Below are 288,358 nucleotides of genomic sequence, written 5' to 3'. Positions count from 1 at the left end.
CTATAAAAATAAAGATTATTATTATTATGTGTGACTGGGAGGTATGAGATGTCATACCACAGCACAGATAACACTGCTTGTCTGGTGGCCCCCTAACACTAATTCAGGGACCATAAAACTTTCACATCTTCATTAGTGACTATTTAGGCTGGGTTCTCACATGCGGAATCTTGCGGTTTGGCCGCAGCGAAAAACCATGAGATTTCCACCCGGAGAAGCGCTGCTTCAAAACCCACGGCACTTAGCCGCGGGTTTTGAAGCGGCCTGGCCGCTCGCTCTTCCGCTGTGGCCGGCGCTCTCATAGAGGAGAGCAGAAGAAGAAAAAAAATGAACATGCTGCGGCTGGTGAATCCAGCCGGCTTCTGCTGGCTTTGCCGTGGCAGAATAACCGTCCTGTGTGGATGAGATTTCTGAGAAATCTCGTCCACATGGCTGGCTAATCCAGGGATTAGCGGCCACAAGCGGATTTGCCGCGGCAACATTCCGGACGGAATTTCCATGGCAAATCTGCTCCATGTGAACCCAGCCTTAAAGATGTTTGTATTTCTGTTGTAGTATTCTTTTAAGTGCAAATTAATCACATCCATGTCTGTGCCTTGTCATAAGTATGTGTGTATAAATATGCATGCCTCTTTGGATCTATTTCATTTAAGCCTGAAGCAAAACCCTGCGTAAGTTGAAAAGCTCGCATTTACATCATGTACTTTTGTTAGCCATTAAAAGGTATCATATCTACAAGATTACTTGGTTTCTCCTGCTGGGGACGTTTGAACAGTACTATATAAGCACAAAAAGGATTAATAAATTTACATGGTATCTTTGGTGATATATTCTGGATGAAGGTATATCTTGGGTGCATCTTCTGCAATGAATAGTTTTCTGTTTCATCTACACTGCTCGTAAAAGTGAGTGCTCCTCCTGATCAGAACTGCTACTAGAAATGAATAGCTCCCAGTAAATGAAGACCTCAGGCCCTGACAGTTCATAAATCATAGAGAAACTCTCACACTGTGCTTGTTTTACAGGCCTGGCATTAGCTCATCTAAGGCTTGCCATTCCTTGCAGCTGTAGTATTGGGAGTCAGTCCCTTTCTGTTCTGCTGCCTGAGGCAATAAACACAGCGTCGTCCTCTTGCAGCGTTTCATACAAGCCAGTGTATTGTAAGCATTTGTATTACTTTGGTGTACACACCAAGAAGGAACAAATGTTTCCACAGGAGCAGACCAGACTAATTCTAATGCCAGCTTTGCCATGTCTCATCTTGGAACTTCTATCACAACTAGATCCTCCGCAGCAGGAAATATCTTAGTTTTCACAACATTGACAAAATAAATTATGTGATTTCGTCCATACTGATTGTATACACACTTTTGCTCACATAGTGTTAGAGAATTTATATTAGGAATTCAGTCATAACTTATGCTTTATAGTTGTATAACAGGAGTCACACAGTTATATAATACACCTATTTTAATAGCAGGAAATGCACATATGTTTAAAGGGGTGGTCTCGCGAAAGCAAGTGGGTCTATACACTTCTGTATGGCCATATTAATGCACTTTGTAATATACATCGTGCATTAAATATGAGCCATACAGAAGTTATTCACTTACCTGCTCCGTTGCTAGCGTCCCCGTTGCCATGGTTCCGTCTAACTTCGGTGTCTTCTTGCTTTTTTAGACGCGCTTGCGCAGATGCATCTTCTCCCTTCGGCTGGTCTTGGAAGCATCGGAGTTTTGGCTCCGCCCCCTTTTCGCGTCATCGCGTAGCTCCGCCCCCGTCATGTGCCGATTCCAGCCAATCAGGAGGCTGGAACCGGCACACGTCATGGGGCGGAGCTACGCGATGATGCGTACAAGGGGGCGGAGCCAAAATGCCGATGCTGCCGAGCGGAGCCGAAGGGAGAAGAAGGGAGAAGACGGATCTGCGCAAGCGCGTCTAAAAAGGCAAGAAGACACCGAAATTAGACGGAACCATGGCGACGGGGACGCTAGCAACGGAGCAGGTAAGTGAATAACTTCTGTATGGCTCATATTTAATGCACGATGTATATTACAAAGTGCATTAATATGGCCATACAGAAGTGTATAGACCCACTTGCTTTCGCGAGACCACCCCTTTAAGTCATAGAGAATCTCTATATTATTGTTCATATAGTACAAACTCATCTAGATGAGGCTGCAAACAATAGCATATACAGTAAGAGGGTAGTACCATGTTCAGATCTCACAGGCACTCTTTTTGTAAGAGCAAGTGATGTTATTTTTCTCACACAGAGACACATCAAGCTTAATGGTTGCAATTACCTGAAGTGATACACAAAGCTTGATGCTTATACTCACATTGGATAGGATCTTGCGCAAGAACTACAACTTTAGCTTTAGTTCTAAAAGTCTCTTACTGGGACCCAGAGGATTGTGCCTCACACCACTAGTTCTCCATAGGGTTAAGTTGCGCCCAAGATGGCTACCGACTTTCGCTTGAGCCTTCAGTACCACTGTGGGTCTAAGTGAGGTTGTGTACAGCCTACTCTGCCTAGGCGTTACTCACTGGGCTGCCACCATTTATAGTCTCCCTCCCTATCTCGGCCCACTGGCTTACTCACAGTGATGCTTCTCAGGGTCCTGTTGTGAATTATTATGATCTCTCTGAATCCATGTGTCCGAACTCTAGCTTGCACCATCACTCCCTCTCACGGTCAATAATCTGGACCTCAGTTGCTTAGGATGACTCACTCTCCTTCCCTCAGCCCGTCGGTTTTCCCCTTGGCACTTGCTTTAAATCCTTCCCTCTGCTTACGCCGAGAGCAGGTCTCTTTAGAACATCACACCCTACACTGCAAACTCCCTTTCTTGGCACCAAACACTGTCCTTTATAGGTGCTCCTCTACCACCGTCACGTCAACGTAGGGCACCAGCACAACGCCTGTGTTGACTGACATTTCTTCCTCCTGCAAATTGTCATCCAGGAAACCTTATTCTTGATGCCAGGAAGACAGAAATCATACAAAAACATGGCATATCACATCAATAAACATTTTCTTAAAGAGACATTTACATATATACTGTTCTGTAAGGGGGCAAATGTGGGTAACCAATGATTCACACTCCTTAGTGTTCTCTTCACTGATTACAACACACTATTTTGTACTTTTAGTAGTGACTTTGTCTATTTTTATCACTGTATTATACAAAGACCAATGTTACCAATGATACCACTATAATTTGTTGTATTCCCCTGTGCCTGTAGGTGAGCAAATGCCTGTTGTGTTTTTCTTGTGTAGTGTTTCTGCCTGTTACCATCTAGGGCGAGCAAGGCCCTTAGGTTCCAGTGTGACGCTGTCCCTATTAAGACAATCACCTCGCGTGTAGGCAGGGTTTCCTTGGTGTGGTCTTAATTGTCTTGTTAGAGTAGGGACTTACAAGCCAACGAGGGCCCTTGACGTGGACTTCTGAGCTTACGTATTCTGGCCAACATACAAACCAATATCTCATATGTGCTAATTAGATATTGCTACCTGTCTGGTAGTTTAGTACCATTGGTAAGTATGAGGCCTTCTGGTGTGGTGTTGGGCCTCTTGTCTTTGTGGTTGTTTATATACGTTTAGGTTATGTTTGATGTTGTTGGTGTCTGTTCATGTATGCATGTCTCAACCCCCCTATCTCTTCCAGCTAGCCCTTATTTGTGTTGCTTTCATGATTGTTGTTCCCTCTGCCTACACGAACATAAAACAGGCTATGCAACTTAGCTTCAGTTGTTATGCATCTTCTAGAATGGCACTTTCACTACGAATCCAAGCAGTGGGTGACCCTGGAATCAGAAACCTGCTCTACTCCTTTAAAATGTATTCCTTGGATTCAGCCTGTTAATTGCATCCAGCTTGCATATCATTTTATTACAGAGGATGCTAAGATATGGCTCTTCCCTCCTATTCTTGCAGGCTTTCCTCTTCCCTCATTTGAGGAGTTGCAGTCTTGACGAGGACGGTAAATCACTCCCGGTAGATCACATGTAGTTGACATTCTTTGTTTCTGATTGTGGTGCACAGTGCACTTTCCAGTCTACCCTAAAGCCCTTTGAAAAGCTTTTTCTTTTGACATCCACAACCATATATACGATCTCCCTCATATACAATTTTTTAATTTAAGAACAGGCGATACCAGTCTATGTTTCATCCAGATCTAGGAACAGAAGCTGGGGGAGGCAATCTCACAGGAGAATTGGCAAAAGGTATTATTAGAGGCCTGCGCTGCTCAAGGGAAACATTATAAGATCTTAGCTAGTATAAGGTCCAATTCAACATCAGACTCAACTCAGAGCATATTCCCTTTGTAGCTTTGTTGGCTCCTAAAAGAGGGGTCTGTGGCCAGGTCTGTCATTTCATGACATTGGCATTCCATATTGTGAGGGTATATATATATATTGCCATATGTGTTTTTTATGCTTTTATACCTGTATGCAAGTTATATTCAATTCCAAATGAAAAAAAACTTATATGGTCGCCTTACATCAGATATGCCAAGGCCTTGCCAGGCTTGAACAAAATGTATCAGCAAAGAAGAATCGGACGAAGGACACGTGTACTTGGCCGTTTTCCCAGAAACAAGATATCAAGATGTTCAAATGTACATAATTTTCACTGTCTTAGGCCGGACTTCTTAGAATTGTGTGGGTAATTCTTTGTACTGGAGTTAATTGAATACGTGATTTTCTGTATAAGCCAGAGGCGCCTCACTGTCTAAGGCGGAAATCCGGACTGCCCATATATGATTATGAGCCCATCACCACCTAGTGGTGAGAGGGCAGAGGGTATAAGATCTCATGTAATCTGTAATAAAGTGCGCAGTTTTTTCTCCCGTGTGAGGAATGATACCAGATCCCTGTGTGGTGTCTCTTCTTACCGCCGGCAGCGGGGCAAGTGGGGTGGGCCGGATTGGTGTTGCACTTAGAATTTTAACCCTCATAAATGGCGCAACCAACTGGGGCGGTAAAATCGGAGCTTACAGCGCAATTCACCCGGATCCACGCTACTGAGAAATCGTCCTGCTGCAAACCGAGCCTGATCAACTCACTTAGAACTCCAGGTAAGACAAACATATATTTATGTTGTGTTTTACACTGCGAAGTCTTGCAGCAGGATGGACTATCTGTGGTTTGTGACCGGACGGGTTGGGTTAAGAGTTCTACACGGTAACTCGTGTGGGCTCCGGGTTTGCCGTCATGGACCACTGACCGTGATATGCGCACCAATGGCTCACCCAGAAACTAGTCTGTAGTTTATTTGTTGTTGAAGTCCGTAGTGTTTTAGCGATAGTGGAGATTGTTTGATTGTTTGTTGTATCTGCAGAATTTTTTTTTTTTTCTCTTACTTTTCATTTGATCTCACAAGAGAAGGGACCCTCAGGTTAGTTTAGTTAGTTGTTAATGGTTTAGCAGAGAGGGATGCATTTTGTGAGATAAGACTTTCATAGGAGAAGGGACCCTTGGTCGGTTTGCCTTATATATGGGGCTAGCGATTTGATTTCAGAGGGATGCATTCTGTGAAGTTGGTTCCATAAGGAGAAGAGACCTTCGGTTGCCTTGCCAGTATATAAGGGCCTGACAATTTGGAATTAAGAAGGATACATTCTATGGAGCGTGTTATTATTTTTTGTTGTTTTTGTTGTAATATGCGTAAGATCTTATTAAAGAAGATAGAGCCCCTCAAGGGCTGCCGCCGTGTGGATGAATTTGTAGAATGTAAGAAAAATCTAATGAAAATGTGTGACACCGACCGCATGGCAGATTACAAAATGGTGTCTTGGAAGGAGGTCTTTAGGACCCAGAGGTGCCTTGGAAGACCAAGGTTTGCTAGAAGCAGAGAGACAGTCAGAGTAAGTTACGTATGTACACATTATTTGTTTAAGAAAGTGTCCGTAAGTGAAATGTTGAAAAGTACAGTAAGTGATCAAGAGGGCGTCAGGAGAGTGTCTATTGAAGGTTATATTGGCAGTTAGGTAGGGGAGAGAAGTATAAGGTACAAGCAAGTCGATAAGTAAGTTACAATGCACGTGATTTGTTGGTAAAGAGAAATGGAAATGTGTATAATACAAGATAGATAATAGATAATATGTATAATCCATACTAGGTGGATATATGTGTGTATATATATATATATATACTGTAGTGCAAATAGTTAGCTGAGATTGCGTGTAGGGGAGAAGAGGTTGTTGACATAGAGCTGTGAATCTCTGTGTAGCCTTCCAAGGTCGGAAGATAACAGCGAGAGAGAAAATTCAATAACATCCTTGGTTAATATCTTTGCTTGCTTGCAATGAATTGAAATGAATTTAATTAGTTATACTGTCTTAGTAGGCAGGGAAATATAGTAATTTCTAAGTTATATTCTTACTTATACAGGGGTTGAAAATGAATGTTGCAAGGTCCCAGCATATGTGTTAATTATGAGTTCAAATGTTTTTTCAATAGATACGTTCTAAAACTTATTCAGTCTGTGTTTCATAGTCGCGGAGAGATAAGAGATTTATTTTTAAAAAAGGGTGGGGGCTTTCAGAATTCACTCCAAATTCAGGGTCACAGAAACTAAATACTTCAGCGTTTAATACAGCATATAATAGCTTCAGTAGATAAGAAATATAGAATGTATCAGCAAACTTTTTCACATAATTTGTCAAAGATAGCGCTTATTCACAATCTCATCTCAATAGAATTATGTACTTTATAAAATTAATAGCACTCACCTCGGTGTTTTTCAGCTAATGTATGTATGTTTGTCAAACTTTTTTTGTCCGTGCATCTGTATGTACTGGTACACCTCAATGAGGGGGCGACGGAGCAGACTTGAGAGCATGGATGTGAGTTAGTGACCCGTGTTCAAGCTGCGGTGAGTGTGGAATGTGTGATGCAGATAATTGACTGGGGGTAAAAGTCCTACCCCATGCATGGGACTTTGCTTGGTTGAGATGTGGACGTGTAGACGGTTAAGCTGAAATGGTTCTGAGAAGACGGACGCAATGTGCCAATATCGAAGGGGTGGAGCTAGATGATGTAATAGTACGTAGTAATGTTTCATCCCTCCTCCACGAGGGAGGGGGTGAGCAGCTAGTAAAAATTTTTGTTTTGTTTTTTTCTCCTGTCTGAAATTTTGATAAGACTGCAGGCAGGAACAGACTGATAATGAATTCACTTAAAGGGATATCACATTTCCAATATTAGTAGATGTTTTGTAGATTATTCTTCCCCGTTGTAACTCATGTTTCTGTTATACATGCTATCTTTTTACAGGCCTTATCTGCTTCCATCAAATCTTTTTACAGTGTTATACTACCTTGAAACCGGCTACTATTGTTCCAATTGAGTACCCTGTTTCAAAGGGGGGGGAGGAGAAGGCATAGGTGATTTAGGTATTGCAAATCAGCCATTTTTAAATTTTTTGCAAGCCATTTTTAAATTTTTAAATTTTTTGCAACAAGGTTCTGATCTTTTTGAAATAGAATACCAGCCTGATTGTCTAGCAGTGATGCAACAAGAAAATTTAAGTTTTAAAAAGTTACTGAAAGCGCTTGTTAATAATGCATATTTTGAGTTGTTTTTTATAGATGGTACCCAGGGTGATTGACGACTCCGCACTGGATATACAGTGGTTACACAACAAGATGTCCTAAAAAGCAGAATGTCTCCGCATGTCGCAGTACAAGAAGCGGAATTAAAAGCACTCACGGAGGCGTGTGGAGTGGCCACAGGTAAGACGGCAAACATTTACACTGACTCCCGGTATGCATTTGGCATAGCTCATGATTACGGCCCAACATGGAAGGCCAGACAGTTTTTTACCACAGCGGGACAGCCAATTAAGAATGATGCAATGGTGCAGTCTCATGGAGGCCCTACTTCTACCTGACAAAGTGGAAAGCTCACACCAATTCCTACACCAGAGAAGCAAGAAGCAACGCCATCACAGGCCACACAGCAAAAGCAGCGGCCCTCAAGCCGTGAAAGAAAGAAGAAAAGAAGAATTTAACAATAATTTTGGACTTTGACTAAACTTGGACTTTGATAATAATTTTGGACTTTGATTTGAACTTGGACTTTGATAAAAACATTGGACTTTGGTATGCTAAAGACTTTACAGTTAAGAAAAAGACAAATGGACTAAAAAGGGACGGCGTATGGTGAACAGTCAATAGAACTTGCCCACCATAGTCCCTGTGCCTCATGATGGCCCAGCTGACGCACGGAAAGACGCACCTCTCAAAGCAACAATGATGACGACGCTTGAACAAGGACGGGTGGCTCCTGGGTTTTCTGTAGCTGCTGCATCATTTGTCCAATTTTGCATGATCTTTGCCGTAAAGCAACAGGGCAGAAGTAAAATTTGCCACATCACACTTGCCTAGACCACTCTACCCATTTCAGGGATTGCAAATTGGCTACACTCAGCTCCTACTCGTTGGGAAGCATGAAAATGTGCTTGTTGTTGATTTCTTTTCAGGTTGGAGACCTACCCTGTTACCAAAGTAAATAAGCAGGTAATCGCACAGAAGCTCATGAATGAGGTAATCCGCAGATATGGGGTACCGGAAGTGATTGAGTCAAACAAAGGTACAAATGTCACAGATGAAATAATGCAACACATCATGTCTGTTTTGGGTATATTCTAGGTTTTTCACACACCCTACCGTCCGCGGAGTAGTGGGAAAGTAGATACAAAAGGCAATGAAGAAAATAGGCAATTTTGAATTGAGTGTCTTCCATTAGTGTTTCTTTTTTCCAGGAGGATACATGCCACAGTAGCTGAGTTTGGGGAATGATTTTCTTGTTAATTTTGTCATGAGCCTCTCCAAGGAATTGTTAGTAATGTATTCTGTAGTCTCTGCTTTTCTACCAGGTCCTACAGATGAGTGTCACAATCTGAAACCAGGTGACAGGGTCTATGTGAAAAAGTTTGAGCGAGAAACCCAGTTTGAATATCCCTACCAGATGTTGCTTACCACCCCAACTGCAGTCAAGCTCGAAGGAAAGCCCACTTGGATCCACACTTCGCACTGAAAGAACTAATGATCCTGCATATCCTTTACATGCTATAATGTGGTACAATTCCTCTAACACACACCTTTGACTACTGTACACTAGCCCCCTGTTTCAGAACAAATTAATACAATCAACAAGACTACACTGAGGGTGAGAATCCAACACCGCATCGTGCTAAGAGAGACGTTGACGCTCCAGGTGGTAACTTTGACCCACATGTACACATAGATGCAATAGGAGTGCCAAGGGGGGTGCCAGATGAATTTAATTCTAGAGATCAGGTTAAAGCAGGTTTTTGAGTCCTTATTTGCTTTTGTCACTGTTAATAATAATGTAGATTGGATGAATTATATCTATTACAATCAGCAGAGGTTTGTAAACTACACCAGGCATTCTTTACAAGGGTTAGCGGACCAGTTAGGGCCCACTGCGTCCATGGCGTTCCAAAATAGAGTGGCCGTGGATATGATTTTAGCAGAAAGAGGTGGGGTATGTAATTTCCTGTTTGTGTATTATCCCTTTAATGTGACACCAAAATTTCCCTTGTTTGAAAAAAATGAAGAGCCAGTTCCGATAATGCCAACCAGGTACGTTACCAGAAGAATGGAGAGATGGACTAGTACTGTGTCTGCCTCAGTCTCATAAGATGGACTGTCAGTGGACTTCCCATTTGCCTAGGGAAAGTGCAGAGACCTTAGGTTCCGGCGAGGGCACACCCTGTGGGGTGTTAACTTGTACAGATAGAGGGTATGGAGGCCCGGAAATAAGCCCAGGGAATCCATGGCCTCCTTCTGAGGTGAGGTAGGGATCCCTTCCCTTTTAGGAGTAGGGACTTACGGGCAGTGGAGAAACCCTGACGCAAGGGAGAGACGACCGAGGAAGAGTGCAAAGTCTGATGCTTGATCTCCATATTAAGTTTTTTAGGGGGGTTTGTGAGGGTATATATATATATTGCCATATGTGTTTTTTATGCTTTTATACCTGTATGCAAGTTATATTCAATTCCAAATGAAAAAAAACTTATATGGTCGCCTTACATCAGATATGCCAAGGCCTTGCCAGGCTTGAACAAAATGTATCAGCAAAGAAGAATCGGACGAAGGACACGTGTACTTGGCCGTTTTCCCAGAAACAAGATATCAAGATGTTCAAATGTACATAATTTTCACTGTCTTAGGCCGGACTTCTTAGAATTGTGTGGGTAATTCTTTGTACTGGAGTTAATTGAATACGTGATTTTCTGTATAAGCCAGAGGCGCCTCACTGTCTAAGGCGGAAATCCGGACTGCCCATATATGATTATGAGCCCATCACCACCTAGTGGTGAGAGGGCAGAGGGTATAAGATCTCATGTAATCTGTAATAAAGTGCGCAGTTTTTTCTCCCGTGTGAGGAATGATACCAGATCCCTGTGTGGTGTCTCTTCTTACCGCCGGCAGCGGGGCAAGTGGGGTGGGCCGGATTGGTGTTGCACTTAGAATTTTAACCCTCATAAAATGTTGTATGCTTCTAACATGGTGGCATGGCAACAGGACATGACCCGTGTATATGGCATTGAAGGGGTTGCGGTGGACCATGCGGGAAATAATTTAACATTTTTTCACAAGGGGGTTGCCTGATTTCTGAGATTTGTTCACCGAGCAACACCATTTTATTTCATATAAGTATGTTTTTTGAGATCCTGTGGGCTAGAGCCTTTCCCCAGTAGTCTTACTCTCCATTCTTTCTTTTCCCCCTCCTACCTCATTTTTTAAAAACTTCTCCTCTAACATCCTTCCCTATTTTCTCTTTTCCTCCTTATATCTATATTCTCACTACTTCAATTCTACACTGCCTTTTCTATTTGCCAATGTCCTCACTTCCTCTTCACTATTTTATTCTTTGCAATCTCGCTTCAGAATGACAAGATATATTTTTAGTGCCAGCACTTATGATATTGGACGCTTAGTTTAATATTAAATATTAGGACACTGAGTGTTCCACGCTTGATTATGCTTCTGCCCAGTTTACAATTTCCAGAGTGGAGAGCAGAGCTCCTTTTTAAATACAAGATACTTATAAGAAAACCCTGCCAATCCCACATTGTCCTCCACAACAACATTCCCCTCAAAATAAATTATTTTAGTACTTTAAAATAAATACATTTTAGTATTTAAAGTTATATATTTTTTGACTTTAGATCCACAAGCTATGCTATAAATGCATACATTTTCCATATGTGTCAAATACAAAGTGGCTGTACTTGCATGCTAGCAATATACATTGAAATCTCTGGCAGCAATCGGCTCTTCCTAGAGCTCCGCTACACTTCAATGAGTGAGAGGCTCACAAGTGTAGCCACCTCTCTATTGACATGTATGGAGAGTGCAGCGGCCGGCTGGGTATTGGTGAATGGAGGTCAGGACCTCCATTCTCCTAACAAGTGGCATTTGAGGAGTTTAGTGGCTGGGATCATAGTTATCTACATTCCCAGCTATTAGGGCCCTTTTAAAGGTGATGACAGTTGGGCACTTCAGCACACAGGAGCGATGATCACCCAGTGAATGGAGGTGGAGTGGGCCACAGATTGTTCTGGCCACCTACCCCCATTCACAGTAAATGGGTCCAAACAAATTACGTCATAGGACGGGAAAAGGTTGAAATCTGCGAACACCCCCAAGATTTAAGGAAAACTACAAGTTTCAGCAGGTGCTGAAGGTCTGCAGCTATCAGGGCATGCTCACAATTGTAGTTCTCCAACAGAATGTGGGGAAGGGAACCAATGGAAAAATCGATGTATATGATAGTAAATACCTCTTTTTCTTTGCCTCAACATGCTGTCTGGATGACCTCTTTCTCTTCAAAACCCAAAGTCCATGGGAGATTCGTACTGCATATTACGCGCGCAAAAACTGCGTGCGTAATATGCAGTCAGCATGCGCTCGTGTGAGAGAGGCCTTACAGTATGGCAGTGTCATTATTGTAAACTTGCCATTTAGAATTAGGGATTCTTCAGACGAGCCAATGTGCAAATACGCTCGCCTCAGAGCAATGTATTTGAGCAGTGAACTGGGTTGATTTTTTGCAAATGTACATTTTTGCAAATACAGACACGGTTCACATGTTCACATGCCCCCCTCACCATTATTTAAAAGCTTGGTTAGCCCAACGAGGTCCAGATGTGTTCTTTTTCGGCTGGTTTTGTACAGAGCATTGCGCATACCCTTGCACATTTGTGCACCTCCCATAGACTTCTATGGGGCCCTTTGCTCCGTGAATACGTAGAAAGGTAGAGCAGTTTCTATTTTTTTGCACGCACGTGAAATGTTTGCGCAAAAAAGCAAGTGAGAACGAAACCATTGAAATCAATATGTTGTATTCTCTGTATTTTGTGCAGTCAATTTTTGCCATAGTGCAGCTGTAAACCGTTTCACCAGCTTAAATATTCTATCTTGCAAGCTAAAAGAATATCTGTGTAATCCACCAATAATTAGCATTTACCTGCAGGCGGCCAGCTCACAATTATTTCAACGTTTAAGCGGCAGATTAGCAAATTGCGACAATCGCCCTCTTACTATGTCAGGCCACATATTATGTTTTACCCGAAAAGCTTCTCTTCTTTTCCAATTACTGATGAATGGAGGATTTGATAGACAGAACAACTCATTTTCTTGTTCTTCGCGCACGTTGCTAGGCAACACTTAACCGATCAGTGCATCTTGGGTTAACATGGGCTCTAAGGTACTGCTGAGATCACACCTAATATACAGGCACAAAACACTGGAAGCTTAATTCTACAATACAACACTCAATGTTCTTAATAAGAAAGGATGAATAAATATGCGTGAAATGAAGTAGAAGCTGGGATTTCCGCAGTGTTTGATGATAACGGACTTTGGATTAATACATTTTCTGACACACATGATTTTTCCTTTGTTTGTTCACAATTACCTACCCCGTTTCCCTGAAAATAAGACCTGTCCTGATTTTTCGGGGAGGCTTGAAATATAAGCCCTAGTTGCATCACATTACATTTAAAATAAAAAGCAATACATTACCTAGCAGGTTTGGTCCGGGTCCTCTAGCTGCTCTCCGGAGCTCCAGTGCGCTTGCTGCAGTCCTCGGTCACCCACAGAAGATCGCTTCCTGGTTACGAGAATTATAAATCCCACCTCCAGGAAGTGATGGGTGTGATTGGTTCATCGAGCGTTGCATTTAACGACTGAGCAGAGCTTGAGAACCAATCACAGCCATCGCAATGTGGATGCGGAATTTATGAATTGGCCAATCAATGCCGCGGCTCAGCCAATTCATAAATCCCGCCTCCACAATGTGATGGCTGTGATTGGTTCTTGCGTGCTACTCAGCCAATCAATGCAGCGCTCAGTGAACCAATCACAGCCATCACTTTCTAGAGGCGGGATTTATGAAGAGAGGGAGAGAGAGAGAGAGAGAGACATGTCTGCCCTATCTTTCTCGCACACAGTATTAATGCCCGAAAATCCCGATGGTGGAAACAAAACCATTGAAATCAATAGTTTTGTTTTGTCCCGTTATGCAGCTGTGATTTTCAGGACTAAAACGTGCCAATCTTAACCCTTTCCAATCCACCGCCGGCCGTCTTCCTACATTCTGATTGAAGCTTGTACAGCTCCACTGTCAGAAGACGTCCGACAGGGTATTTCTACCATCTATTACCAGCCACTCAGCTATTGGAGCCTCTTTGGTGCGCACACACTAACTTTAGCCAGCAGATGGCACCATTGTATAACAGCAAAAAGAGAAAGCCTTTTAGGAAACCCAGAATCCAAAATTGGATTGGAAAGGGTTAAACATGAACCCTTATATAATACCCATGAACTTGGCGTGCACTCAGTGGGACTCTTTTCAACCAGTTTCAACCTGTTCTGTGTGCATGCTCTCCGATAGAGATACATGGGAGAGTGCACACAGCTGGCTAAAAAGAATCGCACTGTGTGCACACACCATGTTTGCGGGGACAAAGCATAGGAACGAGGAATCGGATGAGTATGAAACACAGCTCCCCAGGGACCTGTCCCCCAACCTTTGAGCCCCATAACTTAATTTATAGAGTTCAAAGATGACAACAGGCTCACTTTAATATAATTGGTCTTGATCACCTTTTTTAACCAGGTAAATAAAACTAAAACCTAAACACTATCCATTACTACTCATAGACTATTTCTGTCTAATCAGGGGGAAGAACGTATGAAACATGACTCAGACAATCCGATTTCAGTGTGTGTAAAATATAACTGTAATCCATATGTATGTCCACTTGTGATCCATTTTTCACGGACGCAATGAGAAACAGATGGAGGCCCATTTCTCTTCTAGCATTGCTAACCATGATCCAAGACAAATGGAGTGCACATGGATGTCAATCAAATTGTGCTTCATTATTTTTGCACATCCATTGAATTGAATGAGTGACTGTCATCCGAGAAATTGAACCAGAATAGGACATGCTGCAATTTGTTTCCGCTAGCCATTAGAGATGAGCGAGCATACTCGATAAGGCAAACTACTCGAGCGAGTAGTGCCTTATTCGAGTACCCGCCCACTCGTCTCTAAAGATTCTGGTGCCGGCGGGGGGCGGGGAGCGGCGAGGGAGGAACGGAGGAGAGATCTCTTTAGAGATGAGCGGGCAGGTACTTGAGTATGGCACTACTTGCTCGAGTAGTTTGCCTTATCGAGTATGCTCGCTCATCTTACTAACCATCACTCCATAGGAATGTGAAACACTGAATGATAAGTGTTTGGGGACTGCACTATCCTCAATGAGTTTTTATATGTGCTAGTAAAGATAGGGCAGGACCTATATTTCTGTTTTTTTTCCGTAAAGTTTAAACAGGAAAAAAAAAAAGACTTTTGACAAGTTCATGCGCAAATGTGCTCCGTAGCAGCGAGTGTATTTGTGCATGCAGCCGTCTGAGGAAGCCCTTACACAGGGAAGTGTTGCCATTAGTCTACGTCATCATCATAGTTTCTTTCCATTGTTTGCCATGTAGGTGTAACAGCTTCCAGTTTGCTCAGTAATTATGTTTGCATATCTTACAGCTTTATTCTCTGAGTAGGTAAATATACCACGGCATGCCATTGCATCAAATATAATCTACTGTTGATGAGTTTATGAGCATGTTTGTGTTAATTATACCTAATATTAGTTTACTGGCAGTGAGCCTCAGATGACAGCACTTCACTTGGGAGAACTTATTCACTTCAGTTAAATAAACTTTGTTTGGTATTGGCTTTGGGAGAAAACTTTATGACAGTGATGCCATTCAATAAAACATGGTTGTGATAATGTATCAGTCTCATGTATGAATAGACACTTTAGACTAAATTCACATCTGGGCTAGGGATTACATTTTTATGGGAGCAGGAAAACGGAACACCCTGGATGAATGGATCTGTCTCATAATGGATCCGAACTGTGCCGAATTAAATCCATTGACTATAATGTGGTCCATTCAGTTCCTGCACCTGTCCGGCAGTTCTACTGGACAAAAAGTATTTTTTGTCCTGTATTTCATGCCGGATCTGTGCCACGGGCTCTGAACGGAGCCTCCAACTCTGATGCAAATAGAGCTTTAAGAGAAGTATTGAGTTTCATATATTTACACAACTGATTATTGTCCGCACACCCAATTGTGCTATATTTCTGTTAGCATGGCAAAATTAAGAACAGCTCCAATCACAAGAGTACGTGTTTTATGACTATCCATATACTATAAAAACTAATTTTTAAACATTATGGCTTTATTGCTGACCACTAGAGACTTAGGGGGCAGTTATAAGGGCTGTGCGTCAAGTTGACAGGGTCAGTTTTAGAGAAAGTGTGGCACTGGGCAAATTTAGAAATGATGCCCCAAATACTGAAATATTGTGCCAACAACACAGTCACATTCAAGATATTCAGGAGGTGGTGTGGAGGATGCTGCAAGCTGGGCTCTTGTACTCCCAGGGGCATTTCTACGGTTTTACAAAAAAATTATTGATATACATTTTTTATTTCTCAAATACGCTAACTAAGGCACCGCAGCATCATTTCCGCACAGCGTACATGTGTAAATTTTCAGCAACGTGAGAACCACCTTTGGCGAACCACATTAACTTATCTTATATTGTAAACGCTGCAGATTTTCCGTGCAGCGGGTCCACGTGGCATACAAGCAGCAAATTCGCCCTGTGTAAACCCAGCCTTAATATTACCACCATACAGTGATTAAATATTACCGCCATACTGTTTTTGAACAAAATGCACTATATAATTCATGTGTGCTATATAGCAGATACGTATAGCTGGAGGGGAGCGCAATACATATTGAGTCCTATAGCATGTATAGCACATATAGCAGGAGGGGGGCTCGGACTCCCCTAGCTTATGGCCTCACAGCTGTAACCCCTATTGCTATGCCACTGTTCAGGGAGGGTGCCGCAACCTGTCTGTACACTTGCACATTGGCTAGTCCAGTCAGTGCCTCAGACTCCCAGGGAGCTTCCTTGGGCATAGGCGCCCTAGGCAATTGCCCAGCTCGCCCTCCCAACACTGGCCCTGCATGTTGGGGCATTGAAAATCAGCAGATTATGGCAGATGCCACAGGGGCACAATTAATTGCAACTTTTTGCACTTCTCTTCCCACTTTTTACAAGTATGCTTAGTTTAATTAGAAGGCAAGTCTCCAGTGGTTTCATACATTTAGTATAATTTATGCCAGAAGCTGGCACACATTACAGTGCAATTCTATGGCAGCTCATAGCTGGCATATATTTGGATTTTTGCCACATGAACAGTAAAAGCTGTGTCAAACGTATTAAGAGGCATGTCATCCTTCTCCGGTGCAGATAAGCGAAAATAACCACAATATGTCATAAGACTTATACACTATAACCCAATACTTTTGTGTTAACAAGCACATTTTTAGTACTCGTGTGCTGGCTGAATTATTTCACAAGGGTTATTTCATCATAATTGGATTCATACAATATTCACATGTTGTGTAATGCTGCACTACAAAGCTGGAACCGTACCACAACAACAAAAAGGCTGCTATACAACCACTTTTTACATAACTTTATAGATGACTTGTATTTAAATGTTCTTATGGCCTTGATTTATATTGGCTATAACTGATATAAACAATAACTTGTCCTATGTAGCTACGTTGTTTCTGTAGCTCCATTCACTTCTATGGGAGTTATGGAAATAGTATAGTATGGCAAGCTTAGCTGTGTATGTAACCCTTACCATCACTGCACCCAATCACAGCCTTCATATGGTAGTTAGAGGGTGTGGGTATGCCATAAAGGTTTAACAAAGGAATACCACATATACATGCAGATACATAAAGGTAGTGAGGTTGACACCAGACTGACAACCCCCAGCCCAGCTAGCATTTATATTGGGAGGCCAGTGCCAGTAGAACCGTTTTACTGGCATTAGCAATTGCCAGTGATTTTGCATAATACAGTAATTCCTATTTGGATTAGCTACTCCTTTTTCTGATGTGATCCATCAGCCATCATTCTGTGTAAGTTGTAGAACTCTGCTACAAGATAACTGATACACTTTCTGTGTTTTGGCCATATACAAAAGATATTCCAAAGACCAAAACAGTTTGAACTATATATTAATTTTTGACTGCAAGAAACAGAATTCACTGTACATTATACCCTATAGTTACACTCATTGTCAAAAAAAAAATCAAGCCCCTACAAGGAGTTGTCGGGATCTAATGAAACTTTCTATGTGTGATTATAAGCTGGATATAAGTAAGTGATTACAAGATCAGAGCAAAAAGATAGCTTATTGCAGAAAACTAAACAGTTCAATAGAGACTCCAGCACCCTGTTATACCACCACCAGCTTGGATACAAAATGTGACTCGGGCAGGCATGGAGGCTCTAGTACCCTGTTGTAACGCGTCTAGCTTGAATGCAAGATGTGATACGGGAGGGCATGGTGGCTCTAGTACCCTGTTGTACTGCCACTAGCTTGGATGCAAGATGTGATACGGGTGGGCATGAAGGCTCTATTACCCTGTTGTACTGCCTCTAGCTTGGATACAAGATGTGATAGAGGTGGGCATGGAGGCTTTAGTACCCTGTTGTACCGCCCTTTAGCTTGGATGTAAGATGTGATACGGGTGGGCATCAAGGCTCTGTTACCCTGTTGTACTACCTCTAGGTTGGATACAAGATGTGATACGGGCAGGCAAAGTGGCTCCAGTACCATGTTGTACCGCCACTAGCTTGGATACAAGATGTGATACGGGCAGGCATGGAGGCTCTGGTAGCCTGTTGTACCGCTACTAGGTTGAATACAAGATGTGATACGGGTGGGCATGGAGGCTCTAGTACCCTGTTGTACTTCAACTAGCTTGGATTTAAGATGTGATACGGGCGGGAGGCTCTAGTTCCCTGCTGTACCACCACTAGTTTGTATACACGATGTGATATGGGCGGGCATGGAGGCTCTAGTACCCTGTTGTACTGCCACTAACTGGGATGCAAGATGTGATACGGGCAGGCATGGAAGTTCTAGTACCCTGTTGTACCACCACTAGTTTGGATACAAGATGTGATACAGACGGGCATGGAGGCTCTAGTTTTCTGTTGTACTGCCAGTAGCGTGGATGCAAGATGTGATGCAGGTGGGCATAGAGGCTCTAGTACCCTGTTGTACCGCCACTAGTTTGGATACAAGATGTGATATGGGCAGGCATGGAAGCTCTAGTTCCCTGTTGTACTGCCACTAGCTTGGATGCAAGATGTGATTCGGGCGGGCAATCTTCAAGTACTGTGGTTTAGACGGTGATCAGCAAGTATGAGAAAGAACACTATCTGCTTTAGAAAATAAATACAAGCTTTGAAGCTCCTCAGCAGGATTTCTAGAATGACTTCAATGCATAAATGTATTAATAATACACATTCTCAGATATCCAAAGTACCCATGCAGTTAACATACATAAGTAGGTTGATCTAACATTTTCCACCGTTCATTGCTATATAATTCAATTACAGCGTTTCCAGTGTAGGCTGTAGGATGTCTAATTGATGAAGTCATTGTAATACACATGTGCAGTCAGCAGTAGGTGATCAATATGAAAGGCTTTTCTTGCTATATAATATCAGGTTAATATTTTGTATATATCATGTAATAACATTATTAGTATCAGTAGAGCATAAGGAAAGATTTCAAAATAGCTCTTTTATAGATACAATTATATTGCTGATGGGAAATGTTGAACGGGATTTAGTTGGTTTTTTTGGCATATGTCACAGATTCAGTTTCTTCAATCTGTCATATTAAGGCACCAAATGCTTCCTTCTGCAGCAGATGGGCTCTGTGTATGAGAGGACCTTTCAGTGTCGGATTACCTGTAACAAGGCTTACATGACCCAATCAACCTGCTGGCTGTCCACTACAGAGGAAAGAAAAGGACAATTCAAGTACTAATCCAGTTTTGTGCTATGGCAATGACAGGACTGCAAAGTGCATGTTGTGAATTTTTAACCCTTTGCTATAAAATGTGCTTTAAGACATGCTTGAAATGTTATTTACTTTTACCAACCCCTAACGTTACAAAGGGAATATGATAAATTAAAATAAGTATAATTAAAGTGATGTTATGTGTCTGTAAAGATCTCTAAGATATACTTTATTATCTGAAAATAATTTATTGTATCTGGGTAAAGTTATATCATTTTAGAAATGCATTGTTACTTCCTATTTTGCAATGTACTGTATAAAATATGAGTACGGTTTCTCATCTGCGTTGGAACAATTTTTTTTTATTATTTTGATTTGAAAACTGAAATTGTTTTTCTTTTTAAATAACTTTTAATATTTTTTATTATTATTACATTTTTTTAATACTTTTTTTTCCCACCCCCTTAGAGGACTTGAACTTGTGATCATCCAAGAGGGGATAGCCAAGTAGTACTGAACTGACTTCGCTTTAGCCCCACCGATGCTTCAGGTCTTTGTTCCTATAATTTGAACACATAGCAGTCCACTATACAATAGCATATATATGGTTCTTCATATGTATTTTTAAAATCCTCTGTATGTTCACAGCGTTTGATGGGATTTTATTGATCCATTACATTGCATAATTTAAACTTTCGTACCTAAAACACCTTTTTTGTGGCTTTATACTGGTGTGTCACATTGCAGCTGTTTAGCATAGTGGCTTTCTAGACAATTGTACACCCACAGATCCGGTGCACACACGTCAGTACATATTTATATGTACATAATATATTTGTCATATCTGACCTATTTATGTCAAGTCTTCATTATGTTTTATCTATTCAGCCAAAATATCGGTGACATCAATGACATCAGAGGTGCAGCAGCCCAGAGTGACAACTTGTTGAGAGGGTGAGAGGGCATAGTCAGGCAGGAAACATCATGCAACAAGATTGGTGCAGGATGTTCTGTGTGGGAGGCAGGGATAATTATTGACACCTTTGCAGTCTGAATGACACTGAGCAGAGGTAAAGTAAAATAATGCCTTCCCTTCCCATCTGTTGCTGCCTACTGTCTCTGCTGGTCCACTTTCAACCAGGTGCCTAATTGTCTGTGCTGCCACGCTACCAGGTACTTCTTAGTCCATACCCACCCTGCTACCACGTACTTCTTAGTCCATACCCACCCCGCTACCAGGTACTTCTTAGTCCATACCCACCCTGCTACCAGGTACTTCTTAGTCCATACCCACCCCGCTACCAGGTACTTCTTAGTCCATACCCACCCCGCTACCAGGTACTTCTTAGTCCATACCCACCCCGCTACCAGGTACTTCTTAGTCCATACCCACCCCGCTACCAGGTACTTCTTAGTCCATACCCACCCCGCTACCAGGTACTTCTTAGTCCATACCCACCCCGCTACCAGGTACTTCTTAGTCCATACCCACCCCGCTACCAGGTACTTCTTAGTCCATACCCACCCCGCTACCAGGTACTTTTTAGTCCATACCCACCCCGCTACCAGGTACTTCTTAGTCCATACCCACCCCACCACCACTAGGAACTTCACTGTTTCTAGCCCCAAATTTTCTTCTTACCAGATGCCATGCTGCCTTTTCACCCCCATTGTGCCTTGCTATCCCCTCATACTGAATGTGGCTTATGACCATATCCCAGCTCTGAATGTAGTTCCCAGGGTATGAAAGGTTGGAGAGCACTGTTGGGGATCACAATAACTTGACCAAACTCCTCCAGTTTCAAATATTCACAGCCATATATATATTTTTAATGGATGATGAGAAAATCCCTTACTTTTATTTATGGGCCATTAATTTACAGATGGTTATCAACCATGCAGTGGACACAGTGCATATGTGGTCCACTATATGGGTGCTTTTACCAGCTTGTCCCTGAAAAATGTAGCCAACTGTAAACTTCGGAAACTTTCATCAATATATCATAGTACCTGATATGATGTAACTGAAGCACTATATAGCACTGGCATGCCTTCAATGCATAGTACAACCTAATAACTTTTCCAATGTACTCTTCCGCTTCCTCATTTGCAGAAAATCTTATATGTACATAACAGGGGCGTAACTATAGGGGATGCGGTTGCCTTAGGGGGCCCATCAGGCCTCTCTTCTCCATATAGGGAGCCCAGTACTATGAATAAAGCATTTTTTCATATATATATATATATATATATATATATATATATATATATATATATATATATATATATGAACTTGCACATTCAACAGTTGGAATGACATGTTTATTTGGGTAACTGATGTAATAGCGTAGTGTCCAGCCGGGATCTTGTGAACTTGTAGTCTTGAGATGAGCCGTGGAGCTTAGAGGCTATATAAGCTGAACCCTTATGTCCCCAGGGAGAGCTGAACAGCCAACGCACTATTCATACTCACAGCAGGGATTTCTAAATGACTCAGCTTTTTCCTAATCACATCATACTAAAAGATTCATGATTTGACCTCAAGCCTTGTTGTAGGGACTGAGGGTAAACGCTCATGCAGCTCGCAGGAGTGGCTGCACGTAAGAAATGTTAGTTTCTCTAAAAATTTCTATTCATCATTTGTATTGTAAATTTGTAACATGAATGTACTTCCTTCAGTCAATTGTGAAGTGCACCTTTGTGTAAGCCAATGAAACATTTATGACCAAATAATGTCACTCAGACCGCTGTTTACATCAAAGATCAAACCAAAATATGTCTTTATGTAGCCCATACCGAAGTCCTGCAATGGGTATATACAAAAGCAGCCTTTTCTAAAAAAATATATATATATATCTCACAGAATCCACCTTCATAATAGGTGATAGTCACAGCTCACCTCCTTCCCCAGCCTGCACAATTAACTCTGCATAGGTCACAACGGCTACGCCAAAGCCTCTACCCTGTGCTAGTCACTGTGTAACAGATGGGTGATATGTGCTTGTGTTGCAGGTTACAGGATGGCGCGGCAATGACAGATGAAGGAAGAGGCAACACATTTTTTTCTCAAAATAACTCTATTTAAAGGGGTTTTCCAGAGAAAATACTATTGATGACCAATCCTCAGTATAGGTCATCAAGAGTTGATTGGCTGGGATCCGTCGCAAAGCGAGCTGTGCCTGCAGTTACAAGCACTAGCCACTACACAGAGGTCGGCACAGAGACTTCCGCTGCTTCAGCACCGATCTCTGTGCATTTGCGGTGCGGACAGTATGCGCCCACTCAGCTGATCATTGAGGGTCCTGAGCAAAAGAGACCCCAGCCGATCAACTATTGATGACCTATCCTGAGGATGGTTTGGCTGGTCCGTGTGGTGCCACATTTCCATCTTTGGCCCCCAGGTCTTCAGGGCCCTGTCGACATCCAGTTGCTGGACCTTCTAACAACTTTCTGCCCAACAAGCACCACCACTTTAAGAGTCCTGGCCATTACAGCTCCTTGCACTGCTGCAGTCTCCCTGCTGTCTAGGCCTCTCCTGTGTGCTGCTACCACTTTCCTCTCTCCTGCTGCTAGGGTTGCCACCCATCGGGTAAACCACCGGCCTGGCCAGTATTTTTCTGTCAGGCCAGTGCCGGTATTTTTTTTTTACCGACCCTATTACAGGTCGGCATTTTCAGAGCCTGCATGTGCTCCCTAATGCCCGTTAACTCTCCTCTGGCAGGGGAACCCTCCTAACATCAGGGAGAACCCAGACCTGCAAAGCCGACAGCTTCCATGGCCTCCGATGATGTCATGTAATTTGATACCCTGGGTGGGAGGAGTCAGGGATCACATGACCACGGAGGCTAAGTAAATGTAGGACTCTGCGGCTGTGGTGGGACTCTGCAGCTGTGTTTGTGTGTGTCAGTGTCAGGATGGATGTATGTATGTAGTGGAGCTGTGTGTTGGAGCTGTGGGGTTCTGGATGGATCGATTGAGTGAGTGGAGCTGTGTGTGTGATGTGTGTTGGGGTCAGAATGGATGTAGCTGAGCTGTGTGTGTGATGTGTGTGGGGGTCAGAATGGATGTATGGAAGCTGTGGCGCGATGTGCGTGGGGGTCAGAATGGATGTAGGGAAGCTGTGTGCGCAATGTGTGTGGGGGTCAGAATGGATGTAGGGGAGCTGTGTGTGCGATGTGTGTGGGGGTCAGAATGGATGTAGTGGAGCTGTGTGTGATGTCTGGGGATCAGGATGGATGTAGTGGAGTTGTGTGTGTGTGATGTGTGGGGGTCAGGATGGATGTCTGGCCGGCGCTGCAGTGACAGTGTCGGGACCCAAGGAGGAGAGCGGAGGAGCAGTACATGTAATGCATGTAATCTTGTATGTTTAGGTGGTATACATTATACCAGGTGTACATATAATTACAAACAGGACACATCCAGGTTACATCAGCATCACTCTATACAGGGGAGGTATATTACCTGTATATAGTGATATGGACCATGCTGGGGTAACCTGGTATCTCCTGTATATAATTATATATGTGTAGATTGTATGCGATGCGAGCGTCTGCAGCGCGTACTTGCGAGTAGATGGTGTGTGAATCACACTAAATGTCATCTACTCGCGAGAACAAGCTGGACGGGATCCCACACATGCGCAGAAATGGTGGACAGGATCCAAGAGATAAAGGAGGAAAAAAAATGCCGTGATAAGCCACCCCCCTGAGCCACACCCCGACACGCCCCTTTTTAAAACCATAAAATAGAAAAAAATTGAAAAAAAAAAAAAAAAAAGAGGAAGCGCCAAAGAATACAATGGAACCCTAGATGATCCAAAAGAAAAAAAATAAAAAAGTAGAAAGTTCCTGGTATATCAAACCAGATGTCTCACCTCCAGATCAATTTTCCATAGGACTGTGTATGTAGGTCTGTATTACAATAATCCACTTTTTCCAAGAGGAGAGTCGCTGGAAAGTGTTCAAGGGTCCCTCAAAGGAACCCCCATATGAAATGTAAAGAAATGGTTGTTTAATAAAAAATTCCTTCCTGCGCTCACAGAACCTACTTAAAAGATGTAGTAAAAATATTCCTCCAAATAAAGGAGACTTACTTTGGAGGAGGGGGTTATGGTGTCCAATATTCCCCCTCCTAGTTCCAATACCTCTATGCAGCCACCAAAGAATTTTCCTTTCAGCCAAAAGGTTTCTTCTTTTGTATTTATTAAAGCCAGCAATATGACAACGCGTTTCTGTACACAATGTACCCTTATCAAGTCCTTTTTTTAACCTGCTACCCCCAGAACCTTCCAGTAGCTTCTGAAGGGGAGGCATGGCTTGGCGGCCTGACATCATGGAAGGGTTGAGGATTCCTGCATTCGTTTCACTGTGCCTCTGTTAACCCCTTCCCCTCCTGCTGCTGCACTGGCAGGGGCCAGGGGCCTCTACAGCACCTGAGCACCTCTGACAGCTCTCCCCTTTGCCTAGCTGAATCTCCGGCCAGAGGGGCGGAGCTTAGCAAGTCCAGTAGCTGCCTTTCACATCAGCTGCATGCCACTTCACTGTGTAAGGGGAAGCATGGTAGCACTACCCTCTTACAATTGCATTGGTTGCCTGACAATTGAGAATACAATTTAAACTCATCACACTTAGGGCCCATCTACACACAAAGATGATCGCTCAAAAGATGGCTTTTGAGCGATCATTTTGTGCAAACTACTAATTGGTACTAATGCCAATTAGTAGATTATTAATGCATGTGAGCCACCGGGAGCTATATTCAGAGAACAGCAGGTGATCTGTTCTCTGAATACATTTCCTTTGTCCTGCCGAACAACACAGCGTGAAGTCCCTGCTATCAGCTCTTCTGCCAAACGATAGATTTTATGCTGAACATTAAATCATTGTTCGGCAGAAAGAAAAAAGATGGGCACATTTACACGCAACGATTATCACTCAAAAGATTGCTTTTGAGCGTATTTTGAGCAATAATCGTTGTGTGTAAAAGGGCCTTTACCCATTAGGCTCTCCACCCTGCTGCATCACCACATATCTCTTCCCTTCACTGTCTACTGCCCTTAATCTGAACTTCCCACACCCATCTTCAAGTTTTTTCCTGAATTGCACCATTTCTCTGGAATGCGCTACCCTGAACAATCAGGTTACTCCCCAACACCTATAGTTTTAAGCGTGCCCTAAAAGCATCTTTTTAGGGAGGTTAGTACATTTCCTAATCTAATTTTTTTCCACTCACTCCTCTTCTACATTCCCCTTCAGGACCAGTCACGCTGTATCCACTATATCCTTTAAACACGAATGCACTTCATATCTGTATATACACAGATACCAGCTGGTGACAACCTCATTCAACTTTATGTACAGTATAAAATATAGCTGGACAAGTACTGGTACCTCTTGTGTCACCATTGTTTAATCATAGATTGCAAGCTCTTGCGAGCAGGACCCTTACTGCTATTGTTTAATTAGTTTAATAACTTTATGTAATGTCTGATTCTGTCTGTACATGTACCCTCTGACTTGGAAAGTGCTGTGGAATATGTTGGCTCTACAAGAATAAAGATTATTATTATCCCAATGTACAGTGTCTGGTTTTGCTTGTGTTAGCTAAGTGTTTCTTTTGGTGAGAGAACTATTTTTCTGTATAGGCAGTGCATCGTCCGATGTCGAGTTAATGACTTTAATCATTTAAGAAACATAGGACACTGTGTACTGGATAGGGCCTGTTCTGTTCAGTGTGAGCAGCACACACAGCTAACCCCAGGAGAGTGATCCTTGTACTACTGTATGGCTGAAAATTCCTAAGACTGATTAACTAACGGCTGATAAGTTTCCCAGTCACAAGCAGCTTTGTAAACTTTTCAGTGCTGACAGATTGCAAAAAAAGAATTCACGGGAACAGACATACTTCACTTCAATAACTTGCAGCTGTGCACTTAAAAAGAACCTGGCAACTGCGGGTATTATATTTTCCAAAGCCATAGCCGCTTAGTATTCTAAGTCATGCCTTCATAAGAGATTACAATATATCTGAACCATTATCTGCTCGTGTGGATATGGCTGCATAGCTTATGATTTGCCCTATCCTTATCATTACTGTGAAATGGGACTAGAAAAATTACAACTGTGGGGAAATACGAAGCAGAGCACTGCACACAATATTAAGCCTTGCATTATGGCAATTGAGGTTATTGTATATGTTTTCTAATCCAGTGCTCTATATTGACACGATACATAGATAAATTGTCACGGCTCGCCAGCCGTGTCGGAGGATCGGGACTGGGGTGATGTTGTAGTGGCCCCCTCCATGATGTTAAGTGTTTGTCTTGTGCCATTTGTATTGTCAGTGTCTTCAATGTGTACGCATTTTATGTGCATTGCACCTCTGCAGCACTAAATGGGTTAATGTCTGGGTTATGTCTAAGAAATGTATCTTGTTGTGTGTCATGTGATCGTGCTATATATATATATGTGTTTGCAAGTTAAATACAAGAGAGTTGTTGAAGGCTCTTCTTGCAAAAGAGAGTGTTGAGTGAAGTCAGTCTGCAAGTTCAGGAGTCTTGGGGAGAGAAACTTCTAGTGAGTAGGAGACTGCACCTTGTGTTAGGAGGACCCCAAGCTGGAAGAGGCTGAGCAATGGCCGACTACTTGCCCTGGGCCCACTTCACACAGAAAGCCTTGGTATAACTAAGCCATACTGAGACTTAGAGAGGAGTCGCCACACAGCGCTGAGTGCTACTTCTAAATGTGAGTGTGTACTGGTAGAGAGCTGGAGATATCGAGTGAAGAGAGTCGCCGGGAGCAGAACCCCACAGATAACAGGGACTGTGGCTTCTTCTGCTATCCTGAGTATCCTCCCTGTCAGAACACTATTCTGTCTGGCACCTGTGCTATGCTGGCTGATGTACTGTTTATGGACTGTTCAATACTTTATACAAGTTAACAAGCTCTACCGACTTTTTCCCGGTTTTGCTCAGAAAGTTATCCCTGTGTGAGTGGACTCATATATTACAACTTCTGGATTCACTGCAGAGGATGGAACGGTGGCATCACCCGTGACAACAAGAACTGCAACGTAAATCGTGGATTGGGTTTTCCTGTGAAACTCCCCCAGCAGTAACTTGGTCGGGTCCCGTGCTACCCCCAGGGGAGAAGATTGTAGAGCCCCGTGACAAGGCCTTAGCTCCTCGGCTGTGGGCCCACTCCTCGGATGCTGCAATGCCATGGCGTCAAGCATGATCCATGTGCTCATCATGTCTGCACATGCTTATTTCAGACACTTCTCTTTTGGTGTGCAAATTGTTTGGTCGGCTGGGATATGTGTATCCCAGCCGGCCAATCGACTTCAAGTTTGTAGACATTTATCCTGGTTCATCCTTACAGAAACCGGTTATACTCTCTGTCTGAAGGTGTCTCTGCAGCACACAGACACTTGTACTCATCCCAGGAGGAAACTACGAGCATATCAAGATGACATCCATAAAGTTCAAGCAGTCATAGAAAAAAGTCCAAGCTATATAAAATCTAAAACATAATCTTTATTGGAATTAATTAAAGATTATAAATTATTAATTATAAAATCCTATAACGATTCTGTAATGCTCTAAACTGTTCCCTCACATACGGAATACCTGCCGCAAAAGGGGCGACCCTGTGCAAGGACATGATGCAGGTGTTTCCTATAAGACCCTAAAGGCTATCACTGGGGCAAGGTCTGATATTAATATCAAATATAGGACAACTATGATAAAAAAAAATTCAGGATCGAAGTCAGATAGTCCTACTAACATCAGAAAAGATAGCATAGATTACCATAACACAATTCAAAAATTATCATCATCAAAAAACTTTCCAATATTAAGTAAATTATGACGAGCACGATGAAATCACAGGACCAAAGTCAAATCCTCCTAGTAACACAAGAAAAAAAATCATAAATTACCATGATACACAGTTCAAGATTATCGTCCTAAAAAACCTGCCCTAGATGTTTTAGTAGCTAATAGCAGTGACTCATCAGCGACCAAAATTATAGCTGTATGACAGTAATAGGCCCAAATAGTAGTGAATCATCAATTGTTAAATAGTCACAGTTCCTCAAAAGATAAAATACAGATCCTCAGAAAAAGTAAATTATGATAAACATAGTTCCAAAGTGAACTAAACACTTGCAAGTGAGAAGGCGGCCCGCACACGGCTGGATTTGCGTTGTGGAATTTGGAGTGGGCGTCCGCCTCCGGATATGGAAAAGTGATTCTTCCTGCACATGGGTAGAAACATCGAAGCATGCTCAATTTTTGCACGGATCCAGCGCTGATGGCTTCCATTGAAGTAAATGAAAGCCATCTGATCCGGGGCCTTTCCGCAATTAATATTGCGGAAAGGTCGCAGATTCGGCGCCATCGCTAGGCGATGACTTTTAGAAAAGCAGGAGTTAAAAAAAAACAATCTGTACTGCGCATGTCCGCGGCTCGCCGTGTAAACTATCTGCAGTAAAGATGAAAAAAAAGAAAGGTAGGTACGCACGAACGCCACTGCTGCCAGGGCCAGGTTCCCATGTACAGGCGGCCTAAGGCCGGCTGCACACTGGTTAATCGCAATCTGCATGCGGAACCCCACAGCTGCATCTGGCTGTGACCTTAACCAATGACCCCGCGTACCTGCATTATCTGTAATGTGGATGACCGCTCAAGCTCGCCATCAGTTATGCGCAGTACAGATTTAAAAAATATATATTTGTATTTCCTGCACAGTCGCTAGTCGATGACATGAGTTTCCGTGGGCCATATGCAATGTTAATTGCGTATGGGCTGCGGGTCATACAGCTTCTATTAACTTTAATGGAGGCTGTCCACGCTGAGTCTGCAGCAAAATAGAGCATGCAGCGATTTTTCCTCCGCTTGCAGTATACGCAATTCATATGTGAGTGTGAAGGAAAAAGCAAAAGCTCATACCTTTCAATGCATGCGTTTGGCTGCGGATCCTCTGCGCAGATGCCGTCCATGGCTTCCGCAATAGGAATCTGGTTGTGAAGCCGGCCTAGGTGATGGAGAGCTCAAATAGTAATGTGGATCTTGCTATTTTACCTTTCCATGACAGTGGGACTGAATCACTGAGCCACCATTGCTGAATGTTTTAGATTTTTTTATAGGTTGGCCTTTTTTCTCTGACTGCTTGAAGGTGTCTCTGATCAAATCGGCGGCTTTTGGTTAAGTCCTGCATCTCAGTTCAGATAAGTCTGTATGGTTATCAATAGAGATGAGTGAGCACCAAAATGCTCGGGTGCTCGTTACTCGGGACGAAATTATCGCGATGCTCGAGGGTTCGTTTCGAGTAACGAACCCCATTGAAGTCAATGGGCGACCCGAGCATTTTTGTATTTCGCCGATGCTCGCTAAGGTTTTCATGTGTGAAAATCTGGGCAATTCAAGAAAGTGATGGGAACGACACAGCAACGGATAGGGCAGGCGAGGGGCTACATGTTGGGCTGCATCTCAAGTTCACAGGTCCCACTATTAAGCCACAATAGCGGCAAGAGTGGGCCCCCCCCCAACAACTTTTACTTCTGAAAAGCCCTCATTAGCAATGGATACCTTAGCTAAGCACCACACTACCTCCAACAAAGCACAATCACTGCCTGCATGACACTCCGCTGCCACTTCTCCTGGGTTACATGCTGCCCAACCCCCCCCCCCACGACCCAGTGTCCACAGCGCACACCAAACTGTCCCTGCCCAGCCTTCAGCTGCCCTCATGCCACGCCACCCTCATGTCTATTTATAAGTGCGTCTGCCATGACGAGGAACCGCAGGCACACACTGCAGAGGGTTGGCATGGCTAGGCAGCGACCCTCTTTAAAAGGGGCGGGGCGATAGCCCACAATGCTGTACAGAAGCCATGAGAAATATAATCCTGTGCCACCGCCATCAGGAGCTGCACACGTGGGCATAGCAATGGGGAACCTATGTGCCACACACTATTAATTCTGTCAAGGTGTCTGCATGCCCCAGTCAGACCGCGGTTTTTAATTCATAGACACAGGCAGGTACAACTCCCTATTGTGAAGTCCCTGTGGACCGACAGCATGGGTGGCTCCCTGGAAGCCACCGGCGGTACATAGAAATATCCCATTGCATTGCCCAACACAGCTGAGGTAGTAATGTCGTGCTTAATGCAGGTGGGCTTCGGCCCACACTGCATGCCCCAGTCAGACTGGGGTTCTTTAGAAGTGGAAACAGATGCATTTATAATTCCCTGTGGACCCACAGCATGGGTGGCTCCCTGGAACCCACCGGCGGTACATAAAAATATCCCATTGCATTGCCCAACACAGCTGAGGTAGTAATGTCGTGCTTAATGCAGGTGGGCTTCGGCCCACACTGCATGCCCCAGTCAGACTGGGGTTCTTTAGAAGTGGAAACAGATGCATTTATAATTCCCTGTGGACCCACAGCATGGGTGGGTGCCAGGAAGCCACCGGCGGTACATAAATATATCCCATTGCATTGCCCAACACAGCGGATGTAACGTCAGCTGTAATGCAGGTGGGCTAAAAATTCATTTGATTACACTGTAGGCGAGGGCCCACAAAAATTGCTGTATCAACAGTACTAATGTACATCCAAAAAATTGGCCATGGCCAACCAAGAGGGCAGGTGAAACCCATTAATCGCTTTGGTTAATGTGGCTTAAGTGGTAACTAGGCCTGGAGGCAGCCCAGTTTAACGAAAAATTGGTTCAAGTTAAAGTTTCAACGCTTTTAAGAGCATTGAAACGTATAAAAATTGTTTAGAAAAATTATATGAGTGAGCCTTGTGGCCCTAAGAAAAATTGCCCGTTCGGCGTGATTACGTGAGGTTTCAGGAGGAGGAGCAGGAGGAGGAGCAGGAGGAATATTATACACAGATTGATGAAGCAGAAATGTCCCCGTTTTGGATGGTGAGAGAGAACGATGCTTCCATCCGCGGGTGCAGCCTACATATTGCTTAGGTATCGCTGCTGTCCGCTGGTGGAGAAGAGAAGTCTGGGGAAATCCAGGCTTTGTTCATCTTGATGAGTGTAAGCCTGTCGGCACTGTCGGTTGACAGGCGGGTACGCTAATCCGTGATGATTCCCCCAGCCACACTAAACACACTCTCTGACAAGACGCTAGCCGCAGGACAAGCAAGCACCTCCAGGGCATACAGCGCGAGTTCAGGCCACGTGTCCAGCTTCGACACCCAGTAGTTGTAGGTGGCAGAGGCGTCACGGAGGACGGTCGTGCGATCGGCTACGTACTCCCTCACCATCCTTTTACAGTGCTCCCGCCGACTCAGCCTTGACTGGGGAGCGGTGACACAGTCTTGCTGGGGAGCCATAAAGCTGGCAAAGGCCTTGGAGAATGTTCCCCTGCCTGCGCTGTACATGCTGCCTGATCTCTGCGCCTCCCCTGCTACCTGGCCCTCGGAACTGCGCCTTCTGCCACTAGCGCTGTCGGATGGGAAGTTTACCATCAGTTTGTCCACCAGCGCCCTGTGGTATAGCATCATTCTCGAACCCCTTTCCTCTTCGGGAATGAGAGTGCAAAGGCTCTCCTTATACCGTGGATCGAGCAGTGTGTACACCCAGTAATCCGTAGTGGCCAGAATGCGTGTAACGCGAGGGTCACGAGAAAGGCATCCTAACATGAAGTCAGCCATGTGTGCCAGGGTACCTGTATGCAACACATGGCTGTCTTCACTAGGAAGATCACTTTCAGGATCCTCCTCCTCCTCCTCTTCCTCCTCCTCAGGCCATACACGCTGAAAGGATGACAGGCAAGCAGCATGGGTACCGTCAGCAGTGGGCCAAGCTGTCTCTTCCCCCTCCTCCTCATCCTCCTCATGCTCCTCCTCCTCCTCCTGAACGCGCTGAGATATAGACAGGAGGGTGCTCTGACTATCCAGCGACATACTGTCTTCCCCCAGCTCTGTTTCCGAGCGCAAAGCGTCTGCCTTTATGCTTTGCAGGGAACTTCTCAAGATGCATAGCAGAGGAATGGTGACGCTAATGATTGCAGCATCGCCGCTCACCACCTGGGTAGACTCCTCAAATTGTCCAAGGACCTGGCAGATGGCTGCCAACCAGGCCCACTCTTCTGTAAATAATTGAGGAGGCTGACTCCCACTGCGCCGCGCAAGTTGGAGTTGGTATTCCACTATAGCTCTACGCTGCTCATAGAGTCTGGCCAACATGTGGAGCGTAAAGTTCCACTGTGTGGGCACGTCGCACAGCAGTCGGTGCACTGGCAGATTAAACCGATGTTGCAGGGTCCGCAGGGTGGCAGCGTGCGTGTGTGATTTGCGGAAATGTGCGCAGATCCAGCGCACCTTTCCGAGCAGGTATGACAAGTGGGGGTAGCTTTTCAGAAAGCGCTGAATCACCAAATTAAACACATGGGCCAGGCATGGCACGTGCGTGAGGCTGCCGAGCTGCAGAGCCGCCACCAGCTTACGGCCGTTGTCACACACGACCATGCCCGGTTGGAGGCTCAGCGGCGCAAGCCAGCGGTCCGTCTGCTCTGTCAGACCCTGCAGCAGTTCGTGGGCCGTGTGCCTCTTCTCTCCTAAGCTGAGTAGTTTCAGCACGGCCTGCTGACGCTTGCCCACCGCTGTGCTGCCACGCCGCGTGACACCGACTGCTGGCGACGTGCTGCTGCTGACACATCTTGATTGCGAGACAGAGGTTGCGTAGGAGGAGGAGGAGGGTGGTTTAGTGGAGGAAGCATACACCCCCGCAGATACCACCACCGAGCTGGGGCACGCAATTCGGGGGGTGGGTAGGACGTGAGCGGTCCCAGGCTCTGACTCTGTCCCAGCCTCCACTAAATTCACCCAATGTGCCGTCAGGGAGATATAGTGGCCCTGCCCGCCTGTGCTTGTCCACGTGTCTGTTGTTAAGTGGACCTTGGCAGTAACCGCGTTGGTGAGGGCGCGTACAATGTTGCGGGAGACGTGGTCGTGCAGGCCTGGGACGGCACATCGGGAAAAGTAGTGGCGACTGGGAACCGAGTAGCGCGGGGCCGCCGCCGCCATCATGCTTTTGAAAGCCTCAGTTTCCACAAGCCTATACGGCAGCATCTCTAGGCTGATCAATTTTGCAATGTGCACGTTTAACGCTTGAGCGTACGGGTGCATGGCGGCGTACTTGCGCTTGTGCTCAAACTGTGGCGCTAGCGACGTCTGGATGCTACGCTGAGAGACATTGCTGGATGGGGCCGAGGACAGCGGAGGTGAGGGTGTGGGTGCAGGCCAGGAGACGGTAGTGCCTGTGTCCTCAGAGGAGGGTTGGATCTCAGTGGCAGGTTGGGGCACAGGGGGAGAGGCAGTGGTGCAAACCGGAGGCGGTGAACGGGCATCGTCCCACCTTGTGGGGTGCTTGGCCATCATATGCCTGCGCATGCTGTTGGTGGTGCCTCCCCAGCTGATCTTGGCGTGACAAAGGTTGCACACCACTGTTCGTCGGTCGTCAGGCGTCTCTGTGAAAAACTGCCAGACCTTAGAGCACCTCGGCCTCTGCAGGGTGGCATGGCGCGAGGGTGCGCTTTGGGAAACAGTTGGTGGATTATTCGGTCTGGCCCTGCCTCCACCCCTGGCCACCGCACTGCCTCTTGCAACCTGCCCTGCTGCTGCCCTTGCCTGCCCCTCTGAAGACCTGTCCTGAGTAGGCGTTGCACACCAGGTGGGGTCAGTCACCTCATCGTCCTGCTGCTCTTCCTCCGAATCCTCTGTGCGCTCCTCCCTCGGACTTACTGCCCTTACTACTACCTCACTGCAAGACAAATGTGTCTCATCGTCATCGTCCTCCTCACCCACTGAAAGGTATTGAGACAGTTGGCGGAAGTCCCCAGCCTCATCCCCCGGACCCCGGGAACTTTCCAATGGTTGTGCATCAGTGACGATAAACTCCTCTGGTGGGAGAGGAACCACTGCTGCCCAATCTGAGCAGGGGCCCGAGAACAGTTCCTGGGAGTCTTCCCGCTCCTGAGCATGTGTCATTGTAGTGGAGTGAGGAGGCTGGGAGGAAGGAGGAGCAGCAGACAGAGGATTCGGATTTGCAGCACTGGACGGCGCAGAACTCTGGGTGGATGATAGCTTGCTCGAACCACTTTCTGCCATCCACGACAGGACCTGCTCACACTGCTCATTTTCTAATAAAGGTCTCCCGCGTGGACCCATTAATTGGGCGATGAATGTGGGGACGCCAGAAACGTGCCTCTCTCCTAATCGCGCAGCAGTCGGCTGCGACACACCTGGATCAGGAGCTCGGCCTGTGCCCACACCCTCACTTGGGCCTACGCGTCCTCGGCCACGTCCACGTCCTCTAGGCCTACCCCTACCCCTCAGCATGCTGTATTACCAGTGATTTCCAAGCCAGGAAAGAAATTGGCGCAAGCCTGCAGCCAAAATAGAATTTTTTCCCTTGTTTTTCAAAGGACAAGCCACACTGCGTGTATTCAATGAATACTACTAAGTTTAATAACTGTGTTGTGGCCTTGCAAATGTGTCAGAGAACTGCAGTGATGCAAAGTTATTCGCTACAGCAGATCAGGGATTTCCCATGCAGGAAAAAAATTGGCGCAAGCCTGCAGCCAAAATAGAATTTTTTCCCTTGTTTTTCAAAGGACAAGTCACACTGCGTGTATTCAATGAATACTACTAAGTTTAATAACTGTGTTGTGGCCCTGCAAATGTGTCAGAGAACTGCAGTGATGCAAAGTTATTCGCTACAGCAGATCAGGGATTTCCCATGCAGGAAAAAAATTGGCGCAAGCCTGCAGTAAAACGTAGCTGGCTGCGTCTGATTTTTTTTAACGTTCTGCACGCAGCACACACGTACCCAGAGCCCTGAGGACTGTCAGAGGCAGGCGAAATAGAATTGTTTCCCTTGTTTTTCAAAGGAAAAGCCACACTGCGTCTATTCAATGAATAATGTATGTCTTCTGGCCCTGCCTACACAATTCTATCCCTGTAGTATTAATGCCGGGTGCAATGGTCTGCACAGCCGGTTTTGAGAAAGAAAAAAAAATATGCAACACTGCTAACAGCAGCCTGGACAGTACTGCACACGGATAGATGTGGCCCTAGAAAGGACTGTTGGGGTTCTTGAAGCCTACACTCACTGCTAACACTCTCCCTGCCTAACCACCACTTCTGTCCCTATTGCAGGGCACAATGCTCTGCAGATCCAATTTTGAAAAAAAAAAAAAAATACAGTGCTAACACAGTACTGCACACTATTAGATGTGGCCCTCAGAAGGACCGTTGGGGTTCTTGAAGCCTACACTAACTCCTAACGCTCTCCCTACAGCAGCTCCAGCACGATACCACTGTCCCTCAGCTAACTCACAAGGCATCTGAGCCGAGCCGCGGGAGGGGCCGACTTTTATACTCAGGTGACATCAGATCTCCCCAGCCACTCACAGCAGGGGGGTGGTATAGGGCTTGAACGTCACAGGGGGAAGTTGTAATGCCTTCCCTGTCTTTCAATTGGCCAGAAAAGCGCGTTAACGTCTCAGAGAGGAAACTGAAAGTAACCAGAACATCGCGTGGTACTCGTTACGAGTACCGAGCATCCCGAACACGCTAATATTCGCCCGAGTATCAAGCTCGGACGAGTACGTTCGCTCATCTCTAGTTATCAACTTTATCTGGGGTGTTGGTACACCTTATGTCCTGAACATTTGTGGTTCATGTACTTGTGTAGCACCTAGCTTTTCATATACTTCTATAACATCTATTGTAGCCACATTCCCTGTTTCCAACTAAGGAGAGTCAGGGTCGGCCCATGTTCCTAACATGGAATCACCCTTATCAGGGCGAGCACTCTGCTTTTAGGTAGAGTCTCCTCAGATTCCCTGTTTCCCCACTTTTTCGTTTAATAAAGGTCCTCTGGACTGAACATCATGTGTATGGATTGCCGTTAATAATATTACAGCATCCATGGCTTGATATTGTGTGCGGAGTTCTGCTTGTTATTTTAGTGCAGTGGACTGTCTTTTGAAGTATGGGGCAGATTTATCCAAACTGGTGTTTTATTTGCTATTTTGAATGCAAAATAGGTTGGTGTAAGATGCGGCAATTTTATTAGGAGGCGCTTCTCTCACACTACATTTGGTGCATCTTTGGCTGACCAAGTACTAGAAATTGAAATCAAAGCCTGCTATAAGCAGGTATAGATGTGTGCTATAATTTTGCCAGTTTCCGCAGTATATTATAGCAAAACTGTCAGTTCCCTGAGACCTCGCCCTCTCCCGTTAGATCCCACCCACTTCTCTTACCACTTTTAAAAATTGGCAGAAGCAGTGTAAAAACGCAAAGAGTTGCAAATCACTATACAAATGAGCCATAAAACGGAGATCCTTTAATAAATGTTGCATGGCGAAGCTATTTGTAAGTTGTAACTATGTCTATAAGGAGTGCTGTATGAAAGGTCCATTACATTAGAAATTCATTTATACCATACATATTGCTTGAGTTGCCAATGTGATTTTTCTTTTTTCTAGACAACTTAACGAAAAGTCACAGATTGGGAACATTTTTTATGGTCACATTGGAAAACCGTAATGAGTGATGAAGATTCTAGGTGATATATGTCTATAGCTCAGTATAATAATAACACATTGGCAGCGTTTAATATGACCTATAAAATGATGATAATTACAATCACAATAATGGGCACAAGCTCCTCCAGCTGCAGAACAAAAAAAAATCAGACTCATCAAGTTTTTTATGGACATCAGAAAAAAGTGCCCTATTTTTACAGTCTGTCCAAGAATTTACAGACAGTTAGCAAACCTGCATGCTGTTCACTGGGAAAATACTTTTACCTTTTCCAAAAGATGTCTGACATTTCTAGTATAGGCATAAACCTGAGATTAATTGCTACCATCTTCTTTTATGTTTGCTGTTCAACTGTGCTTTTCCTAAAAACATCTTTGGAGTCGAGGATGGTCAGTCAGGAAGGGAGACTTATTCTAAATGGAATCTATTTCCTCCTAGTAATGCTTCTGGGAAACATTGTTAAAGAGGTCTATTCATCAAACTACACTAATGTCAATGGGAACAAATTCCTTTGTGGTTTATCATTGTGGGATAAAAACCATTTGAACCAATATTGTAGTTTGCATTTACTGTAAAAAGCCCTCAAGAAAAATAGTTTGATGCGTTAAATGAAACGGCTTAAAGGGAGTGTCCATAATTTCATTCTTTTGCTACAAAAAAATATGACATGAAGCAACTTTGCAAATACTCTTCAGGGCTTAGTCACATAGGCGCCGATGTGCCCGTGTGACTCTGCCCTTACTGCAGGGAGAAGACGGCCGTACTTCAAGACGGACGACTCTCCGCAGCGCCGAAGAAAGAACACATGACCGGCAATGAAGCCGGTCACATGTTCTTTCCTCCGGCGCTGCAAAAAGTTGTCCGTCCTGAAGTGCGGCGGTCCTCTACCTGCAGTAACACGGCGCCGATGCGCCTGTGTGACTAAGCCCTTATTGAGAATATCACACTGTTCTGTCTGTAGAGCTCCTATGCAGATTTTTGTGACTTCATAGATACAGATGGGAAAAAAAGCATGTCTGTTTTTTTTTACATTGCGGAAGGGCCGCAGATTCTGCGGGAAAGCAGGAGTTTAAAAAAACAAAACGGTGCTTCTGCACACATCCGCAGTACAGAAACTGGAAGACCTGGACAGGTAAGCAGGGTCTTTGGCCGCAGGCACTCGCGGATTCTGCTGTGGGCTCCCGCATATGGAATCTGACCAGCCTGTGGACATGAGGCCAAAGAAACAGACAGCACCTACGTTGTACAGAGGGGGAAGAGCTTGTGATCTACCTCCATACAAGCATTTGTTCAGACATACGAACAAATGGACTTACTAACAGCTTGCTGGAATGGAACCTGTTCGTAAGTAGGGAACTATATATATATATATATATATATATATATATATATATATATATATATATATAAATATACTAGCTGATATACCCGCTCTCATCTGAGTTAATTTGATACAGGTGTACTTTAGAGTAACCGAGGAATAAACTATGTATACACATAGAGGAGCATTAGATTCTCCTCAAGCTGCATGTACCGATGTCCCACTGCAGAATGTGCCACCCCTCCCACTCTCCTCATTTAGGACCTAATGTCACGCTTTCATAACACCGAGAAGTTACATTACATAGGCGTGCACTTACTTGTGCAATCAGCATTGAATAATAGAGTTGTGACTAGAGATGAGCGAGGGCACTCAGTTCGGGTGTTTTTGCACTCGAGCACTGTTTTTTCCGAGTAACTGACTACTTGGACGAAAAGATTCGGGGGGTGCCGGGGGGGCGGCGTGGTGGAGCGGGGGGTAGCAGTGGGGAACAGGGGGGAGCTCTCTCTCTCTCCCACCCTACTCCCCTCTGCAACCCCCCGCTCAACCCCGGCGCCCCCCGAATCTTTTCGTCCGAGTAGTCAGTTACTCGGAAAAAAGCGGTGCTCGAGTGCAAAAACACCCGAACCAAGTACGCTCGCTCATCTCTAGTTGTGACCCTTCGATTTTCCTATTTAGGACCTAAAGAATAGTAATGCCAAATTTCATGTTTGTATGACACCGGGAAGTTAGAGAATTAGATTAGGCGCATTACATAGGGGTGCCAATACTTCTGCAGTTACCATTGAATAATCAAGTTAAGACCCCTTTACTTTTCCTATTTAACCTCTTAATGACGCAGCCCTTTTTTTCCCCATGTTCGTTTTTTCCTCCCCCCTTTAAAAAAATCATAACTCCTTTATTTATCCATTGACGTCGCTGTATGAAGGCTTGTTTTTTACGAGACGAGTTGTAGTTTTTAATGGTGCTATTTAAAGTACCATATAATGTACTGAAAAACTTTAAAAAAATTATAAGTGGAGTAAAATGAAAAAAAACGACATTCCGCCGTCTTTCAGTGCGTCAGTCTTTCAGTTGTTTCTACAGCGCACAAACTGCAACAAAAGCAACATGATAACGTCTTTCTATGGGTCAGTATGATTGCTACGATACCAAACTTGTATAGTTTTTTTTTTATTATGCTACTTTTTTTTTCCAAAAACATTTAATTTTTTCAATTATTTTCTGCCGTCATCTTGTGCGCGCAATAACTTTTTAATTTTTCCGTCGACTTGTTTTTTCGGAATGTCCTGCAGTTTCCGATAGTACCAATTCGGAATACATACAACTTTTTGATCGCTTTTTATTGCGTTTTTTTCTGGGAGACAGAGTAACTCAAAAAGTGCATTTCTGGCGTTCTTTACATATTTTTTTCGGACGACGTTCAGCGTGCGGGAAAAATAATGCACAACTTTCATAGATTAGACTTATACGGATGCGGCAATACCAAATACATATTTTTATTTTATGATTCAGATTTTTTAATAATAGATATGGCAAAAGGGGGATGATTTAAACTTTTATAACTTTTTTTTTCTTCTTTTTTTACAATTAATAAAACTTTATTTATTTATTTTTTTAACTTTACAATCAGCGATGCTTTGATCGCTCCTGCAGTATGACGTAATGCTGTAGCATTATGTCATACTACCATTTGACAGGCAGTCTATCAAGCCCCCCCCACGGGGATGGCTTGATAGGCAGTCTGCTAAGGCAGCCCTGGGGCCTTTCAAAAGGCCCACAGCTGCCATGACACCAGCACGGCTCCCCCGATCTCACAGCGCGCGGGGGGGGGGGGAGTGCGGGGCCCCCGAACATCGCTCGGGGGATTTAAATGTATGTCCTGGAGCGGGAAGGGGTTAAGACTAGAGATGAGCGAACGTACTCGGTAAGGCCGATTTCGCAATCGAGCACTGCGATTTTCGAGTACTTCACTACTCAGGTGAAAAGATTTGGGGGTCACCGGGGGGCGGGGCGTGGCGTGGTGGAGCGGGGGGTAGCAGCGCGGAACAGGTGGGAGCTCTCTCTCTCTCCCTCTTCCCCCCACTCCCCTCTGCAACCCCCCGCTCACCCACAGCGCCCCCGAGTACTTTTTACCCGAGTAGTGAAGTACTCGAAAATCGCGGTGCTCGATTGCGAAATCGGCCTTACCGAGTACGTTCGCTCATCTCTAGTTAAGACCTAAACAATGGTCGTGCCAAATTTCATGTTTGCAGAACACAGGGAAGTTACATTACATAGGGGTGCCAATACTTTTGCACTCAGCATTGAATAATCGAGTTGTGATCCTTTTTTTTTCCTATTTAGGACCTAAAGAATGCTCCTGCCAAATTTCATGGTTGTACGACATTGGAAAGTTAGAGAATCAGATTTGGTACATTACACAGGGGTGCCAATACTTTTGTGCTTAGCATTTAATTTTCGAGTTGTGACTGCTTTACTTTTCCTATTTAGGACCTAAAGAATGATGATCCCAAATTTCATATTTGTACGACATCGGGAAGTTGGAGAATTAGTGGCGAGTCAGTGAGTGAGTGAGGGCTTTCACCTTTATATACATAGTGAAACTATGTCTAAATGCAGGGCTTAGTATGCAGCTGGATACTGTAACATGTTCACAGACTGCTATGGTTATGGGTTATCCCTCTGCATTACAAGATATGTAGTGTGACACATACAGCATATAAAGCATTGCATATGAAAGTGCTCAGGTGTGATATACATAAATGCATCCACTACAAATGTGTGATGTTTATATAGTAGTCATAATCTAAGATTACGGCCCGGTTATGGGCCCTACATGCTTAACCTCATCACATGACATCCAAGTGGCTATGAAAGGTATTATGAGGGATGTTAAGCACTTGTGACAAGTAGATCTTATTGTGTTAGGGGGAAGGGATGGATTACTAGCAACAGGATTACAACTCTAGAAATATTCCCATGAACCTGTGTTTGTGGTGCGCACAGATTTCACTTGTCAGGGCCTTGACAGTGGGCAGAAGTCACTGGTGGCACTTGTTCCCCTTTTTTTCCCTCTTGCGTTCTCCTTTAAATGGTAATGCTGACAGTGTGTGATCTTCTGCTACAAGGAAAGGAAATGTCGCAGCTATTTTTTTAAACCCAAATCCTGTTTCACGCGCCTGCCATTGTCCTGCTCCCCTGTGTCATGACAACACCTTGTTTGTATAAGGCTGTGGAAGACGTCTAGGTACGACTCTGGGGAAGCTGGATGTGAACGAAGGTGATTTGCAACGCATTTAGAAACTTCTGCAACATTCCTCGAATCCGCTGTGGATTTCTAATCCTGTTTGTGAATGATGTTTGGTGAAACCCCATTCAGTTGCAATGCACTGTACTTTTTTAAAGGGTACCTTACCTTTAAAAAACTTTTGACATGTCAAAGTGACATGCCAGAAGTTTCGGTTGGTGGGTGTCTGGGTGCTGAGACCCCTCCTGATCGCTTAAAGTAATGGGCAGAAGCACTCACTGTTGGGGCAGTGTATGGGCTCTATAGAAAGTCTATGGAGCCTGTACACTGCTAGCAATGACAGCTGAACAAGCACACAGATTGATGGGGGTTTTGGCATTCGGACCTCCACTGATCAAAACATCTGACATCACTATGACATACTAAACAAAACATGAATCATAGCATAAACAATGAGTATACAAAATACATCAATCTTTACTAGAAATCCACATTATGGCCGGCGTTACACAGGTGTATTTGCGTACGCAATGTGCAGAAAGTAGAACCCATCAATTTTAAATGGGTTTGCTCACATAGGCGTATTGTTCCTGGGCATTTCAGCCACCGAAACCTGCAGCATGCTCTACTTTTCTGTGTATTTGTGCACCATAGGTCACCATAGAAGTCAATGGGGGATGTACAAATGCGCAAGCAATCCGCAAGGAGATGCATAATGCACTCCATAATTTCACTGCAAATGTGTGGTGCCAGCCTAAAAGAATATCAGAATGGAATATAGCCATGGTAGAAACCAGACTAAGGCAAGCACATATTCATGTAATACACAGCAGTGAATAGCATAAAGCATACATCAACAATATCATATTTTATCATAAAACAATAATAGCTAAAAAATGCAACTGTTACAACAATAAGGGAGAAACTATGCGTTCCCTAAATACTCGTATATACCTAAGACTGCATACTGCAAGTGTATAATCAGCAAAAGCCAGTAAAATATATTACATAGCCACATAAAAAATGTGATGTCACTATGACACGTCAAAAGTTTTGAAAAAGTTTAGTTATACTTTGAAGAATGTGAAGTAAATCCTATAATGAACACAATATGGTAGGAATGTAAAGCGGAATCCCCACCTCAGCCTTTTACGGCATATTCACAGTTTTTATTTTCCTAGAGCGATGACATGCTGTACATCTCGGATTTCCTCCTCACATGCCAAAAACAGCATTACAGGGGTTGTCCGGTTACTGGATGAGATTCCCCACACACCACCAACTGTGCTAAAATAACAAAAGGATCAGTATTTACCCCTCCACGCCGGTGTTTGTTTTGGCAGATGACGCCAGTGGAAGTCAACTGATCGCTGCAGCCAATCAGAGGCTGCAGCAGCACTGCTCTGAACTCCTGGCATCAGGCACCCAGGATGTGAAGGCTGATGGTAGGAGAACAGGTGGTGAACAGCCTCTGATTGGCTGCACAGTAAAGTGACGTCTGCTGACGTCATCTGCCACAACAAACACCGGGACCACAGCGAGTCTGTAGTGCTGGATTGTGGAGGCAGAGGAAGGGACAGCACATTTCAGCACATTTGGTGGCACAAATGGAATCTTGTCCAGTAAGTGGACAACCCCTTTAAGTCGGAAGACTAGATGGAGTAATAGCCTTTAATTTGCACAAGATTTTCATCCCTAATAGTTTTTTTTATCTGGATGATGCTTTTTCACTACAGACACAGTGGACAATGCTTTTTTCAGCATGAGAGATGGAAACCTTAGATGGAGAGCGAGGGCAGAGTAAAAATCATAATGGGAAAGAAGCCTAAGTTAGATGTATGGTCTGTGGGCATGATCGATATGGGGAGGGTGTAATTTTGTTAACGACAAATTTATTAAGTTGAACTCTAGAAAATGGCACACTTTTAAAGGGAATCTGTCGGCTTGATCATGTGGTCCAAACCACAGGCATCATATTATAGAGCAGGAGGAGCTGAGCAGATTGATATATAGTTTTATGGGGAAAGATTCAGTAGAACTTGTCATTTATCCATTTAAACCTCTGTTCATCCTGAGTTGAACAGTCCAATGGGTGGAGCTATCAGTGATTGACAGCTATCAGTGTATACATAGTCATTTACTGCTGTCAATCACTGATGCAGGGAGGAACGAGGAGGGGGGGGGGGAGATCTCTCTCTCACTCTCTGTCCCCTGCTTACTCCCGCAACTCACCGCTCACCCCCGCCGGCACCCAAATCTTTTGAGACGAGCGGGCATGTACTCGAAGAAGGCAATACTCGCTCGAGTATTTTGCCTTAGCGAGTACGCTCGCTCATCTCTAGACACCATGTTTGAGCAGACAGACTCCTTTTAAGTACAAATCTATGCTTAGGTAAGCACAGATATTATGTTCTGCCTTTCAGACAATCCAAAATGTAACAAACTAATTATGAAGAGTGTGCCTCTTAATAAATTTAGCGCCAACCACACCAACACTCTTTTTTTTGCCAATCTTAAACGGGTATTCCAGGCATTTACTATTGATGACCTATGCTCAGGATAAGTCATCAATACTTGATCAGCTGGAGTCCGCTGCTCAGAATCCCCAACAATTAGCTGATCCTCTAGCTTCTGTAAGTGCAGCTAAGCCAGAAATCAATGGGAGTTAGGGCTCTTGCACATTTACGTTTTTCTTGCGTGTTTTTTTCACGCGATATCGCTGCGTTTTTTTAACACGAATGTCAATTGGGGTTTCTAATGTTAAAAACGCATCACACAAAAATCGCAAGTTTGTGCTTTGGCTCCTTCACTCTGGCGATAAAATTATGCGAGGTGTGTGCGTTGCGAGACGCAGAAATCTCACACAAATATGAAACCCATTCTTTTGAATGGGTTGATTCACATTTGCGATGTTTTCTTGCATGGCACCGCGTTGTGATGCAATGCAGAAAACAAATCGTAGCATGTTCTTTCTTTTAGCGATATTTTCCATTGCTTGCAATGGGGCTGGCGGCAGCAGCGCCAACCCAATCGAAAAACAATGGGGGAACTTAGTGATCTCCCGCCGCGATGTGGACGAAGGGAACCCCTGCAGGGACGCGAGGTTGTTTTTTAAATGATAACGCCTCGCATCCAGGGCTTTTGTGAAGCATTGTGAGGGTGATGTCAGGGCGTTAATCCCAGCTAGATATCACTCTCACCAGTGTGCAGGAGCCCTAATGCCTTCTATTACACTTTCAACTCTGACTGCAACGAGGAGCCGTAAATATCATGGAATGCATTGCTCTCATTGGTTTCAACGGGAACAGAGGCGTAACTTGAAGCTCCTGGGCCCTAATGCAAAACCTGTAGCAGGGCCCCCAACTATAATGCTTTATTCATAGTACGGGGCTCCCTATATGTAGAAGAGAGGCCTTATGGGCCCCCTAAGGCTCCTGGGCCCGGGTGCAACTGCATCCCCTATAGTTACGCCAGTGAACAGGAGTGAAGCCAACTATTACACTTCTGACCCTGACCACTGGTGACAACATCTGGCCTGCTGCACTGCCAGCAGGCCAGTTGATCAACTGATCGATGGAGATCCTGAAGTGCGGACCCTCGATGATCAACTATTTATGGTGAAAAAATGGGTTGAGCAAACCGAAAATGGTGCCGGAAGGTTAGCAGGAGATTAATATGGCCCCGTGATTCAGAGTCTGGAGAGCAAATAGAGATGGAGGTGCTACCAACCAGGTCGGATGCCTCACCTTAATTTTTCCTTCTCCTAGAAAATACAAAAATCGCTGAAAGCAATATTTTTTTACGGACAGTCTGTAAAACCATATTGAATAACAAAGCTACGTAATACCTATCTAGAGGTCGGATACTGATATGAACTCATTACCAGTCCTTACTATGAGCTGTAACATTATAATTAGGCTGCTTTCACATCTGCGCTGGGGGTCCCATTGTCCTGATCCATTTGGGGAGCAGGAAAGGGGAATCCCCTGGCTGAACGGGTCCGTCCTATGATGGAACTGAACAGCGCGGAATGGACCCCATTGACTATAAGGCCACTCTCATACAGCCTCCATTTATTTGTATGGGGCCACTTACACGGGCGTTTTCAGCCAGCGCTAAACTGAACGCTGCATGTTCTATTTTTCAGCGCTGTAACGTGTTTTTCACGCACTACATCACCCATTGAAATGAATTGGCTGCGTGAAAAACGGAGTAAAAATGCGGTACAATGCAGTGTGCTGAGTTTTATTGGGTTTTTCACGCAGGTTGCTATGCACCAGGAGGGGAAAAAAGTTGTGACATCATCAGCTTGCTTTTCCGTAAACGTAACACGCACAAAAACGCAGCTCTAACCGCAGGAAGGGCTATCTCACACAGGAGTGGTATAACGCTCCCATGGGGCCTCGCAGACATGCTCTAGATCGCGGCACTAGAAAGCGCCATAATTTTAGAGCGCTGTCTGCTCTATTTTGCGCGCCTCATCACCCATCGCAATGATGGGGTGTTTGGTAAAACCTACTATCAGGAGCTGGAACCTGCGTCCCAAAATGAAAGTAAAATCTCGGTAAAACGCCGAACGCACGTGTAAGAGTGGCCTGAAATGCTGCTTCACAAATGCAGAGTTTTTACAAACATTTGTGTGAGAATGGCGTCATGGGGTCCGTTGGGTTTCCGTTCGCCTGCCTGGTATTTTATCGGAAGAGAGAGTGCTGCATGCAGCGCTTTTTCTTCCGGCGTTTTGTGCCGGATCTGCGGCGGAACCTTTGAATCGAGGTCCCAGTGCAGATGTGAAGGCAGCCTTCGGCTGGGTTCACACGGGACTCAAATCCAGTGGAATGACAGCACGGAAATACCCTGAGATTTCCACAAGAGAAATGCAGCTTCAAAGTCTTTCGCCGCGGGTTTTGGAGCGGCTTCACCGCCTGCATTCCGCTGCAGCCATAGAGAGGAGAGAAGCCGCCCCGGAAACGGGGAAAGAATTGACATGCTACGGCTTTGAATCCCACACAGCATGTCAGTTTCAGTGCGGCTTGGCCACAAAATGGACTGTCCACAGCGCGTTGAGAGAATTTTTGCAAATATCGTCCACTTTGCTGGCTAATCCTACGATTAAAGTCGCAGGTGGAATTTCCGTGCAGAAAGTCTGAAGCAATTCCGCCCCTATGAACCCAGCCTTAGGCTAATTTCACATGTGGAGCGTGATGTAGCGCCATAAATCCCGCCCCCATATCGCATTTGCCATTTATGTGAAATCCCATGCGAGGCGTTTTCATGGCAAAACAGCCTCGCCTCACTTTGGGGATCCAGCGATCCCCTCCTCTCAGCTGTTGCGGACGATTGTGGGGTTTCTCCCATTGTTTTTAATGAGAGATCTCGCATCACGTGCTCCTAGCATGGGCGCTGCGATGCGAGACAACGCAGCAAGATAGAACATGCTGCGATTTGTTTCCTGCGATGCCGTGCAGGAAAACATCGCTCATGTGTATGACACCATTCAAAAGATTGGGGTTCATATTTGTACTTCTCGTAACACAGAAATCTCGCTCGATTTTAGCGATATGGGGCTGTGAATCCCGCCCTCATATCGCGCTCCCCACTATCTGAATTCCCCAGGGATGCGATGCGTAGTCTTGCATCACTGCGGAGAAGCAATCCTCTGCCGCGGCTCTGACAGCAGAGGATCGCTGACTTTATCCCATTGCTGTCTGTGGGGCCGGCCCCACTGAAAACAATGGCGCTGCATGAACAAACACAAGATAGAACATGCCGTGATATGTGTCCTGCATCGCCTCGCGGGACCACACAGATAATAATAATCTTTATTTGTATAGCGGCAACTTATTCTGCAGCCAGACAAGACATCTGAGGAAGAAGAGGCTGGCACATGACTGGCATAACCTACCAATAACAATGGTCCATAAGGGTTAATCATTTCTTTTATTATTACATGTGCAGTACCACACATTTTATAGCTGCCATGTAATAATACCATAAATCATTAACCCACATGGCCTTGTGAGAAGCTATTGTTACTGGTAGGTTATGCCCGCCACGTACCAGCCTCTTCTTCCTCAGAGACCAGTGACTTATCCTGAGGTTGGGTCATTAATACTAAATGCCCAGAATACCCCTTTATTAACGTGGGTCCTTGGGTTTCAGTTTTTCACTATTTTCAAGACCTGTGCTTGCTGTTAAGGAATGGAAACCTTCACATCCAGAAGGTGAGAACACGTCCTGCCCTAATAACACAGCAAGTGTGAGCTGAGCAGCCGCGATTGCATGGGCACTATAGGTGATGCTGCCGGGACACTGGTGGCACATGCCAGCTGCTGGACGTGGTACATACGGGCAGCACATACACAGGGGTGATGTGACGCTCCCTCGCCACCCGCCCCGCCCGTCTGCTCGCTGCTGTGCCGCTGAGACGCGCTAGGTGGCAGCCCAGAGCCACAAGGAGCCAGGGAAGGAGGACAGGAAGGGGAAGGAAGAGGAGGGCTTCCCATCTTACTTGCACACCCTCTTCCTGCCCTGTGTGATGCTCCTGTGTGCCCCTCTCACCATGGCTGCAGCGCTGGGGGGCATGTGCCGGCCCCGCGGTGTATGAGGCAGCCGCCGACACCCCCCGCCGTCCCGGGAGACGCCGCACCACGCCGCGCACAACTCTCGGATTAGTTTCTGCGTCTTGCTGGCGGCTTCTCTGCGGGATTTCCTCTGCTGTACGGACCAGCCGCCCGGGCGCTGACCCCGCCGGTGCCGGGACCGGACCGACGACATGGCGTCCTATGTGGATAACAGTTTCCGACAAGCCGTGATGAAGCCCCCGGCTGACCGGAGCGCGCAGGTACGGGGGGATGCCACCTGTGTGGGCACAGTCTGAACTCCATGGGGGGATGCCACCTGTGTGGGCACAGTCCGAACTCCATTGGGGGGATGCCACCTGTGTGGGCACAGTCCGAACTCCATTGGGGGGATGCCACCTGTGTGGGCACAGTCCGAACTACCTGGCAACATTGTCACCACCTCGCATTCTGACAACTCCCTGATGGGGACACTTTATAATGCCACTTCTGATAGGTCTGTGCTGGCATGCGCCCCTAAGAAATGTCACATAGCGGGCACAGAAATATATGGGCACACGTGTAGTCTTGAGAAAAAGGTACAAGGTTGGTGTGCAGGCAGATGCCAGTTACAGATATTTATGTAGGGATCATGAGAACCCTACAAAGTGTCATTAATTGGCGCCACGCCAGTCGCTGGGGGCATGCTGCTTTGGGCTCATTCACACGGGCAGATCTTCTGTCTGCGTTACATCCGTATTTTTGAATAGACATCATAAACCCCTTAATTTTGCATCAGAGTATTCTGAGCGGTTTTTTTCGTGTGCCGAGCAGTCCGTGAAATCGCAGCGCGGCTTATTTTGGTCTGTCTTGGACCAAAATCTCCCATTAAAGTCTACAGGATGGCGTAAGAATGTGGCGAATGCGCAGTAACACGTGTATTCGCTGCGTTTGTACGCATGTTGCCTGGAGATGACGGGGAAAATAGTGACATCAATTGGACTTTCTTGCATTTTTTGATGTGATCACGAGTGCCACACGTCCGTATAAACACGTGTAACCATGCGCTTAATGGGCGCATACGGTGATAGATAACATTGCCTGCGCCCGTTTCCGTGAGCTCATGCACCTCTGCTACTGTACAGGGATTAGCGCTGTTGTGAAGAATCTCCCTACCAACCCGTATGCCAGGCTCTGCTCCTGATAAAACAATGAGGTGTCACCCGGGGTTGCCCACCGCGACCTGTCTGTCATTGGCACGTTTTGCTGATTGTTGGCTGAATACACAGTAGCATTGTGTTGAGGTTGGACATGTGCCCCCACCGCACCCACGTGAATGTGCCCGAGGTGATGCGCATCACCTACGTTATGAATGCCACGGAGACTTGTGCGGTATCGTCACCGGTTCTCCAACAAGTAGTCATTGTCAATTGTTTCCTCTGTAACAACATTCAGCCCAGTCCTGACAGACAGGTTGGGGTTGGATGATGTCAGTGTGGGCACGGTGGTACAATGTGCCCATTCTGCGGACGGGCAAGAACCATAACAGAGGCATGGGGCGGTGGTATTTATTTTACCTTTTGCGTAGTTTATGTAGTACTGCCCTATATTTGGCTGATGGCAGTGATAGCCCTGGCCCGCGCCGTGCTGATGGAACTTTACATGAAGGCTATTGTCTCTCTGCTGTCTGCAGGAGCTTTTTCATTAATGCACAATTTGTCACACCCATTTCTGGATACAATAAGATGTGTATTTCTTAACCTAAGGGCCCGTCTGCCAATTACACTCCGCAGCGCCCAAACCTAATTACACCCTGATTCCTCTATTGTGGGTCGCTGGGAGACTGGAGCGGGCACTGCTGCGGGTGGTCCTGCACAGAGTATATACTTGTACATACACGTGCAGCTATCTGGGGGGGTCTGAGACAAAGACGTAAGGGGGAGGCTTGGCAGGAGGCATCTTGGGATTGTGTTCTGCACCTTACATCCAGCACTGTCACGTGCGGCCATACTCTACAGGTCATATAGACCCAATGCCCTCCGTGTTCTGTTGTATGTTGGCATGAGGCATCCCGTTCTAGAAGCCTTCCCTCTGCAGGATGTCCATAGAGGGAAGGGGCATGCTACTATTGGAAAACTACCCCTCTGTATAAAGGGGATGGCACAGGGGGGTACAATATGGGCATATAAGGGCGTGTATTGACTCCTTATAAACCCGTAGAACACATCATGCAACCATGTGCCAAGGAGAACTTGGAAAGGTTCTTAAGAGGATTTTTAATAGATAGATATAATTTTTTTTGTATAATGTTTAATCGTTCGGGTTCGTGACGCCCAAATCACAGGCATGATGAATCCGGGATAGATATGTACACTGCGCATACGTACGTCTTAGGGCCCGTTCCCACGGGTGTATCTTCTGGCCGTATATTTTTTAATGGACCCATTGAATTAAATTGGTGTATTCAGACGAGCTTTTTTTACGCATCCTTTTTTAGTTTGGCGTGTACAAAAAAATGCAAGTTCACACGAGCGCTGCGTATTTGCAGATTGAACAATGCTTTTTTTTTTTTTGCGCACCCATTGGTGGTTTTTACTGTACTTCTTGCACCCACAAGGCATGTTCATTTGTGTGCAGCAAACACTCGCCAATTGAAATGGCTAATTAGTCTAATGAGTTTCAGATGTGTGTTTTTTTTTTTTTTATTTCCGTTGTCTTGCTGAATTAGTGTTTTATGCATTTTCTCAAATATTGCGCGCTTGTTTCCGCATCACCATTGACTTCTATGGGAACTTTGGATGCACAATAGCATTGTCTTCAATGGGAAACCTTGTATTGTGCAACGTGTTTTACTGTCTCATTGAAGACAATAGGCGATACGTTCCAAGGAAAGCGGAAAGGTAGGACATGCCACGATTGTTTCCCACGCCGTGATGCGGGAAAACCTCACTCATGTATATTACTGCGTCTCGCAACACACACCTCGCGCGAGGTTTTTTTTTTTTGTGGGCACATGAAAAACACAGCGAGTGCCGATGCAACATAAACATCAGAAGCACAAATGCACCAAAAACACGTATACACGCTGTATAAACTGTGTGTTTTTCCTAGACCAGAATTTCATACCCCCATGTGAATGAGGCCTAATTGTGAAAATACTTTGAAGATGCTGTCCAAACTAGGCTTGGGGTCTTAGGGCCAGCGCCGTGGCGTCGGCTCCTCTCTACCGGATCATCTAGCATGCAGCTCTTCCCCTGTACACGAACGGGCAGAGCATGGTCACCTGAGATGATGCAGGTGGGAAGAAGCTGGCGTGGCCCCCATGGCTCTGGTTGGATAGCATCTTCTAAGTATGCCTATTCGGGAAGTCCGCAGTGTTTCTGAATGAGACCTACATGGGCGGACTCCACATGCTGGCTGGGGGTGCAGGTGACGTCAGCCTGGTGACAGCCTGGAGATCTTACACCGCTGGACTGAGATGTGCCACATTTATGGAGGCACGTGCCCTTTAATACATTTGGCACAGCTCTGACCAGTGGTGCTGCAGAGAAGCAGATGCTGCTGTAGACTTGCTCTATAATTTGTACCAGACTCTGGTATAAACTATAGTAAATCTGTTGGGCTGTGGGAGTCCATTGCCCCCTCCTCCATGAAAGTGGGGAGTATGGCATAAAAATGGGGGAAAAAGTTGTAAATGGGGTATGCATCAAAATGTGCAACTTTTTTTATGCCAGTATTCTTGTGCAAATGCCCCGATAAATCCCCCTCTTCATGTTTCAATTTCTCTTCTCCATTTTACCAATAAAGGCCCTTACTGTATCACCGTATTCCTTCAGTCTCCCACAGCGATCAGTGTTTATTTTCTTCTGTCTGATCTTATATAAAACTGCCAGGAAGCAAAAACTGTGGCATGCTGTACAGCACTTTGTACATATGGCGGTATTCACCTTGGGAGAATCTGCTTAGACAGCAGCATATGGAGGCTGTGCACTCTACTAGTGTGCCATACGCCTCTATGCACTGCAGTACAGGCCCCATAGGACATGCTACTTGGGTCCTCGAAGCAAATACATGAGCAGCACATGGTGGTAGGGGATCTAACCAAGTCATGACCGCTATAATGAATATGTTTCTAAGGGATCCCAGTGAACCCTCACCAATCATATCAACTTATAATGGGTCCATCGTGTTTCCGTCAGGGTGTAGAGGTTTTGATGGCAAGAATAGTGCAGGGGACTAAGTTAGAAGTAAGGGTACTTTACATGAGACAACTGGCGCCCTTGTGCTTTTACGTTAGAGAGAGAGTCATCCAGTGAATGGAGGCGGAGCTTGCCAGAGATGTCTTCCTGCAGCCCGCCTCCCTTCGGCATGAACAGGCAGTCCTTTAAAGATGAGCCACTGCCTGTTTACGCTGAGCAAGAACTTTCTCGCTCAGTGCTGTTGGGTCCTGCGTCTACATGGGACAACTGTTGCTTAAAATTAGTTGTTTGAGTGATTTTCCAGCTAATTGTTTGCCCATCCAAAGTACCTTTTGAGGCCGGCTTTACAGGGGCGATAAATTAGTGGGTTACTCAAAGTGGGAAAAGCTTTACAACTTCATAGTAAAAAACACGGGGAATTTGTGACCTAGAACATCTTGAGTGATGAATGATTTCTGAAGTCCTTTGTAGCTCTTTGGGTCACTGCCATCTTTGATTGATAGCCACCGGGTGTCATTGCCAATATGTCTCAGCATTGTGTAATGGGCCGTAGGCTTTGTGCTTGTGTGCATTGTTCCTTGCTGTATTTCATCATGTGTGATATATATGACTTGGGCTGTAACACAGATCAGTGGATTAGTGGCCCATCTCAAGAGAAAGTCTACATGGAGCATAACCCAAACCTAACCCCTGTATGATTTACCCCCCCCCCCCCCCTCATGCCATGAGCACCCCAGTAGTAGAGGACTCCACAGGGGGCCATGGAGGTCTCTGCTGCCTGTTTAGCATATCTGCAGACGGACCTTTGCGAGCACAGCGTGTCTGTCTTCTTACAACTCCTCCGTTGGGGTATCGGGATCTCCATGGGTCTGCGTGTGAGCCAGGACTGTCCCCACAACTTCAGGCGTCAGACAGTTTCACTCTCTGTGGTTTAGCTGTAAGAACTTCTGTAAATATCAGTAGATGTTTCCTGCTTGGATCGGGAAGTGTCCGGCCTCTGTTGTAGTCAGTTCACTACCTTGTGGGCAGAGGGTAGATCTCTGACTCAAAATGTGTCCCATATATGTAGATATGGCTTCTGCGGGTGCTCAGGTGACGTGCTTACAGCCCTTCTTACATTAGACTCCAACGTCACAGTGTTTGGAACGAGAGGCGATGGGTACAAAAATGTTTGTAAAAAATCCCAATAATTGTTGCAGGGCCTTACTGTACCATATATGTAAACTTCATGTAGAATTGCATTACTAGTACAGTACCACCTTCCCTACGCTATGATTGAGTCTACTGGGCAGTTGCACCTTTCTTGGGTATTCGGTGTACAATTGTGCCGTCGGTGCCGATTTGAGGCATATTCAGTTTGCTGGATCTTCTGATCAGGTGCTTGTCATCTGAGAAACCGGGGGCCACATGAGGGCAACATGGGCGGTATTAAAAAGTGTGTTGAGTGTTGGGTTCACACGTTCCAGCTGAAGGCACAATTGTAAGTTGAACACAAGTTAAAGGGGTTACAGTTCACTTTTTAAAATTGCAGCCAAATGGAGGAAAACAATAAAACAAATGAGAACTTACCCTCCTCGATCTTGGCGATCCTGTGCTGCCGCACCACATGGTCTCTATTGACGGTGGAAGTCAGGTGACCGCTGCCTACCAATCAGAGGCTTCAGCATCACCACCCATTCTCCTGGCATCAGCACTACATTCTGGGTGCCAAGATACCGGGAGTTCGGAACAGTGATACAGCCTCTGATTGGCTACCTCTGGTCACCTGACTTGCACTATCAACAGGCATCAGGGTAGTCATGATGCTGTAGCGCTGGATTGCTGAAGAGGGTCAGTATCCATTTGTTTTATTTTTAACCCTCTCTTCTGTAACTTTAAAAAGTTAACTTTCATCCAAACAAGCCCTTTTTAGGATGGTCACGTTCTATAGGAACGATGGTGTCTGTATACGGCTTTACATGAGGGTTTAGTCTCAGACCTTGAAGAAAGTGACTGACCAGTAGTATCCTATGACTGTTATATGCGAGGACTCTCCTGGTTTGTGTGGGGGCAGTGTTTGATAATTCGGGGCCTTTGGAACCAATTACCAGGTTTCCATAGACTCTAATATGTGGCTGGTGTTTGAGAAAACACTGAGCCAATTAGACTAATCCAGTAGCCTGTTTAATAGTGGCCATACAATGGGTGCTTTCAGTTTTATTGACTAGCTGTCCCATATAATGACAGGTCTCCAGTGTTATTTATTGGCTAGTAGTCCCCATCTAGTCCTAAATCCACTGCAGCAGTCATCCTTCATCAATAATTGGCAGCTGCTGTATATTTGTGTCTCCTGCGGTATTCTTCCTTGATGTGGTTCCTCATATAGGTATATACTGGATATTGTAGAGTCTCGCAGTGCAGGAAACCGCTGCTGAACGCGCCATTCGCCAGAGGTATTTGGGGCACAGACCTTGCAGGAAATGATTCACATGTATAACAAAGGGGGACAACTTCCTCCCCATTTCCTCCTTGGCTATGCCAGACGACACCTGCGTGAATATTCTACAAACTGACTTCCATTGTCTTCCTCCAAGGACCAAACATGGTGTTGGGCTCCTTTTATGGATCCTAAAATTCCTTCTCCATTCAATGCGATGTCCACTTGTGTATTACCTTCACTCGGGGTGGGATGTAGGGTCAGCGGTCCATGCTTGCTGTACTATCTGGCAGGTAGATAGAATCCTGCGCAGTTCAGCAGCCAGCCGGAGGCTGTTAAGGGAAGTAATGCATTTGCTACAGGGATTTCTCCTAATGAGTGACTTGGCCTGTTAGCTCTATCTCCACACGTGTCATTAAACATATGGTAGATTCCAGTAGGAGGCCACAGACCTATAGCCAGCTGCTTAATGTCACCTATAGCGTCTTCATCGGAGTCTTGGAAGGAGGCGTTTTCCTGCTTCTTTGTTTTGTTAAGCGTGGCCTGTAGCTGGAATCCTCCTGGGAAGGAAACGCTTACTTGCCAGTAATTCTTTCAGCGATGGAGCGCTCGCTGGCGCTCACTTAAAGGAAAAGTACAGCCTGCATGCTGAGATGAAAAAGGACAAAGTTACCTTTGATTCATTTAGTTGAATTTGGCCAAATCCATGTGTATGTAGAGGGCAGCCATCTATATGGGGCACAGAAGTGGGAACCTCTCTAGTACTATATATTGGCAGTAATGCCCGGGTCACCGTGCTGCAGTCCACAATCTGACATCTCCATAGAAGATGTATTGCTTGTGACTGTAATCCGGTTAATCTTTCTCTGTAAACCTCTTAGTGCCCGGTGTTGCTAGAGATTGGTCACCCTTTTAGAACGGCACCTTTTCCTGAACTGTGTAAGAGCGTAGGCCGCCGGCTGTAGTCACATTTATGGATGGAGAAGGTCCGCCACGTGGGGCTAGAGCCCGTTATTCATCCTTCAGTGCATTATGGAGCACTTTTATAGGGTCGTTAGTGTCTGCATTAAGGATTACATCACTTGGCTTATAGGTGATGAGTAGACTTTATGACAAGCTAGGTATATATGGAGAGACTATATTGTATCGGGCGTGTGACTACATCGTAAAATGTAATAACATCCTTTATATACATTTCACTATGTCTTCTGTATGAGGGTGATGACTGCTGGCTTGTGCAATGGCTATTTGGGTCCTTTTACACGCAGGAGCGATGATTGCTTTGTGAATGGAGGCAGAGCGGGCCGGAGATCACTTCTGCTCTCCTCCATTCACCACATATGGGCCGTCGTTCATAGATGAGTGATTGCCTATTTACACAGGACCATCGTCATTTGATTTTCATGCCTGCCTAAATTGAGCAATATGCAAACGAATTAGCATTCGCTGTTCAGTCGCGGGCAGCACTTAGACTGATTGTCATTCAAATTTGCACAATCCAGTGAGAATCTGAAGGATACTCGTGCCATGTAAAGAGGCCCTAAAGGCCCATTTACATGCAAAAATAATCTTTCAAACAATTGAAAGATTGGCAGTTTTAGCAATCATTTTACATAAAGTGTTAATGGACACTAATGTCCATTAACACTTTATCAGCTTCATTTGCATGTAAAAGGGCCTTTGGGAGCTGTTTGCAGAGCACGACATGTGGTCTGAGCTCTGCACACAGCTCCTTTCTTTTCGCACGGGCTGTTGGCAGAATACAATGTAATCTCCCGACTCCTGTGCAGAACACAACGTGTGGTCCCCGTTATCTACTCACCTTAAAATCATTGTTCAGCTGAAGAGTGAAAGATGATGGCATTTACACGCAACGATTAACGCTCATATGCCATCATTTGAATGAATTTTGAGTGATAATCGTTGCGTGTAAATGGGCCTTTACTCTACTCTTGACTTTTTAACCGCAAAGGCCATAATACCGTTAATGGTTGTACGGTAAGAAGGAGATGGAAGTTACTGGATTTAGGTAGGAGGACAACTACGAAGGATTCTCTTACGTGGACAGATCATCTCACATAAAAGATATGACTGGCCGACAGCCTGACGATTAGGCAAACAAACTTCTGGTAAATGTTCTTGTTTGTTAATTGGGCTCTTAAGGTGCTAAGTACATAAGGACAAACCCCTTTCACAAATGCAAGACTCCACCCCTTAGCTGATCACTACAGAGGATCCTTGATCACATTTCTCACCACCCATGAAAATTATGAATATGCCAACATATGCTGCCCCCCCCCCCCCCCCCACCTTCCTTCTAGCCCTCATAGTAATTGCAGCATTTTGGGTTGTGATCAGTTGATATTTACATAGGTTCTTATCTTAGGGGCCCCGCCAGAGCGGTCAGACTAGTTCTTAAAGTCTATGGTGTTCTGTCTGTCTATGGATTGGGGCCAGTTATAGTGACTCCAGTGCTGCTTCACTTCTGGTTCCATTGCTGTTAGTGTATAGTTGAAAGTGTTTTAAATTAGTGTCTATGATAATTTCTGGTTTTGGAAGGGTAAAATCAATTTGTTAATGAGGTGGACATATGTGGTGTAATTCACGTTGGTACCCAGAAGCACATAAAAGTCATGGTGGCCATACGCATTAGCTAGACGTAGGTTGATGGTTGACACCTTTTAGTCCATATTGGTTGCTAGTCACTCAGGCTGGACAGACATGTTCAGTAGTACCGGGTGGAGGACAAATGGATCTTTCAGGGTACGTTCTTTCACAGGAAGCACATTCATGGGTGACGGTTCTTTCATTCGGCTATTGAATGGGAATTTCAAACATGGCCGACTTCTTTCCAGATGATAACTGTGTAATTAGTCAGTCAGAGTAATTGTTGGATATCACCCAAAAAAGGTTTATTTTGGTTGTAATCATCCATTTTCAGTGTGTATGGGCACCGTATCCCACTGTATGCCAGTGATTCCACGGTATCTGCTACAGAACACGGCGACCTCGGCAAAAAGATCAAGTCGGATAAGCAGGAAAATGGCTGGATTTCCTCAATGGAGATGATTGGCTTACTTTACTGCTGGCAGTCTGTGTAAGCTATAAGAAGGCCAGATTACGGTGTCCCTGGTACTCGCAGTGTCCGTAGCTGGTGAAAATCTACTAGACATGAACTAAATGGAGCGAAGATTGGCTAATCTGACATCTTGACCTTGTTTTATAGTACATGTTATGTTCTTACTGTTGTACATTCATGTGGAGTTCTAAAATACTGTAAGGACCGCATGTGAATACCAATTCCTGTTGCTACACCCAATGCAAAAAAAAAGTCACTGCTTAGATTTTTGAGGCTACACTAGGTAAAAATAGGCAAAATGAGCAAGGTTGTGATGTGTGTACATATTACCTCTGTGAAGTCAGCACCCCATCTTTCAAAAAAGTTATTTTTTTTATGAGTTCTGGATGCACCCCAAAGAGTTCTAGAGTTCCCTATTAATTTTTAAAATAGTTCTAGCGAATTAGGCAAAAAAATCAACAAATGTATCTCTGCGGTGCTAACTTCCAAAAATGATATTAATAAATCAGCGAGAACTTTGTAAATATGGGTTTTAGAGCTTCGAGCATTAAGAGTTTTCTTCAGAACTCTTGAGGTGCTACCCAGAACTCTTATAAAATCGCAGGATTTCCCAAAAATTATTTACACATAACTGAAATTTTTGGATCCAGCATTTGAAAATCAGCGAGAACTTTGTAAATATTGGTTCTAGAGTTTCGAGCATTAAGAGTTTTCTTCAGAACTCTTGAGGTGCTACCCAGAACTCTTATAAAATCGCGGGATTTCCCCAAAGTTTTTTTTTTACACATAACTGAAATTTTTCTGATCCGGCATCTAAAAATCAGCAAGAACTTTGTAAATACTGGATCTAGAGCTTCAAGCATTCAGAGTTTTCTTCAGAACTCTTGAGGTGCTACCCAAAACTCTTATAAAATCGCAGGATTTCCCCAAAAATTATTTACACATAATAACTGTAATATTTGGAGCCGGCATTTGAAAATCAGCGAGAACTTTGTAAATATTGGTTCTAGAGCTTCAAGCATTAAGAGTTTTCTTCAGAACTCTTGAGGTGCTACCCAGAACTCTTATAAAATTGCGGGATTTCCCAAAAATTTTTTTTTTACACGTAACTGAAATTTTTGGATCCAGCATTTGAAGATCAGCGAGAACTTTATAAATATTGGTTCTAGAGCTTCGAGCATTAAGAGTTTTCTTCAGAACTCTTGAGGTGCTACCCAGAACTCTTATAAAATCGCGGGATTTCCCAAAAAATTATTTACACATAATAACTGAAATTTTTAGATCCGGCATCTAAAAATCAGCGAGAACTTTGTAAATATTGGTTCTACAGCTTCGAGCATTAAGAGTTTTCTTCAGAACTCTTGAGGTGCTACCCAGAACTCTTATAAAATTGCAGGATTTCCCAAAAAAATATTTACACATAATAACTGAAATTTTTTTGATCCGGCATCTAAAAATCAGCGAGAACTTTGTAAATACTGGTTCTACTGCTTCGAGCATTCAGTTTTCTTCAGAACTCTTGAGGTGCTACCCAGAACTCTTATAAAATCGCGGGATTTCCCCAAAATTTTTTACACATAACTGAAATTTTTGGATCCAGCATTTGAAAATCAGCGAGAACTTTATAAATATTGGTTCTAGAGTTTCGAGCATTAAGAGTTTTCTTCAGAACTCTTGAGGTGCTACCCAGAACTCTTATAAAATCGCGGGATTTCCCCAAAAATTATTTACACATAATAACTGAAATTTTTGGATCCGGCATCTAAAAATCAGCGAGAACTTTGTAAATATTGGTTCTAGAGCTTCGAGCATTAAGAGTTTTCTTCAGAACTCTTGAGGTGCTACCTAGAACTCTTATAAAATCGCAGGATTTCCCCAAAAATTTATTTAGACATAACTGAAATTTTTTTGATCCGGCATCTAAAAATCAGCGAGAACTTTGTAAATATTGGTTCTAGAGCTTCGAGCATTCAGAGTTTTCTTCAGAACTCTTGAGGTGCTACCCAGACTCTTATAAAATCGCAGGATTTCCCCAAAAATTATTTACACATAATAACTGTAATATTTGGAGCCGGCATTTGAAAATCAGCGAGAACTTTGTAAATATTGGTTCTAGAGCTTCAAGCATTAAGAGTTTTCTTCAGAACTCTTGAGGTGCTACCCAGAACTCTTATAAAATCGCAGGATTTCCCAAAAAATTATTTACACATAACTGAAATTTTTGGATCCGGCATCTAAAAATCAGCGAGAACTTTGTAAATATGGGTTCTAGAGCTTCGAGCATTAGGAGTTTTCTTCAGAACTGTTGAGGTGCTACCCAGAACTCTTATAAAATCGCGGCATTTGAACAACAAACAATATCGACTTTATATCAGATGTTGGTTGAGGAGGACACGCGTAATTGCGGGAAAGACATAGAAAGGAATTGGGAGCGAGAACTAGGTGGCGCCCCCAGAGGAGTCTTGGAAAAAAAATCATACATCCTGTCACATAAAATGTCGGTTTCTAGCAAGGTGCAGGAGTTAAACTACAAAATACTAACAAGATGGTACGAGACCAATTCTGCACAGAATTTCCGCGGCAAATCCGCCCCGTGTGAACCCAGCCTTAGAAAACTGATTATATCAAGCAAGCATGGAGTGGGAATAGAAGTGAAATAAGATGAGAGAGAGAAGGAGAAAAGAAAGAAATGAAACCATGTGGTTAGGTCCAGAGAAAATCGAAACTGGTTCCAGATCATCCAGATAGAGGCACATTTCTCATGTCCTAGTTCGTCTCTGGCACTGAGCTCTTCCATATCTTTCAGGTGATCTAAAGCTTCCAACCACATTATTCTAGAGGGAGGTGTCGTAGATTACCATATTCTGGGGATTATCTGTCTCATGGCCAGTATAAAAAATCTGAGTAGGGAGCTTTTCAAATGTGCCACTGATCCTGGGAACTAGAGATGAGCGAACGTACTCGTTACGAGTACTTACGCACCCGAGTACCGCCATTTTCGAGTACTTCAGTACTCGCGCGCAAAGATTCGGGGGGCGGGGAGAGGCGTGGCGGTGCGGGGGGTAGCAGCGGGGAACGGGGGAGCGCTCTCTCTCTCCCTCTCCCCCCCACTCCCCACTGCTACCCCCCGTGCCGCCACGCCGCCCCCCGAATCTTTGCGCGCGAGTACTGAAGTACTCGAAAATGGCGGTACTCGGGTGCGTAAGTACTCGTAACGAGTACGTTCGCTCATCTCTACTGGGAACATAGACAGTACTACTATTTCTGGCATAAACTGGACCTGAGTTCTGCATACCGTGGAGTAAAGAGTGTTGATCTCCTGCCAGAATGGGCGCATCAGAGGACATGACCACCAGAGGTGAACAAAAGACCCTCTTTCCGATTGGCATCTCCAACATTTATCCGGATACTGGGGGAATATCCTGGCTAGTTTCACTGGGGTCTTGTACCATCTTGTTAGTATTTTGTAGTTTAACTCCTGCACCTTGCTAGAAACCGACATTTTATGTGACAGGATGTATGATTTTTTTTCCAAGACTCCTCTGGGGGCGCCACCTAGTTCTCGCTCCCAATTCCTTTCTATGTCTTTCCCGCAATTACGCGTGTCCTCCTCAACCAACATCTGATATAAAGTCGATATTGTTTGTTGTTCAAATGCCGCGATTTTATAAGAGTTCTGGGTAGCACCTCAAGAGTTCTGAAGAAAACTCCTAATGCTCGAAGCTCTAGAACCCATATTTACAAAGTTCTCGCTGATTTTTAGATGCCGGATCCAAAAATTTCAGTTATTATGTGTAATAATTTTTTGGGAAATCCTGCGATTTTATAAGAGTTCTGGGTAGCACCTCAAGAGTTCTGAAGAAAACTCTTAATGCTTGAAGCTCTAGAACCAATATTTACAAAGTTCTCGCTGATTTTCAAATGCTGGATCCAAAAATTTCAGTTATGTGTAAAAACTTTTTGGGAAATCCCGCGATTTTATAAGAGTTCTGGGTAGCACCTCAAGAGTTCTGAAGAAAACTCTTAATGCTCGAAGCTCTAGAACCAATATTTACAAAGTTCTCGCTGATTTTCAGTTGCCAGATCAAAAAAAATTTCAGTTATTATGTGTAAATATTTTTTGGGGAAATCCTGCAATTTTATAAGAGTTCTGGGTAGCACCTCAAGAGTTCTGAAGAAAACTCTTAATGCTCGAAGCTCTAGAACCAATATTTACAAAGTTCTCGCTGATTTTTAGATGCCGGATCAAAACAATTTCAGTTATGTGTAAATAATTTTTGGGGAAATCCCGCGATTTTATAAGAGTTCTGGGTAGCACCTCAAGAGTTCTGAAGAAAACTCTTAATGCTGGAAGCTCTAGAACAATATTTATAAAGTTCTCGCTGATTTTCAAATGCTGGATCCAAATATTTCAGTTATGTGTAAAAAATTTGGGGGAAATCCCACGATTTTATAAGAGTTCTGGGTAGCACCTCAATAGTTCTGAAGAAAACTCTTAATGCTTGAAGCTGTAGAACCAATATTTACAAAGTTCTCGCTGATTTTCAAATGCTGGATCCAAAAATTTCAGTTATGTGTAAAAACTTTTTGGGAAATCCCGCGATTTTATAAGAGTTCTGGGTAGCACCTCAAGAGTTCTGAAGAAAACTCTTAATGCTCGAAGCTCTAGAACCAATATTTACAAAGTTCTCGCTGATTTTCAGTTGCCAGATCAAAAAAAATTTCAGTTATTATGTGTAAATATTTTTTGGGGAAATCCTGCAATTTTATAAGAGTTCTGGGTAGCACCTCAAGAGTTCTGAAGAAAACTCTTAATGCTCGAAACTCTAGAACCAATATTTACAAAGTTCTCGCTGATTTTCAAATGCTGGATCCAAAAATTTCAGTTATGTGTAAAAAATTTTGGGGAAATCCTGCGATTTTATAAGAGTTCTGGGTAGCACCTCAAGAGTTCTGAAGAAAACTCTTAATGCTCGAAGCTCTAGAACCAATATTTACAAAGTTCTCGCTGATTTTTAGATGCTGGATCCAAAAATTTCAGTTATGTGTAAAAAAAAAAATTGGGGGAAATCCCGCGATTTTATAAGAGTTCTGGGTAGCACCTCAAGAGTTCTGAAGAAAACTCTTAATGCTCGAAGCTCTAGAACCAATATTTACAAAGTTCTCACTGATTTTTAGATGCCGGATCAAAACAATTTCAGTTATGTGTAAATAATTTTTGGGGAAATCCCGCGATTTTATAAGAGTTCTGGGTAGCACCTCAAGAGTTCTGAAGAAAACTCTTAATGCTGGAAGCTCTAGAACAATATTTATAAAGTTCTCGCTGATTTTCAAATGCTGGATCCAAAAATTTCAGTTATGTGTAAAAAATTTGGGGGAAATCCCACGATTTTATAAGAGTTCTGGGTAGCACCTCAATAGTTCTGAAGAAAACTCTTAATGCTTGAAGCTGTAGAACCAATGTTTACAAAGTTCTCGCTGATTTCCAAATGCCGAATCAAAAAAATTTCAGTTATGTGTAAAAAAAATTTTGGGGAAATCCCGCAATTTTATAAGAGTTCTGGGTAGCACCTCAAGAGTTCTGAAGAAAACTCTTAATGCTCGAAGCTCTAGAACCAATATTTATAAAGTTCTCGCTGATTTTTAGATGCCGGATCAAAAAAATTTCAGTTATTATGTGTAAATAATTTTTGGGGAAATCCCGCGATTTTATAAGAGTTCTGGGTAGCACCTCAAGAGTTCTGAAGAAAATTCTTAATGCTCGAAGCTCTAATACCCATATTTACAAAGTTCTCGCTGATTTATTAATATCATTTTTGGAAGTTAGCACCGCAGAGATACATTTGTTGATTTTTTTGCCTAATTCGCTAGAACTATTTTAAAAATTAATAGGGAACTCTAGAACTCTTTGGGGTGCATCCAGAACTCATAAAAAAAATAACTTTTTTGAAAGATGGGGTGCTGACTTCACAGAGGTGTACATATTGGGGTTGTCCAAGTTAGGTAAACGGGCTCTCCATGGATTTAAACATGAAATCCGCTTATAGTCACCTCCCCTGACTCTGCACCATGGGCTCTGTGCGTTCCATTGCCGATTCCAGCCTCCTGATTGGCTGGAATCGGCACACGTGACGGGGCGGAGCTACGATGACGACGCGGTGACCAGCTCTCCGGCACGAGCGGCCCCATTCACCAGGCAGAAGACCGGACTGCGCAAGCGCGTCTAAAAACGCCAGAAGACAGCGAAATTAGACGGATCCATGGCGACGGGGACGCTAGCAACGGAGCAGGTAAGTGAATAACTTCTGTATGGCTCATAATTAATGCACGATGTACATTACAAAGTGCATTAATATGGCCATACAGAAGTGCTGAACCCCACTTGCTGCCGCGAGACAACCCCTTTAAGATACTTGTCAGGAATATGCTGTATGATAATAAAAAATACTATAATATATTAAAACATGTATAATAACATGGAAGCTGCTCAGTTCCTTGTTAGGCAACTGTGGCATCTTGGCACGGGGTTCCTTGAAATCCTCTTTGGTTTAGACAGTGCTGAGGTTCCCCAGTAATTTGTTTTGTTAGCCTCTCTCATAAAGGATGTGCGGCATGCAAATGAGCAGGAAGTCGCTACGACTTGGGACTTTCGTTGAAATGGGTGTTTTTGTGTTGAACTAGGCTTTGCTCGTTTCTCATACCAACTGCAAGTTTTACCTGGTTTTGGGAGCCGTTCATTATCTGTATGCATGCTCGGTTCCCCGGCAGTTTATTTGTATCCATGTGTTCTTTTTATCATTTGTTACAAAGTAAAAGTTTACACACAAGAATTCTGACGTGCCCCCCCCCACCCCCCCCCTCCGATGCAGTTTACCCCTAACATACATTGGACCAGACTTCTTCCGATACATTCGGTAGGTTACAAGTACATCGTGGGACACATAGAAGGGCGTCCAGTAGACTGTGGGGTCGGGTGCACAGGGTTGGTATGAGGATGCAGGGGTTTGCCTCTATATTTTTGTACATTTTGCTTGTTTTTGTCAGTCTTGTGCAGTAGCTGTACATGTAGGAGTTATGGACTGATGTCACTCTTCATAGTAAGCGCTTGCAGTAGAATCATTGTTTCCTAAGCTGGACTTGGCTGGTTCTTTCATAGTAGTCATACCTGCCATTGCGTAAGTTGTTTGGGTGATGGTTTTGTATCCGGTTAAATACAGATTCGCTTGGCTTAACGGACGGCTCTGACAATACTGTTCCACGGTGGATGACGTGAAGAATAGCACCTGTCTCTTTTGTCTAGACCTCTCGCTTGCACTCTCATCTCTGGTGACTTGTAGCATTCAAGTCAGAAGGATTAAACAATAAAACAAACGGGTATTTACCCTCTTCGGTCACAGTGATCTAGTGACAGCGGAAGTCAGGTGACCACTGTCTGCCAATCAGAAGATGCAGAAACACTGTTTGTTTGGAATCATGGCACCCAAGATGTGGCAGGAGAATGGGCAGCAACACTGCAGCCTCTGATTGGCAGGCAGTGGTCACCTGATTTCCGCTGTTAACGGACTGGGAGAATCGCGGGGCTGCAGCACTGGATCGCTGGGGCTGAAGAGGGTAAGTACGGTTTGTTCTATTGTTTTAACCCATTGGGCTTGCGTTGTAAGTGGACAAGCCCTTTAAACCTTTTGGCACCTTGATTCATATTCTGCTGTGTTAGAGGAAAGTCTTATCCACCTATCTCTTCACTGTATTTCTGCTGGCTCAGTTGTGCTTTAACTTTGAATGTGTTTCTCTGGCTCTTGTTCCTTTCATGGCCGCTGTTATCTGTAGTCAGTGTGCAGGCATGTGGAAATGGTTGTGAGATAATTGTGGGATAATTATGTATTTATCTTTTATTCTATGTTCTGCATGTAATGAGGGTGTAATAATGCCCCTGGCTTCTTTATCTGATTCCTGCACGCATTTCATGATTGCTGCTAGAAAGGCTTTCCAGGAACATCGATCTAGACGTCAATGGACTCTTACAATGCACAGATTTCCCACCAACTTGAAGTTATTGTTGAAGAGCAATTCTGGCAGCGTTGGTCGAGAATTGTTTCAGTAATCTGCTTCTTTTCTCCTCTACTAAGGCTCATCCTGTGGAAGTCTTTTTATGATGGATGGATAGAAACTTCTTGCTGCTCAACTTTCTTTGAGAAGTTCTTCTTGCCTGGCCCATAAAGAAAACAAAGGGGATTTCGTGTCTCGGGGTAAAGAGGGTGTCCTATCTGTTGGGACTTCAGAACTTGCCAGATGGAAGTGCACTCCAGACTAGAAGTAGTCTGAATTTGCCCTCTTGCCTGCTAGATCTCTGGCATTCCTTAAAGGGAATCTGTCATCAGGTTCATGCTGATGGAACCACAGACAGGGAAGCCAGTTGCCCCCGTTGGGGGTCTTATTCTGAGACCCTGCAGTGTGTTTTAGTGGGGACATTTCTATGAAGTTGAGATTAGCGGCTTGCATAGTTCAGTAAAGAGTTCTTGTAGTGAACCATTGAATATGGTGGGAATCCTCTTATATGTAAGTATTTAAGTAAAGCTGTGGCCTATAAATGTTTGTCAGAGCTATTCCAGTGCTTTCCCATCCTTAGCGACACGTCTGTCAGTAAATTCTTGTACAGTATTCTTCATAAAGTAACCATTGTGGAGTATCTGAAGCCTGTGGCATGTCTTGATAGACTGCCTGTCAGATAGCTGGTATTGCATTATACTCTATGAGCAATCAAATGATCACAAGTTCAAGTCCCCTTGACTAAAAAAAAAATGTAACACCTAGTTTAAAAAAAAAATTAAGGTAGTAACTTTTTTAAAAATATTTTTCTGTACATAAAAAAAAAATTGATAATTAAGAATTATGATTTCTTGAAAGTTGGGAGGAAAAACCAGAAATGAAAAAGAAAAAAAAAAAACTGGCCTCATCATTGAGGGGTTAAAAGTAACTAATAGAGATGAGCGAGTATACTCGCTAAAGGCAATTGCTCGAGCGAGCATTGCCTTTACCGAGTATCTCCCCCGCTCGAGACTGCAGGTTCGGGTGCCGGCGCGGGGGAGCAGTGAGTAGCGGCAGTCAGCAGGAGGGAGCGGGGGAGAGAGAGATCTCCCCTCCGTTCCGCCCCGCTCTCCCCCGCAGCTCCCTGCCCGCTGCCGGCACCCGAACCTGCAGTCTCGAGCGGGGGAGATACTCGCTAAAGGCAATGCTCGCTCGAGCAATTGCCTTTAGCGAGTATACTCGCTCATCTATAGTAACTAACCTTTTTATAAACCTCTGACACATCACAAATTTTGACAAGTGTAGAGACCTCCACCGTTCAATAAAATGAATGGTCAGAAGTGATCATCTGAGTGCTTGGCCATTTGCCGGTTTCTGTCGCTGCTCGGAGAGGTCTGTAGAAAGTCTATTTGGTCTGTACACTACTTGCCATGATGGCTGAACAGGCACAGCGCTCAGCTTAGTGTTTACGCCCATTTGTCATAGCAATTAGTAGAGTCTCAGCACTCAACCGCCAATGATCAGAACTTCTGACATGTCAAAAATTGTCCTTGTACCGTAATGTGACTTGAGATGTGAGCCAAGTTAGAGCCTTCTCCAGACATTAAACATACCCATCTACAGAAAGATGTTAAAGGGCTCTTGCCCCTCATCATCCAGAGTATGGTTCTGGTTGGCTGGGTGAGAAAGCATTTGATGTGTATCTGGGATGGGGAGGAGGGAGTGATACTGTTTCTCCTTGTGCAGAGCACCTTGAGGGGTGTAAGGAGTCTTCTAGTCTTCTAGGACACATAATGCACCCTGGAAAAAAAAAAAAAAAAGGTTCGCAAAGGAGAAGATTTTGCAAATGTCCCTTTACATGGGACAACTGTCAAGCGGTTAAGTGCTCGACAGTCGTCCCAATGATCATAGCTCTTGTGCTTTCAGACAGAAAGGATAATCACTCCTTGGCTGGAGGCAGAGCATTTCAGAGATTTCTTCTGGCCACCCGCCTCCATTTAGAGTCCACAGGCAGCCCTTCATAGATGAATGACTACCTGTTTTGCATGGGCCAATTATTGTCTGGTTTTGTGTCTGCATAAAATGAACAATAAGGGAACAAAGTTGTTTATACATGGAGTTCTTATTGTTCCGTGTAGAAGGTCCCTTAGATGTTGATGACTTGGGTTATTTCCTAGTGCTTTGTTTTTATGGAGCTCTGTAGAAGCCATAGAGAAGTTCTTGTGTAGGTATCCTGCATATTTTATAATGGGAACACCTGCAGCCAATCATAAGTCAGCTTCTCCAAAGCTGGTTAGTTCTCCAGGTTCTCCGGCTCTCCTTGGAGCCTCAGCTGGTCTCCAGTACCACGTCATCTCTCTGCTACCTTCTGACTGACTCACCAGTTTGTTACAAGAAACCAAGTAAGCTTCTATGGAGAAATCTCAGTAAACACACTCATTAGAACGTCTCCACTTCTTGTTTTGAAGGAATCTCTCAAGGTTTACATAGTCGTGAAGCTGAAACCAGTGTTTAATCTCTACTGCTCATACTGCGGGTTACAATGTTTTCAAACTAAACATGGTCATTTTTCTAAGCCGTCCTCTTTCCTGTACCCATCTGAAGAAAACTTTCTTGCTTGGATAGAAGGCTGTGCAGGGTTCATTAGTCCCCATGCATTTTCGTTATGTCTGCACCACTCGAGAGGGCATCTGAAAACCTTTGCAGCAGCACAGGCAGTCAAACGATTGCTTCAAAGCACATTTCCTGTGTTTGGCTACAGAGGAGGAATAGTGTTTGTGCCTGACTTCTGGTTTTCATTAGCTACTTGGTAATCGGTGATAGTGAAATGTACAAAAATGTTGTGAAGAGAAGTATAATTTACCCTTTCACCCACGACTGTACCCCTGGAGAGGGCCTCCTACCCCAGGACAGGAGACCTGAGAAGATAAAAGTTGGACGCTACCCTCCCTACCTCCAGTTCAGGTTTCCTATCCAGCCAGATAGTTCCCAGGATGCTGTTATGGATTTCAGGGACATCCTGAGGGTAATAAGTCTCCTTTGGGAGCTGAACGTAGTCTGGTGTTAGGTTATTGTATGGCTTCTGGGTCCCTGTATCAAAAGTTGGAGCTCCTGGCCGTATTTAGGACTCCTTTTGAAGTACTTTCCTTCATCCATATGAGTCTAATAGCCGTTGAGTGGGTTGGTGCCCTGGCTGCCCTGTACTGCCCTGATGAAAGTGGGGGGTCTCCTGGTTACCCCATATTGCGTGTGTACTTCTGAGGATTCTGTGCTTCTGAGGATTTAGTGAGAACTTACTTTACCCACTGCAGGATCAAAAGGTAATACTTCAGATTTGGTCTTTACATCCAAGACCTTCTCTTGTTTTCTGCCCCAGCCAGCCTTATTTAATGCCTGGTGAACAGGTGCGATATCCCTCCATGTTGTCTGAAGGAGGAGATGATCAGGACACCAGGAGAAAAGTGGATCTAGGGTTTTGGCTATCGCGAGTGGTAAGTCTCTATGGGGACCTTTTTTTATTTACTACTGTTCTTTCTTTATTTAGACCAGAGAAGTTCCTTAAGAAAGCTTTGCAAAAATCAAGAATAGAAAATGTCCTATTTGCAAAAAAATGATTGGCCTCTTCCTGTACAAAGCAGTTGAGTCAAAGCTGTACAGATAATATCGTATCTGATGAATCCTTTTCACTATCACATTCGAGGTATTGTTGGGGAAGAGATGAAAAGTTCTTTTAAACAATTCAAATCACAAAAGGTCCATCTGCTTCTGCAATTCATAAAGGGTGGTCTGCCTCCTCTCCTGAGGATGATTTAATGCTTATATTTAGCTTTTAATGCCTAGATATTGCTTCCTCACCTGAGGAAGACGTGCGGGAAGCCCTTAATTGCTATTGAAGATTCAGAAAGATTGGTTAAAGGGGTTGTCCCGCGAAAGCAAGTGGGGTTATACACTTCTGTATGGCCATATAAATGCACTTTGTAATATACATCGTGCATTAAATATTGGCCATACAGAAGTTATACACTTACCCCCCCGGTGTTGGCGTCCCCGTTTCCATGGCGCCGACTGAAGCCTTCTTCTCCTTCGATTAGACGCGCTTGCGCAGTCTGCCCTCTTCTGTCTGGCTCTGGCGTGCTCGCGCCGCAGAGGTCTTCTGCGCATGCGCAGAAGACCTGTGCGGCGCGGGCACGCCGGAGCAGCCACATTCAACGGGACAGAAGAGCAGATTGCGCAAGCGCGTCTAATCGAGGGAGAAGAAGGCTTCGGGGGACGCCAACACCGGAGGGGGTAAGTGTATAACTTCTTATGGCCAATATTTAATGCACGATGTATATTACAAAGTCCATTAATATGGCCATACAGAATTGCTTAACCCCACTTGCTTTCGCGGGACAACCCCTTTAACCCTTTTAAATCCACTGTCTGACGTCTAAAGACATTATGATTTAAGGCTGTACAGCTCCGATGTGGGAATAGATCCTTCGGGGGTTCTCTTACTGTATATTGCCAGCCTCTTTGCTGTTGTAGCCTATCCAATGTGTCATCTTATGCAGTACCGGCTTTAGTGAGCGTACAGCGCCGTTTTATAACGGCAGAAAAAGAGAAAGCCCCCTAGGAAAACCAGAATACAAGTTGGATTGGAAAGGGTTATTGCAGTTAGAGCCTCAGTGGATATCAACCATACTACAACCCCAAGATTTGTTGAAGATTCTATATTCGAAGTCTTTGGTCTCAGACCTCAACCTTCTTTCTCTATTAATAAAAATGTGAAAAGTTTGATTAAGACTGAATAGAAAAATTGTGATAATTAGTAGAAAATATCCCTTCTGTGAAGAAGATTCCGCTTGTTGGAATTGATGCCCCTGTGGCAGAAATGGTCAGGAGGTGTACTCTTCTCTGAGGTTCTGGGGTCTCTTGACAGCCTTGATTGTGAAGCAGATAGATACCTTAAAGAGGTTGTCTCGCGCCGAAACGTTTTTTTTTTTTTCCATAGGCCCCCCGTTCGGCACAGGACAACCACAAGGGATGTGTTAAAAAAAAATACATATTACTTATCCGAATCCCCGCTCTGCGACGTCTTCCTTCACCAAGATGGCCGCCGGGATCTTCACCCACGATGCACCGCGGGTCCTTTCCCATGGTGCACCGTGGGCTCTGTGCGGTCCATTGCCGATTCCAGCCTCCTGATTGGCTGGAATCGGCACACGTGATGGGGCGAGCAAGAACACCGCTCGTGCCTGGACCTAGGAGAAGGGGAGAAGACCGCACAGCGCAAGCGCGTCTAAAAAAGTAAGAAGACCTCAGAATTAGACGGAACCATGGAGACGGGGACGCCAGCAACGGAGTGGGTAAGTGAATAACTTCTGTATGGCTCATATTTAATGCACGATGTACATTACAAAGTGCATTAATATGGCCATACAGAAGTGTATAACCCCACTTGCTGCCGCGAGACAACCCCTTTAAGGAGGCCTCTACTTCAGCTTGCAGACCTTGTTTTTCTGCCACATGTGTAGTTAGTTTTTTGAAAGTTTGGCTTGCACAACCAGAAGAGCATTTCCGAGACAAGACTCCTAGGGAACATATGTTCTCTAGGATCTGCGGTAGATTTTTCGGTTGATGCATCTGTGGACACACTAAGGCTATGGGCTAGATCTGCAGCGTTATTCAATTCAGCCCTTAGGGCCTTATGGCTTACGTCTTGGATGGGGAATGTAGCATCCAAGAACAGCTGTGTGCGATGTCTTGCTCAGGTGACCATCTGTTTGGGCATCTTCTGGATAATCCTGAAAGGCCTTCTGATGGTAAAAAAGGGTTCCCCATTCCACCTCAAACTGCTGGTTCCTTACGTTTTCATAAACAAAAGTTCAAAAACAAAGGTCAAAAAGCTAATGATTCCAAGAGGTCTAGATTTTCAAGTAATACTGGCGGTTTTTCGCTCAAGCCTCAGAATGACCCTAAGGGCTAATGCCCACGGAGAGATTATTGCTGCGGAATTCGCAGCAATGTCCATCCTGCGATAATCCGCATCACTGCCCAGCGCTGGCGCGTCATGCACTGCGTATTTGTGCCTGCTTACCGAATGAGACACTTGCGGCGGATCCGGAGAGGTGTGTATGGGGTTTCTGTGGGGCGCCAGGTCCGATTCCGCTGCGATGTTACGCAGGCGGAAACCAACCTGACCGTAGGCATGAGCACTAAGGGCAAGGAGTCTCAGCAATGTTATTACTGGGGCCACTGCTACTGCTGTGGGCACTATGGGCTTCACTGTTACTACTGCTGCCACTGTGTGGGTCACTAATAGGGCTCATGCACATGGGCGTAATTGCATTTTGGTTGTGCAATTACATTGCTTATTTGTGTGACCGAAAATCACTACTGCATTTTTGGGCGTCTCTGGCATGTTTTATGTGCGCAAATACACTGCAGATTTGCGTACAGAAAAACGAAGGCAGACAAGCCCATTGTCTGCTCCAAAATAGGTGATGCTGCATATTCATGTGATCGCACACTGCGTGAAAAAAATACGCTCATGTGAATGAAAGCATTGAAATCAATGGGCTACCTTCACGGTTTATTACATAAGCAAACACTGTGCACTTAATACACTGCGCAAATACGCTCGTGTGAACGAGCCCTTACTATACAATTACAATCTGCTCTTTGAAGCCAAAAATAAGGCTGATGTGGTCCTCTGTGAAAATGAATGTGACACCTCTGTCTTAGAACAGCTCACCATGACACCACAAGACTCTGAGAGCCTTCAGAATGGGATACTGCTCTCTAGGCTTGACTGGTTTATACAACTTTTTTTGGAAGTAGTATAAACCACTTTAAAAAAAAAAAAAGACTTCTGCAAGGTGCCAGTGCTCCCACTGGCCCTACTAGGCGCTCCAGCAGCTAGTCATGACACCGGAGGACAAGGAGGCATCAGAGCGGCGAAAAGAGGAGCGGCTTGGCCCAGCAGAGCGGCACACGGATCTGGGGCAAAAACGCAGCGGGGACGGTAGGAGCGGAATCCCTACTCCGGGTACAAAAGGCAGGGCTCAGACCAGACCGACGCGGCCAGCCAATACACAGCTGGGAGTTTGACCTGGGTATTCCCTGGCCAACCCATGTCTCCACTCATAGTTCCGGTGGAGACACATGACACTAATACTGAATAAGCGGAGGTTGCAGACGGCAGTCTGGTTGGGTATGTTGCTCCCCAGAGTCTGTCCTGCTTTCTTTATAACATTTGTATCTGGTCTCCTAGCAACTTGCGAGCGAATCTGTGCCTATACGCAATGTTAATTGCGTATGCACTGCGGATCGAACACAATCATATAGATCAATGGAGCTCATACGTGTGGAATCCGCGGTAAAATAGAGCATGCTGCGATTTTTCTTCCACTCCCGAAAGTCAATGCATTTGGATGCCCGTGTATGATCACTTATCATATGCGCGGATGGCGATCGCGGTATCCATTAATCAAATCCGCTTGCGTATGATGCCCATATTCCTTCATTTTAGTTGCCCATTATTTTTTGTATTCTGCTTGTATAACATCGGTGTTCCTGACTGTCCTATGATTCTTCAATCTCTAATGACTTGGTAGAGAATCCTGGGGTAGCTGCGGTGTAACGGTCTGTTATAACACACCAAGTCTTGCTGTTATGGCAGTAGTGTTAGGAACGCTCCCGGGGGTCTGCTGCTGCATGATGAAACCTGCCGTATAATTGCTCTGGGTATTTGTCAGCGCTCCGGTCTCTGGTGTCCACCATCATCCAGTGATGGCTGCGCTCCGGCTCATCTACTCATTAGACCTTGTACACTGTGTGCATAAAACTACACATCGACTTCTGAGGTCGCCATATGTTTACATGGAGCCCAATCTGCAGATCCCTGGCTTTTCTGTAAACTTCTCTTGTCCTGTTTCTATTGGCACCTGTAGCGATTGCAGGGACTAGTTATATAAAGCAGCTCTTCCTTATTGTAAGTTCTGCTTATCAGCTCTGTAAACCAATACTTGGAATTTGCATGGAGTTTCTTCACATTGACTTGGCAGAAAGCTGGGATGGTGAAGGGCTGACGACAACCTGCATTGTGATAACCCCTAGTTAATCCGAGGAATGTGCCCTGTGAGAAATGAAGTCTTACAAGGTGCCTTCCAAGAAGGCGTTCTTACTTACATTCTACTTATTGGAAGGGAATCATGAAGCTTTATTTATTCATTTTTTGCACGGAGTTAAAGGACCCTTAGCGTATTGACTGGTACGGCACGAAACGTAACGTGGTTGGACACCTGCTCCCGGGGTTTCGCTTTTCGCCGTTCAGGAAGGGTAAATCCCTGCGGCTGAACAGCTCTGTCTCAGGATGGAACTGAACGCCGATGATTGGAGCCCATTGACCACAATGGGTTCCGTTCGGGTTCTGCTCAGCTGCCCGGCTTTTGGACTGAAGTGAAGCGCTTCATGCAAGGCTTTTTCTTCTGGTATTTTGAGCCGAACCCGCAATGGTTAACAATTAACATGCTGCGTCTTCAAAAACCGTGACGCAGCAACAATTCCGCACTGCGGCAGTGCGGAAAAATTCAGCTTTGTGAGAACAACTTTTTGCCAAAACACATTGACTTCGGCTTGCTTTGCAAATGCAGTGGTTTTCCGTCCTGCGGATCTGCAACAGCAAAACTCAGCAAATCCGCGGCATTTCCGCAACGTGTGAACCCAGCCGTACAAGCTTCTGCTGTCTAACTATGAGATGGTTTTAGTAAATAAGCCCCAGTATCTGTAAGACAAGTTATCTGGGAAGTGTAATAGTGTCGGTGGAGCTCATTACTTCCTGCTGGCTGGGACTTTCCTCTCTGCTCGCACCTCTTATTGATGCAGCACTGAGGTCTCTGTAATGGGGCATTTGAGCACGACTTACCATAACAACTGTTTTAAGGATGCATTTGATTAAAGGTGGTTTTTCAGAAACTGGTAACTATTCTTACCAGCTGGAGAGCCTAGAAGTCCCTCCTGACACCCGCTGAGCTCATTGGTAGGATCACAAATGCTGCTTGCAAACACCGGTTTCTGTAGGCGATGGACATTTCCTTCCTCTGTTACAGTTTTGGTACATAAGGCTATCTTTATATGACAAGGAAATTGCCTAAATAGCAATCCCCAATATTGTTCATAACTCTGTGGAAGCTGGGTGCTCACCTCCGCAGGAGCACCAGCGGCGACTGTATCGTAAGTGTGGCTGGTTATCTAAGTTTCACCCTTTCTATAGTTTGTTATATACTTAGACTGGGCTGTTCTTTCTCCCATGTGATTTTCTTGTTTTCCGATGCCCCAGGTTGTGTATTGGCTCTGAATGACTGGCACATGTCTTCCTATGCAGCTGACTTTCTTCTCCCAGCAGCAGGATATTCTCAGGTGAAGGTTATCCACTTGGAACCAGGCAGACGGTTTTCCATAATTGGGAGGGGGGGAGCAGCTGCCAATACAGCAGATTTGTTTCTGGAACGCAGTAATAAAAGTTCTTGCTCAGTCCTTTAGCGTGCCGATGGTGTAAATATTAAAACAGCAACTTGATTTCTCATACGTGAATGTTTCATCAGCTGTACTAAGAAGCTTCAGCTCCGGTCACGTAGGGTTATTGGCCTGAGACCTGTTGTCTTCTACTCTGGTAGTGGCGGTAGTATGTACAGGGAAGTTATAAAGCTATCGGTTACGGCACATCTTGGCGCACTATTCTCTTCCATCAACTCGCATAAACCACTGTTTAAAAAAAAAAAAGAATTTCCTAAAAGTGCAGAATAAAAGCCACGTGTGCCATAAGGCAGGGTAAGTAGTAATGGACAAATAACCCCCCGCCCTTTTAAAATCCATTGGCACTAAAACTTGCACTGACTCCCATTGTGTGCTCTGGAGCCCTGCCAACATGTGGCACGAGAAGACTTGGCACTAGTCCTCAAAATATAGAATTCTACTTATTTTTAATCCATTTCTTCTAATGGAAAGTCTTCCGTGTAAATTGTACTGGATGTTTACTCTCTCTGGGGCAGATTTACTCATTTTGTCTAATTAAACAGTGCTAACTTAGACCTATAAAGTGACGCAATCTTGTCCTGAGGCTGAAGGAGGCAGTTATGCTACCGGCTGTTTGGTTCTGTTTTCAGCCATGTAAGGTGGCCAAGGCAATTTTAAGACCGCCTAATGCCCACAATGCATTGGTAGTGCATTACACTTATCTGCCCGAACACCGTGGGGCTCTTCTCCGTCGTGGCCGGATCTTCTTTCTTCTGGATGGCGGATGCACTCGGGACGCTGGCGACGTGCCGTGCATATGCGTCATGCCTTTTAATTTTTTTTAAACTCCTGCTTTCCAGCGATCCGAGAAATGTCCACAGTGTCAGCTGTGGACGTGCTGCGGATCTAAACAACTTCCATTAACTTCAATGGAAGCCTGCGGAAGCCATCTGTGCCGGAAAACCGCAGAAAATGGAGCATGCTCCATTTTCTTCCCCACGCATGTGTGATCCGCACACTGGCAAAAAATTTACATCCGCAGGTGTTTAAATACCTGCAGATGCCCAATGATGGTCTATGGGCATATTGAACTCTGGGTGAGCCACTCGGATTCTGCAATTCAATTATGCCCATGGACATGAGGCCTGAGAGTTATGCAAATTGCGTACATTTCCAATAGTAAATTTGCCCCAATTCTATTCTCCTCTTTTAGGCTGGGCTCACAGTGTATTACACCTGCAGGCTCTTTTTTTTTTTTTTTTTTTTTACCAATCTCCCATAGGCTCCCATGTTGCTGCTCGCACAAATTGTGCGAAATCCACACAGAAAAAAATCCCAGCATGTTCTTTCCTGGAGCGTATTACCTGCACGTACATGCCAAGATGCTGTGTGCCACCAATCGCCATGCAATAAGTCGTCCTGTACTTGCTTCTGAGCGGCACACCGCAAATTACTGCCGTAAAGCAGAAGAAAAAATACAGATGTTGCCCATTTTGTTCATAATCCATGTTAGTTCCCCTCGTGGTAATTCTGGGAGTAGCGTTGCCTACAAGGCATATAATAAGTCGGGCTCAGCACCGCTCCTCTGCCCTGGGGGCTCACATGGATTTCCCTTCTCTTTTCTACCAGCATCTTATGCGATTCAGGCCTCCCTCACACAGGTGACAAAGTGAGGTGATTTTTCTCGCTATGCGACAATGCTACAAATGCTGGCTTAGTGCTACAAACCGCATGTATATGAAGCCCATGCTTTCCTATGGGTTCCTTCACATCAGCGATGCAACTTTGACAATAGGAAATTCTACTAAGCCATAACCTAAGCTCTAAGTGCAGGAAGGAAACTCCAACAGAATTCGGGTGTTAAAATTGTGTGCAGTGAAATGTCGCAGCGCTCACCCAAACGCCATGGCCTCTTCAAACTGTTGATCGACGGGGGTCGCATACAGCAGAGTCCCACTGATCTGAAACGGATGATACCGGCACACCTCCTGTCCGTGTTGGAAAAATACCTTTAGTTTCTTGAACTTTTGGAAAACCCCTTTAACTGAATTTCACCCTAAGGGCAGAAACAACATGCTCTACGCCTGTGTTAATCACAAAAGCAAACCCCTGATTTAGTTTTCACCAGTAGGTTTCTCGCCCGTGAATTGTATGTCTGAGAAGAGCCAGGACCTGCCCTATCCTTCCGCACGTGATGGCTGCATCGTGCGGGAAAGATCGGGCAGCACTTTTCTTCTCGCTACTTTTTTCAAACTCCCACACTCTTGTGCGGAATTTGAAAAGCCGCTCAGGTAGAAGAAATGACCCTCGTTTAGGCGCAACTACACTCCGTTGCGGCTATGGCTGCTTGTGAGCCCTAAGGATCTTATCGGTGTTGCACAACCCCTCATCTTGTGGTTTTGATGAGCTGCTGGCTTTTTTGCATACAGTAAAATAAGCCCTGATTGCAGTTCCTCTAGCAGTACAGTGTGACCCGGAGCGGCCCCAGCACAGCGACCTCCCGCCCCTTCGTCTACAATCACCCTGATTGCAGTTCTTCTAGCAGTACAGTGTGACCTGGAGCGGCCCCAGCAGAGCGACCTCCCGCCCCTTCGTCTACAATCACCCTGATTGCAGTTCTTCTAGCAGTACAGTGTGACCCGGAGCGGCCCCAGCACAGCGACCTCCCGCCCCTTTATCTACAATCACCCTGATTGCAGTTCTTCTAGCAGTACAGTGTGACCTGGAGCGGCCCCAGCACAGCGACCTCCCGACCCTTCGTCTACAATCACCCTGATTGCAGTTCTTCTAGCAGTACAGTGTGACCCGGAGCGGCCCCAGCACAGCGACCTCCCGCCCCTTTATCTACAATCACCCTGATTGCAGTTCTTCTAGCAGTACAGTGTGACCCGGAGCGGCCCCAGCAGAGCGACCTCCCGCCCCTTCGTCTACAATCACCCTGGTTACAGTTCTTCTAGCAGTACAGTGTGACCCGGAGCGGCCCCAGCACAGCGACCTCCCGCCCCTTCGTCTACAATCACCCTGATTGCAGTTCTTCTAGCAGTACAGTGTGACCCGGAGCGGCCCCAGCACAGCGACCTCCCGCCCCTTCGTGTACAATCACCCTGATTACAGTTCTTCTAGCAGTACAGTGTGACCCGGAGCGGCCCCAGCAGAGCGACCTCCCGCCCCTTCGTCTACAATCACCCTGATTGCAGTTCTTCTAGCAGTACAGTGTGACCCGGAGCGGCCCCAGCACAGCGACCTCCCGCCCCTTTATCTACAATCACCCTGATTGCATTTCATCTAGCAGTACAGTGTGACCCGGAGCGGCCCCAGCACAGCGACCTCCCGCCCCTTCGTCTACAATCACCTTTCTCATTTTCCGATTAGGCATTTACTATGTTGTTTTATCACTTGAGCATGTTGACTTTACATTTGTTTTCCAGCCAGCAGCAGATGGTATATTTTTCGTGGAGCATTTGGCACACATATAGTGTGCCAACGCTCCAAGAATAACTATATGTGGTTTGCTGTGCCCATAATAGGATGGCAGACCTGTGTACCCATCTGCTCTTGCCGTGATTTGTGTACCTAGCGGTGACTAGTAGATCTGGTGCCCCCTCTGTGCTTCGCTCCCGTCGGAGGAATGTGGAAGCGTGCTCATGGACATTCCATTCCCGGTTCTCATAGCAATAACACATGATCCGGTGGGTGGACCTAAGTAAACACGGGTGTGCCAAGCATGCACTCTTTGAAGTCTTACTAACCACTCAGACATAAAAGGAAAAAAACAACACAGCAAAGTGGCGTACTGCGTGTAAAGACGTTTCTGGGAACAGCTCTTAGTCTGTATGACGGCTTCCTTTTATACTTGCTTTCTATGATGATTACGTACTGTTGTTTCTAACATGTATTCAGAGGGGGACACAAACTCCCATCACAGTAACTGATGATCAGAGTCTTCTAGCCAGGAGTTATAATGAAGATAAGGAAGTCGAACTAACTGTATAAGGCCGGCTGCACACGGGCGGATTTACATTGCGGAATCCGGAGCAAGCGTACGCCTCCGGATTCTGCAGCAAATGCTGCCCGAGGCATCTTATGGCAAAACGCGATTTCCTTTACACAAGTGGAAATCTATTGTGATTTTCTGCTTGCGACCATCCGCAGTACAGATAAAGACTTCAAGACAGGTACGTGCGGATGCTGACCGGGCACAGGGTTAAAATCCGCTGTGGGATTCCTCATATGGAATTCAACCGACCCGTGTGCAGCCGGCCTTAATATGGTCTGCAGTTAAAATTTACTGGAGGTGAATGTAGTAGGTAATGATAATCACACTGTCCTCCCAGCAGGCAGAGATGGTGCAGGCTATAGCTGGTCATGAGATGTTGTGCTGATGCATCATGGAATTGATAACCTAGTAAAAGTCAAAGCGGGGACAAATATTAATGTGAAGATGGTGTTTGATAAGTATTAGACGGGAAGCTGCACTGTATGGAAGTGACTACAGTATACATAGGAGATATCCAGGCATTTGTGATGGTCCCCAAATGTTTTCGCCAGAGTGACCCGTTAACTTTGGATTTAGATTGTCACCCTCAATGGGGACGGGCTGATGTGAATAATGGCGGGTATATATATATTAGCAAAGAATAAAAAGTGCCCATGGCAGCCAATGAAGGTGCTTCTTCCATTTACCTACCTGCCTCAGACAAATGATTGGTTCCTATGTGCACCATCACTTTCTTATTGGACTATTTTTTTTCTTTCCTTACACCTCTCATGGAATATAGAGCGAGCGATGATACTGATAACTTCTGTCATCTAATACCCTCTCTATATTGGCGTCTGTGCCCGCAGCATATAGTGCAAGTATCTGTAATAAGCGGTCTAAATCACAGGGCGCTGGCAGTGCTGCCTGCATGTATTATCTGTGGTCTTCCACATGGTTTCCTCTCTTGTTACATTGTACTCCTTCCCAGAGAACACTTAGTGGATGCGTGTCTGCTGGAACGTATCCTGTTGACTATGTGGATACATCCTGCGGCCGTCTACTCCTGAAATAACCCTTGCCGCACCGCGCCGCACCATTATTCTGCATCCCATAAACAGGAAGACCGTCCCTTCTCCAGATCCAGAACTCCTCGTCTGATATGTGGATGCTTGTCTAATTGCTGATATCACATGGTCCAGCTATTCTGAGCATGTGGCGGGCACTGATTCTGGGTCATGCCAGGCATAGCTTAGCACCAGACATGCCCCATGATGTGTCAGGGAAGTAATAGCTCTGCCAAGTAAACAAACTGAAGACTTGTGTGGGTGTTCTCGCAGGCAGGAAATAAAGCTCAATCCTATAATTTGATAGTAGTTCCAGCAGTCTTCAGGGTCCACTGCTGGGCTGCCGAGTCTACATTTACTGTAGAATGCTGGTTTTAGGTCTTTATTTGTGGGTTATTGCTATGTCAACTATTTTTTTTATACTTATCAATAAATTGAGTTTTTGGTCAAAACTGGGCATACAACTACATTTAATTATGGAGGGATTTTTGAAAGTGTAATTTTTTATTTTTTTTTTAAACGCAGTGTGCAGTGAAAAAAAATGTGTGTGTAATTATATATATATATATATATATATAATTTTTTATTTTAGTGGCCCATGTGAAATTGTTGCACATATTAAATTCCACATATTCCTCAGATCTATTATTTTTCTTCACGCAGCCATAAAGTCTCACCAGAGATGATCCCTTTCAGAATGTGACTGCTGGAGTGATCAGCTGATCGCTCCTGTAACTGTCAAACAATGGCTGACAAATGTAGTGTTAGGGCTCACTCACACGTATTTAGGCTGTATATTGCACGCATAATATGCAGTACTAAAAGCGTATTGATTTACATTGGGCCGTTCAAACCTGCATTTTTCACGTGTGACACCCCCCCCCCCCCGCCCCGCAGCATGTTCTATTTTGGTATATGTTACGCACACCATTATAGTCTATGGGTGTATAATTTATAATACGCAGGCAACATACGCCTGTGTGTGAGCCCTTCCACGAAGGCCATTCAGGTGGCATAAATTCATAGAGCTGTTCTCTGTTCTGGCTCATAGAGGAGGATGCCCAGCAGGAGACTCTCCTCTGTGGTGGCCATATACCCCAATGGGGCATACTGGACTTGGGTTGTTTTCATGAGACGCCTATATGAAAAATTTGGCTTGTTCTTTATTTTTTGTTTGAGTTAAATAGAAGTTGTAAAACTATAAACTCCCTCTAGTGGTGGCTGCTGGTAGCCAGAACTTCATCACTCCAGCAAATACATGTATTTTCATGCCTCACCTGAATGTCTGTCACTCTCTGGAGGTGGTCTCTGCATATTTTGCTGTCACTTCCATACATTGCAGCCTCCTGTCTGATACTTATCAAACACCATCTTGATGCTGAGATTTTTACTTTCACATCAATCCTATGATTGCCAGCACAGCATAAGGCTCCCTGTCCACGGCCGAGGCAGAATATCGCTACAGATATTCTGCCGCGAGGGATGAGGTGGGGGAGATGACAGGTCTCCTCTGTGAGCCTAGCTAGCAGATGGGCTCACCGCGAAGAATCGCAGCATGCCACGATTTATATCCCGCGAGCGGAGAACTGCTATGGTTCTCTGCTCGTGGACGCCGGCGCTGCTCTTTCCATAGCAACGCTATGGAAAGCTTTACAGAGCGTGATCGCCCATGGACAGGGAGCCTTACATGAGCAGTTAGAGCCTGTACCATCTCCGCCCGCAGGGAAGACACTGCCGTTACATTATGTATTCACCTAAATAAGCTGCAGACTATAAGTCTAGTCAGGAGGATTGATCTCTATTTTAAGGCTACTCTTGCACATGCCATCGGCAAAATGAACAATTTCAATGGTGGCGTTTTGCCTGGATTTTACCACTGTTTTCGGGCGTCGGTAACTGCCTCTGATAGCAGGTTTTAGCGCAGCCCATCATTGTGATGGTGATGAGGTGCGCTAAACGTGGCAAAATAGAGCAGACGGCGCTCCGACTGTCTCAATGAGCCGTTCATTTCATCCATTTCTGCCTGGCGCCCATGCAGTGCTTGCTGGGAATAAGGGTGAGCGCTCAGTGCTGCTAATGGATATGTGCAGCGGACGATGGAAGCCTAATTTATAGCTGAGGTCATGCTGGTTAATACGGTGATGTCATTGCAGGCTGATACTCTGGTTCCTGGTAATAAAACAAGTTAATGAGACGATCCCAGGACAAGTCCGGCTTTTGTTCCATTATTGTATGGATTATGAAGGCAGCGTACTACAATCCATATAACAAAGGGAGTTATTGGGATGACTGTAATCCTCTTTATGTACGGACTGATCTTACTGGAGGAGACGTAGGTCTTCTGCCAGCAGCTAGTAACCATGAACGTTGGCTGCAGCAGACCCATACGTTCTTGGCTGCAGCGGCGCTGCTCAACAATGAGGAACAATAGGATCATAAAAGACAAATCTGCTTTGTTCTCTGCTCAGCCCTTTCATACATGGGGACACATCAGATGCCTAATAGGAACATGACTGATGACAAACACTTGGCAGAGTCCTTTTAATATGTACTCCAAAAATATTAAACCCCCACCCCCCCATATAAAAAACCTTTTTTCCCCCCAAATTATACTGCACTGTAAAGCCGTAATAACACAGGCAAATGTTATATTGGTTAAAGAAACTCCCACCGCATTGTACTCAGTTCTAATTTAACGCGTTTTGCGAGAAAACCACATTCCAAGTGTATGAAAATCGCATGTTCCAAATAGAAAAAAAATGCACTTGCATGAAAATCGCATTCACATGCAAGTGTGATGTTTTTTTTGGCTCTCCTAGGGAATAAAGGGCAATTCTTGAACGGATACGCCAAAAAAGTGGTGGTTTTTATCTTGCAGTATCGCTGTGAGCAAATAGTCACCAATGTAAATGCATCCATTTAAAATAATGGGTTTTTTTACACGTGCAATTTCTGTTTATCTCATAACACGCAGAAATCGCGTGTGAAAACTGCCCATGTGAATACACCCTAATCCGTATTTACCTGGGCGAGTGCAAGATCAGTCCAGGAAACTTGGTCCAATATCGCAATTTCTTATATACCATATATTCTATTTCACAATGAGTGTCCTTCATTGCTCCATACTAATGCCTTGTTTTATATTGGTGTCCCTATTTCTTCTACCGGCACTATTTGTTTTGGGGCCCAATGATTGTGGTCTTTAGAGGCCGCCAGGTCATCTTAGCTTCCCTGTCAGTCATTTGTACTTTAACCTGCTGTCTCTATTGAGACTGTCTGCCTTCTAATGACGTTCCTTCAGTCTCCCCTCTCGGTGCGAGGCTACCACATGGTAGGGTTGGCCTGTTACAGGCATTTCAGAAGCTGGAAAACGGAAAAGAAGTCGTCTCCTAAAGCTTTCCTGCCGCAGAACAATCCCCCATTGATACTGAGCTTACCCTCCACCTAAACCCCCCAGCAGGGGTTATGTAACGCACCTCCTACAAGAAGAGGGAACAAAGACCTCAATACAAAGTAACATTTAATCTAGTCGTCTTGGCTGGACTCGGCTGCTATCTTCGCAGTCTTATATTTAGCGATCGGTTATCGGTACCATATTAGGATGAGCTAATAATCCTGACGGATACGGAGCGGTGCGGAGACACGAAGGGTGGGGGGAGTAGTAAATGCTTCCAATGTATGGATGAATGATGTCCTGAATGAATGGAGGTGGGGGAGGAGGAGGTTATGATGAGTCAGGCAAAAAGCGTTTTAGTCTGCAGTGGATACATTAAAACCCTCGTCTTAATGGGCATGATCAAATAAAACGGAATTGATCCAGATTGATCATTTTGAGTGCACATAACTGGCATAACCAAAAATCACAATGTGTCGACCTGGTGTGTGTGTTTTTTTTTTGGTTCTTCTTTTTCTTGCTTTCTTGCTTGCTTGGTTTTAACACTATATATGTTGTGGCTTGTGCATTTTAGTTTGCTAGATGGTATATTATCAATTCTCAGTCATGTACCCCCCCCCCCCCCCCCCCCCCCCCCGCTCGTAGCCATATTTCAGTTGTAGATGTCGGATTAGGTCTTTATTGAGATTAACATGACGAGTAGATCTGCTAATATCGCTCATGCAGATTTCTGGAGGTTCTCCGACCCATACATAGGCGAGAGAGTGTTATTATGGAGCAGGAACTTTCCTAAATAGTTTAAGGTAAGGGAATCCATTGGCAGGTTCATGCTGCCCTTGCCACGGGCACCACAAACCCGGGACTGATACGCCCATTCGGTCCATGTATGTCTGATTCTGAAATGCTATTGCATTTCAGAAAAAACATACTTAGAAGTTTTACTTGGAGCTCTTGAGCCAAAGGGATGGCCCGCGCCCATGGCATCAGGAGTGACAGCTGTCTCCCTGCTTGTGTATAGGGAGAGCGCTGTCAGATTTTATGACGCGGGCGAGGAGACCCTGGCATGGCTCACCTCTTTGACATGGTGGTCCCAGTCAAACTTCTAAGTGTGTTTTTTTAAAACTCCGAAGCATTTAAGAATAAAACCTATATGGGCCAAAGGACATATCTGTCCCGTATTTATGCTGCCCTTTCAGGCAGCATAAACCTGGTAACTGGTTTTCTTCAAGTGAACCAGTCTTAAAGAGCTTGTACTAAGATCAACTTTTATCACCTATTCACAGGTGGTATGATAAAAGTCTGATCGGGGGGGATCGTTGTAAGGACCATTCCCACCAGGCCAATGTCCAGTTCATGTTCATTCCAATTAAAATATCTATACCCATCTATTAGCCGATGCAAGCTCGTCTCTCTGGAGGACTGCCAGCATCCACCGAAATCAATGGATGGCCCATCAAGGCTGCAGAGGCAAGATAAGCAGTTATATTCTAGTTCCTCTGGTGTAGCTGGGGTTCCCAGCATCAGAATGTCTTGCATTCAGATTTTCCCAGAGAACCAGCTATATGGGAACCCCCCACCAACCCCCCACTGCTCACCAGAAGGGAAGGCCGATGTACCATGAAAGGCTGGCAAAATGACTGAAGCGGCAGAATGCATGCTCGGCCATCACTCCATTCATTTCAATGAGGGCGCTGAAGATTGCCAAACTGAGTTTCTTTACCTGTGCAATTTTGGGCACTCCCATTGTAATGGCGCAGTGGCTAAGCTTGTGTGCTGCCGCTTCATTCATTTTGACAGTCTCTCAGGGTAAGTGGGACCCTCGTTCTACTCATCAGGTGGGGGTCTCAGCAGTCGGCCCCCGCTGATTAGCTAATTATCCCCTATCCTGCAGTTTGCCAACTTGCACAAGCTTTTCTCAGATTGCCGGAAATCTCTTTTCTCTTCTCCACTTACTCCCTCTAACGCATAGGAGTGTTCTTGGCTCTCTGTTTGCCGTAACTTAATAGCTACATAGTATGTAATGCCGAAAAAAGGCATATGTAAATTCAGTTCAGCCTATTAAACCCCCCCCCCCAACTGCACCTTACTTTCTCTTTGTCTGCACAGCGGCCACTCCCTGGCTTAGGAACAAGGCTGCTCTTTTATTGCTCTCCGCCACTTTAACAACTGCTTGTTCTCTCTGCATGTGGCTGCGTCACACACTTTCATATCAATATGGTGCCCACTTGGTGTATCAGCTGTCCCCCTCTGACGTGCAACATAGGGGGCTGGGTTTTTCTTTATCACGGCGCTCATAGCGCCTCTCTGGTGGAAGGACTGTGCTACAACTACGGTGCTTGCAGGGCCTGTCCTACAGATACCAGCAGTGCTTCCTCTTCCCTCCCAGCCGCACCGCTGGCAGGTGAACGGCCGGGACTCGGTGAGCGCTCAGCAGCATAGTCGCTCAGACTTCAGTAGGGGCAGCAGGGAGTTTCCGCCACCTCCACACACTTCTATATGTTAAAATTTTATATGGGGTGCAAATGATGTCCCTTAATATATCTGTTAAATATTCCGCTGCTTCCCCCTACATTGTGTTATCCATCCTTGTAGACAACAATAAAAGGGACAAATTGAAAACCGTTAGCTGCGTATGTGTAGCGTAACTTGACAATTGTCATGAATATTGGGACAGGTCTTGGAAAATGTGTTGCTGGGGGGGTTCTACACCAACCACTACATACCCCACTCATTATTGGCCCTACCGTCAGCACTTTGGGTGAAGGGCTGATCATACTCCGTATGTAAATTGAAGTGAGGAATAAGAGTGGACTCCAACTTGAACACGCTTGCTATGACAACGGGGCTATTGTTCCAAGGCATAGCAATTAACTAGAAGTGATTGGATGGCGGCGGACACAAGGAATGAAGAGGGGCAGCTGGATTTCAGGTGGCTCTCTTGGTAATCTATTCATCAAAGCTGAAGGGGAAGAGATCTGGAACGTGACCAGTGGAATATTACCCATACGGTAGTTTTGTTTGGGCCATGGACAATACTGACACAGTGGCTGACATCTTAGTGTGGATTGTGGTTATGAAATAGATGGCTATTATTGTATGCCATTTACTCCTTATGTCTTCATAATGGCTAGACACCATGTTAATAGCATGACGTTTAATACAGGGTCAGTTCATTATTTGGGCTCCTGCAGTGCCATATTTCCCCATCTGGGTGGTCTGTAGCGGCTCTATTTGCCCTGAATATCCTGGTGGTCTAGTGTTATACTGACACATACAGAATAGGAGAGGAGTGAGAGCCGGCAGACGTGTAACTCCTAACAATTCAATTGAGATCGGTGGAGATATGGCTGACAGCTGGTGCGTTGGGTGAAGTGGGATAAAGCTGGTATCCCATGTATTGATTTTCTTCTCTGGCAGCTCATTAATGGGGTGATTTTTGTATTTTCAGCTCTCTATTTAGAGAAAGCGGTTTCATCCTTGACTATAAAGTTATATCAGTGTGATCCCTGTGGCTATCCCGAAAAGTTACATGTTAGTAGTACATTTAATAACACATTGAAGGAGTCCAATTGTAAGCTAGTGATATCCTATCCTTGAGACGTCAATAATAGTAGAATTGTGGTAGTCTGACATGGGACTGTCGCCAATCAGCTGTTTGCCAGTTGATATGTGCAGGAAGTAAATGGCTCCGTTCTCTGCAGTGGCCAGGCTTTGGTATTGTAGGCTATGTTCCCATTGAAATAGATGGGAATTTTAACTACAATTCCAAGTCTGGCCACTGCAGTGAGAACGGAGCTGTTTGCTTCCTGTACAAGCACACAGACCAGGTGAACAGCTGATCAGAAGGAGTCCTGGCTGAAAGATCTTCGTCGATTTACTACTGATGGCCTGTCCCGAGGATTTGCCAGCAATAGTTTACAACTGGACAACCACTTTAAAAGCCCATTTAGACACAACGATTTATTGCTCAAAATTCACTCAAAAGCCATCTTTTGAGCGATAATTGTTGTCTAAACGCGCGCCTTTGTGCACTATTTGTTCATTGCTAACTTTTAGCAAGCTAAAAATCAGCGATGAGCCTTATCAGCATTGTGCGCTGAGTTCTCAGCGGGATACCGCTGATAGTATTGTTTCAGCTGGTGTCCCCATCCGAGAACACAGCAGAAGTATGCAGAAGGCAGCGTTTCAGCTGTCTTCTGCATACCACGCTCACAGAGTTCTCAGCTGTACCAACTGAGCGCTCTGAGAACAAAGCAGCTGTATACAGAAGACAGCGCTCCTGTTTTCTGCATACCCCGCTTGGAGCGCTCCAAGAACACAGCAGCGATAATAGTTGTCTAAATGGGCCCTAACTCCTTGGCTCCTATTTCTCCAGCCCTTAATTATTGTATGCGAGCTGGTATCTCACAGCACTCTTTTACCATAGCTGTTGGCCTAGAAAGTATCCAGAACGCTGTCTGAGAAGGACTTGAGATTTATGGTAATGATCCCTTCATTTTTGTGTATATTGCATGAAGGCACACCTTTCATCTATTAGCACCTGGGGTTAAATCCCTGACTTGTATTGCTGTGGCTTACTAAGAGGAGCTGGGCTGTAGTGTCCCGGAGATCTATATTGTGCCGTCCTTGTGTTGGGATGTACACGTCCCTTCTCTTCATGAATTATGCATCTCCTGTAAGATAGTGGAAATGTAATCGCAGAGTTGCTCCTTGTTGGCTCTCTGGATGCATTATTTAGTAGGTCTTTTATAATTAGAGCTTTTATTTATGTAATATTTATTCTGGCTTTTGCCTAGATTTGTGTCAAGTAAACAGCTTTTTTGCCTAAAGTGAGTGGTTATCTCATCAGAAGGTGCGTGCCGGGTCTATGCGGTGCGGAATGCACTAAGGCGGATATGCCACAAATGGGAGGGAAAGATAAACTACTTAAGGCCAAATTCACATGAGCGTATAAAAAGGGGTCTGTGCTACATCCACAAAAAAACGTTTTTCATCCAAGCGCAGTTCTGTATGCCATCCGTGTTTCCGTGTTTTTACTTTGTATCTTAGTTTTTTTTCATATCTGGAAAGGAGAACTGAAGCCTTCCCCAGATCATTTTTTACACCTCTCCTAACAATGGATCTATGAAATACAGTGTCCATGTGCGGTCTTTTTATTTCCCCCCCCCCTCATTTGCATCCCCGTTGACTTGAATGGATAAGTCTCGTCGGCATATCAAATCAGAAGAGGGCACGCTGCAATTTCCTTCTGAAGTGTCCTTCTGAAAAAAAAAAAAAGATGTCTGAATAGGAGCATTCACTAATGTTCTTGTGCTGTAAGTCTCAATCCGTCATGGACCTGGACAGCGCACATACGCTCATGTGAACTTGCCCTAAAGATGGCCATACACATTAGATGCGAGGGGGTGCTGATAAGTATTGAGCTAGGAAGCTGAAACTGCCCCACTATTCTACATATTCCCCCAGGATGTCAACCCACTGGCGACATCTCTCCTGCAGCAAATAGCATTCTTCCGCCTGTTGGGCAGACCACTCATTTGCAGCTTTAGTTGCCTCTAAAACCCTCCCAAACTGTTAGGTGTTTTTTGAGATTTGGCAACAGATGGTAGTCAGATGGAGCCAGGTTGGTGGATGGGGCATCAGTTGAAAGCCTAAAGGATGTTATTTTTTTGAATACTGGCACCTGCAGTGTGTGACGGGGCATTCATGTAACAGGATGACACCTTTTGGAGAGCTTTCCTTGGCTTTTTTTTCTTAATATTTTGCCTCAGCTTTGTCAGTAATGACCAGTAATATGTTGCATTGATAATTGAACCCTTTGGGAGGTTGTCCACAAGCAGAACTCCCTTCTTATCTCAAAAAATGGTTGCCACTTGCTTCTGCGCTGACCTTTGCACACGGAACTTCTTTGGCCTGGGGGAACTACTGTGCCTCCATTCCTTAGACTGTTCCTTTGTCTCTGGGCCATAACAATAGATCCATGTCTCATCACCAGTTACCAGTTTGTCCAGGAAATCTGACTCAGTTCTTGCAAAATGCTCCAAAACAGCCACCGATGTCTCCTCTTCTGTTCGGTTGTCAAAAGTTTCGGGATCCACTTGGCTGTAAGCTTTCTCATTCTCGAGTCGTTGTGGATAATGACACCAGCTGTCTCACGTGATATCCCCAGATATGTAGCAATACTTTTGGCTGATATTCGGCAGTCCTCCATGATCATGTCATGGATGGCTTTCACATTTGCAGGCAAGTAGACGGAGATGGACCTTCCACTGGGTTTCTCGCTTTCAACACCGAAATGGCCAGTTTTAAAATCTACAACCCAACGTTTAACTGTTACATATGAAGGGCCACCGTCACCCAAAGTTTGTGATATTTTATCACGGATCTGCCTTGCACCTTCGCCTTGGAGAAACAGGAACTTGATTATGGTCCTATGCTCTTCCGCACTGAATGTCTTTGGAGATGCTGCTATGTTCACTTTGGACCAGAAAAAAAGATAAGCTAAAATCATAGGTTGTTGTTTTTTTGTTTTTTTTTAAACATCATTGAATGTAGACAAATAGACAAGTCCACACTGCAATTTACAGCGTCCTAGCTCAATTGTTTCTGGGTAAGGCTCAATAGTCATCAGCACCCACTCGTAGAAGTAGGTTGATGGTTGAACAGTCGCCTGATAGACTATCGTTTTGGAGACGCAACTATACACATAATTAGTGCATTTTGGCTGGCACAATTGTTCAAACCAACCATACATGTTTAATGACAAGGGGCGAAAGATCTTTCTGGAACGTTCTGCTAAAGGGGGCGCTCATCGGCAGACGTTTCTTGCCCAACTGCTGAGCGAACATGGTAGATGCAGCCGACAGTTTCCCCCAACAGACGACAGAACGTCCTCCTCTAGAACGCTGGTTTGATGTTACCTTTTACTTCCATGTTTGGTTAAAATCATCCATTTTCATTCGAATTAATCTATTGTGTATGAAGACCTTTACATGGATTCTCTATTCCATTCCTTTGGTGTGCAGAACAGATATGTAGCGCTGATACAGTACACAATGCTAAAAAGGGCACTTTACGAAGTTCTGGGGAAGTGTTTTGCGTAAGGGGAATACTTTGGACTGTTGAAATCAACTTGGGACTTCTGGGGGGATTCCGTAAAACCACAAAATAAATTAAACACATATAGTGGTTTTGAGTCCAGTTTTAGCATTTGCAGATCTACATTGTAGACTTGCAGATGCTTCAGTCTTGAACTGAACTGTTGCGTAGTTTGTCAGTAATGGATGGGGTTACCATTCCTGTAGTTTAGATGGTGCCATAGCGGGATATTCTCCGGGCTGGAAGAACATGTTTATAGCACTGCATTACCATTACTTCATATCCTTCCACCGGATTTCACAAAATGATTTCTGGTGAATTTGAAAATGTTCTGTAGTAAGCGGATTACAAGATAGAAGACCCCAAACTGCAAAGCTGTAATTTAGTGGACACACTTGAGGTATATACAGAAGAAAGGCCTGTCACTGTACATTGAACATGAGTTTTCAAGACCACCTTCACCGCCATGTTGGAGGCTCCGTTTGGACCTCTCATACAGTTCAGCATGAAATGCTGGTAGGACTAGCGCGTAACAGATGCTGAATGGACGCTATTCTTGTCAGTGGGGTCCATACGGCGCTGTTTCATCCCTTCATAGGATGGATCTGCTTCGCCATGGATTCCTATAATGAAGCAGGAAAACTAAAGCCTGAATGCAGATGTGAATATGGTCTTACAGGAGGTATTTGTGACTTGGATATTGGTGATCGATCCTTAAAGTAGGTAGGTCATCAATGTTTGATTGGGCAGGATCCAACTTCTGGCACCCAAACTCATCAGCTCTTTTTGAAGAGGTCTTCATTGAATTCCAGGCCATCAATCAACTATTTCGGACTATACTCAGGATAGGTTATCAGTATTTAATCAACCTGCTGTCAGTATTGCTGTGCACAGGGGTATGTGGAAGCTGATGCTCCAACCCCTGTGCAGTGGCCGGCGTGTGTAACTGCAGGTCCTGCACCCATTGATCTTAATAAGAGCTGCTGCTGTAGGAGCCTCTGCTTGGTGTGCCTATGCTCAGCGAGGCTGACAGTGAGCGCCCAAACAGCTGGGTTCCCGAGCGGCAGGCCCCAGCTGATCAACTATTGATGACCTATCCTGAGGATACGACATCCGTGGTATTTCCCTGGACAACTGCTTTAACTATAAACAATCACCTACTGAAATGATAGTTTGAGTGACAGTTTTGAGTGATCATCTTTGCATGGTCTATAGTAGCTAAGTAGTTACTAAAGAGCTATGCAGGCAGAAAAGAAAGGTGACAAAAACACAAGGAATAAAGCTAATAAAAAGCAACTTCTCCTGTGAAACACTGTGTGAAGCCACCCTGACCCTCCAGGGGCAAGGCTATACCTACAGAGACTTCAGACTTTTCCTGTTAGCTCATTATCCATACAGGCTAATATGAACATAAAACGGGACACCACCGCGATCTCTCAGCGAACAATACTGCTGCTCTGCATAAACAAACAGCTGCATTGTTCTCCGCACTTACAGCTTGTGTCCCGCTGTGAACTACCAGCGGGACACGAGCCTGCATCGCTGATAAGAGTTTATCGCTCAATTCTAGAAAACTAGAATTGAGCAAGGAACAAATCGTGCACAAAAACTGCAGGATGTCCATGCATTTAGACGCAACGGTTTTCGCTCAAAAGACGGCGCTGAGCGAATTTTGAGCGAGAATCGTTGGGTCTAAATGGGCCTTTTAAGGCTAGAGCCCTGAGGCTGCACTACTGAGTCTGTTTACAGTATCTCCTGTTCTGATTTTGCTCAGTGTTTTCATGAAGACATTGAGGAATATTTACTATGCCTGGCATTTCCGTGTGCCTACACAGAAATGTACCTGGCATACATTTCTGGCATAATTTACCCCAGTTTCTGGCACAAATCATTCATAAATCTGTCTCTGTGGCATTCACACCCCTCCCTTTTTACAAAAGTGGCAAGGCCAGCACACAAAGCCGAAAAATTGCAAATTTTTGCGTGAAAACTGCATCTGATTATTGGAAGGGGTCATCCGAATCTTGGTAGTACCAGCTCACTTTTAGCGATCCTCTTGCGTAAAGAAGTAACCTATTAAAACCGTTCTCTTGTTGCAATCTACGCTAACGGCCTTTGAGGTGGTTGCAGCCACTACGCATTCAGCACTTGGACCCTAGTTTGTAGAGGACATAAGAATCCAGGTAGGAGTTGTCTGATGGGAGCTTCATCTCTGAGCAAGAAGATACCAGGAGGAGGAACGACCAATTGTTTGTGTGTAGCTGATTAATTTGTTTTTGCCGTTTTGGTAATCTACAAAGGGCTGAACACGTCTGCATAGAATTAGTTAAATGTGTGCTTTCTTCTGGCCCTAACGTGACACATTGACTGGATGCATTGTATTCCTAAGCTAAAGAACTTGTGTGCCAAGCAGGTGGGTTTTGTGAAGTAAATAAAGAATTTTGTATGGGTGCCCAGAAGCTTGTGCCAGTGCCAGAAATGAGCAGGCTCTCAGCCGGAGGGTGGAAGTCCAGGTATTTAATTTTACATTTACAAATACGCAAAGTATTTCAAAGGAAACTAGTACTAAAAAGGATCGAATCAATACTCTGCTTGACTAGAGAAAAACACATTTTGTTGGGCAACTTTATTAAATACTTTTGTTTCTGAATTTTATACAACTTTTTTGTGTTTTCAAAATATGTACAAAATGAGAAAAAAACTCTCCAAACTTATACGTAGTAAAAAAGTTAAATGTATGTTTTTGAAATAAAAGAACAAAGTGTTGGCCGCTCTTGGGGACCAATTATAGTCCACTGCTCTGTGTGGATTTTCAGTTTTCTTTGCTTTCTGTTCATTTTAGCCTGTATGGATAATGAGCCAAGTCTCGGTTGGTCCTAGCCTAGTCCCTGGAGGGGCAGGGTGGCTTCACACCTAGTGCTTTATTCCTTGTGTTTTTGTCACCTTTTTTTTGGCGGGAAATATGAAAAACATTATGGATAGTGCTTTTTTTTTTGTCACATTTGTGCATTATGATTTTTGATTTGTCTTTTTAGATGGCAGCATGTTTTACGTGCGGCTCGGTTCAGGCCAGTGTTGGGGATTCAGTCAGAATTCCATTTTTCTGTTCCGTTTTCCAAGGCGAGAAACTAAATTAAAACGGGAATAAATGTACCAGTTACTTCCCCCATATATAAAGCTGTGTGAGGCGATATTAGTGTGTAAAAAGGAAAAAGCCTGGCTTAGGCACAACGCTTATCTTTTCAGCTATAATCGTTGTGTGCATTTAGAGGGCAAGGTGATCGCTCATACAGCAGTTTGACAGTTTTGAGTGATCACTTTGTGCTCTGAGCGGGGTATGCAGAAGACAAGTATGGCCGCATGTCTTCTGCATCTAGCTGTCCTCTGCTCTGAGTGCCCAGCTATTATCCAGATGAGCGCTCTAAGTGGGGTATGCAGAAGACAAGCAGGGCCACTGTGTTCTTCATACCCCGGCTGTTCATGGCACGCTCAGCTGGTATACAGCTGTGCGCTCCGTGCGGAGTAGGAACAGCTGTATACCACAGCCGGAGCCGCGGGCGTGGGTGAGTACGCGCTGCTCTCTGCAGGCGGTTCGGGTCCCGTGGCGAAAATCCTTGCAGCCTTATCCGATCGCCCCTCTGCAGGCGGCCTAAAGATGTGGGTGTTTGACATTTAACCTGATTGTTTGGGCTAGCGCGTTCCAGAGATGTGGTGCTGTACTGGATTCATTTTGTAGATTGGAATGGTAAGTTTGGGTAAAAGGGAGTTTAGGATGCTTCTAAATGGGACAATTGAGTATGTAAGCGCCCAACAGCTGTCCCAATGACTCTCTATTGCGCTTTCACACAGCACGGATGGTGAATGGATGGAGTCAGTGTGCTGGAGACCGTGTTGTATAGACAGAGTCCCGCAGCACACCTCAGTATGTACAAGTTGATAAAGATTCTCCCAGTCGAAACGTCGGCAGCTGTATGGAGCAATAAACTTCGCTTTTATTTGCTGCACCATTGATGCTGCCACTTCATTTCTTACGGAGACCTCATCTGGTCGCCGGCCTCCATTCACTGTGAGTAGGCAGTCATTTAAAGATGAGCAAGTAGTTCCCGCTTTTACTGGAAATCACTTATTTGAGTGACCTTTCTTTTTGGTTTTGGCGAATAGTGGGCCTGTGTAAAAGTACTCTTAGACCACCTTCACATGAGCGGGTGAGATTCAGCATGCATAACCCGGCCCTGGCAACAGCGGCGTCTGCGCCTTTCTATATCATCTATACTGCGGATGGTCCACACGGCTCACCATCGGACATGCGCAATACAGATTTTTTTTTTAACTCTTGCTTTTCCCTCGTCATTGCAGCAGGACTGCGGATCGTACAGCTTCCACTGACTTCAATGGAAGCCGTCCATGCAAAAATCGAGCATGTTGTGTAATTGGTTTCTGCTCGTGTGCAGGAAGAATCACTTTTCCATAGCTGGCAATGGACTGTATTTGCTGTGGAACCCGGAGCCAGACGCCCATCGCGGATTCCGTGATGCAAATCCGCCCGTGTGCAGCCGGTCTTAGTCTTAAGTGGAGAGCGCTGTGGAGAGGTGTATGGATGAGGGTGACAAGTTTAAAATGTATCTCTATTTCATGGCCTACATATCACTTTCCAGTTGATGTCCCTTGCCTTGGCACAATGGTGATTGTACTTCATCCTCATCAGTATAACCTTCCCCTTTAATGAGGACTGATGAGTCGCCTCACTATCTGAGTAATATAGTAAAAATAGCTCTTCTGCTTTCTCCATTAACCTATAAATATCTGGAAGGACTTTGTACAGGTCATTCACAGGAAGCACCGAAAGCAGAGCTTCAGTAGACGTGTTGGCCACTTCCCGGTTTCCTCTCTGAAGGACTGAATGGCCCAACTAGTAGATCCTCTCGGTGGCCATCATTTCCGTATGGTCTGTGAGTGTAGACAGCCCGGTGCTGGATTGAGTCGTTGATTTTCCGAGTAATGTCTGGTGACATATCTGCTTGTGTTTTCCATCTCTCTTGTCATTCTCGAATGGCACGGCTGATTTGCTTGTCCTAACCATCACTCCATTTTCATGTTCACTTCTGTGTAAATGTGGCCATTACAGATGCGCTCTCTCCACTGCATGTCTCATCCACAAAAACAATTTGCCGTTGCCTGCTGATCTAGGGGCACGTTCTCATTTTTCCTCTTTATTAGTTGAACTCCCACAAGCGGGAGAGCAGAAATAAATCAGCAGGCCCATCGCATCACCCTCTCCTCCTGACAGCAAGATTGAATCTGATGTTTTAGGAATGAAATTATCTGCCGTTATGAGCCAGCAGAAAGATGTTGTGTTTGGCATAAGTGGCGGAGGCCAACCTCCGGTGACCCGGCACTCCCACTCCGGCAGGCTGGATGTTACTGGGGGGGGGGGGGGGGGGTGCCAGAGAATTGGAAGATTTATTTTCCAGTGTCACCCGTGCTCACTACGCATTCTATGAGATCATCTAGTTTAACATTAGAATTTCTCCCACCTTATTTGTGTTTTTCCGGCTCGCAGTTTATAAACCGGCGAAGGTCTCCTCTTACTGGTTTAAATGGCAGCGGGGTTTAACTCTCAATGGTTACAGAAAGGAAAGCTAGTAATGGCTGTTACGGAAATTCTCGCCTGTTAGACTCAGTCTTTCCAGCTACTTTGTGGATCTCCCCTTAGACTTTACGTTGAGGGAAAATCAATATTTAACTTTTATTTTCCTGGTAACCAGGCGGGCTGTGCCGCTGTAAGTGCCAGTAGCGGGGCCCAGAGGAGCCGTGGCGGCGAATGAGTTAAGTTTCCTCTTAACTTTTTTTATGTCTTCTTGGCGTATAAATATTTGAAAAAAAAGAAAATGAAATATTCATGATACATCTTGCCCTAAAAATGTCACTGAAGTCAGAAAGACAGGCAAATGAAGCATGACAGAGTTTCTAGCCAGCCTCGTATGGATGGCTTGTCTTCACCCAGACTTCTGTTGTCAAACGCTTTTAGGAAAGGTGGATTTTATTCAATGCTGTGCTTTGCATTCAATATGGTAAATATTAAGTAGGCTCTATTTATAGGCTATATATATATATATATATATATATATATATATATATATATATATATATATATAATTTATTTTTTTTTAACCTTTTCCCGCCATATACTATATTTATGTAGATGTGCTAGATTAATTTACACAACCGTGTCTATTTCAAAGAAGTTGTAATGTTCCCAAGGTACAAATAGAATTAACCCATTCTACATACTGTGTAAAAGTTCTAAAAAAGTGAATATTCATTACACCAAGTAGACAAGACAAGCTGATCAGAGGTACTGTAGCCGATTGACACACTGAACTAAGTGGTGATAACTTTTTGGTTATGATTATGGGTACTCGTGTGAATCTGGCAGTCTTTTTTTATGAAAAGGGTAATGTAGGTAACCTTATAATGTTTAAAGGTTTTTCTGGACAAATACAATTAGATGATCTAGCATTAGGGCAGATTTGCTGCAATGGATCCCTAGCAATCAACTGATCGCCAGGCCTACTGCCAGTGCAGGGGGCTGGATGTTGTCATCAGGATCAGAGCAGGAAGTGTATAGGCTGCTTCACTGCCATTGATGATCGGAGCGAAGCCCCCTACCAGACTTCCTGTTCTAACCTCGATGACTACATCCAGCTCCACTGCACCGACAGTTGGCCAGGCAATCAGCCGATTGCCGGGGATCCTGAGTGGCGGATGCTTGATGATCAACTGTTGATTATCTATTCTGAGGACAGATTATCAATCGTATTTGCTAGGAAAAATTGATTGTCAGGCACTACAAAAAAAGAGTCTGTGTTTTTATAAATCTGATTATTGCCACTCAGCTCCATTGACTTAAATAGGGACAAAGTGCCATAGACAGATTCGGCACTTTCTGAAAAAATAAAGTAGACCTTTTTTCCTCCCTCTAATCCTGGACAAACTCTTTTTTTAAGGTGATCCGTTTCTCCAGAAACCGATAACCACGATCCTGAAAAGCTCATCCTTAAAGTTCTATATAAAGTCTCCTTCATTTGTACTGTTGTCATCATGAAGTTACCATGGTTCTTTGGCCTTATCGGACACTGTTCCAGTGTAAAGCCCCCGTCCCCCTCCCTCCAGATCTCAGAAGATGAAAAGATTAGCTAAATGTCTTGAAGGTCCTTGATTGACTTTGGTGGTTGGCCGACAGTCGTATTAACTTTATTCATAATAAATATTAAAGAGCCCTTCTGCTCTACCGGAGGTTTCTGTGCACCCGGAGCTTACCTCCTGAGGTGTGTTTCTCCCCCCCCCCCCCCCCTCCCCTTTTTTTTTAACGTCTGGGTCTTTTTCAACCTATGGAAACTTTTTTTTTTTTTTTCCTAAATGGAGCCAAGTTATTTGGGCTTTTGGCATAGCCTAACTGACACCTGGAGCTTTGCATAATTTTATTTTTTTAGTTCTTGCCTATAATAATGATTACAAATGACTTTTCTTGTAGGCTTCTGTGACCAAGATTATGAAAAGTATATTTATAGCTAAATTCCATACCAGTTTTTCATAATACCTGCCAGGACTTCAATATAATATCTGGTTTAGGCGTGTCCCTGCCTGACTCCACGAGACAAAAAGTATGCAAACCATTATCACGGTTTGTATATGATTGGAATTCATCTCCGACACAATGGACTGGCGGAGCTCGGTCTTGGCATATCTTCATTGCAAATGGAAACAGATGCATCCTCTTTCTGCAGATGAAAGCCTCCCTATTGTTGAGGCCAGGTTATTGGTGGTCTGAGAAAAAAATATATCGGAGAGTCCGGGACCTCATTCTTTTTAACTTACTGAGATTTTTGAGGAAGTGCCTCAATTTGGTGGAAGGTCATGCTTTGTCTGCCAAGAGGAAAGCTGTCTCTTAAGCAGCTGAAGTTTTGTAAGTGCCTCATTGATTTTACTCTATACAGGCTTTACTAGGGCTGTAAATTACAGCGCATCTTTAGCTTGACCTACACACTTCCTAATTCTTCATATTAAGACTCCGACTGTGGGTTCCTTAATCCATAGCTTTCAAGGAGGTCTTTCATGAGGCTGTAGTATTCTGTCTAATGCAATCAAAATAATTTAAATGCATCCTTTCTGGATCAAAACCCAATGGAAATGTTCTAAAGGTCATTTCTAGGTCCTTCACTCAAAAGTAGAAGCAATAGCATTACTGAGGTTAGAAGTCTCAGGATTGGAGGCAGTCTGCTTACAGTAGATAAGCCCAATGCTTTGAGTCTCAAAGTAAGCTTTCCCTGTGTCAGAAGAGTTATTACAGTAGTTTGTTTGAAAGTCACGAGCCATTCTCTGAATCATTCCCGATCCTTTAGGCCTCTGCTGATGCACTTTACCTGCCGAATGTGGCAGACTACTGTATCTCATCAAGTAGTAAAACGTTCCCCTTAATCAACCTTCCAGTTTCAGGACCAAATTCAGTTCCAGGACCGGAGAGAGGATGGGGGAGCTTGCCTTCAATTCTTCTCTGCTGTTTCTTCAATCTGCTGGTTCAGGGTTCTTCTTTTTTTTTTTTCAGCCATCAAGGATGACCAACAGTCTTCTTTCTGACTTCTTAATCCCCACAGTGCATTGGTGGTGGTGGACTACCAAAGTACTACACCTGTTCTCCGATTGGCCAGCGCTGCTCTTGTGATCAGTGCTGGTCAATCAGTACAGTGCACAGTGTACGCTAGGTAGCTAGAGAATTACGACAGCCATCTTGCACTCCTGAAAAGACCTGGAGTTTGAGGGATGGCAGAGAAGGGAAACTGAAGGTGTCACAGAGTGTTGAGGCAGTGGAAATGCAGTCCTAAGCTCTCACTCATGACCTGAAGGTTGCGAGTCCATTCCCCGCATGGTTCAGGTAATCAGCTCAAGGTTGACTCGGCCTTCCATCCTTCCGGGGTCGGTAAAATGAGCACCCAGCTTGGTTGGGGGTAATAAATTACATGAAAGTGCTGTGGTATAAGTTAGCGCTATACAATTAAAAATGTATTTTTATTTTATTTTTATCTTCAGAAACTGGAAGGTTGCTTTAAGAGACACCCAACTAGACGCGCACACTAGATTTGGCTGAACAATGCATGTATTCTCAGTGGCGAGAGGGGAATAGCTCCTGCCAGATAGCCCTAGTGGTGGCTCATCTCCCTTACAAATGGGTTGGGTATATTCAAGTTGGAAAACGTCTGAACCTTTTTAACATGCCAATTGCTGAACGAATGTCAGCTGAACACATTTAAATTGGTTGTACCAGAATCGCAAGTTGAGACCCCCACCGATACGGAGACTCCCGTGTCCCACTGTCCTGTTACTGCGGGGTCACTTCTCCCCCTGCAGTGAGGTTAGAATGATTGAAGTGCTCGTCGCTTTATTCTTTTCAATGTGGCTGATGGAAATACCAGAGTGCTTGCTGAAAATCGTCGGTGTGAACGCACCTGAAGTCCATTGCCGTTCTTACTGGAACATTGGTTACCTGCCTGTAGATATTAGTCCGCGCCTCGATTTTTGGATGTTCCGTTCTCTTTCTACCTGTGTTACTCAATAGGGTGTCAGTGAAGTATTAAAGCGTGTATTATGTAAGCTTTATTTCGAATGGATGTTTTCTACTGATGTGAGAATGCAACATGTTGTTGGTGCTCGGAAAATGAGGAACAGAAAGGAAGTGGGGTAAATGGGCAGCTGCTGGGAATAATGCGCATAATGAGAGGAAGGTCCTTAAACCATTTGTATGTACCATAATGATTTCTGGGGTGCAGAACAATCAGCCCCGTCCCCGCTCTGCTGGTCTGCCGCACAAAAACCCTTCCCTAAACAAAACTCTCAATAGCCTGAGAACTTCCTCGCTGCTCCCTCGGCTATTTTGTAGCGAGTAAAAGCAACAATCCCCACAATAGTATAAATGTTCTGCAACACGCTGAATGGCCCCCGTCACCCGCACAGGTTGTTCTCCGCACATGACAAATGGGACTGCCACGGACAATACAACACTAGATTGAGGGCTTTTCTGCCCGCGGAGAATTTTGAAGGCTCCCAGTGATGGCCGGCTACTAAGATCAGTCACGATTTGATGTGTGTATCATTTAATCGGGTATTTTGATTAGTCTGCTTACAGGCTGTACTGGTGATGCTTTTACTTAGTGTGAGAAATCTTCAGCATAGTGTTGTTAAAATAGAATATTAACCAAAACGTGCAGCTTTTTCTCCAATCCGTTCTGGTGGCTACATGATAACTGACATTTGTTAACAGAGGGAAGGAAGGGGTAACATCTCTCTTTAGAGAGAGCACCAAAAAGGTGAGTGAGGAGACTTACAAGGCCATCCATGCTCCTCTGGGTAATATGCAAATAAGGAAGATGGAACAATACCTCTGCAGCGCCACCTATTGGGTGGCAGCATTCCTTCAAATCAGTGCTTGGCCCTTTTATACAGGTCTGTATACATAGGATCTGTGACTGATAAGCCAAGTCACAGATCTACTGTATGGACAGCCTAGCGTTGGGTGTATGCAGAGCTGCACACTTGATTGCAGCGCCTGTAATTGGTAATAGTGGATTTATTCTGATCTGTATAGATTCCTATTGGCCGACATGTTGTGAGGAATGTCGCACGGTGAATCATTACCACTTAGGAGTATTATCATCAGACTGGTATTGTTACCTCTCGGTGGTGGATACATACTACTATCTTGTAATGAAACCTGCAGTATTGATCCATAAGCCTTTGTCTGGTGTTAAACCAAACTACCTGCAAGTTGTAGAAGTAGAAAGTAAACTTTCTTAAGCTTATCTTAGATAATTATTGTGGATCTCCAGGTGGAAGGAATACTGACACAGCGTAGAGCAGCTCAACCATGGTGGGTCTCTGTATACATATACAAGCCAGAGCTGTGGCAGTGCATGGACCAATGGTGCTGGAGATCCACAAGACTCAATCATTAGCATCCAGTAGCTTTCAGAGGCTTCCGGTTACTAATGAACTCTTTAAAATGAGTCAAAAAGGTTAAAACAGTAAGGCTTCGTGTCCACGGGCAGATTGGATTCCACATGTGGAGCTCGCAGCGGAATCAGACCCTGCCCGTGGCCACCGCGGGATTCTACTTAACAGTCCGGGTTTTCTGCCGGGTCTTCTCTTTTCTTCACTGTGGATGTCTGCAGAAGCGCCAGTGGAGGTCTTATTCTTTTTTTTTTTTTTTAAACTGCTTTCCCGCTGAATCTGCGGCCCTTCCTCAGTTCAATTTTGGACGGGACGCAGATCGGGAACCGCAGTGAATTGGAGTGTGCTGTGATATGAGGCCTAAAACTGGTGCTTGCCCTTCTCAGCCCTGACAATCCAGCACAGCCGCTGCACGATTCTCCTGGTCTCTGATGACAATGAAAGGCAGGAGGCTGCTGCCTGTTTTTTAAAATCTATTTGGCTCCTATTTTAAAAAGTTCATTGTAACCAGGCAACCCCTTTCGAAAGTCAGAATGGTCAGTGTGAGCCAGGCAAATGGTGGAGTAAACACAATTCGGGAGCAAGGACGCATATTGTTCAGAAGGCATTAGACGTTCTGCTGACTCCTATGTGAGTTAATAAAGCTACTGGATTTTAGTCCTCTAAGGCTTTATTCACAGGAGCATATATCGGCCGCCATTTTCACGGCCGGCCGAAATACACTATCATCTGATGCGTTGGATTCCAATGCATCAGATCAGACGGGCGTATTCCCGCGGCATAAGCGCCTGACCAGCAAATATAATGCGGGTGCTTTTACGCTGGACAGGAAAGATGGTCCTGGAACGATCTTTCCCGGCCAGAATGCAGCCGCTGCCATAGACTCCTATGGAAGCCAATGACAGCGGAGAGGAGAGGAGAGGTGGGAGGGAGTTTAGCAGCGTGACGCCAGTTTAAATCCAGCTCTGTTCTTAGCGGCTGGGCTTTTCATGATGATCTATAATCACTTCCTGAGAGATGATTTCCTTTTCTCCCAACCCATTGCAATAATTAATTGTTCTAATCTCTTTAGTTCCCAAATTATTAATTTTCAAAAGTCTTCCTCATTAACTCTTTCTAAGCAGTTCGGCTGTATTACTGACACATGACTAAGTAAGGCCTCCTGCCCACAGCCGGATATTGGCCGTGGAATCCACACTGCCGATCCGCAGCAAATAGTCCCCATAGCATGCTATGGGAAATCTATTCTTCCCGCACACTTATGGAAACCAATTGGGGTTTCCGCAAGCTGAGGAAAAGACGCAGCATTGCTCCATTTTTGCGCAGAATCCGTGCGGATGGCTTCCATTGAAGTCAATGTAAGCCGCCAGTTTCTGCTGTGTAGCTGTGTCAGTATTTTGCTGGGCACATCCTCCTCATGTGGTCCAGTTGGCACCTTGGCCACAAGCTATTCTTCAGAACAGACTTGGAGCTCCTCGTGAGTCATGTGTTGTTCTAAGCATGCTGTAGTTGCAGTTCCGTTGTGCGGCGCAGCCAGAGTTTCATTGCCCCTGGCTTTGTAAATATTCCCAGACCACATCAGACCTACGTTTAATAAGGTAAGACTGGAGTTACTTCCTCCTCCAGTCTTTCTTTGTTACAATCTTCCGGCACCTACGGATCCTTGTGCCCTCACTGAGCACCATTGTGTAGACCCCGATGACAGGTCGCACGTTTGTCACAAGCTCGCAGCGTGCCTGATAATTGGAAGACAAGACCCTTAAAGGATACGGCCTGCGGGTACATACTGCGTTGCCCTTGGCGGGTATCAGTCTTCTGGATCTTGGGAATATGTAACTCCTGAGAAGTTGCCGGGTCAGAGGCGATTGTGAGTATATTAAAGAATAAGTACAGATGAGGACTGGTGTTTTATGGATGCTGATGACATGGCTTATAGTAGCCACATATACAGGCACTCCCCCTAAGAATACTGATGTTCCTCCTCGCGTTATTTCCTTGGTGTGCAGACGTTTCCCCCATTTGTTGCTCCAGTAGTATGGCAATTGGAATATACAGCAGATCTCTAGTTGCATTGTAAGAGACGGTCATGTATTTCACCAGAGGTTTATGGGAACATGCAGTGTATTGTATGCTATTTTCTAATCTATGTTGTGTTATGTCTCACACCATTTTCGAAATCTCTACTTGCTGTCAGTCAATGTAAGGGCTCATTGTTTGCACGAAGGCTGAACTGCTCAGCACTTTTTTTTATTGATTTAAAGGCCATGTAAACCTTTGGACTGTTTTTTAATCAGTGTGTTTTTGGAAATGAAGACTTTTGTAATAGGTTTTTAATTAAAAAAATTCTAATTGTGTGATTTCTATACTTGTACGGTTTCCCGAGACACTGCAGACTGTAGGACTGAAATCTTAGCAGGAGTCTGTAATTCACTCGGGGTGAATTTTTTTGGTCTTATGGAGAGTGAGGGGGAACAAACAGCAGCTACTAAAAGACACAATGAGGTGAACAAAATAGCTGTGTAGTATTGAGTGGGCATGGTTATGCTACACAGCCTCTGAAAGAGAAGGGGAGCTGAGATTTTGCAGATTCGTGAGATCAGCTGATCAGTACAGGGAACCCCCCCTTCCCCAATGTACTCGCCATGACGCCAGAGCATCACTCCGGCACAACGGCATCTGACCAGACTAGAAGATCTAGTGATGTCCCATAAAACGGTCATGTGGGCTTCTACTGTAGAAGCCATGAGGCAAGTTTTCAGGATGTCACTGATGACTGCTGAAGTAAACAGAAGACTGGTGCAGCTGCAAACCACTGCGGAGCAACGCAGCCACTGAAAGGGAGTATGTATGATTCCCCTCCTCCCCACTCACCCTCTCACACACATTCCCCCACTGCCACCACTGATTTTAATTTTGCAAACCCCTTTAAAAATGTAACATGGTAAAGTTAGAGGCACTAAGGGAACTTTTTTCTTTTCTTCCATGCATTATTCAGCTAGTTCACCGGCATATGTAAGTTGGCTAGAATTACTTTGGTTAGTTATTACTTTCTCGCTGAAACTTCCTGGAGTCCTTCTCTTCAGGGGGTGGGTCATGTGATCTCATTCTGACCACCTGAGATTTATTTAGTTTTCTGTTCCTCTCCAAAAAGTCAGTTTTTCAGTTAGCATAATTAATGTGTGATATTACATGGACTGTGCCACACAACCTCTTTAGAGAGGGGACACAAACTCGTTTCCTAGTTGCTGCTGGTGATTAGAGGCTCCTGTCACACAGTTATAATGAAGGAGATGACAGCTGCTCCTCCTGACTGTATATTTATGATCCTCCCAACAGGCGGAGATGGTATAGTATCTAGCTACTCGTGATGATGTGCTGATGCATCATGAGATTAACAACACAGAGCAGTGAAAGCAAAAACGAGGAAAAACTCTATCAAATAGGAGGCTGAACTGCATGGAAGTGACTGCACTATACATAGGAGACCTCCACAGTGTGAGAGGTGCAGGAATGGAAAGATGGTTTCACTGGTCTGTCCCTTTTTAAAGAGAACACACAACATATAGTAGCTGGTAAATTGGTTTAAAGAATCTGTTCCCAGAATGCAGTGCAATGCAGCGCAAGCTGAGGTTTCAAGTATTTCCAAATTTCTCTGTGTGCACGGTTGGCTATGCACCTGACTTGGCACTTATGACTACAGATGCCATAACCATGTGCCTTTGTCCAGTAAAGCCTAAAACCAGACCCACCCAGTGATAGATGAAAGGGTTAAATGAGCTGAAATCTTTTCCCCCAGAAGTAGCAGCACTTACTGCAGCTCAGTCGTGCTTTAAAAATAATGGCCGTCCTGATATTAGTTGGTAAACGGATTGTGCACGGGTGATGGGTTTATTCTGTACCTCCACGCAGTATTGTGTAGCACTTATTGGTAATGTACTTTGCAGCCCGCTGCACTTGTAGGAGATGTTCTTTTTGTTCGTTTTCTGTAGTCCCTGAAAGCTGCTATTCTCCAGATGGGAGAGCACTAAAGGGATCCTTAGCCGTGCTGTAACTGCAGGGCGAACGGCTCCATTCACAGAGCAGGGTTATCTAGATTAAGGGTGCATTTCCCAGCGCTGCTTTGGACAAGTGCTAGTCATTGTCAGTGAGGGTTGTTGACTGACGCTTATTCTTATCCTGCTAAATAATGTCTTGTGGAAAATTTTGAGGACATGAAAAAAAAAACCCGCCTCTTGGCTGTTTCTAAGAAAATCTTTATATGGAGTGTATTCCTTTTCATGCTTCCTCTAACATCGCCCATAAGCTTCACAGTAATACTGGTACGGCTAGTTACAAATGGTAATGTGAATGTGGAGCTGGGACGTAGTCAGGTCCTGACGGTGACGCTCACCAATAGTAACTGTAGGATGCACCAATCTTGGCACCCAAGACCCTCATTAATGGGTTGTTACCTTCAAATAGAATGGTATTTGTCATTAAAGGGAATGTATCCCTCATATTTTTTTCTAATTAAAACCAGATGATAGAACATTTTCCATTTTTCTAATCTATATTTTTTATTTTCAGATTGTAGCTTTTTCTTCACTTTTCTGTATTTGACTATGCGGGGACCATCTTCCCGAGCTGCATTTAGAAATGCCCTACAGCAGCTTCCTAGGCCATTCATACAATGGGCAGGCAGGGACCTATTACTTTCTATAGGAGACTATTGAAGTCATGTTCTGTGTTGTGTGCAGGGAGAGGGGAGGAGGTGAGCTGTGATTATCTCCTATGTGAATGGTGCATCCTGTGTTATCTGCATATAGGTGTTACCTTTTCAGTGTAATCCTGCCTGTGATGATGGTGAGATGCCTGTTAAACTGTTTCCCTACAGACTAATATGGCTTAGTGGTCAGTGTGAAAACTGTAGGATTTTAGGATTGTTTTAATTTTATTTTTTTACATATGGATTGGACATTGAAAATGTAAAATTCCCACAAAAAAATTCTTCTGCACTCCTTGAGTGATATAGGATTTTCTGAACCACTGGATTTTCTAATGTGAGCCTGTTCCCTGATGCGGATTTAGTATTCCTATGCTTGACCCTCACAAAATACAGATGAGACACTTTGGCTCGGTTTACCAGTTGAGACAGAAAAGAAGACTCTCCCCAATAAGTGCAGCTCCTCGAGGTGTCGGTGGGTACGTTTATGTATTTCTGGATGATGGGTCTACTTATGTGGCAGATTATAATCTGATCATATAACTGCAGAAGTTTGGGAAATCTGGTGAAAGCAACAATGATGACCACGGTTTAGCTACGTCCACTAAGCATCCCACCAGTCCGTGGGTTTGGGAGCATCTAGTAATTCGCCTACTAGTGCCGTGCCAGGTGTTGGCAAAGCATCGGCAACCTTGATATAGAGTACCTACGAGCAGTGGTCCTGTTCCTTAATAGGAAGCCTCAGATCTCATATTTATCTACAAGTCAGGTAGATTGAAATTGCCCGTAATTGGATGAGTGGTAAAACATTTGGGTAGTCGGCCATCTTTAATCCCTAAAGGCACGAGGACTCGGTTTCTCTCTCAAGCTGTTGCTGTTGAGCTTGAATGGCTGTGAATAATGCTTTTAAGTCAATAAAGCAATTAGATTGAACACAGCATAAATGACTGCTATAAGCAGCCTGAAACCACATGCCCAGTGATCCGCATAGTTCTGTATACGGTGCCAGGCCGCACAATGCCCTGCTGCACCCCAGCATGCACCTGTTGTGCAGCACCCTTTGTGGTAAATCTCCTGGATTGGCAATCTGTGAAATATACAGTTATGTACCTGCTATATGAGGCTTATATAATGTTCTGACTACAGGTGAGAGCACAGATACAAGGAGTTGTCCTACGAATAAGTATTAAAGGGGTTTTCAAGAATGTAAAAAATGTATGGGCAGGAAATTGGCCCAAGAGAGGGGGGGAGCAAAAGCATTACCCACTGATGTCCGCCTTCCCTCTTCTCTGCCTCTTCGGCCACGGATGAAGCTGCAGCAGTCATTGGTTGAGCAGTCACATGTACAATCACGAGTTTGTGGTCCTGTGTCCCGTTCGTGGCACAATCCCAGCCGAAGACAGTGAGGTCCCAGCATAGTGGTCATGTGAGCAACGGATGGCAACTGATTGAATTCAGCTTCCTCTGGGTCCGGAGCAGAAGGGATTGAGGCGCAGTGGTGGAGGGGAACACAACATCTCCTTCGTAATTTTAGTCCATTCCCTTCCCTGTAGATTAATTATTTTAGATCTCGTAAAATGTCACTATAATTCCTGCAAACTTCTGTTATGAACTACTCATGGTGCCCCCTGGTTTTCTGTTGATTCTTTTGACCCTATGTGTTCAGTGCTGGTGGTCATAAGGTAATCTGGTCGCACGGCCCGGATCCTCTTGTACGTGGGCAGCACAGTGCTGGTGGGCATAAGGTAAACTGGTCGCACGGCCTGGATCCTCTTGTACGTGGGCAGCACAGTGCTGGTGGTCATAAGGTAAACTGGTCGCACGGCCCGGATCCTCTTGTACGTGAGCAGTACAGTGCTGGTGGGCATAAGGTAAACTGGTCGCACGGCCCGGATCCTCTTGTACGTGGGCAGCACAGTGCTGGTGGGCATAAGGTAAACTGGTCGCACGGCCCGGATCCTCTTGTACGTGAGCAGTACAGTGCTGGTGGGCATAAGGTAAACTGGTTGCACTGTCTGGATCCTCTTGTACGTGGGCAGCACAGTGCTGGTGGTCATAAGGTAAACTGGTCGCACGGCCCGGATCCTCTTGTACGTGAGCAGTACAGTGCTGGTGGGCATAAGGTAAACTGGTTGCACTGTCTGGATCCTCTTGTACGTGGGCAGCACAGTGCTGGTGGGCATAAGGTAAACTGGTCGCACGGCCTGGATCCTCTTGTACGTGAGCAGTACAGTGCTGGTGGGCATAAGGTAAACTGGTTGCACTGTCTGGATCCTCTTGTACGTGGGCAGCACAGTGCTGGTGGTTATAAGGTAAACTGGTCGCACTGCCCTGATCCTCTTGTACGTGGGCAGTACAGTGCTGATGGTCATAAGGTAAACTGGTCGCACGGCCCGGATCCTCTTGTACGTGGGCAGCACAGTGCTGGTGGTCATAAGGTAAACTGGTTGCACTGTCTGGAACCTCTGGTATGTGGGCAGCACAGTGCTGGTGGGCATAAGGTAAACTGGTCGCACGGCCCGGATCCTCTTGTACGTGGGCAGCACAGTGCTGGTGGTCATAAGGTAAACTGGTTGCACTGTCTGGAACCTCTGGTATGTGGGCAGCACAGTCCTGGTGGTTATAAGGTAATCTGGTCGCACTGCCCGGATCCTCTTGTACGTGAGCAGTACAGTGCTGGTGGGCATAAGGTAAACTGGTTGCACTGCCCGGATCCTCTTGTACGTGGGCAGTACAGTGCTGATGGTCATAAGGTAAACTGGTCGCACGGCCCGGATCCTCTTGTACGTGGGCAGTACAGTGCTGGTGGTCATAAGGTAAACTGGTTGCACGGCCCCGATCCTCTTGTACGTGGGCAGCACAGTGCTGGTGGGCATAAGGTAAACTGGTCGCACTGCCCTGATCCTCTTGTACGTGGGCAGCACAGTGCTGGTGGTCATAAGGTAAACTGGTCGCACGGCCCGGATCCTCTTGTACGTGGGCAGTACAGTGCTGGTGGTCATAAGGTAAACTGGTCGCACGGCCCGGATCCTCTTGTACGTGGGCAGTACAGTGCTGGTGGTCATAAGGTAAACTGGTCGCACTGCCCTGATCCTCTTGTACGTGGGCAGTACAGTGCTGGTGGTCATAAGGTAAACTGGTCGCACTGCCCTGATCCTCTTGTACGTGGGCAGCACAGTGCTGGTGGTCATAAGGTAAACTGGTTGCACTGTCTGGATCCTCTTGTACACGGACAGCAGAGTGATTCCTGCTCATAAGAATCATGGATTTTCCCCCCCGCAATATTCAAAGCATTTGGTGGATGTTCTGAGAAGAATTGATAAAAACCCCAAAAACAGAGGGCGCCACAGTAAGTATTCCCATTGAAAACTTGTCACATTTTGCATAGTCTAATGGCCCTTTTAGACAACGATTTTAGCTCAAAAATCACTCAAAGCCATCTTTTTAGTGATAATTGTGCAGTTTTCGTTAATCCGTTGATCTTTCAGCATGCTAAAAGATCAGCAATCAGTTATCGGGAATTCACAGCGGGATACAGCTGATATTATTGTTTCAGCTGTATCCCGCTCCCTGATGACAGGCGGTGTATGAAGAGCACAGCGGGTCAGCTCTGTTCTCCATAGCCCATTCAGAGCTCTCGCTGTATAACAGCCAGGCGCTCCGAGTAGAGAACAGCTGGATGCAGAAGACAAGAGGCTACGCTTGTCTTCTGCATCCCCCGCTTGGAGAACAAGGTGATCGTTCAATGTTTGAGCAATCACCTTGCACTGTAAAGAACACAATGATTATCACTCAAAAATCACTCAAAATATGTTTTGAGCAATGATCGTTATGTCTAAACCAGGCTTAACACTGTAAGGATCTGTTCACATGGTGAATTTCTTCTATTGGAAAAAATCTGCCATGGATTCACAACTTGCACTGAAACAAAGTCGCTTTGATAAGTGACTAGCCAGTTATTAAACACAGATCTTAAATTAAAACAATGAGATGCAGAAAACTCCCAGATTCTGGCGCTGGATCAGTCCGAAATTTCCTCCTTGTCAACATACCTTAGATTATTGATTATGGCACACTGAGCATGTCCTTATTGTTTGGGCTGGGTTGTGGTTGTGTAACCCAATACTGCATTGTAGAGGGCCAAAAGTCCATTCTTCATCACAGAGCTAATCTAGCACCACGCCTGTGACTGGGCTGACGCTCACTAAGAGAACGGAGCCCGTTGTAGTTTTTGTTTTTGGTGAATCCCATCACTTGCCATGACCATCGGTGGGATCTCCACATCTCCATCTGTCCTCTGCTGACCCGTTTCTGTGGCCGGTCCCTCCCTTTTAGTTTCCTTTTATTAGTAGCCGTTTGTTTCCTACCATTTCATACATGCCCGTCATTTAAGAGTCATTAATCTAAGTAATACACATGTGAATGCCGGATGTGTGTAACCGGGGCCTCCAGACCATTGGCCTTAATGTGCAGCTTTCATGTAGTGCTCCATTTTCATAAATATTGGATCAGCCCAGAAAGTGTGTTGGGTAAGCGGAACAGTGAAGAATATACAGTATATGAATAATGAATACCTTTTCCGGGCCGAGCTTAAAGTAGCTTTCGTGTCACTTGGGAAAGCTTATTTAGAGCGCAGGGTAGAATATTTTGCGCACACGGTCTTGTGGCGCCGCCACGCGGTTCCATTGTGCAGAAGTGAAACTTGTCTGTCTGCGCCGTCACTAAACCCATTATATCGTGTTTGATTCATAAAGGAATCTGAAAGGAAATAAATGGGGAAGATGATGTGGTACGGACTTCGCTTTTTCTGTCTAATTTAGTATTCAGAGAACTTTATACTAGTTGCAGTTCTTCTTTCTGGTTTGTGGATCTGCTTTACATCCGTGTTTATGGAAATGCAATAAATGGTCAATGAAAGCCCGTTACCTAAAGGTTCCATATGGAAGGCTTAGAAACAATCCTCACGTGAGGTAAATACCACGCAGTGTCATCTGTATGCAGATAGGAGATGGAACAATGCCTCTACGGTGCCACCTATTAGAAGGTAGCATTTCTACAAGCCTTGTAACATGACTGGGGATAGAAGCCAAAACCTGAGTTTTCTCCAGAAGGAAAAGAGAACCATGATTGTTTAAGAGTTTTTTTTTTTTTTTTTTGTTTGTTTTTTGTCCCTCATCGTGTACAGTAGGTTCCTGACTTACTGGGTAAAAACTCTGATATTGGTCAGGAGGGGTAAGGATTCTCCTTGTGGAGACCACCTAGAGGATGTGAGGAGACTTATAAGGCCATGCATGCTCCTCTGGGAAATACGCAAATGACAGATGCCTTTACAGCGCCACCTATTAGAAGGCACCAGTAGCAGATTCCAATCGTATACTTCCTCCACATTACACATCGCTCCTTTTATGTAAGAGCTTATTGTGGTTGATGTGATTTAGCTGCTGAAATGTATCTTCCGCCCACGAGAAATCCATGTTCTTGCCTAGGATGGCGGCGCTTTCCTTTAGCGGTAGTTTTTCCCTAGTAAGACGACTCAATCCTCTCATTTGGTGGTCCCTGAGGACTGGAGTTGGGGACCCCTGGTCTATGGGACGGAGTCATCCTGTGTAAAGGTACCCTAATGTCCCATTTACACAGGCCGACAGTTGAATCGGCAGCTGAATTTTACCTTGCCCAATCACCGTGTTTGGGGAGATAGCTGCTGTCGTTCACGGCTTCCTTCCCCTCCACTTTCTAAATGCATGCATGCTTGGCCAAATTGCGCATGCATGTATATGGTGGAGTTTTGATTGGCCCAGCCTATCAACCATGGTGTCTAACCAATCATCTAATGTTTTTTTGGGGCTTCCTGATGTCCTCCTGATGGCAGATATCAGGGAAGGTGAGGATCGGATAGTTGGATTTCAGCTGCTGAGTCGTGATGTTCTCCGGGAGGTAAGCTGCCCTGGCAGAGGCCTTTACCCTGTCTGCCTTCAGAACATGTGTGCTCAGCGGCCATGCTTGTGTATGGGGATGTCAGGTACGCCATTGACCGCCGAACAAGCATTTGGCGGAGAGCTCTCGTTCGTGTGTGTGTGTGTTTGGACTTCCCTTTTCTTTAGTCACTTGTATGTGCTGCTTAGAACAATAATACTAGTATGTCCATATCTACGGAAATGTGCTTTGTGAGATATGGAAGACTTGATTTACTGATAGGATTTCCCTTGAAATGACTGATTAGTCTTCTGTCTGTCATTATCTGTCCTTTTTTAACTGAAATGATTTAACTGTCCTCTGTAGTCTGAAGCGTCCCTAACAAACCCAGGGAGCGATAGTGTCAGTAATGAAGCAGGTGCCATTACTTTTTACTGAGGCGTTCATTAGTTCTAGATTTCAGGATGGTGCTTCATCTTGTAGCCTCTGTGGATGGCCACCAAATCCTTCCCCACCCATGCAGGTAATAGCTGGCAGGGCTGGAAAGGCAGCTTGTATTGGCTTACAGTGAGGCCTCATGCCCACAGGTACAGAATCTGGAGAGGGCGTTCCGCTCTGGAATCGGCAGCAATAACCCTCCATAACACGCTATGGAAAAATGATTCTTCATGCACATGAGCGGAAACCAATTATGGTTTCCGTTCGCGGATGAAAAATCGCAGCATGCCGCATTTTACTGCGGTTCCCGAACGGACAGCTTTCAAATCGATGGAAGCCAAACGATGCACGGCCCGTTCACAACTGACCTTGTGGGCAGGTTGTGGATTCTGCAGGAAAAGCAGGAGTTTGAACAAAAAATCTGTACTGTGCATGGGTAGCAGGCATGCCGGACGGCACTTCTGCACGCAGACGCAGTACGGAACTGTCAAGACACAGATGGGTTCGCAGGGTCGCCATGCTGAATCCGTGCATGCCCGTGGACGTGAGACCTGAATTGAAGTAATCTTTCAGCCTCTGCTAATTACGGAGTCATTGATGGCGCATAATTATAGCCCATAATTTGTTGGGTGACGTTTCAGATAACCTGAGGATGTGATGTTGAACTGAAGCAATTCCACCCAAACGGGACAGTAGCATGATAGGGCGGTCAGCACCACCTTGTCTGCATCCCTGTAAGCCATAAACCCCTGCTTTAGGCTGCCTGACCACAGGAGGGTTTTTTTTTCACCGTGTTTTCCCAGGGGGAACGCAGTGCATGCTTTCCATAGATTCCTATGGGAAGCGCAGCCCCGCTGTCCATCAGCGGAGAACCATAGCAATTCTCCACTCACGGGATTTAAGTTGCAGCATGCTGCGTTTTGCCGTGATTCTCCGCAGTGAGCTCTCCCCTGCTTCCGCGGCGGCGATCTGCCGCGGGATATCGCTACGCCTGTGAACTTTCCACATGTACTGTAGCTAACCTTCCCTTCCCACATAGGGTTATAGAACCACTCTGGCGACATTGTTTTCTCATTCATTATGTAACTAGCCCCCCAGTAAAATGTCTGTAGGCTATTATTACAATGTTTAGTTATTCCTATGCATCTGAAGCTCCTGGAGGTCTTCTCAGGTGGTCATGTGATCTCATTCTGATCACCTGAGATTTACTTGGCCTTGTGTCTGAAATTAATCAATGTTTCAGTCAGCAAAACCTTTGTGTGATTGATCCTACCAAACAAGCTTTTTAGAAAGCAGCACAAACTCCTATCATAGTTACTACTGCTGATTAGACGCTCCTGTCACACAGTTATAATGAAGGAGATGAGTGCAACCTCCTAATTGTATACTTACAATCTGTAGCTTATTTAGGTGAATTTCGAATACAGGTGTGTTCACACATTGCAGATCCGCAGCGGATTTCACCCTTTCAAATCCATTACAAAATCTGAAGCCGATCAGCTATGTGAGAATACACCATAAAGAAGGTTATGGTAGTGTCCTCCCAGAAGGCAGAGATGGCACAGTCTCTAGCTGTTCAGTTGATGATGTGCTGATGCATCATGGGAGTGTTAGTAGAGCAGAGAGAAATCTCAGCATCAGAATGGTGCCTGATATGTATCATTCAAGAGGGAGCACTGCATGGAAGTGACTGCAATGTTCATAGAAGTCCACAGTGTGATAAGCATTTAGGTTAGGGGGGCATGTAAAGAATGTATATATTTTTTTTCTGGAGGTGCCCTTTGAAAGAATCATCATAGTCGATGTTCACCTTTTAGCAAAAATCTTCAAAAAATGACACATCCGCTTCCATCCCCACCGCTCCGCCCCATGTACAACCCCTGTATAGGATTCATTGTATCTAGGAACAATTGCATCAGAAAAGTTGGGTAAAAAAAGTTCTCTTGGTATAAAGTCAGCTGATTAGTTGCGCCACCACCAACTCATGGATACTGGTGTACCTTGACGCCACCGGAAGTAGTGGGTGTACACTAGGGTTAGGCTGCTTGACAGCCAGGTGACGCCCCCACTTCCTGATTGGCTGTTAGCATCATGGCTGGGTAGATAGGCAGCGGGGGACTGAGAGGGGCAGAGCAACAGGGGAGATGCCACAACATTGCCCAAATAGCTGAGGTTCCTGCGGCGGGGACATTGAGCACTGGAGGAGCAGCAGGGGAAATGCCACAGCAGTGGCCACTGTTACAGGTGCCGCCCCACAACACAGGACTGGGGTCGGCATCAGGAGCACGGCCGGGTGCACTTTACACTTACCGCACCCTGTCCCCGCTGGCGCCGTGAGTGTTGGGAGGCCGCTGACCTGCCGACCCTCGCAGCTGCCGACCCTGCCCTTGTCAGCTGCTCTCAGTAATCCCCTGGCGGCATACTGCCTCCCTTCTGCGCTCCCGCCTGCCTCTGTGCAGCCCCACTGCTCACTAGGTACTCCTATATCTTGTGAGCCAATGCAAAGCTAGGGGTGTGACAGGGGTGTTCGCTCCTGGTGACAACTGTCACACCCCTAGCTTCCGGTGCCGTCAAGATACACCAGTACCCAACTCCTGAATCCCCCAATGATGCCAATCTGCCACAGATCTCCGGATAACACATTACACCAGAGCTGAAACTGGAGCTTGACTTGAAGTAGGTTTTAATGGCCCCGTGTCACACTTGGTGAAGGATTTGGCAGGGTACAGCCTACAGACAACAGCTGGTGCCAAGAAGAGTCGGAGACTTGCTTTCACCCTCCGGGGTCTTTGTGGACATTTATGAAGGTTCTATAATTAATATGGCTCTTTATTTCATTGCAGCTCCAATTATATTTCTTCTTGTCAAATTCCCTCTGTCCTCACATGTTCCCAAAACAGTTATTTTGTCTTCCTCTTGAGAAACTGCTACAAAATACTAATTTGTAGCTGTTCGGTGAAACTTCTGGCAGGCTGCCATCTTGTTTGCAGCACATAGAGAGACTAGTGAATGTAGTAATTAGGTGATGTTTACCATGCTGCCGCATATGTTCAGAGTATTACAGCGGCTAATGAGCCCTCCGCACCCGGGTCGGCCATAGTGTGAAGCTGGTCCCATTGTAACCTCTCATTGAGGATGGGGGGAATTCACATTATTCTCCAAGAGGCCACAGCCGCTTCATCTAAGCCCGTCCTAATTCTCCAGCGGTGGGATGACACAAGTGTCCCGTCCCTAGATGTGCTGTGCAGACGGCCTCGTTTTCTTAAACGGGTTTTTGTCCCCCTCCCCCCAGCTCTTCCCAATTTTCCGATTGATATATTGTAAGGGGGTGTTGATGGTTTTTGCTGTGTATAATAGGCTTTCATATGTGTCAAGGACTGTCTGGTAAAGGTAGAAGTGAGCATATTCTATAATATGTAGTATATAATATACCTCTCATTAAGAATGTCGGGTGCACTATGAAGAATTATGTGAACAATCTGACCGTTATGCAGCCCGACAACCCACTAACTACACCGACAGACCACTGGGGAGATTGAACAATTGTGCTACAAGGAAAAAGTGAAGATCTTTCTAAAGAGTATGTTCACACATTGCAGAATTAGGGCAGATTTTCCTTAGTGGGAAAAACTGCACCAAAGTTCTCTGCAAGATCTGCCCCAGGTTTTACCCTACGCACTTTAGTGCGGCTCTACACTAAAATCTGCTAGGCATAAACCTACCCTAAGGTGGTCACAACTACTTTTCAGCATAGCTTTGTAAAATAAAATCAGCATCCCGATTGGTTGTGAGGGATAACACAATGGTTTTTTTTTTCTCTTCTTTTTCTTTTCACCTCTTTTGATAAATATCTTTTTATCCCTAAACCTTCTTACAGGGACGATTACTGCATGAGGATATGTTAATATGTAGCAGAAATGATGCACATTTACCACAACAGGAATTGCACACCAAAAGCTGGATCACAGTTGCGTCACCTCCACACCATTGGTGCAAATTTTGACACTGATCCGCAGCAGATTTCAACCCTTCAATCGAAATCACACACGGCTGAAGAATCTGCACTATTAACGTGGTTTTTGACTGTTTTGATGCAGATTTCACCGAAAATCCATACCCCTTAAGAAAAATCAGTCGCCATACAGTCCCGCATTTTTCAGGGGCAACATAGTTTGGGGACAGCCATCAAAGTTCATAGCAGACTTTATAGTTACTAGTCCACTAGAATTACAAGGGGAGCTATTGCCCCCCACCCCCCAACTGTGATTGATTGACATACTGTGGACCTACATATACACAGCTCATGCCGGTCTGTCTATTGAGGGGTCTGCGGACCACTCCCTCCTAATTACAGTGCACCCCTAGTACAAAGAGTGGCTTAGTATGATGATAGATCCACTATAAATTGGTTATCCTAAAGCGGCATATTCACATTCCCTGTTGGGGCTCACAGACCTCCTAGAGCGGAGTTACCTCCTGGGGTTTCCCAGAATTCAGTGAGCAGCTCCTGTCCTAGCGGGTGTTTGCATTACAGATGATCGCCCCGAGCCCTGCTTTCTCAGAATGGCTGTTCCTGTGATTGTTGCTGTCTATAGAGTGGGAGGGATCTGAATCGTGTCTAGCAGAAGACCCCGGGCTATTTGTAGGCTGGGAATGCTTTTATATCCGACTGGTGACATTGGGCTACATTTAAAGGGGTTTTCAAAGTTAATTTTTTAATGTAGTTTTGTCCTCTTCCCATCTTGAGTCAAAAACAATATAAAACCAATATACTTGCCACGGTGTCTGACAGGTGATGTCACGAGCTCTTCTGGCAGGTGACCTCACATAACGCTGTCACTATGACGTCTACCCTGGCTGTTTTACGGGACATTACTGATGTCACTATCTGGCCTCCTGTTTGCTGCAGTGGTCACATGGGTAAACACTGGAGGGAACAGTAGCCGGACAGTCAGTATAGGTGGCTTGTTTTTTCTGATGCATTTCCCCACTACCACCAGTGCTCTGTTACTTAGAAAACGCCTTTTAACCCTTTCCAATCCACTGTCTGACCTCTGAAGACATTACGATTTAAGGCTGTACAGCTACGGTGTTAGAAGACGTCCGTCGGGGTTCTCTTATTGTATATTGCCAGCCACTCTGCTGTCGGAGCCTATCCAACGTGTCACCTCATGCAGTACTGGCTTTAGCCAGCAGATAGCGCTGTTGTATAATGGCAGAAAAAGAGTAAGCCCCCTAGGAAAACCAGGAAACAAATTGGATTGGAAAGGGTTAAATGCTAAACGAGGCAAAAAAACCTCTTTAAGGCCGGCTTCACATGAGCGTGACGGGCTCCGCAGCGGAATATTCCGCAGTGAAGCCCGTCACGGCGCCCCCCAGAGACCCCATACTTACCAGCGGAAGATAGCGTGAAGACGCTTCCCCGCCCACCGCCGTCGCGTCATGTGACACGCCCACCGCGCCGGGCGTGTCATATGACGCGGCGGCGGTAGGCGGGAAAGCGTTTTCACGCTATCTTCCGCTGTGTTACAGCGGGAGATAGCGTGAACGGACGGCTTCCATTGACTGCAATGGAAGCCGTCAGCGCATACACCCGCGGCAAATAGAACATGCTGCGGGTGAGGACGGGAGATTTCACGGTGCGGAATTTCACGGTGGAATTCCGCATCGTGAGCATTGAGCTATTAGGTTCAATAGAACCTAATAGCTGCGGGCAACGCGGCGGATTTTTGCCGCAAATTTACGCGGCGTAAATCCGTTCGTGTGAAGGAGGCCTAAGCCTCTTAAAGTTATGACCCTGTGTTAACAGCCAGCGCAAATGGTTTGACTCTGCTACTAAGTTTTAGTAATTCTATGGCTTTCCTGGTAGCATTAGACAAAATAGTATCCATAGGGGCAGAAGAGCCACATGTACGGGGGGACACCCAAGGACCACAAACTTCCCATCACAGCTTTGACCCTTTCTAACTAGATGCACTCGCATGTCCCGCACAGTAAGCCAGCGCCCCCTCTGGGTAATCTTGCAGAACTCCATGACTCCAGTAGCACTTTCTGCAGATTGGAGTGCAGGGATGACTCTCGAGATTTCACTCAGGATCTGGAGATGCCATTGTAGACTGGCCCAGTTATCTCCTAGTGATGTTACAGAATACTGGGAATGTCGGATTAGTTGGGAATCTGGGATTAAGAATTCTTCTTTCAGCAATTTTCATAATTGATCAGGAGAAAATATATTATAGATGTGACTTGGATGACCTTTATCTGTTCTGCTCACTACACTATCTATAAATATTGTCTTGGTGGCCTTGGCTTCATGTGTTATCGGCCATCTTGCCATAGCTTGGTGACCTGTATACCAACTACTGAAGGTATTGGGTTCCAGGGAAGCTAGTGTTCTATTGTATGCACAGCATAGCATTACTACTAGTGGATGTGTATGGAGAAGGAGCTGTTCTATATGAATTTACAATGAGAACGGGCAAACATTTAATTTACTTACTATATAGGCTACAGAGATCATCATAAGTGATTTGAGGGTTTCTCCCCGGCGTTAACCTTTGTTGACCATTTCCTTTATTCTGTTCTATTTGAGGAGCAGAGAAATGAAACTAAACGCAGAACTAAATGTGATAATATATAATGTGTGTGTTATATAATATGTATTGCATTAGTACTTTACATAATGTAGCTGAGCTGCTTACAGACAACCTTTTGTGTGCCTTGTGTTTAAGCGCGTCCGTGAGGCTCCATAGAAAACACTCAACACATTTCTTATTTAAAAAGACACAGCCTGCCATCTTGTGGTGATCTAGCAAACTACACCAGTTCTGAAGCATAAAAGAGATTGGGTAATAGTTCCCCCCCCCCCCCCTTTCTGTAAAATATATATTTATATACAATTCAGTGTAAAAGATTGAGGCAGGGGTGTGGGGGAAAAATGCCTCCAAGTAAGGATGCTTTCAAACTGGGGTGTAGCTAAAGGCTCATGGGCCTCGGGTGCTAAAGTTTATCTTGGGGCCAACCAACTTCTCTTAATCCCTTAACACAGAGGCATAACGTGAAGCTTCTGGGCCCCAACGCAAAACCTGTAACATGTGCCCTCCAAGTATAATGCTTCTTCATAGTACTGGGCTCCCTATATGAAGGAGAGGCCTTATGAGCCCCCTAAGGCTCCTGGGCCCGGGTGCAACCGCATCCCCTATAATTACACCTGTGCATTTAAAAATAGGAGTGTTAATTATTTCTGTCAATTAACAAAGGGCGACGTGAATGAACGGAAGACAAATCTAAATCAAATCAATATTTGGTTTGACCACTCTTTGCCTTCAAAGTAGCATCAATTCTTCTAGGTACACTTGCACACAGTTTTTGAAGGAAATTGGCAGAGATGTTGTTCCAAACAGCTTTGAGAATTAACCACATATCTTCGGGGCTGTAGGCTTACTATCTCCATGTAATCCCAGACCGATCACTGCCAGGACCCCATGTTATCCTCTATGATGACGTTAGGAGCTAACCACACTGTCTTGTGCACCAACCATTTAGTGTACGGACTTTTGTAGTGGTCTGGCCTGACCGTGGGTGTCCAGTCCTGAATTCGGAGCATCATACAGGCTTCAGAATTCCGTACGGATGGTGCACAATATAGTGTGGTCAGCTCCTTAATGACATTGGCTGTATATCTGCGGTCATTGTCCTGCTGCCGCATACATTTAGTCAGACGTCTTCTATTTATGAAGGCTGTCTTACTTTGCAGCTTTTTTGACACACCTGCCTAAAACTTTTGCACAGTTCTGTATTTCTGCTTTTAATGCTTGAAGCATTCTGAAGGGGAGTAAATGTAACCACCTAACCAATGGTCATGTGGTTACAAACAAGGCGCACGTTTTTGCCTCTCTGGTTTTATATTGGAACACAAATATGAAAGTTCCTTTTTCATTTTACATATTTTGTTTTCCTAATTACTCATTGCAGTTTCTAGCTTACCCCATAGTTCTTCTTTATCTGTAACGCAACATTCTTGTAACCGTCCCATAATAACTGGAAATGGTGAACTAGAACGATTTAGGATTGTATGAATATTATCTTATTAAAGGATTTTTAACGGATAATTGTTATCCCATTGTTTTATTAAACAAAGTTACAATTCCTGTACTTATCATGGGTTGAAACCTAACAGCTTGTGGCCCTATGACAACACTTCTTGTTCTTCTATTCTGGCAGCTTTCTGATATCATGTTAGCACTTTGTCAATCATTCAGGGTACCTCCGTCAGTATCTCACCTGTGTTGAAAGTACAGAAGCTAGTGGATGTGGATAAAGCCGCCTTAGAATGAAGCGGACATGGGGATCACCTGCACGCAGACCCTCCAATGTATTACTTTTGTGGGTATCCTTTAGGACGCCCATTTGCCAGAATAGGGGGTCTGAGGCAATCGTTTTACTTTATTAGCATGATAGTACTTATCTTGTATGTGTTTGTGATTGGTTTTAGTTAAGAGAATTAGACCGAGCTCACACGGGCGTATGATTACTGCGTATTACGCGTGCGCCGTATGCCTGAGTGATGTGCAGTAATTCACAGGCAATAACTTACATTATCTTACGTAGTCTTGGTCACATTAGCCTGTTAGAATTACATAATACTTGAGCGCAAAAAACGCAATATGTTCTATTTTGCCACATATACGAGGGGCTGCTGATAAGTCTTTGGCTTTACCCAGAAAGAAACGAGATAGGAAGATGAAACTTTACATTTATTCCACATACTCTCCACTGATGTCAGCACACTACTTACATCGGTATTCCAAGCTCTATAAGCCTTGCAAAAAGAAGGATTTCGGTTGTGCCTCAAACCAGTCATCCATAGCAGCCATGGCATCAGAAATGGTGTGAAATTTGGTACCCTTGAGGTGTTTCTTCAGGTTTGGAAACAGATGATAGTGGGAGGGAGCTAGATCTGGTGAATAAGGTGGGTGGTCAACCAGCTGGAAGCCTAGCTCCACTAGTTTTGCCGTGGTCGCTTGTGCAGTGTGAGCGGAGGCGTTGTCTTGCAGGAACAAGATTCCTTTGGACAGCTTGCCGCGCCTTTTGGCCTTCAGAGCTGCCTTCAATTGGTCCAAAAGTTCAATGTAATACCTTGCATTGATGGTGGAACCATTTTGAAGGTAGTCCACTATTAGCATGCCCTCCTTATCCCAGAACACAGACGCCATCACCTTAGTGGCTGATTTTTACAACCTGACCTTCTTTGGGTGAGGAGAACCACTGTGCCTCCTGTCTTTTGACTGCTTCTTGGTTTCAGGGTCATATGAATAAATCCAGGTCTCATCCATAGTGACCAGTCAATCCAGGAAGTTCTTATCAGTCTGGAAACGCTGACAAATGGGCCGGGAAGTTTTCACTCGCATGCTTTTCTGATCTGTTGTCAAACATTTGGGGACCCACTTTGCAGATAGCTTCTTCATGCTCAGATGTTCATGGATAATGACACAAACGCGTTCACCAGAAATCCCCATGATGTCTGCTATTGGCCGATTCTCCAGTATGAGGTTATGCACAGCATCGACGATCTCCGAAACAACAACCTCTCTCGGTCGTCCAGGACGTTCCTCATCATTGGTGCTGAAATTGACCGATTCTCCAGTATAAGGTTGTGCACAGCACAGATCTCTGAAACAACAACCTCTCTCGGTCGTCCAGGACGTTCCTCATCATTGGTGCTAAAGTGGCCCGTTTTAAATTTGGCAACCCAGTTCTTAACTGTAGAATATGAAGGGCATTGATCCCCCAATGTCTGCGACATATCACCATGAATATCATTCGAGGACTTTCCTTGCAGAAACAAGGATTTTATCACTCCTCTGCTCTCATTTGCTGTGAATATCGCCTTAGACGCCCCCATTTTGTTTTCCCGCGTGCCGAGATCACTGTTGCCATAAGCTACAAACACAAATTTTGTAAACATATATTAGACACATAAGGCTTTCATGTGATTTAACATTCGTTACCATAGAAACAAAAAAAGAACACAAAGCCAAAGACTTATCAGCAGCCCCTCGTATATGCACCATAGAGCCCATTGTTCTCTAAGGGTACATATATTTGCACGCTGATATACAACTGCATTGCGTATGGACAGGTAGCATTTTACACTTCTGGCCGTGGGAGCCCCTTCTTATTGTGATCCGATATCACGTTTTATGTATAGTTTCCCCAGTTTAATTACATGGTTGACATTTATTTATATTTTTAACTAATTTTCGAGGATTCAGCACTGTCATGGGTGATGAAGGGGCTAAAAATGGCCCACATCTATTAACTAGGCAGCTTATACAATTCAGCTCCTGTTTCCTTGTCATGGTAGCAGCTTTGCAGAATAGTTTTACACGGATTGTGGAAAAGTGCCGCATGTTTTGCAAAAAAAACCAAACAAAAACAGCGACGAGGAGTTAGTTTCAGCGCAATAATTTTTTTTTTCTTTCCTGTGCCACTTTCCTCACGTTTTCTGCATTTTCTGGAATGTCTGCATGATGCCGGTCATACAGTAGTCCCGGCGTACATGCTACATACAGTGTGTGATGCTGGACATACAGTAGTCCCGGCGTACATGCTGCATACAGTCTGTGTGATGCCGGTCATACAGTAGTCCCGGCGTACATGCTGCATACAGTCTGTGTGATGCCGGTCATACAGTAGTCCCGGCGTACATGCTGCATACAGTCTGTGTGATGCCGGTCATACAGTAGTCCCGGCGTACATGCTACATACAGTCTGTGTGATGCCGGTCATACAGTAGTCCCGGCGTACATGCTACATACAGTGTGTGATGCCGGTCATACAGTAGTCCCGGCGTACATGCTACATACAGTGTGTGATGCCGGTCATACAGTAGTCCCGGCCTACATGCTACATACAGTGTGTGATGCCGGTCATACAGTAGTCCCGGCCTACATGCTACATACAGTGTGTGATGCCGGTCATACAGTAGTCCCGGCGTACATGCTACATACAGTGTGTGATGCTGGACATACACTAGTCCCGGCCTACATGCTACATACAGTCTGTGTGATGCCGGACATACAGTAGTTCTGGCCTACATGCTGCATACAGTCTGTGTGATCTGGTCATACAATAGTCCCGGCCTACATGCCACATATAGTCTGTGTGATCTGGTATGTTATGTATCAGCGGAGACCCATCATGATGCGTTTCCATGACAGTCGCACACAGTACAGCTAGTTGGAACATGAGATATGTGTCAGCCAGCTAGCTTTCATGTTCTCCCCGCTGACAGACTGACGGCGGCCATTTTCCCACAAGTACATATGGGAGACGAGGCTAGGTCGTCAGCTGAGATTCTGGTTCCTTGATTATATCCCATCTCTTTCTTTGTAGAGTTGTGTGCCGCCTGTCCGCTGGCTGCAAGGCTCAGTGATGGAACAGCGATCTGACTGCCCGCTCTCTGCCCGCATCATCCTGCCAGGGTTGCCCCTGGAAGCCTAGAAGTGATGTAGAGGACTTCACTGAATTAGCACAAGACCGTCCTCCCTCCCGTTTTGTAATGGCAGGAATTGCCATCTCTCCAACCCTGCATGTCCATGTATGATCATATGTCTACATATTGGGTTCTGCAGACTCCCCTTCTAGAAGTGACTCTTGTGCTTTGTACATGGGAAGAGCGGCTTGTTTTCCCCATAACTGTCTTCCTGGTGAGGACTTGGGGTTGTGGTACACTTGGCATGCCTGTAATATTCTGGGGGGTACACAACAGTCCTGGTGGACTGAGGTGCTCTGCCGCTGATTATATGGAAGAAGTCCGGTTTCTTGTCGTAGTCTTTCCAGGACGTATCTATTACATCTACTAGCCAGTGCCTGGGATTGATGGTTAATGGAAATAGAAGATGCTAATATATCCATTATTCACGCACCGCCAGGACCTGTACATATACGATCTTAGTTATGTCTGGGAAACTGGTTCCCAACTATAAGGTTGGCATTTCTCTGGGATCATTGTTATCCATCACCGTATAAAGAGTCAGTTTTCTTGTTCGAGAGCCTATTAGAAGCATTGTCGCAGATCTGGTGACCTCATTGGAGTTAACACCCAACTTTGCCGGAAATAAAAAAAAAAGCAATTAGAAAACATCTGGCTAGAAAATAAGGAGGGGTTTGCTTTATGGCAATTATGGTTATCTATAGAGTAGGCCATCCATATCAGATTGGTGGGGGGTCCTGAGTCCTGACACCTTTGTCAATCAGCTGACGTTTAAGGTGAGATACATGCCCCCTTCAATATTTACAGTGTACTTTTGGTAGTGACTATGCCTGGTATTGCGGTTTCATGTAATGGGGACTGAGCTGCAGTGAAATGATTGTGGGGGTACTGGTAATCGGATTCCATTAATCTGCTATTGATGGTCTATCTTAAGGATAGGTCCTCAATATCAGAGTCTCAGAAAGCCCCTTTAAGAGATTAGAAGAGATGGACCATTGAAGAACCCATATGTTCAGGTGGCGATTTTATTTTTCTGGGAATGGTCCTGAAACCATTCAGTGGATCTACCACCTTTTATACAAGCATAGGCCTGCTGAACGCTTACATTAGTAGCCATTGTTTGTGCTATAGTCCCACTTTAAAAAAAAAAATAAAAAAAAAAGTTTCCTCCTTTTTAGAGATTTTTTTTTTTTTCTTTTTAAATTTGGTTAAAATCCTGTCCTCACACAGGTGCCTGATGCTGGTATTAATTACAGAGGTTGTCTGTTACTGGGGTGTACTAGGATGCAGATCTGTAGTGTCAGGACACTACACTACACACAGCTCCAAGCCTCTATTACAGTGCACTAACCTTCACCCTTGTACCTGATCCCGTCTCTAAATGACTTCAGTCTGTCGGTGTAGTGCTCTGACTTAGTACATGTCTCGGATGATGTTTTGGCCTAGGAGGCATTATACTGGATTTGGCCCAATTCATTTCCAGCTCAAGAATTGTCCAGTTGAGTAAATAACCTCCAAACCCTAGAGGAACCTGGATTATGGTTCTTCTGTCTTCATGCCAGTGTCCTATTTGCAAACGCCATCGATTTGTATCTCTACAGACTTCTGAACTGCGAATACCTGTGGGAAAGACATGAGGCTTCCTATAAAAGCAATGTAGTGCCCCGTCCCGTGCATTATGGGGTGTTCACAACCACTTTATATAGTCATCAGCTCATTGGGATAGGACGAGAATAGACCTGGTTCACCGCCATGTAATTGTGATCCTGAAGCAAGGACTCTGTGTGCCCCTCCAAATGACTATCTGCCGCCCCAGGGGGAGTTTTGCCCTTGTAACCTGCAGTTTAGTAATGACTCCGACCTTGCTCACCCCTACTCGGAGCTCGACTGCTGTGCTGGAGTGTAAAGATCACTTTTTCCATCTGTCTGCCCCCCTAGAGAATGACACTTATTTTAGTTGCCGCCAGAATAGAATGCAATCTATCAGCCGCGCCGACAATACATCTCTGCATGTGCGGATTTTCTTTCTTTTATGTTTTAAGCCCTTTTTCCTCTTCTTCCTCTGGGCCCAGCGCCTAATGATTAGTGGATAACAATATTCCTATCCATCTGGAATGCCAGTCTGCATAATATCGAGCTTGATATTTATTCTGCGGGGTATTTCATCAAGGTCTTAAGAGCTGCAGTAAACCCTTAGCGATGACTTCTGCATACGCTTGTCAATTGCTCAAACACAAGGTGTTGGCAGAAGCCTCGTTCTCTTCCTTAGTCATGACCTGTCAGCCGGGCCCTGCTCTTTATCAAGTGGAATAGGAAGCCAATGCAAATAATGACAAGAGCTAATGGTTGTAAATATGCCCTGGTGGATCAGTGGGGCATCAGTAGATATGTATACTAATGCAATGTTTTAGGAAAGAAAATGTAACTTTTGTTATAAAATGTTGAGTGACTTTGCAGATTTCTTGCTTTCCTGGTTCAGTCAGATTGGCAATGATTTATTCTATTCTTCTGCATTAATTTACATAGCTGCTTTCCCATTTTCACTGGTTGCCCTTGGAAATAGACAGCGGTTATTGTCAACGAGATCAGACCATGCTCTGTGCTATGCCAAGTATAAGATGTAGGTCTGTTCTAAAAATGTTGTTTCTCCTTCCTTCTGTAGGACCTGGAGATTGTGTATTCATACCTCCATGGGATGGAAGCCCTGTCCAACCTTCGGGAGCATCAGCTGAGGTAAGGCACTCTTAGAATGTAATGAAATAGTACAGGGTATTGCAGGTTATTGCCACCTAGTTCCTGGTTTTAGGTTTTTGTCTTTTATTTCTCGACAATGTACCCATTCTAGAATGGATTCTAACTGTATCCTTTGGGCTATCCAGATGGTGCAGTGTACTTCCAGACACGTGGCCAAGGGCATAGTTAAGGGGGCGCGGGCCCGGGTGCAAATGTTCAGCTCTGTTCCCACCACCTGTACCTGTACCCATACCTAAACCGTGCTGCATACAGATGCAAAACAAATTCACATATGTGATCTAGCCCCTTTGGCATAAGCTTTCCAAACATGACACATTTCTTGGACTGTATATAGTGATCTGGAGCATGCTGGTATAACCTGGGGATCTTCTGTATATAATATACGTACAGCTGATAGAAGTTATAAATCTCCCTGTATATAGTGATATGGAGCATGCTGGTATAACCTGGGTATCTCCTGTATATAATATACACTACCGTTCAAAAGTTTGGGGTCACCCAAACAATTTTGTGTTTTCCATGAAAAGTCACACTTATTCACCACCATGCGTTGTGAAATGAATAGAAAATAGAGTCAAGACATTGACAAGGTTAGAAATAATGATTTGTATTTGAAATAACATTGTTTTTACATCAAACTTTGCTTTCGTCAAAGAATCCTCCTTTTGCAGCAATTACAGCATTGCACACCTTTGACATTCTAGCTGTTAATTTGTTGAGGTAAGCTTGTAAAATTGCACCCCACGCTTCTAGAAGCATCTCCCACAAGTTGGATTGGTTGGATGGGCACTTCTGGCGTACCATACGGTCAAGCTGCTCCCACAACAGCTCAATGGGGTTCAGATCTGGTGACTGCGCTGGCCACTCCATTACCGATAGAATACCAGCTGCCTGCTTCTGCTGTAAATAGTTCTTGCACAATTTGGAGGTGTGTTTAGGGTCATTGTCCTGTTGTAGGATGAAATTGGTCCCAATCAAGCGCTGTCCACTGGGTATGGCATGGCGTTGCAAAATGGAGTGATAGCCTTCCTTATTCAGAATCCCTTTTACCCTGTACAAATCTCCCACCTTACCAGCACCAAAGCAACCCCAGACCATCACATTACCTCCACCATGCTTAACAGATGGCGTCAGGCATTCTTCCAGCATCTTTTCATTTGTTCTGCGTCTCACAAACGTTCTTCTTTGTGATCCAAACACCTCAAACTTGGATTCATCCGTCCACAACACTTTTTTCCAGTCTTCCTCTGTCCAATGTCTGTGTTCTTTTGCCCATCTTAATCTTTTTCTTTTATTGGCCAGTCTCAGATATGGCTTTTTCTTTGCCACTCTGCCCTGAAGCCCAAAATCCCGCAGCCGCCTCTTCACTGTAGATGTTGACACTGGTGTTTTGCGGGTACTATTTAATGAAGATGCCAGTTGGGTACCTGTGAGGCGTCTGTTTCTCAAACTAGAGACTCTAATGTGCTTATCTTCTTGCTTAGTTGTGCAACGCGGCCTCCCACTTCTTTTTCTACTCTGGTTAGAGCCTGTTTGTGCTGTCCTCTGAAGGGAGTAGTACACACCGTTGTAGGAAATCTTCAATTTCTTAGCAATTTCTCGCATGGAATAGCCTTCATTTCTAAGAACAAGAATAGACTGTCGAGTTTCAGATGAAAGTTCTCTTTTTCTGGCCATTTTGAGCATTTAATTGACCCCACAAATGTGATGCTCCAGAAACTCAATCTGCTCACAGGAAGGTCAGTTTTGTAGCTTCTGTAACGAGCTAGACTGTTTTCAGATGTGTGAACATGATTGCACAAGGGTTTTCTAATCATCAATTAGCCTTCTGAGCCAATGAGCAAACACATTGTACCATTAGAACACTGGAGTGATAGTTGCTGGAAATGGGCCTCTATTCACCTTTGTAGATATTGCACAAAAAACCAGGCATTTGCAGCTAGAATAGTCATTTACCACATTAGCAATGTATAGAGTGCATTTGTTTAAAGTTAGGACTAGTTTAAAGTTATCTTCATTGAAAAGTACAGTGCTTTTCCTTCAAAAATAAGGACATTTCAATGTGACCCCAAACTTTTGAACGGTAGTGTACGTACAGCTGATAGAAGTTATAAATCTCCCTGTACATAGTGATATGGAACATGCTGGTATAACCTGGGTATCTCCTATATATGATTATATATGTACAGCTGGTGTAAGTTATACAGTAAAAGTTATACCAGCTATACATGTATAAGCATGTACAATACATACCTACTTATACTGCATAGTCTGATCCCCTCCTCCACTAATGGGCACTGTGACCGGACCAATCACACGGCTGGCAGTGCACTGATAGGCTGCAGTTGTGACGAATCACACCTGCAGTCTCTGTGGTAGGGGAGGGCCATATGCCAGGGGAATCTGTGTAGCGTGGAACTGGCTGCCCTAGGCAACGGCCCCTCCCTCCCTGAGCGTCACCCAGAGCTGGCCTGCGGCGGTGATGCAGTATAGGGCGGTACGCCAGTGTGCGTGGCAAAATCCGCACACGTTTTAATGAGCTTCTGAGATGCAGTAAATCCTGCAAAGTTGCAGTAAAGTGGTGCCTCAGTTTTGCTGCATGGTTCTTGGCTGCGTGTCACAAAGCGCAACTCAGTCCCACTGCGTGAAAAGACTTCTACACAGCATGGCTGCCCTATCCACAATGACTATCAATGACTCGCAGATGGAGCACTTGGATATTTCTACCATCTAGTGACAAAATATCCAACTGTGTGACGACATCATTGTAGCCAGTGACATCACATTCACATGATTTAACCAGAGGCTCTTCAGTGACTCCCCCGAGTTATTGAACAGAAAGGCACATTGGATGCCAATAGATGGAAGAAATGAGACCTGCACTGGGTTCACACCACGGCACAGTTTGTTTGGGTGTATCTCTAATGTCTCCATTGACTATCAGTAGCCACATGTGTGCCAGGGGTGTCTTTACCGTACTTTTGGCTGGTGTGTGTTGGTGTACCATTGGCTCAACTGTAGTAAAAAAAAAACTAAATGCAGAAAACACACAATCCTCTACGTTTTCCATATAGCAATATGAAAATATAAAATACTACATAATATAGTTTTGGAGTAAATTACTGACATTTCCAACTGATAAGCATATATATCAGTTAGCGCACACAGGTACAGCACTGCGATTAGCTTGATTAAAAAGTCCATCTTGTTCCAAAGCTATAAAACATATGCATGGGATAAAGAGTGTCGCAGGTCAAGTAAGTTACGCGTTTCAGAAATAAATCCATCACAGCTTAAAATCATATACAACTGCATAATTTAAATATCCCCCTTTCCAAGATTACGTGATAAAAACAGCCAATCACAGATAATCACATAGTGATCTAGTATAATTGTGGCAATTTAACCTGTGGCAATTTAACCTATTAACTGACAGGAGTACAGTGAATACTAGTAATACAGCAAATCCTGAAATATATGAAGCCCATGCGGGATACTTGTATGCAGTAGAAAGATCCACTTTGCTTCTCTATTGAGTAGTGGCCGCCCCTTTATTGTCTATTAACCCTATTGATCCTCTGGAAGGCAGAAATGGATACATTAACAGTTAAATGTGAATTCTGACAGGGGCATTTAAATGCCCCGATCGATGTTCGGGGGTCCCACACTGTCCCCCATGATGTGATCGCAGATTGTCATGCAGCCAGGGGCCTTCTAAAAGGTCCCCGGATTGTCATTACAGATTGCCTATTAATCCATGCCTGTGGTGGGGCTTTATTGCCAGTCTGATTGCAGTATGACGCATCCTTAAAGGGGTTGTCCCGCGCCGAAACGGGGGTTTTTTTTTTCCAACCCCCCCCCCCCCCCCCCCCCCCCCCCCCCCCCCCCCGTTCGGCGCGAGACAACCCCGATGCAGGGACCTAAAGAAAGCTTACCGGAGCGCTTACCTTAATCCCCGCGCTCCGGTGACTTCTATACTTACCGGTGAAGATGGCCGCCGGGATCCTCTTCCTCCGTGGATCGCAGCTCTTCTGTGCGGTCCATTGCCGATTCCAGCCTCCTGATTGGCTGGAATCGGCACGTGACGGGGCGGAGCTACACGGAGCTACACGGAGCCCCATAGAGAACAGGAGAAGACCCGGACTGCGCAAGCGCGGCTAATTTGGCCATCGGAGGGCGAAAATTAGTCGGCACCATGGAGACGAGGACGCTAGCAACGGAGCAGGTAAGTATAAAACTTTTTATAACTTCTGTATGGCTCATAATTAATGCGCAATGTATATTACAAAGTGCATTATTATGGCCATACAGAAGTGTATAGACCCACTTGCTGCCGCGGGACAACCCCTTTAAGGGGTTAAATGGAACGAAAAGTGAATGAGCTAGTAGTTATTTTTAATCCTGCTGAAACTGAATGAAGAACGAAAAGTGTGCCATTCTCGTTCGGCGGTCAGTCATTGGCCCGCATTCAGACTAGACGATTATCGTTCACTGGCGCTTGTTTTAACTTTTTTTTTTTTTAACGATAATCATTATGTCTAAATGCACCTTTATTCAGTTTGTTATATGTAGGTGCATTAAAGCCCAATTAAGGCCTTATGTGCGCTGCTGCATTACAACTATATAGGACTTCCAAGTTGTGCGGAGGCACCAGATAATGCCCATAGGATTCTGTGGGTCCTGTTCGTGGCTCCGCTTTCATACACAGGCATCGTGCACATGGCAGAGCCCATTTTAGCTAAAGGAGAATGTTAGTTAAAAATAATTATGTTGCAATTTTATTTACTAGGTTTGTTTCAGAGTCTGGTTACCCTTTTTACTGTTCTGTGTTTTTTGTTGCCTTTCTTGTGTTAGCAGCAGATACTACGCTGAGGTTTGACATCACTTTTGTGTTGAGTTTTATCTACAATTAAAGTGAGAAGCCGAGAAAAGATTGGGTTTTGCTGGGACACCAAATTATATATAATCAGTGAGGGTAATTAAAGGCAGTGTGTGGGTTGTATGACTAATTTGTCAGGTTCCATTTTACTTTGTTACCTGGCATAATGTTCATCTCTGACACGGCCTCTGGTAATTTGTTTCTGCTTTCTTTACCAACATGCTGCAATCATTCCACCATCAAGTCATTTGTACAGGCTGGTACATAATACTTCATATTATGCTGGGCGCTGCAATGAATAGCGCTTTCCACAGCTCAGTGCTAATATAATGGGACTTGGTTATTTGTAAAATGCAACCACCAGCTTACATTTATAATAGGAAATTGAATATAATGTGCTGGGAGTCATTCCTTGTAATACTGTGTTTGGGGAAAATAGAAAATCAGTTAGACTGTCTTCACACCAGGCAACTATGCGAGCATATTCGGCATATGTGCCCGGAAAGGTGCCAGTACCGAATGTAGGCATAGGCCTGCCCTTACCCGTCAGAGGCCAAGGGAATGTCCTTTATGCCTTTTTTTTTTTTTTATACTTCATAGGAAAGTGTAAAAGTCCCTCATACTGCACTTTTCTATACAGTATTCCACTGCAAAAAAAACATACTGTGTGGTAAACTTTTTTTTTTAAATTTAGGCTTTTGTCCATAGGCTCAATGTTTGCCATTATATGGCTGTACAGTGGCATATGTTGAGCAATAACATATGCTTTTATGTTATTGTGAACAAAGCCCAAGTTTAACTTTTTACCATTTGCCCCATGATTTTTCATGGATCTACTATTTTTCCAATATCTTAATTCCTCATATGGAGTTCTCATGACCCGGGTATAATAGTCGTCTCTGCTGCTTTTTCAGACTACACAATAACCAAGCCCTGATATAATGCTAGTAATCGAAAAATATCATACCTGATGTCCCTCGACAAATTCCGGAAGGGCCTTCTTCCCAAATCATTATCCCCTACGTGTAAGATATCCAGCACCCTGTCCAGACTAACCATACTTTCCACAACCTATAATACCTTACAGCAGGACATCCCCCTCTCACCAATCCACCCAATCCCCGCATCACTCCTTGCGAACCTTACCTGTCTATCTTTTGGCTGAGCCCCCATCCTTTCTGCCCCCCAGTAAACGTAAGAGTGCCCAAAACAGTCGATAACCTGTAACAGCAAAACAAAAACCACAAAATTAATTACCCCAACTCCCGTAACCTATCTCCCTTCCTAAAGTAACTGAGGTCGTACATAAGATTTGTAACGCCCAGACTCCCTAGCTGCAAACTATCCAAACCTATACTCTCCAGCGCCCTCCGAAGAACCATCGTAAATTGGAACTTTGATAAAAACTTCCCATCCTCATGCCTCAAAAAAGGACCTATGTTCTCCCTTGAAACACTCGGTATTCGTGTATCTTGACGCCACCAGGAAGTCCTGGTGGAGCCATGATTGACAGTGGAGTGATGCCCCCTGAATGTGATTGGCTGCACATATGCTTGCCCTGTAGGTCCTGGCAGCCTGCTAAGCAAACTGTCATTGGGAGCAGCATTCAGCGGCCCCCACTGCAGGCACGCAGCCCGAGCTTTAAGCCTTCTCCCGATGGCTGGCTTACAGCAGAATGCCCCTCCACCCGATTAAATGTTAACATTTGGGCCGGCAGCAAAGGGAAGCATGCTCCCCTCCCTACCATGTCATGTGTAGCTCGCCGGCCTCAGCAGGAAGGCTACAGCGGCAGGGGTCAGTTGGCTGGCAGCAGAGGAATTGCGGGCCCCCTTCCAACACATGTAATGTGCTGTTTGGCGCCCTCAGTGGGAGGCAACAGCGGCGGCCAGACAAACAGTCTTACCCGCCGCCAGAACACTGCTGCAGCAGTCCTGGGATGCCACACAGCCGCCGGCACATAGGCAGGAAGTGTGCGCAGTGGACCGGCCGTCACGGACCTCAGAGCCGCTGGGCTGCAGGGAGCATCCAGCCTCCGGACCACACTAAATACAGCTCCGGCGGCCGGGACAGAGGCCCCATCCTCTGCTGGTCCGGGAGCCAGGGCACAGAAGCCGCACAGAACTGAGCGGTGAGTGACATCTGCAGCCTTTCCATAGCTTGCAGCAGGCCCTGCTGGCTTAGGGTGACAATTTCTTTAATTATTAGCCGTACATTATTACCTGTAAACTGTTAGCATTTACAGCTGATAATGTACGGCCAACAGCAAATGGAACCCTCACCCTAAGCCAGCAGGGCCGGCTACAAGCAATGCACACTGTGCTGCTAGCACCTTCCACACTTGACCCTATCGGGAGCTGGGGGTGTGAGAGGGGCAGTCCTCCTGTCAAACCCCTAGCTTCCGGTGGCATCAAGATACACCAATACCAAAACCCTCTTGTAATGCCCCCAATGTTGTAAAGGGCACATCCCCACCCCTTTAACCCCCTCTAAATGTATCCTCTGTCTCCGCCCCCTATTCCCCGATCAATTTTCGAGCGCTAGATAAAAAGTACCAACCCCCACCTCCCTCCCCCAATTTGAATATCCTCTGCCTACAATTTCAATTTCCCCCCTCTCAACCTTTTTACTGGGTGACCTCTGAAAAAATAAAATAGATCTCGCCTTGCTATTTTTTTTATTGCTTTGTATAGTCAGGAATATACTCACGTCCTCTACCACTCGGTCTGGATGGTTACACTTGAATTCGTAAAAGCAGTTATGGGAATGTGGACACAAATGAAGTATTTTTCCAGCTTTATTGAAGGATGTGCTTACAAGACAGTCTGTCTTGTAAGCACATCCTTCAATAAAGCAGGATAAATACTTCATTTGTGTCCACATTCCCATAACTGCTTTTACATGGTGACGCTCGCCGATCTTTAATGGCCCCCAAAGGGCCAGGGGAAAAAGCCACCTTGAATAAAATTCTCTCAAAGGTATCCTCACAAACGGTTTCCAAAGCTACCCCTATTTTCTCCAATAAACTAAACAATATCGGCCTACGCATATTCACTTTCCCTTTTCTAAAGCCCTTTTAACGCTTGTCTAACCAAAAAATGTTTAGTAACATCCCCAACACCCCTTAACTTGCACCCAAAAGCCACCCCTGCCATAAAATGGTTCACCCTTGCAACTAACCACTTCTCCACCGAAGCTTCTAACCAACTCAATGAAGTCCCCACTCCATCCTCCTCTGACCTAACGACCCCACAATACAATAACCCCTCCTCCCACTCCCGCCATGCTGCACCATATGCAACCCTAGTACCCTGAGCCAGTGAACCTTCGATCAGGTGCCCCACTGCTCGCTTACCACGTTCCAAAGCCGAGATGGGCAAGTCTTCGCTGCTTCTTCCGCTCCTGGCGCCAACATCCTGAACCCCTCCCGCTGAAATTAAGAGAGCATCCGCAATTGAATTCTTGACCCCCGCAATGTGCACCTCCACTAACCACATATTTGACAATTCCTCCAAGACCAGGTGGCGCAACAAATTCACCACTGGTGGAAAGGAAGCAGTCAAGGTATTAATGACCTGAACTACCCCCATGTTGTCACAATGGAACCTCACCACCCTGTTTCGAAAATGAGAACCCCCAAAGCGTAATAGCCATGACTACTGGAAAAAGTTCCAACAGAACTAAGTTGTGCACTAAACCCGCCTTCTTCCATGCCTCTAGCCAATCTCCCACGCACCATTGCCCTTGAAAATAAGCACTAAAACCTGCTCTTCCAGCCGCGTCCGTAAACTGCTCCCAATCTACGTTCTCGCGCACCTCCTCAATTATTACAGATCTTCCGTTTATACCTCTCCAGAAAGGACGACCACACTGCCAAATCACCTTTGTGTCCTTTTCCCAGCTGGATAAAATGATGCGGAGCACGCACCCTGGGCCGTAGCTGATGCCAGTCTCATGCAAATCAGCATTATTCGGCAAGCAAAATTAAGTTTGCCCAATAATGACTTTAGCCCCCACAGCTGATCTTATTAAACCCACGGGCTCTGACTACCTCCTTCAAATCCTGTAATTTTTCCTCCGGCAACCGACATACCATTGCCTCTGAGTCAATGGTAATTCCCCAAAAACTCAAGTCGCGGGTCTCTTTGTTTTATCAGGGGCAAATAGTACCCCAAAATGCCGAGCGACCCACTGCAGTGTTCCTAACAGGGTTGCACATATATTCCCTCACCTCTTTAAATGCGATCAGTCAGGCACGGAATCCTTCAGTGTTGTGACTTCGGGCCTTTTACACTGAATCGTAAATTGTTGACTTGTCTGAAAATGAAGAGTTGTTTAATGTCAACGTGGCCAACGACTGAACAAGTCCGTATCATGCAGGCATAAGAATTGTTTGTCATTTGCCAGTCTTTTCTTTAAAAAGGCGATCTTTCAGTAATTTGAGGATAATTTTTAGCCTCCCATAACAGACCTACGATGGACCAAACGAGCTATGATAAAAAAGCAAACCATTATCTGCGCATGTAAACGGTCATCGTTTAAATGCAAATGACTCGTTCACTCATTCCAATGATTACCTGCCCGATGTAAAATTCCAATAGAATACCAATAATGGGAAATACATTTAAAAGATTGTGCTTAACCAAAAAATAAAGTGTAAGATATAAACTTTATTAAATGCACACAAATACGAGAGGAAAGATTGTATAAAAACAATTAATGACAACGATGGGGTGCGACAAGAATGGGGATAGGTGTACTGGGTAGCACTGAGCATGCTACATACCACGTATCTGCGCATGCGCTGCTCACCTGTACCTGGGACACCTAGGAAGTAGCACATCCTGGGGGAAGCCAATCCAGTTTGGAGGGCACGTTTAGGGACTGGGCTACCGGACTCTTCCTAATGGCTGCAATGCCCAGGTGATTCTTCACTGGTACGGCACATTCTCTATGAACTGCTCTAAAAGTTGATTTGTGGGTCATGTTGCATCTGCGAGTGTATATGCTGGTGGCCATCCTTAGAAACCTAGGCACATAGTGTATTACTTCATAATGGCGGTTTACGGGGCTGAAGAAAGCTGACCGGTTCCCTATAATAACGGATTCTGTAGAGTCTGTACAAAGACGATGCAAGTCTTCTGATACGAGGATACAGAAGAAGTCTGTCTCGTACTGTAGCATGTGCCTGAACTGTACAAGTAATGTTCAGACACACATGATCTGGTGGAAGCCTGCGGGATGAGCGTGTGATTTATCACCTACGTAAGCGCCTTTTTATTTTTTATTTATTTTTTTTCTTCTCGGACGCTGCATGGCACTTTATAAAGTACTAGCTTACCCGTCGCGCGTTGCTGCGAAGACAGACAGACATACATTCATTCGTTTTTATATATCTAGATAACAACCAATCACAGCGCAGCTTTCATGTTACCTTAGCAGTATAAAATATAACAACCAATCACAGCGCAGCTTTCATGTTACCTTAGTGGTATAATATATAACAACGAATCGCAGCACAGCTTTCATGCAACCTCAGTAGTATAAGAAGTAGCCACCAATCACAGCACAGCTTTCATGTTACCTCAGCAGTATAAGAAATAGCAACCAATCACAGCACAGCTTTCATGTTACCTCAGCAGTATAATATATAACAACCAATCACAGCACAGCTTTCATTTTACCTCAGCATTCTCAATATCCAGCAATTGTCTTGCGAAACGTTCGGTGGATGCATCATTTTGTGGTTGAACACGCATCTGTTGCTCGTAATGCCTTTTGCTTTCGTGCTTGAGATGGAAATCAAACGATCTTTGTCTGGGGGGCATAACTGTCGACGATGCTCGCACGCACCCTACCTATCCTAGGATAGTTGTACTATGCCTATAATCTTCCCAGGAGTGTACTCAACAACTTCCCAAAGTCTCATGGCAATTGGATGAATGGTGTAGTAATGCATAAAGGACAGACAGACAGACAGATAGACAGACAGACATTTATATATATCAGGAAGTGAGAGAATTAGATTCCGTACGTAAAATTTGGACGCTAATTGTTTTGCGCTTAGAATTGAATAATCGAGTTGGGACCCATTAGCTTTTCCTATTTATGACATAATCAATGCTCGTGCCAAATTTCATGTTTCTACAACATCGGGAAGTGAGAGAATTAGTGGCAATGATGGAAATCGAACGATCTACGTGGGGGGGGTCGTAACTGTTGACGACGCTCGCACGCGCGCCATTTATCGTAGGATAGTTGTACTATGCCTATAATCTTCCCAGGAGTGTACTCAACAACTTCCCAAAGTTTCATGGGGATCGGATGAATGGTGTAGTAGCGCATAAAGGACAAACAGACAGACATACACGCACGCAGACACGCAGCCACACAGACAGACATACATTCAATTTAATATATATAGACAAGTGTGTGTGGAACATCTCTAGAGGAGTATACAATATATGATGGTCCAAAGAAAACCCCTTCAATATCCAGAGGCTGGCAGCCCTTTTTACTAGGAGAAGACCTATTTGTGTGTCCATTATATTTTCTTGGCGTCTCCATTAGGTGTTTGGGGTCATGATGCTGGGTATCTTAGAGTTTATGGGGAGCAGTGCTTCTAGGCGAGTACAGAGGCCCAATACACCATGCCACAACTTTTTTTTCTGTAATTTTATCTTTTTACCTTTTGTCAAATTGAAAAAAATGTCACCGTGGTTAGGAAGGCCATTTTACAAGTGGTGACCGCGTACAGTTTGGACTCAGGCGGGTGTACAGGCCGTGGTGTATTTGTGCTTCATTCTATCGGAATGGATAGCATTGTGTAAACCTCCCCCTTGGTGGGTTCTGACATCCCACACTTTACGTGACATGGCAGGGAGTAGCGCTGTGTAGGAGTTGTTGTGTTTCGCGGCGGTATGAAGGAGCAGCTGCGCCATTTCAAGGGCTGTTTGCAGGAACTTTGAGTGCACAATTACACAGGGCTGTTCTTGTAAAACTGTCGTCTCTTAATTACATAATTGCTATGGAAAATATCCAAGTTGGAGAATGTCGGGAGGCTGAAAGGCAATATAATATGTCAGTGAGGTCTTTCTCTTAGTAATTTTAATGTACTGTAGTGATGTGACGGCGTTCATCTCCCCCGGTCCTACTGTCATCCGCCCGTGGTGCAGCACTTGTACCCGGTGACGGTGTTCAGCACCTTAGTCGTTCTGTATTTGCCGTATTTGCATCCACGGTTTGATCCTGAATTTGACTTTTTTTTTAACCCAAGGGAGACAACTGTGGCATGATGTATACAGCACATTCACAGGCATTGCATGTTCTACTTCTCGTCCGTGAAACGGACAGGAAAAGGACATGCCTTGAATTATTTCACGCAAATCGTAGGTTCACGCTAACTTTTTTTTGTAAGTGTTTATCATCATAGGCTATTATGGGGCTGTGTGCTCTCTGTGGAATCACATGGACAGTACTTGCCCCGCAAATACAGCCATGTGCCACTAATCTGAGGCTGGTTTCACACAGCTGAGATTCTTGCGCAAGATCTTTTAAATGGGGTCATACACATGAACATGCTTCCCCCCCCCCCCCTTTTTTTTGGCTTTGCACCACGGTGAGATTCGGGCGAAAAATTGCGGCATGTCCTATCTGTGGGCGGGCCCTCACATCGCCCCACGTACTAGGTGCACACGAGTGTAATGCAAGGTTTCCCATTGAAAACCATGGGAGACACTCCGCGATCCTCCGCCACTGCAGAGGATCACTACTCCCCCCAAAGTGATGTGAGGTGGGTTTGATACAAAAATCCCATGTTGACCAGCGGGATATCAGGCTGAGTTTCACGGTCTGATATCACACTCTCCTATGTGAAATTAGCCTAAGGGAGGACACCCACTGGCGTTTTTTTTTCTCCACTGCGCTGCGAGAGTAAAGGAAAAGTCTCGCAGCACAGTGCGAGAAAAAAAACGGCATCACGCCGCGATATCACCAGTCTTTTCAATGGGGCCAGCGGCAGCAGCGCTAGCCCCATTGAAAAGAAATGGATAATACCGCGGACTTCTGCCACAGCTGTGACAGCTGTTTCCTTCATCCTCATGGGAATGAAGGAATCCTCTGCCACAGCTGTCACAGCTGTGGCAGAAGTGCAGCATGCTAACCCATTGCTTTTAATGGGATCGGCGCTGCTGCCGGTCCCGTTAAAAGCAGTGGTTTGTAGCAAACCCTGCAGTATGATTTTCGGGGAAGGGCCTGAAATATAAGCCCTTCCCTGAATCATCAATAAGTGGTAAAAAAATTTTTTAAAAAATTACTTGCCTCTCCACCGCTCAGACGCGTCCTCCAGCTGGCTCCCCGACGCTGCTGTCTAGCACTTTCAGCAGGCGGGGATTTAAAAATTGCCGCCCCCTGAAAGGGCTGTGCTGATTGGCTGAGGGCTCAGCCAATAGCAGCTAGTGCTTAGCTATTGGCTGAGCGCTCAGCCAATTACAGATAGTGCTATTCATGAATGAATAGCTAAGCACTATGACAGCTGTGGCAGAAGTCCGTGGTATTTTCCCTATGTTTTCAATGGGGCTAGCGCTGCTGCCGCTGGCCCCATTGACAACACTGGCGATATGCCGGTTGTTTTTCGGCGTCTTTCTTGCTCTGCGAGGCAAGAGTTGTCACGTGCTCTCACAGCGCAAGAAAGAAAATCTCACCAGTGGGTGTCCACCCTAAGGGAGCATATCGATTGTGCTAGAAGAAATTACGGAATGGCAGAGTAGTTCAATTGTGAAACCATAAAGCAGAAGAGGAGGGAAAATGAAATCTGGATTGCTCCGCCAGTGATTTGGACTGCAGTATACTACATTTACATGGGTGCCTATGCTAGGAGCTGGGCCGCTAGGGTTACAGACCCGTCTGATAACTTAGTTTACCACTGCCGCAGTATATATTTTTTGCTCCCAACGATATATATTCGTGGCTATACTTGGCATTAAAATGGATTTCATTTTCCCCGTCTCTCATGGAGCACACGAGTGCCTATACGTTGTCACATTGCAGGGCAGTATTACTAGGCGGTATATGTGGAATTGTTCTATTAATGTTCATCTGTCTTCCTGTATTGCAGACTGATGTGTGAAACGGTCCGATACGAGAGACACGAAGCTAATGAAGTCTTGTACTAGTAAGTGCCATTTCCTTCACTTCACCAGATGTCATGTTTCATGCCAGGATCTGTTTTCTTACTCTTCTCTTCTATAAAGTTCTAGAAATTCATGTTTTGCACATTCCAGTTCCTCAGCGATAAGCCGGGAATGTGAAGTATTTGTAGGGATCGTTGAAATCTAGCATGTTACACACTGGAAGGCTTCCAGCTTTTATCTGATCGCTCTCCCATTTACTAGTAAGGCCGGTGATGTATGGTGTGCATCATTTACAAGCCATCACTGAGCCATGAAACCATAGAATTGATGTCTGTTCAGACTTCGTATTTTCAGCCACACCATAAGGTGATCGGTAGTCCATGCACGGTGCAGGTAGATGGGACGTTTTCCTTTTTATCTTCCCTCATGTGAAAAAATACTAACTTTACTACTGTTTCCCCAAATATAAGACAGTGTCTTATATTAATTTTTGTTCAAAAAGGTTTAACTTTTTTACATGTATAGCTGCCTGGACACTATTTAAATTGACTTTTTTAATTAACTGTTTGCAGGGCTTAATTTTGGAGTAGGGCTTATATTTCAAGCATCCTCAAAAAGCCTGAAAAATCATTTTGCATTCTCAAAAATTCTGGAAAATGTTATGTCTTACTTTCAGGGTATGTCTTATTTTCAGGGAAACAGGATAGCTGCTCGTTAATAAGGAAAACTCTGCATTGTGCTAATGGGGTCTATGGACCTGGATGGTGATTGCGTGTCATCTAAATTCTGGGGTCCCAACTGATTTTTATTTTATATAAATATGAAACAAGGCCAAACTTTAGTGTACTTTTAAATTTAAAAACACACTTTGAAGGGAATAGGTCATCGGAAAATGCCCTACTGTGTCATTCAAGCTTTTAGGTTACGTGTGTCTGTGTTTTTTTTTGTTTTGTTTGCTTTTTAATTAATATTCTACTGCATTCTCTGTATCTTAAATAAAAATCCTGTAATTTAAAACAAGTCTTGTAACAATGACTGGATATTGTAAGCCAAAGCAAAAATAACCATACACAGACAGCTGTTTCGGGGTGATTGCCCCTCATCAGTGTGCAGTAGGTTTCTGGCTTGGCTAGTGAGAGGCCTATAGATGTGGGTCAGGAAGGGTATTGTTTCTCCTTCTAGGAGAGCACCTAGAAGGTTACTGAGGAGACTTATAAGGCAGAGGTATTGTTCCATCTTCCAATTTGCATATTTCCCAAAGGAGCACGGATGGCCTTATAAGTCTCCTTTGGCTTACAATTCCCAGTCATTGTTACAAGACTTGTCTAAAAAGTCTACCATTGACTTGCAGGAATGCTGCCATCCAATAGGTGGCACTGCAGAGGTATTATTCGGTCTTCCCATTCACATGGAAATGTGAAATGCTGAACGATAAGTGAAGGAGAAGTTCACGATTCCCAACAATGATTTACCTGTCTAAATAGGCTTCCCGAACGCACTGGTGATGACTACCAGCGTGTTCACTTGGGCCAATGAGAATTGTGAGGTTCTTGTTAGATTTAAAAGGAGCATTAGTTATATACATGTGAAGGATGTTTCCACACACCCCCAGTCATCCTAGTGCCCCCCTGTGCACTACACACACACCTCATCACAGTTTCCATGTACTGTGCACACACCCCATCACAGCCTCCCTATACTGCCCTCTCCCCACTCATCACAGCCTCCCTATACTGCCCTCTCCCCACTCATCACAGCCTCCCTATACTGCCCTCTCCCAGTCCTCACTCCTCTCAGCCTCTGTATATTGTCCTTTCCCCCCTCATTACAGCCCCCATGTGCAACTCCAATTTTAAAAACTTGAGACTCTGTGCAAAGTGTTGAGGGAAAAAAACCAATGCAATGATTTGGAAATCTCATATAATGTTATTTTATTTACAATAAGACACCTCAGGAGTTGAAAGTGAGACATTTTTTCATTTCATGTAAAAAATGTAACAGAAATTGATGGCAGCAACACATCTCACAAAAGGCTGGGACAGGGGCAACGAAAGGTTGGAAAAGTAAGTGGTACTAATGAACAACAGATGGAGGGTCAATTTTATACTAAGTTACGTGACTGTGTATAAAAAGAGCATGGTAGAGAGGCAGAGTCTTTCAGAAGCAAGGATGGTCAGAAGTTTATCAGTCTCTGAAAAAGGCCCGCTGCACACGGGCGGAAATTCCACGGTGGGATTTTCCGCAGAATTTCCGCCCCTGCCCGCCTGCATAGAATTGCATTTCAAAACGCAATCCTATGTAGACGGCCGTGATTTATCCGCGTGAAATCACATGTGGAAAACAAATTGTGGCATGTTCTATTTCTGTGCAGGTCTTGCAGAGGCCCACACAGAAATGTCGCTCCCGACGCGCCAGCTCCGCTCTGCATGCGCCGCTGGGCGGCAGCCAGCACATCACAGAAAGGGGAGAAGACACGGAAGAAGGTGAGCTGCACTGCTCACTGCAGGGGAATGGGTCGGATCCTGCTGTGAGAATTCTCCCGTCTGCAGGCGGCCCAACGGCATCTAAAAATAATGAAACTTTGAGAAAATTGTTCCTCAACATAAAATTGTGAAGACTATGAATATCTCACCATCTATAGTACATAATATCAAAAGATTCAGAGAATCTGGAGAAATTCATGTGCACAATAGACAAGACCGACGGTCAATACTGGACGTTTGAGATCTGCGGGCCCTCAAGCATCACTGCATTAAAAACGGGCATGATTCTGTAATGCAAATCACTATATGGACTCTGAATGCAAGGAATACATCCAGAAATCATTGTCTGAACAGTTTGCTGTATCATGCAAAAAATATATATAAACATGTATCAACACAATACAGAAACACCAGTGTCCTCTATGGGCCAAAGCTCATATAAAATGGACTGAGGCAAAATTCTGTGGCCAGATGAATCAAAATGTGAAATTCCTTTTGGAAACCTTGGACCTAAGAGGAGAGGGACCATCCAGCTTGTTATCAGCACACAGTTCAATACCCTGCATCTCTGATGGTATGGGGTGCCTATTGCATGGGCAGCTTACACATTGTGAAAGGCACCCTTCAATGCTGACCAGTATATAGAGGTATTATAACTACATATTCTCCCATCCAGACAAAGTCTCTTTTGGGGAAGGCCTTGTATATTTCAGCTAGGCAATGCTATAAACCACTTTCTGCACCCATCACAACAGCATGGCTTCACAGAAGAAGAGTCCAGGTGATGAACCGGCCGCCCGCAGTCCAGACCTTTCACCAATGGGAAAACATTTGGCACATTGTGAAATGAAAAATCCATCAAAGATAACCCGGACTGTGGAGCAGCTAGAATCCTACATCAGACAAGAATGGGCCAACCTTTGCCTCCCAAAACTCCAGCAATTAGTCTCACTTCCCAGATGTTTACAGACTGTTGTAAAAAGAGGGGATGCTACACAATGGTAGACACTAGTTTTTCAAGATGTGTTGCTGCCATTAATTTCTAAATGAGTTTTTTTTTTTTTTTTTTTTAATGCAATGAAAATATGGCCCATTTGAGCTTCTAATGTGTTTGTTCTACTGTGAAGAAAATATGGTTATGTAGGATTCGCATATCATTGCAGCCTTTATTATTTTGTTACATCTATTTACATATTACACAGTGTTCCAACTTTTTTGAATTGAATTTGTACTTTCCTCTCACCCCAGTCTGATATAAGCCCAGCTCACGGGGGGCAGGACTAATCTCTATTGCAATCCGCCAAAACTTAGTTTTGTGCCTCAGTGAAATGACGATTCTATTAATTGTCCAGCCGTGCTCCAGACTACTGGTCTCTCTGTTCATGAGGCTGCTGTAAAGCATATCTTTGAATGCTGTTAACAGCAATTTAGGCCACTTTGGAATCCCCTATAACCAGAAAACTGAATAAAGATCTATAATAAGAAAAAAGTATGATGATCAATAACTGGTTTTAATTTGCAAAAGAAGAATAGCTGCTATATCTTTTTTTTTTTTGTGTAACTATAGTTGGCAAAATTACATGTTTTTGCATGTCATATTTTTTATTTTTAATGGCGTAAATTGCCTTTTTGTCTCGTAGTAAAAAGCGTACTACTTAAAATGTTGGCCCTTTAAAGGAAATTAGTTATTTGCTAGTATTTTCCTCTGATCACAGCTTGCAAGTATGGCATATGCTATAAGGATGGGTAGAGGTGGCAGCGCCGTGTTAATCAGCGTTTTAGAAAGGTATTAGTTTTCATGTCTATCTAAATAAATGATCTCATAGGTTTTGGATCAAAGCCTGAAAGCTGAAACCACAAAGAGTGGCTGTACATGGTTTATCAATTCCCCGGGGAGGCCGGATCTATTCTGTCACGTTGGGAGCATATAATAGGAAGAGGCATCATCTGTACAGTGTGTCCCTGTCACTACCAGATTAGCTCTATTAATTACTTTGCCCTGTGGTTTATTTTGGGTAAATCAACTGGACTGTTTGTTCCTAGATAATTCCTGTAATTTCAGGTGAAGCTACTTTTGTCGTCTACAGACCAGTGCCTCATTTATCTCTTTGTATGGTATTTACTGGCAGCGTGGTGTATGAGGAGTAGGCTAAAGGCACAGCGCTCATATATGGTATGCCATCCACCTATCTCTTTTAGCATTGAAGAACTACTTACCAATCCAGGGTCAGTGGCTACAGCAGTACCATTGTCCCAACATTACGTTTTCTGTTATGAAGTATAGGGAATATGTTGTGTTTAGTACGTTGTTGGGGCTGTTGCCTGAACTCTATCCCATTTTCTGGGCAGTGGCACACCATCAGTTAACGAGAAATCCACCCAATTTGGAGGTTGTTCTATTTAATTTCTTGACCCCACAATCAGCAGGATGTGCTGTTGACATTGACCTACCTTAGGAGTATGTACTATGGCTGTCTGGAGTACATACATTTACACTGTGCTATGAAGTCAGCTCTTCCCATGATCTCCACCTATGCTTGGAAAATTGGGGCAGTGGTGACAAACTTTTGTCCCCTCTAAAGATGCATGTGGTCTTCCAATTGACCATGCACATGGTGATCTTGGTGATGGTATAAATGAACATAAAAAGAGTTGATTTCTTTTTTTGTAATTGTTGCTTAGCACTTATCTCCAGTGGAGGCAGACCAGGTTTCTGCTATGGAGCCCGTTAGGCAGAGGCTGGGGGCCAGATGTCTTCGTCACCATCCCACCCTATCAATTGTGAGCAAAACCCATCCAATATGAACTTAATTCTGCCCTGTATCTACCCAGTTCTGCCATTTCATGTTTGTTCTCTGTTTCTCTCTTTACTACTCCTTTCCTTTAAGAAAACCAGGAAGTGGTGTGGCCAGACTTGTCACAAGATTCAGCTGGCGACAGAGCACAGACATAATAATCTTTGTTTATATAGCACCAACATTTTCCGCAGCGCTCGGTTTACATGCTAGTCAAATATTTCTGGCCAACCCCTCTGGTGCCGTGGCGCTGCCTCCTCCTATTTTGGCACCGCTGCTTGTCCACCCTACCTGAGCATCAACACTCTCCATGGACCATCTCTGCTCCAGACAGTACTAACTGTATCTATTTGCTGTGGCCAAGTGCCTGAGGAAGGACAATACAGTATGTGAGTTTATATACTGTATATGGTCACTCACTGTGCGGATGATGGAGAAGGTTTAAGGGAGGGGGTGAACAGTTAAAAATGGGATGTGGCTTTCACTAATTGGGCATGAGGAAAGCGCTGGCACACTGACCACAAGACGTTCTACAGGACTGGACTCTCTCAGAAGCTGAGAAGAAAGTTCATTGCTGTCCATTGCTCTTCAGTTGCATCATGCAAATCAAATCTGATTGGATAAAAGCTGATATTGCCGACTTGTCCTTGCTCTCAGCCAGAGGGGCCCGATTCTGACTTTCGCTAATGAAAGTATATTACAAGTTTGTTTTCAGGTCGATTTTAGCCATTTATCAAGAGTGTTTTTATTTTCCAAGTGAACTTTAAGTTTAGCGTTCGGTTAATGCCACACCACATAAGCCGTGATGAAATGCAAGGCTACGTTTTAGAAGCTCTAGTGAGTTTTTGTTTCCATAGTAGGAAAAACTTGGTTTCCCAGTGAAGTAACATTATGCCTACAATGAATAAAGACAAATGTAATTAGTGCGCAAGAACAAATTATTTCTGCAGAGTTCCCCAATTGCTGGCTTAACTCATACCCTCGCTGCCTTCCATTTTCAGACTCCTCATATGACATAATGTCTCCAGTCCCGTTAGCTGAACAAACATATAATTAGGAGGCGTTTACTTCAGATAGTGCGGCGAGGCCACGTGAACTCCAAGCTCTGTCAAGTTGAATGCATCGCTTTACAAATCCTTGTATTAACACCACCACCTGCATTGTATTGTGGGCAGCCATATTCCGGACTGATCTTATATCTGGGAAGTACACCTTCCCCTTTTTAGACTATTTAAAAAAAACAAACCCAAAGTTACTATGTTACTATATTTCTATACAGCGGTATGCATGGTTCCATTGAAAGGCCTTTCTGGAATATATAGAATCTGTTATATAGATCCAATGGAACAGTACCTCTGTAGCGCCACCTATTGGATGGCAGCATTCCTGCAAATCAATGTCCAACCCTTTATACAGGTCTTTATAATTGGGAATTGAAAAACAAAAGCCAGAATCCATACACGGACAGCTGTTTCGGGGTGTTTGCCCCCTCATCGGTGTGCGGTAGGTTTCTGGCTTGGCTAGTGAGAGGCCTATGACATTCATCGGGAAGGGTATTGTCTCCTTAAGGAGAGCACCTAGGTGAGTGAGGTTATAAGGCCCTGCAAGCTCCTCTGGGAAATATATGCAAATAAGGAAAATGGAACCATACCTGAGGTTTGGTTGTAGGGTAATGTTCCATCTTCCTTATTTGCATATATTTCCCAGAGGAGCCTGCATGGCCTTATAAGTTTCCTCATTCACCTCCTAGGTGCTCTCCTTAAGGAGAGATGATAGCCTTACCGACCCATATGGATCCAAAGTATGATTGAGACTTGTGGCTGAAGCTACAGGACTACAGAACTGTTGAAGAGTTAACTACATGAACTTCTGAACCATACGAGAGGGTTGGTAACAGTTTAATTTGTATCTGACATTCTACTATTCCTCAGCCACTACATGGTACGATGACTGGTGATAGAATCCTCTCCGCGGGGCCTTGGGGTGTGGAGGCTGTGTGCGTGCTGTTTGCCACCATTCTGCTTGTCGGATTAGGTGTAATAAGATTTACATCACATAGTTAATGTTGAAGTGCTTTAATCCTCGCCACTTACATTTGGCTACTTTGCGGTGACCTTACTGACAGAGGTGAGTTACGTGTCTATCTGATGGCACCGCTCATTTGTAGGTTACTTGCTTCCATACCCACCTTTTCAGATAGTTCCTTAAAATTGTGAAACTAGAGATAGTTTGAGTCTTACTTTCTAATAGTAGAGGGGGAGAGCGATGATAGAATACTGTGTAGCTACGGTCCCATTTAATCCCCTGATATGCAGAATGCTGATGGCACCTCAGGGATTTGGACAATGCCCCTAAGAAATCAGTTTAAACCTATGCATGGAGGCATATCTGAGCCGGGGGCTTTAGAAAAATGCTTTTTTTTACCTGCTGGCTTCAGTGACTATTTAGAGATCTTGGCATGCCACAATGGTGAATAATTGCTGCTTAACTACTTGTATATCTCTGTCACAATCAGTTAAATAGCGGACTTGTACAGAAGTGTAGCAGACTAATACAAAGATTTACTATTCCACATCAAAATGTAGTATACTGTACTTGGCTTGTACTGGTTTACAATTTGAAAAACACTGAATATCATGAATCCATCATGGCGGTAAAATATACTCATTGTCAAAAAAACCCCAAAAAACAAGCACTTAGGAGGAGTTGTCAGAATGTAATGCAAGCGCTGCAGAATAAGTTGGAGCTATACAAATAAAGATTATTAATAATGAAATCTTATTTATGTTGTAACATTGATATTGATATAAGGAAGTGATTACATATCGGAGCAAAAGGATAATATATTGCAGAAAACTGAACACTTGAAGGGAGGCTCTAGTACCCTGTTGTGCTACCTGTAGCTTGGATACAAGATGAAATACAGGGCTGCATGGTGGCTCTAGTACCCTGTTGTGCTACCTGTAGCTTGGATACAAGATGAAATACAGGACTGCATGGTGGCTCTAGTACCTTGTTGTACCCCCTCTAGCTTGGATACAAGATGTGATAGAGGTGGGCATGGAGGTTCTAGTACCCTGTTGTACCATCACTCTGGATGGTGGACAACAAAACAGTTGGAGCTGCTCATGCTTAACCCCTTAGTGACCAGCCTTATATGTCTTTCATGTCATGGGTGTCTGGGCTTTATTCCACAGGCCCATTAAAACCCGTCAGCGTTTTTACAGATGCCTGTTTGAGCGCACCCTAAATGGTTGAAGTTTTTCAAATCAAGTAAACCGATGGAAATTAATATCTCATCAAAAACTTGTACAGTATGTTTGCACATATTTGACAAATTGCAGTTGAAATTTTTTCAGAATTTTCCCAATTTCGGCACTTTTAATTAATGTACACAAATTCTATTGGTCTATTTTTATCACCTAAATGAAGTACAATATTAGGATTACTTTTAAAGTTGCTTCTTCTAGGTGCTCTCCCTAAGGAAAAAAGATGGCGTACCCACATCACATGCCTCTCGCTAGCCAAGCCAGCAACCTACTGCAAACACCCCGAAACAGCGGTCTATGGATTCTGGCTTGGCTTTCAATTCCCAGTTATTTCAACAAGGCTTGTATAACATTGACTTGCAGGAATGCTGCCTTCCAATAGGTGGCGCTGCAGAGGTATTGTTCCATCTCCTGCAATTTTCATGCGGACAGGCTCCCTATAAGTAATATCTGTGACTGCAACACTTTATAGCGGCACTGGAGCCCTGAAATAAAACCAGCCGCTCCCTGTGCATGCAATACTTGTTCCTTGTCCCCCGATAGATCATTTCTGCACGCAAATTCCGCCTGGAATTAAGCGGCAAAGTGGATGAGATTTGCAAAAATCTCTTCCACGTACTGCGGCCAATCCGTTGCGGCCGAGCTGAAACTGACGTGTGGCGCGGAATTCAAAGCTGCGGCACATGGATTGTATTGCCATTTCCGCTGCCCGCGCTCTCCCCTCTATGGGGAGAGATGGCCACAGGGAAATACAGGCGGAAAAGCTGCTCCAAAACCCACGACGAACAGCGCAGGTTTTGAAGCTGCTTCTCCGCTGCAGAAATCTTGCGGAATTTCCATGTAGTCCCGCTGTGGTCATTCTGCGGGAATTCCGCAGTACAGAAGAAAAAGCATCAGCCAGGCATCGGGTCGGACTCCGCTGCGAGATCCTGCATAGGGAATCTGACCCGGTCATGTGCATGCAAGCTAATAGGGACTGATGATAGCCGTATACCAAATTCTAAGTAGTACAACTGTATATGGCTTCTTCGTTCTGACTGTCAGGAAGAGTTTAAGACAAAAATGGGGGTGGAAAGATTGATGCTCTGTACAGATGTGTCGGAGGCTTCGTTGGAACTCGGGCGCAGCTACAGTGCAGAATTCAGGGCTCCACTATTTTGCCTGGGAAATGCTAGGTCACATGATAGAAGCCAGATGGACCTCACTATAACCAATAGGGTCCGTGCACGGTGTTCATCATGAGAAACCGTGCCGCACCGCAGATGTGAGCGAAGCTAAGCAAATACACCCAGATTCTTGCCTGAAAGCTTCTATGCATGACTGGTGGCCGCCGTGTTGCAGACACACTATCTTGTAGGGCCGCAATTCTGTATATGTATCCAATACTCTTCATATCTTAGTGCTTGTGAGAAGTGTCTAGGGAAGGGGGCATGACTGAGCCTACTTTCACACGGGCGAGCGCGAGATCTGGAGGATCGGCAAGTGTTTCCCATTGTTTTCAATAGGAAACCTTGCATCGCATTGCTTGCACCTTGCACACCGTGCAAGGTCTTTCCCAGCCTCAGTGAGAACAGTGGGCAAGGCGTTCCGAGGGAGCGCCCAAAGATGGAACATGCTGCGATATTTTTCCTGCGATGCAATGCGGGGAAAAAAAATTGCTCATCTGCATGACTCCATTCAAAAGAATGTGGTTCGTGTTCATGCGAGATTTGTGTGTCTTGCAAAGCACTTATCTCGCACAAATATAAACCCAGTCTTTTGAATAGTTATACACATGAGGGAACTTTTTTTTTTTCTGTCTTGCTTCAAAAGAATTTTGCCATGTCCTAACTTTGGGCATTCCCTCTGAACGCCCCGCCAATTGTTTTCTACAGGGCCGGCAAAAACATTGCACGGCATGCGAGGTGCACACGAGTATGATGCGGGGTTTCCCACTGGATTGCTACTTCCCTGAAGTGATGTGAGGTGTTTTTGACACAGACACAAAAAATATCGCACGTCCACGGTGGTATAATGAAGGCAGGTGTATATCTCGCAGGGTATGCCAAATAGATCATGCCGCTTGCACCATTTTAATAAATTTGGTGCAGTTTCCACCATTTTGGCAAACTTTTAAATTCAATCATCCCAACAGTAATCTTTCAACTTTTTATCCGCTTTGGTATTCTTGCTGTGTTCCAGTCCTCTACCATAGGTAGCGGATATTCCTTTACAGCGTGCACCCTCATCCGTGTATACATTATACTCCAGCCTTCTACGGCAGGTCTTTTATTTACTCTGTTTCACATTTGACAGGTTTATATTAATCATTTTATGGTTAGAAGATGTGCTACAATTGAGTCAGACGTCTGTGTGCATATTGGATTGAGGAGAGGGAGTGTGAAGGGAGGAGGATCTGCCGGCATACTAATGTTTGACAGATCTCGGCTTTCTCCTTGCCTGTCCAGAAGACACCATGAAAGTCATCCAGCAGGATATTTAATAATGCAAAGGGCTTCTGCAGAGGGGCCGCTCTATTGCTTCTTCACTCTTCCCAAAGGTGTATTATACCTCCTATTAAGCAGGCAGTTGGCAAAGTTGTGCTGGAGCCGTGCCAACCCTGCACTGCAGTAAATCAAGCATTGTTGTTTTCAGATCTTTTCTACAAGATATGAGGTTCTGTTAGTGGAGATTTCATGGACACCCAAGAGCCGTGGCGGCACGGTACTCGCACTTACCCAGACCTTTCTCCAGCATTGCCCCATGGACCCTAGCGAGTAAGGATACCTGCAGGAAGGTGTTTGGAAAAGAAAATAGGGAGGAGTTAGACGTCTTGCCCCCCTTTCTTAAATATTTTTTAAAGCAGGTCTTATTTAAGGTAGCAGCAGTCGCTGGAGCTTCTACAACTCTAAGACCCCTTTGACGTGGCGAAGGCCGCACAGACTCCACTTTGGGCACCAATTTTTCTGGCTGTGAATCTGAAATCTGCAACTCGGGGAACGAAAAAAGAATTCTCTCTCTCAGCAACTCTTGACGTAGATTCCGTGGTATCCCCCTGAATACCCGCAGTAAGGCTGGGTCCACACGGGGCTGATCTCCCGCGGGAGGTCCGCAGCCGGCATTCTGCTGCAGATGGGCCGTGGAAAGCCTCCCTCCAAACCCGCACCGTTTGGTGTGGGTTAGGAATATGTGATAAAACCTGCTTGAAATGTGGAATTCACCCCCTCGTTGAGAAGAGGGGAAAACCGCAGCAGAAATGGCGATAAAATGGTCATACTGCGAAATTGAACTCTGCATCGTATGTCATTTCCGCACGGGTTTTGTGCGGGTTATTTCCACAGCTTGTGGATGAGATTTTCAAACTCTCATCCACTTTGCTGCTACTGTAAATGCCGCAGAATTTTTGTGCAGAGGGTCCACACGGACATTCTGCGGCAAATCCGCCCCGTGTGAACCCAGCCTTATCCATGCAGATGTCTGTCGAAAATTCTTGACCCAGAATTTCCATTGGAAAATGAATGAATATTTGTGGCATGTTCAGATGGACATCTGCGTCAGAAATGTGCAGCAGTCGGGTGTGAAGGCCTTAAAGGGGTTAGGTTTGGCCAGTTTGACTAGAAGGGCCACAAGAGTGGATACTATATTATATAATCTAGACCGCTTTTACATGAGCTACAAAAGCGCACAATTTTCTGACAATGTGACTGCACTACAAAACGCATGTCTGTGAATCCCATGCTTTCCAATGGGCTCCTTCCCATCTGCGATGTTTTCACTGATGCGATGTTGTGAGGAGAAAAAATGCGACATGCTCTATCTTTCTGCAATTTTGCTATTTTTTCCCCCCCATGTTTCCCTATGGAGCCTTTGTTTTTATCGCAACGCACGAAATCGCGTTTTTTTTGTGTGATGCGACTTTAATGCTAAAAAAAAATAAGCCCTAGCTGCACTCTCTTGCAAAAAAAAAGAATACTTACATAAAAGGCTCGGTTTGGGTCCTCCTGCTGCTCTCCAGAGCGCCAATTGGCTTTCTGCAGTCCTCATTCACCCACAGCAGATTACATCTTGGTTGCTCGATTCATAAATCCCACCTCTAGGAAGCGATAGCTCTGAATGGTTCATCCAGCGCTGCTCAGCCAATCAAAGCAGTGCTAAGTGAATCAATGCGATGGCTGTGAGTGGTTCATCCAGCGCTGCCTTGATTGGCTGAGCAGCGGCTGAAGATCCAATTAACAGCCAGCACATTGTAGAGGCGGGATGAATTAGCCAATTCATAAATCCCTCCTCCATAGCACGCTTGCTGTTGATTGGCTGAGCAGCGGCTGAAGAAGCAATCAATGCAGCACTGAATGAACCAATCACAGTCATCGCATTGGCCTACGAGAAAATGACATCTAGATGTTTACTAAAACGGGTCTAAGGACTCGTTCACATCAACATTTTTAACGCATTCACTTTTTCTTTTTTAAAGTGAAACTGATAGCAAAATGGAACTAAAACCATTATTCCTATAACCGATCCACTAGATGGACCATTTCGATCAGTTTATTTTGTTCCGTTTCCATCCAACCTTTTTTTCGCTAATCCATTTTTGTGCTTTGTTTTTCCTTCCATCTGCCCAGGCTAATTTGCAAAAAGATCCATTTAAACGGAAACCCATCCCTTCAGTTCTGTTACCCGTTGACTGTGCTCTGTGCTATTTATCCCATTAAAAAAGGGAAACTGATGAAACGGAACCAAACTGACCCTAAGGCCATGCTTACACGGTTATTATTTACGCACAAGTTCTGTGCGATTACGAGATGCGGGTGAAAAGAACTCATTATTTTCAATGGGTTAACCCCTTGAGTGGCAGGTTTCCTACCACCCTGTCGTGCCCACCAGGGCAGGTTTTTTAAAATGGTCTAATCATTGAATTTCAACTAGTTTTGCAGTTGCGTCTCAAGAGCCATAACTTTTTCATTTTTCCATTGACATGGCCATATAAGGGCTTGTTTTTTGCGGGACAAGTTGTGATTTTTTAAACAGGGGGGAGGAAAAAAAAAAAAGGGGAAAAAAGAAAAAAAGGGGCCATGTCATTAAGGGGTTAAATAATGTATTAACTTCCTTCTCTGTGTCATTATGACGCACGGATACCACATGTGTGATTGTATTTTTGATTTTTTACAAAGTAAAGGGAGACAAGTGTTTTTTTTATTTTTTTAATAATTTTTTTACTTTTTTTTTTTTTAATTTTTTTTTTATTTATTTTTTTTTTGTCCCTTTAGGGGACTTCCACAGGGACCCATCAGGACCCCTGATCACATTCCAGGGGTCCGATGGTGACAGCCCTTTACATGCTGCAGTGACAGCCCTTTACATGCTGCAGTCACATAGACTGCAGCATGTAAAGGGTTAACACAGCAGAGATCAGAGGTTTTCTCTGATCTCTGCTGTAAGAGCTGGTACCTAGGTGTCCTCTGACAGCTAACAACCAGCTCTCCCTGCCACAGAGACCATAGGCTTGCTTCTGACAAGCCGATGGTCTCTATGGCAACCTGTAAACAAAGCAGGACATTGCCGACATGTCGGCAATATCTTCTGCTGGTTTTTCAAAGCCCTTGCTTTGTTCTCTGTGGGTCTGTGCAGGCAGAGCACACTGTCACAGCTTGTGGCATTGTGCTCTGCAGCTCCCATAGTGATACATAGCCCGGAAATCTTCCGGGGTATATCACTATGGGCAGTGGAGCTCGTCACGGAACTTTTCCGGGCGTGCCACTCAAGGGGTTAATAGTATTTTTTTCCCCGATTGCACTGATACGCGCAGGAGAAGAGTATGTACAGCGCTGTAACATACGTGTTTAATGCCAAAACGCTTCGCAGATGCGTTAGTCATACATAAAAGGAGTGCATTATAGGTCAGATTTTCTCAGACCTTGCATCACGCTCGCCCGTGTCAGTAGAGCCCAACTGAACCTCATTGAAATCAATGGGAAGTAACATTTAACCACTTTTTCCTTCTTGGCTGCTTCTGTAGCAGAATGAAAGAACAAAACTTTGATGTGAAGGAGCCAGAAGTCTGTAGAGCATTTGTATCCACATCCAATAAGTATACATGTATACAATGCACACCACTCACGACCAGAGCGTTGTTGTATTGTGTATTGTATACATGTGTACTTGTTCTTGGATGGGAATGTAGCCATAGCAAACCCTTGTTTACAGTGCTGAATGTACTCCAAGACCTGGGGGAGCTGCACAAACACCACGTGAACCACCATTATCCTGCTCTTTCTGGCCACATATATGCCAGGGATAGGGCATGAAAACGTGCCGACCCCTGGCAGTGAGTGACAAAAGCTCTTGTCATCCGCCGGCTCAGAACGCAGAATAATGATGATCAAGCCGTCCTCCGTAGGTCAGATCTCTCCTCGTACATCCGGTGTAGTGAGGGCTGGGTCTCCATAGTGAGTGCTAATGACAGGCTTCATGCACATAATAGACTGGCGGATGGCGTCATCCTTTTTGTATCAGCTGTGCCGTGTGCCAGAAGAGCCCAGCGTGCGGCTCTGGCCACAGACTAATGGCTGCTTTAAATGACTCTTCCAATTTAATCTTGAAAGGAGAATTTGCGGGGTTTCTTCTAGACTCGCATTTTGATCTTCTTTCTTTCATCATTTTTTATATCGTATTTTCAGATTTTGTCAAAATGCAGCAGAATAATGTGAATGTTGCATCAGCTTAACCTCTTCGCATGTTGTGAAGGGTGGGATGATCATGAAAAGACCGGATTTGTAGATGGACAGACGTGTGCAGCCTTTACATGGCTCTGAATACATGTGTAGCATCACTCGCACAAAGGCCGTCCGCACACGGGCGGATTCCAATTGGCGTGCGCAGAGGATCCGCAGCAAAATGCGTGCATTGAAAGAAACGTACTTTTTTTTTTTTTTGCTCACACTTGCAGATACGAATTGTGTATTCTGCCAGCGGAGGAAAAATCACGGCATGCTCTATTTTGCTGCTGACGGCCTCCATTGAAGTCAATGGAGGCCGTCCGACCCACAGCCAATATGCAGTTAACATTGTCTATGGGCTATGGGTACCTGCATTATCGTTTAGTGACAGCGCGGGAAATACAAACATTAAAAATACAAAAAAACCTGTACTGCACATGACTAATGGCGAGCATCCGCAATACAGATTCTTCAGGTACGCAGGGTCGCCGGCAGTGCTCACAGCTGGAATCCACTGCTGGACTCCTGCATGCGTTATCCGGTCTGCCCGTGTAAGTCCGGTCTAACTGCTTGCTTTTGTATCGAGAAATATCTAGAAAATGAATGACTGGAGCCATCAATGAATCCCATTAGTTTTTCAGTTGACTTGAGAATCCTCAATATGAGAGCTATCCAGGTCTGTTTCTAATTATTTTAGCTATGAAATATTGTGACATATAGGACTTCCTTCCCCTAGATACAGTGCCCCTCTTGACATGCACTGGGGTAAAGCCGCGCAGCTCTGTTCACTTTAAAGGGTTATAATTCCACTTCCGTTCATAATTAAGATGGAAATACTGGTCTGTATGCTGTGACCAGAGGGGACCCAGATTATGGCAATAGCCGAGCCGGTTGCCTTAAGGCCCATTTAAACACAAAGATAATCTTTTAAACAATTGAAAGATTGAAAGTTTTAGCGATCATTTTGCATAAAGTGTTGATGGCCACTAATGTCCATTAACACTTTATCATCATTTGCATGTAAAAGGGCCTCCGGGAGCTGTTTGCAGAGTCCAGCATGTGGGCCGGGCTCTGTATACAGCTGCATTCTTCTTGTCTGGGCTGCTGGCAGAATACAATGTAATCTCCCGACTCCTGCGGAGAACACAGCGTGCGGTCTGCTGAAAGATAGGTTATCTCTCTGCGGCTGAAGGATGGATTTTAAAGGGGTTGTCTCGCGGCAGTTATACACTTCTGTATGGGGTTAGTGGGTTTATACACTTCTGTATGGCCATATTAATGCACTTTGTAATATACATCGTGCATTAAATATGAGCCATACAGAAGTTATTCACTTACCTACTCCGTTGCTAGCGTCCCCGTCGCCATGGATCCGTCTAATTCTGATGTCTTCTGGCGTTTGTAGACGCGCTTGCGCAGTCCGTGCTTCTGCCTGGTGAATGGGGCTGCTCGTGCCGGAGAGCTGGTCACCGCGTCATCGTAGCTCCGCCCCATCATCGTAGCTCCGCCCCGTCACATGTGCCGATTCCAGCCAATCAGGAGGCTGGAATCGGCAATGGAACGCACAGAGCCCATGGTGCACCATGGGAGAAGACCCGCAGTGCATCGCTGGGAAAGGACCGGCGGCCATCTTAGGGAGAAGATTTTTATAACTCCTTATTTCGTCGGATCGGTGAGTAGCAAGCGGTTTAAAAACCGCTTTAATTTGCTATTTTATGCCAGGGGAGTGACAGGGGGAATGGGGTAATGTAAAATTTTGATGCTTGCCGCGAGACAACCCCTTTAAGCTCACCTTAAGGCCCATTTAGACACGGTTATCGTTCAAGATTCGTTCAAAAGCCATCTTTTGAGCGATAACCATTGTGTCTAAACACACTGCCATCGTGTGCTGTTCGTGCACTATTCTTTCATCGTTGATTTCTAGCAAGCTGGAAATCACCAATGACTGTTATCACTGCCGCACGCTGACTTTCTCAGTGGGCGGCACTGATGGTATTCTTTCAGCTGGTATCCTGCTGGCAGGTCTCAATTGGACCCCAGCTGAAGGCTCCAAGAAAAATGCAGCCGTTTGGATATACAAAACAGCTGCTTTGTTCTTTAAGCTGTCGCAGCGGTATCCTGGTTTGCCTGCATTAACTCTGAAGTAGCTAATTAGCTACTTAGAGTTATGCAAAGATGATCACTCAAACTGCCGTTTGACGATTTTTGAGCGATTATCTGTCAATACAAAATGGGCCTTTAAAATCATCGTTCAGACAGAAAGTGCACAATGGCCTGTTTATGCGCAATTATTATCGCTCATTTGTGGTCATTTGAACGAATTATGAGCGATAATCGTTGTGTCTAAATGGGCCTTGATGTTGTTCCTGTAGCTCCCATTCCTTTTTACGGGGAGGGGTGTGTCTGTGTGTGTGTCTGTGTGTGTGTCTGTGTGTGTGTCTGTCTGTCACATAGGGATGTGAGAAGCTGGATGGTTGTATCGATGAATTGCCCGCCACTTGGGCCTTTCCAAACAGACTATTAGGTGTTGGGACCAGTGGATGCGTGCTGGCACACAAGGCGACCGGGCTCAGGACGCCCTCAACAGACCACAGTAGCTCCCCTAACAACCAAGCAACTATCGGCCTGTGTAAACAGTTCATCTATTGCAGTGAATGGAGGCAGCTGGCCAGAAGAGATCTCCAGCCACTCCACCTTCATTCACTGAGCAACTATCACTCCTGTGTAAAAGCATCTGAGCAACAATCGTGCCGTGTAAGGCTGGGTTCACACGGAGCGGAATCTCTTCCTTGACCTTTCCCACGTAAATTCCTCTGCATTTACAATAGCAGCAAAGTGGATGAGATTTTGATAATCTCGTTTACATACTGCACAAAACCCGTGCGACGAGTGACTTGTGGCGCGGAATTCAAAACCACGACATGTCAATTATGTCGCCGTCCCTGCTGTGGAATTCATGTTTCTCAATGAGGGGTTGAATTCTGCAGAGAATTTGTGATGGAACTGGCACAAAATGTTGTGGGTTTGGAGGCAGGCGTTCCACGGCGGATCTGCAGCGGGATGTCCGCTGTGACATTCTGCTGGAAATCGGTCCCGTGTGAGCGCAGCCTTAAACTGTTGGACGTAAAATAATAGTTTGGGCAATAGGTTATTTTCTAATGCCACAATACTCACATTTTGCGTATTTTGATTAAGAACTGCGCCAAAATCCACAGCATATTTTGGGCACAATCTGATGAGGATTTTATCGTGGTTTTTGCTATGGAATTTATTGTGGATTTTATGCAGTAGAAAATCTGCATCCATTCTGCTGCGTGTAAATGCACCCCTAATGGCTCGTTTACACGAGTAAATGACTGCACGAGCGCTGACGTCGCTGCTAATGTCGGTAACACTTATGAAGAGCGTTTAGACAGATTTTGCCGCTGGATCTCTGGGTTCTCTCTGGCTTCTCACTCAGCACTTCACCTTCTATGTGAAGCACTGAGCGGGGAACGTTTACACGAAACGAGAGTCCCGCGATCCATCGATTTTAAGTTTTTATGTCCCTGAAAGTCAGCGATAATTACTTGCGAACAAATAGGGAGCTTTTTTTTCTTCTTGCACCTACACTTCATGATTATTGCTCAAATTCATTCATTTGAACACATTTTGAGCGATCATCATTACGTGTAAATGGGCCATAAGAAGTGGTCACATCCCGTATAATTCTGGCATATAACATATCCCTGCATGCACTTTCTGGTTAGTGGCCTGAAAGTAAAGGGGACCACAGGATTGATTTTGTTCTGCGGCCCCGTCACAATTTTACTCTGTGCAGCGAGATCTATGCAAAAAAGCCTGTTAAGTGGAAGTGAGGTGCGACCCCAATCGAGGGCGCTACCGCTGGTGAGGAATACGCAGAGCGCCTCTTTATCCCCAACCAACCCTTTACCTTTAGAGTAAATGGGACGGTCACCGTTTCCTCCTTAACCTGTTTCCACTGTATTTAGCGTGAAAAGTTTGGCAGGAAAAGCGTGTTTTTATTTTCGGTTTTTTCCCTTGTGTTGCCGTAGGAGATGAATGGTAACTGATACGTTTTGTTTTGTGGACCACTCGTCCGTCTTATCGAGTCACAGGCTTTGTATAAAAGCAATCCGTTTGTTACTTGATGTATTACAGCCGTTGGCATGGTCAGTTAGACTAGTTTCTTTGTCCTAAGTAACCTGTTATCAGGAGCCGCATGAAGCGCCCTTTGTCCAGTAATTGCGTCATTCGGGGAGTCCTTTAATGTGTATTGGCTGTTCTCCACAATGGCACCTTCACAGCAGATTACATTAAACACATCTGTTTTGTGTGCCCGTCCAGGCTTGGCACCCCCTACAGTCGCTATGCCATGTATTGGCAGTCCTGCTGTGTCCACTAGATGTCAGGATCCTCGGCCGCTCGCTTCCACGTTATGAGTTTCGGACACAAGTTTTTACTTCCCCTTTGTTGGAACTTGTTAACACTTTCTACATTTTGACTTATCAGCTAAATTGTAGGCAAAGTGTGGAGACATTTCTAAAATTAAATCTGGGGAAATGCAAAAATAAAATTTCCACAATTGGCAGTTTCACTTCCCGTCTAGAGTTTGTGTTGGTAAAGCCAGTCTTGTGTAATAGTCTGTGATTTCAGCATTTGGGTTCCACTTTTCATCATTTCGTGTTACCCAGCTCATCATGGATGGCCGCATGCTAGTAACCTTGCTACCTATACAATACCTCATCATTGTAGGTTGACAACCATTTTTACCTCCTTCTATCATGTATTTTTTTTCGTAAATATTGTTTTATATGTTTTTATTTATTCTTTTTGTCTTCTCTATTTCAGCCCGGATGATATTGGAAGTTGTTGGTATATCCTTCTCTCTGGTTCGGTGTTCATCAAAGAGTCTATGTTTCTCCCCAGAAGCAGGTAGGTGGACGTAAACTACATTTTAAGGGCTTATTCACATGGATGTATATTGGCCGACCTGGCCGATATACGCTGTCCCTCTCTGCAAGGGGTGGAGACGGGGCGAGGCGAGAGCTAGTGTGCTGAGCTCTTGCCCCCTCTCCGTCCCTCACCACTGTTTGCAATGGGAGGGGCAGGACAGGGTGGACAAAAAAGGTCTGAGGGTCAAAAGATGGCGACTGAAAGCAAATATATTTTTTTAAAGCTGTAAAAACATCAAAAAACGATATATTTTGGTATTGTCCTAGTTTTCCAATGTCTTATATGGTACGTTGAACAGCACCATTGAGAGATACAACTAACTTGTTCAGTTATATAACAAGCCCTCGGGTAGCTATGCGACTGGAAAAATAGTTAGGATTTCAGCAGCCATAACTCTATTTTCTCTTTGATGTGGCCTTATGGGATATTACTATATTGGGAAGAATATACATTAGTAATTCTTGTAAAAAAAAATTTTTGCACGAATAGAGGAAAAAGCTTGCCTTCTTCTTAAAGGGGTATTCCTGGGAAACAGCTGATCAACAGGTTCCTGTTGATCATCTATTGAGGACCTGTCAGTCAGCAATACAAAATAAAAATAAAAAAGCTCAATACCCCTTTAAATACTGTTCACTTTTCACGCTCCGTAATCTGTCCAATTAGTTCCTTGTGTAGCCTGGTCAGGTCTATACCTAATAAGCGGAGCTTTTTTCCCCCCCTTCTGAACATCTACGGTACATTTCCAGTGTCTGCTGGGAGACAGTCACTCTTTATGCAGTTGGTGCCGGCCGTCTTTTGACAGTTGACCCCCAGCTGCAACTGCTGGGGCCAGAGATGACTCTTGTAAACTTTTTGGAACACGTGCCTCAGTGTTGGAATAAGTGGGCAGAGCTTCAGCATCGCACTCCGTGCAAGTCATTTGTCAGGCTTTCTAGAGAGACCAGTGCCAGGAAACAATGGTGGGTCCCACCTGGCGGCATCTGAACCCTTGCAGCTTATTCCTTAACCAGAAGTGTGCTGTGTGATAAGTGGCATATGCCGCACCTCTCGGTCAGGGTGGCAGTAATAAATGTGTTTAAAGACACATCACTGAAGAGTGGATCGGGACTTATTGGTGAGCCGGGTCAGACTGTGCTGATGATATACAACATATCTGTCTTGTCTCTTCTTGTCCTTGCGAGTTTTGTCCGATAAGTCAAGTAACTTTGCATGGGGAAGTAGTTTCCTGCCCAAATACAAGAGGACTATGAATTGTAAGATGCGTTATTAATGGGAGCCCATTTCCTTTTGTTTTTGTAACTTTTTTGTAACTTTCTGCCTTGTGTGCCTGTGAAGTACGTGCGCTCCTCCAGCTTCTTGAAAGCCCTTCCTTATCGAGGTTTTTCTGGGTGGTGTAAGTAGCGCTCCCTCCTTCTAGTATGTGAATCACCAGCAATCTGCCTAGGTAACATGAATCACTTCCCAGAGGAACTTGATTCATTGCACGCCAATGTGAACTTGCTGAAGGTCAGAAAGATGAGGCATTTAAAGCGGCATTTGCCGTTTATCTCAGCTTTGCTTAGTCTGATATCCTGTCTGTTATTTCGAAGGCACGAACTACAAATTGCCAGCAAAACCCAGCAGTCACTAGTACCAACAATGCATGGTTTGGGGGCACCAGACAAATCTCCGTCACTAGAAAGTGTTACCCCCTTAAGAACATGCCTCCCTCCTGCCCCTTTTTTTGCTTCACTGTCTAAAAATCATGACTTTCTTATTTTCCGTCTGCATAGCTACAGGGGGGCTTGTTTTTTTGTGGGGCGAGTTGTATTTTTTAATAGTATTACATAATTTACTGGAAAACATAAAAAAACCCCAAGATTCCGCCATCTTTGTGGAGGTCTTGTTTCTATGGTGTACGTATGGCAAAAATAACACTAATTGTGCTGTCCCACAGAATAAAGTTGATAATTTTTTTTACCTCTGCTGTACTACTTATAATTTTATTTTTCCCTAAAGATATTTATTTTCTGCCATCTTCTGATAGCAATGACTTTTATTTTTTCGTCCGTATAGTTGTGCGAAGGCTCATTTATTTTTTTTACGGGACGTCCTGTAGTTTCTATTACTAACTTTTTTAAAGTCCATGTGACTTTTTGATCACTTTTTATTACATTTTTTCTTAAAACGGTGACCAAAAATGTGCAATTCTAGCATTTTTTGTTTCGAATGGCATTCACCGTGTAGGATAAATGTGTTGTTGATGGATTAAACTTTTATGGACTTGGCGATACTAAATATGCATTTATTTTTAGTATGGGAAAAGGGGGACTTAAACTTTTACTTATTTTTTTCCCCAAATACCACAGTATTGCATTATACTGCATTTTGACAGGCAGTCTATGCAGCCATGCCATAGGCACATCTTCACAGGCATTTATTAATTGCAGCCATAGGGGCCTTCTGAAGGCCCTGGCTGCCGTGGCAACCAGACGGCACCCAACGATCTCCTTTCAGGGGAAGCATTTAGGACCCCTAAACAAGGATCGAGGGTTAATAATCGCAGCCGATGCAGGTGGGTGTTTATCAGACATTTGTCACTTCCCTTGTATGTAGTGGGATCAGTTTGCGAACCCGCTCTATATGAACGTTGCACACCCAGGACGTAAACGTATGCTTTTTGGTGTTAAGGGATTAACCCTTTCTAATTCAATTGTGCATTCAGGGTTTCCTAAAAGGTTTTCTCTTTTTGCTGTTATACAATGGTGCCATCTGCTGGCTAAAGCCAGTGTGTGTGCGAGCCAGAGAGGCTCTGACAGTGGAGTGGCTGGCAATAGATGGTAAGAATACCCTGTCGGACATCTTCTGACATTGGAGCTGTACAAGCTTCAATCAAAATGTAGGAAGACGTCAGACAGTGGATTGGAAAGGGTTAAAGGGGTTGTATGACCTATTTCATTTTTATTTGTGCACTGCAAGAGCTCATTGAAATCCATAGACTTGTCGGTATGCGCACGACATACACAGAAAACAAGCATATTCGCTTTGCGTAACCCACAATCGATGTGATTTTTGTTCTTTTTTTCTATACTTTGTGCAATTGTACACAAATGAGCACCAGAGCAGGTGGAATACTTGGAAGAAAGTGTATTTTGATTGCGCAAATGGTATATTTGCACAGCTGAAATACGCTGATGCACAAGCAAGCCAGGCCTTAGTCAGGACATTTCCTGGCTTATTCACCAAACCAATGGCAAAATGGGAACTTAACATGCATGTTACGACAGCCTCAGAATATTCTGCTTTAAAGGGGTTGACCAGTAATGGAAATGATCTATGTACCGGATAGGTGATAAATGTCTGATCACTGGGAACCCCCACTGATACTAGAGCCGGCTCCCCCCCTGCTTGGTGTCACTCCTCTTCAAAGTCTATAGGCCTGGAGAAACTAATGAGCTTCCATCAACCTGATTGACATTGACTGGAACGGCAGGACATTTACTTGACCACCGCTCCGTTCTGTTCTAGTGATCGGGGGCATCCACTTTAATATAAATAAATATCCATTGGTGGATCGATTGTCCTTAGGATTTTGTAATGGGGCACATGGAGTCCCCTCAGTTCTGTATTACGGAGCTCTGGGCTCTCTATGTGCCTTCCTTAGGTTCTTCCATAGAAGCAATGCTCCATAGTATCTCAATACCTCCATGATATGGCATCTAATGAAGTATGGCACTTTTTTGTCTGGTCTGTTTGCAGAAACAGATCTGCCATAGGCCAGGCGGACACTGGAGTTTTTGAATTGCGTATTATGTGGTACATCGGGGCAGTTCAAATACTGTCCTACTCACACTAGCATTTTTTGTTCTATTTTTCCACGTATTCTGCACGATGCAGCCCCATTGTTCTCTATGGGTGCATACTAAACGCTGTATATACGTAATTACATGCGCATGTGTGGCGTTTATATGCAATGTCGTTAAGTGGCAGAGTGGGAGATAAATAAATGAAACCAGGAAGCCTGCGCATGACGGCATGCGTGAGATACGCTGTCATGCGCAGTCAAAAATTGCTGCCATATACAGCTCACACTGCAGTAACATGCTGCGGTCTACCACTCGTGTGAGCCGGCCTAAGTACATACGCTTGCATTGTAATCCAGGCCATACATACATTAACTAGATGTGGAAGAGATCCGCATACTTGTATAATCCTGTATAATTGCACGTGCCCAGGCTTTTCTAGCAGATAATTTACATTATTACGCATGCCTGTAGCCTTGTAATTTCCACATGATGATCATTATGCAAGAACCCTACAAAGGTACCAGCTATGAATGTTTGTTTTATAGAGAATAGCCGTGTACTAAGCATGTGTTAATGGGATAAAATCAGGGCTTCTCATCCCAGGTAGAGGGCTGGATTAATAGATTATGGATTTAGAGCAAGAAAAAGAGTCATTTTTTAGGAAACCGTTTGAAATACAGCTATATTGTTAAAAAAAAATGTATATCCAGAGTTGTCGTCTTCGAGAAGTAGGTTCATGGAGAAAGTGGTCCTATCTCAATATGGTCTGTTAGAATTATACTATTACCCATCTGACAGTGTTTGTCTTTAAAGGGGAAACCACAAAAGACACATTTCCCCCGTTATTCCCATGCTGTACCCGTCTGTTGTGGCCACAGCAGTATTTTGTATGCCGGAAATAGGAATGCAACGGAAATGGAGAAAAATGATAATGGAAAGCATTGCACCACCTCCGTATTTTGGACCCACTCCTGGTTTTGGCTTATACAAATACTGTGATGTGAAGGAGCCCATAGGAACGTATTATCTGTCTGTGATCTTCCAGGCTCCTTCCAGACCCCCAGCTGGCTGAGGATTGTCTTGTCTGAAAGATCTCCCTCTATTTCGGGAGCCTTCCAGACATTACAGTAAGTAACTTCATAGCTTCTTTGCACTGACGTCGGACCCGGTGAAAGCCGTAACAAGCCTCCAGACTGCTGTGCAGCTTATTACAGGACAGCGCTCTTGTACACTTAAGGCCTCTTTCACACGGGCGATGGCGAGAAAATAGCAGCAATATCGCAGTTGTGTTCTGTACGATATCGCTGCCGTTTCTTGGGGCGATGCTGAAAATAAGCCCTGGGTGCATTAAAAAGAAAATAAAAACCACAAAACATTACCTAACAGGCGCTGTCCATCCGCCGCGCATCTTCCGAAGCTCCATGGCACTTGTTTGTAGTCTTCAGCCAGCGCTTCCTGGTCAAAAATCACTGCAGCGCTCAATGAACCAATCACAGACATTCAATGCAATGGCTGTGATTGGCTCATTGAGTGCTGTAGTGATTGGCTGAACTGCGGCGCTCGACAACAAATCAGAGCCAGTGATTCCTGGAGGCGGGATTTTTGATTTCAAGTAAAGGGCATTACAGGACTTGTAGTACCGCTCTGTATTCCAGAGAGGCGCTGCTACATGCACGTCTCAGTAATGCGTTTTTATCAGTGAAATATCCAGGCTGATTGGCTAGCTTTTCCAGCGGAGAGCACATGTCACAGATTCAGACTGTCTGTGCTATTGTATGGGCAGTCTGGTTTTACAGCCTTCCTAGAAAGACCATTGTATGTTGGCAGTATTGTATCCTGAGGCTGTTGTACAGGATTGCTGTATATAGTTTTTGTATTGGAGTATTTTGTTGTATAACCGCCCCGTGGACCAACATGGTCTGCACTTAGTCTGCATCCAGCTCTGTGTGCAGGGCTCCCATTTCCAGGGTGGGGTGCAGCACCAGGAGATCACTATGGCTTTGGTTCCTGCTCTGGAGTTGGTAGCCTTGCAGACAGAGCAGGATGCTGCCTAGTTAGGTACCGGTGATGGCACAGACCTTGGCTGGCTATACAGCGATATACTATTAATATAATGATTTAGGAGAACTATTATATTGCAAAGTCATTAAGTCCCGCACTGTAATAGTTGTGAAACTTGAGGTATGATTTAACACATTCTGGACTTGATGGCTTCTTAGTGTAAACAGGAATTATTTCATTCACGGACTGCTAGTGGAACTTGTGTAATAAGTAGGAAATGCGTACACGATATTAGAGGGTTGCATACATTTTACCATACAATCATCAAGCTTTACATGCCTTAACAAGAAAACCCTTTTCAAAGAGGTCCCACCATGACGAGCGGGACAGGCTGCAATAACTTGTAACCCCATCACCACCACCCTGTTCACCCACTCCTGTAACATGTGGGACCCGACACTAGTCATGTGGGTGGTCTTCAATCAAATATGACGTCAGCCATTGACAGTGGTGACTGCTGACTACCGCTGGGTTCTGTATGTAAGCGTTACCGTTCTACATGTAAAATGGCAATGGAGACAGCGGGGACGTGGATGTAAATATGCAGCCGCTCCTGCTTCACAGAGGACCTGACACCGCTCTTGACATGTTTTATGGTAAATACGGTAGTTTTCCCCATAGTATGACTGTTCTGGAACCTCTTTTCTTAGATCTCTACTTTGTGCCTTTCCTTTTATTACCCCTAGAGGGTTATGAATGAAGTGACATCTGTGTGTCACCAGTTGGGTTGTGTCCAGTCAGTGCTGACACTGTCAGACTATGTCAGGGACAAGGAGATACGTAATAAGCTATCAATAATAGGAATAACAGCGGATCGGAGCTCTAAGAAAAGTTTCTCTAGAACTTATTCCATGGCGAATAGAAGTACTTAGTAAAACCCACGTTCTGGGAGCTGACTGATCCCCTCTAACATTATGTGGCGGTACAAGCTGTTAATAGATCTCATGCTAACATTTTAGCAATGCTTTAGTATCCGTCTACTCGGCAAAGATCACAAACACAGGAGGACACTAGAGTAATAAACTCTCCCAGTCACTCGTTACAGAGCAAGAAGAAAAGGAGCCGCTGTGGGACTCCATGAATTGAATGGAAAGGGGAGGGGGGCATGCTGGAAGCTGGATTCTTGGAGATCAGAGGAGAAGACATGCAGAGACTGGCAGCGGAGGGTAAAGGGGGCTTTGGCTGTAAACTGTAGAGTAGTCAGCAGGAGACCCCATGAGCAATGGACCTGTCACTTAGCTATGAAGAGGTCACCATGGGCATAGAAGAATCCTCAGGGCAGACTCATGACTGAAGTGTGTCGGAGAACTAAGAACAGATTAGGAAGAACATCTTCAGGAGGGTCCTAACCAGAACATATCCTCTTTACGGACACCGCTAGTAAGAAATGCTTACAGACTCGACTCGGAGCTCTGAAAACTGTTGCGCATCATGTCACGAGACCTACTGGCCTAAAGAGTAACTGAGTCGGCCCTTTTAAAGGGAGCCTGTAAGCAGTTTTGACCCCCGGTTCCAGCTGCTGGTATTGTGCTGTCATAAGCATAAGTTATCCAAATCTCACACGCTGGTTTTCTACATGTCATAGTATTTTGAGGGTTTCGGCAGTTTGACCTTGGCGGTAGAGAGCGATCCCGGCCTTGCTTGCCCTCTACGCTGCTACACAGATGAGAATTGATAATGAGCAGCTGTCAGGCAGCAGTTGTGCTGATGAATCTGGTATGTGGTGGCCATGTAGGCACAACATGTGCATGACATATCCCAGGGAGAATCCTCTGTACTGCTGTGGCAGGAAGTCAGCCGTGCTGGAATGTTTATTGTAGTAGTCCCGTATTGCTAAATAAACATGCTGGCTCTTGCTACACTCTGACAACCACATGTTCTTCTGTGCTTTTAGACGGGACCATTCTAAAAAAAAAAAATGAGCAAAAGCGAACAATAATTGTTCAGTCTAAACGCGCGCCAATGACAGATAAAACATGATAGGGACTGCGCTATTCCATTCAACCATATCCAATAACAAAAAAATGTATATGTTAAATTTATCCTTTTTTTTTACACTGGGACTACATGGCTAATGTTAAAGTCCATAACTGTGTTGCGAATAGAGCATTTTCTCCAGATGTTTGTGCATATGAATTCCATTGTTAATGATCCACATAAAAGTGGAATTAGAGTATAAATGTGTGGTTGTCTTTGTGCGTCTCCCCACCCTAATCGCATGCATGTGCCTATGTGAACTAATTACTGCTAACCCAATGCTCTATTGACAGAACCCCCTCCTACATTCTCATTGTTCCCTGTGCAGGTGGGCCCTTTTATCACTTCTATTTACCTCGCACTCCTGTAACCACCTAGTGCCTATTGTTGGTGCTGAACAATACATATTCAGAGACTACATGCAGTACAGCAGGTACCTGTGGGGCAACTTGGGGTACGCAGGACTGCTAGCGCTCCTAAAATCATGGGATCATGCGACAGGGAACGGTACTTGTTCAATGACGAAGGATAATATGTTCACTTACCATTTTCTGCAGGCATAACATTTATCGTTAGGCCATTTGCAAGTCTTTCAGTATGTTAAGGCCCATTTACAGGTCACTCAGAATTCGCTCAAACGAACAGAAGTGCGCAATAATCGTTACGGCTAAACACGAGCATCATGCGCTTTTTCATTCGTGTTTCAGCCGGCATAAAAATCATCGGCGGTTCATTTCTCGTTACTGGAGTACATAGAATGTGAAGTACTGAGCGAGAAGTGAACGATTCTCAGTGATGATCTGACTGTCTAAACATTCTGCACGAGCGCAAACTACTGCGAACGAATTAGCGGGGACGACACTCGCTCCTTCAAACGACAATTAGCTTGTGTAAAAGGGGCATAAGATACATGTGTAAGAGCCGTCCGGCCAGTCCTGCCAAAATCGTCAGGTTTGGAGGACACTAATATGTATGGGGCGTTTAGATAGAAGCTCCATTGGATTATTGGGTTCTAACTTCTCCTCCTCCAGTAGACTAGTGGAGAGATGCCAGTCTGGAATCAGGATGCAAATCTAGTTTTCTAGGAAGTAGTAAAGAATCTCCTGGTGGTGCAGTCTATTAGATGTTCATGGTATTGCTTCCAGATGATGGGAAACGCCCTGATAACTCGAGCTGTAGAAGAGAAAGATTTTTGCTTGTTAGCAACTGTCTTCCATCACATTTCAGGGCCCTTTTAGGCCGGCTTCACACGAGCGTGACGGGCTCCGCAGCGGAATATTCCGCAGTGAAGCCCGTCACGGCGCCCCCCAGAGACCCCATACTTACCAGCGGAAGATAGCGTGAAGACGCTTCCCCGCCCACCGCCGTCGCGTCATGTGACACGCCCACCGTGTCACATGACGCGGCCGGCCGTGTCACGTGACGCGCCGGCCGCGTCATATGACGCGGCTGCGGTAGGCGGGAAAGCGTTTTCACGCTATCTTCCACTGTGTTACAGCGGGAAATAACGTGAACGGACGGCTTCCATTGACTGCAATGGAAGCCGTCAGCGCGTACACCCGCGGCAAATAGAGCATGCCGCGGGTGAGGACGGGAGATTTCACGGTGCGAAATTCCGCGGTGGAATTCTGCATCGTGAGCATTGTGCTATTAGGTTCAATAGAACCTAATAGCAGGGGGCAACGCAGCGGATTTTTGCCGTGAATTTACGCGGCGTAAATCCGTTCGTGGGAAGGAGGCCTTACAAAGCGATTGTCGGTCAGATTTTTGCTGTATCATGTGAATCGGAACGATATTATTCAGTGGAAACGCTGCCAGCAACTGAATAACGAATGATTCTTGTCCACTTATTGTTTGTCCAGTTTAGGCAGACCTAAAAATCAAATGATTGGCCTATGTAAACAGGCAGGCATTCATGTATGACTATAATGACTGCCTGTTCACTATGAATGAAAGCACAGGAGCGATAATCACTGGGACCCTAATAAATGTGAACGCTCCCATATACAATGGTAATTAGAAAAACAATAGTCAAGCTTTTTGTCATCAATACTAATTATGATGTGTGTTAGGCCTTAGCCTTCCGTAAATGGACGTATCCACATTGAACATAACACCTGCACCCTCCATGGTTTTACAGAAGCAAGATAAGATTTAGGGCTCCTGTCCACGGGCGTGATTCCGCTGGTGGTAAATCGCCGGTGAATCACAGTCTGAAACTTTCCATAGCATTGCTATGGAAAGCATCGGCCCCGTGTCCAGGAGCAGAGATCCGCCTGTCAGGGATACCGCAACACCCGTGGACAAGCAGCCTAATATTCAGTAACTATCCCCATAGTGGGTACGAATGTTTAGTCTACAAATTAGTTGCAGTAATGGGGCTGTTTTGGCATCCAGCACATTCATTATTTTACAAGTCCATTTAGATGAATGAGACATTTTGCAGACATTTCTGCAACAGATCTGCCTGGTGTGACCATACCCTTAAGGTAGCGGACGTGACCTGTATAACCAGACTCTGAGGAACAGACGTTGGGGGTTGTCTTGCTGCAGGAAACCACTTGATTCGTTCTTTATAATTGTGAATATGGGATGCTTATCTCACTGGAGATCCCAAGGCTCAGACATTTATGACATGTCCTACTGATAGACCATAGCTGTCTCGTGTCCCAGATCGCGAATACCGGAGGCCAGGCCGCTTATGGAAAGGCTTTCTTCAGGAAGATGGATGTGCTGATCTTGTGAGGAGCAGCAGCCCGGCCCTTCATGTGATTCGGCTGTTATATCTAGGCCACATGTGACACTACAGTAGTGTCATGCCTCATCGGAGGAGGAGAAGATCCAAAAGAGGAAGCAAGTCTTAAGAAGGATAACCATATTGGGTGCAGAGAGCTAATATGGAGTGGGCTCGGCTCTAGGTACGGAGAGCGACACAACTGATTTTCAGTTTTCCTTCCTCAGCATGTCCTCGGTGTTTGAGTTGGGTTTCATATGATTTTTGGATTGGAGAAAAAAGTGTATTCCAAGTTGCTTTGTTTTTAATGTTTCTTTTTAAGGCACTTTCACAGACTTGTACATTTTTGGTGTGCGTTAGGCCCTGCTCTTGGTTTCGGTATCAGGAACGTAAATTACTATTTGAGGAAAGCAGAAAAGTTTTCATGACTTCCTCAGATGGCAACCGTTCCCAGATTCCGACCTAAAGCCGAGTCCAAAATGCTACTTTACACTTTGGATTCTATTTTTTTTTTTCTTTTTCTTTTCACTTTTTTGTATAGCAATTCAAATAGTAACATTTTTCAGGACTTTTTAGATCTATAAACTGATGGCACTGTGGAGATTATTTCCCTAAATTGTCCTCTGTGTACATGAGTGCATTGATGGGGGCACCGCAGGGAACCGTCCTGGGACCCTGAAGAGTAAATAGGGATCACAATAGGTGTTGGTGGAAGCCAATAGTGCATCTATTTGTGTGTTTTTGCACAGATAATTCTGTTGACATATGCATGATGAAGTGTCCTCCAAAGTATTTAAGCCATTCAATTGCCCTGACTATGTTGCTAGACTGGTCCCTGCATGTTGTTCTTGTTGATCAGATAAGAAGGGAATGTCAAACACAGAGGTGCCGAGTTCCATGTCAGGATGGCCCAGGTGCCAGCTTATCTCTCCCTGTATTATAAGGGATCCTTTTAGATAAGCCAATCTCATTCCAATGAGTGACTGCACAGCAAACTCCTTCGCACTCCGGCAGCCTGTTTAGACAGACAAATGCATGGTTCAAGCAAGAATCGGCCAGTCCATGTATTCGCTTATACAGAGACTGAACGATGTTGCCGCCGGCTGCCCCATTGAAAACAATGGATGCTGCAATGCGAGGGCACACAGCAAGATAGAACGTGGCACGATTTGTTTCCCACATCGCGGTACCATGCAGGAAGACTTTGTCATATGTATGACCCCATTCACATAGACCCGGTGTTTTAGAAACGATAAAAGCAGATCACCGATACGGCCGTGAGGGCTAATTCAGAAGGGCATGCAGTTTCCCGGGGATCAGTATGTATTGAGCTAAATGACAACTATGTTCCCATATGGGAGTGTAACGCTCATGCTGTACATGGTAGAGCCCGGGGGCCCCTTGGTTTTAGCTCATGGGCTCCCACTGACAAGACTTTGGAAATGATGTTTACGGTACGTTCGCACATAGTGGAAAGTAGTGCAGAAAATCCGAAGCAAAACGGGTTTAAAAAAAACAAAACTGTCAAGATCCACACTATTTGTGCCAATTTTGCAGTTTTTGATGTGGATCGGCAGCAGATTTCAATTGAAAGGTTGTAATCTGCCACAGAGGAGCATTAAAAAGTCCAGACCAATGGTGCAGATTTTGATGCAGTTTTGATGGAAGATTTTGCATATTTTCTGCTACAAGTGAGCGTACCTTTTTGGAAAACTTGGATACAATGAGTCTTTGTACTGAGAAAGAGCAAAACGCTTTTCTTCTCTTGCGTCTCCCACTTGCAAGGTGCCAGGGAACGTGGGCACGGCTTCCAAGTTGCATGCAGGTTGACCACAAGAGGTATAACCTGTTCTAGCTCAGGAGCCACACTCTATTCCTTAAATGACTTCTTTTGTCTTCCCCACGGAAGTCAGTAAGGAAAAACTCCCTAAAAAGGCCAAGGAAATGCTGTGTGACCCGAGATCTAAACAAGTTGCATCCACAAGGTCACTGCTTGTCACAAGGTCGTCCATTCTCCTATATTTCTAGTGGGCAGCGCTGTTATATTGTGGCGGCACACACTGGTCATAAATAACACGGGCACAGAGGAGGGTGAAGACTCCCTGCCTCAGGTGAGAGGGGCTGCTGTCTGGTAGGAGTAGAGGGGGCTGGGGGGCACAGATTCCATGAAGCAGTTTACATTCCAGGCCTGAGAAGTGACATTCCGGACTGTAGCTGACGTGCAGAAGAGGAATGTGCGATGGGAGGCCCTGAGCGAGGGAGCAGCGGTGACAGCACATCCAGTAGTAGGAGCTTCTGTGCTACACCAGCTGCACCGCCCCGCACACTGTGGGAATCCAGAGGCCAGGCATTATCTGCAGAAAGTAAGGAGAAGCAAGTAACCACTTCCATCTTCCTGGATACGTCATCTCTGGGAGACTTGGCCGCTGCTTCCCTCCGCTCTGCCTGCAATGCTTGCTTCTCTGGGATCTAGCTTGGACAGCTATGAAGGAAGGGCTTGGATTAGATTTTTCTTCCAGTTGCTTTGGAACCGATGCCTGATACTTCCTCTTGTTCTCATTCAATGATCGGGTTTTCTCTATAAAACCGACAACAACTTTGAGAACTCGTCTGGTGAAACTTTAGGGTAGCACACCCACCGCCATCCTGGACTGGCTGCTGACCTCATAATGTAGCTGGAGACTCTCTGGAGCTGGCAGAAGTTGGAAGCTGAAATTGTGGAAAACTTTTTTTTTTTTTTTTTTTTGCCCCCTCATTTGTACAGTTTTTTAGGAGTTAATGAAATACCCTGTGGCAGTCGAGCATATACACGGGTGAGTATACTCGCACCGCGCCAGCTCTTCTTTACCTTTTAATGTGGGTAGCTGTTTGTCATGTAAACCCTGCAATGTATATCATTGTGTATACATCTCAGTGATGGACTATTGATTTTTATGTAGCTCATTGTGTTGTATTGTACTACTTTAATGTCTAATGTGCTTCTAGGTCTTAAAATTGTGCCTTTTTGGTAAATATCAGTCTCCTGCAGTGGGATATTTTTAATGCTGAATTTGCAAAAGTAATTTTCACATCTGACCGCTGGACTTAATAAAGTTAATGTACTTTGTGGGTCTGCAACCCTTGGGTCCGTCTAGGCAGGGTTCACATGGAAATCTACAGCAAACTGCAGCACAATGTAAATGAATGGGGTTTTCAAAGCATAATTCACATGTTGCAGAAAAAACTTGCATGGATAGTTTTATTTTTTTTCAAATATTCAGATCCTCAGCACGCTTTACCGCTGCAGAAAGGGGGCAGATTTCATCCTTGCTATTGAAAAGGCGAAGTCCACATCCAAGTATGGAGCAGATTGTCCTGCATCGTCTGCCCAGTGTGAACGGAGCTTATTGTTTTAGCTGTAATTGTTCATGCTTTGTTAATTATTTTCTCACAGTAAGGCCGCCTGCACATGAACAGATTTGCATCGCAGAATCCACGGTCGGCGTCCGCAGCAAATACTGTTCGTTGCATGCTCTGGAAAAGCGCTTCTTCCTGCACACTTCAGGAATTGAATTGCGATTTCCGCAAGAGGAGGAAAAAGGTTTGCCCTTTCTGGGTATTTCTTCAATGAAAAAAGTTGTTAAAACACACAAAAAACTTATTGAAAGAATCCCACTGGCCCTACAAAAAATCCCATTGGTCCAAAGATATGGAAACCAGTGGTTAGGAACTTCATCCTGTGGTGTGGCATGTTGCCATGGGGAGGGGCAAATTCGACAGGGGCTGTGTTCAACATGGTGGCCATTTTGAAAGCCGCCATCTTGGAACCAAGTCGATATTATCAAATAGGCAAGGGTGCATGTGATGTATGTATCTGATCCAGAATTTGATGAGGAATCCAAATATATGCTTAAATGTCATGTACATTTATTTCCGCCAAAGCTATTCACAATTTTTTTTTCATGACCTGGAACCCAACAATCTTAGAATATGCTTGCACAGGTGTCCAGGATCCGCTGTCGCATGTGCGCTTGTGTAACTATTGGGAAAGCCGAGTTCTGCAGCCAGTCGGTGAAAGGATTTGCTGTATGAATCACTCTTTATGAGCTCCGCAGCCTCCCCTTAATCATACTGCTTGTTGTGTCTTGTTCCCTGCAAGGAGGGCAGGGCAGTGCCAGTCTCAGGTGTGTGGAAGGTGCTAATAATCTCTTACATGCAGGTAATCTTCAGAAAGTGAAAACTACTCATTTTGTTCCTGAGTGAAACTTAGCCATTCTTTGTACCCCCTTCTGTGGTTCCTCATTTTGTCCTTCAAGTAAAAGAGAACTGAAGTCATCCCTGCTGATGTTTGTTTGTGGATTTACATCCTAATGACTAATCTAGTTGTAGGGGACTTTAGAAGTTGTGTGCCCGAGTGGCTTGTTTTGGGATTCAGTGATATCAGGGCTTGTTCACACAAGTAGAGGCTTCTATGGCAGGTTATGTAGGGTAGAGACACCCGGGACGACGTTGACGCAGAAGCGGTGCAGTCAAAAACAGTGTCGGCCTACCGCTACAGCGGGTTTTAAACTGAGTGGTTGTATGATTTTGGTGGAAAACTGCTGTTTTAACAGCAAAACTGCTTGGCTGCCTGTCAACGGGCGAGGCGGAATATCGCTAGCGATATTCCGCAGTGGGGGAGCAAGGGGGAAAAATGACAGGTCTCCGCAGCATGCCGCGATTGGAATTCCACGAGAGGAGAATCATTATGATTATCCGCTCGTGGACGTCAGGCTGCGCTTTCCATAGTTAATTCTATGGAAAGCGTTCACTGCGGCCGGAATATCGCCGTGGACAGGAGGCCTAATGGTCTTTTGGTTTTGTTGTTGATTGTGCCAACATGGTTTTTGGACCCTTGGTGTTGGTGTCAATCCTGCTCTGTGTGTCTTTCTCAGACATTAAAGGGGTTGTCCCGCGAAACAAAGTGGGGGTATACACTTCTGTATGGCCATATTAATGCACTTTGTAATGTACATTGTGCATTAATTATGAGCCATACAGAAGTTATTCACTTACCTGTTCCGTTGCTAGCGTCCCCGTCTCCATGGTGCCGTCTAATTTTCAGCGTCTAATCGCCCGATTAGACGCGCTTGCGCAGTCCGGTCTTCTTTCTTCTGAATGGGGCCGCTCGTGCCGGAGAGCGGCTCCTCGTAGCTCCGCCCTGTCACGTGTGCCGATTCCAGCCCATCAGGAGGCTGGAATCGGCAATGGACCGCACAGAAGACCTGCGGTCCACCGAGGGTGAAGATTCCGGCGGCCATCTTCGCAAGGTAAGTAAGAAGTCACCGGAGCACGGGGATTCAGGTAAGCACTATCCGTTTGTTTTTTTTTTAAACCCCTGCATCGGGTTTGTCTCGCGCCGAACGGGGGGGCTATTGAAAAAAAAAACAAAAAACGTTTCGGCGCGGGACAACCCCTTTAAATCTAACACACAAACCTTTTTATTAAATCTGAGTCATACAGAGATTCAGTAGGAGATTCATACATACAAAACCGAGCCATAATACCGCTAAAATGGGAACGTCTTCATTATAGTGACCTTCAGTGCTGTCCCGCTGATCACTGAAATAAAGCGGTAGAAACGCTTTGCCCTTCGGCTGTGATCTGTGTTCCTCAGAAGGTCGATAGTGGCTAGTAAAGGTCTGTAGACTTCTTCGAGCCGATCTTCAGCTTCCCAGGAGTGCCGACCACAGCCGAAGGGACCCAGTGCTCAGCTAGACTTTTCTGTCCCTTGTTTTTAGCGGTTGCGGGGTCTCGGTGCCTGGACCTTTAATTGTTCCAAACTTGTACTGTCACTATGACATGTCAGAGGTTTTATGAATGTCTAGTTACTAATACAGAATACATTTAGGCTGCCTACACACGGGCGGCTGGGATATCTGGCCGTGAAGCTCAGCCCAATATTGTGCTCGGCACCATTCGTTTTCACGGCCGTGCAAAGCGGTTTTCCATGAAAAATGCCTCCCTTCAATTCCATGAGGTGGTGATCGGCAAGTGTCTCGCATTACACACTGTGCAACGTGTTTTACTCTCCCATTGAAGACAATAGGCAATGCATTCCAAGGAACGCTAAAAGATAGGTCATGTATATGACTCCATTCAAAGGAATGGGGTTCTTATTTGAGATTTGTGCATCTTGCAACGCAAAATCTCGCGTGAGTATCTCAGCCATGTGAAACCGGCCTCTGATGGAACGAAAGGCCGGAGGTTGTCTGAATGTGACACCCCCTTAACTAGTTCCCATGCAGTGCACCATAATGGGATCAAGTCACATTGTTCTGATGTCCTGTTGTGACAACATTGTATGCCATCAATGAGACAACCAAGGTGTGGCTTTGTAAATTCAGACGGGTCATTTAACATCAACATATACCATCATTTTAGAGGGATCTTCCAATCAAACGTGTATGGGAGCAGGGATGGTCAGCAATTGATTAATTTAAACCAAGAGAATTGGCTCTGGGAGTGTTCTCTTAATTCTATACTCAAATTAAAGGGGTTTTCGCATTACTTAGAATTGCTCCACAGCCACTCTGTATTTCCTTGGTGCTGCTGACCAGGACATGTGACTGCTGCAGCCAATCACAGGCTATAGAAGGTCACTGCTATGGTCAGTTGGTCAGTGATTGGTTGCTGCAATCGCATGTCCTGGTCAGCAGGAAGCATAGAGTGATGGAGCAATTTTAAGTAATGGAAAAACCCCTTTAAGATACATGATTGATGTTAGTGGGTAGGGATCATCGATATAGCTGCTAAACAAACGGCTTTCAGCTTCCAATGCATGTGAATGGTTGACTTGATTTTGTTATCCTAGTCACATGGATAATGGAAAAAAGAAGTTATGATTTGAAAATGCATCTTAAATACATAATTCTCAACATAAAGAATCCCTTTTGTAATGTCACATGTGTTCTGACCCCATGCATGCCCCTGGATGTGGCTGGTTATGTAATACAGAAATGTGCTGTATCAGATGCCTGCGATAAATCTCTTAAGTTGTTGTTACTGGGGGCGTGTAACTTCTTATTCATTATCTAAGTACGGCATACACTCGAGTAGAAGCCGGGTTTTTCGGCACATTTTTTTTGTGCTGAAAAAGCCCCCCTTGGCTTATACTTGAGTGCGGTAAAAAAAACAAAATACCCCACAATACTCGACTCCCAGCTGGCGTCTGTGTCCCCGGCGGTGCAGCAAGCTGCTTGAGAATTCTCCCCACTGTCCTCTCCCTGCTCGGCTTTGAATTCCCCGCCGTCAGCGCTGTGTAAGTAAGCGCTGTGATTGGATCGAGTGCCAACCAATCACAGCCGGCGCTTGATTATTCACAGCCATTCAGTGAATGACATCACTCAGTGGCTGTGACTGGTTTATCGAGCGCCGTTTGTGATTGGTTGGAGTTCGATCCAATCACAGCGCTTCCTCACACAGCACTGATGGCGGAGTAATTCATTTTTTCCCCCTTTTTTTTTTTACCTAGTATATGCTTGAGTGTAGCCAGGCTTCTATTTGAGTCAATACGTTTTTTTAACCCGTTTTTTTTGTGGTAAAACCTATTGACTCTGCTTATACTCGGGTCGGCTAATACTCGAGTATAGACGGTACTTTTAATGGGGTGTGATTTTCTATAACCCTTCAACTGGTAAAAAAAACAAACCCAAATCTTAGCTGTTTACTTCATCTTCACCCTGGCTTCTTACTGTTCTCCACCTGAGTCCAGTATATTGACTTGTGAGAAAAGGATATATGGGATAATCTCTCCTTTCTTGTCGTAAAAATTCATGATAACCACTTACACGCAACGATCACTCAAAATTCGTTCAAATAGGCGAAAGTGACAGATAATCGTTACGTGTAAACGCGAAGCATTCTTGCACTATTCGTTCACTTGCCGTTTATCGCTGAGTGTCAGCTGGCATAACCATAGTCGTTCCTTCACTTGTCGGTAGGTTTAAACGGCATTCGTACAGTTCAGTCTTTCCAATGATTTGAGGGGTGACTCATGCAGCAGTAGACAATGGATTTTTCTTAGCACTAATTAATTTCGCAATTTTCTCGCAATATCATCTCGCTCGCCTGTGTTCAACTGACTATTCTAAAACACACAGACGAGTTTTGCAAGCGGGTCTCTTTATGGCAGGCACCCCATACAGGCTGCTTCCTGATATGGACAGGAAATCTTGTAGAATGGCTGTCAGTCTGAGGTCATACAAGTAGGAGCCGCCCCGGCCTGTCCCATTGCATTCCTGTAATAGCTCTCTGCTGCATCCCATTATCAGAAGATCAATCTCTTGCTTCCAGTAAAAAAGTCAACCAAATGAAAGCTAGAAAATAAAAAACAAAAAAATGTAAAAATAGCTTTATTGTAAAGGGATCGTGTTTTCTATTAATTTGCATTTATTGTCTTTTCTTTATATTTGCATGCTACTATTAGTGATACTGATGTCCTGATGAAAGATTCGTGGCAAATACCTGCATGCGTAAAGTACCTAAACCTGAGAAATTCCAGTATACATGCAAAAAACAAAGGGGCATCAAATCCCCAATAATCCAAATTTCTCTTTTTAAGGCTAGTTTGATAAATGTCTCAGTGTTGTGTATATTGATGGTGGTTCAAGATGGCATAGCAGCTCTTTGAGTGGAGCTCTACAAATGACACACATGGTTGTATTTTTTCGCAGACCTATTTGTCAAGCCCGCTTGCAGAAACCAAATGTCTCCTTCGGAGCCCCTTCCATACACACTGAACACACACTGTTTAAATTATGGAAGTTCACTTGAGGATATTTTTATTAGATGATACAGTAACCCGTCCATTGCCTTATTGCTTCATGCTAGTGGAACCAGCTAGTGATAGTAGGTATCCACGAGGGATTTAAATAGAACTTTAAATGTACCTTGTGCTTTTATATGTTGCAGAAAATGAAAAAACCATAATCTTTCTACATTCCCATCACTCACCCAAAGAATCAAACTGGGTGTGTCGACTCTAGGAACCAGTCCAGTTACTTGTACTTGCGCAGTGCTGCTACTTTCTTAGTCTTTTTACCTGAAAAGACAAAAAGTGCAGTTTTTACACCCTCGGGCCCTGAGAGTATAGCTGATGGCTGTGTCCAGCCAAGAAGAAAGTTTCCATTGTCCTTGCATTATAATGTATAGACCTTTTGTGTTATTGCTATTTAGGAGACTTTCATAGAGACTCCCTAAAGCCTATAAGGAACCTTTTCTGTATGAAAAATCAATACGCACATATCTTATGAAGTCCCTGCAGAAAAAAAGAATGCCTTTTTCTGCTTTTGTATTTTTACCTTCTTACACGTTTTAAAAGCTTCATACTTGGTTTGCAGGCTCTCCTGTTTTCAGTTTCTGGCGTGTGTGTGTGTATTATTGTATCTTGATGCCACCGGAACTGGTGGGAGTCCACCAGGGAAAGGCTGTTTGACAGCCAGGTGATGCCCCCGTTTATGATTGGCTGCAGGGCTTGCTTCACTTTCACGGCTGCACAGGTCCACAGCACTGTGGTTTCCACATCACATTGTCGGCTGGCCATCTGCCTTTGTCGCTCTCCCCTCCCGAGGGTGCGGCATTGGCGACGCTACAACGTGCATGTGCTGCGGCGCTCCTGCTGCCGTCTCCGCCACAGCTCTCGGTGTAGGCACCAGCATTCTGGCCGGTACAGGAAACTTTTTGATCAACTAGTCACTTTCATAAGTGCACACAAGCTCAGCTCTCCCTCGCCTTTTTTTTTCTGCACTCACTGAGTACTATACAATATTTCTCCTTTGATTAACTGGTGGACTGTTTCCTGGGACTGCTGATAAAAGCAGAAAATTCACCCAGAGTGAGATACAGCCCTCTGTAATAGTAGCATGTTCTGTTCCCTGTCCTCCTGATCTCCTTCACCAAGACCCAGCACTGTCATATGACCCTCTGTCATAGCTCAGTGGACAGGTAGTGAATGCTTGTGCACAGAAGGGGATCAGGCAGGGGGAGGAGCTGTCAGTTATGTCTGACAGAAGTTGCTAAGATTTGAGACCTCCAGTCTGCAGCACCTTGGAAAACCTTGCAAGTACAGAAATGTAAACACATTTTGTAATGAAAACCAATTACAAAACGTCTTCATTTCCAAAAACAACATTTAAAAGAAAAAAGTTTAAAGGTGTACATAGCCTTTAAAATAACATTTTGGTTTCAGGACAAAATTCTATTCAGGGACCAGATGGAGTTGGATGTTATATTACCACCTCCTGGTCCTCCAATCTGTTGGTTCCCAGTTCTGTTGTTGGCTTTTCAAGATGGCTGAAGCTATATTCAAACTACCTAATCCCCCAGTGTGCTTTGGTAGTGTTGGACTACTACTTGCTTTCTGATTGGCAAGTGCTGCTCACGTGATCAGCATTGACCAATCAGAGAGCAGTGCATAGTGTGCTTCAGGTAGTTTAGAAAATTGAAGCAGCTATCTAGGATCGGGAACTGGTGGATTGGGTTTTGCCGCAGAGAATTACTACAGGTATTACACCCCTCCCCCTCTGGTCCCGGGAACAGCATTTTGTTACTAATTCGGAAAGTCTCTTTAAGCCCTTTTTTTCCTATTACAGTAGGGCTAATAGAAGGAGCCCATTTTTAAACTGTCTCTTTAAGAACAATGCAGTTTCTTCTAAAACGGATGATGAAAGCAGTCTACATCATCATTCCAAATCATTCTGTTTTATGTTGGTGGGTCTTTTCTCCAAGTTTTTCAGGTCATGTTCACAGTGAGAGCCTCCAACCTAATAAATTTAGTGCCCACAGCATTTCCTCTTCAAAGGAGATTAAGCATTTTAAGGCATTTTTTTATGAAGTCAGATACTTGCCCTTTGCCCTTTCTATTTTAGGCTGTAGCATTTTCTACTGTTAAGTGAAATTTGTTTTCCGCGTTCTGTTTAGATTATGAAGTGATGGAATTTCTTTGGATAGAAGGTTCTGTTAAGATATGTTCACATGATGGACTTTTCACGCGGTTTTCAATGTGTTATCCTGCGCTGAAATACCTGTGAAATCTACCTCCCGCAGTGGCGTTCATACGGACACAAATTTTTCCTGCCCCGTGTTGTATACCTATTGAATGAAAAAATGTGAAATGTCACTTATTTTAAGCAAACTAGTAATTTTAGGAAATTATAATGCCAGTGTTTCTGGTCGCCACACAGCTGTGCTGCATGCATGTCACAAGCACACACAGCTCTGCTACATGCTCGTCACACAGCTCTGCTATGTTGCTTTTGCATATGTGTTGCACGGGATTCATGAACTTCAGCAGCTCGCTGAGGAGACATGTTCGCTCATAACTTTCGCATATCTTCTACATGAGATTTACAAACTTCAGATGGTGGCTGAGGTAAAATGGTGGCTTGTCGCTGTAAAGTGTAAGCTTCATTAGCTTCACGGCAGCGTGGAGCCCTCTGTGGTGACATGTTTGCACGACAGCGACTGTTTGTTTCAACACTGGACAATGGTTCACGATTAGATGAAGGCTGGACTGGTGTTGGCGGCATTAGGACTTGAGATGACATGATTTCGCAATAGTGGTGAAGGTCTATGTTTCAATGTTGTTGGTCAATATGCATCGCCAGCTATGTATGTGGACATCAGTGAGATGTCCTTTATTGGAGTCTCCACACAGGTGTGCAGCGAGCCGAGGTGACTAGGAGCCGAGGAAACGCGTCGATCGTTTAATGCAATTGATGCGCCTACTATTGTTCAAACGATCGACGCGTTTCCTCGGCTCCTACTTATTTAGCCGATTCATCAGGATCAGAGTATCATGTTTTATTATTATCCACTCAGGAATGTATAGCCGGGTGTTTACAAAATCGTAACAATAAATTATAATAAACTGCACCAAAGGAGTGGAATAATTACACGAGATCCACGGTCTAATCCTTAATACAGTCAAGGCCGTATCTGGGCCAACCGTCTACTTTGTAACCTTTGGATCTCTGGGTAACAGACCAATTTCAGGGTGATCCCTATTATATTTTTATACCTCCACAAAAGCAATAACAAGTATCAAAATCCCTGTTTATTTATTGCTAATACAGTACTGATGACGGAGGTATTATTAAAATTTCTTGTCATATATGTTTGTCAATTTTTAATAGGATAAATAAAAGTTACTTTTTAATTGTAAAAATGATATTTTCTAGTGGGCCCTTTTCAGTGAATTAATAATCCTCCCGGTCTTTCATTTCCCTTGCATGATGTTTGAACTTTGATGGTTCTATACATTTAGTTAACTGCGGAGCAGAAACCTCCATTAGCCTCTTGACTTTACTTTTCTCTGTCCCCACGTGGGAGGAGATGTACTAAGCAGGTCAGTATAATCTGCAGTTATTACACGCTTATTAGTAGGATTCAGCGCTCCTTACCTTTTCTGAAGTCTGCTCTGCTTGTTCCTTTTCTGCTCCAAGCTGGTGCTTTTGATATCCTCAAGACGTTTCAATGTAGCAGAAAGTGTGGCTTTTTTGAAGGTACCTGTAGAACCAGATAAGCATTTTTTTTTTCTCAACGCCAAGCTATGAAAGTTTTGTCGAGCCAGGAGGAGCGCTCTAGTTGTGTGCGCATCAGAAAACTTAAAAGTATGTATTGATGAGGGAAGCGCCATAGTTTTGTCAGAATGAGGTCAAGGAGACTACGCTCTACTTTAAAAGCTGAACTTCTGCATTTTTTAACAGCATTCTAGCTGAACAGTCCTGCCTTTAAAGACCCAAATCTTTGAGTTAAAGCGACGAAAATCAGAGTTGAAGTCACCTCAGCGTTTCTGTCAAGGGGAATTATAGATCACGCGAGAATCCCTTGTCTTATTAGAAATAGGATTTTTTTCCCCCCAGCTCACAAATGGTTACGTTGTTTCATTATTGCGCACCCCCACCAGCATTTTGCCAGGAGTATAGCTGTATATTTTCCACATGCTTGGTGACTGCTAATGTGAACTCCCGGACAAGCCCCCATATACGAGTTCTTCTACGACATGGTGCGGGCAATGAATGGAATTTTCCGTACATTTCTATTTCAGCTATTATGTCCAGATTTAGTGGTCGTCGCACTTTCAACATTATAACCCTTTTTTTCCCCCTGAACGCCCTCTCACTTTCTGAATAGCAAGCTTTGTGCCCTGTCTACGCTGCCTTGGTTTTGCCTGTTATGTGAAAAGCAAAACATTCCGCCCAGAAAACTTATCTAACTTCCAGGTCTAGAATTCTATTCCTGGCGATCAACATGACACGAGAAGTCATCAAGCACATTTTTCTAATTTTTTGTGTCTACGTAGTGACTAAATTGGGCACAGACCTCCTATGACTATCACGCTGAGTTGATGTGTGCTATATCCAATTATTTTTGAACTGTTTTTTCTATTTATGTACTTTTTTAATGCAATTGCTCTGTATTTTTTTTCTTCTCCTAATTAGCTAATTATTCCACTCCTTGATGGGCTAATCATATCCGGTGTGGTGGGGCTGAAATGTAATTACGTGTCCTGTCTCTCCAACCAGGAGGTTGAGACGTAACCGTTGTAGACGTATTGACTTTATCTTACACTTGGTTTCTACTATCTTGTCGTCATGTGCCCCAGGCTCTGAGATCAGCGCTTGATACATTGTGAAGAATTATTGACATAAGTTTAGCTCTAAAGTACTATAGGCAATATCTGCCATGTGTCTCACTCGGTGGATAGCGCTGACCTAATTTATCATGCTAAATATGTTTTTGATCCAGTAATCAGCTTTCCCTGCTAATCTGGAACTGTGATGTGTCCGGCGTAATGGGTGGACGGCAGTAAGTCACATGCATGGTACTGGGCGCTTTTAATCACACTTTGTTGATTAGAGGAGCCATTTGTTTTAATAACGCTAAATTTAGTCTTGTGTGTTCGGCAGCCTAAGCTCCGAGAGTCATCAATCAATGTGGAAGTGGCGGTCTATTCTTAGGACAATATACCTGAGTGCGTGTGGGTGGACTGTTCTCCAGAATTCACAGCCCTGCCGGCAGGAACGCCGTAGACGCAGCTTGCATGCTCTAGTTAACTTGGAGGCATCCAAGGGTGACGTCCGAAAATAATTTTATTGGTTGCCGCAGAATTAAATCTCTGGTGGTTCTAGTTGTTCTGTAGTGTGCCCCCAGTCATACTGATTTATCTGCAGTTTAGTGGACAGAGATCTTGCCTAGACATTAGGAACACATAGTTTTATGGGATTGTATACCTCTTTATATAGGCTTTTGTGCAACAAACAGATATTCGTATTGGAGCCATACGCAGAAAATCATTGTGGTCTGTGTATTTCTTCGTATGGGTCCAATTGAACGTTCTGTTTTCTCCTTGGCGCCAGCATTACTAGCCCAGGTGTTTTTAACACTGCGTAAGGGCGATTTGCCTGCTTCGATGGCCGTCTAGTTTCTAGGATCATATGGACAGGTAAGCGCTAGAGGTGTGGTGGTGTAGGGTGGCTCAGGTTAATATGGGGTGGTTTGACCCAGAGCCTGGTAGCAGTGGTGGTGTTGGGCAACCGGTTTGTTCCTCCTGCGGGTGCTGCATTGTGGTGGCACAGTAGTTTGGGGACCCACCAAGTTAGGTTGCCTTGACGTGACTAGTGGGCTTATGCTATTTAATCAAGGTGTAACTGAGAAGTTCGTGTTTTAAAATAATATTGAAACACAATAGAAAAATGTATTATTTTTGTATGCACGGTCCATGTTTTTCTTTGTACTGGTCCTTTTGGGATATTAGTATTACCGCACATCATTGGCGCACTACTGTACTTACACATGGCATCTGTCCGCTATGTTATGGTGTCACTCAGTGGCTTCTGTGTTGAGAAGTTCTTCTAATCCTCAGCATGTAAGCCATTTACTTTGTTTCCAGCTATAGCACATTATGGCCGTAAACATGGGATAGAATATGAAGACTGGAGACCACACAGACGGCTCTACAGATAAATCCTCTCCAAACATTTGGTTTTCGTTATATGGAGTTTTTCAGCTTCCTCTGGATGTTAGGAATGTTCTTAATTCTAAAAAAAATCCACTTCTGTTTTCCACTTTTCTGAACTACACATCTCCTTGCATGAAATGAGCTTGTGCAGTTAAAACCACTCCTGGGAAATGATTCCTTGAGGGTTGGGTGGCTAGAATAGCCTTACCTTTTGGATAACTTCATCCGGAGGCTGTTTTCTGCTTGACTTCCTCGATGTAGTTTTGGCATTGCTTTAATCTGACATCCTTATGGAAAACCTAAATGAGCCATCATTGTTAGAATAGTTATATCACTGAAAAACTGGGTGTGGATATCATCCCCATTAGCAGTGTTTTGAGATTAGCTATAGAACAACCACTGATTAATGGCCAATTTAGATGAAAATTTTAAAAGGATATCTCCAGTAGACCTGTGCAACTTTCCCAATGGTAATGTAGGTAGACTATTTGTATACTGGATGGCACACAAGACATGGAGGATTAACCCAGTACGAATACATAAAAACACATTCCTTGCGTATTTAACTTGTATATGTCTATACATTAAGAATTACCCGAACTTATGTAAGATATAATAGTTCACATGGGGAGATGTGCTGCCAATAATAATGATGATGATTAATGCATGAAAGGTACGATCACCCAAAGAACGAGTGTTTGCTCTTTCATTGAATAATTGGTGGCCCTTTCGCACAGCCTGATGGTCCGGCAAATGAAATGTTCTAGGAATGCTCTTAAATGATCATCTGACTGTGTAAAAGGTAAAAGCTGTTGGGTAACGGCTTACTGCTCTATTTCTAATTGCACCATAAATATCTTAATGGAAGGCTTTGACAGTCTTAAGGTGACACACAGCTATTTGTTCCAACTCTCCCATACTAATGCATGCTCCGGTCTGTGGAGAGTTCATCTGTCCTCAATAGCAAGATGGGAATAAGGGTGGTTTTGTCCACAGGATAAAAATCCACAGCGTTTTTCCCGCACGCGGCCCATAGCGATGCATTGGACACCCGCAGGTAGTTAAATACCTGCGGGTGTCATTTTCCCCTTCAGGCGCGGATCCGCGTGCGGGAAAAAAAGCATGATGTGGTCCATTTTAGTGCGGGTCTCCCGCGGGGTACGGCTCCCACAGGCTTCTATTGAAGCCTATGGAAGCCGTCCGGATTCACGGAATACCCGTACAGGAATTAAAACTTACCTGTGCGGACGCTGCGGATCTTCCCTCTGTCACAGCCAGATCTTCTTTCTTCGGCCCGGTGAATGTGCCCGGCGTATGCACGTGGCATGCTGCCGGCGTGCTGAGCACATCTGCCGTGCCGAAGAAAGAAGATCTGGCCGCAACGGAGCGAAGCTCCGCAGCGTCTGGACAGGTGAGTTTATTGTTATTTGCAGCCTCATGTCCGCGGGGCATGAGGGACCTCTTTGCTTGGCTCTGTCATCCCCCGCCATCAGTGCTGTGTAAGTAAGAACTGTAATTGGATCGAGCGTCAGCCAACCACAGCTGTTGCTCGATCATTCACAGCCAATCGAGCGGTTTTAGAATTCTCCCCATTGTCATCTCCCTGTTCGGCTTTCAAAACCCCTGCCGTCAGTACTGTGTAAGTAAGCGCTGTGATTGGATCGAGCGCCAGCACTTACACAGCACTGACCGAGCCAAGCAGAGAGGACAGCGGGGAGAATTCAAGCACGCCGGCTGGAGGTTTTCTTTTTTACCTAGTATATACTTGAGTACAGCTCGGCTTATACTCGAGTGAATAAGTTTTCCCAGTTTTTTGTGGTGAAACTTATTGTCTCGCTTATATTCGGGTTGGCTAATACTCGAGTATATACGGTATTTGAACTATAATCTTTCCGTGTAAAAGGGCCCTAAAGTTTCTTTTACAAGGGCAGATAAATTGCAAGCAATGAACGCCAATCAATAATGCAGCACGTCGGTCAGCACTTGTTTAAGTACCTTTTTATATTTTGCAGTTGTCAGAAAAACATCGCCACCACTGTTTGTTACTTACAGCCATTTGTGTCCGTTGTCAGTAACGCAGAGGATGTGCTGCCAACAAACAAATATTTTCAAGTCTGTCTAAAAGATGATCTGTCTGACCAATTATTGTTGATTGTTTGATCACTTGACCTCTTTAGAATACGTTTACACGAGCCAACTATCGGCCAAAACATTGCTGTAATGGAGGTGCAGCATACCGGAGATCTCTTCCAGCCACCCACCTCCATTCACTGAACGACTCGCTGTGTGAAGGCATCGGAGCGATAGTCACCCTGGCTCCAAGTATCCGTACACTGGGCAGTTATTGACAACAAACGATCTTTTGGGCAATAGTCTCCCTATATAGCAGGCTTCTGGGTCACTGCCAGACACTTCTGGCAGCAGTTTTACTTCTGGTGAAAACGGGATCAAGCATGTTAAAATCCAGCGTGCCTGATCTGTTTTTTCCCTAACAGCCATTGTAGGGGAAGAGTAGGAGCATCCCCACACACATTAGATGGTTGGTGGAGGGGCCCAATCTAAGTGTCCTCTTTGGTTGACAGTCATCTAATGTAAATGGGAACCTATAAATATTGACAAAAAAAATCCTCTAATCTGGATGTCTTATGGCCAGCTTTAGAAAACGGCCCTTCAAAGTGCAAATGTTGACCACTGTTTGTTTATTGTCTCCCCTCTATTGATCACTGTAAATATTGCCCAGCCTCCGAGGAGCGTATGCTAATAGATTTGTTGCTGTGCTAATGTAAGGCCAACTCTGATTCCAACTGCGAGATTCTCAGTGGAATGCGACCCTGTGACCCTGCAGTGAACCCCGACTTACCTGTCTTGCGCCTTCACTCTGTGCCGTATATGCGCAGTGCAGAAAATGCTGCGATTTCCAACCCGCGAGTGCAATATCGCAGTTTATTTCCGCTTGTGTGCATGGAGATGGGCGCCCTCCAGAGACCCCATACTCACCTGTTCGGATTCGCCACGAGAGTGTTGGCTGGCGCTTAGGTATGACGCGGATTCCCGCGATACTTCCGCTGTGCCTACAGTCATATTGCAGTCAATGGAAGCCGCCCGTGCGTTTTCCACACAAATTAGAACATGCTGCAAATCTCCCACAGCAAGTGGAAAACCGCAGCTGATTTCTTCTCATGGGCACGGGGAAATCGTTTTACACAGCATGTCTATGCACAGACTTTGTGGAAATCACGGCGGGTGTCTGCAGCGATAATCCGTCCGTGGGCATTCGGCCTCAGGCCTAAGAGCGTGCTCATTTTTGGGTGATGTTTCTGCTTGCATGATGATCAATTGTAACTTTCAGCGTCTGCAAAAATGTTTCATTTTGGTTACAACTTTGTGTGAAATGGATGTTGTTTTTAACACTTTTCTGAAGGGATCTGATGCGTGACTATTTGCTATTTCTTATTGTTTCATTGTGGATTGTCTTCCTGAAGTTTCCTTGACCTTGGGTTTGTGCTGGCTGGACATTTGCCAGTAAGATTCAATGTGTAAAGAACAAACATCTGTCCATGGAATATTTCTCTGGGAATAATTTGCTCGGTCACCGGGATATCTGCGGAGCAATGGCAGCAGAGCATGTGAACGTGGACCAGAAGGGCTATAGCGCTGGTATCTGGAGACCGTGCAGAGTCTCACAAATTGTGTACTTGTTGGAGTATATGTCTTACTCATCCGTGTGCTCCTAATTGTCCAGAAAATAGACTCTGCTCAGTTACAAATTCTGCAGAAATGATTTTTTCCCCTCCGCTAATGTTCTTTGTTTGATGTATCTACAGCTTTGGCAAGAGATCTGCTGGAAGCTTCAGGCGTGGCTGTGAATGCATTGTCTTGGAACCCTCCGAAATGATTGTGGTAAGTCGGTTGTAACATTTATTTTACTCCAATCATTGTTTACTCCCAGACTTATTCGCTCATACATATATCCTTTTTTGCTGTGATATAAGCACAGTACTAGATGATGAATTGGGAATGGGTGTGGAGTGCGTCCCAGTGTGAGAACGCTGGCATTCCAGAAGGAGTAATCAGACCACTTCCTTCCTCGGGGCAAAACCTTCACAATGCCCCTTGTTCTATTCATTGCAAAATTGTGCATGTTAGTGCTGTATACATATTAACTCATTAAGTGTCAGCTAGCAATAAAAACTAAAGCACGATACGTTCTAACAGAAATGCAAATTACTACATTTTGGATGTAAAAACGTAAAATGTTTCCATGAGATGCAGTTGCAATGCACTATAGCTTGGTGTACTAAGTGGTGGCTTGATCGCTTGTAACCTGGAGACACAGATGCTTGTGCCTGTATTCAGGGGAACTGGAAGGCATCTGTCTCCCTCGCTTTCATTTCTTTTACTACTCCTTTTACACTATTCATGAGAATATGCTATAATTGGTTTTACTAGGTTGACTATATGGATGAAAATGAAGAGTATTTCCAGAGACAAGCGTCCCATCGGCAGTCTCGCCGGAGATTTCGGAAGATCAACCAGAAAGGAGAGCGACAAACAATCATTGATACAGTGGAACCATATCCAGTTGGAAAGCCTCCACTGCCAAGAGGCTACCACACCGTAAGTCCAAACATACTGATTGTACTGAAGTTATATGGTCATTAAGTTACATTTTAGCTGTTGATTTCTGCTCGTTATTAAATTGACCCTATGAATGATATACAGTACGGAGGAGCAGATGGACTTTACTTTGATTTTCAAAATTATTGGATTGTGGTCCCAATATGATACTTGATTTCAGCAAATAGGTGAGACCTACAGTAGGCTTCTGTAACTTTCACTTATCAGTTAGGAGGGGCACAATTTCTTCTTATGGAAACCTCCTAGTAAGCTTGAGCAGACTTAGAAGGCCATGCAATGTCCTCTGGGAGATTTGGTATGCAAATTCAGAATTGTACAATGTCTCTGCAGCACCACCTATTGGAAGGTGGCTTTACTACAAGTAATTGTCAGACCTTTTTAACAAGGCCTGTAACATGACTGGGAAGCCAGAGTCCTCTCCTGAAGGAAAAGATAACTATCTACAGACAGACTGTTTTTGCCCCTTATCAATGTACAGTGGGTTTCTAGCTGACTGAGAGGTTTTAATGTGGGTTGGCTAATGGTGATTGACCACACATTCATGGCTACTGAAGCTGGGGACTTGGAACCTTCTTGCTTCTTCAAGTTCATTGGAGGTCAAAGCTGAAAGTACACTGACTTTTATCACAAGCCTAATTGACATATCATAAAAGTTAATTATAGAAAAACCCATTGAAAGTGGTTCTCTAGTTTGAGGAAATGCTGTTTATTTAAGGGAGAACTAAAGAGTTTTCAAAAATGGCCTTACAAGATCAGCTTTCGGGGCGCACAGCTGAAGACTGGGTCTGTATTTGTTAACACATTATCATCCGTAGGGAGTGTCTGCACACAATCCGCAGTACATTCACAAAGGTTATACAAAAGCTGCCAGACCAAATAGTACTCAGGAAAGTAAACAACATTTCCTAAAACTTCTTAGAAGTTGATTGATTCAGTGCTGAAACTTGCTGAACATTGGATGGTGCCATAAGACATTAGCTTTGACCTGAGGAGTCCACATGTACAAACTTTCCCAGCTTGCTTTGGCCTTTAAACAGTTGTGTAACATTTATTTTCTGGAGTGTAAAGTTCTTGCAATCTGCTAGGAAGTAGGAAAGAATCACCTAGATAAGCAGTTTGTTAAATGATCACAGTATTGCTTCCAGATGATGGGAAACACCCTGCTAACTTGGGCTGTAGAAGAGTACAAGGTTTTTTTTTTGTTAGCAACCCTTATACAGTTTAAGCTGTTTTCCGGCACATTGACATGTTTTGAGTAGGTGTATGCACTCCCGTGTATGGTACAGTATATACACTGCCGTATACGGTGGATAGAAATAAAGGCTTTATAGCAGTTGTTTACTTTTACTTGGTCAGGCTGACGGAAAAACATAAGAAAGCCATCCTCCCTCACAAAGCTCCCGTTCAATCAGTGCCTGGTCTACCGACATAGGGAAAATGTGACGGCTGCAGCCCCTGGTCGGAGCATAATCACCGTAGCAGCAAGCGGAGAGCAACATGGGACCGATCACTGACGCAACAGAAGTGTCGGGGATCAGATGACAAGATTGACACATTGCACCCTTCTTTAAGGCCCATTTAGACACAACGATTATCGCTCAAAAGTGGTCTTTTGAGTGATAATCGTGTGTAACTGCACTTACATCGTGCAGTTTTCGTTATTCCGTCGCTCATCGTCGTCTTTCAGTGTGCTCTCCCGAATCCCGCTCCCTGGTAACAGGTTGGGTTTGAAGAACAGAGCGGTCCAGCTCTGTTCTCCATACCCGGCACGGAGCGCTTGGCTGTATAATAGCCGGGCGCTCCCTGCAGAAAACATCTTGATGCAGAAGTCAAGCTGGGACCTCCCTCTTGTCTTCTGCATCCTCTGTACGGAGTGCCCCGCTGTTATACAGCCGAGCGCTCCGTGCAGAAGGCAAGGGGGGACACTCCGCTTGTCTTCTGCATCCTCCACTTGGAGCATTTGGCTGTATAACAGTCAGGGGCTTGGAGCCGGGAACAGCTGGATGCAGAAGACAAGCGGAGCCATCCCACTTGTCTTCTGCATGATCGACTCCGAGCGCTCAGCAATCACCTTGCGCTGCCAGCGGAGGATGCAGAAGACAAGCGGGGGCGTCTGCACGCTCCATTCAGGCAAATTAGACAATTACAGAACTTTCTGCCATAATTCTGCTGCATGTGAATATATTCTAGTACTGGCAGTTATAAGCTGCAGTAATCGTACAGCTTGTACCTCAATGGCTCAAGAGCTGCTAGGAACATACGATGCACTGTCTTGTCAATGATTAGTGTGCGTTTGTGTGCGAGCACAGAGCGAACCGTGGCAGTGCTGCCGCCTGGACTCCAGCTCTGAAGAACACTAGGTCCGGAGACACTGGGGGTAAAGTTGTACGATTTAGGGCTCATTCACACGAGCGCAAAAATGTTGTGGGATTTTCGGTCTCTTGAAAAAAATACGCAGTGTGTCCTATTTTGGTATGTATTACGCACCGAAATGGGCCATTTGAAGTGAATGGAACTGCGCAAATCCGCAATGACTATGCATGAAATGCACGATGCATGTGTATTCACTGCGGATTTTCGCATGAAATGAATGGGCTTTCTTGCGCGTTTTTTTTTGCACACTTAAATATGTTGCGTATTTACGCACACACAAACAAATGCGTATTCACAGACAGACATACGTTTATGCGTTTAAGCTCTTATTGCAGCTTTTATATCGCCTAGATTCTCTTTAAGTTACAGGACTGCATCAATCGCAACTCTGTAACATACTTTTTCAAAACCTTCCTTCTGTGAAAACCCCCAACTTCTTAAAACCCAATCTGGGGATCCCCTTGAAGACAGAAGAGGTGGTAGAGTTTAGTAGAGATGACAAACTCAGCTCAGCCTGCTGGGAGATGGCTGATGTTAATGTGACTATACAGAGGTCGGAGTAGTGGTTCCTTGAAAGGGAGAGCGTTTTTATAGATGGGTTGGAAAAAAGCCGTCTTACGTAATGAGGGTGATTTATCAAAACCAAAGGAAAAGTTTAGCAAAGGAAAAGTTTGTCCTAGGAACCCACGAGGTCCTCAGGGGGCTCCAGTAGATGAGAGGTGGGATCTGATTCATTGCTGTAGGCAGTTTTGATATATATTTTTGATGCGTGTTAAGCTGGAGTGATCCAAGAACGCCCCGTACCGCGGCAGCGAATGTATTTGTAAGGCATCGTGCATGTCTTGTGCTTCCTGCTCAGTTATCACATAGCCCCTTTCGGAAAAGGAATCAGTCTTATAGCAGCATCAGTATAGGGAGTTGCTATTTAGGCCCGTGGCATGAAAGTAGAGCTGTGCTGACCCCTGAAAAGAAGGTAATGAGGTCGAGGCAGGCGTGATCTGGCTTGGCCTGCTAGAACATGCGTGCCTCGACCTCATTACCTTCTCTCCAGGGGTCAGCACAGCGATATGTTCAGGACATCCTACTTTTAGGTTGACCCTGTGATAATGAAGGAGCAGAAGTTGCCCTTGTGTACATCAGATGGGTTTTGCTGTGTGGCGTTGTCACGCTGTACTGTACAACTTCCTTGAGGAATGGCTGCTGCAGTTTGGTGTCACGTGCCCTTCAGGCGGAGGAGTCTGTCTTAGTCGAAGGGCTTAGGAATGTAAGACTTCTCATCACAAGCTGCTGTTTTCATTGTAGCATTATAAGGTATTACAAGCAAACCATTCATCAATGCAGGTCTATGTTACACAGAAGACTTGGTTCCTTTCATCCCGTCCCAAAGATACATTCATGGCATGCCCCCTCCCCACCGGCCCTTCTGCTTTGTATTCCACCTATATCGTCTCTTTTTAACCTCTGAAGGGCCTACCCACTCCCAGGGTGAAGCCAATGCTGGATTACCCTCCTAGAGTTGTGTTACTTGCTACTCACACACCTTCTTTATCATTTTGCTGCTCGTTGGTCGGAGAAGGAAATTATATGTACATGCTCTGTGTCAAAAAAAAAATCATGCACCTAGATGGAGTTGTCGTTTTGCTGCAAAACTTGGCATGCGGTTACATCTCAGGCAGATATTCACATGATTAGAATTGTGGCGTAATTAGATTGTGGCCTCACGGTGCCGTTGACAGCTACCCACCCATCGCCTCTGTTGGCAGTGGTGTCATGAACAACAAAACTGGACTGCTATGGAGTGCAGTCATGTCTGCAGCGATGAATCCAGCCTCTAGTTTGGGCAATGACTGCAGCTGTGTTTGTAGAGCGGCACACTGCCCCCTGCTGGTGTGATGGTCTGGGGGGCTGTCGCATATGACAGTCGGTCACCCCTAGTAGTGGTAGGAGGGACAATGACAGCTCAGCGATATGTTCAGGACATCCTGCAGCCACGTGTGTTCCTCTCATGGTGGATTCCTAGAGGTATCTTCCAGCAGGATAACGCTCGGCCGCACACACAAAGGGGTCACAGGAATGTCTCTACAACATTGTCACACTTCCATGGATGCCCGATCGCCAGATTTATCACCAATAGAGATGTATGGGACCATCTTGGATGCCAACTTCCAACAGCCTTTGAGTTTGCATAATTTAGAGGCTCAATTACAGTAAATGTGGACTGACATGCTGCAGGATACCATACAGAACCTGTATGCCTCCATGCCTGCCCGTATCGCATCTTGTATCCAAGCTAGTGGCAGTACAACAGGGTACTAGAGGCTCCATGCCCCCCGGTATCACATCTTATATCCAAGCTAGTGGCAGTACAACAGGGTACTAGAGCCTCCATGTCCGCCTGTATCACATCTTGTATCCAAGCTAAAGGTGGTACAACAGGATACTAGAGCCTCCATGCCCGCCCGTATCACATCTTGCATCCAAGCTAGAGGCGGTACAACAGGGTACTAGAGCCTCCATGCCTGCCCGTATCACATCTTGCATCCAAGCTAGAGGTGGTACTACAGGGTACTAGAGCCACCATGCCCACCTGTATCACAGCTTGTATCCAAGCTAGAGGTGGTACAACAGGGTACTAGAGCCTCCATGCCCGCCTGCATCACATCTTGCATCCAAGCTAGAGGCAGTACAACAGGGTATCAGAGCCTCCATGCCTGCCCGTATCACATCTTGTATCCAAGCTAGAGGCGGTACAACAGGGTACTAGAGCCTCCATGCCTGCCCGTATCACATCTTGTATCCAAGCTAGAGGCGGTACAACAGGGTACTAGAGCCTCCCTTCAAGTGTTCAGTTTTCCATTATAAATGAGCCTTTTGCTCTGATATGTAATCCCTTATATCATCGTTACAATCACACACAGAAAGTTTAGTTCTATTCCGACAACTCCTTCTAGATGCTTGATTTCTTTTTGACAATGAGAGATATATAGAGAAAGATGGATATATAGTCAATTATTAGACAGAGCAGCAATTCAATTTCTTGGAGTTTTATGGTTGTCGCAACTACTTTTATTTAATTAGCAATTTTAGTTAAACTTGAATTGCATGTATATTGTACATCCGGCCATGAAACCTCTGCAGAATGTTCTCCACTCCAATACCCGGATATTAGTAACTGGATTATGACAATGCAATAGATCAATCCCTTCCCTTCTGCCTTCCGTCTAGTGTGGCGTCATGTCAATATTGAGATCGTTTGCACAGATCATTATCTGTATGAAATACTCTGCGTTATTTTCTTCCTTTACAGCATATATTTGTAAGGCCGTATTCCTATATACCTCGCCATCTGTCCTTCTCTGCCATTGGAGTGAAACTCCGGAGGGAAATTAGCGCCAGAACTCATTCTGTAGCTTTCTATGGGACAGTTCCAGGGCTCTGGATGACTCCCTGCGCCGGATAGAAAAACATTGTATGCGTCTAACTCTGACATGAAAACACTGGCTGGATACGACCGATGGATGGGAACCCAGCCTAATTGTTTTATTTAAAGGGCAACTGTCACCTCCAATGAGCACCATAATCTGCCATGTTTATAGGACAGGCATCGTTGAGTCCGGCGCCCATATTCTTATACTTACCTGGCTTGCCAGTCCCACACAGTCACCCCTGGAAGCCGACGCTTGGTCTGTGAGCGTGTCGGTCAGCACACACACTCCCATAGAGAACATTATGTGTTCATGGGCACTGACTCAAAAAATAAGTCTCTCTCACAGACAGAGAGCTGTCTTCAAGGTAACAGAAAGGGAACAGGAAGCCAGGTAAGTATAAGTATACACCCCCAGACTCCACATTGCCTGGCCTCTGAGCACCATCCTATTGTCTTATGGCACTTATAGGATGTGACAGGTCCCTTTAAGGACTGATCTCACCTCATTATACTTCTTGAGGACTTTAATGTTGTTAGATCTTCCTGATTTATAAAACTCCACGAGCCGTTTAGAGAAAATAGCATGACAGCTGCCTGAAGATTCCCAGGCCCTTGATATGGTGCTTGGTCATTGCATGGCTCCCCGGGTAATGTGCTTCTGGCTAGAGGTATGGAGGTCCTCATTAACCGGTCCTTCACATGAACATCATACTGATGAGGTGTTTAATAGCATGTCTTGGTAATGCTCATCTTTTCCTTTCCTTTCCTTCTGGCATTCATTTCATTTTGGCTCGCAGGAATGCACTAAACCACAGGTATTGTAACCGTTACATGTCTTGTCCTGCTGTTCAAGTAGAAGGCTGAGTTCACATAAGACGCCTTACCGCAGTAGCTGAAAAAAGCTCAAGTCCCATTGACCAGTTACGGTTTTCACCATGTTAGTTTGGCTGCCATTATTCACCCCAGCCAGGGCCTTTATTGTGTTTTGGGCCATATTTGGATTATCTACATGCAACATAGTAAATGCCTAGATCAACAGCTGTTTCCTATTTAAAGGGTTGTACCATAATCACAGGTTATCTCCTGCCCAGGATAGGGGAAAGCTTGCTGATCGATGGGGATCCTCACCACTGAGGCCCCCACAGATCCTGGTCTTGTGTCCCCCATCCTTACTGTGGGCTCACACACTCCTTGCAGTAAGGGGGAGACTTAATAGCTTGCTGGTTACGCAAAAGCACTGCTGCTCCATGCACTTTCAATGGGACTGCCAGAGATACCCAAGCACTTGCCACTTGGCTATTTCCATCAGCCCAACTGAAATTAATGGAGCTGCAGCTGTGCATGCTCAGCTAGTGCCCCTTTCGTTCTAATGGCGGTGAATCCCCCACTCATCAGCAAGTTATCTCCTATTCTGTGGACATCCTGGTACAACCCCTTTAAATAGAGGGTCCTTTTACATACCCCAATGATTGGCAAAAGCATTACCCAATCATTGGGCCAGGTAAATATGTCGCTGATTGGCTGATCAACGGGCAAAGGTTCGTTGGCACAGTCGGTAAAGCTGATGATCGGCGGGCAGTCAAATGTTCATGTCTAATAATTGGCCTGTATTTAAAATTTTAATAAGACTCGCTCCTCCCTGCAACGACCGTTCTCACCATTATCTCCTCTGATTGCCGGTTTGTGAACAATGCCTTACTGCTTTCCTCTAACCATATTTCCCTTTGAATGTCTGTGTGTCCCGTGCCTGCCGTGTAAAGGTTAGAGGAAGCTGTCACAAACTGCAGGCAGCATGTTATGGAGCAGGAGGGGCTCAGCAGATTGATATGTCATTTTGAGGGAAAAGCTTCAGTATGACTTGTAATTTATTCATTGACATCTCTGCTCACGGTGGGCTTACTTGATGATTGACAGCCGGCCCTGTGTGACTGTGCATACAGATGGCAGGCAGCCACGGAGTCGGACCGCCCAGCTTTAGCAGGGATTTCTAAGGGAAGGGCATACAAGTTCTGCTGAATCTGCCCAGCTCCTCCTGCTTTATACATGGTCCCTGCAGGTCGGACAGCATGTTCTATGTGACAGCTTCCCTTTAATTTGCATATGCAAAGTATTCATGGTGTCTAGTGCCAGCATTGCAAGCAGGAGCTTTTGCACCAGTTTCAGCAAAAAATCAAGTTATTCTCTTGGTTCTAAGGTGGTGTTCAGCTCATCTGTGTTACAATATTTGCATTTCATCTGCTTTTTTTCTTCACACGATTAGCAATTAAACGAGGAATACTGGCGGTTGATAATGTGAACGTGTTCTGTCATACGTTATATTTCTCTTTTGCTCTAATTGAAAATGCCTTAAAAGGAAACCTGTCATGTACTTTCTCACTGAGGGCAGCATAAAGTAGCGACAGACATGCTGGTTTTGGTGGTCTGTCACTTATGTGGTAACTTGTAGAACTTACAGCTTGTTTCTGCAGTTACCAGCAAGAGAGGAGTCCAGTTTTTTCAAGAAGTTTTTCTAGCTCCACCCACCTGATTGACAGTTTTGTAAGTATGCAGGTAGTAGTCAGGACAGGTGGGCAGAGTTACTAGGTTCTCATGCGTAAACTGGACTGGGCGTTGCAGAAACAAGCTGTAATGCCCCTCTTACACAAGCGAGCGACGTCACTGCTAACTTGCTCGCGCAGTCTGTTTAGACAGGCAGGACATTGTTGAGAATCGTTCACTTCTCGGTTCGTGCCTCACGTTCTATGTAAACCACTGAGAGGGGAGCGTTTAAACAGAACAAGAAGTGAATGACTTGCCGATCATTTTTATGTCGGCCGAAGCTGAACAGCTGACATAGAAGTGCACAATTCTCATTAGTCATTAAGTCGCTAGCTCGTGTTTAGATTCACCAATTATCGTTCACGTCCGTTCAAGCGAATTTTGAGCAACAGTTGCGTGTAAATGGGCCATAAATACTTAAAAAGTACTTCACATTATACCATAAGGCCTCTCTTACACAGACGTTTTTGTGCAGCGTTTAGTGCAGCCTTTTGAGCGCTGCGCTAAACAATGTACAACGCTCCTTTTCATTTCAATGGGGCTGTTCACACAAGCGTCAAAATTCAGCCTTTTCAACGCTGTACTTTGACATGGAATGGCCAGCGATTTCAGCACTGCTGAAAACGTGGCACAACTTGGTACTGCGCTTTTGACGGAGCTAAATACAAGCGCTAGCCTGCTCCGGGCAGGCTTCCGGGCACTTGTCATCGCCAACAGAGCATCTTTTGCTAGTGATGGGTTTTGAAGACCCCGCCTCCAGCAAAAGATTGCTCTGATTGGCTAAGCCTGTGTGCTCAGTCAATCAGAGCCAGCGCTTGATGCACCAATCGCAGCCAATTCACGCTGCGTTTCTGCAAATGACTGTGTGAGGGAGGCCTAAGTAATAACCTGATAAAATTGGCCTGTCTGTCACTTTGTGATCCCCAGTGTAGACAGCGTGTCGTACATGGCAGGTTCCCTTCTAAATAACATCTGCAATATATTCAAGGTTAAAATGTGTTATTTTACGATCATCTTGAAGACAGTCCTGTAGTACCTGGTAATGTCCTTGTCACATCCAATATGCCCTTCAAATGTTGTATTCCACACGTACATGTCAGTAACCCTATGGACTGGAAACACCGGTGAGAATTATTGTGTGTTACATATTAGTAGGCTTTTAAGTTTCACCTTTTCCCAATCTCTCTTGGTTGTATGTGGACGTCTTTCAGTAGCGGTCATTGAACAGTGAAGAGGTCTTTGCTGGTTGTATTAGTCAACTAAAAACAGTCTTCAGTTCTGTACATCTTGGTTGGGAATAAAGATACTGTAAGATGAATAGGCACTTGAAAGCTTGCAGTTCTCCCCTTGAAGAGTGCCGTAGGTTGTGGGACCTTGCTGTATCGCTCTGAAAGCCTGCACCTTTTATATGAATCACTTTTTTAATTCTGTTCTTAAAACTGTGTACATAAAGTGTATTTTCCTATGGGGCTGTTTTGGTGACATGTCAGAGATTTTATGACCAAAAATAAAAGTAATTGTTGACATCCACTTTTATCTACGTAAGGTTATATTTCCTTCAGCTTAGGTCCACTAGTAGATGAATCCTATGTGAAGAATTAGTAAGGTGCACTGGTTTCATCAAGGGGCGAACCGTCCCATAAAACCACCATGAAAGAAGTAGTAACAGATTACAAGTAAACCCCAGGAGCTGATATAATGGATTACAGTTGTAGAAATAAATTATAAGCTGAACCTTGTTGAGCGTCTCTGACACCAGGTCGCGGGTCACGGCAGTAGTAGAGCTGTATTATTATTAGTGTCCTCTATACCCAAAGCTGTGCAAAAATATACATATTAGCAGCTGTTAGTTATAGACATCCTGACCTTTCACAGGGAAGTCGGCCAGCGGAACACCATAAATTACATTTATTACAACGTTTAATCTTTGTCCTCTAACATATATTTTTTCCAGCATTTTATGAATTTCAGTAAAATTCGAGTGCTTCACATACCTACTCTTCCTAACATGCGCTTGGCTAAAGTTTGATGCATTAGAACAGGAAATATATACTCGAGTATAAGCCTAGTTTTTCAGCACATTTTTTAATGCTGGAAAAGCCCCCCTCGGTTTATACTTGAGTGAGGTAAAAAAAAAAAAACAACAAAAAAAGCCGCAATACTCACCTCCCAGCCTGCGTCTGTGTCCCTGGTGCGATGGTCTCCCCGGCGGTGCGGCAAGCTGCTTGAGAATTCTCCCTGCTCAGCTTTGAATTCCCCCGCCATCAGCACTGTTTAGGTAGGCGCTGTGATTGGATCAAGCGCCAGCCAATTACAGCCAGCGCTCGATCATTCACAGCCATTCAGTGGATGACATCACTGAATGGCTGTGATTGGTTTATTGAGCGCCGGCTGTGATTGGCTGGCGCTCAATCCAATCATAGTGCTTACTTACACAGCTCTGATTTAAGGTGCTTTAAGGTTAAAGCACTTTTTTCTCCCCTGTCCTCCTGCACACAGGACCTCCGACACATCCTATATATCTTTGGAATCGTGTCACCCCTAGGCATCCTGTTGTCCTATCCAGCCGAACTGACGAGGGGGTTCTTCCCCGAAACGCGTATTCCATTGCTGGTTTTTAATTTCTGAAAAAATAATAAAAAAGAAGTGCTTTCACCATCACACATTGGACTTTGATCTACATCTTCTAGTAGCTTAGAGTGTTGCGCCTCCATACCAGTTCTTTTCACTTCCTTTTCGCTACACTTACGCCCACACTGGTGGAGCGTCATCTGGTTGGCAGCACCTCCACCATTCAAAATACTCAATCATTGAAAACTCTGTGTACTCCATAAATATTCCACTACCCTCACTGGGTCTTCCTCCACCCTCCTTTTTCATTTCTTTTACTCACTGATGGCGGGGCAATTCAAAGCAGCTTGCCACACTGCTGGGGACACAGACGCAGGCAGGGAGGCGAGTATTGCATTTCTTTACCTAATATATACTCGAGTATAGCTAGGCTTATACTTAAGTCAATAGTTTTTACCAGTTTTTTTTTTTTGTGGTGAAACGTATTGACTCGGCTTATACTTTGGTCGGCTAATACTCGAGTATATACTGTAATATCCTTCAGAAAGTTGGGACTGTGATTGGCTGGTGTAAACTGCTGCTTATAGTCACAACTTTCTAGCTCTATTACAACTTAGATATTTCTGGGATATGCACATAATGTCTGCTAGATCAAGTCCCAACTCTGGGACCTACACCTATGTAGAGATGGCTGCCTTATCCTAGCAGAGAATCAATGGAGAGGTGGCCATTCATGCTCCTCCAGAACCACTTAAATCCGCTTCTATCGAAACCCATGTGCGAGTGCCACTCATGAAAATGTCTGTATGGGAAATACATCTAAGATGTGGCTTATAGGGTGTGAAGTCAGCATAGTCTGTAATGAAAGGGTTTTCAGCTGCATTTTTACTGGACGGAATAAGCTCGACCTAAGTGCAACCCGCAAATACACCTGTCCCAACTTCCCCCCCCCAACTTTGGCTCCATTTGAGATTTGAACTCTATGAACGTAACATTTTTTGGTTAATTCCATTGAAAGGATTCTCTAACCATTTTCCAATGCTTGACTAATGTCTATAGACGGCAAAACTAATCAAATTCATTCTGTTTACATAATAGTGGGGCAAATTTAGTAATTCTGTTAAATAGTTTCCCCCCCCCCCTTCTCTATAGGGATAACCGATTTGTTAAAATAATCATTCATTCCCGTACAGCTATCATTGATTGATTTCCCCCCCCCTCAGCCAATGAATGAGTGCTTGCTCATTGTTTATTGGCTGATCATTGGTCCCCTTACATGGTCCAGTTTGCAGGTGAACAAGCGTTTACAAGTACAGTCAGGCTCAATAATCCACTCGTGTAAAGAGACCGTTACAGTGCAAACCTAGTCTTAATATGCGCCAGATCTATCACGGTGACTCTAAATTTGGTACTTTTTTAGACCGTGTAGTCTATGTTTATACCACAGACTACAACGAAGGTTGGCTTAGTTTTACACAAATCTTGATAAACAATGCATCATTTAGGCCCTGCCCCTTTTACTGTGAAGCCACGCCCCATTTACGCTATGCCTCTTTTCAGACTTGACAAAACGCAAAGGACGTCAGTTTTCTGCTACAATTCGTTAGAAAACTTGACGCATTTTGAGTAGTGAATCTTCCCCAACGATTTTCGTAACTAATGTGCTTCTCAAGCATTCTCCCCAATTTGTTTCCTAAGGCTGCCTGTCCGCGGGCGTTGTGACTTCCCTCAGTGGATCTCCACCGCAGGATACTGCCTCCCGGAGGCAGGAGCCGGCAGACGGATCTCCACTGTTAGCCAGGCTGACCACGGAGAATCGTGGTAATTCGCAGCTAGCTGCAAGTTGCCGCCCGCGAGCCGAGAATCGCTATGATTCTCCGCTCGTGGCCAGGGGGGCTGCGCATTCCATAGCAACGCTATGGAGAACTTTCACTGCGTTCCCCGCGGCCGGATTATCGCTGTGGGGGAACACAATCAATACACGCCCGTGGACAGGCAGCCTTACTCTTATATTCTTCCCCATTCCTATAAACTGGCCTTGACAATCATGGTTTTCTCGAACCCAGGAAAATGGTGGCGTTATGGGTATGCTTGTACTGGTCATAGCATTCTTCTGGCCTTTCAAATACACCATTTTTTATACAAGCAGCTGTTGAATTGAATTTTTGATGCATCCAGCAGAGACAGTAAGGAATAATTCCTCGTACCAGCGCAGTCTTGTACTTCCTTCCAGAAGTATTCCTGGAGGTTGAATGCTGCGGGTGTCATTGGCGGTGCCATCTGTTACCATTGCCTTTATTGTGGGTAATGGAGAGACTGCTGCCTGTTTAGGTGGCTGGAAGCTTCCAGTCGTTCTCAGGGCATGGGCATAAAAAGAGCCGTTAACTGGTAGTGCTGGGAGTCTACAAGTAGTCCATTAATGTGGCTGCGGAGTCCTCCTGGCCCCAGACCTCGGAGACTCTTATCAGCGAGGCCGGGATTAAGAGTGTTATTTTTACTTGACAAATCACTGGGCTCTGCAGTGAATTAATAGCTGTGTGATGCCAGGCTGGGTGCGGCACTACCCAGCAGAGGTTGCCATGTGAACGCTGACTGCAGGCTCCACACTGAAATATTCCAGGAAAATTAACCTAGTTTGATGTGAAAGTGAAGTAAAAAGCTGTGAAGAAACTCAGAATATCACAGCTATGCGATCCTGCGTAGGCCTGGTCGCTCCCTGACACGCGTACAAGCTGGCAGCACACATGAAAAGCAGTTCTCTTAATATACTGGACCTAGAGTGTCATCTGCACAGTCCTACCTACAAGTCCTTCACTAGATTGGGCCAGTTATAAAAATTTATTTCGCAAGATTAAAATATGTCTTGGCAATTAGCCCGCACTAGCCGAGCAGGTTTAATTAAGACAAGGAAGAGGAATGGCATCTCTTCTGACTACTGTACAATCATGGTCAGACCCAAGGAAGAGGACTGGCAGCTCTTCAATCTACCGCTGTGGTTTTTATACATTTTCATGAGTGTGTGATTACCAGACTAAAGAAAAATGTTATCTGAGTGCAAATCACCTTTTTTCATTTTTGCTAATGCCGCCCTTTTTTTCTTGGCTGGGTGGTCCGACTCCGGTGTAACAATTATATGAATTGCTTGCTAAATTTCTCATTTGCTCCTTCATATTGAGTACTCCGATCACGTACTATACTGCAAATTGATTTTAGTATTTTCTAATTTTAAGTGACCTCTCAAGAAAGGCCGTCGGTGTGATTACTGCCGTCTAGATGAACCCGATCATTATTCTGTGATGAATTCTACATATGCCAGAATAACCAGAAATGTCAAATCCGGTTTTCTGTGAAAGCAAAAAAAAAAAAAAAAAGGATTAAGAAGTAGTGTGTATCATTTTTAATATATATATATATATATTATATATAATATATATTTTAGTGTGTAATGTGTTCTTGTTTTGTGTGTGTGTGTGTGTGTGTATATATATATATATATATATATATATGTGTATATATATTAAAAAAATTAAATTTTTGCATCTAAACTGTAAATGTAAGGCCTGTCACCTTCTGCGAGTATTGTGTTGAGGGGGGAGAAAGGGCAAGTCATGAGGATGAGCTGTGACTAGTATGCAGTACCAATCTCTGGCTCTGCTGCTACAAGTCTATTTTTACAAGTTGCATCATCCTTGCTGCAGAGCACAGAAGTCTTCAGGGATTCACTGTTCTTTTCAGTTGTCTTGAAAAGAGAGCTGCATTTGATGTCATAACTGTTACCCACAAATATTCATTTTCGCTACTACACACTCCTCCTACAGCATATCGGTTGGTGTGCATCTGCCTGTCTGTGGTGATGATCCTTCCTTCCTAAAAAAGGCAAATTTTTAAAGGCCTTGTTTAATTTCCAGACAACATTCTCCCAATACCACCAACTGTGTGAAAGTAACAAAATCAGCTGTACTTTGCCATGTTCTGCCACCATGATCCAGCACTGTAGCCCTGCCATCTTACCCGTGTTTGTTGTTGAAGATGTCAGCAGGTATCACATGACCCCTGCAGCCAATCAGAGGTCGCTGTTCTAAACTCCTGTCATCTTGGCACCCAGGGCGTGAGTGCTGATGACAGGAGAAGGACCGGTCACGTAATATCTGGTGACATCACCTTCAACAGCGGAGCTGCAGCGCTAGATTTAGGCGGCAGAGCATAGTTGGTATTGGGGAGGAATTTGTTCAGTAATTTGGGCGGCCATTTGGCATGAGCATTCTTTAGGTCCTAAATATGAAAAGTAAAGGGATCGCAACTCTATTATTCAATTTGAATTACAAAAGTAAGTGCACCCCTTTGTTATGCAGCTTCCCAGTGTGAAATTTGGCGCAAGCATTCTCTAGATCCTAAATGAGGAGAGTGAGAGGGGTGGCACATTCTGCAGAGGGACATTGGTACATGCAGCCTGAGGAGAATCTAACGCTCCTCTATGTGTATACATATTTTATTCCTCGGTTCCTCTAAAGTATCCTTGACTTCAAAAATTTTCTGTGTGAACAACACTTAAACACCTGTATCAAATTAACTCAGTCGAAGCCAGGTATATCGGCTAGTTTCCTATAAAGGCAAACGTCTTTTTTTGTTGTTTGCTTGGTTTTTCATAGCTGCAATGTATTGCTCCATAAAAGCACTATATGGAGCACTATACAACAGCACACAGAGTACCTGTAGCTCCTATGCACAGAGCCACAAGGACTTAAGACCCTTTAACGGGCCAACAATCGTTTGGACGACTGCACAAGCGCTGACGTCACCGCTAAGGTCATTAACGCTCATTCAGAGCATTAAAACCGAAAGACTTGCCGGACGGTCAGCGCTTCCCATAGGAGGTGAAGATGCAGTCACATGGAATGACAAGCTAGCAAGCGAATGAGGTTTTTTTAAACTGACCGAAAAGTCAGCTCAAACTACCGCTAACGACAAGTGAGCATTTTTCCCCTCGCGTTAACAGTAAACTATTATCACTCAGATTGAATTTTGAGCGATAATGGTTACATGTAAATGGGCCTTTAGTGCGCCTCTTAACAGCTTTAGTGCACAAAACTCACCAATTTTATAGTGAAATGGACAAGTCCTGTCTAAATTATGGCATTCATTAGATGCACCATATTACCTCATGGGCTATGCTATAGTAACGCTCATTTCACATACATACCGTATTATGTATGTTCTCCAAAACCTAAGAATTTCCTTGTTTTGATCATGGATAGTGATGTGTTCCTCCTGCTCAATGACTGTTTTGTTGAGTCTACGTTGCGCTGCTTCTTTTTGTTGCATTCATTTTGCATAGTCTATGGATCAAAGATCCAGTTTGCCCAACACTCGTCCCATGTAAAAGGGCCTTAAGTGCACCCTTAAGTAGTGTACCTAATCTAATTGTCTAACTTCCCGGTGTCGTACAAACTTCAAATTTGGCATGACCATTTTTTAGGTCGTAAATAGGAAAAGTGAAGAGGCTGCAACTTGATTATTCAATTCTAAGCGCAAAAGTAAGTGACCCCCTATGTAATGTAACAAATACACATCTGTACCGCACAAACGTGAAATTTGCCATGACCATTGTTTATGTCCGATTAGAAAAAGTAAAGAGGTCGCAACATCAATATTCAATTCTACGCGTGGAAAACTGTGCGACAATCCGTGATGCATAAGAGAGTCCTTTTCCCAGAAACCATAAGGCCTAGGGAAATGATTTGTATACTGAAAACAATCTACCTCACCTCTGTGTGTATATGCTGAGGAGAATCTGCCTCACCTCTATATATCTGATCTCTGTGTATACTGAGGAGAATCTACCTCACCTTTTTATTTGTGTATATACTGAGAACAATCTACCTCACCTCTATGTGTATATACTGAAGAGAATATAACTGACTGCTATGTGTATATACTAAGGAGAATCTACCTCACCTCTGTGTAAATATGCTGAGGAGAATCTACCTCACGTGTGTGTGTGTGTGTGTGTGTGTGTGTGTGTGTGTGTGTGTGTGTGTGTGTGTGTGTGTGTGTGTGTGTGTGTGTGTGTGTGTGTGTGTGTGTGTGTGTGTGTGTGTATACTGAGGAGAATCTTCCTCACCTCTTTGTGGATATACTAAGAACAATCTACCTCACCTCTATGTGGATATACTGAGGAGAATCTACCTCACCTCTGTGTATATACTGAGGAGAATCTAACTGACCTCTGTGTATAAACTAGAAATAAGAATTAGGGATGGCGCCATAGCCATAGGGAGGAAAATAATAACAAACGTAGAATGATCTACTTACCAGGTGTCAGGCGGAGCGACAACTAGCAATTGTGTTCCGCCTGCACCAGGAATCCAAGTTCACTTCTCGCAAATTTCTTTATCAGAGGGTCTTTGGTCTTATCCAGAAAAAACTTTTAGATGCATAATTTATCATCCATCGTAGTTTTTCTGGAGAGCAGCAGCTTAAAAGAAGTGCCCCACCATATAATAGGTAGGGAAAAAACAAATAGTAGCAGAAAAAACCTTTATACACTGCTTTAGAAGCTCATTCCCACTTTTTGCTTAGGGTTACGGGTGTAGCGCAGCGTATAAAGGTTTTTTCTGCTACTATCTGTGTATAAACTAAGGAGAATCTAGCTCACCTCTGTGTAAATATACTGAGGAGAATCTACCTCACCTCTTTGTGTATATACTGAGAACAATCTACCTCACCCCTGTGTGTATATACTGAGAACAATCTACCTCAACCCTACGTGTATATACTGAGGAGAATCTACCTCTCCTTTATGTGTATATACTGAGGAGAATATAACTGACCTCTCTGTGTATATACTGAGAACAATCTACTCACTTCTATGTGTATATACTAAGGAGATATAACTGAACACTGTATGTATATACTGAGGAGAATCTACCTCACCTCTATGTGTATATACTGAGCAGAATATAACTGACCTCTGTGTATATACTCAAAGGCTGTAAAGTACATAAGGAAGCGACCATGGACTGCAGGGATGGAGTATGGAGCATGTCTTTAAGGCTAAGAAGGGGCTGCAATCTCTAGTCTGGGTAGAAATTTGAATAAAAGTGATATTACCTTGAAGGGTAAAAAGTGAGGAGAGTGGGAGGGGTGGCACAATCTGCAGAGGGACATCGGTACATGCAGCCTGAGGAGAATCTAACGCTCCTCTATGTGTATACATATTTTATTCCTCAGTTTCTCTGAAGTAACCATGACTCCAAAAAATGTTTCCATGCAAACAGGTAAACACGTTATGGATACTACAATACTGAATGCCATAGGCCACCCTAGATTATGTCCCTCAAGCTAAAGGGGCCTCGGGATACAATGTTTTCAATAAACAGTGGCCTTGGAAACACCACTGTAACGTGAGGCCAGATTCTGCACACAATGTAAAACCCCGTCATCACACAACCAGATTTCAATCGTAGAATCCGCAATCGTCACCCTCGTGGATGATGCGCGGTAATCTGAGCCTATTGAAAAGATAGAAGTTTTGCATGTCCGCTCAGATAAGCGGATATTAATTGCAATTTCCGTGAGTGGACTTTAAATCGCAGCATGTTCTATTTTTGTGCGGAATTGCACGGACAGCTTCCATTGAAGTCAACCCGCAGCCCATTGGAATTGACATTGCAAATAGGCTGCGGGTACCCACGTCATCGTCTAGCAATGGCGCTGGGAAAACAAATCTTAAAAAAAAATTTGTACTGCTTATGACCGACGGCAAGCGTCCGCGGTCATCAGCATTACATAAATGAAAGGCATGCAGGGTCGCCATCTGGGTTCAGAGCCGAATTCCGCTGCAGGCTACCGCATGCAAAATCTGACTCGTTTGTGTGCAGCCGGCCTTATTGCAGTGCATGCAGTGATTGGCTGTGTAGTAGCTCCTCTCTACAGTACGGGGCAGTACTACATGTTCTGTACTGCCCTTTTCCTGTGTCAGGATGAGCACTTCCTTCAGACAGTATTATAATTTTCTGGCACATTGTACTGGACAAGCGCCTGTCTACTACATAGTGATTTACATCGTCCGGCAGTTCGCTCTGACTTTTATATGTAAGATCTTGATTTATCTGTATTTATAATCTGCTTAATTTTCTTTAATCTTCATTTTGTATTACTTTTGAGTCACATTTTGGGGGTTTAAGAACCAATTACATATTTTCAATAGTTATAGTTTCAACATAAAATATTCTCAACATACAATGGTCGTCTCAGAAACAATTAATATTGGCTGTTAAGCAACCAATGCGTTTGATTTTTTTTTCTTCTTAGCCGCTCGACTTTAAGGCGCTTTTATGCTTAATGATTATTATTCAAATTCCCGAGATTCAACGAGAATCTGAATGATTGGTTCAGTGTAAATGCATGCAGCAACTGAACGATGAACAAGAACTCGTTCCCATGCAGAAAACGGAATGTCAGATCGTTGTGTGTAAACTGTCAGCTGTTAACTTATGAACCACTGGCTGCTTACTGTGATTGGAGGCGGGCTGGAACGATCCCCGTCCTGTTCCGCCTCCATTCAGTCAGTGATGTTCCTTGCTGTGTAAAAGTGGAGGAACGATTTATCACTGGGACGGCCGTCCGGCATCTGTACCCAGCAAGGCATCCCATGTAAAGGCACCCTTCTTTTTATTCTAGCCCATTTCCCTTTTTGTATTATGCAAAACCAGTTTCTAAAACAAAAAAAAACCTCAAGTCCTAGATCTTCTTGACATTATTCTATTTTCTGCTGCTTATGCACCAAAATAGCTGATTAAAGTCAACGGGAATCCGTAAATATGTAGTGAATATACATGATGCATGCTTATTCACTGCTTATTTATGCATGAAATCAGTTATTCATCTGCTGTTTAATGGCTAAGTCCAGTTGCAAACTTTTGATGACCACACGACAGGCCACCAGCGATAGATCAGAAGGGGTCTGCAGCCTAGGACCCTTTCACATAAGCTGTTCTGTGAACCCATGCACTGAGCTGATTTCTGCAGGAAGCAGACGGCTCTGGTCGAACTGCAGTGGCCAGGTGTGATATTACAGGCAAAGTTCGCATTGAAGTAACACATATTATAAAGTATGAAACTGATTTTAATCTATAGATTATGTACAGTTTGGGGCATCTGTATGTAAGAACATTATTTACAGTTGCCTTAACAATTGTTTAACCGTATTACCAATATGACTCGGTGCACAGTTCAGGCTATCTTTAATCTCCACTAGGGGTTGGGAAGGGAAGCCAAAATAAAATCTTAAAGGAAATGCATCACTTAATTATTATTATTATTATTTTTTTACAAATTAAAACCAAATAGTGATACATTTTCCACTTTTCTAATCTGTTTTCAGATAGTATTTTTTATTTTTTATATTTTTGTCTATACATGACTATGGTGCAGCCATCTTTACTTAGCAGCATTCAGTGTTTAGAGATATGCTTTACAGCAGCTTCATGGGTCACCCACACAATGGATAAGAGGGGACCCACTGACTGTACTAGACATGTTCTGTGACAGGTGCAGAGGTCATTTTTCAGGGAGGGGGGGGGGGGGAGTAGATGGTCACAGCTTATACCTCTTGTGAATGGTGGATCCTGTATTACCTACATATAGGTCATACACCTCTCGGTGTAATCCTGCCTGTGATGTTAGTGGGTTGAACTGCAAAGCTTTCTTTACAGATCAAGAAGCATCAGAGCATATTGGGCTCTATGTGGTCAGAATTTTAGGATATGCTTTATTGATTAAAAAAAATAAATCACCAAAAATTCTAAATATTTAAAGGGCCACTCCAATGAAAACACATTTTCTAGCTCTATGGCAACTTTACAAATGTATTGTCGCCCATACACAACGTATTGCATATGGACTGCGTTGCATATGCTACCAATTGGAAAGTATAGGATTTTCCCTGTGTGATACACAGTGCTTACACCCTAAATGTGAATGGATCAATGAAAATCCATGTACTTTCATTGACTGCATTCTCCGCATATCACACAGCCGTGCATTGCGCATGTAATATGTGGTTAAATCATGGTCATGTGAATGAGCCCTAAGTAAGGATGAGCGAGTATACTCGCTAAGGCACTACTCGTTCGAGTAATGTGCCTTAGACGAGTATCTCCCCGCTCGTCCCGAAAGATTCAGGGGCCGCCAGGGGGCGGGGAGCTGCGGGGAGGAACGGAGGGGAGATCTCTCTCTCCCTCTCTTCTGTCCGCTCTCCCCTGCTCCCCGCCGCGACTCACCTGTCAGCTGCGGCGGCCCCCGAATCTTTATGGACGAGCGGGAGGATACTCGTCTAAGGCACATTACTCGGACGAGTAGTGCCTTAGCGAGTATACTCGTTCATCCTTAGCCCTAAGTATACAGTCAGGAGGATGAGCTGTGGTCTCCTCTATCATAGCTGTGTGATCCTCAGTGACTGTGCCAGGAATGATCATTTTCCTATGTGTCAACATTCCACAGACAGAGAAATTCACTAGAAAAGGAACACGTAACTTCAAGCGAATCTGAGTTGGTCAGACCTGAGATCGCATGACCATCTGAGGAAAAAGCACAGAGTGTTACACAAAAATAAGTAACCAAGATAACATTAGCCCACTTATATATATGGGGGAGGGGGGGGGTGGGGGGGGGGGTTAGCTACAGAATGAATGAATTAAAACACTGGAGTTGCCCTTTTACATGAAATTTTGATTTATGCAACTAGTCATTTTCTGATGACGCATTCCCTTTAATAATGGTGCCCCACCATTCCCTATTAACCCTGTGTCCTCAGGGCCTGTTTACAGCCCAGTTAGGGTATGTTCAGTAAATTTATACCAGCATATAGGAAGGACATACACTAACTGGACTAGAGGAGGGCAACCAAGCTACTGAAGGAAATGCAGTACCAAGACATGTTATCCAATGGGGCTCTCCAGTTTGGGGAAAATGACAGCTTAGGGTACTTTTGCATTGGGCAATTTATCGGGTAACAGATGCCCAGACACGTCGTCCCAGCAGTAATCGTTCTTGTGCTTTTACACAGGAACGAGCTTTGCTGACTGAATGGAGGCAGAGTGGTCCCGTGGATCGTTCCAGCCCACCCGCCTCCATTCACAGTAAGTAGGCCGTTGTTCATAAGTGACCGACTGTCTGTTTACACGGAATGGTACATCGCTCAGTTTTCTGCATGCAGAACCTGTGTGACGAATGAGAAGTAATCGACTTCTCATTCAGAGTTCAGGCGATGCATACATTTACACTAAACGATAATTGGATTCGCACAATCCGCTCGGAATCTGAACAAATGATAATGATTTTGTGTAAAAGCACCTGCAGAGCGATATAATTACAGTATGTAAGTACATGAAGGGAAAGTACAGAGATCTTTCTAATGATCTTTTTATACTCTGGCCTGTAGCCATGAAAATAGGACATCATCTATGTGTAGAGGAAAGGTTTTACCATCATTATAGATGGGGATTCTTTACTGTAAGAGCAGTGAAACTAGGGAAGTCATTTAACAATTCAAGAGGGGCCTTGTATGCCTTTCTTGTAAGCTTTAATATCACAAGTTATAGGTGCTAGATTGCTGGACATGGGATGATGAGCCAGAGATTTTTTTCTTATTGCCATATTTGGAGTCGGGAAGGATTTTTTCCCCCTTTTTAATGTGGGGCATTTGGCACCTTCCTCAAGGAGTTTGAACAATCTTCATCAGCATGGTAGATTACAAGGTGGACTTAATGAATCAGTTACATAGTTGATAAGATAAAAAAGCGGTTTATTTCAGTTTTTATTTCTGTTTTCTCTACTCAAACGGAACAGAGAAATAGAAATGCATTACTCAGGCTATCGCCAGTGTGGGTTACCCCCTTATCTGCATTACTCAGGCTATCGCCAGTGTGGGTTACCCCCTTATCTGCATTACTCAGGCTATCGCCAGTGTGGGTTACCCCCTTATTTGCATTACTCAGGCTATCGCCAGTGTGGGTTACCCCCTTATTTGCATTACTCAGGCTATCACCAGTGTGGGTTACCCCCTTATCTGCATTACTCAGGCTATCGCCAGTGTGGGTTACCCCCTTATCTGCATTACTCAGGCTATCGCCAGTGGGGGTTACCCCCTTATTTGCATTACTCAGGCTATCACCAGTGTGGGTTACCCCCTTATCTGCATTACTCAGGCTATCGCCAGTGTGGGTTACCCCCTTATTTGCATTACTCAGGCTATCACCAGTGTGGGTTACCCCCTTATCTGCATTACTCAGGCTATCGCCAGTGTGGGTTACCCCCTTATCTGCATTACTCAGGCAATCGCCAGTGGGGGTTACCCCCTTATTTGCATTACTCAGGCTATCACCAGTGTGGGTTACCCCCTTATCTGCATTACTCAGGCTATCACCAGTGTGGGTTACCCCCTTATCTGCATTACTCAGGCTATCGCCAGTGTGGGTTACCCCCTTATCTGCATTACTCAGGCTATCGCCAGTGGGGGTTGCCCCTTACCTGTATGGCTAATTTCAGTAGAATTTGCTCTATAATTTAATTTAATACTTTCTTAAATGTGATGGATTTCTGGTGGAAACAGTAACTTTGCAATAACCTGCCATAACAATATCCTAAGTGACCTTCCTGGAAGGAAACCATTTCATGGAATCAGCAGCTTTAGTGCTGTACCACCCTGCCCTTTCCTTTTCCTTGTGCCATGTCTGCATGGTCTGTTAGACAAATGAGTATGGTACTCATGGGTCTGTAACATACTGCGCATTCACCTTTGTTTGCTCAATGTTACATTTCTTTCTGCAAACGTATAAATTCACGAGTGCAGTGACAACACAATTCAACATGCATCGTCTATCAAATTGACGGAAACCTTGATGGAATTTGGCAGGGCCTTATGTCGGTGGGGTCTGTTGGCCACAGATATCCGGTTTACGATGGAAGCCTTGATGTTACGTCTGCTTTTTACTGTATGAGCTACAGTGTAGTGTTTTGTTTAACTTATATTTGAGTGACTTTATATCATTTTACAGTTTTATGCTATTTAAAGGCTAAAAACTCAAATGTGACAGATTAATGGGGTGGTATATTGTCATACTCCTAAAATACCAGGCTGTTGGGTTAAGGCATTCTGACCTTGCCCCTGTCTATAGCATACAGATCAACATGGTGGTCATCAGTGATTTAGAACAGCGTTTCCGAACTCCAGTCCTCAGGCACCCCAACAGGTCATGTTTTCAGGATTTCCTCAGTGTTGCACAGGTGATGTCATTATTGTCGGTGCCTCAGACATTGCCACAGGTGTTCTTACTGTTGGATATCCTGAAAACATAACCTGTTGGGGGCCCTGAGGACTGGAGTTGGGGAACACTGATTTAGAAGAAAGCACTAGTAACCTCCATGCTAAGGCACCCCTCTAGCTTTTTCATTTGAAGGCTTGATGAGAATTTTTGGGGGGTGGCAGGGGTGGATTTGGGTTGGCAACAGTCTCCCTTTCAGATTTTGTATGGCTTTATATACTACTTAATGTGCACACATCCAATGTGTTTTATGCCTAGAACACGCCTTAAAAATGAACTGCTAGCTGGTGCTGTTCTTTTAGTGTCCTACTAGTATGTTAGCTTTATGGGGCATCTCGGGCATATAAAAAGCTCTCAGATTACAAGGTTGTAGGTGGAAGGACATTAAAAGCAGTTGGGTACTACGCCTGCATGCTTGGCAGCATATTCCTAATTAGCAGGAAGGACCTCTGTTTAGCTTCATAAGCAGGAGGGGAAAAAAAATGTAACATTGCATTGCTAACCTCCTTTACCACTCGCCCATACTGCCATTGGCAGCTCAAATAAAATACCGCTCTGATGTGCAGCCACAATTCTGCTGAATATTTAATAAGAGCTTTTTTTTATTTTGTGGGTCTGTGGGAGTGAGTCAGAGGTGAAGTAAGGAAGGTAAGAGCCTTTTAACCTTTTAACTGCTGAAGGACATCCATAGTGAAGGCAGACTGTACCGAATTGGACATTGTAGACTGTGCCAATGCAGTGTCAGAGCCTGGGTGTGCCAAACTCTTCATTTTGGAGGGGGAGATTATTGAGTGAGAGCACCTTTTTGGATGATTTCTCACTTGGTCCTACTCATTACCTTGACTTCATTGGACTGATTAGAAGCCTTGTGTTCCCAGGAATCCCTCCCTCTAAAAGCTGCTGTAACACAGATCGGAGGCTGCCACCGATTATCTGACTTGTCCATTTTTGCTACCTTGAACAACTGAAAGAGTTAAGCGCGTGAGGGGGCGATTCTGGAGGAATGCGCCTTTCATGTGAGTTGAATATTTCAGAATATGAGGAGAGAAGACACTAAGGGGAGAATTCTGCTTACTGTTACATCACTAGCCCCGCACGTTCTGTGCAGGTTAGCAGAACACACTGCAGTCACTTGTTTTTTTCGGCAGGAAGCAGCAATGCCGATCCCTTCCTAAGAGGAATTTTATTTCTTATTTAGAAAAGGAAGCCTTCTCGCTACCCAGGAAATGGCTTTCCTTGTGCGTTGCTATGCCAACTGCCTGCAGCCATGGTCCTCCAAAGTAAGCACAATAATGTAATTATATTGGCGTATTACATTCTGGATATTAGAGAGGAGGGGGATAGTATATGTGTATTTGTGCATTGCTGTAACGGCGAGAGATTCTTTTCGGGGTTTAGAGATACGCTTGTTGGATTTGAGAGGGACGGCGGTCATTATACGAAACGTCTATCAATGTCACACCGCTATGATTAATTGTGCAAACTTGGTTAGTTGAGCATAGCACAAAGCCCACTGGTCAGCGATCAGACCGCATCGTTAGCATCCAGGGAGGAGGTTCTTCAGCAGCACACTCTGCCCTGGCCCCCCTCCCATAGACACACACATACATGCATTCGCTGCTACCACGCTATGTAATGTCTCTGCATGGCAGCCACTGTCTAGAAACCTGCAAATGAAGCTGGAATACTGTCTTTGCAACGCTTGGCTGCTCACTTAGGGCTGTCTCCTATTCGGACTAATCCAATCCAATATTAAGCCTTTTGGAAAGGACTCTGTGGGCGGTCAGCCATTTTTTTTTCCCTTTCCTCCTTTTTTTTTTTTTTTTTTCTCTCTTCTCTTCACCCCTCACCCCCACCACTTCCAATCCTCCCCCCTCCTCCTCCTCTTATTTTCCTCCTATTCTTTAGTTTCGGCTATGGTCTTGCTTGTCTGAAAGAATGCTGGATGGATAAGATTTCATTAGTCACTTTGCATTCAGAGATGCTGGGGCTCCCAGCATTGTGAAACATGGAGACAGATGCTGTTGTGAGGACTGCTTTGCTGCATTCGGAGCTGAAAAATATCCCAGCGCTTTCCAGCTCATCCGTTATCCCTTTGCCTCGGATGGTGTTGCGGTGGTTGTTCTTCCCTGCTTTCGCGTTTTCCTGCATGCCCATGGACAGGATTCTTGCAGCCCTTCAGAAATTTACACACCATGTTTAAATTCATCCAAGCTTGTGTTCCCTCATTATGAAACCTCTTGCGTTCTCATCTAGCCATGGAATTATGGGCCAGCAGGAGAAGCACTATGTGAGTATGAGGGTTTTTTTTTTTGTTTTTTTTTTTTTGTTGCATGTGCATTTTTAGAAATGTGAATTTTTGATTTTGGTAGAAAGACAGAAAAGTTGTCATGGTAAGCGGTAAATATATATATTTTTTTACGTCTATTTTTAATTCGATGCCTCCGTACTGTGAAATTCAGATTTCCACTAGTTAGTGTCAAGTGACAGCAGATGGTACGTGTTGATTGTGAGCCTTTACTTATTTCATTTATTTTCAAGTGTCTCTTATGGCGTCTCCTTAGCAACAGAAGAGCTCAAAGGTCTTCGTTTTAGAATATTTTTGTGGGGAAAGCGTATAAATGTGTAGATGTAGTATGAAAAACACATACATGCATGCAATACGGAATGCTTTTTATTGCTTTTCATGTAACTTTTTTTTTTTTAGTTGATATTGAAATGTTTATTGTTTCCGATTTGTTTCATTTACTTGTATGTGTGTTTTATTTAGTAGCGAGTTTAGTTGATACATGTATCGGACATCTCTTATAAATGTCTCTCCCCTTTCTTTTCTATTTACTTATGTGTTTTATGATCATAATTAACATCCTTTTTCTTTATTTATTATAGAGGTTTTTAATGTGTTCATTGCAAAGTTGGAGAATTGTAATATTCAGAAGTTTTAATAGCAACTACCTCTAAGGGTGATGATTTTGTGGTACCAATTCGATAGGGGTTATATGCCTTTTGCTGGGTATATAAAGCATGCAGCCATTTCCAATGTTCCTGAATAATATATACTTCATTTTGCTTCATTTTAAATGTTGAATTTCCTCTGTAGGTTATATATACATCATATATTGCTTCCAGGGTAGTAGTAAATGAATTGCCAGTAATGGTGAGATTTGAGATGCCATGCGTTATGGCTCTGGTAGCACAAGGGTTAATTAGGTTGTTCTTCTGAATTATAATTGATCCCATGAGTCAGCTCCACTTTTGTCACACAGTAATCCCTATGTTTGTCGAAACGCATACACAGGCAGAACATCAAAACTCCCCGAATTAGGTCCAAACTGATAGGCTGAAAATGTTGCAGGATGCTTGGACAGGAACCGCGTTCAGGGCTGGATAATTACATAGTGATTTTGGTGTAGGATTGGCAGTTATGTATGGAAACCGATCCCCTTGGAGAAGAGATGTATTGGCATAGTATACCATGTGATTGTGGCCCTGCTTCAGCATAGATGTTGCTTGTCTATAGACGTTTCTTACATGTGTGTCTAGGAAATCCAGTTAACAATCAACATGGTTGACATTAGAACTCCTGTATAGGTAACCCAACTTTCCCAGATACATGATAGTAAGGGTGTATTAATCCTGTAGCAATGTAGCTCTGCTGCTTTAAAAAAAAGCTGCAAGAATTGGAATGGTGGCCATTTTAGTTGTCCTCTAGCTTTCCAAGAACTGTTTGACGAGAAGTCTACTCAACAGATGAGGACAATCGGAGCTGGCTCCATGGATGTAGACCGGTGTTTCCCAAACTCCAGTCCTCACAACCCCTCCAACAGGTCATGATTTGAGGATATACTATAGTGGTAATATCTGAGGCACTGACAAGAATTACATTACCTGTGCAATACTGAAGAAATCCTGAGAACATGACATGTTGGGGAAGGGCATTGTTCTACATTGACAGACCCCCTGTCTACCCCATCTTAATCAAGGCAAGTGAAGAGCATGCTTACCTAGATAGTTGTGTGCTACCAGGTCTAGTGGCCCTGGCATCTGCCCATATTTACCTGGTGGGATTTTCATTTTAAGGCTTCCATAGTACAAAGTATTGTATTTTAAAATGCCACTGTGCTACCAGAAAAGCGGCTCTCTTGTGAACTTTGGGTATTGCCAGTAAATTGATAAATTAACCATCTACTAGGGAGCAGACAGCACCCCTGATATGTCTGTGTAGTAAATAGGCCAGCATGGTGGCTCAGTAGTTAAGGATCTTGGATTGTAGCCCTGGTTCAATTTCGACCAAGGCCAACTATTTGTGTACAGTGCTGCAGAATATGTATGTGCTGTAGAAGTAACCATTAATACTTGTATTCCCTATGAAGTACCCATTTTGTAGCATGTTTTGTGTCTGTTTTTCCTAGAAATTCGTGATTAAAATGTTTGGCCAGGACTGAAAAAAGTCTGCTGTTTTGTTGTTTTTCCTCACAGAAACCATGCCATATTGGTCCATGGGTTGTGTCTTGTGGTGACGTTCGCTCCATTTACTTCAGCTGCAGTACCAGACATAGCCGATGACACAGATGTAGCGCTGGTTTTGAAAAACAGCTGACATTTTTCCTAGTCCTGGGGAAGCCCTTTAAACTGACAACTGGGTGTTACCATTCCTCCCTATGAAAGAAGGCGTGTGCCACTACACATGCTGACAGTACTGATTGGTGTGACGGTCTGGGGGGCTATCACATGTGACAGTCGGTCACCCCTACTAGTGGTACGAGGGACTATGACAGCTCAGTGATATGTTCAGGACATCCTGCAGCCACGTGTGTTCCTCTCATGGCGGATTCCAAGAGGCATCTACCAGCAGGATGGTGCTCGGCCGCACACAGCAAGGGGGTCACAGGAGCCACAACATTGTCACACTTCTGTGGCCACCCGGTCACCAGATTTATCACCAATAGAACATGTATGGGACCATCTGGCATGCGAATTACGACACCCTACATGTTTGACACCCCTGCTCTGGTTCGTGCCACATCAGCCTTATGGTTGCCTTCACAGACCAATTGCAATTGTAAGACTGTGTATAATGTAAGCTTCCTCACTTAAGTGTATTTGCGCAGCTTATTACAAGCGCAATTGTTGTGTGCAGAATACTCAGTGGGTAGAACCCCATGATCTCCACAAGTTTGTTCACCTGAATGTATTTTTTCACACAATGTGCGATTGTGTGAAAAAATAATGCAGCATGGCCTATTGTGTTAGGCATTATCCATCGCTATAGGCCATTTAAATGAATGGGCTGGCACAAATACGCAGTGAGTATACAGGAAACCTGCCTATTTATGCCTTAATTCAATGGGCCAGCCTGCGTTCTTTTTTTGCGCGTGCAACTTCTCAATGCATTCGCCTACACAAATGCACTCACGTGCCCTGAAAAACTTGAGGGGAAATTACGCTGCATGCTTGCCTGACTCCAGTGCGTTTACGGCCGTGTGAATGAGCTCTAATAGTGACCCCCGTAGTGGCCTCGGTAGTCAATATACCTTATATAGTAGCCCTAGTAGTAGTAGTAACCCTTGTACTGGTCTCTGGCTTGCCTACAGGTAGTCCCACAAACCCAGTCTGCAGGTCTGGTCCTGCAGTGGTGCAATCCATGACTGCTGACCTCTCCCCTCGTGGTGAGGGGAAAGAAGAGGTCAGCTGGCAGATTTGAACTGTCTCTCCGCTCAACGGGACCTGCATACTGGGTGAGTGGAATGCTGCACGGCTGGCGTGTCACATAAAATGAGGTGGCGGGCGGATTCAGCCTGCGGGCCTTGTGTTTGACACGTGTGCTATAAAGGCTTACTTACAGCGAATGTGGACAGATATGCTGCAGAATACCATGCAAAACCTGTATGCCTCCATGCCTAGCCGTATCACATCTTGTATCCAAGCTAGAGGCGGCGGTACAGCAGGGTGCTAGAGCCTCCATGCCCACCCGTATCACATCTTACATCCAAGCTGGAGGCGTTACAACAGGGTACTAGAGCCTACATGCCCATCTGTATCACATCTTGTATCCAAGCTAGAGGTGGTACAACAGGGTACTATAACTTCTATGCCCACCCGTATCACATCTTGTATCCAACCTAGAGGTGGTACAACGGGTACTAGAGCCTCCATGCCCCCCTGGTATCACATCTTGTATCCAAGCTAGAGGCGGTACAACAGGGTACTAGATCCTCCATGCCCCCTCGTATCACATCTTGCATCCAAGCTAGAGGTGGCCCAACAGGGTTCTAGAGCCTCCATGCCCACCCGTATCACATCTTGTATCCAAGCTAGAGGTGGCCCAACAGGGTACTAGAGCCTCCATGCCCACCCGTATCACATCTTGTATCCAAGCTAGAGGTGGCCCAACAGGGTTCTAGAGCCTCCCTTCAAGTGTTCAGTTTTCTGCAATAGATTATCCTTTTGCTCTGATATGTAATCACTTATATCAACGTTACTATCACAGAAAGTTCCATTAGAATCTGCCAACTTCTCCTAGGTGCTTGATTTTTTTGACAATTAGTGTGTTTACCAAAACGGGTCTGTCAGGATGGACGACTGGTCCTTTTTAGCTGTTCACTTTTCAGGAAAGAGTTGATCTTGAGCAATGTATCAAATCTTATCGTAAAACATTTTTGGTATCTTGCTCTAAAAAGAAGTGTTCATTTTGAGCTAGACCCACTTCCCAACTTCATATCCTCTTTATTTGCTCTTTATTCTGTCTAGCCAATTATTTGCATGTTCCTGTGCCCAAACTTGTTGGTATTAGTCTCTATCTGTAAGCATAGCAGGAATGACCTCTTAAACTGCTTTACCTTATAGCGTCAGCTCACTGTACTATGTTGTAAGAGCATAGAGTAAAGGGGATAGATGCAGAACTCTTGGGTGTATAGATTTGTAGGAGTTAGTTTTGTGATTTCAAGTAAAAAGCAACTGCCAGGACTTATAACACTTGTGAGTCCTATTTCCCCAGCCCACACACACACTTTAGATGTATGTATACCGAGAAAGCTGTCAATCAGCATTGTGTGGGTGGGAGAAGCAGGCCTCACGGGCTCACAATGCAAGTCATGGCAGCATCTAAACTGTTTTTTTCCCATATGACAAAACCCAGCCTCCCCTTCTCCCCCACTATATCATGCTGCCCTTAGGCACCTGACCAATCTCCTGTAAGTTCAGAAAACTTTATTCACGTTTTTCTTCATGCAATCTGTCCTTTATTTTAATTACTGCGTTGGTATTTTTTTTATTTATAAGCGGTTTTGCATGATGATTGTGCAGTGTGAACACATGCAGTAAAAGACCGATCAGCAATAAATCTCTGATTTGGATCTTTCATACGGACCATAAAATCATCGTTGGTCTTCTGCTGCATTGTTCAGTTTAAACAGGCAGTTGCTCGCTCATGAGCGGCTGCCTGTTTACTGTGCATGGAGGCGCTGAGCCTGGAACTATCTCTGGCCCGCTCCACCTCCGCTCACTGAGCAGCGGACAGTGGTCCCGTGTAAAAGGGGCTTAACTCTCCACTTATCTATTAGCTGTTTATCCTGCTTGCTATTGATGACCTATCCCAGGACAGATAGATCATCAGTAGTGTTTGCCTGGAAAACCCCTTTAAGGTTCTTAGACAGATTAGAAGATGTACTTTTAGTCCGCTTCACTCTTTAAATGACCTTGTCAATGTCTTTATAGACAGGCTAGCTGCCCCAGTTACTCACATAGGTCTGCCATGTAAATAGATTGCATTTCATATCCCATCATTGTACATTCTAAGAATCCTATAGAAGATATGAATTATATTACGCTGCTCTATATTGGGTAATTCTAGTGTTTTCTGGGTAGTGTTCATAATATAGGTTGTAGGTGGTAACATGCATCTTATTACCAATTTATGTTCTCATAATGTGTGAACCTATTCCACAGCGCGTTACTGGGCTTGTCATTACTCCCGATCGCAGACACATTAGGGTCATCTTCATAAAAAATAATTACCCTTTCAGAGTAACCCATGTAAATTCTGGGAGCGCATATAAAGTCCGAAGAGATACCGGCTTTGGTTGGATTTAAACTCCGGATTCCCACATCGCAGGGCAGCCGTGTGAATTACCAAACCGCTGTTTATAAAATGCGTCAAACCAATACTGTGAAGGGGGTTATAATATCTTCACTTATTCTGCATGTGGCATCAGGGTCCAATACAAGGCGCCTATGTCTTCCTTGTCCAGTAATGCCCCTGCATGGACATCCTCTGTTCTTTCAGGAGGTGTCCCTACTTGCATCCATATTATTAGCAGGGTCTGGTAAAGTTTGTTCTCATTTTGGAGCTAATTACTGTATCTAATGATGTAGCTGCTTTCAGTGACTTCCGCAACTTTCTGCTTGTTGCTTAGCAACATCTTAAAGTTTCTGCAAGTGCTAAAAAGTTGTGCTGTGAATTAAGTAACAAAATGAAATGGCGGTCAATTAAAAAACCTACTAAATAATTTCTTGATCATGTACCATATATCCTACGAAGTGAGGGCTCTTTCATACAGTCATATGCGTTTTTACTTTAGCCTGCCGGCGACATAACACGTGAACGGGCGTACAAATCTAACGTTTCTGCACCTGTTCAGACAGCATGGGCCCGGTGCATATACGCCGAGCCCGCAATGCCATCAGGCAGGGGGGAGACAGTTTAGCTCTGCTAAGCTGTCTCCCTGTTACCTACCCATCACTGGCTCTGGGCAATGGGAGGAGGCGGGGCCGGAGCTAGTGTGCTAAGCTTCCTCCCCTTGTTAGTAGCCAGCAATGGGAGTGGTGGGGCAGAGCTTAGCAACTAACTCTGCCCTGTCCCATCCCCTCCCATTGCAAACAACCAGCAAGGGGCAGAGAAAAGAGGGAGGGAGTTTAGCAGTCACGCTACTAAATTCCCTCCCACCTCCCTTCTCTGGCCGCTGTCATTGGCTCCCATAGGCTCTCTATGGCAACGGCCAACGTATTCCGGCCGGAAAAGAAAGTTCCAGTGCCATCTTTCCTGTCTGGCTTAAAAGCGCCCAGCGCTTTATTGGCCGGCCGGGGATTTTTATGCCACGGGAATACGGCCATGTGATCTGATGTATTGGAATCCAATGCATCAGATTGTAGCGTATATTAGCCGGCTGTGAAAACGGCGGCCAATATACGCTTGTGTGAGTAAGCCCTAAGGTATATGTTGGTGCCTTTTATAACAAGTGGGGTAGCAATAAATCTCATTTACTTTGTACATAGTACGCTAAACGGAGAGTGATACTTTTTCTGATGACTCCAAATGACCACTGACTGATTTCATTGACTTTTATAGGGTATATAAATGTAGTATTTGGATGGCAAGAGTATTGCTGCAAATTGTGTAACTTTTACCTTTAAAATATTGGAAAGCTTGATAGAATTCCCAAATGGAATCTCCAAGTGCAGCTGTGAACAGTGTCTTATATATAGACTTGCAAGACCAAGTAAGTAATCCCTTTTGGAGTCACCTAGATTTCTGCATTGATTACTAATAAAATGTGGTCAGATTTTTACCCAGGTCCTAATTTATAGACCAACACAATCTGGCTAAACTAATCACACACAATTGTACAGTTTGTCTATTAAGCACATCATCCACAGTGCAGGGAGAAAAAGTAAGTGAACCTCTGTGTTAATGTCTTCACGAGCTGATATTTCTGTATTAAATTCACTGTCAAATCAAAGGCAATGCTATAAAATGTTCTAATACTCGGGATGCTGTAAGGCAGCCAATAGTGAAATAATGCTTTGAAGCTGTAAATAACTCTGATATTTACTTGCACCCTCCTGGGCATTGGAGTGAGGGACAGGGAATTTGCAGGTTCCATTAGAATTTATGGACATTATGCCAGCCATTGAGTTATGATACAACAGACCTGTCATAAATTACAATTTCTATGCGCCTGGCCGCATTGAGAAGATATACAGTAGGCAGCTTATATCCTTCTGTGTCGATATACAGACGTAACCTGACGTGTGATTTATTATTGACTTTTTCTCGGTTTGTCTAGCACTAGTGATTCCAAAGCAAATTGCTTGTCTCCTTTGAAAAGGATTCTTGGGGGACCCCATGAAAGTTATAAATTCTGCACATATCACAGTGTTCAGTGAATAACTGGTGGCGCGATCTCAGGGGGATCATGGAGAACACAGTCAGGGGTAATGTAGGCAGGGTTTTAATTACTGCAGGTTAGAAATGTCATCGACATTTGGTTTAATATCCCTCAGCTTGTTAGGTTCTCGCTGGGCACATAAGTAATAATGTGATTTTTCTCTGTTTAGCCACAAAACACCATTGCTTTGACTACAGGCTGACTAGTACAGAAGTTGTATGTATAGGCGAGAATACCTTGTGCACAGACTTGCACTGTTTGGTATGTGAAGATCTCTTGATAACATTGCGACTTTTGTAAATTGTAAATCCACCAATACATACGAACCCATGATTTAACAAAGAAATCTCTGATTATTGCTCCAGTGTTCATTATAAATGTGTGCAGGGCAAGATGAATCGAGCACTGGCACTACCAACAGCGCCAACTACCATGTTGCTTCATAGATAACCATTTAGTGGTCTAATTGATAGCTGGTGTCCGATGGTTCAGCATTGAGTATATACCACACCAAACCCAATAAGAACGGGCATCATGATAGCGTTGTATCTAGAAAGGTGTAGCAATCCGATGGAACACAAAATGCTAACTCATCTAGTAGACGAGGAATGTCTAGACCAGTGTTTCCCAACTCCAGTCCTCAAGGCACCCCAAACAGGTCATGTTTTCAGGATATCCTATAGTAAGAACCCCCTTGGCAATGTCTGAGGCACCGACAATAATTACATCACCTGTGCAATACTGAGGAAATCCTGAAAACATGACCTGTTGGGGTGCCTTGAGGACCGGAGTTGGGAAATACTGGTCTAGACGATGGGCAGTTGCCCCAATTCTCCGCGGTCATCCTGTCAGATAGACTGACCGCGGAGATTCGTCTGTGGGCTCCTGCTCCTGGGCGGCGATCTGCCGCAGAACTTCGCAAAGCCTGTGAACAGGAGGGGGCCTTACACAGGGCGACTGTCGTCTGAATAGTCGCTCATGCAAGTCGTTTAAGCGTACAAACGATAAAGGTTTGCTTTTACACAGAGCAATGATTGTTCAATAGTTGTGTGCAGAGTTATAGTTCATGTTCACAAGTTGATTTAATGTGAGTGCTTGTGACTTTACACCAGACAACTGATCACCCAATGACTATTTTAGGTGAGCTGAAAATGAGTAGTGAGTGAATTATCACTCGGTGCCCGGTTGGTGGCCGCATGTACAAGGGACGACCATTGCTGTGTAAAGGTACCTTTACTCTAAAGCTTTGAAGCTGGTCTATTTGAACATGTGGCCTAGACTGCAGACCCTATGCTGTAGACCCTCTCCTACCTATTGGCTGCAGCGGCCCCGGTGTCATCGATGCTAGGACATGTGACCGATGCAGCTCCTCAACAGCTCACGTCTGCAGGTGATTCGCTGCAGCCGTGACTTGTTCCTTTGTTGGGATGTCAGTGCTGCTACAGCCAAAAGTCGAAAGCAGCAGGGATCAGACATCAACAGCAGGGGATCGAGTGAGGCCTATGGCTTTTTATGTAGATACAATACAGGCAGCAGTTTTGCAATTTTTTCTTTCTAGATAATCCCTTTTAAGAGCTAATTTTTGAATCCCATTCTGTGAGCTGAAGTAGATCCAAATAGATCACTGAATATATAATAAGTCCTGCATTGAATCTCTGCTCCCTTACAAGTCCAGAAGATGGTCTCACTCATAGAGGATGGTCTTGACTGTATGAGCGTGCGTTCAGTCATTAAGTGAGACCACCCTCTGGCTTCATGTCAGTAAGTAACAACTTGTACTTTAAAGGGGTTGTCCTGCGCCGAAACGGGTTTTTTTTTTAACCCCCCCCCCCCCCCCCCGTTCGGCGCGAGACAACCCCGATGCAGGGGTTAAAAAAACAAACCGCTCAGCGCTTACCTGAATTCCGGCGGTCCGGCGTCTTCATACTTACCTGCTGAAGATGGCCGCCGGGGTCTGCTCCCTCCGTGGACCGCAGCTCTTCTGTGCGGTCCATTGCCGATTCCAGCCTCCTGATTGGCTGGAATCGGCACGTGATGGGGCGGAGCTACACGGAGTCGGCATTCTGCACGAGCGGCTCCATTGAAGAGAGCAGAAGACCCGGACTGCGCAAGCGCGGCTAATTTGGCCATCGGAGGGTGAAAATTAGTCGGCTCCATGGGAACGAGGACGCCAGCAACGGAGCAGGTAAGTAAAAAACTTTTTATAACTTCTGTATGGCTCATAATTAATGCACAATGTACATTACAAAGTGCATTAATATGGCCATACAGAAGTGTATAGACCCACTTGCTGCCGCGGGACAACCCCTTTAAAGGCTTTTTCGCTTTTATTATTGATGACCCATCTTCAGGATAAGTCCTAATTGGTTGATCGGTGGGGGTCTGCCACTCGAGATCCTCACCGTTCAGCAGATTGTTGGGCCACTGTCTGCAGATAGCACTGTCAACATTGCAGCTCCACAGTTTGGTACTACAGGCTCGGCTGCCATTGAATTCACAAAGAAGGATCAGGCATGTTGAATGGTGGGATCTTTTACTCCCCGGGGAGTTTAGTGCTGGGAGTAGTATCTGCCAACAGCTCTCACTTTTGAAAGAAACCTGTTTTGCATGTCTATGGCTTCTTACTAATAGTTGCCCCGTGTATAGCCAATTTTAGGAAGCTGGAAGGTACTATGAACAAACATAGAACTGAATATTAAGCTATTCTATTGTGCAAGTCATTACATCAATTTGGTTTAGATCTCTTTCACACGCGCTACAAGATCGCGCTACAAAACACATGTATGTGAAGCCCATGGTTTCCAATGGGTTCTTTCACATGAGATGTTTTGTAGCCTGAAAGAACCCATTGGAAGCCATGGGCTACTTCACATACATGCACTTAGTAGCAATGATTTTGTAGCCTGTGTGAAAGAGGCCTAATAGACATGAACTTCAAGGTAATGTGTGTGATAAAAGAAATTCATATCTATGACTGCCTGAGGATATTTATAGAGTTAGGGACCCAAAAGACATCTAGAAAGTGTTGCATAAATGGAAAAAATTTGATGCGATATAGTATCCTAGGAAAGTTTTAAAGATGCTGTCTCACAATGACAGCCTCTGTCCACATGTCTGATTAGAGTACATCGACACTAGGGAGAGGAGTAATCCTTTTGGTCCCCCCTTTTTGAGTCTGAAGGAAGATCTGCTTTGAAGAACACAGAGGGGTCTATGCATTACCTGGATGGCCATCCATCTGGCTTTCCTTGGTGAAAACGGACTAGAAAAGCTGAATTCTCTATAAAAATACTTGTTTTTGCGACCTTTTAATTTTTGCCATTGAGTCATTTAAATGTATATGAACCAAAACTTGCCATAGAAATTAGGAGCACTAGAAGGTCTCGTGTGTCCACACTATGTGACTAAAGCGGCCTTGTTATATGTAACATCCAGTCATTGTGCACATTTCCTTTTCTAAACTTGCTCTACGCAATCGGCATGTACACTGGAAAAAACCTCGCAGCCTGTACACTGACGTGGCCATGGGCTTTAATGGCCAAATCTATGACAAGGATAGGCTTTTGGTGTAACTTTTGTAGGTATATGAGGGACACGCAGACTCAACTGGATACAAAATAACGTATATCACAAAGTTTTAGTGGGAGTCCATGGTAGATATATGCAGTGGTATAATTATGTTTGGTAATACATAGCATAGTTGTGTCAGAATATATCTAATACCGTTTAAGCAAATTTATAGTTAGCATACATCACCTTTTAAAGGGGGTTTCCAGCTCTGAACGAGCAATAAGGACCCTTAGGATAGTTCAATTATTCAAACATCAGCTCATCTATGACATCACAGCTAGCTCGTTGGCTCGCTCCTGTGCAGCCTGCTTACACAGGCAGATACATTGTTGGTTCGTTCAAATGAGAGTTATTCAGGCTTTCACATTAGCTGTATTAGTGAATGTTAGACTGAACGATAAGTGAACAACCCAATGATTATTTTTATGCCTGCATAAAATGAATGAACGAACGAAAAGCGAACCATTATTGTCCGTCGTTCAGTTGTTGGCTCGCATTCACTTGCGCTCGATTGAACGCTTATCGTTCCGTAGACAGCTGGAAGCAGATGGCTCCATACATTTTGAATATATCTATATCTATATCTATATATCTATATCTATATCTATATATCTATATATATATCTATATATATATATATATATATATCTATATATCTATCTCTATCTCATTTCAAATTTTTCCTTTGGACCACCGCCACATACAGAGAACTGCCTTTTTAAAACGTTTCTACGAAATTGGCCATATTTCCCAAAACACTACTACTTGAATGGGCATGGACTGCAATAGCAGACACTGTTGTTGTATAGCTTTATAAATAAGATCAGTTTAAACCCATTATGGTTGTGATGCTACATTGGGACAAACCTACTATACAAAGCCTACCAGATGGTGTTCTACCAATTGTCAGTAGGACCTTGTAGATGACAGGCGTAGGTGTTAATATAAAGCAATCAAAGCTACAAGGGTGAGGCGGGTTTCACAGATAAGCCCATTCATTGATTGCTATTTATTCTAATAGTGACCAACCTAGTTGAATCTCATAAAGGAATAAACCTTGCAGGGATTCAGAGCCTAAGCGTTTGTGTATGCATAATTTCTGGAAAATTAATGGTCACGGTTGAAGCTTTGCTGCTGATGAACAATAGTTTAATTCAAATGGCAAGAGGTTTGTATGAAAAGGACTAAGAATTCATTGGGATAATCCCTCACAAATAATGTAGCGTCGTATGATCTATGAGGACTTAACTGCTTGGTGCTACAATACTGTACATAACAAATAAATATTTGTAATATTGGCCGCCAGTTTTTGAAACTTAAACTTTTTGATTCTTAATATTGAATTAAAAATCGAATATTTTAACACTTTGCTTCCTGTAAATCCTGAGTTCCTTCAATTGTCAAGATGACGTTTATTGTACTTTTAAATGGAAACAGCCCATCCATAGGGTTATGTCTGCACACTTATCTTTCCTGTCTTCGATGTTTTAGGAGCAAATCATATGCAGAAATGTGATGCCAAAAAAAAAAAAGCCCCAGATTCTGATTGAGTCTCCTGCAAAGAGCCTGTAACATGACTCTGAAGGTCAGAGGGTCTCCATTTAACTGGAAGGAAACTAGAAAGCTGCCTGTCTGTTTGCTTGCAGTTTTACAGATGTGGAACAGACCACTAGACAGCACCCAAACATTTCTTTATGATCAGACTCTAAATGGATAGGATTTGTTGGCCTAGCGTACGGTTCATAGATGGGCGTTGGTTTACGTTACTGTGTCACTGGATCTCAGCCACTTATAAATAGTTCACAGAAAAACATAGAAAGATTAAATAGTTTTTTGCTTAGAAAACCCCATTGATGATCTATCGTCAGAATATGTCATCAATAGTTATTGATTGGGGACCAACCGCTCTGGATCCTCAGCAATCAGCTGATCGTCCAGCCCGCTGTCAGTGCTGAGGGGGCAGACATGGTCATCAGGCATGGGAGCGGAAGTGCCATAGCTGGCTTCATTTCATTTGACATCAATAGGAGCTGAAGCCTACTGTTACACTTCCACTGCCGACCCTGGTATTGGAGGCATAAGTGCCTGAAATAGAAGAGCTGGCTTCTGCTTCCATTGATTTCAATGGGTCTGAAGCTGGCTATTGTACTTAAAGCTCCCGTCCCTGATGCACTGACAGCAGGCTGGATGGGCAGCTCATTGCTGGAGATCCTGAGCAGAGGGTGATTCAAGGAGGTTTCCGTAATACTCATTCACTTCTATGGTACTTAAGTAAATGGTATAACAGAGTGTACTTGGCTATTTCTACAGTTCTTGGCCATGGCATACAGCCAGGCCAGTAGCTATGGGGTTCACAATGCAAGATAGGTGCGGGATCCAAAAGTAAGACCTACAGCCATCAGACTTCTAATGGCATAGCTTATGAATCTGCCATAAAAGTTAAGAAGGGAAGACACGGGATCAGTTTTAGCATCAAATTTTCTCTGGTGCCAAAGGGAACAGGACCAGATCACCGGACTTATGCTTTCCTAGGGAAGCAATTTTGGCATTCAATGTATCGGCCAGATGTCTGTCCAGCTATGTAGCACATCACTGGTTGGCTTGTAGGAGTTAGACTTGCCATGTACCTTTCAGTAGTTCAGCTGCTTGTTTACTGTTCTTTACTTTACAAAATAACCTACTCCTAAATGAATCTTCATCAGATACAAAAGTATCATGTATGAGAACACCCAGGGGTATCTTCACATATAGCCAAAGACATGGAGTCTTTTGTCTAGAAGGGGATCTTATCGCTCTCAACGTAGCCTATAATGCTCTCTTCTTAAGGCAAAGCTAGTTATAGACCTGTACATATGGAATGGGGAGTAGCCTCCTCAATGAAGACATTCATGTCTCATTGACCAAAACCAGCGTTGCATGGAGGTGTCGGGTAGCTAAGTCCTGACTATAAGCCCTGTGGTCTGTGTGGGATGAAGTGATTGATTATCTTCTGCAGTCATGGAAAAGTTTATTTTAGCCTGGATTTTCAGCTCTACACTTGCTTGCATTTGAACATAAACCTTTCACTGGTAACACATTGCTGCAGTTTATGATGGAAAGCTTGGTGTGAGGCATTACTGCATACAGACCCTGCTATTCCACATGGCGCAGACTTTACTTTGGCTTGTGTTCATTTAGTTGGGCAGTGATATTACAGCCTGCACCAAGAACACTTGTATAGTGAACAGCTAACGTCTTAATGTCACTCATTATTTGACCTTTTTCCCCCCTTATAGTTGGCTTGTCCCAAAAACATTGAAGCTTTGTCTGCACTGAGGTGGGGTGGCCCTGTAGGCAGTCCCCATGAGACAGCCACGGCTCTGTAGCTGGAAGCTGAGCCATCAGACTACGGCTATTGGATATATGTTGCAGAACCTCCTAGTTACAGCTCAGCTGCATTCATATATAGTGGATATAAAAAGTCTACACACCGCTTCTTAAAATGCAATGGTTTATTTTTTTATGTTGGAAAAAAAAAATGACAAAGATGAATGATTTCAGATATTTTTCTACCTTCAATGTGACCCATTTTCTGTACAATTCCATTCATCTTTGTTGGAGTTTTTAACATGATAAAAACCGCATTTTAACGGGTGTGTAGATTTTTTTTATACCCACTGAATGCTTGGTTGTGCCAGATGGAAAAGCCTTTCTGGCTAGTTCATTGTAGCTCCTTTGAGCCTATAGAGCGCTTGGGGAGATAAATGGTGCAATGAATTCATTTGGCATCCCCATCCAGTGGGCTTTTACGCTGTTGCCGCATCACCAGACATATATGGTCTAATGTGTACAGCCCCCTTCTAGACTATTTCCCAATGCCCTCTAAGGCCTAATCCACCCAAGTGCTGTCTGAGTTTGTAACTGAACAAACTTGGACAGAACTCAGACCCATTAAGATCAATGGAACTTCTCAGGTGAGCAATCTTACCCGCAGTCCGATGGGCGATATGAAAGAAATCACATGCCCTATTCTGGTCACGAACGTAAGGAGGGCATGCAGTGTCCACTCTCCCACACATCTGAGACCACATGGAGAGGGTGCCCCATGTGCTGTCCAGTGCAAGTTGTATTCGAGAATTTCTGGCATAAATTGCACTCGGATGCCTGAATGTGGCCTTAAAGCCCTTTTACACTGCAAGCTAAATTGGAACGAGCATGCGATCAGCGGGAAAGTAGGAATCGTTCACTTTGCATGCATTTAGACTGAAAAAAATTGGGCAGTTTTGATCATGCATTGGATCATAATCACGCCTCCAGCCAACCCTCCTGCCGCTGCTTTTTATTCAACAAATCCATATGACGCCTGTTTATGCCGAAAGCTTTTCAGCAGAAAATTGATGATTTTTAGGTCTGCATGAAAGATCCAGTCAGTGATTTATCACCCACTGTTCGGTCGCTGCACACATTTACACCTAGCAATTATCATGCCAACTGCTTCAATGCCATCTTAAAGAGACTTTGTCAACTTCTTTTAGCCCTATAAGCTAAGCTTATGGGCTGGGAGTAGGTGACCTGCTGAGACCGGTGATGTAAATGTTAGACTTACCTTCCCCTTTGTTCCTTCGGTGTCAGCGCTCAAATTCACCACTCGATGCATTGGGCAAAGCTGGTAAGTAGTCCGCCCATTATATAATTAGAATGGTGACGTTTCAGCGCTGACACCGGGGGAACGACGGGAGAGTTAAATATAACATTTACATCCCCGTAATCAGCATTTCACCTTCTTTCAACCCATAAGCTTAGCTAAAAGTAGGTGACAAATTCCCTTTTATGATCCATTTACTGGACGTATAAGTAGCTTTCACATGTAGTATGTTGTCAGTGATGTAATGGAATGTTCAGAATTAAATGAACACATCAGTCTTGCATACAGTGATATAAACCTCATACCGGTACTGGTAAATACCTCAGTCTTATAGGGAGCACTATGACTTGCCAGAGTCCTGGATTCAGATCCAACCCCTATATCCATGCAATTAGTACATTCTTCCTGTTGAGTGGGTTGATCTTGGCACCAACATACTCAATGCTTAAAGTGGTAACCATTATCGAAATTACAAATTATCATGGGTTTTTATTACATTTTTCTTTATTCCCTTTGTCTATTTTATTATGTTTCGATCGTCTCCTGGACAAGGTCTTCATTGGAACTCCTTCCACTCTTGCCTCAGGCTGTAAGATACAGTACAGCATATCCTATTTGGCCTCTAGATGTTGGCACCCGTGAAAACAGCAATTTCATGAAAATGTTCTTCCTTTAAAAAAAATGTCACTTTTTTTGGCTTCTTAAGAATTATTTCTTGTGCCTGATTATAAGGAAAGTAGACACAAAGTTGTTATGAGTTACTGTCAAGCTGAAGAGCCTGTTGGTTCTGTATAACTAATGGTAATAGGTTTAGGCCGCCTGCACACGGGCGGAAATCCCGCAGCGGTATTTCCCGTGGGATTTCCGCCACTGAAAGTTTGCATAGGAGTGCATTACAATACGCACTCCTATGCAGACGGCCGCGGTTTGGCCGTGCGAAATCTCGCGCGGCAAACAAACCCGCGGCATGTCCGATTTTTGTGCGGGGCTCGCAGTCACCCGGCCGCCGGCTCCGGTCTGCGCATGCGCCGGCTGCGCGGCAGCCGGCACATGAAAGAGCCGAGGCCGCCAGGCGCGGGTGAGTACGCGCTCGTCCCTGCAGGCTCTCGGGTCGGGTCCCGCGGCGAGAATTCTCGCTGCCGGATCCCACCCGCTCGTCTGCAGGCGGCCTTAGAGAGATGTTGCCTTCATCAGTGGTCTGAGATAGTGTGATAAGTATCCTAAAAAAATCACCTGGCCATTGCGCTCCTCTGTATAAATACAGTAGGACTTTTGGGTAGCTGACATCTGAAAACCATGAAGGCATTAATAAGTGATAGTTTCCAAAGTGCAAAATTATATATAATCTGGATGTTTAAGAGGGAAACCAGTCATCGAAAAAGAGATTTACTAAATGAACCCCAATTATGGCTCAATTTGCACCAAAAACTGCCATACATGCTTTGGCGCAAATGTATTATTTCTGTGCCTGACAATGGGCATGACTTAAAGGGTTCTGTCATTAAAAAAAAAATTAGATAGAATGATTAAAGAGTTTTTTGCTCGGAAAACCCATTGATGATCTGTCATCAGAATAGGTCATCAATAGTTATTGATCGGGGACCAACTGTTCGGGATCCTCAGCAATCGGCTGATCATTCCGCCCGCTGTCAGTGCAGAACTGCCCAACATGGTCATCGGGCATGGGAGCAGAAGTGCCATAGCTGGCTTCATTTCATTTTACATCCATAGGGAAAACTGAAAACTAGAGATGTATCCTCCATTTTTAGTTATATAATGGTCATGTATCCTCCATTTTTAGTTATATAATGGTCAGACATAGTGTTATTCCTCATGGACACGCACATCATCTTATTCTGAAAGTGTAGATATACTTTAATGCACTGAACGGGATAAAACTGATAGGTCTGTGGGATTCTAAATGCTCGGCCCACCACAATCCCGTGATCAGGGGACCAAAGTTCTCTCTTTTTCACAATGCAGGATAGCTTTTCCATATTTTCCTAATGTAGCAGCGAATGGTCTGATGGTCACGCATGTGCGGCCGCAGCTCCATTCATTTCAATGGTACTTACTGAAATAGCCGAGCACTTCATACTTTGCTATGTCTTCCCCATTGAAATGAATGGAGCCGCACATGCATGACTATAGGCCCGTTCGCTGCTGCATTGGGGAAATAGAGAGACGTGATCCTGCATTGCGAGAGGAGTTGACTTAGGTCCCCCATTCTCTGGATCTGACCGCAGAGACCCCCACCCATCTGTCACTTTTCACCCATTCAGTGAGTGGGTGAAAACTTGTCATTTCATCCACTAACCGAAATAATCCTATAAGTGAAGTTTAATTTGCCTCCATCAATCATTGCAGCCTTATTATTCGTCTGAACTCCTCTATACGATTGAAGACGTTTTAGTATAATATAACTAAACTGAACATTTAATTTAATTCCAGTAAAATAGAGATTAGCCGCTCTATTATCTATTAAGCTGGAGGAAATATTTTACAGTTAGAGAGGCCGCTTTTTAGATTCTGTCTGCTAATCAGATTGCTATATTGCAGAATGGTGTGGTTATAGTGACCAGCAGCACAGATGCCAAGTGGACTGCAGAGGATAGATTGCTGTACAGTCTACATTCTGCAATGCAGTCTGAAGAACAAGTGGCGAGTACTGCAAAACCCTCTGGGCCTGGAGAAACAAAGATGGCTACAGCAGCTTCTCTGACTGGGCATAGTATACATCAGTAGTCTAAGGGCCCCTTCACACTAGTAAAATGGCGCCATTTTTGTGCAATGTGAGTGAAAACTCAGAATTATGAAACCCATGCATTTCAATGGTTTCCTTCACATTTGCGATTTTTAATTCATTCAATGTTGTGAAAGAAAAAATTGCAGTATGCTCTAACCTTTCTCTCTTTTTTTTTTTTTATTTTAAATCTCCCATATTTCTCTATGGAGCCTCCTTTTTATTGTATCGCGAAGCACAAACTTACGTTTTTTTATATGAGGTCATGCGTTTTTAACATTAGAAAGTCCGATTGATTGTCTCATGAAAAAAATACATAAGTGGCAGCGATGTTTTTGCAAACAAATGCATCACTGACTCTCTGACCTCTCGCGAACAAAACTGCGATTATAATTCCCCCCCCCCCCCCCCCCCCAGTTATTTTCCCGTGGCAAGATGGCGACCGACGATATGAAGGAGCCCTCAGGGTGCTTTTACACAGAATGATTATCGTTCACATAATCACTGGATGGTTTGAATTTGAATGATAATCATTCAGCGTTACTACGGCCAATTGAACGAGGAATTCGCTTGCTTATAGTTTGTTCTTAGCGAAAATCATTGTTGGTTCCTCTATGAATCATTCGGTTTAAGCTCACTGGTAGAGGGAACTGAACAATCCTGTTAAAAATAAATAAATAAAAATCAATTTCTCTTTGTGTTTAAACTGACCGCCTGAGCGAACGCGCAAACTGTGGCATGGAATGCTCGTGCAAACTATTTTCTGCACCCTCAGTCACTCCGCCTGCTTTGATTGGCCAGTGTCCACATGAGCAATGGTGGCCAGTCACAGCAGCATGTAGTGTCTTAGACTACCCTGCATGCTATGCACAATGTGCATCCGCTAGTCAGAGAAGCAGTTCGGCCATCTTTCCGACTCCAGCCCCGGAGGGTTGATATAACCGAATTGCTGTTTATCCAGTTTATTCTATTTTTTTATAGTGGGATTTAATTTTTTGTGAACTAATCCTTTCTCCAGTCTTGTGAAATGGTTTGCTGATGATCCATCAACCAATGTTGTTGTTTGTTTTCTGAATACACGCAGGAATATTTTCAGAGGCGGTAATAACCATTTACCATGTTGACCTGTCACTTAGCATTATGCCTTTAAATAGTCAGTGAAGATGAGTTTGTTAGGTGTAATTACATCTATTGACTTGTGCTGTTAAATCACTGAACCCTGCGAAAGATGCGCGCTTTAATGGTCGCTCGCCATAGACCGCGAATGAGTATACATTATAGCGGATGATAAGTGGCCTTAATCCTTACTGGTCTGTTAAGTGTCTCGTTCCTCCCTAATTGTTGTCCTTATAGCACATTAACCACCTAGTAAATTGGGATGGGAAATGGATTGTCGTAAGTGAATGACATTTCACCTGACAGTCTTGTAATGACCGTGTACAGTGCATGGGGATGAAATAGCTGCAATCCTAGATCTGTGAACTAGATGGACTCTGTTAAATTTGGATTATTTACTAATTACTAGGTGATCTACCCGTGCGTTACACGGCACTAGGAGGGCAGAGATTGGTTATTGAAAATTGGGCTTTCAAAAAGATTTTATGACTAGCAGGCCTGGAATATACAAAGTGGGCCACAAAAATAAGCCGAGCACCGCAGTGTTATGAGAGCTGTCCAAAAGAAAATCTGTGTTGCCCATAGCAATCAATCACAGCGCAGCTTTCATTTTACCTCAGCAGTATAAGAAATAAAAGCTGAGCTGTGATTGGTTGCTAGGGGCAACAACGATTACAGGGGAAGGTGGTGAGTTTTTGATTTTTAATTCCACCAGTAGTCGTCGTCTGGTGCTGAAAAACACTCATGCAGAATTTCACTCAAATCTGACCAGAACTGTGGATTTGTATATGACACAAAAACTCGGAGTTTGCGTTTTATATATAAAATTCTTCTATCTAAAATAGCAGTAGGGCTGCCTGCACACAGGCGGGTCAGATTCCACAGGCGGAATCCGGACCTGGCAACAGTCCGCGCGTACCTGCTGTCTTTTCTCTTCATCTGTACTGCGGGTGGTCCGCACGGCTCGCCTTGGGAACACGTGCAGTACATATTTTTTGTTCTTAAACTCCTGCTTTTCCCGCGTGATCGCCTAGCAGAAGGGCCGCGGATTGGACAGCTTCCATGGACTTCAGTGGAAGCCGTCCACACAAAAATGGAGCATGCTGAGATTTTTTTCCCCTCTGCGATCAGAAACTGCAATTGGTTTCCACTCGTGTACATGAAGAATCGCTTTTCCGTTGAATGCTATGGATGGTATTTGCTGTGGAACCTGGGGACGGCCTGCTCTAGATTCCGTAATGCCTATCTGCCCATGTGCAGCCAGCCTAAGTCAATATTTAACCATCATCATTCCCTACAACAATAGGGCCCCATAGTCGTGTATGGGTACGGTATACAAGTTGGAGGGTATACGGGCTGTAATACAGCCTAGTTCATGGCAATTGTGTAAAATAGTGTAGTAAATCTGTAGCATTCTAGCGCTAGTGTTACACGATGAGCCGTATAGTAATGTCCGTGAATGATCTATGTACCACAGCTTTTAGACCCCATTTATAGTGACAGATGATCGCTCAAACGGCAGTTTGAGTGACCGTTTTGAGCTATCATCTTTGCATAGTCTATAGTAGCTAAGTAGCTACTTAAGAGTTATGCAGGCGGAGCAAACAATACAGCTGTTCTGCATAAACAAACAGCTGCATTGTTCTCTGTGACTACAGCCTGCGTCCTGCTGTGAACTACCAGTAGGACACAGGCTGAAAGAATCTTATCACCGCTGCCGTCGGCACCGCTGATAAGAGTTCATAGCACAATTCAAGAAAACTAGAATTGAGCGAGGAGCGAATCGTGAACGAAAACTGTATGATGTCCGTGCATTTAGACGCAACGGTTATCTCTCAAAAGACGGCTTTGAGTGATTTTTGAGCGAGAATCATAGGGTCTAAATGGGCCTTTACTTATGGCCCTGTATGCTTAATCCTCTTACTTCAGCCTGACCACAGAGTTAATATTAGGCAGAACCCCTTGTAGTACATGCCGTTCTATAAGCAGAACCAGCAAGTAAGGATCCTTGTAAAGCTCTGCAACAGGCTGTGGATTCATAGAATAGTGTACTACGTAACGCGTGCCAAGATGGAGCCCTGCCAATGTGATGAAATCATATTCCTGGAGATAAATGGCAAAGCCCTCGCCCGTGCAGCGCTGCAGCTGACATCTTTTAAGGGCTCATTAATTTTACTGTAGAAAAAGCAGTAGTGATGCAAACAGTAAATGGTGCTGGAGATAACGCCGGAGGGGGCAGAGCGAGGGGGACTGCTGTACGGCGTCTTTACTGGCTGATATCTGCAGCCACACCAATAATAGTGATGATTGAGGGGTACAACCCCTGATCCCCCCCCCCCCCACACTCCACCCAAAAATGTATGGTGCCATGAGCCGGCTATAGCAGGGAACCGAGCTTACCATTAACCACTTACTCATTATAGTAATGGCTGTAATAAAAATGTTACATGTGGGAGATGAATAGCGCAGCGAGCTCCTCTGGCATATAAATGTGGCGGGGTATTCACAAGCTACCGGTCAGATATATCGCAGGAGTTGTTGAAAGCGGTTTTATTTATTTTTTTTATTACGGTTCTAACTCGGATTATTCTTTATTATTTTCCCATAAAAAGTAATAATCTTGCATCTTCCTGTCTGAGAGGGATCTTAGTGGTCAAAGATATTGCGTACTCGTTCCAAATATACTACAGGGTGGACCGTGGGAAAATAGCCTGGCACCACACTTTTAGGCCTTTGTTGCCCATAGCAACCAATCACAGCAGAATAAGTAATGAAAGCTGCGCTGTGGGTGGATACTATGGGGCAGCAAAGACAGCTTTTGTTTCTGAAGAGTGTGGTGCCGGGCTATCTTTCCGTGGCCCTCCCTGTACAATACAATTACAATAGGTAGCTTTCCTAAGAGTGGGGTGCTGGGCTACCTTGCCGTGGCCACTCTGCATCGCTTGAGCAACGATATATCCCCAACACAAGGAAAGCAGGCGGTATTTATATTTCTAGTTTGTCCAAACCGTTGGAATATAAAAATGTTTCCACTGTGTCTTGGCAGCCGGTTCCCTCATGGCTTTTAGTGAGGTAAACACGCCTGGGCCTTGTTCCCTAGTAAGGCATGGTACCGCCTGTGTGCTGCATGTGTAAGCATAATGCCGCCATACGAGGATCCTGTGTAAATATGACACCTCTTGGAGCGTTTTGTCCTCATGATTGGTCTGAATCGGACAGCCCAGATATGTCTGTGTGGAATTGGAGGCACACTAAAGGCCCATTTAGACACAGCGACTATTGCTCGAAATTCGGTCAAAAGCCATCTTTTGAGCGATAATCGTTGCATCTAAACGCGCAGCCATCGTGCACTGTTCGTCTATTGATCATTTCTAGTTTTCTAGAAATGAGCGATGAGCCTTATCAACACCACAAGCTGATAGCTCAGCATGCGGTGCTGATATCATTATTTCAGCTGGTATCCCACTGGTAGTTCTAAGCGGGACACAAGCTGAAAGCGCTGAGATCAATGCAGCTGTTTGCATATACAAAACAGCTGCATTGTTTTTGGAGCTGTCGCAGCGGTATCCCTCTCTGCCTGCATTAACTCTTAGGCCAGCTGTCCATGGGCGATGCGGTATCCTGTGGCGAAGCTCCACCGCGGGAGCCGGCCCCCTGGAGCAGGAGCTGCCTCCGAATCTCCGCTTCTCAGCCAAATCTAATAGATAGGCTGACCACAGAGAATCTGGGCATGCTGCGAATTGCCCGCCGCGAGCGGAGAATCGCAATGATTCTCCGCTCGTGGACATGTGCCGGCGCTTTCCATAGCAATGGGGGCCTTGAGTAGCTAATTAGCTACTTAGTTATGCAAAGGTGATCGCTTAAAACGGTCACTCAAACTGTCGTTTGAGCGATTTTTGAGCAATCCTAGTTCTGTGTATATGGGCTTTAAAGCCGTGTACTTGTGTGGGGGGGTGTATTATTGCACTGTAGGTCTGGGAGGTATAAGGCCACTCACGGGACATTTGCATTAGTGGGCAGGTTATCTTACTGGCTGGGCTCCATGTTTGTTTCTGGTGGTTGGGATTTTACAAAACAGTGTCTTTCAAAAACGTGTACTTTAATGTCCTCCTAGGTTATTTCTAAGCTACAAATCAGAATACATACAGTCCCTTAGAGGGGTTGTCTCGCGAAAGCAAGTGGGGTTATACACTTCTGTATGGCCATATTAATGCACTTTGTAATATGCATCGTGCATTAAATATGAGCCATACAGAAGTTATTCACTTACCTTCCCTGCGCTGGCGTCCCCGTCGCCATGGCTCCGTCTAACTTCAGCGTCTAATCGCCCGATTAGACGCGCTTGCGCAGAAGGGTCTTCTGCCTTCGGGTCTGTCCGGCAGCAGATGTATATTACAAAGTGCATTAATATGGCCATTAACCCCACTTGCTTTCGCGAGACAACCCCTTTAATGTCAATGGAGAGCCCGGGATCTGCTGTACGGACTGCTTCAACAGGAAAACATGTCCTTTTATTCTAGTGCTGCTGCTTGTTGTACATGAGCAGACCAGTAACAAGGCCGCTTTATGGAACGTCCTACATGGAGTCTGCTGCATGCATCTTTTTTTTTAACTAGTGAGGAAAGACCCTACAAATAGACCATGTTCTCATACTACAGCAGTATATAGTGCGCTGTAACCCCTGTTATAATGCTACAGTGTAGACAATAGTATAATACTGCTGCTGTGTATATAGTGCACTGTAGACAATAGTATAATACTGCAGCTGTGTATATAGTGCACTATAGACAATATTATACTGCAGCTGTGTATATGCACTGTAGACAATAGTATAATACTGCTGCTGTGTATATAGTGCACTGTAGACAATACTATAATACTGCAGCTGTCTATATAGTGCACTGTAGACAATAGTATAATACTGCAGCTGTCTATATAGTGCACTGTAGACAATAGTATAATACTGCAGCTATGTATATAGTGCACTATAGACAATATTATACTGCAGCTGTGTATATGCACTGTAGACAATAGTATAATACTGCAGCTGTGTATATGGTGCACTGTAGATAGACAATAGTATAATACTGCAGCTGTGTATATAGTGCACTGTAGTCAATACTATAATACTGCAGCTGTGTATATAGTGCACTGTAGAGAATAGTATAATACTGCAGCTGTCTATATAGTGCACTGTAGACAATAGTATAATACTGCAGCTGTCTATATAGTGCACTGGACACACTAGTATAATACTGCAGCTGTGTATATAGTGCACTGTAGACAATAGTATAATACTGCAGCAGTGTATATGGTGCACTGTAGACAATAGTATACTGCAGCTGTGTATATAGTGCACTGTAGACAATAGTATAACACTGCAGCTATGTATATAGTGTACTATAGACAATAGTATAATACTGCAGCTGTGTATATGGTGCACTGTAGACAATAGTATAATACTGCAGCTGTGTATAGTGTACTATAGACAATAGTATAATACTGCAGCTGTGTATATGGTGCACTGTAGACAATAGTATAATACTGCAGCTGTGTATATAGTGCACTGTAGACAATAGTATAATACTGCAGCTGTGTATATAGTGCACTGTAGACAATATTATACTGCAGCTGTGTATATGCACTGTAGACAATAGTATAATACTGCAGCTGTGTATATGGTGCACTGTAGACAATAGTATAATACTGCAGCTGTGTATAGTGTACTATAGACAATAGTATAATACTGCAGCTGTGTATATGGTGCACTGTAGACAATAGTATAATACTGCAGCTGTGTATATAGTGCACTGTAGATAGACAATAGTATAATACTGCAGCTGTGTATATAGTGCACTGTAGACAGTAGTATAATACTTCAGCTGTGTATATGGTGCACTGTAGACAATAGTATAATACTGCAGCTGTGTATATAGTGCACTGTAGACAATAGTATAATACTGCAGCTGTGTATATAGTGCACTGTAGATAGACAATAGTATAATACTGCAGCTGTGTATATAGTGCACTGTAGACAATAGTATAATACTGCAGCTGTGTATATAGTACACTGTAGATAGACAATAGTATAATACTGCAGCTGTGTATATAGTGCACTGTAGACAGTAGTATAATACTTCAGCTGTGTATATGGTGCACTGTAGACAATAGTATAATACTGCAGCTGTGTATATAGTGCACTGTAGACAATAGTATAATACTGCAGCTGTGTATATAGTGCACTGTAGATAGACAATAGTATAATACTGCAGCTGTGTATATAGTGCACTGTAGACAATAGTATAATACTGCAGCTGTGTATATAGTGCACTGTAGATAGACAATAGTATAATACTGCAGCTGTGTATATAGTGCACTGTAGATAGACAATAGTATAATACTTCAGCTGTGTATATGGTGCACTGTAGACAATAGTATAATACTGCAGCTGTGTATATAGTGCACTATAGACAAAAGTATAATACTGCAGCTGTGTATATGGTGCACTGTAGACAATAGTATAATACTGCAGCTGTGTATATGGTGCACTGTAGACAATAGTATAATACTGCAGCTGTGTATATAGTGCACTATAGACAAAAGTATAATACTGCAGCTGTGTATATGGTGCACTGTAGACAATAGTATAATACTGCAGCTGTGTATATGGTGCACTGTAGACAATAGTATAATACTGCAGCTGTGTATATAGTGCACTGTAGACAATAGTATAATACTGCAGCTGTGTATATGGTGCACTGTAGACAATAGTATAATACTGCAGCTGTGTATATGGTGCACTGTAGACAATAGTATAATACTGCAGCTGTGTATATAGTGCACTGTAGACAATAGTATAATACTGCAGCTGTGTATATAGTGCACTGTAGATAGACAATAGTATAATACTGCAGCTGTGTATATAGTGCACTGTAGACAGTAGTATAATACTTCAGCTGTGTATATGGTGCGCTGTAGACAATAGTATAATACTGCAGCTGTGTATATAGTGCACTATAGACAAAAGTATAATACTGCAGCTGTGTATATGGTGCACTGTAGACAATAGTATAATACTGCAGCTGTGTATATAGTGCACTGTAGACAATAGTATAATACTGCAGCTGTGTATATGGTGCACAGTAAAATATGTTGACATTTTACATCTGGTTAGAGAAATGAAATCCCACAATGGCAAAAACTGCATATCTGGCTTTCTTCTCTGTGCTGAGAATGGATTTTCCTGGTTCTGGGTGAACACTGTGGCCTTTCTATCTGCTTATGTTTGCGGCCCGACTTTGCTGGCCTTTGTGAATGCAGCTGTTCCATTTGATGGTAACAAGTGCAGCCGGTGGGGAGGGCTCCGGCTGATGCAGGAAGAGGTGATTCAGTGGTGAATACCGCCTGATTATAGCCCAGTGACACATTGCAATGAGCTGCTCCTTTATTAGTGGAATAACATTTTGCTTCTGCCATGTACGTAGAGGTACACTGATGATTGCCAATGATTGCGTTCTGCATGATTAGATGGCCTTTCTTCTCATCTGTGAGATGATGGGGTATGTGGTGGATATGCACAAGCTACCTTCCAAAGAAAAGATTTTCCAGGGTTTGCAGTATCCAGTAGTGTAAAGGAATACACGGCTCATACTGGTTACATGTAATCGTGGATCAGAACTGAAGGCCTATCTGTTATAGTACATCTGTGACTCTTGGGAGCAGTCCCTGTATCTCGCTACACTGCGGGATCCCGTCAGGGGGTTCCATGATCGTGGCAGTAAGCGGCATTGTAACAGAACCATTCACTGTGGTCAGTGGAACAGACGCCACTTGGGAGTCTGTTTGACAAGGTTCCTGTTAATTTCTGCTATATTTAGTGTATAGAATAGTGTAGTTGATTTACATTATTAACTAGTAGAGCAGAAACAAGCAGAAGCTTTGTCAAACGAACACCAAAGTTGTGTCCATTTCATTGACTGTGAATGGTTCCCTTTATGTTTTGGGGGTTCTGTCATAATGCGATTTTCTGCATCTGTGATAGAACCCCCAGACAGCATCCTGCAGTGTAGTGAAAAAACTGTGGGCACACTCCCTTAACATCCATGTCATCACATACGGTTAGTTTTTTTTACATGTAGTGCTATTTAGGCTATTTCATGAGTGATTCGTGCCACAGTACTGAGACCCTAGGTTTCCCTGGCCTACTCTAACCTAGCCTACTCCCTCCTTAAAGTCTATGGAGTAACTCCTTTTTCTTTGATTTCGGTTTCCTACCCTTCCATCTTGCATTCTTCAGCCTCTTCCTGGGACCACTGGGACGGAGCTTAATAATTCTCCCTTTGTTTACTTGCTGAACTTCCTACTCTGTATACTGTTTGTTCCGTTGCTACACCTCTTTATTGGACTATTGTCCACCTCTATATTGGACCATTGTCTATATGATCTGCTTTTATTGCTTTTTCAACTTCACTGGTTAGTATTGTTGTATGAGCAGTTATCTGATCAACCTTATTTTCTACATATAGTAGTTCGGGATAAGACTAATTGAAACAAAACAACTTGATTATTGATGGCTGAGGTCAATGAAAATGCAAGCAGCTAAAAGGATGCCATAACTGTAATTTACACTGAATGGCAGCTGTATTGGAGCCACCCATCCAGTAGTGCTTTGGTCTTCATCGTGTAATAGATACTGATAGGTATTGAAGTCATTGTGCAGGGATACTGGCCTAGGTGAACAGGATAGCCTCCTGCAGTTGTGGCAGATTAGAAGTTGGTACTGGCATGTTTTGGACAGCTGGCAGTTAGGGGTCATCAGTTAATGCTGCTTACACCAAATTCTGACTCTCCTATCAACATAGTGCAGCAGAAATCTGGATTCAGCTGACCAGGCAGCGTTTTTCGACTGCTCAGTGATCCAATGTTTTTGTGCTTTTGTCTACTAGTCTGTCCTTCTGTGTCTTTCAGACAGGAATGGCACTTGAACAGGTCACCAACTGTTATAGCCAATCTGCTAAGAAGCAACAAACTGGGCATTAGTTGGAGCAATTCAACTGCAATTTACTTGACACTGAATCGCCTACTAGAATGAGTCTTGACAATCCTCCTCTGATCCCCCTTTGTTTTGTTCCATTTTTCCATCCCTGTCTCCGTCACCTGATTGCCTGTCACACTTTAGACATCTCCTATGTATATTGCAGTATCTCGCATGCAGTGCATCATCTTGTCTAATGCCCATCACTCACCATCTTGATGCTGAGATTTCTCCATGCTCAATTTCTCTATGCTCAAACACTCCCATGATGAATCGGATCAGATGATCAGCTAGAGCCTGTACCATCTCTGCCTATTGGGAGGACACTGCTATTACCTTCTTTATTATTTATTCACGTAAATAAACTACAGATCATAATTATGCAGGCAGGAGGATGAGCTGTGATCTCATTCTATTATGACTGTGTGATCATCAGCAGTAACTGTTTTAGGACTTCCCCCCCCCCCCCCCCCCCCACACACACACACACCCTATGAAGATCTTGTGTGATAGACTCCAAGTAATATCACGGGGAATTATGTTGACTGAGAACTAAGAAGGTAAAGCCAAGTAATTCCCAAAGGATCAGAATGAGATCACATGACCCACCTGAAGTGAAGGACTCTAGGAATATTCAGATAGAACGAAAGAAATAACCAAGGTAATACTAGCTGATTTATATATGCTGGGAGGCTAGTTACATCATGAATTAAAAAAAGCAAACCGACACGGGAGTGGCTCTTTAAATGAGTTCACATGTTGCAAAAATTGTGGGAAACCGACATCCCTTAGAACAATCTTCAAGTACCGACAGAATACCGCATTTGTAAGAAGGCACAGCGATCGGCTTGTTACGATGACTGGCCTTATGAGTATGTAGGAATGTCTACCAGTCTCATGGAATACACACCATTAATAATCCAGGTGCAGGGAGATGTCCTCGGTGATTAATCCATCGAGCTGCTCCAGGGGAAGAGTCATGTTTCATAGCAGATACTATGCTGTCATTTATTTCCTCATTGTTGAAGGGCTGTAAATAAATCATTTCTCTAATGTGACTGTTACTTTGTGTCGATGTAAATATTCACACGCTTCCTCTTTGTTCTCTTGCAGCTCCCTGCTGACTTCACCAAGCTGCACATTACTGACAGCCTCCATCCACAGGTGACCCAGGTGTCCTCCAGTCATTCAGGATGTAGCATCACTAGTGATTCTGGGAGCAGCAGCTTGTCTGACATCTACCAGGTAAGCTCATACATGGCGGGGGGCTTGGACATTTTAAAGATGGTCTTCTGGATGACTATTCATTGTCTCGGCCATGTGACATGTCAACAAATTAATCTTATAATGTATGGGGATTATCGAGCAGTTTCCAAAGGCTTTGTGAGTGATCACATGTTCACTATTATGTAATACAAAGGTACATAGTTTGGATTTTCTTTATGATGGTCTGGAGGTGACATCATGGCGGCTTATTGTACTGAATTATGTGTGTAGGTTGTATTTTAAATGTTCAAAGTGGCCATTTTCCATGCGGTTTTTTATTTATTTATTTTTTATTTATTTTTTTTAATGCGTTTGCGATCTGTTTTAGATCTGTTTTTTTTCAATTCTGTGCATTTTGTTTTTAAATGTGGTCCCCATAGTAACATGCATTAAAAACATATCACACTTGCTTGTAAATCACATGGCTTGTGATATGTTATTTTATACTTCATAGAAAATAATGGGTGATTCTTGAACACAAATCGCACAAAAATAGACTTCTTTAAATCTCATCTGCTTTGTAATATGCGGTGTATTTTCCACACATTAATGCACTATGTGCTAAGGTGTGGTCCATGCATGTGGAGGTCACCAGGGAAGGGAGTTCTTTATTTGGCACGTTCCGGTTGGGTCAGGTAGCCAGCTCAAGGTTGACTCAACCTCCCTTCATTCAGAGGTCTGTAAAATGAGTACCTAACTTGCTGCGGGGTACAGATGACTGGGGAAGGCAATGGCAAACCATCCTGCAAAAACTGCCTTCCAAGAAAACCCTAGGCGTCAGTCATGCTTGCACCAGGGGACTTGACCTACAGCAAAGAGAGACCCAACAGGACCATTTATTACATGTTCGTCTTTACTGTAGGGGTGTTCAAACCTTTTCTTCTTTTGGCAGCTCCTCTTTGCAGCATGCAATGCTAGTCTTGTCATTGGAATGACACAAACCTTAATGGAATCCCAACAGACCCTTTCAGTAACTGAGATCATGGAGCAAGCTGTATGTCAGCCGGACAGCTTCATTTAAGGAACACGTTGTCCGTTTAGTTGAGAAGTTCTTTTCCCAGCTGACATGCCCTATATCTTTAGGGTCTTTTCCCAGGAGCCAGCTTTGTCTATGACTTGTAGAGGTCCATGTGCTTGCCCCCAAATTAACATCATTCAAATAAATGGAACTGATTCAGTTTTAGAAATTCCTGCAAGAAATGTGCTGCCTGTCAATAATATCCCCATTCCTTCCGTGCCATTTCTTCTCTCTGGTAGGTAAAACCCGCCAGTACCCACCACACGACTTTCAGCCCCATCACCGCTATATGCAGCATCTTCTTACGAGTGAGGACACTGGAGTGCCGCTATGACCACATCGCTTTGTGAACTGAAAGTGCTTTTTCTTTTGCACTGACTCACATCTATTTTCAGCCTGACCTTGATAACAATATCCTGTTTTCTCCGGACCAAAGCTTTAATGGCAGGCTAGATTCCTGTTCACATCATGTGACTCGCAGACGCTCAGGATGTTGGTCTTCAAGGTGAACAGGCAGCCATTGTTCTGCATTCATACAGGCTTTACAAGAAAGAAACCGGCTAATGAAGACCTGCAAACCAATTTCTTGAAATGTAAAAATAAGTATCTCAGTCATTGCCCGGCATGGATGCTCTGACGAGGACTTGATGGTTGACCGGTGTTTGGGAGGAGTAGGGCGCACACAGACATTAGTATTGTTCACGTTCTCCTGATTGTTGGATTATTTTACTTGGAAGCTCATGTAAGGAAAGTACAAATAAACAAACAGATTGAAAGGGGTAGGGCTATTCATTGTTACCATGGCCATGAAGTGAGAAGTTAGAGTAGTTATTGGATTACTAGTTGTTGCCCTTGCTTCAGCTCTTCTTGTGCTGGCAGATGGCTGCAGATAGCACCGTCCTGCACTTACAGTCTGTGGGCAGATTGAGAATCTGCTAGTAATTAAATTGCTACATGCAGACCGAGAGACTGAATCCAAAGCTGGCAGATGTAATGTACTAGGAAGGGCTGTTAGAAGCCTTCTGCCAGCTTCAAATGAACTGAAGGGCCTGGCAGTAGAAGGCGATGCAGCATGGAAAAATCTGCCCTCCCGTCTACTATTCGCAAAGATGCAGAAGTAAACATTTTTTTTTTTTTGCTCATGGAAACCATTTTGAGTCTGTTTCCTTCTAGAGGAACTCGCAGCAGAGGAGAACGAGAAGACAAGTCTAATTACAGTGTATAGAACAGAAGGGTGTAGAGGTGATGATAAATGGACTATTACAATGGCAAGAAAGTGACCCTCTCGCTCAGTAAACGATACTCACCGTTTATCTGTTAGATATGTGTTTGTAATTATGACTTGCGGGTCTTTACGCAGGCAGATGATATTCTCGTTAATGAGCGCCAATCAGCAATAGCTTGTGTAAAAGGTGCTTGTTACGCCCTTTTACATGCGGCAGAGGATGGGGATGGATTATCATTACTACCATCGTTTGTTCCCATACTGATTGCATTAGTTGGCCGCCTAAGTGATCCCATCATCCAACAAATGAGTTGATCGCGGAGATGATTTTAGTGGCCGGTGATTGGGCAGGCAAACATTCGGACTTGATCGCTGGCCCATATAAAAGGGCCTTCACATTACCATTGGAGCAAGTTTTGTTAGTAATCAATGCAGAAATCAGTCATTTCAAGGGTTCACTTACTTTTCTTTGAACTGTTTTAGTAGTGTCTTTCTCATATGTATCATTACACACATGGGAAAAAAAAATCACATGCGGATGATCTTCACTGCTTTGCGGGCGCCTATGCATCCCTATGGGCGGCTCGATTTGCGGTTCTCCCACGCGGGTTCTGCAAATCAAATCTGCCCGTGTACATTGGGCCTAACTCTCATGACGAGCTGTAGAAGATCGTTATGACTTGCTCTGTCAGTGTCGTCTTCCGCCATCGTCCCGGGGGACTGCTGGCATATACAGCCTCAGAAGCCGTATTATTAGAAATGCTCAGGCTAATGCTCCTCCATGTTTAAATGCCAGATTTGATTACAGGCGCTGGATGCGATGAAGCATAGACTTTAGGGCTGGCCAAAACATGATTGTTTTCTAAAAGATTTAACTTGGGCTTGCTGAAAACACTTTAGCCCAATTAAAATAATGAAAGTATTGTAATGTGTGTCTATAGGTTTACAATGATGGCCGATTATTACGCCTCTGTTCAATGTAAAGGCATTTAAAAGGTGACAATCGGGCTGTATAGGTTTAGTGTAACATTAATAAAGACGGATGATTGCGCTCCTCGGCTGTGGTAATATGCGCTGCAGTTAATATTAATAGCCATTTAAAGGCTTATTACGATTAAAGGAGCACAAACATTCAATTAAAATGTATTACGGATTGCAGATCCCTCATGCATATTCAGTGCAGCAGATTAATGAGAATTATCACCCAGTAATACAGACAAGCGCTGTCGTCTTAAAGACCCCCATTTAGTGAGCACTGATTGGAACAATGGTTCCTGAATAGTAGTATTACTGACTACAAAGTAACCCTGTGTAAAAAAAAAAAAAAAAAAAAAAAAAAAAATCTATATTTTTTTTCTTCTAAATTTTGCTTCCTCTGCCATCATGTTGTATTAACATTACCACAGGCGTTAATACCGGTTGTGTGATGTATGGAGGGAGAGAACAGCCGTTTTCTTCATACGTGAATAAATCATGGCATCATCAGATGGCCCTCAGTATTGATCTCATAACAGGCCTCTTTAAATATTAATTCCCCTTCTGAATTTTGTATGTCAAGCATTTTGCATGGTAAGAACACTCATTAAAAAAGAGACAGACCTATTTGGTTAAATTAATGCGACAGGCTGATCATTTGTGCAGCTCCTACGGGGTCTCCGGTGTATGTTGGGCTGATAGACATTAATTGTAGCCTTCTGCAATAGATTTTATAAACTTAGCACTTTGAAGAGTGTCTTCTTCCTGCAGTATACTAGTCTTAAGGCCACCATACACATTAGACAGCAGTCAACCGATCCTTCTGATTGTCACTTGTGTATGTTGGCCGCAGCCAGAGCTATCGGACTCCACTGTTCCCATGTAAGACACATGAGCGCTCGACTGAACTTGGTGCTCCTGTATATGGGGTAGTGGAGAGAAGTAATGGACAGCAACTGAAGGCATATGGCCATCTCTACAGTTATGAGTTTAATCACAGGTCCGGATGGTGACTGTAAAAACTTAAATTTCAGGGATTTTATTGGATTTTTTTTTTTTTAAGTTCCCTGGTTTCTTAGGGGGCTTTCTCTTTCTGCCATTATACAATGGTACCATCTGCTGGCTAGAGCCAGTACTGCGGAATGGGACATGCTGGAGAGGCCCATGACAACAGAGCAGCCAGTAAAATACAGTAAGAATACCCTGCGGGACGTCTTTCAACATCGGAGCTGTACAGCCTTCATTCAGAATGTCTTCAGACGTCAGACAGTGGATTGGAAAGGGTTAATGGACTGGCCTAAAAAAAGACTAGGCGATTGCCTTCTAGAATGTTTAGATTTCTTAGTACATTTGCTACTTTGCTCCTGGAGCCTAAGCCTGTTTTTATACAGCTTTTTTCTGTAAGTGTATGTTTACACGTAACAGAAATGCTGCAGATTTTGTCCTGGAATTTTGCCGCTATGTGTAAATGTACCCTGAGGGTATCCTGGCACCAGGCATGGTGGTTAATGGGCTCAGTTACGTCTTGCATACACTGTAGGGCACAGTAATAAATTCAGTTGTGCCACTGGAAACCACCTTGACATGCTCAATGGTTGATAAAGGGTTAAGAAAAGTGAATTGCATTTTTTTAGCTGCAATTGTGACGTAACCTGAAGTTAATGTTGTTGCCTGTGATGGGCATAGATTATGGCCTGTTCAGGAGACGCGGAGGACAGACCCTAGCACTCTAGAACACCGCTGAGATGCCGCTTCCGGAATGTGGTCACGTGTTGCCATAAAGCATTATTCTCCGTTGCAAATACAAGGAAAAGCCACAAGGGATTACTTCTGTGTTTAGAAAAAGATGAGTAATTAGAAGCTCTTGTTTGCTTTGGTCTTAAGATTTCTAGATGGTAAATAAAAAGCTCTCTTCGGTAGAGGTTACAGCCTCCAGCATAGATATCCAGCTAGACTAGTCTGCGAGCCCTTCTGACTCACATATTTAGGATTAATCACTTGATAACACTAAATTGTTGCAGAGTTTTGTTTGTGAAATCTGCAACAAAATCCGGCACAATATAAGTGATGGACCGGTAAAAATAAGCCCCATACGCTCACTATGTAATAACTCTAGGCATGCCGAGGATCTTCAGACCCCACAGTATACTCTATCCATTGCAGACATGTCATCGTTTTCATTCATTGCTATGTACGGGGTCACTTGTGGCAGTAGCCAAACCAAAATCCACATGGTTATCATTGTAGATACGCCAGTTTGATGGCTAACACTTTACAAATTGTGTATTTAACCATCCTTCACATTTTGAGTCTCCTTTTCTACCTCGGTTATGGGATTTTTCCAGCCTTTGCCTCTCGCTCCCCCCGCCCCTCTCCATTGAAATAACACAGCGGCCATTCGCTACTGAACGGCGGCTGTTAAAACAGAACGATGAGTGATGAGGTTAATCGCTGGTCTTTTATGCAGTGTAGTTTAAACAGCGGCTGTTCAGTAGTGAACGGCCACTATGTTATCTCAATGGAGGGGGTGGGGGAGTGAGAGGAGAGCAATCTCCTGCACTGCCACGCCCCCCTGATGGCCGCTCCGTGAACCAGCCTGCTCTGCTAGCTCCTGTGCAGGAGCATGGGAGCGAGGAAACGCAAGGACGAGTGTTGGGCATAGTTTGCCCAACATTCGTCCCATGTAAAAGGACCTTTAGACTATCATATGACTATGAAAGGTTGATTGCTAATAATTAGAACAGCATGCGGTCCTACCATAGCAAAGCAATCGGATACATTGAAATCCTTATGAATCATTAGGAACATTTCCAAGCTGCTTAAATGTAGGCTGATACATTGATAAAGGTCAAAAATTATCTCCAATCAGATACAACGAAGCCTACTTAAAGGGCCATCCCACTAGTAAATATTTATTGTCAGATCCTGAAAAAATAACAATATTTGCCCTTTGCATAGATAAAAAAGGATTGGCCTTCGGACCAAGTTAGGCCTTTGGACCAGACTCCATGGTACAATTCTCTGTCTGCAGTAGGGATTATTATGATGGCTGCCTGAGGGGGAAGACAACCCAGTTGGAAATGTACTGAGCACTATGTGTAAGGCTGTCAGAGGGGGAAGGAGTCTGACTGGTGGTAATGCCGGATGGGGAGTGAAGGATTTGAGTGTGTGCAAAGGGTTTTGGAAGTTGTATGACACTGCCAAGCAGCTCACCCACAATAGTGCAGATGGTGCTGAGGTGGATACAAAGAAAGGAAAGAGAATGAAAAAGGTATATTTCTGGGCGTAAATTGTGCAAAGTTGTTTAAAATGGCGTATGGTGTTTCCCCACCCCCATTTTTGGCATAATTTGGTTTGTTGAATAACTCCTTTTAAAGTGACCCTCCAGTCCTGGACAAACCAAGATGGCCGCACTGCTTCTACAGTAATAGTCGAAGACACTGCATGCGGCTTACACACCGTGCATTAGTATGCATCTGGTAGTCTGAGAAGCTGTGCGGCCACCTTTGTTTGCCCAGGACTGGAGTTATTTGTGAAATGTGTTTATTTCTCTTTTGCTGCTGTTGATGTGAATACTCCGATACTACATTCACATTTATGGGGCTTTTGATACCTTTTTTTTGCCTTCTGCAGCCTCTGGTTCCCCAGAACCTGATGGCGGCTGCCTGTTCTCTGTGGCAGCCAGGAGACACTGAATGTCCATTATGTCCTCTGCGGGAGCGATGTCACATTCATTTGTTTCCTGCAATAATAATAGTCATTCAGGTTTCATTAACACTTTAGGTGTCAGGAAGGTCTGCATGTGGCAGAGGTCCGTCATAATGAACTGAACCTTCATTCACATGAGCGCATGCTCTCCAGAGGTCGATAGTAAATGTTTTTGCGAGAAAAGGCTGCAGTACATTTCAGTAACATGATGTGCAAACTACCTTCCAGTTCAGCCTATTACCCCCCAATGTTGACCCAGAGGAGGGCAAAAAAAATCCAATGAGGTAGAAGCCAATTTTCCCCACTTAAGGGGAAAAAAATTCCCTCCCGACTCCAATCTGAATAATCCCCGGATCAACAACCCTTCTGAAGTTATTACTGATTAGAACATTCATCAGGATGGATCCAACTTTGTGAAAGACTTTTCAAAGCACCATAGATGTCCAATTACTATATATTGATTGTCACAGATGTAGCAATTAATATAGGGTAAAAATCGCCTTAAAATGTAAACTATAGTAATTTCTGGGTAAAACCCTGTACCCATGTACCTGGAAGTCCCGATGCAACTTCATCCCCACCGTTTGTCCCCACAATTGCTATCCTGCTTTGCCATGACAGCAGTTCCTCTCTTCTTCCTAGCCAAGTGCAGACAAGTATCTTCTGTACATTTGGCCCCAGGGCTTGCAGGAGCGGATGTCCCATGCTGATCAACATTATTTTTGGGATTACTGGAAGGTGACTTCTTGGCAGCTTCCTATGATATTGGTCTATGCAGCTGTCAATAGGCTTGTTACAAGTTGTTACAGTATACATATCTGTCTATAAGTTCCCCTTGTGCGTCACACCAGTCGTCTATGGAAACTGCAGGATGTTCATACAATCAGTGTGCCAACCTAAGTTCAGAGTGAATTGGGAGACAGTCTTGTGTTTTGTAAAGTCAGCCTGCCATTGTAAAACCTGCTTATATGAGGATGATGAAAGTAATTGCCATATTTCATTAGGCTACTCTAATGTAGCCATCAGTGATATATTTCACATTTGGGTTTTGTTTTTTTAAAACCAGGCCACAGAAAGTGAGCCCGGAGATATGGACCTGAGTGGGCTACCAGAGACTGCCGTGGATTCTGAAGATGATGACGATGAAGAGGACATTGAGCGAGCATCCGATCCATTAATGAGTCGCGACATTGTAAGAGACTGCTTGGAGAAAGATCCCATTGACCGGACGGATGATGACATTGGTAAGTCTGGTTACAGGCAGCCACATACAGCCTATCTTTGTAATCCTATTTATTGCTGACAGATAAAGGTTGGGATCTGGTAATCAGTCATTAGAAGAATACCAGATAATGGTACAAGATGAATGAAAACCCCTCATCAATATGTATGTGTACAGAATGAGCTAACTATTTACCTTGCGGTCTGTCTGGGATTATTACTCAGGGTATATCTGTAGCTCATTCTGTACATATTGATGAGGGGTCTTCATTCCTCTTGTACCATTATCTGCAGAATGCATTCTGGAAATTATTCCCATTTTAAATTTACACGGGCAATTTTATCTCGTATCGAGACACACAAAATGTGCAGGGAAATAGAACGTGTTCCTTGCAATGAGGCGGTTTACATGGGCAACATTTCTCACAGAACGATACTGCAAGACAGGAAAATCGCAGCATGTCCTACTGTTCTAGTCCGCAGAAATCTCACCCAATAGGGTGAGAAAAAAATGTCATCACACTTCCACATGCAAGTACAATGCAACTTTAAAAAAAAAATCCCTATCGAGTATTGCATGCTCTGTGCATCACTCTCACATGCCAAATCGGTCAGCGATCCTCAGGCCAAAAATCGCGATAGCCTATATAAATATGGCTTTATACTTATATTAGGCTCAACGATTGTCTCAATTGCATTTTATCCCTCGCTTTTATATAAAATAGCTGTAAAAATTGGCGCTACAATCGTGGTGGACAGTAGGACCACCTAATGCACATGGTGTGCTCTCTCCGAACTCCCGCTATTGTCAGGCTGGCTGTCAGTGACAGTGGGCTACTGCGGATGGTGCAGGCTCAGCTTTTGGGTTTGCACCATCCATAGGACTTAGATGTATGTCCATTTACAGGAATGGCTTCCCACTCTGGATGTAAGTTTACATCCTGTGCAGAACGGGGATAAAATAATATGGATGATTATACCTCCCTGGGAGTACACAGACCTTCAAACCACTGGATACAGCCTAATCCTCCGAATACAAGGAAATCTATCTCTAGGATGAATTATGTAATTAGACTGGAAAGAAAAATTGTATTCTCAAATCTGAATCCATTTGGGGGCAAGGATAGACACCCCGGGGCTTCCCAGTCCAGCCTCCCTGGTTGACTCAGCATTCTGCTTTATAGTGGAGAGTGGAGGTGATGACATTGTAACAGAACTGGGTGTGTTCCAAATATTGTGGACTTCATTCACTCATTTGAAGGGGTTAAATCCACAGTGAAAATCTGCCATGCTGTGCATTGAAAATCCGCACTGCGGGACAGTTTGTGCTGCGGATTCTCTTCGTAGCTTGTGGACAGGATTTCTTTTAAATCCCTTTTACAAATCTTAGGCTGGTTTCACACTGGGCGTATTCCCGCCGGAAATCCCGCGGTTTGGCCGCAGCAAAAACCGCAAGATTTCCGCCGGGAGAACCGCCGCTTTGAAGCGGCCCGGCCGCTCGCTTTTCCGTTGCGGCCGGCGCTCCCATAGAGGAGAGCGCGGCCGCGATGAAAGTAAACAATAAATAGACATGCTGCATCTTTTGAAACCGCGGCTGCGGCGGCCGGAGCCGTGGTTTCAGCCGGACTTACCGCAGCGGATTGGCCGTCCCATGTGGACGAGAGTTCTGAGAAATCTCGGCCACATGGCTGGCTAATACCGGGATTAGCGGCCGCGGGCGGATTTGCCGTGGCAAAACCGCGGCAAATCCGCCCTGTGTGAACCCAGCCTTATAACTATAAGTGCTGCAGATTTTTTTTTGTACAGTGCAAAATCCACAGGATTCCCACAGTGAACATTAGATCATCCGGTATGTTGAAAAGTTTGGCCCCAACTGGTGTTACTGGTGGTGGTTATTGTAAAGCTAGATCTGAGAACCTACATTTACCATCTACTGTCTATTTTATGTAGGATTTTTCCCATCTGCCATTTAATCTAATTGATGTCCTCTTTTCCTTTCTCTGTTCCCCAGAACAACTCCTGGAGTTCATGCATCAGCTGCCAGCTTTTGCCAACATGACAATGTCCGTCAGGCGTGAACTGTGCGCTGTCATGGTGTTTGCTGTGGTGGAGCGAGCAGGAACTGTCGTATTAAATGATGGAGAGGAGGTTAGAGATTTGCTTTTGAAATCTTGTTTTATCATTTTTATGTACAATTTAAAGGGTTCTTTTCATATCAGCTAAACATGACTGAGATGGGATTACAGGGCTGGTCTACGTGGCCCCCATAGCCGGGATTACGGCAACAGCGAAACTGGCTGTTCTGTCTGGTTTCCATAACTCTTAAGCCAAAACGGCATAGTTTGCTGTACCATGCTTTTTGCGCAACTCCCATTAACTTCTATAGTTCAGCTGTTTTAGTAATCTCGACCACCGCAGACAGCGAAACGGGGTCCATGTTACGGTTAGACACCAACCTTCTTGAGATGGGTACCAGTCTTAGATATAGAACCCGCATCTATTAAACGTTAAAGGGGTGGTCCCACTTCTAGCTGTAGGAAGCTCTCTACATTGTGCAGTGGTCCGGGTTGGTACTGCAGGCTGACTCCAATTGAAGTGAATGGCACTCGGCCTGCAATACCAAACTGGGTCACTGCGCAATGTACTGAGCTGTCTACTTCCTACTGCTAGAAGTGGGACATCCCCATTAAAGGCACATCCCATAAATATCGGAGAAGGGAATCCTCTTTTAACGCGGTTCGGTGATTGTAAGTTGTTCAAATCCTACTGATCAACCCACAGATAACCTTAATGAATGTCTATGGTCAGCTTCCATCAGGATCTTGGTTATTGTGTAGAACAGAACACTTCAGAAAATAATAAGAGTCTTCTAACCACTTTTTCTAATAAATATCTGTATCAGTTGGTTTCTCAGGGGTTTATATCGTAAACCCATAAAGGTACAATACAGCGAGGTTGAGCACACCAGTGTGGATTATATTCAGCAGGATGTTAATACCATTTAATTTAATTTCCTCTCTTTCTGGCTCTATAGCTCGATTCCTGGTCAGTCATTTTAAATGGCTCAGTGGAAGTGACATATCCTGACGGGAGAACAGAAATACTTTGCATGGGAAACAGCTTTGGAGTCTCTCCAACCATGGAGAAGGAATACATGAAGGGAGTGATGAGAACCAAAGTGGATGATTGCCAGGTATGTAGGTGAAGATCCGAGCCAGACTGCACAGTATCGCTTTCCCTCTGTAGTCTGACCCTTTTATAGGGAATATCCTGGGGATAGTAATCTACTGTCTTCTTCCTGGCGCTGAAAATAAATGCTTTATATGGCAGAAATAACTTATTTAGCAACAATTTGGAGTGTTTTGTTTCTGTACTAATGCTTACAGTCCTGGCTTATTTAGTCACTTGTGATCACGTATGTTATCTACCCTATATGGAGGCAGTAGCCACGCTCCGCTCGGCCACATTCAGCTTTATATCATGGACCTTGTTTTATAAAGTGCTCATGGAAGTGAGGGATGTGGTGCTTTACAAATACAGTAATAGATACGTTTCCTGTCCACGGCTTTACTTCTGATAGCTACCTGGACTGTGGTTTCCAAACAGGAAGTAATGTTTTGTCTCGAATTGAAAAGATGAGTCCTTTCTCAAGGGGGATTCCAGGATGGGTATAAAATATGTTCTAATCTAGGTGAAGGATCTTGAAATTTTGTTCTAACGCTGCTCAATGATGTAGACCTACTGAAAAATTATCTTGGGAAATGATATGGAGTTATTGGAGTGATAATTGGCAGCTTAGTGATCATTTCTGAATCCAGAGACATTGAGGACTTTTACTGTCATGTGAATATGATCACCCATTTACCTTCAACTCTGCTGCCCAACTAGTCCACCTCTGCCAGCCCTTTCAGTTGGCTACCCAAATGCTCAGCAAATTCAGTTCACAGTCTTATGGACATACAAGGCCATCTACAACCAGTCCCCTCCATACATCCCTGACTTAAAGGGAACCGGTCGGCTTGAACATGGTGTTGATCAGATTGATCTATAGTTTTGTGAGAGGAGATTCACTATAACTTGCATTTTATTCATTTACATCTCTGCTCATCCTGGGCTTTAGAGGTCCAGTGGGCGGTCCTAGCAGTGATCTGCATATCTGTCTGACTGCATATGGAGCAATAAATTATCCTTTTGCTCTGGTATTGTAATCACTTACATCACAATCACAAAGTTTCATTCCTTTCCGACTACTTTTTGTAGGTGCTAGATGTTTTGCTGTCTGCAGTTTGGCCATCATGTTCAAGCTGACAAGTTCCCTTTAATATCATGATACCTCCCCACACACAATCTCCAGATGTAACAAGACCACCTCTCTGTTCTGCTCCTCACACATATTAACTGTGATTTCTTTGTGGCCTGTAAATCATTATCTTCTCTTCCACAGTTTGTTTGCATAGCTCAGCAAGACTATTGCCGTATCCTGAACCAAGTGGAGAAGAACATGCAAAAAGTGGAAGAGGAGGGAGAAATTGTGATGGTCAAAGAGCACAGAGAGCTAGATCGTACCGGCACCAGGAAAGGCCACATCGTTATCAAGGTAACAGAAAAGAGGTTTTGTTTTGTTTTTGACAGTTTTCATCACATAACAATCATGGTAGTGTATAAGGGCTCATGCCCATGAGCGTTGCGGGATATACCTGCAGATTTATGCCACGGAAGTATGGCGATTAAAAACGTCATAGTGCCTGTGAGTGAGCGCGGATTTCCACAGTCCCATAAATATGCTATATCAATGGAGACTTCCCGCAGCATAAATCTGCGGCAAATAGAACATGCGGCGATTTATTTCCCACCGCGGAAATCCACGGCAGAATTCCACAAGTGAGCATTGGCAGGCAGAAAGCTATTAGGTTCAATAGAACCTAATAGGTGCAGAATTCACGTGCGTGAAACACGGAAGAAATGCCCGTCCGTGGGCATTCACCCTAATATTGTAAGGAAACGGCAACACATTAATGGTAGTTTTTGTTTCCTGGTATGTGGTTTCATGCTGCTTAATGTCTTAACTATATGTTCTTCTGTAGGGAACTGCGGAACGGTTAACCATGCATCTTGTAGAAGAACATTCTGTGGTTGACCCAACATACATAGAAGACTTCCTCCTAACCTACAGAACCTTTTTGTCAAGTCCCATGGAAGTTGGGAAGAAGTTGTTGGAGTGGTTTAATGACCCTAGCCTTAGGGACAAGGTGAGATGGGGAAAAGACTGTAATTGTAAACTATAAAAAGGCTGACCTGGGGAAACTGTAGCTCTGGTGAGGTTGTAAGTATTGCCATGGTGCGTAAAGGGAACCTGTCACATTGAAAACACAATCCATTCTGTAGGCTGCATCTTACAGAGCAGGAGGAGCCGAGCAGACTGATATATAGTTGTGTGGGAAAAGACTCGGTATAACTTGTATTTTATTCATTTATATCTCAGGGGTCCAGTAGGTGGTCCCATTAGAGATTAAAAGGTATTTCTGTATGCACAGTCACACACAGCTAGCAGTCAGTTGCTGTTAGGATCGCTAAGTCCAGAATGTGTGGTGATATACATTAATTAAATGAGGTATGCTGAATATTTTCCAATATTTTCAATCTGCTCAGCTCCTTCCACTCTTTAACATGCTGACTGTAGTTTGGACAGCGTGGTCAATCTGACGGGTTCCCTTCAAAGTAAAATATACATTTTTTTAGAAATGTGGTCTTTAGGTACAAAAATTTGTGCTGATTAATTTTTATATATCTGATGATTTATTGGATCTACGGCATGTAAGCCACCAGTAGAGGGCGCTCACTGCATACAGTCCTATTAGTGCAATTTTTTAGAAACGCAGATCTCTGACCACAGTAAGAAATTTATCAGCACAGAATTTTAAACCTGAACACGGTGATGGATATTCCAGGGTAAATAACCATTTGTGTCGCATATAAATCTGTTGCCTTCACTTACTGCGACCACTTTAATTGGAAATGCACTAATAAGTACTAAATTGGCTCTTTTGTTATATTCTCTCACTTTTGCGGTTTACCAGCTGTAGAATTGGTAGGAAATAAATGTGTATATTCAGCTAACAATTTTTCAATCTATTAGCGCTCCTTGGTTCAGCATTGGCCCTCCTCATATCCCTTCTTCTGCCTTGCAGGTGACCCGAGTAGTGCTGCTGTGGGTAAACAATCACTTTAATGACTTTGAAGGTGACCCAGCTATGACTCGGTTTCTAGAGGAATTTGAAAATAACTTGGAACGAGAGGTAATATTTCCCTTTTTATGTGCCACCTGAAATAACTTGCATGAAAAACCTGGCTACAGTGCCAAATTCTCCTTCTTCCTTTCTATATTTCATGTTCTCATTCGATTGTGTTGCCACAATTTTAACGCTCCTTAATTTTGCCTTTCAGAAAATGGGCGGACATCTGAGGCTATTAAATATTGCATGTGCTGCCAAGGCAAAAAGAAGATTGATAACGCTAACAAAGCCTTCTCGCGAAGCCCCTTTGCCTTTCACCCTGCTGGGCGGGTCAGACAAGGGATTTGGTATCTTTGTTGACAGCGTGGATCCTGGGAGCAAGGCTGTTGAGGCGGGCTTGAAGAGAGGGGATCAGGTATGGTAGACCGCCGTCTCGGTGAGAGATCTCTGCTACTGACTGCTGGGAAAGAAAGGGAAGAAAGAGGCAGTTCAATAATTCATGTCAATTAAATCTATTAGCTCTGCAATCCCTATACATTAAAGGGGGAAAAAAGCTGCTTCGAGCAGTTCCTTCTCAGGAAGGTAAATGTCACAGCTTGGATTATTTATCACATTGAGTTACTTGCCCTTTCCTTGTAGATATTGGAGGTGAACGGTCAGAACTTTGAAAACATTCAGCTAACAAAAGCTATGGAAATCCTGAGGAATAATACTCACCTGTCTATCACTGTGAAAACTAATTTATTTGGTAAGTAGGTTGTATGAATACAACATTCATTAGAGGATGCCTGCGCTTCTCCAGGGAAATATAGTAAAATGTGTGATTTTTATTAAAAGCAACACAAAATAAAATCCGAAGCCTGAGTAATGTAAACCCCGGGTAATCGCATACAGAAGTTATAATATAGATTCTGTATCGCACAGTTTTAGACTTTTAGCTCCCTTGTTGTTTATACATCCTTTCCTTTTGTCTTGCTTCCCCTAGTCTTTAAAGAGCTTATATCCAGGATGTTGGAAGAAAAGAGAAATAGTGCCCCACATTTACCCAAAATCGGTGATATCAAGAAGGCCAGTCGATACTCCATTCCTGATCTCGCGGTTGACGTGGAACAAGTTATTGGACTTGAAAAAGTGAGCAAGAAGGGTAAAGCCAATACTGTTGGGGGAAGGAATAAGCTAAAGAAGATTCTTGACAAAACGAGGATCAGCATTCTGCCTCAGAAGCCTTACAAGTAAGGAGATATTCATGGTTTTTTTGGAAGCTACAAAGGTTGTTTTAGATTCCAAACCAACTTATTGATAGTTGTCAATATTTTAAATTAAATTGTTTCATTTTTAAAGGGAACCTGGCATATGGCTCATGCTACCTCAACCATGGGCAGCAGACTCCTGAACGGATACCCATATACAGTGCATGCTTGTATGTGGTGTTCTGAAACGCTGAGGTGTTTCAGAATACACACTTTGAAGTTTGCCTGTCCGGAATACGCCGGTCCCTCCTCGCCTGTAGAATGCTGACTAACTGCTCCTGTCCCTGCTTGTGTATAAAGAGAGCTGTCGGTCAGCATGCTGCGGACGGGGAGAGCCCAGGGCTGATCCACATCTGACTCGAGAGCTCCGTCCTGCAGTCAAACAGGCAGAATTGAAAGTGTGTTTATTATAACGCGCACACACGGCCACTGTGCATATGTATGACCGCTTCATGCCGCACATGGTTCAGGCAGCATGAATCCACCAGCAGGTTCCCTTTTAAGGCCTTGATCTAGAACGTTATTGTTTAAAGGAGTATTCCAGACACAAGATGGGTGATAAATATTAATTGGTGGGGGTCTGATTACTGCGATCCTGGTCCATTGTTCCCTCATTTGCAACTTGGCGTTTAAATGGTTTTGGCGGTCAGATCCGCGCTAGATGCATAGTTTGTGCCACTGAGCAAAGCATTGTTTCAAAGGATAAGTTAGATTGAGTTTTCTTCGTCCCGAAAGCATTACTTTCCAATGGGCTTTATCCTTTCAGAAGAGCTTATTCAGAGTTCATAAAAAATGTTTTGTATTCTACCATAGGAAATATATACATTTGTATGTTAAAAGCATGTTTATCATTGTAGAAGATACAGCATATATACTTTGTATCATATTCTCCATGTCAAAGAGCAGTAAAGTGAAGCGCCGGACTGTATGAGCTCTTGATGACAAGGACATCTCTCATTAAAGTGATAGCAGCATAATTGTTATTATTAGTATCCTTCTAACCTACAGTATGATTTTCTCAGACTCGTAAGCCGTCTGTCTTCTAAGAACGGCTCTTAGAGCTCTCAGACATTGTGTGAAAGGGTCCTTTTAAGAGCTTGAAATGTAGCGAACTGCCATAGTTCGATGCACCCAGAGCTATGAAGTATCTTAAGGCTTGGAGCCTGTGATGATAGAGCACACCCTAGTACAAGTACTTGCTGTTCTAAGTCCTCAAGTCATATAAAGTTCATTGTACAGTGGAAGGGCTTTCTCAATACCATTGTAAGGCGGGCTTCAGAGGGACCAGGAATGGCTTTTCCTGTGAACCTCTGAGCCTCTCCCAATCTCATTGTTTTCTCTGACTACAAAAGCTTCTGGAATTAAGATTTGTGTAATCCAGTTTTTTTTCTTAAATGAATTAATCAGTGGGAAATACCGATTACTTGTCAGGCACCTAGGAATCCGGTATTTCTCCTGAGCACACATGCCTCCTGGCTATGCTGCTGCTGGCTACAGAGGGATGCAGTGTATCAGGAGATAGAAGAACCGTGGATTGCTGATAACGTATAGCGACAACATAATAGCAGCATATACCCGGGCATGGACTGAATTAAGAGGCATTCAGCCCAGGTTTTCTTTTCCCCCATTCTGCTATCGGTATCACTGAACTCGCACAGCCCCATTATCCTTCTGTTTGACATTAATTTGTGGCTGTCTAAATAGATATGGAGAAATTTACACTTGACGGGATTTGTACTCCCCCTTAGCGATTCTCCTGAGTGTCAGGTGAAAACACAATTACCTCTTGAAGTTCACTGACATTTTACTTTCTACTAAGCAGTATCACAGAGCAGGGAGTGGGTGTTATGGCATACCGTCCCCCAACAGTGCACCGTCACAGGGTCCTTGGCAATGTTCATCTTGCCAAACATTTGGTGTTGGCAATATGATTACTGGTTGTTGGAATGGATAATATGTTGTGTTTAGAGGAGTACAAATACTTTGGCTCTGTTCATATTTGTGATTTGGCTTATGAAAGAAGCCATGATGCTCCATTGGATCCAAGTCTAATATGAATGGAGCCGTACATGCATCCATAATAGTTATAGGAGTAGAATCCATAGCATTCACCAGAAGGGCCGTGTTGTATAGAATTCTATTGATGTAATGTTTCTCTTTATCATTTGAGTTACACAGCCTGCTTTTTCACATACACCCCAAGAAGGCTAGGGTTACATGGTGACTTATGAGACACCATTTTTATGAATACGTCAAAATATCCAACGTAGAAGTACAACCATTTTTTTTCCCAATGCGACCTGAAGGTTGGGGGTTCATTGCCCACATGGTTCAGGTAGCCGGCTCACGGTTGACTCAGCCTTCCGAGGTCGGTAAAGGAGTAGTGTGTGTGTGTGTGTAAGTGTGTGTGTAAGTGTGTGTGTAAGTGTGTAAGTGTGTAAGTGTGTAAGTGTGTAAGTGTGTAAGTGTGTGTAATAAGCGCTGCGGAATAAGTTGGCGCTATACAAATAACAAGATTTATCTCCTCTGGTCAGACAGAATGGCACTAGACCCTTCTTTTGCATCATAATCCATTCCTTGGTGTGCCAGGGCGAAGCTTTAGAAGCCTTACAAACACTTAGGGGGACATTCATAATAGCTTTTATGCCAGTTTGTGGCATAAAACAGTGGCACATTTTTTGATCAAGTGGGAATTTGTGTAGAAATGTGTGACTCTTCAGCTTTTTGTGCCACCCTTGGCACTTTTCTGAAAAATGTGGGTGGCCACCATATACCGTGATATATGAAGAGGCATGCATCTCCTCATATGTTAGGCGCATTGAGCACCAAGGGAAATACTATGGGGGGAAATGTATTAAGACCAGCATTTTAAAGGCCGGTCTTAATAAATCTACCCCCACAGTCTTTTGTATTATGACTATTTTCTGCCTGAAGAGCTTTGTGATGCTCGTGTGTAACAATCACGCTCTAGTTCTTTTCCTGGTGTAGATAAGTCTCCTAAGCTGACATCCCCTTCTTGTTTGCAGTGACATTGGAATCGGTCAGTCTCAAGATGACAGCATTGTTGGTCTGAGGCAAACCAAGCACATGCCCGCCACGCTCCCGGTCAGCGGGACGCTGTCATCCAGCAACCCAGATCTACTGCAGTCCCATCATCGCATCTTGGACTTTAACACCACCCCAGGTGAGAAGTCGCTGCCACCTTCTGCCCACTTATCGCTAAGCAGTGCCATTCTTAAAGAGCGGCTGATGCCGATATATTTTCATGCGCTGATTGCAGAGGCCTCTTTCAGGCAGCTGCCAACTTGTGCCAGTGTTTACTTTTCCACATTTAATGCTATGTTTAGCTGTTTTAATAATAGAAATGTGTAAGTTAGTCACAGAATGTAATGCCCTCACTTACAGGTTCTATCACCGCTTTAATCATCTGCTATTGCAATCTGAGTTTTGTATTTTCATTCCTTTACCGCGTTATGTGAAATATGTGGCAAACCCACAAGAAAATCCATATTCAAACATAATCTTGCAATGTGTTTGCTGCAAAAAGTGCAAGAAAGTTTCCTCTAGTCTGAACCTAGGCGAATTGTGATACTTTTGCAGTTAGGGTTCATAAAGTTAGATATTTAATGCTTTTATACTATGCTAGTATTGTCCTCTTTTACATCCATACTAATAGAAGGCTAGGTTAGATGACTGCTACATGAATATGTAAATTATAAAGGGGCTGTCTAGTGGTAAACTTATTAAAGTCTATCCTTAGGAAAAACTATCAGCAGACTAGCAGGGGTCTGCCCTGGACTCCTGATGATCAACTGTTTGACAGGTCGGCAGGCTCATGCACTGAAGCCGATTTCTATAGGAAGCAAGACAGCTCCATTCCCACTGCAGTGGCCAGGATTGGTATTGCAGGCAAAGTTATCATTGAAGTGAATAGGGGCACAGCCTGCAATACCAAGCCTGGCCACTGCAGTGGGAATGGAGCTGTCTGCTTGGCGAATAGCTGATCAACAGATGTCCAGGGTGGCAGACCCCTTCTAGTTTACGATTGATAGCTTTTCCTTAGAATAGACATTAATAGCTTACAATTGGACAGCCCCTTGAATCAGGTTGTCTTAGTAGGAGCGTTCTGTAGTCACAGAATTTGAGATTATGGCATTTAGTCACATTATATTTGCAGTTCACTGGGTACAGCCACCCAAACGTAATGTCATCCACTGAAAGTGAATCTTTAAAAAGGGTATAAACCTCACTCTCTTCTACCTTTTTAAGTGAATGCATCCTGTTAATTTTATTATACAGCCAGTATCACCATGGCAGAGAATTGACTGTATTTTTTTCTTTTTTGTTAAAAAATATCACTTTTCTATTTAACTTGAGAAATATGCTCATCACGCCACCAAAAACATGAATTTTGCAGCTTATAGATCTATTCTGCCATGTAGTGGTTAAGTCATGTAAGTGCATGCTCACAAATGTTTTGTCACTCCTCCAATAAAGCAAAGATCAGGATGACACAGATGATGTATTAAACATATTGATATTATTAAAGCATATCAGATGTATTGAAAATACGAAATGTCATTCAGTTAGATTTTTCTGTGCCTTATATTGTCCATTTTCCCCCCAGATCTCCCTGATCAAGTGCTACGAGTCTTTAAGGCCGACCAACAAAGCCGCTATATAATGATCAGCAAAGACACCACTGCAAAGGAGGTGGTAATTCAGGCCATCAGGGAGTTTGCCCTGACTGCCGTGCCCGATGCTTACTCTTTGTGTGAGGTGTCTGTCACTCCTGAAGGGGTCATCAAGCAGAGGCGACTCCCAGATCAGCTGTCTAAGCTAGCCGACAGAATACAGCTCAGTGGCAGGTATGGTTGGACGTGCGGCGATGCAGATTTCTTTTGTAGCTTGTCTGTTTTTCCTTCTGAATTGATTCTGAACCTGTTTAGATTTTTTTTCGCACTAGCCCCTCTGCACAGACCTGAAACACAATTGTATGATGGGAAGTCTTGGCTAAATTACCCACATGGTGATGTAATCCTGTGTAACAGTCTTAGATCATGCTGCCACCTAGTGGCATAAACTCATAATTGCAATCTAGTCATTGTATATAGTATATATTTTGTAATGCATCCTTTTACATTTTGTCTTGTGTGTTTTAAAGCTTTGTTTTGCCATTGTGAGGCAGACCTTCAGTCCATTCAGTAGTTACTGGATCTTTGGTTTTTTTGTTTTTAAATTTCAGGTATTATCTTAAAAACAACATGGAGACAGAAACCTTATGTTCTGATGAAGATGCCCAAGACTTGTTAAGGGAAAGTCAGATTTCTTTGCTGCAGTTAAGTACTATTGAGGTGGCAACTCAACTGTCAATGAGGAATTTTGAGCTTTTTCGGAACATCGAGCCAACGGAGTACATTGATGACCTGTTCAAGCTGAAGTCAAAAACTGGTTGCGTCAACCTCAAGAACTTTGAAGAAGTGATTAACCAAGAAACCTTTTGGGTGGCTTCTGAAATTTTAAGGGAGACTAACCAACTGAAGAGAATGAAGATCATCAAACATTTTATCAAGATTGCGCTGCACTGTAGAGAATGCAAGAATTTCAACTCTATGTTTGCAATTATTAGGTAAAATCAATGATTTATGTGAAGTCCATTGTTAGCCGCATTGCCCCAGATAATCTATGCATCCCTGCTTTGAGCATTCACGTTACACGATCTACATAGTAACATAGTCTCGCTTCAGCCTAACATACTATGTCCATTTAGTTCAGCCTGTTCCCACCTCCCCACCCCCCTTGTTGATCCAGAGGAAGGGAAAAAAAAAACTGCTGTACTGAAGTTGCTGCTCTGTTGATGAACTTGTATATTTGACTTTGTAGACCAATCTTATCATTGCTCTTCATTTAATTCCAGTGGCTTAAATTTGGCTCCAGTGTCAAGACTTAGAACAACATGGGAAAAACTTCCTAGTAAATATGAAAAACTTTTTCAAGATCTGCAAGACCTCTTTGACCCGTCAAGGAACATGGCAAAATATCGGAATGTACTGAACTCCCAGAACCTCCAACCTCCCATCATCCCTCTCTTTCCTGTTATTAAGAAAGACCTTACTTTCCTACATGAAGGTGATCATAGTATTACATTTCAGTTTACCTGCTTTGTAAAAAATCTTTCTGGAATCTTTATAACTAAAATGATTCTTCCCCCCCCCCCCCCCCCATCTAGGCAATGACTCAAAAGTGGAAGGTTTGGTAAATTTTGAGAAACTGAGGATGATCGCAAAGGAAATTCGCCATGTTGGTAGAATGGCCTCAGTTAACATGGACCCTGCCCTGATGTTCCGTACAAGGTGTGCTTATGTTTTCTGAGATTCTTTTTTTTTCTTCTTGATTTAAAATATGTAAAATGTATTTCTCAAGTCGCATATTACACGGCTACTGCGTTCTAGAATACCGTAGTTGCTGGCAAAATATATATAATCAGGCTTTTGATACTTAGAAATAAACTTCTATCCTTGCCAGCGTTATGGAGTTTGCAGGTGCTTCTGCTTTCTCAGCACAGTTAAGCATTTCTGAATCTGTGAATTTTTTAGAATACGTTTTTGGTGTCCACACATTGCTGATTTGTTGCAGATCTGTTGCAGATTTCACCCTTTTCAACTGTATTTAAATTAACCCTTTGCAATCCAATTGTGGATTCAGGGTTTCCTACGGGGCTTTCTCTTTCTGCCATTATACAATGGCACCATCTACTGGCTAGAGCCAGTACTGTGGTATGTGACATGCTAGAGAGGCCCCCCGACAACAGAGCGGCCAGTAATAAACAGTAAGAATACCCTGCCGGACGTATTCTGACATCTGAGCTGTACATCCTTCAATCAGAATGTCTTCAGACGTCGGACTGTGGATTGGAAAGTGTTAAAGGGGTGTAATCTACTGCAGATCTGCACCAATTCAGCAATGTGTTATGACACCCTCAAACAGTTTTTTTGGAGCTTATGATGACATTTATTTGACTTGGTCTTATATGTCATAAACGTTCAGTATGATCTAGTTAGATTTTTCAAAAGCTTTATATCCATATAGAAATAATTGGAGCAGATTGGGTTTGTGTGTATCTTGTGCTAGGGAACATCGGGGTATTAAAACCACAACTGAACCCCCCCCCCAATGTGTGCCATTCAGAAATGTCAGTTGGCTTCCTGTGTGTCGTGTCTTGTGGTCTTGGGCCTTTCTTTCTGAGCTTGTGATCTTTCTTTCTCCCTTTTTTCTCCCTGTTTCTTTCTATACACTTGCTTCTCCCTCCATGGCTCTCACTTGCAGGAAGAAGAAGTGGAGAAGTTTGGGGTGAGTTTGTTGGTGACCATGTTGCCCACTGCCACGTATTATTTCCATTCTACCCATTTGCATTATTTCCTTTCTTTTGCTTTTCGCTTTTTGTTACCTTTTAACCCTCTTGCCAGCAGACTGATGATTTACTTAACCGATTCTGGTCCCTCAAAGTAACAGTGTCACACTTTCTAGATTACTCCTATGTACGAGTGAAACATTTACATTGTTGCAATGCCAGGAGATTTCCCTTATACTCAGGGCACACAATTGCTTCATAAGAAGCAGAACTACATTTGTGCAATCAGATATCTCAATTAAAGGCAGCGAGTATCTGAGTCGTTGCTGAATTGACATATATCTACTCGCACACGTATTTTCAACCAGTCCTGCCAAAATGAAATACTAATGTTGTTATGTTCTGGTCTCATGAGTTTGGTAAGTGAAACATTATGCAAAGGGTAACTCAAAGTGACAAGACTGCTTCATCCTCCTCAATAACGGTTAAAGATCCATGCTGCATGGTCATCAACCCGGACCGCCTCATACACTAACCAGCTACTCTACTGACTACAGAACATACGTAGCTAACACTGTAATATCCATCGCCAATTTGCTCACCACCAGTAACTGCAGTAAAACCAGACCGTTTTAGCTGCATGAGCTTTTTTTATTATATTTTTATTAATATAATGAATAGCCAAGTTCCACTTTGTAGTTGGAAGCAGCAGCTTTGCATTATCCAGTATTGGATTGATTGGGATCAGGTTCCTTGAGACCCTTACTGTAGCGATGGCTTACGGGTAATGCATTGCGAAATACTTTTAATAGGTCGATTCTTTTACTATGATATCTAGATGTTTTCTAGTTTTAGCTTGACTTACTGGAATGAGGCATGTTGAGCAAAAATTCCCCAAATATGACCCCTGCATGACTGCATTTTTAGACCTCAAATCCTAGAGAGAATGAGTTATTTAATCATTAATGGTCTTTTGTCTGCAGGTCACTCAGTCAGGGTAGTACCAATGCAGCTGTCCTTGATGTGGCACAGACCGGCGGTCACAAAAAGCGAGTACGACGCAGCTCATTCCTAAATGCCAAGAAACTGTATGAAGATGCACAGATGGCTCGTAAAGTAAAGCAGTACTTGTCCGATCTGGATCTTGAAATGGATGAAGAGAACCTACAGACGCTGTCGGTGCAGTGTGAGCCAGCAACAAATACATGTAAGCAGGCTGTTAGACACGGAAATCTGCTCGTTTGGAAGTAGTTTTATGGGCTTGTTGAGTATTTAACCATATGTGTGCCGCGAAAGGACTTCATGTTAATTGCTTTCATCGGACACAAGGTACCTTTTTATACGGAGCGATTACCGCCTAGATTATTGCTGAAAACAGCAATTTTCTGCAATAGTCGCCCGCCCACGGCCTGACCTCATTAGCCACTAGTCTCTTTAATTCCGCTTGCTGAAACAAAGGGACTAGTGAACAATTCCTCATTGAGTGTAAACAGGAGTCACTTAAAGGGGTTGTCTCGCGCCGAAGCGTGTTTTTTTTTTTTTGCATAGGCCCCCCGTTCGGCGCAGGACAAACCCAAAGGATGTATTAAAAAAAAAATATATATATTACTTACCCGAATCCCCGCTCTGCGACTTCTTTCTTCTTCCTACTTCTTCCTTCTCCAAGATGGCCGCCGGGATCTTCACCCACGATGCACCGTGGGTCTTCTCCCATGGTGCACTGTGGGCTCTGTGCGGTCCATTGCCGATTCCAGCCTCCTGATTGGCTGGAATCGGCACACGTGACGGGGCGGAGCTACGCGATGACACGTAGAAGGGGGCGGAGCCAGAACGCCGCTCGTGCCCGGACCAAGCAGAAGAGAAAAGACCCTTCTGCGCAAGCGCGTCTAAAAACGCCAGAAGACATCAGAATTAGACGGATCCATGGCGACGGGGACGCTAGCAACGGAGCAGGTAAGTGAATAACTTCTGTATGGCTCATAATTAATGCACGATGTATATTACAAAGTGCATTAATATGGCCATACAGAAGTGTATAACCCCACTTGCTGCCGCGAGACAACCCCTTTAGTGACTGTTTTAGTGACTGCCTGGTTGCCGTGAATGGAGGCAGGCGGACAGAAGAGATTTCCGCTGCACTCGGCCTCCATTCACAGAATGACTATCGCTCCTGTGTGAAAGCACCAGAATAATAGTTTCTTATGCATCCAACAGTCGGCCATGTATAGGCACCTTATTGATGTGGATATTGGGTGGGGATGTTTTTATGTACATTTTTTAAAATTATATTTTAACCCTTTATTTTTAAGTGCCAAAAACACCTTGTGATAAGAGAAAACCAGACACATCACCAGTAGCACCGCGGGCAGCCACGCAGCAGAAACAGCAGCAGACATTAAAGCCAAATCAGGCATTGCAGGTGCCCGCTGTGTCTCTCTATCCTTCTAGGAAGAAGGTGCCAGTCAAGGATCTTCCTCCCTTCGGTTAGTGAAATTCTTTCTTTCTTATTTGATTTTGACTTTAATAACCCATGCCTATCATTTATTTTCTGAGAATTGGGTGTCAGTAAATGTGTGCTAACGCATACACAATAGCATGGTTTAAGGGCATATTCCCAGCTCAGACTTTTATGATGAGTGCACAGGATATGCCATAAAAGTCTCATAGATATGGGTCCAACCACTGGGACCCGCACCTATCTCAAGAACTCAGCTCCCTGGCCTAGCTGTATATGGCAGCCCATAGAACGGAAACAGAGTGGGTTGTTCTATGCTGGATCTGTAACTCCCATAGAAGTGAATATATTGTATTTAAATCCCAGTTATATGTACAGTACTTTGGAATTAAAGGGGTTGTCCCAGTTAAGGAATCCCCTGTCAACAAGTACCCCATGCATTAATATAAAAAATCTGCAGTTATCCACCTCTCTTCCGTTTGTCCTCCACCACCGGCTCCGTCTTCCTGTGACGTCACTCCGCATGCTGAGCCAGTCTACAAACCAGCTGCAGCAGCCAGTGACAACACTCGTGGATCATGTCTGGGCGCTGTCATTGACTGCTACTGCAGGTTTACAAGACGTCACAGCTGTCTGTAAACTGACAGCAGGAACCCGAGACTGTGGCAGGGGGCGAATGGGAAAGCAAAGAGGTGTGTAACCTCCAATTTTTTTATTTTGGTGCACGGGGGACCTGTTGACAGGGGCTGCCTTCACTTTGACAGCCCCTTTAACTGTACTATAAAGTGAAAAGTAACACAGCGAGCACAGCTCCCAAGTTGCAGGACCAGCATAGTTCACTGTGCTACATTATTCCTGTAACTCCCATTCATTACTGCATATGGAAACAATATAGCATAGCCCACTCGGTTGTTTGATTGCTTCTGGCCACCACATAGAGGGGGCTATTGCCATCTTGCCTATGATTGACAGAGATGGGTATAACCCAATAATGTACTAGAATGGTAAGGTGCCATTATGGACAAGTGCCTGTTTTCTTAATCGCTAGGTAAGAACTCTTGGTTTGAAGATTATTTTCTTTACTCCACCTTAAAGAGGTATTCTGGGCTTTTACTATTGATGATCTATCCACATTGAGATCAATGGGAGCGATGCCTTCTATTACACTTCCAGCCCCTCATTGCAGTCACAGCTGGAAGTTTAGTTAAAGGCATGGCTCCCATTGGTTACAATGGATATGAAGCCATCTATCATACTTTCAGCCCTGACCACCAACGTGGACATTTGACCCCTCTACACTGATAGCAAGGTGGAGGATCAGCTAATTGGCCATTGGTGGACACCCGATGATAAACTATTGATGACCTAGTAAATGCCTGGAAAACCCCTTTAATGGGTATTATCTACCGCACTGCAGGTTTTTAAACCCCCCAGTGATCTCTAGGTATTGCTGCAGGGGAGATGCAGGAGTACATGCTGGCCATTCAAATTAATGTCCGATCACATAATACATAGAAGCGCCGCTTCCGTCAGACCTCTGTTCTGCCACATAGAAGCCCCAGGTTGTGGATCCTTTTTATGATGTCAATTTGTCCTAACATTGCCGTAAGACAGTGGTTGTCATCATGACTCACCTCCTTAATGCCACAATGAGAGGTGAAAAACTAACATCGGAGCAAGCTGATTTAAGGGGAACCTGTCACCTGCCTGAAGGTGGCAGGATGCCGGGTGCTGTATTTTTATACTCGCCCACCGAAAATCTGTCTCTCTTCATAGTCCCATTTGTACACTCTCCTATACAAGTCTATGGGAGAGCGCACACATAGGACTCTGAAGAGAGTCAGATTTTCGTCCAGCTCGCGGACTTTAGCGTCTGGAATCATGGGAACAACCAATACAGCACCCAGCTGCCCGTCACCTCACCTAATAGCACCGTAAGTTAGTGTATGGCGCTAGAGGCAGGTGACAGGTTCTCTTTAAGGAATTAGTAGTCGGTGAAAATGGGTGTCTCCTGACCTCAGTAGTTACATATGTAAAGTTTAGGATCCAGAAACGTTATTAGGTCCAATTTAGTGAAGTTCCCTCAGCACTGTATGTTTCTTTATATTTGTTCAAACAATAAAGTAGAGATGTATCTTCCTTAAAGGGGTATTCCGGTTGTGAATTTTCAAAAGTTCCACATATGAATAGTGTTTGCGCCATGTATATGCTTGTGGGTATAAATGGCACAGCCATTAGTCTTATTCTGTCCTCCGTTTCGGATGTTTACTGGCATCACTGTTTTCTAAGACGGCCGCTGAATCCCTGCTGACATGCAGTTTGAAACTACATTTTGCACAATCCCCTACTCTGTGCCTCCTTCCTGTGTGCTTCCTCACTAAGCGCTGCCCTGTTATTGGTCAGAAATCTGGTCCCAAGGACTCAATAGAAAAAGAAGGCATGCCTGATCGTTCTTGTTGAGTAAGCCTAACTTATAGCGCTGGAATGCCTACAGGTCGTATCCAGGAGCAATCTGGGATAAACACCTGTGAAGTTCCGGGAGAAGATGATGGTTTTTAGAGCTATAGACACAATCCAAAGTAGAACCACATTACAAACTTTAATAACATTTGATCAACATTCATTTGACAGCAACATTGCGTAACCAAAATACCCCCTTAAGTAACATTGCAATTATTTAGTTTGGTTGTTTCAGACTTGAGCCCTCCTTCTCCCCCACCTCCCCACTCATCCCTCACCCCGCATCCCCCATCTCCCTTACTCATCCCCCCACCTCCACCACTCATCCCCCCAATCATCCCACCCACCTCTCTACTCATCCACCCTAATCATCATCCCCCACTCACCCCCCCACCTCCCCCCCACCCCCCCACTCACCCCCCCACCTCCCCCCACTCACCCCCCCACCTCCCTCCCACTCATCCCCCCCCCACCTGCCTCCCACTCATCCCCCCCCCACCTGCCTCCCACTCATCCCCCCCCCACCTGCCTCCCACTCATCCCCCCCCCACCTGCCTCCCACTCATCCCCCCCCCACCTGCCTCCCACTCATCCCCCCCCCCCCACCTGCCTCCCACTCATCCCCCCCCACCTGCCTCCCACTCATCCCCCCCCACCTGCCTCCCACTCATCCCCCCCCACCTGCCTCCCACTCATCCCCCCCCCCCCACCTGCCTCCCACTCATCCCCCCCCACCTGCCTCCCACTCATCCCCCCCCACCTGCCTCCCACTCATCCCCCCCCACCTGCCTCCCACTCATCCCCCCCCCCCCACCTGCCTCCCACTCATCCCCCCCCCCCACCTGCCTCCCACTCATCCCCCCCCACCTGCCTCCCACTCATTCCCCCAAAATATTAGATCAAGTTCTTTCATACTCATGTATGTCCTCTCTAAAAGGCATCAACTCACCACAAGCGTTAAAGAAAATTCTTTCGCTATCAGAAGAAGGAAGCTTAGAACGCCACAAGAAAGGGGCAGATGACACGTTATCGAATGCTTCATCGCAGCTCTCTTCTCCACCCACCTCTCCACAAAGCTCTCCTAGAAAAGGTACTACGGCCAAATGTTCAGAAAACAATGCTGTACAAAGGCCTCACCGCTGATGTGTAGCTGCACCATTGTCTGTTGTTTGTAGCCACACACGGAGGAGAATCAGCGATTAGGGGCAATTACATCTTCAGCATGTGTTCAACTTCTCTTCGAGACCATTAACGCCAAGCTTCAGTATAGCAAGCTGATCAAAGCACTTCATGACTTTAGGGGGTTTTCCTCCACTTTATGAGCATCCCGTTATCCATGGAACACGTCCCTGTAAACATGAATAGTATGAGTGGTCACCAGTGTTGGCCATACAGTGTGGGCACAGCTTCAATACGGTTTCATTTGTTAATGATTTACTTTGCAGGTTACACTATGGCAGCAAGTGGCACTGTGGATAACTTCTCTGACTCTGGGCACAGCGAGATCTCTTCCCGCTCCAGTATCGTTAGCAATTCCTCGTTTGACGGCATGCACCTACATGACGGGCGGCAGAGGCACTCCGTGAGCATTGTGGAGACTAACCTAGGTGTGGGACGGCCTGACAGGAGAGTCCTGATGGACGGAGATCCCAGCATAGGGTATTTGTCTACGTCTTTCATCCATATGTGTTACATTACTGGCTTCAGATGGTAGATAAAATGTGTATAATGGTCACAGCAGGTGACATCTGTGAAATTGAAGCTGCTGTTTACATACCGTATATACCGGCGTATAAGACGACTTTTGAACCCCGAAAAATCGGGTCTGAAGTCGGGGGTCGTCTTATGCGCCGGTAATACAAAAAAAAAAAAAAAGTGTAAAAAAAAAAATTTCATTACTCACCCCCCCCGGCGTTCTGTCGCACTCCGGCAGGATGTCGCTCGCTCCTCGTCCCCGGCGCAGCATTGCTTTCTGAATGCGGGGCTTGAAATCCCCGCTTCCAGAAAGCTAGTACACACGCCGGCAGCCATGACAGCATTGAATGGCTGTGATTGGCTGAAGGCGCACGTGTTAGCAATCACACCCATTCAATGATGTCATTGAATAGTGTGATTGGCTGAAGCCACGTGTGTTTTAGCCAATCACAGCCATTCAATGATGTCATTGAATAGTGTGATTGGCTGAAGCCACGTGTGTTTTAGCCAATCACAGCCATTCAATGATGTCATGGCTGCCGGCGTGTGTATTAGCTTTCTGGAAGCGGGGATTTCAAGCCCCGCATTCAGAAAGCAATGCTGCGCCGGGGACGAGGAGCGAGCGACATCCTGCCGGAGCGCGACAGAACGCCGGGGAAGGTGAGTAATGAATTTTTTTTTTTCTCCACTGTATACCGGCGTATAAGGTGACCGTTGGGGGGTCGTCTTATACGCCCCGTCGCCTTATACGCCGGTATATACGGTATTTACTAAGGCCTCCCTCATACAGACGTTTTTTACAGCTTTTAGCCCTGCCTTTTCAGCGCTGCGCTAATCGCTGTAAAACACTCCCTTTGACAGTGATGCATGTCCTATTTTTGGCCGTTTCCTGCCCTGCCTTGCCCATTGAAATGAATGGGCAGTTTGAGCAGCGCTGCTGAAAACACGGCACATAAAAGAAGTTATACTCGCCTAGCTGCCGCCATCGGGCCCCTGACGCTGTTTTCCAGGGCTCCCGGCACTTGTCAGAGGATCTTTTGCTACTTACAGGGTTTGAAGACCCCGCCTCCAGCAAGAGATTGCTCTTATGGGCTAATCCAGCGCCAATCACAGCCAGTGCTGGATGCACCAATCACAGCCATTCAACGAATAAATGGCTTGCGGCTCAGACAATTAGAGCAATCTCTTTCTGCAGGCATGGTCTTGAAACCCCGTTACCAGCAAGAGATGCTCTGCAGGCACAGACCAGCGTCTGGAAGGCTGCAGGGATGGTGCCTAATAGGTGAGTATTTTTTTTCCTTTCCAGCTTCCTTGTCTGCGTTATCAGCTGTGCTGATGGCAACGCTGCTGAAATCACAGTAAACACAGCATTGAGAAACGCTGCGTTTACTGCAAACCCTTCTGTGAGGGAGGCCTAAGAAATTGATTTAGATTTTCAGTTTCCTTTTACATGTTCCTGTGAATAAAATCATTTTATCCTTCCAGCGGCAGCCAGTCTTACCGCAAGTTTCTCACTCACCATTCATACCTGTATACCATTAGACATTTTGTGCTTTTCCTTAACCTTAACCCTTTGCAATCCAATTTTGGATTCAGGGTTTCCAAGGGGGCTTTCTCTTTCTACCATTATACAATGACGCCATCTGCTGGCTAGAGCCAGTACTGCGGTATGTGACATGCCGGAGAGGCCCCCGACAACAGAGCGGCCAGTAATATACAGTAAGAATACCCTGCCGGATGTCTTCCGACATCTGACTGAAGCCTGTACAGCTCCAAATGTTGGAAGACGTCAGACAGTGGATTGGGAAGGGTTAAAGGGGTTGTCTTGCGGCAGCAAATGGGGTTATACACTTCTGTATGGCCATAATAATGCACTTTGTAATGTACATCGTGCATTAAATATGAGCCATACAGAAGTTATTCACTTACCCACTCCGTTGCTGGTGGCTCCGTCTAATTTCAGCGTCTAATCGCCCGATTAGACGCGCTTGCGCAGAAGGGTCTTCTCCCTTCTGGTCGGTCCGGGCACGAGCGGCGTTCTGGCTCCGCCCCCTTCTACGCGTCATCGTGTGGCTCCGCCCCGCCACGTGGTGCCGATCAGCCAATTAGGTGGCTGTAATCGGCGGTGGAACGCAAGACATCCACGGTGCACCATGGGAGAAGACCCGCGGTGCACCATGGGAGAAAACCGCGGTGCCTCCCTGGGAAAGGACCGGCGGCCATCTTTGGAAGAAGTTTTAGAAGTTGATGAAATGCTAGAATGGTGAGTAGAAACCTTCTTTAAATCTTCTTTACACATGTACATTGTAATTTTTGATTTAGAAGGGGGACTGGGGAAAAAAAAAAATGTCACTTTTGCCTCGGGACAACCCCTTTAATGGGCCGAGTACATGAGCGCTGGGGACTACAGCTCTACTATCCAAAGATAAGTGCTGGGATGAACTTGCAGGTGCAGCCCGGCAATAGGCTCTACATTAGCGCTGCTTGTGTAATAACCCTGAAGCTATTTTTTTTGGTTCGCTTACCATACATTTTAGACTTCTGTTCCCGTCTGCCTCATGGTTTCTCTCAAGCTTTCTGGCATTTTTAAAATCCAGAAACACGCAGTCTGCAGAGCTATTCCTGCCTTGAGAAATACCAGAACCCTGTTGGACTCCATTAAAGTCAGTGAGGTTTATTGGATCTGTCAGGAAACATACCGGAACTTCACTGGCTAGCGCAACGTGAAACGAAACTAATCGTTTCTTGAATAGATTGACTTTTTGTATTCTTAAAGATCACACAGTTGAGTTAGTGATATGGCTTCCTTACTAACTTTTTTTTTTTCTTCTTCTTTGTAGTCCTTATGTACATTTGGCCGAGACTAGAGGCTTATACGCTGCTGCAACGGTTCTGTCCTCTCCCAGCATGGAGGAGCTCTCCCAAGACCAAGGGGATAGGGCATCACTGGATGCTGCGGACAGCGGACGTGGTAGTTGGACATCTTGCTCTAGCGGATCTCATGACAACATACAGACTATACCTCATCAGAGGAGCTGGGAGACTCTTCCATTTGGTCATGTTCATTATGATGGTACATCAGATGGAGCAGCTTATTGGCCGCCAGGGACTCATTTAGACCAGGTCATGTTTTCCGATCATAGCACAAAGTATGGCAGACACAATCAGGGAAGAGAGGCTTTAGATCAAGCACAGTCCAGAGCAAGCTGGGCGTCATCCACTGGCTACTGGGGTGAGGACTCTGAGGGCGACACTGGCACCATTAAGCGAAGAGGTGGAAAAGATGTTGCTCTTGAAGCAGAATCCAGTAGCCTACCATCCCAGATGTCGGAGGACGCTAAGGCTCCACCTGTGCCCACACACATAGCAGTAACGGCATCTTCATCAAAGGGCCTTATTGGTAAGAACTTTTTGTTTTACTTGTTTCATCTATTAGGAAATGTGATCCCAGACACTGACTACTGGTGTGCATAGTAAAAAGATGGAACGAAGAACGGGTTGTCAAGTGACACTATCACATGACTGTGAAAGCTGAGCATTGGTAGTAAATAGAGATGAGCGAACGTGCTCGTTTAGGACAATTACTCGATCGAGCATCGCTTTTTTTCGAGTAACTGCCTGATCGGGCGAAAAGATTCGGGGGGTTGCGGAGGGGAGTCGGGGTGAAAGAGAGAGAGAGCTCCCCCTGTTCCCCCCTGCTCCACCCCGCCACCCCCCGAATCTTTTCGTCCAAGTAGGCAGTTACTTGAAAAAAGCGATGCCCGATCGAGTAATTGTCCTAAACGAGCACGTTCACTCATCTGTAGTAGTAAACACATTAGGGGGGAATTCATCAAGTCACGGCACTAATTATCTGGCACTAAAAACAAGACGCAACTTTTTTTTTTTCAACTTGTTGCCACTTTTGCCACATTTTTTCGCACGTGGCAATCCAAGGTGCATCAAATTTCTAAAGGCTCTTTTTACGCAGAGCGATAAATCGTTCCCAGGAGCGAACAATGACAGAATTCGATTGGCGAACAGTTTATACAGGCAGATAAATCTCTTTAGATTTTGTTTGTTCGCTTGCTTAGTCCACATTCACCGTACGTTGAATGTGAATGACTAAACAATCGCAGTTTAGATGCAAAGAAGTGCAAAAAAGCGATGATGCCCGTAATGAAAGACAAATGAGAAACAAACTAATTTTCAATCGTAGTTCAAGCATTGGCCGTGTTTACTCTTAATTATTGTTGAAGAGTAGCGTGCCTCTTAATAAATGCAGCGCACATTGGCTTAAGACCGACGTAGCAAACCTGAGCCTTAATACCTCCCCTGTTGCGCACATAGGGGATAATTCTACCTGTAAAGCAGCCATTGTGTATGTGATGGGGATAGTAATTGGGACCTGCACACAAGTGCTGCTGGAGAGAAGGGAAGGTGGACAGTATGGAACCTTTTATCTGGACTTCAGAAAAAGCCCCTGTGCACAAAAACAAACTGAATTTAAAAAAAATTTGTAATTTAAAGTGGAGGTGAAGAAAATCCCTAATCTTGGTGGGAATTTAATCTGGACATACATATTGGATAGACGTAGGTTGAACACAGATTGCTCAATGGTTCGATCTTCTGGTGAAGAAGCACATTTTAGTCCATGTTGGCCGCTAGTTGATCACACTTGCCATACCCGTTCAACGACAGCGGGCGACAGATAAAAGATTTTTTTGAGCCCATTCTGTCAAAGTAAGATACTCTGTAATGTGAGATTTTTCGTTAAAACGAACAATCTTTTATGGCCAACAGACAGATGAAAATTTCAAATTCGGCTGACTTTTCAAACTATGACAATCTGTCATCGGTCAGCTAAAAGGATCGTTCGTTGTCACATTTCACAATCATTTCGGCTGAAATCACCCATTAACTTTAGGCTGATGTGTATGGAGCCCTTTAGTTGTCTGTAATTTATAGTAATTCTGTTCTGATTGAAGTAGAAATCGGCACTGATTTTCTGCTGCTCTTATATACAGACAGGCCTATTTTCTGAGCAGGAGGTGTTTCTATGTAAAGCATGGGGGGCTGAATAGCAGTCTTAGCTTCTGGATTTCAGGCCGCCTCAGACTTCCTGTTCTGCAGCTGAGCTGTAATTACTTATAGCTGTGCCCTACTACAGCCAAGACAGAGGCAACCAACACTGCAGACAATAATAATCAGGTAGTCATTACCCAGAGACGTGACTATATAGCTTAAGACTTGGCGTTTTTGCATTTTGCTTTGTTTTATTTTCTTTGTTTCGTTTCTGTTGTGACAATAATCGTCTCTTATGGTAGTGTATTGTGTTACCACAGCACGGAAGGAAGGTCGGTACAGAGAGCCACCGCCAACACCACCGGGATATGTAGGAATTCCCATAGCAGAGTTTGCTGATGGACACCCACAATTATCTAGGAAGCCTCCAGATTACAACGTAGCACTACAACGCTCCAGGATGATGGCCAGGAGGAGTGACAGCGACGGAGCGCCAGCTACATCTCCACCCTCTCATAATCAGCCTTGCGGCAAGCTGGTTAACAAGCCACAATGGCATAAACCAAATGAGTCAGACCCACGGCTTGCTATATATCAAACACAGGGGGTTCCTGCAAAAGATGATGGTAAGTGACCTAGGAGTTCTAATGGTACTTAAAGTCAACTTGTCACCAGGATCATACTGACCAAACTACAGGCAGCATGAACCCGGGGCAGATCTGCCCATTCGGCCATGTGTGCTTCAATCTGAAATGCTGCAATGCTGCTCGGTTTCAGAAGGAAAAAAAATACTTCTAGGTATATTCTTTCTGAAACACAACAGCATTTCAGAATAAAACATACATGGGCCGAATGGGCAGATCTGCCCGAGGTTCAAGCAGCATGAAACTGGTGACATGTTCACTCTAAGTAAGCTATGAAACACTGCTGTACGTCCAAGTTAGTTGTTACATATATGGTAACATAAGATGTGGATAGCTGGTAGTAATAGACTGGGAAAGCTGAGTGTTTTTGCTACACGCTTGTGTTTTCTCCTGTAGAGCTTGAATTACAAACGACACAAAGGGTTGTGCTCCCTACAAACAATATTTATGTCCTCATAAAAGGCTCTTAAGAAGTAACTACATTTTTTTATTTTAGCCATAAATTTAATAGTACAAGCAAAGATGAGAAGCTCTGTCATATATTTTATTACATAAACATGTCTTTCTCCACTAATTGGGCTCCTCTTCCCCCTGCACTGATCATTTACTGTGAATGTACTGATAAAACCCATACACAGAAGGCCCTTCACAAACAGATCAGGTTTTAGCTGCAGTTCATAAAAGTATATGGAGAGAGGAGGGGTGGAGGGACACACACAGAGAGTGGTACAGCTCCCTCACCCCAGTGATTGATTTACTACTGCTGTATAATGTCCTCCATGCTTATTCTGCTCCCCCTTAGGTTGTATTATGGGCACATCCCAGCACTGTCTTGGGTCTAATTATACCCAAGCTTACAGCATGATATGGATTAGTGTTATTCTTTGCTACAAGGTTCAAGAGGGGTGTCGTCTCTTCTTAGGGAGAGCACCCAAAAAATGTGTGAAGACCCCTAGGGAGTGAGTGAGTCGGGGGGGGGGGGGATCATCTCTCCCCAAAGATAGCATCCAGAAGGGGTGTGAGAAGACGCCTGAGAGGGCAGTTAGGAGACTTATAAGGCCATGCATGTTTCTCTGGGTAATTTATGTAAATAGGGAAGATGGAACAATACCTTTGCAGCGCCACCTATTGCATGGCAGCATTCCTTCAAATCAATGTACAACTCTATAACATATCTGTAAAACAATGATCAGGAATGGGAAACCAAGCTGTCTGTGTATGGCTTTCTGGCTTGGTTTCCTATTCCCAATCATTGTTTTACAGACTTGTTAATTTGAAGTAGGTGGCGCTGCAGAGGTGTTATTATTCTCCTCTTCCTTAGGCTGGGTTCACACAGGGCTGATTTGCCGCAGTTTTGCAGCAGCAGATCCGCCCACGGCAAATCCGCCCGTGGCCGCTAATCTCGGGATTAGCCAGCCATGTGGATGAGATTTCTCAGCTAATCCGCTGCGGTAAATCCGGCCGAAACCGCGGCTGCGGTGGCCGCAGCCGCGGTTTCAAAAGATTGAGCATGTCTATTTACCTTTCTTTTTTGTTTATTTATGTCACAGCCGCGCTCTCCTCTATGGCAGTGCCGGCCACAACGGAAAAGCAAGCGGCCGGGCCGCTTCAAAGCCGCCGCGGCTTAAACCGCGGCGGTTCTCCCGCCGGAAATCTCGCGTTTTTTGCTGCGGTCAAACCGTGAGATTTCCGACGGGAATCCGTCCTGTGTGAACCCAGCCTTATAGGTGTATACTTTGCTACAAGATGTAAGGAAATCTTAAAACAAATGTACAGGGTATTTTGGAACCCCTATCCACACATCATATTTTTAATGTAATGGGTATTCTTAAACCTGTGGGCTTGAGGGTTCTCGCCTCCCTACCCCCTCGCTACCTGCAGATTTATACCTCTCTTGAAATACTCTTTAAATAATACTTTTTTCCAATCATTTGTGAGATGATGTATCATGGAAGAGGTTTCCTCTGTCTGTCATATCATTCTAACCTTTCCTTCTTCTTGGTCTTGCAGATGATGAGCAAGTGTCAGCTGTATGAGGTTCAGAGCTTGTCCCGTCTAGGATAAGTCCCCTACAATGGAGAGCACAAGAGGATGCCCTGTATGACTGGAGTCTCCTCTGCCTTATAAGCAGCAGCGGGCATCTAATATCCTTCTGTTCTACTCCCTGGCATGTGAAATACTGTGAAGACATCACCATGGCACTTTCTGTCCCCTCCGAGCCGTGATGCTTGAGAGAGACTGTGCAGGGAGCTGCGGTCTGATGGGAGCTGGCTGAATCTTGCACAGTATCATTCCAAACTTGTCAGTCACCACATCAGCAATGACTTCTATTGCACTTCTTCATGCCTGGATGGTGTCTTTTTATTTTATTTTATTTTTTTTTTTATTTTTAAATCTGGGTTTTAACTCTTCGTTCTCTATCTAGCTTTGTCCGCGGTTTGTCCGGCAGGCTAGTCATGTGCTTCGATCAGCCATTTTTAACTTCAGCTGAGATTGCATTTCAATAGTCTCTGTACACAGAGTTGGTTTTGTTCTGTTTACAATACTGTTACAATACGACTGCGGCGTGAACAGTCCTTTGTCATGGAAGGGGCACACTTTGCGTTTGTTACATCAGGATATTTACAGTGTTATTTCACACCTTAAGTTATGACTTATTTTTTTATGTTTATATAAAGATTTTTAATTGGGGGAAAACAAGAACTGGATTCTATTCAAGTAATGGCAGCTTGGGACATTCAACTAATGCTACTAGTTGTTAATACTGAGCAAATCGGTAACTTTTTTTTTTTTTTTTTTTTTCCATCCAACATCTGACTCGAGAAACAAAAAATCCAATCTATTCAACAACCATTGTCATTATCTAGGCTTATCCCCAGCAATGCAGCACATTCATGTCTATGAAATGCGGACTTGTAAAAGGCCATTGTTGGGATACTGCACTCGTAGAGAAGGCTAATGTGTAGCATTCATCTGCTCACAGCTGCTATTTTACACGTTCATGACTGAAATCGCCATCTTCTCCCTTTGCACAGACTCCGGATACCTGAAGGCTGCCAATCCGAGGAATACTCCTGTGTGAGGAACTTTTTGTGATCTTCTTGGATTATTATGATTTTAACTTTTTTTTTTTTTTTTGTCCATTTGATCTAAACTGATCATATTGATCAGTGGTTAAACATATATAAATATGTATACAACTTTAAAGTAAACATGGAAAGAAATCGACAGTGTTTTTTTTTCACTGTTTAATTGACGACAGTGCTTTATTTAATGATTCTCTATCCTGCTATCATGGCTTTCGTCTACCTTCCCTCTATATCACATTCGTCAGTTATGCCTATGTAATTTTACATGTAATATGCATTTATTTGCCAGCTTTTTTATGTAGGTGATGGACCTGCTGCGTCGAAGCAGACAGAAGGCCGGATCTATCTCACATTGCACAAGCGTTGGAAGCATCATATAACAGTAGATTCTAGGACTGCTAACCTCAGTTCGCTCTGTGATGTCAAGTGCAGAATGTACAACTAACTGGTGATTTCATCATGCTTTTGATACTACTTGTACCTGTATGTCTTTTAGAAAGACATTGGTAGAGTCTGTATCCCTTTTGTATTTTTAATACAATAATTGTACATATTGGTTATATTTTTGTTGAAAATGGTAGAAATGTACTATGTTTATGCTTCTACATCCAGTTTGTATGAAGCTGGAGAATAAATAAATATTATAACAGTTTTTGGTGACTTGATTCCTCTAATGGTTGGTTGAGCGACACCCTCGTGTATGTGAGGTCGTGGCATGCCAAACTATCAGATCGTGTCTTTCTGAATTGGATGTCGGACTACAGGAATTCTGGAGAAATCAGAGAGTCCTAACAAAGCATTATAGCAAGGTACCGTAGTCCATGTGAGACATAATGTACAATTCTGTTACTATAGTACTGTGCAGGTGGGGGGAAATGCTGTAACATAAGGATGCTTTTAAAAATAGAATTATTAATAGTTGATTTGGCAATTAACAAAATTCAAAGTTAATGGACAAAAAGGATGTAAATCATCACAGAAAGGGAAATCTAAAAACAATCAATCACTGAAAATGGCCATATACTTACTGACACAGAAGGGCAAACATGTGCACCAACCTCAGCATGCAGGCAGCCATACTGCCAAATGAGGGAGCCAATTACACCTGTGGAGGATACCGATGAGACAGCCACTCGTATAACCTCCTATATAGAGGGGGGTAGCTGCTTGGTGTATACTCCTGCACAGAGTAGATACAAAGTGTCAGACCATTCTGATACATGTAGTGCACCATGCAAACAAGCAACCTAGTAATGACGCCATAATAACTTCGGCGGGCTGCCCTGTACCTTAACCCCTTAAGGACCAGGTTGTTTTGTACCTTAAGGACCAGACACTTTTTAGGGATTTTACCCATGTGGCGGTTTTACTGCTCTATTTTTTTTCCTTTAGCTACCAAAATTATTTTTGCTGCGTTTTTTTTTCCGTGACATATAGGACTATTTTTTAAATATCTTTTTCACTGACTTTTTTTCCCGTTTTTTAGTTTTATTGGGGGTAAAATGCTAAAAAAAATGATTTTTTTAACATTTATAGTTTTTTTAAAAATTATTTTTATATTTACACTAAAATAAAGTATGGAAATGGGTTCCTCTATTTATTTCGGATGTTTTGATATATAGTATGTATGGTTTTGGTTTATAGGGCGCGTACGGTGACGTTTTTTGTTGGC

At 44.3% G+C, this 288,358-nt stretch overlaps 1 protein-coding gene across 6 annotated transcripts; it reads left to right on the top strand.

Annotated features, from left to right (window-relative positions):
* Nucleotides 1–48,136: 48,136 nt before the first annotated feature.
* RAPGEF2 (Rap guanine nucleotide exchange factor 2) lies at nucleotides 48,137–287,338 on the top strand. Of its 6 annotated transcripts, none has more exons than XM_066573573.1 (29): nucleotides 48,137–48,452; nucleotides 127,134–127,204; nucleotides 141,217–141,273; nucleotides 161,326–161,409; nucleotides 190,792–190,867; nucleotides 191,417–191,584; nucleotides 248,206–248,337; nucleotides 256,351–256,528; nucleotides 258,517–258,653; nucleotides 259,540–259,698; nucleotides 260,950–261,102; nucleotides 261,590–261,754; nucleotides 262,694–262,801; nucleotides 262,950–263,153; nucleotides 263,378–263,486; nucleotides 263,724–263,970; nucleotides 267,015–267,172; nucleotides 268,616–268,856; nucleotides 269,234–269,617; nucleotides 269,906–270,117; nucleotides 270,218–270,341; nucleotides 271,315–271,338; nucleotides 272,323–272,546; nucleotides 273,649–273,822; nucleotides 277,192–277,344; nucleotides 277,700–277,913; nucleotides 280,790–281,349; nucleotides 283,274–283,579; nucleotides 285,608–287,338. In XM_066573573.1, the coding sequence occupies exons 1-29, from the start codon at nucleotides 48,384–48,386 to the stop codon at nucleotides 285,631–285,633; spliced, it is 4,917 nt and encodes a 1,638-aa protein (XP_066429670.1). In that variant the 5' UTR covers nucleotides 48,137–48,383; the 3' UTR covers nucleotides 285,634–287,338. The 6 variants fall into 6 exon arrangements, with proteins under 6 accessions (XP_066429670.1, XP_066429669.1, XP_066429671.1 ...); XM_066573572.1 differs by having other exon boundaries at nucleotides 283,256–283,579; XM_066573574.1 differs by lacking the exon at nucleotides 271,315–271,338 and having other exon boundaries at nucleotides 283,256–283,579.
* The last annotated feature ends 1,020 nt before the right edge of the window (nucleotides 287,339–288,358 follow it).

Source organism: Eleutherodactylus coqui, chromosome 7 (genome assembly GCF_035609145.1).
Source record: "Eleutherodactylus coqui strain aEleCoq1 chromosome 7, aEleCoq1.hap1, whole genome shotgun sequence".
NCBI lineage: Eukaryota > Metazoa > Chordata > Amphibia > Anura > Eleutherodactylidae > Eleutherodactylus > Eleutherodactylus coqui.
Note: the sequence above shows the minus strand (reverse complement) of the source record. Positions and strands in the feature narration are given on the sequence as shown.

Excerpts from the sequence above, each read along its gene's own strand:
- RAPGEF2 (XM_066573572.1), top strand. The coding sequence starts at position 48,384 with ATGGCGTCCTATGTGGATAACAGTTTCCGACAAGCCGTGATGAAGCCC. Across the intron at positions 273,823-277,191 it reads CAAGGATCTTCCTCCCTTCG|GCATCAACTCACCACAAGCG; the intron begins GTTAGTGAAATT and ends CCTCTCTAAAAG. Across the intron at positions 277,345-277,699 it reads ACAAAGCTCTCCTAGAAAAG|GTTACACTATGGCAGCAAGT; the intron begins GTACTACGGCCA and ends TTTACTTTGCAG.